Source organism: Salvelinus alpinus, chromosome 3 (assembly GCF_045679555.1).
Source record: "Salvelinus alpinus chromosome 3, SLU_Salpinus.1, whole genome shotgun sequence".
Classification (NCBI taxonomy): Eukaryota; Metazoa; Chordata; class Actinopteri; order Salmoniformes; family Salmonidae; genus Salvelinus; species Salvelinus alpinus.
In genome coordinates, this window is record NC_092088.1 from 57,501,848 (window position 1) to 57,759,634 (window position 257,787).

At 43.0% G+C, this 257,787-nt stretch overlaps 3 protein-coding genes and 1 long non-coding RNA gene across 5 annotated transcripts; 1 reads left to right on the forward strand and 3 right to left on the reverse strand.

The window, feature by feature from the left end:
• Positions 1 to 3,182: 3,182 nt before the first annotated feature.
• Positions 3,183 to 139,776, reverse strand: LOC139570997 (spectrin beta chain, non-erythrocytic 1). Of its 2 annotated transcripts, XM_071393429.1 has the most exons (35): positions 139,614 to 139,776; positions 96,568 to 96,809; positions 65,774 to 65,925; positions 58,321 to 58,494; positions 46,540 to 46,631; positions 38,196 to 38,392; positions 37,047 to 37,159; positions 36,665 to 36,852; positions 36,015 to 36,132; positions 35,436 to 35,594; positions 34,800 to 35,102; positions 34,437 to 34,590; positions 33,310 to 34,180; positions 32,310 to 32,447; positions 31,440 to 32,196; positions 28,703 to 28,905; positions 28,292 to 28,382; positions 27,924 to 28,070; positions 27,172 to 27,435; positions 17,653 to 17,877; positions 16,835 to 16,924; positions 16,362 to 16,646; positions 15,093 to 15,223; positions 14,458 to 14,662; positions 13,986 to 14,360; positions 13,568 to 13,812; positions 12,291 to 12,429; positions 12,011 to 12,095; positions 11,656 to 11,852; positions 10,905 to 11,005; positions 10,547 to 10,601; positions 6,263 to 6,465; positions 4,948 to 5,121; positions 4,787 to 4,829; positions 3,183 to 4,599 (listed from the first exon to the last, which is right to left on the reverse strand). In XM_071393429.1, the coding sequence occupies exons 2-35, from the start codon at positions 96,755 to 96,757 to the stop codon at positions 4,396 to 4,398; spliced, it is 7,068 nt and encodes a 2,355-aa protein (XP_071249530.1). In that variant the 5' UTR covers positions 96,758 to 96,809; positions 139,614 to 139,776; the 3' UTR covers positions 3,183 to 4,395. The 2 variants fall into 2 exon arrangements, with proteins under 2 accessions (XP_071249530.1, XP_071249529.1); XM_071393428.1 differs by lacking the exons at positions 96,568 to 96,809; positions 139,614 to 139,776 and adding an exon at positions 83,486 to 84,059.
• Positions 139,777 to 151,253: 11,477 nt separating this feature from the next.
• Positions 151,254 to 173,059, reverse strand: LOC139570999 (acylphosphatase-2-like). Its single transcript, XM_071393430.1, has 4 exons — positions 172,728 to 173,059; positions 164,500 to 164,516; positions 163,907 to 164,009; positions 151,254 to 151,778 (listed from the first exon to the last, which is right to left on the reverse strand). The coding sequence occupies exons 1-4, from the start codon at positions 172,793 to 172,795 to the stop codon at positions 151,664 to 151,666; spliced, it is 303 nt and encodes a 100-aa protein (XP_071249531.1). The 5' UTR covers positions 172,796 to 173,059; the 3' UTR covers positions 151,254 to 151,663.
• A 17,939-nt stretch (positions 173,060 to 190,998) lies between these two features.
• Positions 190,999 to 192,516, forward strand: LOC139571000 (forkhead box protein G1-like). The gene has a single exon (XM_071393431.1). The coding sequence runs from the start codon at positions 191,139 to 191,141 to the stop codon at positions 192,195 to 192,197; it is 1,059 nt and encodes a 352-aa protein (XP_071249532.1). The 5' UTR covers positions 190,999 to 191,138; the 3' UTR covers positions 192,198 to 192,516.
• Positions 192,517 to 200,307: 7,791 nt separating this feature from the next.
• LOC139571001 (uncharacterized) lies at positions 200,308 to 224,501 on the reverse strand. The gene is made up of 3 exons (XR_011674218.1): positions 224,379 to 224,501; positions 200,744 to 200,896; positions 200,308 to 200,497 (listed from the first exon to the last, which is right to left on the reverse strand). It is a non-coding gene; the product is annotated as an uncharacterized lncRNA (long non-coding RNA).
• Between the last annotated feature and the right edge of the window lie 33,286 nt (positions 224,502 to 257,787).

The window sequence follows — 257,787 nt, forward strand, 5'->3', positions numbered from 1 at the left end:
TGATACTTCAGATCATAGACAGATGCATTCTAGAACGGAATATCTATTGGATCCATGGCTCTCAAAACTGAACACCAGTATCCTATGCTATATTTTCTGTAAAAGGTTTAACAACCATAACCCCTTACTTATTATTCATATGCCTCTCTTTGACTGGGGCAGCAGGTAGCCTTGTGGTTAGAGTGTTGGGCCAGTAACAGAAAGGTTGCTGGATTGAATCCCCAAGCTGACAAGGTAAAAATCTTTAATTCTGCCCCTAAACAAGGCAGTAGGCCATCATTGTAAATACGAATTTGTTCTTAACTGACTTGCCTAGTTAAATAAAGGTTTAAAAAAAAAATCCCTTACATGTTTATATATGGAACAAGAGGTCTTTCTAGATGGAAGCTGGACTCTTGGAATGGATGTTATGTAGATTGTTCTCAAATGCTAAGTAGAGCATGCCATTGCCAGCCCCTTAGACAGCACGGAACGGTGACAGACTTTACTGGAGAGCCAGCGCAATCTACCGTGCCATTCTTAGGGCCTCACATAAGGGCTCTCTGTGAATATGTTGCGAGTGAGAGGAGGTGGCTGAATTAATATTCTTCTAGCACGCTAACAGTCATGTTCACAAAGACCTTGACTGACAACTCCCATGGGACTCTAGCAGCCTACCGATTCCTCAACATAGCAACTGCTCGAGGTTTGTATTACTGCTCCACCCAACCCAAGATCTGCTTGTGCTTAGCCAACTCCTCTGACATTTGTTGCCATGCACGCCATCAAGCATGGATGGTATGAGAATTATTGATAGAAGCATTGGATAAAGCACAAAAGGAACTGGCTATACCCTATATACAGTAAGGTCCATTATTGGCACCCTTGATAAAGATGAGCAAAATATACTATATTAATAATTACAATACAAATACTGAGCTATATTGTATGCTAAAAAAAGGTACAATTATATTATTTTATACTAATACAATTGCTATTATTCATTTTATACAGTCTTTTTTCTCAGCTTTATCAAGGGTGCCAATAATTTGATCTGACTGTATACCATACTATGCCCCAACCAGCCTGACCATAGCAACAGAATAAGCTTCTATATCACTGCCAAGCCTAATCTAACGATGACAACTGTTCATGTTGTCATGGTGCTGGGAGGGAGACAAAGCACTTGTTATACTTCCTTATGGTTTATAATTTGGTTGATGGCCTAATGTTACTTTGTTATAATACAGAATCCCCTCCCTCACTCCTCTAACCAGGGCATGCTGGGTGAGTCTGTAAAAATAAGAGATGTTCTATGTTTGTGGTTTATTTAATGCACTGTTTGTGTGCAATCAAGCATCTAATTAAGTATTAGACAAGACTACTGTCTTGAATCCTGCCTCATATTCCTTGTGACTAGTAAAATATAAAATACTACAGATGCACAAAGTAATTGCATGTCACTGTTTGAATTGATGCAGTGGATAACTAGTTTCAAACTGTATTGATTTGTTGAGCACATGAATCCAAATGTGTATTCTTGCAGTGCAAGGTTTTTGATTGACAGGAGAAACTTGGTTGTCAGGGTTGATAGAATAGACCTATCTACACAGTGCGCAAAACATTAGGAACGCCTTCCTAATATTGAGTTGCACCCCCTTTTGCCCTCAGAACAGCCTCAATTCGTCGGGGCATGGACTTTACAAGGTGTTGAAAGCATTCCACAGGGATGCTGGCCCATGTTGACTCCATTGCGTCCCACAGTTGTGTCAAGTTGACTGGAATTCCTTTAGGTGGTAGACCATTCTCGATACACACAGGAAACTGTTGACCGGTGCGCCTGGCACCTACTACGATACCATGTTCAAAGCCACTTCAATCTTTTGTCTTGCCCATTCACCCTCTGAATGGCATACATACACAATCCATGTCTCAATTGTCTCAAAGCGTAAAACGTATTCTTTAACCTGTCTCCCCTTCCTCTACACTGATTGAAGTGAATTTAACAGGTGACATTAATAAAGGATCTTAGCTTTCACTTGGATTCACCTGGTCAGTCTGTCGTGGAAAGAGCAGTTCCTAATAATTTGTACACTCAGTGTACAATGAATGTCCTTGTGTGAAGGGCAGTCTTGAGTTCTCAGTTTACTGGTACTCTTGCGCCCTCTTGTGATAGAATTGCTGACGGAAACGTCACTGCTCTCTCCAATACGAGAGACACGGGCGCATAGTCAAACTAATAACCTAAAAGACAAACAAATATATATATATATATATCCCATACTCCTGTCCCCTCAGGTTGGCTGTTAGATTACTCAGAGGTGATAGAAAACTCTGCCAATGGGGTTACTTTGATGTTTAGTAGCCAAATTATAATCTGTAAACACTTTGAGTCTTCTTTGTGGTCTCCTTTCCTTCATGGTCTAAGAAAGGATTTCTAAATTAAAGCAAAATGGTTAAGAACTATGGTCCGATTCTTTTACTCTCAGTTTTCATCATAGAGGATTCTCAAGCCTCACCCTAGATCGTCCTGCAAGGTCAAACACGGTATTCTCACATTCGTTTAGAGGCAAGCTTCCCCCAAAACAGACAAACCTAAATCCTGATGTTTCTAGAGGGGATAGAAGTGGTAAATTTAACAGGCCACCTGTAATCTCAATAATCTATGCCATTTTGAGTTTTAACATACCCGAAAATCAAAATCGGCACGCTAAGCCATTTTACCAAACTGTTGCCAATAGTGTTCTTTCGTCTCATATTAGAACAAATTAAAATGGCGTATTTGTATTTTTCCAGTGATATATTGTTTAGTTTTCTGCTAGCCTCTTACCCAGGCGCAAGGTGTCTGAGAACGAGATACGCGTTCTGCAGAAATGTTCAACACTGGCTGCAAAATCTCCATAACGCCACTAGATGCTGCACACATTTAGGGGCAGTCAAAAATCTATGTTGCCTAAATGAAGTGAAAGGACACATGATTTATTCTGCCATTAATTTAATTGTTACATAGAAATAGCTCTGTAATTGCTTGGTAATAGTGTTGTGTTTTTTGTTGTTGTTGTAATGAATGAGAATATAGTGCTTGCACTGAATGAGGCATGATTTCATTAAAATGTATTCAATGGTATAGAAGCAGTAATGACATGAGGAAATGTTGCTGATTTGGTGTGAAGCTGTAGTACTGAAAACACAAGAGACAGACGTCATCTTAAAAGCAATTTAATGGATTTGCACATATTTAACAGAGAGGGCAAAAGTCTACGGGTGCAGTTCCATCTACCTGTGACAATGGTCCATATTAAACTACATACCTAGAGGCGTCGCTATGGCAAACAAGCTTTCTCCCATCGTGGCATTGTTGATTGTGCAATATGAAGAAATATTTCATTACAATAGTTACAGTGACAGAGAAATGCACACTATTTATCAAATAGCTAGAGAATGTAGCAAAATAATGTAATGTAATATGTGGTGCTATAGCCAACAAGCAAGCGACCTTATTCCAGTATTTGCCTTAGAATCCACTTTTCTACTTAACAACAATGCTTAGTGTTTATTGTTTTGTACATCTAATTTTTATACTTTGTACTAAATATATTTTAAACATACATTATAATGCAACTCAAATACATAGGAAAACAATGTTTAATAATGTTTTGAAAAATTACAGAAATAAACCTTAATCTGTGTTGTAGTTCTTCATGGATATCCAACATTCTGACTGGTTTTAGTAATTTCTTTAGCCCGAGTAGGTATAGGATTACATATTACAGTATTATGATCTTTTCATTCAAATGAATGTCATACTACGTTTTCGGAAAAAAAAAGTTAGACTATATTGAAGCTTATAATTGTTGTAGGGCTTGTTTATTAGTAAGTGAAATTAAACTGTTTTTTAATAGTTTGTTATACACAAGTTATACACACAGTTCAAAGCACCGCTGACTTTGCTTTTCAACCGCAGAAGAATGCAAGTCATCTTTCAAAGATAGCCTCACAAAACTGAGGACAGACCCTAGAAACTACATAGGATTACAAAAAGAACTGGGAAAAAACAACAAAAGCAACAAGTGAAAAGCAGAGATGAAAGCAGGAAAAGAGAGAGAAAATACAAAGAAATCTTAACTGGAAACCCTATCCTGTTTTTCAGCGGCGACTTCTGGATGGTTTACAATGGCAGCTGCCCAAAGCATCAAATCTACCTTAACATAATTGTTTGTCTTTTTTTTTGTTCCTTATCTTAAAAAAGAAAACGGCATACTGTGGTTGACCTCTGAGCCCGGCTGTTGGATTGTCAGGCACAGAGTGTGGAGTTTTGGCTCTGAGCTTGCATGCTGGAGTCTCGCTTTAAGAGGAACAGGAGCAGGGGAGAGAAGAGAGAAGAGGAATGGCATTGAAGGGGCTGGGGAGGAGGATCTACTTCTTTTTGCTGAAAAGGCTGAAGCGTTTTTCTTTGTCTTTCTCGCGCTTGCCTGGGCTGGATTCGGTTGCCAGGGCAACAGAGGCGGGCAAGGTCTGGGCTCGGCTGGAGGCGGGGGTGCTATGGCTGCTGGGGGTCATCTCGGTCTTATCAGAGGACGCAGCACTGGAGATGGCCTGCATCCACGAGTTCATCTCCTCCTGCGGCCCAGACGAGGATTTATCAGGACACACAACACAGATCACACCAATACATCAACACTCAGACACCCACGCGATCCTCATAAGAGACAGGGACTAAAGACAGCAAAGGATACACAACATTCACAGGAGGAAGATAATCAGTCATTCATGCACAATGTACAAATTAAAAGCTAAGCAAGCTTACGTCATCTTTGGCTTGGAAGAGATACTCATTCCCATCTGTAGCTCTGTAAAAGGAAAATAAAAACTTGAGTAATAAGTCAAGCTAACTACTGTACTGTATGCAAGATCTCATCTTCTGATAATACAAGACACATAGGGAGCTATACAGCAAATAGTGCTCACTTCAGTTTGAACACATGCTTCTTCTTCTTGTAATCGAGGGCGATCTCACACGCAGCGTCCTTCAGGCTGATGGGGATCTCGTTGTGATAGGGGATGCCCTGGCTGGCACTTTTAATGTCTTTGTAGAAGCCCATTTCCCAGTTGTTGATCACACAATACACATTGTGCCAGGATCTGAAACCATAGGAAACACAGTTATCAGAGTCTGTTCAGCTAAATAAAATGTTGGCATTATTGTCAGGGGAAAGTATTTGGCTGCATGCTCCAACTTGCATGAATATGTCCAGTAAGCATACATGTTGACTCCCCTACGTATTTATTTGGACAGCGAAGCTAAAACTTTTAATTTGGCTCTATACTCCATCGTTTTGGATTTGAGATTAAATGTTTTATGAGGCGACAGTGCAGAATGTCACCTTTTATTTAACGGTGTTTTCATATCTGTTTAGAAATGAAAGCACTTTATGTACTGTATCTAGTTCCCTCACTTGAAGGTGCATAAGTATTTGGACAAATGCACTTATAGTGTATCAAATTTAGTCAAAAGTTGAGTATTTATTCCCATATTCCTAGCACACAATGACATCAAGCTTGTGACTCTACAAATTTGTTGGATGCATTTGCAGTTTGTTTTGGTTGTGTTTCGGATTATGTCGTGCCCAATAGAAATGAATGGTAAATAATGTATTGCAAATGTTATTGTAAATAAGAAAATAATTTGTTTCTGAACACTTCTACATTAATGAGGATGCTACCATGATTATGGATAATCATGAATTAATTGTGAATAATGATGAGTGAGAAAGTTACAGATGCACAAAGATCATGCCCCCATGGTAGCATCCACATTAATGTAGAAGTGCTCAGAAACATATTCTATTCTTATTTACAATAAGCGACTCCAAAATTACACATTACATTATTTACCATTCATTTATATTGGGCAAAACATCCGAAACACAACCAAAACAAACAAATGCAAATGCAAATGCATCCAACAAGTTTGTAGAGTCACAAGCTCAATGTTGTCAATGCGTGCTAGGAATATGGGACGCAATACTAAACTTTTGACTACATTTAATACACTATAAGTGAATTTGACTATGTATCACCTTCAAATGGGGGGACTAGATACATAAAGTTTTTTCATTTCTAAACCGTGAAACAGATATGAAAATACCCTCAAATAAAAGGTGGCATTCTGTATTGTCGCCTCTCAAATCCAAAATGCTGGAGTATAGAGCCAAATTAAAAGATTTAGCTTCGCTGTCCAAATAAATGCTAAGGGGAGTGAATGTGAATTGTGTGTGTGTACCTGCTGGATGCCTTCTTGTTGTGACCCTCCCACTCATGTTTGCGGTGCAGGAGGCCTTCCATCTGGTTGGCTGGGGTTGAGTCCAGGGACTTGGCCGGGAGCGTGGCAGCCTGGCTGGGCTTGCCCTTGCGTACTGCACTGGGCGACCCGCCTGGGCTGGGCTCCGCCACCCCATTTACAATGTCACTTCCCTCCCCATTGTCCTGAGGTAGACAGAAACTGGTATTAGAGAAAGCTGGGGCTTGGTAGACAAAACACACAGTGGCGCTGGAAATCAGAGAGTTGGCTTCATGCATAGCAGGATCAGAGGCTGTGTAGAAACATTCAGTACTTTCCCTTTGATTGCTATATTATATCACAATGGCTTTAAGACAAGTAAAGTTAAGTAGAAAGGGATATTCTATACGACTAGGCCTACTCTATTGTAAATTATACCAAAATACATATTTTCATCCCAATATGTTTCCTCATTTCCATTTGATGAGTAAAAGAGCCTCTGGGTATGTATTTGTATAAATCAAAACAATGCCATTACACCAGCCTCAAATTTTTAAATGTGCCTCAATTTCACAATTATAGCCCAGCTTCATCATAAGATGAACGGCACACACTGAACCCCAGAAGTGAGTGTTTGTACTATTCTTACATTATGTCTCAATCTCTGTGTCACCCACAGTGTCTCAGGTCTTATGGTTCAGTGCCTGGAGTGAAACTTATCAAGTGTTTAACTCCATCTCAGTCTCTTTCTCACTCCTATCTCTAACCCTCTAACCCTCACACTCCATTTCTCCAACATCGAGTGCCATCTACTTGGGACAGTTGATTTTTGTGACTTCTACACTAACTTGACTCTGATCAAACGACTCAATCTGACTGATTCATCATGAACCTCTCTGACTCAATCCGAATCTTGAGACGAACAGCCTCTAAAATGACTCACAGTTGGATTCACTCTCACTTATAATAACTCACTGTTTGACTAACTCAGATTCCGACCCATCTAAGCATGGTTAGGCGGAGACTTTGCAGATGCAGTAAAAATCAATTTATATAGATTCTGAGAAAAGCTGGGACCCTACAGATTTAAAAGAGCTTTGGTTTATGGGATTGGTTAAAATGGGACCGGAGTCCAGCCGAGACAGCGAGAGAGAAAATTTCAAAGACATGCACAGATCAGGGGTTAAGACGTGCACACCACATTGCCACACCCACACAAAATATTGTTGGAGAGAAAGAGAAAGCCAGCAAAAGGGAGATAAAGTCCAAAATAAAATCCCAAACAATTAACACAATTGCTTGAACTCATTATTCATTTTACGGTATCATTATTGTAAAGTGAAGGGGAATGCAAAATTGGCCAGTTAAAAGATTTTATCACAACACACCCACTCCAATTTGTCACTCATTACCCATTACTGAGCTCTTCAAGGCTGGACCAATCGTGGACACTTTAACTGAGAGCTTGCCAGACGATGGACAAATCCTGGATGCTTATACAGAGATCCTGCCATTGGTTGGACCACCAATACTGGACACGAAGGACTGCATCGCTGCCAGGTTTTGCACTGTTCGATTGGTGTAACATGGGACTGATATTTCTCACCACCTCTTTGTTAAATGTTCAGGGTAAAAGCTAAAATAGTTTTCGCTTGGGCTAACACTCATATAGGTAATCATATTATCAATGGTCACATCTGCACCCTCATTTTATCTCAAATATACTCTCCAAGCTTATAATATGAATCCAGTTACCTCCACATAAATACGTAAAGAAGTCTGATCATCTCAAAGTTTGATTACCCTGAAGGAGGATCACTTTGATAGCAGTAACTGTAGTTACCTTAGAAATTACCATTATGCAGAACTACAAACACTAAACTTAGAATTGCTCAAACATTGATCTCTCAGTTTGGATGGGTGCCTTTTTACACCAAAGCAAAATACTGGAGATTTATTGTCAGAAGTCTACTGGATAAATTATATCTACAAGACAATTAAATTTAAAAAATAGTATGAAAAATCAATTACACTTTACTTGACACCCAGTGTCATAACCTGTCATAATATGGTCATAACACTTATGACAAGTGATTATGACTGTGTGTTATGACGCTGGGTGTCAAGAAAAGTGTTACCGAAAAATCTTTGAAAAAGTATTGTACATCAATGTGTATTAAACCACCCCAGGATGAAAACATAGAAAATACACAGAGAAAAACACAAAAACAGTGGGCACTGAAAGTGAAAGGTGATTACCAACATGTTAATGACATGCAAAACAATATAACCAACATAAGACATGAGGACAAAAACAGTGTTATTTTGTAGACGGCACAAGGACAACAAAAACTGGACATACATGGGGAGTGATTGACTAACAATGTTTTATTGGGGAATGTGCGTTAGTGGGTTGGGGATGCTGAAATGACTCAACGTGCAACATAACCAGGAATAAAATGAGGATCTGATGCACAGAGCTAACATGAAGAATGATATGAGAACAAGAAGGTAGGTACCATAGAACTACTGAGACCCAATGACCGGAATAAATTGGAATGTGCTTACACCCCTCTACACACACACACGCACACGCCATGACTGGAACAACCCTACAAACAGAATTACGACAGTGAAGCATAGTGAAATGGTATTTGAGATGGTACTGTCTGACAGTGGTATAACATGTGTGGTATGGATGTGCAGGTCATGTAAATGGATGGATATCTGGGGCAGATAGCTACTTAATACTTTTGATTTCCTATTCTCTTGAATTTTATTTAACCTTTATTTATTCAGGCAAGTAATTGAGATAAAATCTAGTTTGCAAGAGACCTGGTTGATTTGATCTGGGGCAACTTGAAACCTGAGACTAAAGACGATTTAACTGCATTACTGAGGCAACGATTAAGCCATGTATTTTGTCTGTCAGTTATTCAGGTTCCACATGGTAAGTTTGTAAATAATAACGTACACAAAGAGTAATATCATCAGGGATGGAGATAGGAGGAGAGGAGTGTCGGGCTGAGAGGCAGAAGAGAAGAAAAACAGGGATAGAAGAGAGAAGGGAGAGAGAAAGAGGGGAAAGGAAAAATAGGGAATAAAGACTAAAACCTGACAGTAGAGGGGAAAAAAAGTTATATAAAGAAAAGATACGAGTGGGGGGGGGCAAGGAGGGCGTGTTCTTCTTTGTTCCCTTTGACACACACTTATATACACACCCACACACACTCATGCTGTGCTCATTCTCATTCTAGACTACGTAGTGCTGTAGTGCTTCTGTGTCCCATTATGCCTTTCTCTGGTGTCAATAGGTCAATAGATCATGTCAATCTACTGTGAATACAATTAAATAACTTATTTTTTGGACCTTTTGCTCAAATCTCAAAATGTTCATTTTGGAAATGTTGTACTGCTTCTGAAATAGGGTTGCCTAACTCAAAAACGGTTTCATCTTCTTTCTACTTTCTCATTTGATCTCGGCCTAGCTTACATCTAATCAGTAAATACTACAGTATTTAGCTGCAGCAGTGGAGGCTGCTGAGGGGAGGACGGCTCATAATAACAGCCAGAACGGAGCACATGGAACGGTATCAAACACCTGGAAACCATATGTTTGATGTATTTGATATCATTCCACTGATTCCGCTCCAGTCATTACCATGATCCCGTTCTCCCAAATTAAGGTGCCACCAGCCTCCTGTGAGCTGCAGCTAGCATTTATCAGCCGTCCTCAGTGGAGTGTTCGATCAGTATCAATAAAGGTACCAGTCGGTTTGAAGGAATATGAAGGTAAAAAGATGAAAGCATAAATAACTATACGATTGAACCAATTATTTTTTATCTAGTACCCTGCTACTGTTCATCTATGTTCAGTCCTGCAACATCCATGTGATAAAATAAGACAAGGTGAATAAAAACGACCATAAATGAAACTGCAATCAGCAAAGCTAATTTCCATTAAAATGCATTATGCAAATAAAAAATAAAAAGGAATAATCAAGATAGAATTAGTATAGTCTCCTGTAATGGAATTAGGATACAGCTAAATGGTAAATGAGGAATAAGTGTGACTAACTAACTGTCAGAACCATTGGTGGGGTGGGGGGGTGGGGGTCAGGGGTGGAGGGGTGTACAGTCCTCTCCCTGTGGTGGGGGCAGGGGGTTCAAAGGGCAAGGGAGGCATTGGGGGGTCACGGTCCAGCCCGCCCGCCTTTCTCGCCCAATCCCAGTCCTGCGGGTTTGAAAGCTGGTGTACTTTTGGTAGGCTGGGGAGCGGTAACTAACCCGAGGGGAGTCCTGGTCCGATGGCAGTCCATTCAGAGACACCTGCTCACCCTCCCTGTAGGGACAACAAACAGAGACACAACAGTAAGTCTCAAACATAGTGCAGGATAAACACCCTGGGACAGTCATAACATACAGTATAGAGACAACAGTCAGTCTCCAACGCTGTACTGCAGTATCTATAAACACACACAGAAAACTGTCAGCCTCAAACACTGTACTTAAGTCTTAATAAACACACTGGGATAGTCATAATACCAGAATACAGCATGCCTGCTCAGTCTAAACACAGACACAGAGCAGACACACAAACAGACCAAACATTATTTCAGTATGGTGCTCCAGGCTCATATCTTACTTCTGCTGTGGCGATGCAGTGTCCGTCTGGGACTCTGCAGGTGGGGGATTTCTCCTCCTCTCCTCCTCCTCTTGCTGTCTTCTCACTTCCAGTAACTCCATCTGCATCAACGAACAGACACACATCATTAATGACAAACAGAATTTGTCCAATTGAAATGTAAACATTTAAGTAATTTCATTAAAGGTGCAGTCAAAAACATGATTTTTCTGTGTTTTATATATATTTCCGCACTATGAGGTTGGAATTATACTGTGAAATTGTGAAAATGATGATAATTCCCTTTTAGTGTAAGAGCTGTTTGAAAAGGTCGCCTGAAATTTCAGCTTGTTTGGCTGGGTGGATGTTTTGAATTGCCTGGTGACATCACCAGGCAGCAGTATACATTCATAGACCAATAACAAAGAGAGTTTGCCCTCCTCTCTGACAAACAGCTAGTTCAGGTTACACATCCTTCTCATTCGACTCCTCTCTCAGAACACTCCCTAGACTCCTAGCAAAAGTCTTGCTTGAGAAATTGCATTTTGCTAAGAAGCTATTTTTGTTAGTTTTTTACAATTTGAATTGAAAACAATCACAGCAAGGTACTTCATTGCATTGGACCTTTAAGTCACGATTTGACTGACAGACAAATGGGATGAGAGCATTGCAGATGGATGTCTAATCTAATTAAAAACAAAATTGATAGAGTTATTGGATGAATGGTTTAACTGACAGCCCAGTGAGTTGTGAACACCCCCCGTCCTCTCACCGTAGTCAGCCGTTCCAGCGCAGAGAACCGCTCTTCCCAGGTGGCAGCTGACTTCTCAAAGGCCTCGTGTCTCTTGATGAGTTTCTCCACTTCATCCACATTCTGACCCATCTCCCTGCTGGACAGGTACGGCTCCTGTCCCAGCAGCCACGACTCGGCCACACCCGCGTCCCTTCCAAACTGGTGCACCTCCAGAACTGGGCAGAAACACAGCTAGTCACACACCATGGCAATAAAAAGTAACGGTGATACCTCTGGAAATACCAAGGGACTGTGGGATAATGCTCGGTGAGCCCCAAGGCACTACTCTTAGCTAATACTGTGCAACAGACTGAAAACGATTTGATAGAATTACCCAATCTAAGCCACTCCCATCTGTCCTCCCACTTGTCAATCATGTCTTTCCTCTTGTCCGTCAACTGTAGTAACTTCTCTTTGATCTGAAAATGGAAGGAAATTAAGTTAAACGAGTCTAAAAACACCATATATTTAATGACGCAACACAAAACCAGAGGGAGCCACATTTCCATCCGGAGACTGAAAGAAGGAGAACGGGGGTGAAGAAAGAAACAGAGACCGGAATAGAGAAGGAGGTACGAATCTGTGAGGGTGTTATGAAATTGTTGGCCCCTCACCTCCTCTAATGCGTAGTGTTTCCGTGCCAACAGGGACTTGCCCAGCTCGATGCAGTTGGTAAAGCTGTCGTTACGGGCGTCGATCTCAGCCTTGATGCCCTGGTGGTTGTTCATCAGGAGCTCCACAGATGACACGTCCCTTCAAGACACAACAATAACCCAGTTACACACACTGAACACACCAAGGTCCTAATGTCCTTTGGTTAGGTTACCTGGCATTTAAACTACCCAAGAAATGCTGCTTACGTTGCTAGTTACGATGCTAGCATATGTTTTCTAAAACCACATGTACATACTGTCCAGACAGGATGCTGACACCCAGCGTATTTCAGTGGACTACAGCCTTCAACATAATGATGTTACAGGGTGGGTACCTGGGACCATGCTGTTATCAAACTAAACACTAGTCAGGATAGGGTGTCGTTCTCTCAGACAGTGGAAACAGAGCAATGCAATTGCTGACACAAACCAAGTCTCTCTCTCAATTCCCCTCGCCCACCCGCTTTTTTCCTCCTTCACCCCATTAGCCATCCATCTTTCTTCCCCCCTTTCTTTTCCTCCAGTATCTTTTTTCCACTTCCCCTTACATCATCATTAGCCCCCTATGTCTGTCTGTCTTTCTCTTATCTTTTCTATTTCTGTCTCCTCCTATCTCTCTCCGCCTCTCTCTTCCTCTCTCCCTCTTCATCCGTCTCCATGGTAAGCTGCTGGCTGAGATTCAGCTGAGAGGCGCAGATAATGAAGGCCTTGTCGACCCTGGTGATTATCACAATTACAGCTGAAACCAGAGCCAGATAAGGGCTTGGTGTGCTGTTGTCTCCCTGAGAGAAGACATCCTGGGACATTCATTGAGTATTGATACATTGAGTATTCACCATTTTCTGCAGCTGCATCTTCAGTGGTTATAAAAAGGACCATCCGTGGGTGGCAATACATTCAGCTGAGCCTTCAGTTGAAAACCTGAGCTACACTACAGTGCCAGAGCTACAGCATTCATACAGAGGGTTGTTTCGGGTGAGCTAGTGAGGATAACTTCGTAAATAACAACAATCGGAACATTGAGGATTAGAAACATAAATCCAGACCTGAGAAAGTGTGATTACGGCGTAAGCTGCAGACCAAAAGCTGCTTACAGAAAACTACAGAGATTACTCACACCTTCTTTTCTGGCTTTTGTTGGGGAGTCGGTAGGAGAAAAAAAATGTGTACTGCAATAATGCCAAACTATTAAAAGAACCAGCCTGAGGCAAAACCGCTTCCCATCAGGTTCACGGTACCTGGGCTTCTCCTGAGCCTCGATTAGGCGGATGACGTCCTCCATCCAGAGCATGAGGTCTCGGACCATGCTGAAGAAACGGAACTTGTCGCCGGTGTCGAGCAGTCTGACCCTGCGGCCGTCACAGGCCTCCAGCAGTGTTCTCCAGGCCTCCAAAACCTCACCCTCTCTCTTTTGGATGTCATCAGCCTTGTCTCCGGCATAGGCAGACTGCAGGCGCACAGCATCCTCCTGCAACATCCTCACCTGGGGAGGAAAAGGGAGAAATATGGGTAGGCAGATACTAAATGTTGAGAAGTCTTGTCTATGATCTGTGAGAGATTCACCTTATAGCTGCACATTTTGTTAAGGCTGTAGTCTAAAATCTGTTTTAGGCATTTTGGCTTTCTGGCTACGTCTCTCTGGTGTCATTGTCATACCTGTGTCCCCAGGGCTTGGATGTCGTGTTCAAAGGTGGTGTGCATCCTCTGCAGGGTCTCCACTGTGTTCTGGTCTCGGCCCAGCTCCTCAGGCAGCTTCTTGTGTTTGTCCAGGATGCGGTTGAGGATCTCCTTGGCGTCGTGGTAGAACTTATGCAGCTCGAAGGACGCCGCCAGGATCTGCGTGCGTGTGTCAATCAGCTCCAGCAGGTCGGCCCATGCCTCATTCAGCCCGTCCTTCCACTCGGCGATGGTAGCCGCGTCGGCGTGGCCCGAGTTGATGAGCTCGTCCGCCAGCTGGTTGACAGTGTCCACACGCTCCTGACCGATGTTGCCCGTGTCGCGAGCAAACTCACGGAAACGCTCCTGAAGCATCTGTAGAGGGAGATTATCACAGCAACGTCTGAATGGACATATTCCGCAAGATACTCTGGCAACAAAGGAACATGGGTGGCAGGGTGGCACTACATACCGTGACATGTTCATAGTCCTGTCCCAGCTCATGTGACCCAGCCACCACTTCCCTTTCAGCGATCCACTGCTCCAGGTCATCCACCTCCCTGTTGAGCTGAAAAAGACGGAACCTCTCGTCCAGTTTCCCCCTCCTCTCCTCCGACAGGTCCTTGAGCCCCGCGTACAGCTTATCCACCTGGGACTGACGCATGCCGATCCGTTCACTACACAGCAGGAGGAGGGAGGAGGAGGCAGAGAGGGAGGGGGTTAGGATATAGGAACTACATTATCCTATCATCACTCTCTTCTGGGATGCTAAACTGTCAAGTGTTAAACCTCTGGGTGGTTAAATCCTACTTCAACTCAGCAGGAGTGGAGCTTAACCTTACACTGATCTAATGTTAGTTGTCTGGTACTGACTGACCACTCTGGGTTTAAAGGGATAGTTAGGATTGGCTCGCAAAACTACCTCTAACTTCCTTCATACTGGACGCGGAGACATAAAAATGGCATTCACGAGTTCATTGCCAAAATCCTGAACTATCCCTTTAACGTTCTTTAGTCTGAAATTGGTGAATAGGATCATGGATTCAACTTCCAATTTTCACTGGAGGGGATTGTTAACCCTGAGGATAAGCCCCTGAGGCCCCTCACCTTTCTGGGTGTCCGGCGGCCGTCAGGCCCCTGCTGATCTTGGAGAGCTGGTGGACAGTCTCAGCATAGTCTTCCACAGCCTGCTCCAGGATCTGGTGCTTCTTCAGCATGGCCACGGAGCTCTGCTCATCCTACACAGAGAGAGTGACAGAGTCAAGGTACAGACGCAGACAGTGAGTATGAACCGGCACATACAATCAGTGTAGAGGACACAGTATTGACTAGAAATAGACTAGTCTCACAGAGATCCAGTCCTGTAGAAGGGAAATGTTAAGGAGTCAAGGACAAATGAAATGATGGCCTGGAAGACTTTTCTCTGCCTACTCACCTTTCACATCCAATACCACACAGCCCTCGCTGAATCTCAAATCATCCCCCCGCCCTTACCAACTCGCTCAGCCGTCCCTCCATTGTCACGTGTTGCTAACACAACTCCAGAGAGTGGCGAAGGGATCAATAAACCCATCAACTTCGGGACACACTCCTGACTTGAATGATGCAATTCATGTTCCACTTTTAAATAACAAAACAAGCATGAAATTCAAATGAACAAATCCCTCAGTAACAGTTGAACATTTCATTTGGGAGGTATTTTGTTTGTTTTATGTGTCATGTCTTGTAATCAGACACAAACAAACGCATGTGTCATATAATTAGGCACGCCTCTCAACTATTTTGTATTTTGTTGGGACAGCTCTGGAGCCTGCAACCTTGCTGGCTTGGTCGAAGAGGCTATCGGAAGTCTTAATTAGCTCCTATACCCTCTATATTTTTCACTCCTTCAGTTTTGGGACACTTATGCAAATGGAGTGCAAAGCATCAAGGAAAAGGGGAAGAATTGGGATTCAGCCTGTTTGCCCAAGTCACCCTCCACTGACTTCCTCATTTCACCTCGTGACAATGACCCACTTCTGCCTGGTAAACCAACAACTTACTGGGCAATGGTCATAGACTTAACTCTACCAAGTGCAGCAATACCCCTGGTACAGTATCAACCAGCCCTCCTATCCAGCAGCTTTGCCCTGTTACAAAAAAGCAGCTTGCCCTGTAACCAAACCCAATTTCCTATTCAACTTTGCCCCTACTAATGATCCATCCCAACAAAATACTGGAGTGCAACCCACCAGTCCTAACTAAAAGCCACTTTGTATCTCTAACGGCTTGCTACTCATCCTATCAGGTCCAATCACCATCCTACTTCACATTCAAACCTCATTCTGATTGCTTATGAACAGCAATTTTAGCTTTCTGACCCACTGCACCCCTCACCTTGGCTTTCTCCTCTGACATCATGTAGAGCTCCTGCTCGCTCATCCAGGCCTCAGCCTCGGCAGCATCAAAGTAGTACTGCTGGGCCTTGTGGGCCTCCTCCAGGCGTCCATGGCGTTTGGCCGTCTCCTCCAGGATCTGGGCCCACAGGCGCCGCAGGTCGGCCAGCCGCTGGCGGATCCCCTCGCCGCTGGGGCTGTTGTCGTCATCCTTCAGCACCTGCTGACTCCGCTCAAAGATGTCGTCACAGCGCGGCTGGTGGCCCTGGATCTCCTTTTGCAGGGTCTGGTGGGGGAGAGGTCAAAGGGCAGCAGGTCAGAATGATATCAGCTGCTTTAAAAGTACAGTGGTTATCTGGTACAGAAATAGATCTGTCACTGGATTCTAATGGTAGTACTGTAAATGCTAGGAGCTAATATTCTATGGATGGAAATACTGTTCAAGGTTCAAACTGATGGGAGTTTGTTTCTTACCTGGTTCTTCTTGATGAGTAACTGGACTGTTTGCAGGTTGTTTCCGTGGTCTGTAGATGTTGCCAGTGGCATTCTCTCTTCAACCCAGAGCTAAGAGGAAAACACAGAAATAGGTAGGAATACTTTTCGTGAAGACTGATGCATTGATGTAGCAAATGCAATGACAGAAATTAAACTTAACAACAACTAACCACTTGAAAAGCATGATTTGTGCAAAGCGTTCTTTTCTAAGCATTTTAAATGCAGTTGATGACATACACAGATGAGACACATCAGTTCCATTCAGAGACCCAAACCATTCATTTCAAAACACGTGGCCTGCTCCTTCTTGCCTGTATGAAAGGAGTCAATACAGTCATTAGAATAATAAACAGACCCTCACAGCTATGAAAGCATGCACCTGCTGCTACTCTTGGTGGGTGCCTTCCCTCAAAAGAGGAGAAAAAAAGACAATATCACTTAAATCACAAGGGAACTGCTCTGCTGTTCAGCTTCTGCTGCTATTCCACACTACCATAAGGGCAGGGATTTCACACAAGCACAAACATACTGTAGCCTATACACATTTGCATAAAAATACAATTAACATTTGCACAAGTAGGCATACAGTACATCATCTCTTTTACTCGTTCTCTGAAACACACATGTGCACGCCCACACTGAGACAGACACACAGGCAGACAGACAGCCACACAGACAGACACAGACAGGCAGACACACACACACACACACACACAGACAGAAATGGATCACAGAATCAGACAGACAGAAACAGACAGACACACGACTAGGCTAGATTAAAGGTTTAATGTACTTACGATCTCGTCCTCCACGTCTCTGTTGAACTGGTGGATCTCGCGGGAGGCCATGAGGTTTCCCTTCCTCTTCTTCAGTGGGTCTAGCAGCTGCTGGAACTTCTTCTCCACGATGCGGCGCTGGCCGTCCACCTCATCTGTGTCCTTCCCCTCCTGGCTGAGGACCTGGGCCTGGCTCTGCAGCTCCTCCACCTCCTTCTGACGCACCTCCACCTGGCTCTCCAGCATCTAAGGATGCCACACCAGGAGGAGTGGAGAGGAGAGAGACAGTCATAGCATGCTCTTTCTAGCTCCCTCTCTGGTCAACCCCCTAGCATGCGTTCCAGAGTTCTCCGTCTCGTTTGTGCTCTAGGAGTTTCCGGTCTCTCTCTCGCAGATCGAACAAACTGTGGAAATGCACTCCCTCTCTCACATGCACACATTTTAGGTCTGGGTTACACAAAGGATACCATGGGTACACAATCTTTAATTACACAGTTATCCAATAAGGCACAGGGGGTGTGGTATATGGCCAATATACCACGTCTAAGGGCTGTTCTTAGGCACGACCCATCGCGCAGTGCCTGGACACAGCCCATATCCGTGGTATATTGGCCATATACCACAAAACCCAGAGGTGCCTTATTGCTATTATAAACTGGTTACCATCGTAATTAGAGCAGTAAAAATAAATGTTTTGACATACGTGGTATACGGTCTGATATACCACGGCTGTCAGCCAATAAGCATTCAGGGCTCAAACCACCCAGTTTATAATTGCTAATATACAATCAATATTCTCGACTGTATTTCTACCAAGTGCTCTCTGTTCCGCTCCATTTCTCTCTCTGTTTTACTCTGTCTCTCTCACACACTACACATCTCACAGACACCGAGCTGGCTCCTCCACACATCATGGCAAGGGAGAGATAACATAATGGGGTGGGGGTGGGGGGGTGTATGTGAGAAGCATGGGCTGTTACATAACGTGGTTTGTCTGCTCACTACAGCGCCACTCGCTAGTATGAATAAACTATCTGCATAATAAACTATGAGCCAACACGGCATATGTGTGCGGTGTAGCTTATGCTGCAATTTTCCAAATTAAGGAAAAGAGAAAACCTAATATCAGGCCTAACATTTCGCTCATCGTTTGGCTATGCAAGAGAATTTATCCTCAGGTCAATTACTGACATTGTACTTTTACCTAATATGAAACCATGATGTAAAATTATACAGAAATGTACCATTTACCTACACACCAATCAAAGGGAGAGGAAAAGAGCGCAGTCCTATATGGTGACATAACATAACCGTGGGAGACATACAATATGTCAAGCTCCAGCAGTACCAAGCTATACAGAGGATGCTCTAGCAAACAAACAGCAGAGACCTGAGGACACCATTCCAACCTGGAGCTGAGCTCCCAGGCTTGAAAGGACAGACCAGGTACAAATTCAATTTGCACTAATGTGTGACGTAAAAGGGCTTTTGGCCCAACAAGCGTCCTCTGAAGCCCCCTCCTGCTGTTCAAAGACCATTCACTGGCATTTTCTACAAGAAATCTGCCTCCAGAAATAAAAGCTTCTCCCAAGTGGGTGTGACACCTACTCCCTTTGCCTGCTGCACTGCTGCTTGGATTCCACCTGGAGATCTGTTCACCGTCTGCCCTGGTTGTCTCCCCCTGTCTGGTACAGGTACCACCCCCCCATTCTCTCCCGAGCTTTCGCTCACCTCCAGCACACAGCCACTGTTGGGGCGAGTGACTCTGAACTTACAATAACTAGCCCCAAGTCGTTATATATTTTATTTTTTTCTTGTGCATTTTGCTATTTGCCTCATGACTCCTGCATACTTTGTTGACTACAAACTATGTTTGTTTCCACACTCGGGACTCTGACTCTCTATTGGTTACACAGACTTTTGGCCTCCCATCCTATTCTAACCACCTCTCGCCGGCTTTGTATTCACGTTACCTGATGGAATTGCTGTACAATATGACCTTGTTGCCATCTGATGCACATTCAGATGTCATAAATCAGCACGGCAGATCTCTCCCTGTTCTATGCCGTGCCTTGATTGTATTACTGTTGATGATATCTGGAAATGTGCGTGTACACCCTGGCCCATCTACAGTTGCTAGCCCCAATTCTGACTTGTGCTCTGATATCTGCTTCACTGATTTCTGCTCTCGTAAAAGCCTGTGTTTTCTGCATGTTAACACTAGAAGCTTGGATCAATTGAAAGTGTGGGTTCACAGCTCCAATCCAGACGTTGGTCATTACTGAGACGTGGTTAAGGAAGAGTGTTTTGAATACTGATGTTAACCTTTCTGATTATAACCTTTTTCGGCAAGACAGATCTTCCAAAGGTGGGGGAGTGGCAATCTTTACCACCTTCAGTGCTCGGTTGTCTCTACCAAGTCTGTCCCCAAACAATTTGATTTGCTGGTTTTAAGCATTAAACTTTCAAATAGCTCTTTGTTTACTGTTGCTGGGTGTTATCGTCTTCCATCAGCACCGGCCTGTACCCTACCTGCCCTAAGCTCTCTCCTGGCCCCTTACACTAATTCTGAATTTGTCCTGCTAGGTGACCTAAACTGTGACATGCTTAAACCACCTGACCAAGTCCTAAAGCAATGGGACTCCCTAAATCTTTCTCAGATAAATCACCAATCCCACAAGGTATGACTCCAAACACCCAAAAAATGCTACTCTCCTCGATGTTATCCTCACAAATAATCCTGATAAGTATCAGTCAGGTGTTTTCTGTAATGACCTTAGTGATCACTGTTTTACAGCCTGTGTTCGTAATGGCTGCTCAGTGAAATGACCTGTCCAGATTTGTCATAGATGCTTGCTAAAAAACTTGAATGAGCAAGCTTTCCTTCATGAACTGGCCTCTGTAAAATGGTAAAGAATCAGCTTGATCCCCTCTGTCGAAGATGCTTGGACCTTCTTTTTTATATTTTCAGTGGTATTGTTAACAAACAAGCCCCCATAAAGAAAATGACAATTAAAAACAGGTTCAGCCCCTGGTTCGACCGTAATCTTGCAGAGTTACTCCACCTCAAGAATTGCATTTGGTGAAAGGCTCGGCACATGCATACTCAGACTGACTGGCTATTGTTCAGGCAAATGAGAAATATTTGACTTCCGGGTTGGAGATCATTGACTTCCGGGTTGGAGCGAGCGGTCGCATTCGCGCTTTGGTCCGCAGGTAGTATAACTTTTCATTACATTTCATTACATTTCATTATAGTACAACGGTTTGATTTGTCTAATCTTAGCAATTTCTTCTTAGCTAGCTACATAGCCGTCTTTGTATCAAAAATAATTGCGTAATTATCGTATTACGTCGTCCTAACGCAGTCTACACTGCTATCTGCCCAGCAGCTAGCCAGCTAGCAAACGTCCACCGTCTACCGAATAGCAGCACTGTAGCAACTATTACACTCAACTGAACGACTTGATTAGTGTAGTGTTAGCTAGCTACATAGTTGTCTTTGCTGTCTTCGTATCCAAGATAATTGTGTAGTTTAGAGTGTGTAGTTTTAGAGTGATTATCTTAATTTACCGAGGTTAGCTAGCCAGCTATTTGTCGTCCTTAACATAGGAGACACTGCTAGCTAGCCAACAGCTAGCCAACGTCTACCGAATAGAACTTCCGCACTCAACAACCCGGTCGCATTCCGCTTCGCTCCACAGGTAGTATCACATTTTCATTTCATTTCATTACAGTACAACGGTTTGATTTGTTTGATCGTAGCTAGCTACACAGCTAGCTACATAGCCGTCTTTGTATCAAAGATAATTGTGTAGTCTAGAGCGATTTTCTAGGTTAGCTAGCCAGCTACTGTCGTTCTTTTAACGCAACGTAACGTAATCAACACTGCTAGCTAGCCAGCTAGCCCCCGAATAGCAGCACTGTAGAAACTATTACACTCAACGGAACGACTTGATTAGTGTAGTGTCAACAACGCAGCCACTGCCAGCTAGCCTACAAAGTCAACAACGCAGCCACTGCCAGCTAGCCTACTTCAGCAGTACTGTATCATCTTAATCATTCTAGTCAATAAGATTCTTGCTACGTAAACTTAACTTTCTGAACATTCGAGACGCGTAGTCCACTTGTCATTCCAATCTCCTTTGCATTAGCGTAGTCTCTTCTGTAGCCTGTCAACTATGTGTCTGTCTATCCCTGTTCTCTCCTCTCTGCACAGACCATACGAACGCTCCACACCGCGTGGCCGCGGCCACCCTAATCTGGTGGTCCCAGCGCGCACGACCCACGTGGAGTTCCAGGTCTCCGGTAGCCTCTGGAACTGCCGATCTGCGGCCAACAAGGCAGAGTTCACCTCAGCCTATGCCTCCCTCCAGTCCCTCGACTTCTTGGCACTGACGGAAACATGGATCACCACAGATAACACTGCTACTCCTACTGCTCTCTCTTCGTCCGCCCACGTGTTCTCGCACACCCCGAGAGCTTCTGGTCAGCGGGGTGGTGGCACCGGGATCCTCATCTCTCCCAAGTGGTCATTCTCTCTTTCTCCCCTTACCCATCTGTCTATCGCCTCCTTTGAATTCCATGCTGTCACAGTTACCAGCCCTTTCAAGCTTAACATCCTTATCATTTATCGCCCTCCAGGTTCCCTCGGAGAGTTCATCAATGAGCTTGATGCCTTGATAAGCTCCTTTCCTGAGGACGGCTCACCTCTCACAGTTCTGGGCGACTTTAACCTCCCCACGTCTACCTTTGACTCATTCCTCTCTGCCTCCTTCTTTCCACTCCTCTCCTCTTTTGACCTCACCCTCTCACCTTCCCCCCCTACTCACAAGGCAGGCAATACGCTCGACCTCATCTTTACTAGATGCTGTTCTTCCACTAACCTCATTGCAACTCCCCTCCAAGTCTCCGACCACTACCTTGTATCCTTTTCCCTCTCGCTCTCATCCAACACTTCCCACACTGCCCCTACTCGGATGGTATCGCGCCGTCCCAACCTTCGCTCTCTCTCCCCCGCTACCCTCTCCTCTTCCATCCTATCATCTCTTCCCTCTGCTCAAACCTTCTCCAACCTATCTCCTGATTCTGCCTCCTCAACCCTCCTCTCCTCCCTTTCTGCATCCTTTGATTCTCTATGTCCCCTATCCTCCAGGCCGGCTCGGTCCTCCCCTCCCGCTCCGTGGCTCGACGACTCATTGCGAGCTCACAGAACAGGGCTCCGGGCAGCCGAGCGGAAATGGAGGAAAACTCGCCTCCCTGCGGACCTGGCATCCTTTCACTCCCTCCTCTCTACATTTTCCTCTTCTGTCTCTGCTGCTAAAGCCACTTTCTACCACTCTAAATTCCAAGCATCTGCCTCTAACCCTAGGAAGCTCTTTGCCACCTTCTCCTCCCTCCTGAATCCTCCTCCCCCTCATCCCCCCTCCTCCCTCTCTGCAGATGACTTCGTCAACCATTTTGAAAAGAAGGTCGACGACATCCGATCCTCGTTTGCTAAGTCAAACGACACCGCTGGTTCTGCTCACACTGCCCTACCCTGTGCTCTGACCTCTTTCTCCCCTCTCTCTCCAGATGAAATCTCGCGTCTTGTGACGGCCGGCCGCCCAACAACCTGCCCGCTTGACCCTATCCCCTCCTCTCTTCTCCAGACCATTTCCGGAGACCTTCTCCCTTACCTCACCTCGCTCATCAACTCATCCCTGACCGCTGGCTACGTCCCCTCCGTCTTCAAGAGAGCGAGAGTTGCACCCCTTCTGAAAAAACCTACACTCGATCCCTCCGATGTCAACAACTACAGACCAGTATCCCTTCTTTCTTTTCTCTCCAAAACTCTTGAACGTGCCGTCCTTGGCCAGCTCTCCCGCTATCTCTCTCAGAATGACCTTCTTGATCCAAATCAGTCAGGTTTCAAGACTAGTCATTCAACTGAGACTGCTCTTCTCTGTATCACGGAGGCGCTCCGCACTGCTAAAGCTAACTCTCTCTCCTCTGCTCTCATCCTTCTAGACCTATCGGCTGCCTTCGATACTGTGAACCATCAGATCCTCCTCTCCACCCTCTCCGAGTTGGGCATCTCCGGCGCGGCCCACGCTTGGATTGCGTCCTACCTGACAGGTCGCTCCTACCAGGTGGCGTGGCGAGAATCTGTCTCCTCACCACGTGCTCTCACCACTGGTGTCCCCCAGGGCTCTGTTCTAGGCCCTCTCCTATTCTCGCTATACACCAAGTCACTTGGCTCTGTCATAACCTCACATGGTCTCTCCTATCATTGCTATGCAGACGACACACAACTAATCTTCTCCTTTCCCCCTTCTGATGACCAGGTGGCGAATCGCATCTCTGCATGTCTGGCAGACATATCAGTGTGGATGACGGATCACCACCTCAAGCTGAACCTCGGCAAGACGGAGCTGCTCTTCCTCCCGGGGAAGGACTGCCCGTTCCATGATCTCGCCATCACGGTTGACAACTCCATTGTGTCCTCCTCCCAGAGCGCTAAGAACCTTGGCGTGATCCTGGACAACACCCTGTCGTTCTCAACTAACATCAAGGCGGTGGCCCGTTCCTGTAGGTTCATGCTCTACAACATCCGCAGAGTACGACCCTGCCTCACACAGGAAGCGGCGCAGGTCCTAATCCAGGCACTTGTCATCTCCCGTCTGGATTACTGCAACTCGCTGTTGGCTGGGCTCCCTGCCTGTGCCATTAAACCCCTACAACTCATCCAGAACGCCGCAGCCCGTCTGGTGTTCAACCTTCCCAAGTTCTCTCACGTCACCCCGCTCCTCCGCTCTCTCCACTGGCTTCCAGTTGAAGCTCGCATCCGCTACAAGACCATGGTGCTTGCCTACGGAGCTGTGAGGGGAACGGCACCTCAGTACCTCCAGGCTCTGATCAGGCCCTACACCCAAACAAGGGCACTGCGTTCATCCACCTCTGGCCTGCTCGCCTCCCTACCACTGAGGAAGTACAGTTCCCGCTCAGCCCAGTCAAAACTGTTCGCTGCTCTGGCCCCCCAATGGTGGAACAAACTCCCTCACGACGCCAGGACAGCGGAATCAATCACCACCTTCCGGAGACACCTGAAACCCCACCTCTTTAAGGAATACCTAGGATAGGATAAAGTAATCCTTCTCACCCCCCCCCCCCTTAAAAGATTTAGATGCACTATTGTAAAGTGGCTGTTCCACTGGATGTCATAAGGTGAATGCACCAATTTGTAAGTCGCTCTGGATAAGAGCGTCTGCTAAATGACTTAAATGTAAATGTAAATGTAAATAAGTGCACTCAGGCTATTCGGAAGGCCAAAGTTAGTTACTTTAAGGAGCAGTTCTCTCTCTGTGGGTCTAACCAAGAAGTTCTGGAAAACGGTTAAAGACCTGGAGAATAAACTCTCCTCCTCACAGCTGCCCATGTCCCTTAATGTTGATGATGTGGTTGTTACTGACAAGAAGCACATGGCTGAGCTCTTTAATCACCACTTCATTTAATCAGGATTCCTATTTGACTCAGCCATGCCTCCTTGCCCGTCCAGCATTTCCTCATCTCCCACCCCTTCTAATGCGACTATCCCTGATGCTTCTTCCTCTTTTGCCCTCTTTTTCCCGTACAAAGTTTCTCCCTGCAGGCAGTCACCGAGTCCCAGGTCCTAACGGAGCTCCTTAAACTTGACCCCAAAAAAACATCTGGGCCAGATGGTTTAGACCCTTTCTTTTTTAAGGTTGATGCTCCTATCATCGTAAAGCCTATCTCCAACCTTTTTAACCTGTCTCTCCTTTCTGGGGAGGTTCCCATTGCTTGGAAGGCAGCCACAGTTCATCCTTTATTTAAAGGGGGAGATCAAGCGATCCTAACTGTTATAGGCCTATTTCTATTTTGCCCTGTTTATCAAAAGTGTTGGAAAAACTTGTCACTAATCAACTGACTGGCTTTCTTGATGTCTATTGTATTCTCTCGGGTATGCAATCTGGTTTCCGCTCAAGTTATGCAACCTTAAAGGTCCTCAATGATGTCACCATTGACCTTGATTCTAAGCAATATTGTGCTGCTATTTTTATTGACTTGGCCAAAGCTTCTGATACGGTAGACCATTCCATTCTTGTGGGATGGCTAAGGAGTATTGGTGTCTCTGAGTGGTCTTTGGCCTGGTTTGCTAACTACCTCTCTCAAAGAGTACAGTGTATAAAGTCAGAAAATCTGCTGTCTCAGCCACTGCCTGTCACCAAGGGAGTACCCCAAGGCTCAAACCTAGGCCCCACGCTCTTCTCAATTTACACCAACAACATAGTTCAGGCAGTAGGAAGCTCTCTCATCCATTTATATGCAGATGATAGTCTTATACTCAGCTGGCCCCTCCCCGGATTTTGTGTTAAATGCTGTACAACAAAGCTTTCTTAGAGTCCAACAAGCTTTCTCTACCCTTAACCTTGTTCTGAAGACCTCCAAAACAAAGGTCATGTGGTTTGGTAAGAAGAATGCCCCTCTTCCCACAGGTGTTATTACTACCTCTGAGGGTTTAGAGCTTGAAGTAGTCACCTCATACAAGTACTTGGGAGTATGGCTAGATGGTGCACTGTCCTTCTCTCAGCACATATCAAAGCAGTAGGCTAAAGTTAAATCTAGACTTGGTTTCCTCTATCGTAATCGCTCCTCTTTCACCCCAGCTGCCAAACTAACCCTGATTCAGATGACTATCCAACCCATGCTAGATTACGGAGACATAATTTATAGATCGGCAGGTAAGGGTGCTCTCGAGCGGCTAGATGTTCTTTACCATTCGGCCATCAGATCTGCCACCAATGTTCCTTATAGGACACATCACTGAACTCTATACTTCCATGTAAACTGGTCATATCTGTATAACCGTCTCAAGACCCACTTGTTGATGCTTATTTATAAAAACCCTCTTAGGCCTCACTCCCCCCTATCTGAGATATCTACTGCATACCTCATTCTCCACATACAACAGCTGTTCTGCCAGTCACATTCTGTTAAAGGTCCCCAAAGCACACACATCCCTGGGTCGCTCCTCTTTTCAGTTCGCTGCAGCTAGCGACTGGAACGAGCTGCAAAAAACACTCAAACTGGACAGTTTTATCTCAATCTCTTCATTCAAAGACTCAAATCATGGACACTCTTACTGACAGTTGTGGCTGCTTTGCATGATGTATTGTTGTCTCTACCTTTTTGACCTTTGTGCTGTTGACTTTGCCCAATAATGTTTGTACCATGTTTTTGTGCTGCTACCATGTTGTGTTGCTACCATGTAGTTATCATGTTGTGTTGCTCCCATGCTGTGTTGTCATGTTCTCCTGCCTTGTTATGCTGTTGTCTTAGGTCTCTCTTTATGTAGTGTTGTGTCTCTCTTGTTGTGATGTATGTTTTGTCCTATATTGATATTGTATTTTTTTAATCCCAGACCCCCGTCCCCGCAGGAGGCCTTTTGCATTTTGGTAGGCCGTCATTGTAAATAATAATTTGTTCTTAACTGACTTGTCTAGTTAAATAAATGTTACATAACAAATAAAAGTACAATACCTGTTGTTTCTTGAGCAGGATGTTGACGCTGGTCAGATCTTTGCCGTAGTCGTCCGATTGGATTTGTCCATCCACTCCCACCAGCCACTTGTCCAGATCGGCACAGCTCTGGGTGAACAGCTCGGCCTTGTTGGCGTCAAACAGACACTTGGCCTTAGTCTGGGTGGTGGACTCAAGGTCATCCCACATCTTATGGAGTGCTGACAGCTTTTCCTTCACCATGGCCTCGGTCTCCGGCTTCTCAGCTATCAGCTGCATCCCGTCCTGGGATTGGGTGGGAGAAAACCATGTTAGGACATTATGGCGATAAATAGATCGACACTAATATCATTCAGAAAGGAATACACTGGAAATTCTTTCAATCTGACCTGAGCAATGTGACTCTGCCCACAATCACTCATGTATACAAGCATCAATACTGGACTTTCAAACTACTAGTTCTAGTCTGCAGAGCTATTGCGCTGATTCTGCTGAAAGCTTGTTTTGAAATTAATTCCACTGAACACGAATATAATAATAGCCAATGTGGTTGTTATGACTTAATCTCTCTGTATTTAGGACTAAAATATCCACAGGAGAGGGCTGTGCTCATCAGACTGGAGTGTTTTGGGGGGCATAAGCATCTTTACACAGGGGAAAAACACACCCACACACAGAGCTTAAGGGCCACGCGCACTCACGAAACTGAAACAGGGAGAAGGCATGCAACGAAATTGTCAAAAAGATCAGACACCCATCATTTAGTCACTAACCTTCTCGATCTTGTCCAGCCACTCCTTGTTGGACTGCAGCTCGGCCATGAAGGCCTGGTGTTTGAGCCATTTGCTGTGGAGGTTCCTGGCTTCGTCGTACGACATGTCCTGAGCCGTGAGCATCTTCTCATTGATCCACAGGGACAGCTGCACACACCAGAGAGCCAATCAGTGAGACAGACGGACATACACAGACTCATCCCCACAACCACAGCTTGGCACCATCCACAATTACTATAAATTCCACCTACAGTACTGTACTCTATAGAGCCCTAGCTGGCAGATATGGGTGTTGTGCAGTGGGGGGCTGGGGGGAGTAAGTGAGGGGTGTGTTGTAAGGGTTTGGTAGGGGACAGGTGGCAGCTCACCTCTTGGCAGTCCTGAAGGAACTTCTGTAGGTCTCTGTTATCCTTCAGCTTACAGAGAAGCTCACTGGCCGCCAAGCGGTTCTTCTTATGTCTACACAAACAGAAGGACAGGGGTTAACACGTGATGGATTTAGCACAGAGAGGTAACGGCTCAGAAACATATTTTTTGTGTATTGGTAAGTGTATTGGTAATATTAACACCTAGACAAGTCCTATACATACAATTTATTATATGCATGTAAATCTTCATTTTATGCATGTAATTCAGTTTAATCTAAGCACATAATATCGCTGCCATAATTATCACTGGAGTAAAACACATTCACAAGATGGCTACCACAAAATCAGCCCCAGTTCTCCAAATACAGAATAAATCTAAATGTATAGCGCTTTTTACAAAGCATTCAATACCTCTCATCGATAGAGTCCACTTTCTCCTGGATGCGGTCAGCGTTGATGTTTTTGTCACTGACCAGCCTGCGTCCGGTGTCCACCACAGCATTGATCTTCTCCTCGTTGGCGTCCATGGTGGTCATGAAGTCCTCCTGCTTCTTAATGGCTCCCTCTGCCCCCTCCAGAGTTGTGGGCATCTCAGTATGGGCCAGCACATACTCCTGAGAGAGAGAGAGAGAGAGGAGGGCGAGAAGGAGGGAGAGAAGGAGAGGGTAGTAGAGGTGTTAGTGAGTGTGCCATTCGACACTTGATCAAGAACAAGCAGGTGACTCTCGTATACTGTAGCCTACTTGTAGCATAGTAACAGCTGACATGGTGTTTCTCTCAGAAATCCTTCCAGAGGACTGAGCCCACAGAGGGTGTGTGCGTCTGATTGGCTCTGATGTGAGCGGCATTGCTGAACAGGGCGGTGATGTCCAGTCAGACAATGATCTGACTAAGAGCCGTCTGCCTCTGTTAGCATCACACTAATAATGAGATCGGGGTTCAATCCCTCGGCTAGACCACACAGGAACGCACGCACACCCTGACACATGCGAACACACACACCCACTTTCTTTAACAATTTGCATGAGAAGGAGGACATTATTTCACCAAAGTTGAGTAAACTCCAACAGTGTAATGCATGTGATGCAATCACTAGTCGCAGTATAAATCAAATGCTATTGGTCACATACACATATTCAGCAAATGTTATTGCGGGTGTAGCGAAATGCTTGTGTTCCTAGCTCCAACAGTGTAGTAGTATCTAACAACTCACAACAATACACAAAGTAAAAGAATGGAATAAAGAAATATGTAAATATTAGGACACGCAATGTCGGAGTGGCATTGACTAAAATACAGTATATACATATGTGAGATGAGTAAAGCAATATGTAAACATTATTAAAGTTACCAGTGATTCCATGTCTATGTATATAGGGCAGCAGCCTCTAAGGTTCAGGGTTGAGTAGTCGGGTGGTAGCAGGCTAGTGATGGCTATTTAACAGTCTGATGGCCTTGAGATAGAAGCTGTTTTTCAGTCTCTCGTCCCAGCTTTGACGCACATGTACTGACCTCGCCTTCTGGATGATAGAGGGGTGAACAGGCCGTGGCTCGGGTGGTTGATGGCCTTGATGACCTTTTTGGCCTTCCTGTGACATCGGGTGCTGTAGGTGTCCTGGAGGGCAGGCAGGCAGTGTGCCCCCGGTGATGCGTTAGGCAGACCCTACCACCCTCTGGAGAGCCCTGCGGTAGCGTGCGGTGCAGTTGCCGTACCAAGCGGTGGGTAATACAGCCCGACAGGATGCTCTCAATTGTACATCTGTAAAAGTTTCTGAGGGTCTTAGGGGCCAAGCTTCACCACACTGTCTGTGTGGGTGGACCATTTCAGATCGTCAGTGATGTGTATGCCGAGGATCTTGAAGCTTTCTACCTTCTCTACTGCGGTCCCGTTAATGTGGATAGGGGCGTTTTGTTGACGTTGACGGAGAGGTTCATTTCCTGGCACCACTCCGCCAGGGCCCTCACCTCCTCTCTGTAGGCTGTCTCGTCTTTGTTGGTAATCAGGCCTACTATGGTTGTGTCGTCTGCAAACTTGATGATTGAGTTGGAGGCGTGCGTGGCCACGCAGTCATGGCTAAACAGGGAGTACAGGATGGGGCTGAGCCTGCACCCTTGTGGGGTCCCTGTGTTGAGGATGGAGTTTCCTACCTTCACCACCTTTAGGCAGCCCATCAGGAAGTCCAGGACCCAGTTGCACAGGGCGGGGTTCAGACTCAGGGCCCCGATCTTAATGATAAGCTTGGAGAGTACTACGGTGTTGAAGGCTGAGCTATAGTCAATGAACAGCATTCTGACATAGGTATTCCTCCTGTCCAGATGGGATAGGGCAGTTTTCAGTGCGATGGTGATTACATCATCTGTGGATCTATTGGGGCGGTAAGCAAATTGAAGTGGGTCTAGGGTGTCAGGTAAGGTGGAGGTGATATGATCCTTGACTAGCCTCTCAAAGCACTTTATGATGACAGAAGTGAGTGCTACGGGGCGACAGTCATTTAGTTCAGTTACCTTTGCTTTCTTGCGTACAGGAACAATGGTAGACATCGTGAACAAGTGGGGACAGCAGACTGGGATAGGGAGAGATTGAATATGTCTGTAAACCCTCTAGCCAGCTGGTCTGCGCATGCTCTGAGGACGCAGCTAGGGATGCCGTCTGGGCCGGCAGCTTTGCGAGGGTTAAAACGCTTAAATGTCTTACTCACGCCGACCACAGAGAACGAGAGCCCACAGTCCTTGGAAGCGGGCCGCATCGGTGGCACTGTGTTATCCTCAAAACGGGCGAAGAAGGTGTTTAGCTTGTCCGGAAGCAAGACGCCGGTGTCCGCGACGTGGCTGGTTTTCCCTTTGTAGTCCGTGATTGTCTGTAGATCCTGCCATATAAGTCTCGTATCTGAGCCGTTGAATTGCAACTTCACTTTGTCTTTATACTGACATTTTGTCTGTTTGATTGCCTTACGTGAATAACTACACTGTTTGTATTCAACCATATTCCCAGTCACCTTGCCAGGGTTAAATGTGGTGGTACGTGCTTTCAGAAGTCGCCTTGGACACTGTGCCACCCAGTCTATCCGACATATTATTTTGCTTAGTTCTCACTAACATGTGTGTGAGCCAAATGGAGTCTGTACTGTGTAATGTAATGTGATGTTACCTGGTTGTTGAGGAAGGCTTCAGCCTGCTTGGTATCCCTGAGGAACAGCTGGTGGGCATGGGACTGGGACAGCAGGTTCTGACGGTTCTCCCACATCTTGTGCAGCTCGTTCCAGCCTGTGTCCAGGGCCTGCAGCCTCTGCCTTAGGAACATGTACTGGGCGTCCGTCTGGCCCTGGGTCACCATTTCCCCCATGTCCCTCATCTTCTGGTAGTCCACTTCATAGTTTCGGATCTCGTTCTTGATGCCCTCGTGCTGCGCCAGCAGCTTTTCGGCCTCCGTCAGTGTGTTGGGCATGTCTTCTGAAGCGATGGCCGTCTGTGTCTTGGACAGCCATGACTGGAAGTCATCCAGCTCCCGGAGGAACTGCTGCAGCTTGCTTGCCTCGCCCAGGGACTCCTCACGGTTCTTCAGGGTGCCCTTCATCTCATCCCACACTCCTGTGATCTCCCCCAGACGACCCATGATGCCCTGGGCCTGGTCAGGGTGCTCGGCTGCAAGGCGCTCCCCCTCCTTCCCCAGTTCTCCTAGCTTGTCCTCGATGGCGGTCAGGTCACGCTCCATGCCGGTGAGTTTGCGCTGCAGGGCCATGACCCCAGCCAGGTCATTGCCCAGCTCCTGGGTGGACTCGATCACCTTGGTCTTCTCGCGGATCCACGACTTGGTCTCGTTACACTCCAGGTGGTAGTTCTGTACACCCAGAGCTGAGTTGAGGGAGTCTTTCTTCAGGTCAACTAGGTCACGGAACTGGCTCCATCTAGAGAGATGTAGAAACACACACACAGTCAGGGAACAGTACTTTCCCACTAGAGGTTATTAACTGAGGTTAACTGTAGTTGTTGTTGAGGTTGATGTAGGGTGTTACTATACCTGGTGTTGAGTTTGTCCTGTTGGGCTTTGATCTCCTTTTCACTGGGGTGACCACTGTGGATGAGTTGCCTAGCAATCTGGTTCACCACGGCAACGCGGGAGGCTTGGCTGTTCATCTCTGGCTCCAGACTTTCAAACCTGCGAGGGAAGAGGGGGTAGAAAAGGGGAAGGAAGAGGAGGGGGAGGAATAGAGGGAGGGGGAGGGGGAGGATGATGGTGTAGAGAGGGGGAGTTAGAGAGGGAGAGGTAGAGGAGTAAGGGTAGAAACGGTAGAGGTGGTAGAGGGAATGAGTGTACTGTACATAAACATATGGAAACAATGTAATCTTAATGTAAATCTCGTTAACATGCTTTGTTTCCAGCTGAACTGTAATGTCATGTTCCAGTTGCCAGTATATCACATAGAAGCAAAGCCAATGAAACAGGAGTCTGGGAATGATTCCATGCGGCGCATTGTGAGTAAACAGTGTGGAGGAGGAGAGATCATTTCAGAGCAAAGACACACGTTAGAGTAAACAAGCCATTGAACCGCTGTCCAAAACACTTAGCAAACTGAGGACAAGTGCCTGTTTCTTCTCAGTGTGGGAAGACTTTAGAATGATTGGCTTTAAAACATTGTGGGCTCTGTTGTTAAGTGGAAAGTGAATTATAGGAGTCTAGTTCCCACACATTACACTAGCGGCCCACCCGTGCTTGCATAAAAAGTGTTAGTTTCACACATCCCTTTCACTGTGCTACATTCCAATGGCCAATCAAACCGCCGGGAGAACATTCATTTCATTCTAGCTGTGACAAACATACAAAGTTACTGCAAACATGATGGGAAATATTCTTACAACTCCTTTCCTTTTCAAAGTGGTTTCACTGAGGGAGTTATATGTCTACACAGTCTGCCTCAAGAGAATGGGTTGTCCTGAAATGATAACAGCAAATCTCCAAATATATCAACAGACATAATGCATCTGGACTGAATAAGCATGGTTAGGCTGAGTGTCTTTACCTGTGCTGAACCACTTCCAGATCCTCCAGTTTCTCTGGTATCTCCATACTGTTGAGCCACTGCTCCTTCTCATCGATCCACACCTCACAGGCGTCCGCCTCGCTGAACATCTTGTAGAGGGCCAGGGCATCCTGTAGGGCCTGCTTCCTCAGCCGGGTCAGCTCAGCCACCTCCTTATAGCGCTCCTCGATGCCTGACAGGCGCCCCTGCACCTCCTCTGAGCCAGTCTGTTCCCCGGGCAGGGTTTTGGACTGCTCGTGCAGGGCGTCGATGACAGGTCGGTAGCCGGCGATCTCCTCGGCCACATCCTTGTGCTTCTTGACCAGGGCCTGGGTGGAGAACTCGTCGTGGCCCACGTCGGCACTGGACACAATGCGGAGAACATCCAGCATCCAGGCGTCGATGTCGTCGGCGTCAGCTTGGAACTGGTGCAGGTTGCAGGCCTCCTCCAGCCGGGCCTTCCTAACGGCAGATAGCCTCTCCAAGGCCGCCCACTGCTCCTGGATGTCTTGGATGCGCTCACGGATCTTGTCGGCTCCGAAGTGGTCGGCGGCCACCAGCTCCTCTCCCTGTTTGATGGTCTGTTGCAGGTGGCCGGCGCGGCCGATCATCTCATCCTCGAAGGCGCGGTGCTGGCTCAGCAGACGCACGGTGCCCGTCAGATCCTTACCGCAGTCCTCCGAGGACAGGATCTGCTCTTTTTCACGGATCCAGCCCTCCTCCTCGGCCATCTCCCAGAAGAACTTCCAGAGGCGGCGGGACTCCTCCAGGCGGGCGCAGCGCTCGGCGGCCAGCTGGCTCAGCTCTGCGTAACAGAACTCCATGTGGGCCACTCGGTCCCGGATCACCTGGGGGTCACAGGGCTTGTAGCCTAAAGAGGGGACAGGAACACATCACAATTAGCGGACTTGTATCATTTAAACTGAGAATACAGGCTTTAACTGACAAAGATCAAGGACTTATTTTGCTGACAGGTGGCAGCATTGGCTTGGATTTTACAACAGGCTATAGCCTTTCAGGATACAATTAATCTCACATCTCTTTAATAGCCTACAGGTATCACCCACAGAGAGAGCATAATCACCTACCACCCAAAACCGACTGTAATCCCAGAACATGTTACTCACCCTCTGCATCAATGGCGAACTTCTGAGCGTTGTTGTTGACGGCTTTGACGCGGTCGGCCTGGATGGCAATATCAGCCTCCACCAGAGTGTGCTTCTGCAGCAGGTCCTCCACTCCCAGCAGGTGTTTCCCATAGTCCTGAGACAGCAGCAGCATCTGAAGATACAGGACACATCTCCAGGGTCAGGAAGGCCACAGGTCACTGGGGTCAATAGTGGGTAATGTAACTAAGAAATAGGCAATAGCTCTTACATCACAAATATGTGACTGAGTAAGCTACTGTATCAAGACAATTCTTACCCCACCATCCAAACAAAGTCCCCAATCTATCCCTCCATCATCATCACCAACATCATCTTCCTCACCTTCATCTCATCCATCCAGTCCATGATATAAAGCATCTCCTGGAAGACCCTCTGCAGGCCCAGGTTCATCTCCAGACGGATGCGCCGGGCCTTCAGCAGCTCCAACAGGTACTCCCACAGACGCAGCACGTTGTCCTTCCTCGCTGTCACACGCTTGATGTCATGGTAGTTCTCTGCCTCCAGCTCCTTGGCCACGGAGAGCACTGCCTGCACACGCTCCTCGTAGGCGCCGATGTCCGTCTCGATGGCCTCGTGCTTCTTGGTGGCGGCCTCCACTGCCTGCAGATCGAAGCCAAAGTTGTCCTGAGGGAGGGCGGAAGAGGGCGAGAGAAAGAAGGAGTGAGGAGAGTTACAGGTTTGTATCTAACTGCTAAGCAGTGGCATAATCTCCATCCAGTAGTTTATGTTTTTAGAACTAGCAGGGATATTAAATGGGTCAAGATCATGAGGATGAATCAGGGGAGTAAATGACTTCATTGTACATTACTCTGTATGACCACAAGGGTATGCTATGAACCAATAGAGTTAATGTAGACAATACAGTAGGAGTGGCGTCATTGTTAGTGTACCAATAGTGTGTGTGTATCAATGAGCGTGCGGCATTAGTATTTTCATGAGTGTATGTGTGTGTGTTACCTGTGAGACGAGCCGTTGGTTCTCACTCAGCCAGGTTTCTCTCATGGCGGCTTTGCGGTCAAAGCGGCGGGCCAGCTGCTCCAGTTTCTCCTGACGAATCAGCTCCGTCCTTAGCGCCAGCTCCCTCTCATGCTCTGACTTCTCCAGCCTCTCCCAGGCCTGACACACACGCACACACACATACGATCGAGTAACGGTCACACAGGTGCGCCGTACAGAACTCTATGGACCTAATACATCTACTATACTAAACCTGTTTTAACTTGTCTTATGGTCTTACCACACCGTCAAACAACTAAACCCACCTAGCAACTGCACCAACTAAATCCACCTAGCAACTAAATCCACCTAGCACAAAGCAAAGTAAATCTTCCTGTCATCAACTATACCAAACTTACAGAAACCATGTCTATCTATTAAATCTATTTTAACCCACTGTCGATCAGCTTACCGCCCTTAAACTGTCTATGAATCACCTTAATCCATACTAATTGAGGACACCACATAATGGGTTTCTGAGTGTATGTTTCGAGATAAGATAAGAGATAAGCCTGTTCTTTAAAGAGCAGTAGGTCTCACCTTGTTGATGTCTGAGATGAGTTTTCCATCCCGCGGGATGTAGACCTTCTGATTGTTGGCCCTCATCTTGCTCTGGATGGTGAAGAGGAGAACCTCCAGGTTGCCTTTCTCAGTGAACCTGACAGAAACACAAACTATTTTAATGTTGAGCGTAAACCTTACAGAGGAGAGACTGAGTGGAATTTGGCTAATCTCCCTAATGGCTGGTGGCTTTTTGACTTTTGCGTTGAGCTATCCAGCTCCATCTGTCAACATAAAGATCAGCATTATTTTTTCTGCCCGTAGTCCACAGAGGGAGAGGTATTTTGTCAGCAGTAGGGGTGACATTGTTGCCTCTGTGGAAATGGTGTCAGAGTCCATTTCAACAGGCTGAAACATCTGTCTAAGCAAGCTTTACTTTTAGCCACTTCTTAGAATTAAAAAATGTAATTCTGAAAATAAAGCTCTGAATCTGATACGACTGTATATCAGTAATAGGGTACATATCTAGAATCCCTGACAGTTTCAGTTTAGTCCTTGGTGAGTCAATTCTGGGAATTTATACTGTAATGTTACAGTAAATTACAAGCTGCTGTGTGGAAAATAGGTGGAGGATATGGTGTAAGACTTTTTAATTCCGCCATGTAAGTGTGTGTCTGTGTGAGACTCACTTGGGCGGCTTCTCGACGGTACGGTAGGTGTTGAAGGCCTGGAGCTGTTGCTGCACCCCCACTAGGGAGTTGGCAAACCTGCGGTTGTTGAGGATGATGATGGTCTGTTCAATCCATTCCAGGAGGTCAGAGGCCAGACTCTCATATTTCTGAATCATGTTATCGGTCTCAATGGCATTGTCCAGCACCTGGGAGAGGAAGGTGGTGAATCAGTATAACAGTACATACATTATATACTGATTACAGCTACATCGGTGAGAAAGTTCAAATATAAGGCCTTGTCATCAAGTAAATGGAATGATTGTGCTTGGAGAAGTACAGGACAAGATACTTTGTTCTCTTGTGATCCAGGTTGTGGAAGATGTGAACTCTGACCCCTCACCTTCCCAATCCGTTTGCCCTCCACCTTCAGGGCCTTCATCTTGGAGAAGTAGTGGTAGTAGGTCACAACATAGGTGATGATGGACTTCTCATCAGGGTGGTCCACGCTGATATCTGTAGAGGTAACAAACAAACACACACACACACACACACACACACACACACACACACACACACACACACACACACACACACACACACACACACACACACACACACACACACACACACACACACACACACACACACACACACACACACACACACACACACACACACACACACACACACACACACACACACACACACACACACACACACACACACACACTAAGAGTCAGACAAATGGCTTTGACTGCCCCATGTTTCCCTAATCTACAGACATCAACAGAGGGCTTGGCTTCCGCGCTGCTCTGCTGAGAAAAATTGAATTTATTTGAGGGAAAATTGATTTAGTAGCTATGTTTAGACGGAGGCGGTCGGGGTAGAGGGGCTGCTATGCTCGGAAGCGTTCTCATGCCTGCGTCTCTTTGTTCCCCATACTGCAGACCTCTGAGAAACAAGCTGAGATCTCAGAACCACCGCTTACTAAATATGTAACACAGCCATTACTCTGCCACGCTTAAAAAGAAAGAGCTCCAGCGGTGAACATTGCCTTTGTTTGTACCTGTCACCCTCCTATAATGGGTCTATCATCCACCCATTGAACTACATTAAAGACGCGACCCAGAAGTAGCGGCCTGTCAAACTACACATGATGTGGTTTCTGTAAGTGTTGTACAGTAGTAACAGTTGTCAGGTTTCCATGTATTCATACCGGGATAATATGGCATTTTTTAAGGGCATAACTGGGTGTCAGGTGAAAATGTCTGGGTATAAATATACTGTCATAATGGCATATAACACTGGCAGATGCAGGGCTAGAGTACAGTATGCTTCAGCAGTGTAAGCACCTCCTCCACCCTCCTACTGTTCTGTACACTGTATGTGTTGTTTTCACCAGACTATGGAATTCCATGACTATGTAAAACAGTACAGAGTCATGCGCCGATGAGTATATTCAGAGTGTGTAATGCAAATGAAGTATGTGTGTGTTCATGTTTCCATGCGTGTGCACTTGTGTGTTTGCATGCGTGTACTCTGTACTAACCCTCTACGTCCAGTAGCTTGTGGAGGCCCAGGTGTTGCTCTGCCAGGTTGAAGGCATTCTGCAGGTTGTGGTGGGCATTTGACTTTTTCAGCTTGTCAAAGTCTATCAGGTCAGGTCTGTGTTTGTGGAGGATGGCGTTGAAAGCCATGCCATCCCTCCAGCTGGTGCTGAAGTTGTGAATGTTTACGTTGGGGTATCTGGAAAACAGACAGAACACATAGGTTAGGGAAATAGAGCTCACCAGCTTGAAGTCCTAAAAAACCTAAATGAGATACCTCTGGTTCGTTCAGCCATTTCTATGGGGGCAAAGAATAGAGTTCTGGGATAAACGCCGAAAAATAAGGTCTGAGGTTAACACAGATTTAGGAGATCTTATACATTTTGTTCTATGAGATAATATCAGCCAGTTAACATGACCTTATGAATTATGAGGACTTTTGTGCTTTGTGATTTTTTTATTTATTACATAAATGCTTCAAAATTCACAAAATGTTACATTAGCAGATCTCATTGAAGAAAACATATACACTGAACAAAAACATAAATGCACCATGTAAAGTGTTGGTCCCATGCTTTATGAGCTGAAATAAAAGATCCCAGAAATTGTCCACATGCACAAAAATATTATTTGTCCAAAGATTTCTGCACAAATTTGTTTACATCCCTGTTAGTGAGCACTTCTCCTTTGCCAAGATAATCCATCCACCTGACAGGTGTGGCATATCATGAAGTGAATTAAACAGCATGATCCTTACACAGGTGCACCTTGTGCTGGGGACAATAAAAGCCCACTCTAAAATGTGCAGTTTGTCAAAACACAATACCACAGATGTCTCAAGTTGAGGGAGCATGCAATTGGCATGCTGACTGCAGGAATGTCCACCAAAGCTGTTGCCAGAGAATTGAATGTTTGTTTCTCTACAATAAGTCGCCTCCAACGTCCTTTTAAAGAATTTTGCAGTATGTTCTACTGACTTCACAACCACAGACCACGTGTAACCACGCCAGCCCAGGACCTCCACATCCGGCTTCTTCAGATGTGGGATCATCTGATAGGGTGCTGAGGAGTATTACTGTCTGTAATAAAGCCCTTTTGTGGGGAAAAACTCATTCTGATTGGCTGGGCCTGGCTCCCCAGTGGGTGGCCTATGCCCTCCCAGGCACACTTGTGGCTGCACCTCTGCCCAGACATGTGAAATCTATAGATTAGGGCCTAATTTATTAATTAATTTCCTTAAATGAACTGTAACTCAGTATAATCTTTGAAATTGTTGCATGTTGCATAAATATTTTTTGTTCAGTATAATATCTCCTAAGTCTGTGTTTATCACAGACCTTACTTTCGCATTTATCCAAAAACTCTACAGAAACTCCATGCATTTGCCCATAGACTTTGGGCAACGAGCCATGATGGAGTTAGTGCCAACAAAAAGTAGCCATTACTATTGCTCTCTATGTTGCTTGTGTATGAGCCTACTGTTGACTCAACGACAAACTCACATTGTCCGTCAACATAAGTCTTTGATGGCAATTTGGAGAGACCTTTGTTGTTCTTCAAACATCTAATAATAATCTAATCAAATCTCCTGCATCCAACTCCCTCATCAATGAAACAAATTGCTTTTGAAAATGTGTTCCACCTACCGCATGTTCCAAATAAGTTCCAACTGACACCAAACACAATGCCTTTCTTTATTAAGAATCTGTTTAATTAAAGTGATTTTACCCTTATGTGTCATATTCTATTTGAAGCTGGGCATTAGCAGTGTTAGCTTTGTTAATGAGTGAATTGACTTATTCAGCATGTAGCCCGGGGGCTGTTAGTGCTGCTGATGTTTTAAACAGCCTGACATTTAGGCCGTGATGTCTGATGTGACACCCTCGTGTGATTTCAGAGTCGTTCCATGTCATTTGAGCAAGCCATGACACCCACCATCTCAGATTGTTCTGAAATGGTTTTTATAGTTAGAAACAGTTAAGACTGGCATTCCTGAAACATTATTTTGTTCTCTGAGAAATTTAGCTAATTTATTGCACCCAAATAGGCAATTTTAATTTATAGGATTCAGATAATATTCAATAGTTAGTTATAGTACCCAACATCCGATTTGGACCAAACTTCTTCCTACCAATGAGTAAGACATGTTGCCTGGCTGCCAGACTCCTTGCTCCGGCCAAATGCTATGCCACACCCACGGACGTTAGTTTGTTCTCCGTAATGGGTCTGGATTCGAGTACCTCCTTGACTCTTCACCGAATGCGAACACATTCGGGGCTGTCTGATTGGTCCAGAAACCGATGGGTTGGGCCAGAACACATGGGTAAAGCGCCGGTTTGAAAATGTGCCATCGGGTTTGATACTCTGATTGGTTAGAGAAGACAAACTTTGTTTTGTACAACACCCCTCATCACCACAAACAACTTCAATGATGGCAGTCTCAGACTAAAGTATGCAGCAAACGACAGAGCTGAAGAATTTAGTGTGAGTTGTCAGTCTATAAAGACATGAGGAATCCCCAAAAATGGTCAAAAGCTACCTACGGACCGCACACACCCCATGCCAATCCCACCCCAGCAACCAATATACTGTATCGGTTCTCTATGTTTGACTATGAAACTTCAGCTTGGAGTATTGCTTCTACATACTATATAATGTATTACCTGTGAATCTGGTGATGTTTTTTCCCCCCTGTTCAGAGAAATTAGTTATTGAAGTCACTTGCATTATTTACCATAAATAGTGAGAAAGTTTTGACCACTAGATGCGGCTGTTCTTGATATATCGCCACACTCTTTTATACATTTTCCTGCTTCTCGTGTCACAACATTTCCTTTGCAATTTTTGGTAGAAAACGAATAGATTCGACTCATGATGAAAATACATTGTGTGGTCATCCTAACAATTCAGGTCGTTGTCCAGTCCTCCATGAAAGCAAATCAGTTTGTCCTTCTTTCACGCTTAATCTGTGTCAAGGAAATGGCCCCTTTGCGTGTGGTTTATTCCCTTCAAAAAAGGTCTATATTAGTTACTATTGGACCATTCATGGTGAACAAGCAAACTACAAGGCTACATCAGTTCTAATGGTTCCAATATTATGGTCTCTAATGGTCTTCAATGGTAAAACCAGAAGTGTTGACTTGAGTCACGTGACAGATTTTGTGACTTGAGACATGACTTGGCTAAAAGAAAAACCACTTGCCACTTTACTTTGACTTCAGCATCTATTTATTTTTTTATTTTTTATTTCACCTTTATTTAACCAGGTAGGCTAGTTGAGAACAAGTTCTCATTTGCAACTGCGATCTGGCCAAGATAAAGCATAGCAGTGTGAACAGACAACACAGAGTTACACATGGAGTAAACAATAAACAAGTCAATAACATGGTAGAAAAAAAGAGAATCTATATACAATGTGTGCAAAAGGCATGAGGTAGGCAATAAATCGAATAATTACAATTTAGCAGATTAACACTGGAGTGATAAATCATCAGATGATCATGTGCAAGAAGAGATACTGGTGTGCAAAAGAGCAGAAAAGTAAATAATTAAAAGCAGTATGGGGGGTGAGGTAGGTAAATTGGGTGGGTAGTTTACAGATGGACTATGTACAGCTGCAGCGATCGGTTAGCTGCTCGGATAGCAGATTTTTAAAGTTGTTGAGGGAGATAAAAGTCTCCAACTTCAGAGATTTTTGCAATTCGTTCCAGTCGCAGGCAGCAGAGAACTGGAAGGAAAGGCGTCCAAATGAGGTTTTAGCTTTAGGGATGATCAGTGAGATACACCTGCTGGAGCGCGTGCTGCGGGTGGGTGTAGCCATCGTGACCAGTGAACTGAGATAAGGCGGCACTTTACCTAGCATAGCCTTGTAGATGACCTGGAGCCAGTGGGTCTGACGACGAACATGTAGCGAGGGCCAGCCGACTAGGGCATACAGGTCGCAGTGGTGGGTCGTATAAGGTGCTTTAGTAACAAAACGAATGGCACTGTGATAAACTGCATCCAGTTTGCTGAGTAGAGTGTTGGAAGCTATTTTCTATCTATGACTCATGACTTATCTTGGACTTGAACTGCATAACCCGAGACTTGATTTGTCATCTTGTGCACTATGTAAGCATTTCTGTCCTTTATATATGAGTGCTGTAGGTTCTGTGTGTTCTGTTCTGTGTCTTGACCAATGAGATTCACGGAAATCACAGGTCTAGCAAAGCGTGTGCCGCTCCACTGACCTCCGGTATTTATTTAGCAAAGGTGATAACACATCACTCCCGACATACACAAGCAAGAACTCTTCACAGAAATGTTGCAGCTGCAACACCTAAACTGTATGCGAAGAAAACAAGTACATTTCTCAGTCTGATCAACTAGGCTACTGCCAATGCGCCCTGTAACGTCTTGCCCTCTGGCCAGGGTAAACAAAATGTTCATGTTATGTAGTCAATTTATAGCCCATTTATTTGTGTTAGGAGAAAATGTGATCAAATTTGGTTTAGGCTATTTTCAATCTAGGGCTGGCTGGCTAGGCTGACCTTAATAATCCAAAATTATTAACTGAAAGTAATCAAACACAATACTGATTATATAAACACTCTGAGTTACTTTTGAATTGCAGTTGCATAGGCCTATATGATGCAAACATGCATACTGAAAGCTCAGCCCTGTGAGTTCTATTGTCCAATTGCAGTGGTTGTGTCTGTGTAAAGGAAAGTGTCGTTTTAAAATATAATTCATATTAACAAGTACAAGGCTGCTGCAGTTTGACAGGGTTTTCATCCCCCCTTGGGCCAGGAGTTTTTCCAGAATTTCTTTAAAACCACGTGACCTGTTAGTAGTTAAGAGCGTTGGGCCATTAACTGAAAGGTCAATGGTTGAATCCCCGAGCTGATTAGGTGAAAAAATCTGCAGATGTGCCCTTGAGCAAGGCACTTAACCTGAATTGCTCTGGATAAGAGCATCTGCTAAATGACTCAAATGTCAATCTGGTCCCACTCCCATCATTGCCCTTATAAATACATTTTTACAACTACTAATTAATCACTGTCAGACCATATAGGGTCCTGATTTATACTTGGTTAGGTTTTCAGATTAGGAAAGGCTCCGGACACCAGGGAAAACAAATTTGCCCCACCAATCTGGGACCTGTGGTGCCACCTCTGCATCAGGGCTTCATCGGTCCTAAAAATTGTTGCATTACTTTTTCAAAGACTATGTTGGGGGGTGGGGGGGGGGGGGGGGTATTTTACAATTGATATTGAGTTGTGATGTATTTAAATGGTAAATGTCACTAACCACAATGCATATAGAGCAGTTTCCTGAAACCTTTATTTAAAAAAATAAGACTGCCATGCAATTATTTTATCAGAATCCCTAGTGATAGTCCCTAGCCCTTTTAGAAAGCGGCCACTTGTTGGACTATTCAAGGAGAGTTGGGTTGAAGCATTAGGTTGCTAAGAGAAGGACAAACTGAATTGCTTTCATGGATGACCACACTATTTATTTTCCTATAGAGCCAAATCTAATGAGGCAAATCTATCTATTTAATAAACACAAGAGACCAGCAGAATGGATAAAACAGTGTGAAAGTAGCAAGAACAGCATCTAGTGGTCAAAACCTAGTACTTTCACAGTATTTTATGGTAAATAATGCAAGCGACAACAATTGCATATTTTTCTGAACGGGGGGGGGGGACCATCACCAGAATCACAGGCAATACATTTCATAGTATGGGGAAAAGCAATACTCCAAGCCACAGCTTCATACTACTTGTCAAACACTGATAATGTATATTGGTTGTTGGGGTGGGATTGGCATGGGGTGTGGCAGGTCCGTGGTTGGCTTTTGACCATTATTGGGGGGATTCCTCATGTCTTACTCATTGGTAGGAAGAAGTTTGGTCCAAATCGGATGTTGGTTACTATATTCATTGAATATTATCTGAATCCTATAAATTAAAAATGGCCAATAAATTAAAATGGCCAATTAGCTTAATTTCTCAGAGATCAAATTATATTTCAACAAAATAATGTTTTACGAATGCTAATTGTATCTGTTACTAACTACAGAAACATTTTCAGAACAATCTCAGATGGTGGGTGTTGAAATCCTCTTTCTTGTGTTTTTTTTAGGTGGACAACCCTTCATCTGTTCTGCTTTCCGCCCTGTGCTCCTCTACAGATTCTCTTTAGTTTCAATGAATGAAATTAATTCAAATTAATCAAATAAATTGTGCTAAACACAGCATTGATCGTGAAATATCTTAGATGCTTTTCTTTCAAGGCCATGTGATGCCTGAGACGGCTGTGACTCACCCATAAATACTGGGACAGGCCAAATTGTTCTATATACACGACATGAGCCAAAGGTATGTGGACATCTCATTCCACAATCATGGGCATTAATATGAAGTTGGTCTCCCTTTGATGTTATAACAGCCTCCACTCTTCTGGGACTGCTTTCCACTAGATGTTGGAACATTGCTACGGGGACTTGCTTCCATTCAGCCACGAGCATTAGTGAGATCGGGGACTAATGTTGGGCGATTAGGCCTGGCTCACAGTTGGCGTTCCAATTCACCCCAAAGGTGTTCGATGGGGTTGAGGTCAAGGCTCTGTGCAGGCCAGTCAAGTTCTTCCACACCGATCTCGACAAACCATTTATGTATGGAACTCGCTTTGTGCACGGGGGCATTGTCATGCTGAAACAGGAAAGGGCCTTCCCCAAACTGATGCCACAAAGTTGGAACACAGAATCGTCTAGAATGTCATTGTATGCTGTAGCGTTAAGATTTCCCTTCACTGGAACTAAGGGGCCTAGCCCGAACATTGAAAAACAGCCCCAGACCATTATTCCTCGTCCACCAAACTTTACAGTTGACACGATGCATTGGGGCAGGTAGCGTTTTCCTGGCATCCGTCAAACCCACATTCGTCCGTTGAACTGCCAGATGGTGAGGCGTGATTCATCACTCCAGAGAATGCGCTTCCACTGCTCCAATGGCAGCGAGTTTTATACTACTCCAGTCGACGCTTGGTGGCTACTTGTGGAAACCCATTTCATGAAGCTCCTCGAAGAACAGTTTGTGTGCTGAAGTTGCTTCCAGAGGCAGTTTGGAACTCAGTGGTGGGTGTGGCAACCGAGGACAGACGATTTTAAAGGGCTTCAGCACTCAGTGGTCCCGTTCGTTGAGACTGCATGGCCTACCATTTCGCGGCTGAGCCGTTCCCACTTCACAATAACAGCACTTACATTGGACCAGGGCAGCTTTAGCAGGGTAGAAATACGATGAACTGACTTGTTGGAAAGGTGGCATCCTATTACGGTGACATGTTGAAAGTCACTGAGCTCTTCAGTAAGGCCATTCTACTGCCAATGTTTGTCAATGGAGGTTGCATAACTGTGTGCTCGATTTTATCCACCTGCCCTCAACGGGTGTGGCTGAAAAAGCCGAATCCACTAATTTGAAGGGGTGTCCACATACTTTTGTATATATAGTGTATGTTTCTCACATATACCCTTGATGATGTTGATATTTTCTATCACAAACTGTAGACCATAATCTGTTGACCAGACGGATGTTCCAGAAAAACGGATTATTGAGTTTGCTCAAATTCTGATTTGACAGATCTGGCTAACTCAGAATTTACAGTTCCAGAAAGAGAGCTTGACGTTTAGCCTGATCAGACACCATGGCAATGAATGCTCTGAAGCAAACTTGTTACCTCCTAGGTTAACTTGATTTTAGCCTGTCCTGGTGGATAAAGACAGGGATTCTCCGCCAATCAGATCCTTGTCCAACACCATGACTGGTCCCTTTACGGAAAATCCAATTGACATAGGAGCCTGCATTGTTTGCTGTGCATTACAAATGGAACGAATTACTGGACCTCGAATAGATCCTTTAGATCATTCTGAAGATCTTATTTTGGAACGGTAACCTATTTTTTATTTTATTTTTACAATCAATCATGTATCTGGTCAACTTAACCTGTAGCAATGTAACCCAACACAGTTTCCCATTGACCGCTATACAAATGCTGTGTATTGCCTTGCAATTTTTTGCAACTGGAAGAAATCCCAGACTCACTTATCTGGTTAAGAGAAGCCGGATATGTTCAGGGAATCCTGAATTTGTTAAACCATCTTTCCGGAAAACCCCCAAGGATGTTTCTGAATCAAATCAAATCAAATGTATTTATATAGCCCTTCTTACATCAGCTGATATCTCAAAGTGCTGTACAGAAACTCAGCCTAAAACCCCAAACAGCAAACAATGCAGGTGTAGAAGAAAACTTTGCGCTATAGTAGAATACAGTAAGCCTCAGGCTGGTGGTGGTGTAGACACTCACCCTGCGGTCTTCATCTGGCACCAGAGCAGCAGAGCATCTTTAGCCGACTTCTTCTCCTTGTTATCCTCCGTCTCCACTCTGATGTCCTGGATCTGTCAAGCACATATCAAAGAATACGGTCACAACGCCAGCCATCAGCAGGACCCAAAGACTGATCCTACCACTATTCCCACACACACACACACACACACACACACACACACACACACACACACACACACACACACACACACACACACACACACACACACACACACACACACACACACACACACACACACACACACACACACACACACACACACACACACACACACACACACACACACACACACACACACACACACACACACACACACACACACACACACACACACACACACACACACACACACAAATGCACCCACCTGCATTGGGTAACACAGACATAAACACCACTTAGCACTTTATTGATATACAAATGTAACCCTCTGGTTACTTTTTTATCAGGGACTGTATTATTTAATGTGTGCTGACATTGTTGCATGTTGGTCATATTTGGGAGACTGACCGGTTGCTAGGCAACAGTGTGAAAAGTGCGAGAGAAGACTCATGAAAACTACAAGCTATCAACATTTGCTAACTAGTTGTTTCAAGCAGTTTATAGTTGTGTAACTCACTCATCAGTGCAAATGAATGTAGTATACAGTTGAAGTCGGAAGTTTACATACACCTTAGCCAAATACATTTAAACTAATTTTTTACAATTCCTGACATTTAATCCTTGTTAAGATTCCCTGTCTTAGGTCAGTTAGGATCAACACTTTATTTTAAGAATGTGAAATGGCAATAATAGTAGAGAGAAATATTTATTTTAGCTTTTATTTATTTCTTTCATCACATTCCCAGTGGGTCAGAAGTTTACATACACTCAATTAGTATTTGGTAGCATTGCCTTTAAAATGGTTTAACTTGTGTCTAACGTTTCGGGTAGCCTTCCACAAGCTTCCCACAATAAGTTGGGTGAATTTTGGCCCATTCCTTCTGACAGAGCTGGTGTAACTGAGTCAGGTTTGTAGGCCTCCTTGCTCGCACACACTTTTTCAGTTCTGCCCACAAATATTCTATAGGATTGAGGTCAGAGCTTTGTGATGGCCACTCCAATACATTGACTTTGTTGTCCTTAAGCCATTTTGCCACAAGTTTGGAAGTATGCTTGGGGTCATTGTACATTTGGAAGACCCATTTGCGACCAAGCTTTAACTTCCTGACTGATGTCTTGAGATGTTGCTTCAATATATCCACAGAATTTTCCTTCCTCATTGAGCCATCTATTTTGTGAAGTGCACCAGTCCCTCCTACAGCAAAGCACCCCCACAACATGATGCTGCCACCCCTGTGCTTCACGGTTGGGATGGTGTTCTTCGGCTTGCAAACCTCACCCCTTTTCCTCCAAACATAAGGATGTCATTATGGCCAAACAGTTCTATTTTTGTTTCATCAGACCAGAGGACATTTCTCCTAAAAGTACGATCTTTGTCCCCATGTGCAGTTGCAAACTGTAGTCTGGCATTTTTAAGGCGGTTTTGGAGCAGTGGCTTCTTCCTTGCTGAGCGGCCTTTCAGGTTATGTCGACATAGGACTCGTTTTACTGTGGATATAGATACTTTTGTACCGGTTTCCTCCAGCATCTTCACAAGGTCCTTTGCTATTGTTCTGGGATTGATTTGCACTTTTCGCACAAAAGTACCTTCATCTCTAGGAGACAGAAGGTGTCTCCTTCCTGAGCGGTATGACGGCTGTGTGGTCCCATGGTGTTTACACTTGCGTACTATTGTTTGTAAAGTTGAACGTGGTACCTTCAGGCATTTGGAAATTGCTCACATGGATGAACCAGACTTGTGGAGGTCTACAATTTCTTTTCTGACGTCTTGGCTGATTTCTATTGATTTTCCCATGATGTCAAGCAAAGAGGCACTGAGTTTGAAGGTAGGCCTTGAAATACATCCACAGGTACACCTCCAATTGACTCAAATGATGTCAATTAGCCTGTCAGAAGCTTCTAAAGCCATGACATCATTTTCTGGAATTTTCCAAGCTGTTTAAAGGCACAGTCAACTTAGCGTATGTAAACTTGTGACCCACTGGAATTGTGATACAGTGAATTATAAGTGAAATAACCTGTCTGTAAACAATTGTTGGAAACATTACTTGTGTCACGCACAAAGTAGATGTCCTAGCCGACTTGCCAAAACTATAGTTTGTTCACAAGAAATTTGTGGAGTGGTTGAAAAACGAGTTTTAATGACCCTACCTAAGTGTATGTAAACTTCAACTGTATATAATAAACATTTAATTGAGCATCCCCGATCACAGTGAGGATAGCGAGGGATTTATGGCTTGTACTTGTGGAAAGCCTCTCGCTAAATAGTAGAAAGCAGATTATTCAGTTGACGTTCCTATCGGTCCTAGACTACGGCTACATCATCTATATGAACAGCTGCCACTTCATTAAAGCCGTCAGATGCAGTTTATTACGGGTGACAATTTTTGTACTCATCACTGCATTCTCTACCAGAAAGTTGTTTGGCCCTCTTTGATGTCACGCAGGTTGATACATTGCTATGTTTTCATTTAAAAAGCTATTTTACAAAAAGTCCCACTGTACCTAACATCATTACTGAACTTTAGACATACGAGTTCCCACACCCGGTCTCAGGGATGGTTAACTCTGGAAACTCCTTTGATCTCTACGGAGTTAACTAAAAGCTGGTTTACCTTTCTTTCACCTTATTTGTGGAACAATCTTAAAACCTATCTAACATTTGATATTCTGCTGCCTCTAGTGTAATTCAGAAAGCTGATTGAACACTTATTACTGATGAATGTGTTTGTTTTTGATGACTGTTTCTCTTTCTGCTTGCATTTTGATGTGTATTTTCTGTAATTTGTCATTCAGGGCTCATCTGTAAGAGACGTTGGTCTCAGTAAGACTCCCATACAAAATAAGGTTAAATAAAATAAATCCAAAATAAACTTTCTCTGACTGAGAGGATCAACTGTAATCAACAGGCTGCTCTTTCTGCCTCTCGACCGTATGCTAAAATGCTGACCAAACTGCTCGCGTGTTTTTAGACATTTTCATATTGAAAATGAAATACCTCATTTACATAAGTATTCACACCCCTGATATGTTAGAATCACATGTTGCAGCAAATACAGCTGTGAGTCTTTTTTGAGTAAGTCTAAGATCTTTGCACACCTGGATTGTGCATCATTTACACATTATTAAAAAAATTATTCAAGTACTGTCATTGCTAGACAGTGATTTTCATGTCTTGCCATAGATCTTCAAGACGATTTAAGTCAAAACTGTAACTAGGCCACTCAGGAACATTCAATGTTGTCTAAGCAACTCCAGTGTATATTTGGCCTTGTGTTTTAGGTTATTGTCCTGCTGAAAGGTGAATTTGTCTCCCAGTGTCTGTAGGAAAGCTGACGGAACCAGGTTTTCCTCTAGAATTTTGCCTGTACTTAGCTCTATTGCAAACAGGATGCATGTTTTGGAATATTTTTATTCTGTACAGGCTTCCTTCTTCTCACTATGTCATTTAGGTTAGTACTGTGGAGTAATTACAATGTTGTTGATCCATCTTCAGCTTTCTCCTATCATAGCCATTAAACTCTAAACTGTTTTAAAGACACCGTTGTCACCATCCTTCCTCTTCGCCAACTGAGTTAGGAAGGACGTCTGTATCTTTGTAGTAACTGGGTGTATTGATACACCATCCAAAGTCTAATGAATAACTTCACCATGCTCAAAGGGATATTCAATGTCTGCTTTTGTTTTACCCATCTACCAATAGGTGCCCTTCTTTGTGAGGCATTGGCATTGGAAAACCTCCCTGGTCTTTGTGGTCAAAACTGTTTTTGTTCACTGCTTGACTGAGGGACCTTACACATAATTGTATGTCTGTGGTACAGAGATGAGGTAGTCATTCAAAAATCCTGTTAAACACTATTATTGCACACAACTTGTTTAGGCGTGCCATAACAAAGGGGTTGAATAATTATTGACTGAAGACATTTAAGATATACATTTTTTATTAATTTGTAAAGAAATCTAAAAACATAATTCCACTTTGACATTATGGGGTATTGCGTGTTGGCCAGTGTCACAAAATCTAAATGTAATACATTTTAAATTCAGGCTGTAGCACAACAAAATGTGGAAAAAGTCAAGGGGTGTGGATACTTTCTGAAGGCACTATTATATTTCCTACTGGGTAAACTATATATTCTTCAGGGTTTATTACCTACTAGGTGGAAGCACTGGACAATTTTATTTATGGTTAGGCCCACCCAGTCCACACACTGATTTTCACATGCTGCCTGCTTACAGACCACATCATTTTCTATTGCCACACACCTAGATACTACTGTAGGTTCAAACTGACATGAACTCCAGTCCCTCAGAAGAGAGGGCTACAAATGGAGGCACTGCTGAGATGGTTAACAGGAGATCCTGAGATAATGGATGAGCAATGATTAAACAACAGGACTGTACATGAAGGCAGTGCAGTGAACAGTGAATATAAAACATTGAAAAGACCCCTATCATAAGGCCAACTATTAGAGGCGATATCAAGCCATTTGGGAACCCTCTCATTTTAACAGCGAGTTCCAATAGCTCAGAGGGAAAGAGAATGGAGATGAATATGGAAACGCTGACACAGTGGAGCCAGTGGGAGGACACTGATCCTATCAGGGCATTAATGGTTGTGGGAGTGGAGAAGGAGCATCAGATATTGAAGGGGCTTTGGATGCCTTCGAGTTGTTTGGGTTGCTTAAAGTGAAACACTGTATGCAACATCCTCAAACCAAGTGGGCCAGTGTTTTAGTTAAGACGTTTGTGAATCTCACTGCATAGTGTGTGCAAACTCTGGTTGAAGATGAAGAAAAGGGCATCAACTGGCAGTTGATCTGTCTAGGAAATGTAGCTCCTCCCTCTCCTGAGCAAATACCCAAAACCAAATTCCCCCCATGTCAGCACCCCGTAGTAAAAACAAACTACAGGCCTTCATGATGAGAGAGTGGATCTCAGATAGCAAGCTGAAGAACCTTGTAAAACCCCAAGCAACAGCCTCAAGACCTGAATACATCATTGAAGCCATGGGGAAGGTTCTGAAGGAAGCTATGACATCTCACTACTAGTCCGTACAGAAGACTGCAGACATTCAATGGCACAGTGTATATGCCCCTTGGGGAAGAGGACATAGACTCCTGGATGGAACAAGTAAACCAGATGTTGCCTGAGTGGCAATACTCCAACCAGGAGAAGAGAAAGAGACTCATCAAGAGTTTCAAGGCCCCTGCCCTGAGTGTGGCTACAGTGCTAAGAGCTAACCACAAAGATGCATTGGTAGAGGACTAATTGAACATACTGGAGCACACATACGGCACAGCAGACTCAGGGGAGGACCTCTATTACGAGTTTGAGGGCCTGCGACAGAAACCTGGAGAGAAGATCTCTGGTTTCCTCCTTTGACTAGAGAAGTCGTCACAGAAGGTCAGAGTGAAAAGAGGCATTGGTGAGTCCAGGGTCGACGTCGCACAAGTTAACCAGATCATCAAGGGAGTGATGTACAGCACTGATATCCTGGTGCATCTTCAACAGAGAGAGAAGAGAGGCCGCCACACATTTCCAGTTCGACTGCAAATGCTGAGGGAAGAAGAGAAGCACTCTCATAGAATCCCAGTATCCCAAGTCCAACCTCAGAAAGAGCCAACATCAAATGCTGGGGCTGAAATCAAAGCTCTCTGCAGACAGGTGGAATAACTGAAGTCTGCCATAGCAGTAATGAAGGTGACCCTGGCTGAAGGCAACATCGAGGTTTACATGAAGTTCAACTCTGCTGAGAGGCCCTGCACTGTGCTAGTGGAACCAGCTGAGAGGAGTGAGCTGCCAGCTTCTGTCCTGGTAACCAGCAGTGTGGTTACTGTTCCTGCTGAAGATGGCAGCAGCATAACTCTAAGGGTGAAGAATGAAAGCACTCAGGCAGTCACACTACAACCCGATCTCAAGATGGCCGAACTGCATCCAGTAGCTCACCTAACCCACACAGAAGTTACCAGTAAAGAAGAAACCCTCAACCCTGACCTCCTTTACTTCGGCAACTCTCTGGTTGCCCCACAATGGAAAGAACGGTTGCAAATGAGACTGAAGGAATGGGCCAAAGTGTTTTCTTTAAACGAATACGAGGTGGGCTGTGCAAGTGGAGTGGAACACATGCTCAGACTCACCAATGAACGACCATTGAGCGAGAGTTTCAGAAGTATGGCGCCCACGGATGTAGAAGATGTTCGGAAACACTTGAGAGAGCTGACGGACTGTCGGTCAGGGATCAAGTAGCTCTCCGTCCTCGACCATCACAGTGGCTATTACCAGATCCCCATGCGCCACAGTGGCTATTACCAGATCCCCATGCGCCACAGTGGCCATTACCAGTTCCCCATGCGCAAGGCCGACAAGGAGAAGACTGTGTTTATCTGCCCTCTTGGTTTCTACCAATTAGAGAGGATGCCTCAAGGAGTCACTGGAGCCCCAGCTACTTTCCAACTATTAATGGAGAAGGCTGTTGGCTACATGAACCTCCTTGTGTGCTGGTCTACCTGGACAACCTCATCGTGTTTGGGAAAACCTTGGAGGAACATAAGGAAAGGCTGATGAAGGTCCTGGACCAGAAAAACTCAAGGCCCTCCAGTCATTTCTGGGTTCTGCGGATACTACCGGAGGTTCGTGAAAGCATACCCTGTCCAGAAGTTATGCCCCCAAGACAAAAAATGGCAAGCCCATCACTCCCCCTGGAGTTACCTACCTAAAGGAGAAGGAGCTGTTTAGAGAACTATGGATAGCAGAGTGTGAGAGAGCCTTCCAGAACATCATTGAATGCCTCACCAGCTCACATGTGCTCGCATTTGCTGACCCTGAGAAGCCCTACGTCTTGCACAATCGACACCAGTCTGAGTGGACTGGATGGAGTGTTGTACCAGGAGTACCCTGAGGGATGGAGACCAGTGGATTATGCAAGCCGGTGCTTGTCCAGGAGAGAGAATAACTATTCAGCGCACAAGCTTGAGTTCCTGGGGTTAAAGTGGGCCATGTCGGACAAGTTTCATGATTATCTGTACGGAGCAAAGCTCTTGGTGCGCACGGACAATAACCACCTCACCTACGTGCAAACCACTGCCAAGCTGAATGCCACAGGCCAGAGGTAGATGGCCACTCTCACCATCTACGAGTTCAAGTTGCAGTACAGGCCAGGGCGAGTGAACATTGATGCCGACGCCCTGTCAGGACGCTCACACATCAGTGCTGAAGAGGATGGAGACTGGGTTGAAATCCCCTCATCAAGGGAGTCAGAGCCATTTGCCGAGTAATGACTGCCAAAGTCTCTTCAGACAGTATCTCTAAGAGGGCAACTGTGAACATAGGAGCCCCGCCCGAGGCTGTCCCTGAAGCTTTCATGAAATTTACTGCTCTGAAGATGGATGGACTATCCTGCCTGAGTCCTGAGGATCTGCGATGCGCACAGCTCTGGGACCCAGTGATATCCACCGTCAGCCAGGCCCTGGGGTTAAGAAAGGAACCCTTCCTAAGCAGAAACACAAACCCAGAAGAAGCCTTTCTCCTGAGGTAATGGAACATGCTGTACAAGGAAAGGATGTTTAAATCCAAGGTCCCCAATTACAAACAGGTGTCAAATAAAAGGAGACAAGGCCAACATGTCCTTCTGAGAAACTGGATGAGTTTGGATATGTTTTGGAGGGGTGATGGCTTGGATGGCGATGGCTCGAATAATCAGTCATCTGAGCCAATGGCAGAGCCATAGAGTTAATCCCAGTGACATTTAGCAGACTGCACCCGGTCATACAAGGACAGGACTTACTTCCTGCTCTCAGAGCTCAGTGGAGCAAAACTAAGGTAATTTTAGAGTAGGGAGGATGTTACACAGCTAAGATGGAGCGCATATATTAGTGAAGAAGAGGAGTCTGAACAGATTCAATGTAAAGTCAGTGAGCTAAGAAGAGATAAATAAACCGCAGTGGGAGAAAATATAAATGTTTTTTGGAAGCTAAAGATAAAAAGCTGTAATAGACAAATTAAGGAGCACAGACCTCTGGGAATGAGATGAACGCGAAAAACTCTACAGAAGCGGGCGGGCGGAGCATGCAGAGCGAGGAAAGGACAGGACAGGCAGAGCAGTGACTGTATGCTAGCAGGATAGTCCATATCTCCAAACATCTTCCATAAGTGGATTAATTGGTCTAATTTATGGTAAAGCCTCAACCAATAGCTACCTCTTCCAATTCAAATGAGCTTGAAAGTTAAATATGACAACATTTTTATTGTTTTGTGTGAGTACAGCCCCTGCGATAAAACGCCCAGTGATATCCACCATCAGCAAGGCCCTGGGGTTAAGAAAGGAGCCATTCCTAAGCAGAAACACAAAGCCAGAAGAAGCCATTCTCCTGGGGTCATGGGACATGCTCACACAGAGATGGAGTGCTGTACAGGAACCCCAAGAACTCCCGTTCAGTTTGACAGAGACAGCTGGTCCTGCCCCAAGAGTACCACCATGCTGTCATGAAGTCACTGCATGATGATATGGGACTGGCCCAGGCAAGATTCTACTGGCCTCGCGACATTGAGCAACACTGCATGAACTGTGCAAGGTGTATCCATTGGAAGACCCTACCCCCATGGGCCGCTGAGCTAGTCAACATCACCCATGGAGCTGGTCTGCATCGACTTCCTGACAGTGGAGCATGACAGCAGAAACATCAGCAACATCCTCATCATTACATACCACTTCACCCACTATGCCCAGGCATACCCTACCAAGGACCAGCTTGTAAGCACAGTGGCCAAAGACTTGTGGAAGAAGTTCTTTGTACACTATAAACTACCAACAAGAGTCCACTACAATCAAGGAAGATACTTCGAGAGCCGACTGATCCACCAAATGCTAACCCTTGTGGGGGTAAAGAAGTCAATAACCTCTCCCTATCGTCCTCAAGGGAACTCAAAGTTGGAACGCTTCAACCCTATGCTGCTGAACATGCTTGGCACTCTGGGTCCAAGCAGAAGTCCACCTGGAGCCAGCATATAGCTCACCTTGTGCACGCTTACAACTGCACGAAGAACGACTCCATTGGTTTCTCACCATACCACCTCATGTTTGTTTGGGAGAGAGTTAAGGCTACCAGTCCACCTGTGTTTCGGAGTGAGCCCTGATGGAAGCCCTTCAAGTGACTAACTGCAGTACACAGTCAAGCTCAAAGACCAGCTACATGAGGCGTACAACCTTGCGTGAAGTGCTGCAGGGTGGAAAAATGCTGCAAAGAAGGCTCATGTGGAGAAGGTGAAGCATTAAGACCTCCAGCCTGGAGTCCTCCTCCAAAACTTTGGCGTGCCCGGAAAGCACAAGATAGCCAACTGATGTAAGACTGAGCCATACCTCATCTCAAAGAAGCTCCCAGGCCTACCCACCTACCAGATAAAGCCGGAAAATGGCCATGGACCAGTGAAAACCCTGCACAGGAACCACCTGCTGCCCATTAGCCAGATAGTGGAGCACACTGATCAAGAGGAAACTCTGCCAGCAAGGCCACTCCAAACACTGAGTCACAGGAGGAGGAGAACCGAACAGCCCACAGGGAGCGTTGCTATCCAGTCCCCATCCCCTTGTTGTCGGATGGATCTGAGGCAGAAGAAAGCAATTCAGAGGATGACCTCACCAGGCAGTTTCTAAATCCAGAGGCTACAGTTTTTGCCCCGAAACCTAAAGGAGCCACAGGAGATGAACTGGAGAGTGATCCTGAAGGAGGAAACTGTCCTGCCCTCCAGGTCCACAGTGGACACTCGGGCCATCCCAGAACTGCCAGTAGTTAAGCGGTCTTGTGATGAGTTAGGTACACCTCACAACCCTATTGTAATACACTGAGGTATATGGGTATTTTGCAGCATCTTTGGTATGAAAAGGGTAACAAAGGTGTAAGTAGTGCTGATGTTTTGAGAAGCATCCCTTTTTGGTTTTATTTTTCTTGGATGAAACATGGTCTATGTTTACATGTGTATCTGTGTACTTTTACGATGACAAGCTCTGACATACTGACAATTCTGTGTATATAATAACCTATTTCATACTTTTGAGGTCAAAGGTGTAGGGACTTGTTGGGAAGTTTCTTTTGTGAGGGGTGTATGTAACCCCCTGGTTACTTTGTTGTTTTTTAGCACGGACTGTATTATTTACTGTGTGCTGACATTGTTGCATGTGGGATGCATTTGTGAGATGGACCGATTGCTAGCCAACAGTGTGATGTGCTTGAGAGAAGACTCACAAAAACTACAAGCAATCAACATTTGCTAACTAGTTGCTTCAAGGAGTTACAGTTGTGTAACTCGCTCACCATTGCAAATAAATGTAGTATATAAAAGTACACCAGTATGTGGACACCCATTCAAATGAGTGGATTCTGCAATTTAGCCACACCCGTTGCTAACAGGTGTATAAAAATCGAGCATACAGCTCTGCAATTTCCATAGCCTAACATTGGCAGTAGAATGGCTTGTACTTAAAAGCTCAGTAACTTTTAATGTGGCACGGTCATAGGATGCCACCTTTCCAACAAGTCAGTTTGTAAAATTTCTGCCCTGCTAGAGCTGCCCTGGTCAACTGTAAGTGCTGTTATTGTGAAGTGGAAATGGCTAGGAGCAACAGCGGCTCAGCCGCGAAGTGGTAGGCCACACAAGCTCAAAGAATGGGATCGTCGAGTGCTGAAGCCCGTAAAAATGGTCTGTCCTCGGTTGCAACACTCACTACTGAGTGAGGGGGGGGAGAGCTTTGCATGCGTTTCTGTGTGTGGAGTAAAGGTGGTCTAGAGTTGTTTTCCCTCTGGTTGCACTGGTAACATGCTGATAGAAATTAGGTAAGACTGATTTCAGTTTTCCTGCCTGTTTTCCTCTGGGTGGGAGTTTTCCTGTTTGCGTGGTATTTGGCCAATATATCACGGCTAAGGGCTGTTCTTAAGCATGACGCAACACGGAGTGCCTGGACATAGCCCTTAGCCGTGGTATATTTTGGCCATATACTGTACTACAAACCCCTGAGGTGCATTATTGCTATTATAAACTGGCTACCAATGTAATTAGAGCTGTAAAAATACATTTTTGTCATACCCATGGTATACGGTCTGATACCACAGCTGTCAGCCAATCGGCATTCAGGGCTTGAACCACCCAGTTTATAACACCTACTAGGTGAAGGCACTGCACTATTTTATTCAAGGTTAGGCCCGCCCAGTCCACACTCCTTTTCACATGCTGTCTGCTTACAGACCACATAGCTTATTATTGCCACGCACCTAGATACTGGGTCCAAACTGATATGAACTCTGGTCCCTCAGAAGAGAGGGCTACACAAATAAACAACTAAAGCCACCTACTCACACCCACCCACATTCCTTGCCATCTACTGTACATTTTCACCCTCATCTGTGGATTTAAGTAGACAAAAAAATGTGTATAAAATGAAATCCCTTTACCAACTGTGCACTCTCACATTATACCGTTTTTTACAAATAACCATTCAAATGCTCAAATAAATACTTGTTGAAAAAAGTATTTTAAATACCAGATACCCAAATACACATGTATTTAAGCCTATGTCTGATTAGCACATGAGAGAGCGAAAGCGTGCGTGCAAGAAAAGAGAGAGGAGTACTGGGTGGTCAGCTGACCTGGAAGCGGAGGATGATGGTCCAGATGAGGCCAAGGGTGAGGCGGTGGTTGCCGTCGACGATGTCATGGGAGCCCATGTTTTCTAGATGGACCCTCTGCTCCTTGAGGAACTGCAGGGCCTTGTCCACGTTCTCCAGGCAATGGATACGCATGCGCCCCTTAGTGGGCTTGGGCTGCAGAGGGGAAAGAAAGAGTGGGATAGATGGTATTAACACAGGCAAATTACATTAGTGTCACTCAAACTCTTCATGTAACTGATATTCTACTGCCAACAATCTAAACGGTATGGTTTTGTATATTGTAACTTGAGGCAGGACTCCCTGGGCTGATGACCTACTTAGCAGACGTATTTAATCCTTGAGGTAGGCAGATTTAGGATTTTCCTGTGTCTATTACACAACAACAAAATAATGTACATTATATACAGGGACATATCTATGGGAAATCAGTGAATGGTGTGGCTGTTGAGGAGACTAAATTACTTGGTGTTACCTTAGATTGTAAACTGTCATGGTGTAAACATTTAGATTCTATGGTTGTAAAGATGGGGAGAAGTCTGTCCATAGTAAAGAGATGCAGATGCTCTGCTTTTATGACACCACACTCCAAAAAGCAAGGCTCTAGTTTGATCTTATCTTGATTATTATCCAAAGAAAGACCTAGTTAAGCTGCAGCTGACCCAGAACAGAGCGGCACGTCTTACTCTTCATTGTAATCAGAGGGCAAACATGAATACTATGCATGCCAGTCTCTCTTGGCTAAGAGTTGAGGAAAGACTGACGGAATCACCTCTTGTTTTTATAATAAACAATGTGTTGCAAAATCCCAAATTGTTTGGATAGTCAACTTACACAGCACTGACAAACACTTCCCCCACCAGCCATGCCACCAGGGGTCTTTTCACAGTCCCCAGGGCCAACAAATTAAAGGAAACGTACAGTATTATTCAAAGCCATGAGTGTGTGGAACTCCCTTCCATATCATATAGGGCAAGTGAACAGCAAACCTGGTTTCAAAAAACAAATAAAACAACACTTCACGGCACAACGCCTCTCCCCCATGTGACCTACTTGTTGTGTGTATGTACTGACATGTGTGTAACTGATCGATGTACACACGCACACTACATGTAAATGTTTTTAAAATGTATGTAAATTGTAAAGTATTTCATCTGTAATGTATTTTTCGTTATGTGTCGGACCCCAGTAAGCCTGGCTGTCGTCATTGGCGTCGGTTAATGGGGATCCTAATATATCAAATACCCCATAATGTAAAAGTGGAATTATGTTTTTCAGAATTTGTACAAATTAATGAAAAATGAAAAGCAGAAATGTCTTCAGTCAAGTATTCACCCACTTTGTTATGGCAAGACTAAATAAGTTCAGGAGTAAAAATGTGCTTTTAAGTCACATAATAAGTTGCATGGACTCTGTGTGCAATAATTGTATTTAACATCATTTTTTAATGACTATCTCATCTCTGTACCCCACATATACAATTATCGTAAAGGTCCCCCAGTCGAGCAGTGAATTTCAAACACAGATTTAACCAAAGTCCAGGGAGGTTTTCCAATGCTTTGCAAAGGAGGGAACCTATTGATAGATTGTTTTTTCCCCGTTTCTTTTTTACCGGACATTGAATATCCTTTTGAGCATGGTGAAGATATTCATTACACTTTGGATGATGTATCAATACACCCAGTCTCAACAAAGATTACTAATTTTTTTCTTGCTTTCAAATAGGCACATTTTTATCTTCTCTCCCCTGCAACTCTTTCCCGGGTCCTTGGTGTACAAGATAAAGTAGTGCACTATGTTTTCCATCAATATACCCGGTAAAATAATGGTTAATAAACAACTCTAAGGGGGTCCTATAAAATCTGTGATTTTCCCTGCCAAAATTATGTTTTGTATTTTCCCAAACTATGGTCCCGGTTACATCTTTCCTGTTTTATATATTTTTGGTTTTCACTCTCAAAATTAAAATTGTTCATTTTTTGGGGTCTGGAAGAAAACTAAACATTTCATATTTAATTTAATTCACTAGCAAGTGAGGAATGTGCTAACGTGCCGGTCTAGCAATGGTTCTGTACTGTTGCTGCTCATTTCATGGCAAAGTTTGCAAATAATAGATACAAATGATATACGCTAATCTGCCAGGTAAGCCTACTTTGCTGGTAACATTTAATTGAGAAGGTTTTGGGGAAAGTATTTCTGTCAACCCACAAGACAGTTATCACATCAACTTGCTACACATGGGGTGATTGACAAACGCACCCACCACAGACAGACAGATGGGCAATATTGCTGGATATTAATTGGCAGATATTGTGCTAGGTTTGGCTTTTTAAGCCAATAATGGCTAACCAGGGGTGGGATAATGTCAATGTGGCGTTGATTAAATAGTAGCTGAGAGCTTGCGCTGTCTGATACTTGTGAGATGTGTTCATGACAGTTTGCGATGGAACATCTGAAAATTGCTTGTACTTTCAGAATTGTTTGGCGAGCTACGAGCTACTGGTAGCTTGCGATCAATCTGTTGGAGACCCCTGCATTAATGAACACCACTCTCCATATTTTCAAGCATAGCGGTGGCTGCATCATGTTATGGGTATACTTGTAATCTTAAAGGACTGGGGAGCTTTTCAGGGTGAGAAAGAAATGGAATGGAGCTAAGCACAGGCAAAATCCCAGAGAAATAAACCTGGTTCAATCTGCTTTCCACCAGAAACTGGGAGATAAATTCACCTTTCAGCAGGACAAACTAAAACACAAGGCCAAATCTACACTGGAGTTGCTCACCATGAAGACTCAGTGGCTGAGTTACAGTTTTGACTTACAGTAAATCTGCTTGAAAATGGCAAGACTTGAAAATGGTTGTCAAGCGAAGATCAACAACCAATTTGACAGAGCTTTAAGTCTTTTGAAAAGAATGAATGGGCAAATATTGTACAATCCAGGTGTGCAAAGCTCTTAGATACTTACCTAGAACAACTCACAGCTGTAATCACTGCCAAAGGTGATTCTAACATGTATTGACTCAGGGGTGTGAATACTTATGTAAATGAGATATTTCTGTATTTAATTTTCAATAATTGTGCAATGTTTTCTAAAAACACATTTTCACTTTGTCATTATTGGTAATTGTGTGTAGATGGGTGAGAAATGTTTTTTAAATAAATTTCGATGTCAGGCTGTAACACAACAAAATGTAGAATAAGTCAAGGGGTATGAATACTTTCTGAAGCACCGTATGTCCAGAGACAGGTCATCTAAAGCTTTCCCAGGGTTAGAGCCCATTCTCTATGGGTCATGACCTAGGAAGTACCCAGGGCCTGAACTTGTTGGGACAGCTGGAGAATACCAGTGGATATCTCCTCTGCCCAACACAAATAACACCAAACCAGAGAGACACCCATCTGGCACTTTAATGTAGTGTTCTGTGGAGTGAACTCTAACATGGAAATCCTACGCTTCATGAAACAGTTGAGAAATGGCGGCTGGCTTGAATTCAGTCGTCTGACTTGAGATCATTTAGCAGGATGTTGGTCACTTCCCCACTGTTTCGCTCTCAAAGATCTCATTGATCATTTCTGCCTTCCTTTCCTCCATCAAAGAAAATCAACTGACATTTTTCCGTTTTGTTGTAGTTTTTTTGCCTTACTTCCTCGAAACAGCCAACAGAGAGGGAAGGACAAATGACTCATATTTTGAAGGGACCTCAGTAGACTGCATTCACTGGGAGTGAGTTGAAGCCGTGGTCAGATCTTTCTCACAGCGAAGCCCCGTGAGCTCCCTCAATGGAGGATCTTGGCACGTTCCACTGGAAGTCACAAGACAGGGGGTGATGGGGGGGGATTAAAGTGGTAGGGGCTGTAATCGGCCTTAATTGAGTTTTGATTCCAGAGCTGTCTGGACGAGTCCATCAGAGAGCTGCCTTTCAAAAGCCACTGATGGTGAAGGGAGGGGTGAGGAGGGGAGGGGTGCATGAGCTAAATTGAGACATAGTTAATCAAACCCATCAGTGCTAACTTTGCTAAACCTCTCTTTTAGCGGCAATCCTGCCATGATAATTACTTCTCTCCCCTCCTTCAGCACAGCTGCTAAGATGGAAAAGTTCAGTATGAAGTTTGCTCTCTGACGTCACATGCGTAGTACTACTACTACTACTATAGTCAGTAATTATGTTTTGGTTTTGCCTTAATCTCTTTGACGCCAGTCTGGGCATAAGGTCTCCTAACCTAGCTTGGCCTCTAGCATTCTGTAAGCACTCGGCCTGTCTTTGTGTAACCACATGCTTTACTGCAACTGGCTTGGTGCATTGACTGTATAATTGGATCTGCATTAGTGTGTTTGTGGTACATGTAGGTTTTAAAATGTGTATTTCTGTGTTTGTCAGATGCCTGGGTGGATCGCTCAGTGTACATTTGTGAGTGTGTCTGGTAGTGTATATTTCCATGATGTTTCCATGAGAGACAACAGGATCCCTGTAACCCAATATATGTGAACCAGTCTGAAACTCTAGCAGAGCGTAAACTAATAGGACACGCTACTACTATCCACTTCACCCTTATATCTTTCTCTGCTCTATCCTCAACTGAACTGCGCATAACCTCTCCATAGTATACAGATAAAGATCATGACTTTACCAGGGCTGCTTTGAATACATTCTGTCCCAGAGGTGGAGAGAGTAGTTTAGGTGTGTCTGGTTTTATAAATGTTGACTCTGTAAGATATGACAAGGGAGTTATCTGTATATAGCGTGTAACATAGCTACATACATCAGAGTGGGTGAGAGTTGAGTGAGATAGATGGGTTTGTGGTTAGCAACAAAACCGACGCGTGGGCAACTATGGGGCAAACAGACTGGGTTGGCTTAGACTGTTGATAACATGTAAGCTATATTTCATCTTCAACTGTTTAATGAAAACAAATACATTTGCACAATGAGCACTTGTTGTCTCTAAAATACATTGTTACAGTTAACTAGCTAGAGAATTTTAACCATATTAGCATAGACGTGACATCAGTCAAAACAACTCAAAACAAGACATGGTATCAACAACAAGATAAAACAAGCTGAAAAGAGATACTTCTGATTCCCCACAAGGCAGCTTCTTGTCATTGATGCTAGTCATCTGACCTTTCAGAATCATAACAATACACACCTTCCGGCCACATTGATGCGCACGCATCATTTTCATGAAGTTGTCAGCCAACCCGTCTATACTGCTGAACCACAAACATAGCACAGATTAGCCCCGACATTCCTATGCTGTCCCTTAGACGACATAGCCACGTCAAATTGTATTGACGAAAACCTATAAAACTAGTAATTAAAACAGACTTCGAAACGCAGGTCTTTGTTTGTTTGGCTTTCATACTTTATTCACTCATCACCTGAAGCACGTGCACAAGACGGAAGTACATGCAGGCGAAGTATTGCAGGTGTTTACATGGTTTTGCGCATGTGCCAGGTGATAAAAATCTCAACGGTAGTACGAGCCCAAGAACATACTTTTTTAGTCCGAGGACCTTACATGTTATGTTCAGAAGCGAATTGGCTCTGGCAGCCAAAACAGCTAAATACAGATAAACGGGAATGGATTTTCAGCTACTGTTCTAGAAATAAAGCCCTCTACTTTCATATCACATCAAAATAATTTCACAAATGCTAAATATACAATTACTGTATCTGTTTTAACCGGTTTTAACACAGTTGCAGGCGACAGTATCTTTCAGTTACAACACTGTGGTGTTCTTATTCTGTTACACACAGTTGGTCGGAGAAACAGATGGCTTATAAGTACTCCTGTGGATACTTTTTCTCAAATTCCTACTCACAAAAGGACAAACCGATCAGACAACTGGTAGAGTAAATGGAAATTAAATTATATTCAACATTCTTGTTTGTGAGAGGAAGATTTACAGTCCAAGTTCAACTAGTAATTAAACTACATTTTGCAGAAGCTTTGTGGTAGTTGAACTAAATAAAAATCTAGGTAGTTTTCAGTAGTTAATAACTTTTTTGCCATGTAGCTAACTCTTAGAACTACACCCTACCTTTTTCCGCTAATATAAAGCAAAATATGGGTGAAGTAGACAAGAATTATAATTTTAGTTATAGTTAGTTATAATATAGTTTAGTTAAGTAAACTATATTTTTCTTAAGGGTAGCTTAAATTCTTTCGTTGTTATGTAGATGATAGTTTGGTAAACTATGACTTCAGGATATCTTCCCCAACACTGCTGATTTATCATGCAAAGCACAAATAAGATTGTAGTAAGAGAAACAACTATGACTACAAATAAATACTCTTTCAAGTTGAAAAATACAGGTAACTGACAAAATAATGGAAACACTTGAGAAAATGAGGGATACAAAGTATATTGAAAGCAGGCGCTTCCACACAGGTGTGGTACCTGAGTTAATTAAGCAATTAACATCCTATCATGCTTAGAGTCATGTACAAAAATGCTGGTAAGGCCATTATTTTTGTCATTATTTTGGTGACCATGGCTATGCCAACATAGGATGACAATGCTCCCATCTGTCACGCACTGACCGTGGAGAGCTTTTATGTCTCTATTTTGGTTTGGTCAGGGTGTGATTTGGGTGGGCATTCTATGTTCATTTTTCTATGATTTGTATTTCTTGGTGTTTGGCCGGCTGTGGTTCTCAATCAGAGGCAGCTGTCTATCGTTGTCTCTGAGAACCATACTTAGGTAGCCTTTTTCCCACCTGTATTTGTGGGTAGTTGTCCATGTATAGTTGCCTGTGAGCACTACGTTGGCATTACGTTTTCGTTTTGATGTTTGTTGTTTTGTTGGCGACATCTTATAATAAAGAAGTATGTACGCTCACCACGCTGCACCTTGGTCTACTGTTTCCACCTTAGACGATCGTGACACCATCCATAGGGCACGAGTGGTCACAACGGTTTGATGAACATGAAAACAATGTAAACCATATGCCATGGCAGTCTCAGTCACCAGATCTCAGCCCAATTGAACACTTATGGGAGATTCTGGAGCGACGCCTGAGACAGCGTTTTCCACCACCAATAAAACACCAAATTATGGAATTGCTTGTGAAAGAATGGTGTCGCATCCCTCCAATAGAGTTCCAAATACTTGTAGAATCTATGCCAAGGTGCATTGAAGCTGTTCTGGCTCGTAGTGTCCCAACGCCCTATTAAGACACTTTATGTTGGTGTTTCCTTTATTTTGGCAGTTACCTGTACATGTGCCCTGGAAAATCAGTGAAGACAATGAGCTATGCATGGGCCTAATGTATAAATAATTACATATACTGTAGGTTTAGAACCCGGGGGAACAGCATTTTAACATTTGAAGTTTGTTTAAGGTGAATTATTACTCTATATGTGACCTGGAAATCCAAGCGAAACATATTACGTGCCATGTAAACCAGTGTGACGGTCTGTCTACGTACCAGTTTCTCCCCAGAGAGAACCTCCAGTAGTTTGATGAGCATGCGTCCATCTCTCAGGTCCATATAGAGGTCAGTGATCCTGCAGGACACTCTGGCTAGGTGGGAGTTGACCCACTTGGTGAAGGTCTTCTTCTGCACCGCTTCACGCTCATCTACAGGGAGGAGCAGAGAGAGAGAGAGAGATCAGGGGTTAAGTTTTACTTCTGCATTCTACAATGGTAACATATTCACCAGGTTATCATCTGGGGGTAGAAGGTGTGTAACGTATTTTACAGTTCAACTAACGTGTGCTCTTCTTTAGAGACTGACACACACACCCAACATCCTGCTATGATTAAGTTCTGGGCACTCAGAAAAACAGCGGCACATTATAGGCTACGAAGCTAACACTCCAGCTGTGCAGCTAACAGAGTAGAACGTGAGGGTTTGCAGGCCTCATCAGAAACAGCACATTCCACTCATCCTTCCTGTTTATGCCAGGTGTCCCTCACTTTCCTGGGCGGAGGGTTGTTGGCCTTTGTTACTGTTCGTCTTCTGTTGAAAACATACACCAAGGCGTCATTGTTCTTGGAAGAACTGTGTAGGGTGTAACTTCCTCTGTCTAAGAAGTACAATGTAGATACTGTAGCTAGCTAGCTAGCTAGCTAGCTTCTCTTTCACAGCAACAGAGTACTGTAAATATCAACATTTCACAGGCCAGGTGGGTTCTTAGTAAACATACTTGAATACCCAATATGTTTATTACAATTGTTGTCTGAAACAGTCTTATTCGTAAACACCATCTTTAAATAGCCAGTCTTGTTTGCTCAAGCTAAATGTTGTTAGCATAGCTGGAGTTATTCTCACAGAACGACTATATTCCTAACATAATGGTCTTGCTGCCAGATAGTCTTCTGCACATACTGTAGGCCAAGTGATATTTGCGCTGGTCTCCAGTCTACTGTACATGCTATTCATGCGGGCTAGCTGCTGCTAGTGTTGTTAGCTGGTCATGTTCTCACAGGGTTGTTCTAATGTAGTGTTCCCATGCACCCTTACAAAAAAGGATTGGCGTTTTGAAACTGCAGTAAAAGTGCAGTAACTGCAGTCGAGTGTGGTATTTTGGACGCAATAATTGCAGAAAACTGCAGTGTATTGTAGTTGAACTGAAGTTATACTGCACTCTAACTTTAGTTACACTGACAAATTACTGCAGTCGAGTGTGGCATTTTGGATGCAGTATTTTCAGCATACTGCAGTTATACTGCACTCTGACTACAATCTTCTTTCGTAAGGGCAAGGCAGGTGGTCTGGCCCAGGCTTCTCATCCTACTGCAGACCCAATAAACATCAGTCACAACGTAGTACAGGAGCCAGGTCCAAGAGAACCAGCTGCCCCGGTCAGCCCATACTGTATCTGCTGCATTAGCCATGAACATCATCATGACACACACACACAAACAGTCTTGTTTTACAAACCTTGTGGGGACACACAATTGATTCCCATTCAAAATCCTATTTTCCCTAACCCCTAACCTCGAATCCTAAACCCCCAGAAATATCATTTTTCCTTGTGGGGGCCGGCAAAATGTCCCCAGTTGGTCAAAAAAAATAGTTTGTTAACTATTTTTGTGGGGACTTCTGGTATAGTTAAGCATGTCCACAAACACACACACACACACACACAGTGTGCCAACTAACGTCTCCGCTTCACAAGGTATTCCTCATATGAACTCAAAGCCTGTTGCCATGGAAATCTGGCTTTGAGAGGAAGTTTCACAACCTCCCTCCATCAGGGTGGGTCTCTCTCTGTCTCGCTGACTGTGAGAGATGACACCCGTTAACAAAGTGCACTGATGCACTTTCCCTTCCAGCTCCAGCCCAGCCGTTAGCTCAGAGGACGTTGCGACATCACAGCGTGACCAGACTGCTAATAAAGCAGCAGCATGACTGTGATATCATGTAGGTACCAAACAGCACACTGTCCAACAGCCTGACAGCCGGGTCCCAGAGATAGTAGATAGTGGCCTTTATGAGTCCCAGTGCCCAGGGCAGAGGCAGATGGAGGCGACGAGACAGAGGGAGCTGTGTGCCCCACTGTGGGGGCCCAGTCAGAGCATCACAGAGACAATGAAGCCAGTGTTCTCTGCTCTCCATCATACCACGCAAAGCAGCATCAGATGGCATCAGGCCTTATCACTGACTAGACTAAGTAACATTCAGCTCCTTTACTGTGACACGGGCTGCATGGTTAGATCATGCCTGTGTGGCCTCAGAGGGGCTAGGTTAGTTATGACTTTGGGAATCAGGAAAAGGCTTTGGAAATCAGGATGGGGCTGGATATGCTTAGCAGCACATAAGATACCAAAAAAAAGGAACAGAATGAAAGGTAGCTTCAATAACAAAACAGTAAAGTGAAATAGTCCATTCACAATATACATTTTGCTTTATGACACATGACCCTGTGTTCTGTTCAAGGTTCCAATTACTTGTTGACACAATCAGCTGCAGTTCAAAAGGGCATCAAATGTCTAAAATAAATGTGCGTTCTAAGGCTGAGATAGAGACGGATGGAGGATATGGGTGGAGCTGGACATGTCCTGAGTGTCTGTAAACAGGGTTTCCTGCAGGGGAGAGCATCTGGCCCTCACAGCAGAGCCCAGGAAAGGGAAACCCTCGGTCAACAGATATACACACGCTCGCATATATACACACACACACACACAACACACATACAATAACTCCTTATCTCAACCTGCAGCTCTCTGGCTCTGCAGAGTACAAACAGTAACCCCCTCGGACCACAATCCCGACAAGCAGTCACAGACCACCATCACAGACCACTGATCAAGACCCACAAACCACAAGTCTACCAAATGTTCAGACCACAATCTGTGGACAGCCGCTATGCTATGCATGATGTCCTGATCACTGAACTGTGTGCAATCAATGTCAACTCCTTACATCAAAAATACCTCAAAGTTAAATGCTAAGCATCCTATTAGTCTGCCAAGACCAGAGTTGTTTTACTATGTGTGACTGTTGAAAGGCAGTGTTAAGTTAAAAAGCCAAAAGCAGTAATACAGTAGTAATGTAGACTGTATAAAAGTGTTAAGAATATTATGTAATAGCAATACAATGCAACGTCAAACTATCATCAGGCCTGGTAGTACATGGCTCTATTACCTGAGAGGCCAAGTCAAGGGAAAGAAGGAACTAGGAAAGAGAGATAGAGTTTGACGGTGAGATAAAAGACAAAATGACAGAGATGGATGTTGTCACATCCTCTCTCTGGCTCCTCAGTAGATGATTCTGGAATTAGTGTGAGGCAGCCGGTGCACTCACACAGACACCGAATGTAAAGGAGGCACGCTAGTTTTCACAGGCGTCTGCAGGGCCTTAGGTGTGAATGTTGAGCATTTCTGTGAAACGGCTCCAAAATGGACTGAGGTAATTAACAAAAGAGTTGTGAGTTGGACAAGGAAAGGACGTTTAAGTCCAAGGTCCCCATTTCCAAACCGGTGTCAAATAAAGAGAGACAAGGCAGACAGAACAGGACCGTTTGATGACACGTCCTTCTGAGACACTGGATGAGTTTGGATATGCTTGGGAGGGGCGATGGCTCGAATAACCAGTCATCTGAGCCAATGGCAGAGCCATAGATTGAATCCCAGTGACATTTAGCAGACTGCACCCGGTCATACGAGGACAGGACTCAGTGGAGCAAAACTAAGTTGATTTTAGAGGAGGGAGGATGTTACACAGCTGAAATGGAGCTCATACATTAGTGAAGAGGAGTCTGAACAGATTCAATGTAAAGTCAGTGAGCTAAGAAGAGATAAAGACACTGCAGTGGGAGAAAATATAAATGTTTTTTGGAAGCTAAAGATAAAAAAAGCTGTAAGTGACAAATTAAAGAGCACAGACCTCTGGGAATGAGATGAAAGCGAAACACTCTACAGAAGCGGGCGGGCGGAAAGGATGGAACAGGCAGAGCAGTGACTGTATACTAGGAGGATAGTACATATATACAATCATCTTTGTTGATAGCGATGTTGTGTTTCCATAAGTGGATGAATTGGTCTAATTTATGGTAAATTAATTTATGGTAAACCCTTAGCTACCTCTTCCAATTCAAATGAGCTCCAAAAAAAAGTGAATTATGACAACATTTGTATTGTTGTGTGACTACAGCGCCTGTAATAAAACACAAACACAGATTAAAGTTCACATTGAGCGAGGCGTCAAAGCGGATAATCAGCCCGCCCTCGATTGGGTCATTATAATTCAAAACAATGCATTCTAAAATAAATCACACGCTTTGTGTATAAGCCTCTTTGTAGAGGCAGTGATAGAACAGGCTAGCCTACTCTGCTGATTGGCTACAAATACTTTCATTCTGCTAGGTAGTCAAAACCCCCACGTCTCAATGTCAAGAGAGGCGTCTTAAATTACTCAGTGGCTTATCAATAATGCTGAACCAACAGCGGGGCTATTTCCAAAGTGGCTGTAACACACTGTCTGTCTGTGTGTGTGTGTGTGTGTGTGTGTGTGTAGGGGCAGCCCCATTTAAAGCAGCACATTGATATGCGGGGTCCTCTTTGGGTCAATACTAAAGCTCACAGACACAGTCATGCATATTAGAGGTCGACCTTGACCCCGGTGTGGGGAACAAAGGTTGCCTCCGGCTATACTGGCTGGGCTGGGGTGTGGCCACATGGCTGAAACAGAGACTTGGCCAGGATATCTAGCTAGTAGCTAACCCCCTCCCCTCTCTGACTGTTCTGCCCACACAATAACTCTATACTGTACTATACACTCTACATGTGACTTGATGTACACTTTAAAGCCAACCTCTTCAACCTCAGGAGGCTGAATAAATGTGGCTTGGCCCCTAAGACCCTCACAAACTTTTACAGATGCACAATTCACCGCCTGGTACGGCAACTGCACCGCCCGCAACCGCAGGACTACCCAGAGGGTGGTGCGGTCTGTCCAACACATCACCGGGGGCACACTGCCTGCCCTCCAAAGCTGGGGCCGAGAGACTGAAAAACAGTTTCTATCTCAAGGCCATCAGACTGTTAAATATCCATCACTAGCCGGCTACCACCCGGCTACTCAACCCTGCACTTTAGAGGCTGCTGCCCTATATACATAGACATGGAACACTAGTCACTTTAATCATGTTTACGTACTGCTTTACTCATCTCATTTGTTTATACTGTATTCTATTCTACTGTATTTTAGTCAATGCCACTCCGACATTGCTCGTCCCAATATTTATATATTTCTTAATTTCATTACTTAAATTCTATATTTGTGTATTGTTGTGCATTGTTAGATACTACAGCACTGTTGGAGCTAGGGAACACAAGCATTTTGATACACATATTTAGATGTTATTTGCTGGTGTATGTGACGAATAAAATTTGATCAGTGTTGGGGAGTACTGAACTACATGTAGTTCAACTAGTAATTTAACTACATTTTGCAGTAGCTTTTCAGTAGTTAACTTTTTGCAATGCAGCGATGTAGCTAACTACTGGAACTACACAACTTTTTTAGCAAAAATGTAATATTGGTGAAGTAGGCAAGAACTCCCTTTATTTTTCGGCATCACACCTTCCTAATTTTCACTTCAAAACATAGTGTGTGTGTTAAATAGGCTAAATTACACATTCTGTTAACATTTGACTCCAGAGTGATCTGTCTTGCAATTAGTCTATGACATTTCAGATTTAGATATGATAATATACAGTTGAAGTCGGAAGTTTACATACACTAAGGTTGGAGTCATTAAAACTTGTTTTTCAACCACTCCAGAAATTTCTTGTCAACAAACTATAGTTTTGATAAGTCGGTTAGGACATCTACTTTGTGCATGACACAAGTCATTTTTCCAACAATTGTTTACAGACAGATTACTTCACTTATAATTAACTGTATCACAATTCTAGTGGGTCAGAAGTTCACATGCACAGTCAACTTAGTGTCTTTAAACAGCTTGGAAATTTCCAGAAAATTATGTCATGACTTTAGAAGCTTCTGATAGGCTAATTGACATAATTTGAGTCATTTGGAGGTGTACCTGTGGATGTATTTCAAGGCATACCTTCAAACTCAGTACCTCTTTGCTTGACATCATAGGAAAATCAATAGAAATCAGCCAAGACCTCAGAATTTTTTTTTGTAGAACTCCACAAGTCTGGTTCATCCTTGGGAGCAATTTCCAAATGCCTGAAGGTACCACGTTCATCTGCACAAACAATAGTATTCAAGTATAAACACCATGGGACCACACAGCCGTCATACCGCTCAGGAAGGAGACGCGTTTTGTCTACTAGAGATGAACGTACTTTGGTGCGAAAAGTGCAAATCAATCCCAGAACAACAGCAAAGGACCTTGTGAAGATGCTGGAGGAAACCGGTACAAAAGTATCTATATCCATAGTAAAACGAGTCCTATATCGACATAACCTGAAAGGCCGCTCAGCAAGGAAGAAGCCACTGCTCCAAAACCGCCTTAAAAATGCCAGACTACAGATTGCAACTGCACATGGGGACAAAGATCGTACTTTTAGGAGAAATGTCCTCTGGTCTGATGAAACAAAAATAGAACTGTTTGGCCATAATGACCATCGTTATGTTTGGAGGAAAAAGGGGGAGGCTTGCAAGCCGAAGAACACCATCCAAACCATGACGCACGGGGGTGGCTGCATCATGTTGTGGGGTGCTTTGCTGCAGGAGGGACTGGTGCACTTCACAAAATAGATGGCATCATGAGGTAGGTAAATTATGTGGATATATTGAAGCAACATCTCAAGACATCAGTCAGGAAGTTAAAGCTTGGTCGCAAATGGGTCTTCCAAATGGACAATGACCCCAAGCATACTTTAACAGTTGTGGCAAAATGGCTTAAGGACAACAAAGTCAAGGTATTGGAGTGGCCATCACAAAGCTCTGACCTCAATCCTATAGAAAATTTGTGGGCAGAACTGAAAAAGCGTGTGCGAGCAAGGAGGCCTACAAACCTGACTCAGTTACACCAGGTCTGTCAGGAGGAATGGGCCAAAATTCACCCAACTTATTGTGGGAAGCTTGTGGAAGGCTACCCGAAACATTTGACCCAAGTTAAACCATTTTAAAGGCAATGCTACCAAATACTAATTGAGTGTATGTAAACTTCTGACCCACTGGGAATGTGATGAAAGAAATAAAAGCTGAAATAAATCATTCTCTCTACTATTATTCTGACATTTCACATTCTTAAAATAAAGTGGTGATCCTAACTGACCTAAAACAGGGAATTCTTACTTGGATTAAATGTCAGGAACTGTGAAAAACTGAGTTTAAATGTATTTGGCTAAGGTTTATGTCGACTTCTGACTTCAACTGTATCATAAAGTAGTTTGGATGTAGTGAACTACTATTTCAAAGTAACTTTAGTTAACTAAACTATATTGTTCCTAAGGGTAGCTGTAGTGTAGCTTAGTCTTTTCCAGTGTGAAGTAATTGGTAGCTTGGTAAAATATATTTTCTTCCACAACACTGCATGTGACACTTTCACCCTCAGATTTAAAAAAACTGAACGAATAAAATATTGCACAAGTTCCTGAGGCATTAACAAAGGAATTCAAAACAGAGTTAAGAGAGACAAAATGTCAGGAAGCTTGTCTGCCAGTCCGGCTCCCTCTTTCCAGAAACATACAGTACCAGGGAAAAGTTTGGACACACCTACTCATTCAAGGGTTTTTCTTTATTTTGACTATTTTCTACATTGTAGAATAATGGTGAAGACATCAAAACTATGAAATAACACATATGGAATCATGTAGTAACCAGAAAAGTGTTAAACAAATCAAAATATATTTTATATTTGAGATTCTTCAAAGTAGCCACCCTTTGCCTTGATGACATATTTGCACACTCTTGGCATTCTCTCAACCAGCTTCATGAGGTAGTCACCTGGAATGCATTTCAATTAACATGTGTGCCTTGTTAAAGTTAATTTGTGGAATTTCTTTCCTTCTTAATGCGTTTGAGCCAACCAGTTGTGTTGTGACAAGGTAGGGGTGGTATACAGAAGATAGCCCTTTTTGGTAAAATACCAGGTCCATATTATATCAAGAACAGCTCAAATAAGCAAAGAGAAACGACAGTCCATCATTACTTTTAGACATGAAGGTCAGTCAATACGGAATAACTTTAAGTTTCTTCAAGTGCAGTTGCAAAAACCACGAATCGCTATGATGAAACTGGCTCTCATGACGAGCGCCACAGGAAAGGAAGACCCATAGTTACCTCTGCTGCAGAGGATAAGTTCATTAGAGAGTTACCAGCCTCAGAAATTGCAGCCCAAATAAAAACAGACACATCTCAACATCAACTGTTCAGAGGAGACTGCGTGAATCAGGTCTTCATGGTCAAATTGCTAACATGAAACCACTACTAAAGGAAACTAATAAGAAGAGACTTGCTTGGGCCAAGAAACACGAGCAATGGACATTAGACCGGTAGAAATCTGTCCTTTGGTCTGATGAGTCAAAATTTGAGATTTTTGGATCCAACCGCCGTGTCTTTGTGAGAAGCAGAATAGGTGAACGGATGATCTCTGCATATGTGGTTCCCACCGTGAAGCATGACGGAGGAGGTGTGATGGTGCTTTGCTGGGGACATTTATTTAGAATTCAAGGCACACTTAACCAGCATGGCTACCACAACATTCTGCAGTGATAAGTTATCCCATCTGGATTTCACTTAGTGGGTTTATCATCTGTTTTTCAACAGGACAATGACCAAACACACCTCCAGGCTGTGTAAGGGCTATTTGACCAAGAAGGAGAGTGATGGAGTATTGCATCAGATGACCTGGCCTCCACAATCCCCCAACCTCAACCCAATTGAGATGGTTTGGGATGAGTTGGACCACAGAGTAAAGGAAAAGCAGCCAACAAGTGCTCAGCATATGTGGGAACTCCTTCAAGACTGTTGGAAAAGCATTCTAGGTGAAGCTGGTTGAGAGAATGCCAAGAGTGTGCAAAGCTGTCATCAAGGCAAAGGGTGGCTACTTTGAAGAATCTAAAATAGAAAAAATATTTTGACTTGTTTAAAAAAAAAATGGCTACTACATGATTCCATATGTGTTATTTCATAGTTTTGATGTCTTCACTATTATTCTACAATGTAGAAAATAGTAGAAATGAAGAAAAACGGTCCAATGATACTGACGCCCAGGGCAGCTCTCTGCAGCTGTGTGTTTGGGGACAGCCAGGCCATCAGTGACCGCCGGCTAACCTAGTCACAGGAAAACACTGTCACATTGTGTCTTACTCACCAGAATACAGAGCTAATCAACACTGCATTGTTTCATATAACAACAGTCTGTAGGCTACTACAGCCCGATGTAATGTCCCTTTATGACCTTTTCTGAAAAGTGATTCCAATGCCTTTGAAATGAGCTGGCAAAATCAGCATCTGTATCCTAGAATTAACTCTTTCTCTAGGTGTGTTAACACCTTAATCCTGAGGCAAAGAGAACTATAGCCTATTTGTGCCCCATTCAGCTGAGATCCAGAGTGAGAGAGGGATGATGGAGAGAGGGAAGGGTGAAAGGATGAACAGAGGAATAAAGAGGTAGCAGTGACGGTAAATCAGGCTAGCAGCAGCCTAACAACTTCACGTTGGTTGTGGCGCAGCACCCCAATGCCACATGTCCCAGATTGTTGTTAGCAAACTGCAGTTTAATTTTGTCTACATCTGGTTGGGAGGAATTTGGACTTTTTCCTCGAGACAATTCACGAAAAACACACAAATACCATGCACCAAAATAAACATTACGATACGGTGAGACATTCAACAAAATGAAATTCTGGCTGAGGCCTTTGGTGGCTGATGTCATTCACAGTTGCCTCACCCTATGGTGGCTGGGGCGGTAATTGAAAGAGATGTGGACTGCAGGTCATACAACTGTTCAGCTACCAACACAAAGTCTACATGTACTGTACAGTATGTGTGTGGAAAAACTGCATGTACAATTGGGAATTCTGTGTGGCACTGTCCTGTTGAAGATAGCTGTGCAAATGACACAAGATGGATGAAAGGCTTCAGATGACTCCAGCTAAAGCATACACAGACAGATGATCTGTATGTATACACAACCCTGCTTGTCCATGGAGCGCAGATTTACACATCGCTTCACTCTCCAGTCAGGACACAGCTGTGTGCCCCTGCATTCACACCAAGTATACAACCACTCACCCCTGGGGTTGTCCTCCCAAATGTTTCCACCCTGCCTCCCTCTAATGTAGGCCACATTGTTTCACTTATAAATCTGTAATTTCTCAACTTCCTGCTCAGTGCAAGGTGCACACCCAATACCTGCGAGAGAGGGAGAGAGCGGTTGAAGGACAAACAAGGAGGAAAATGGCTGCCACAGTGTCAGTGCCCTTTCTTATGGGCCCACACATGATAGCTGGCACACTGTGTCGAACAGACAGGCACCTCAACAGTACCCTAATTTACTGAACAGGGACATAAAAACACCCACCAAAAAAATAAAAACCCAGAAAACATTTTCCTATCGGGTTATGTCAAGGCTGGTCGAGCAGTATGTTTCCCTTCATTGTATTAGTACAGAGCCAAGGGGAGAGTTACAGAGAGAGAGAGCTACAGCTGTGTGGCCTCACAAGGGAGATATCATTCATGTTAGTTTATTACTCAAGTCATACACTCGGAAACCCAGTTGAAAAATGAAACTGTATGATGTGTTTCCTGTATAATCTTCCATAACCACATCTGTGAATGTGAACTGTGTTCATAATTTTTGCAGCCTGTTTCTAGAGATGACTATTCACTCACTCATTCAGAGAAGAACCTACAGTTACAGATATGACTATCTGAGAGCACAAAGAGTACACGATTTGCTTAAGTGCATACATTACTGTCCATTTTTGTATCTAAAGCTACAGGTAACTGCCAAAATAAAGGAAACACTTGAGTAAATGAGGTATACAAAGTATATTGAAAGCAGGTGCCTCCACACAGGTGTGGTTCTTGAGACAATGAAGTAATTAACATCCCATAAGAGGTGAGGTCACGAATAAAAATGCTCAGTTGCCCATTATTTTGGCTACCATGGCTTGAAGAGATCTCAGTGACTTTGAAAGAGGGGTCTCAAAGGAGGTTAGGGGATCTAAAGGGAGCGTGTTTGTCTCATTCACCAGATCTCAACCCAATTGAACGCTTATGGGAGATTCTAGACCGGCGCATGAGACAGTATTCTCTACCACAATCAACAAAATACCAAATTATGTAATTTCTCGTGGAAGAATGGTGTCGCATCCCTCCAATAGAGTTCCAGACACTTGTAGAATCTATGCCAAGGTGCATTGAAGCTGTTCTGGTGGCCCAACGCCCTATTAAGACACTTTATATTGGGGGTTCCCTTATTTTGGCAGTGACCTGTATGTGTTAGATCAAACACAGTCACACAGAAGACTGTATACTAGGTAGTCGCTAAGAGTAAGACAAGCCTTCTGACGTAGTAAAATAAAATAAAAACATGACGCTGTTCACAGGGAATCAGGCGCAATCCTCAGTGTGACAATAAATACTACGCGCAATGAATGAATCAAACTTCAAGCGCAACAAGCTAACGTTCTGAACAGAACCAAAATATTTTAACTGCTACATAATAGCTCAGATATGTCAACTTTTTCCATTCTTGTGTTTTAAGAAGCTCTGAAATCCTGCAATCATGTGGAACATGAGCTGTTCAGGAGATATTGGAGCTGTTATTCTGTTTAACGAATCAGCCTTGGTGTAGTGAGGAGATGGCAGGCAGAGTCAACCACAGCGGAGTCATGAAGTCATATGGAGAGTAGGAGGGAGAGGAGAGGTGCAGGGCACATGCTAGTCATTCTCTCTGTTGCTTTAGGCATAGAGAAGAAACTCCAAAGCAAACAAATTCACTGAGCGTTAAAGAGAAGCTTTCGGTCCTCATCTCAACCTCTTTAGGAAGGACCAAGAGGCTTTTAAGACCGGATCTATATCACCTTTTACAGTGAACAAAAACAGTATATATATAGTTCAGTCTGCTGCTTTGGATATTACATTAGGACGATAGGTTTCACATATTGGAACTGGAGCTCATTCTGACTTACAACCTAATGCTATGGACTTCCACTAAAAAGGTCCACTCAATTTATTGGCAGTATTACTGATAATAAACATAACCCAGGTATGAAATGAAGTCTTACAAGAAACCACGTTTCCCCTTATACAGAGGCCAAGGCTGTGACATAAGGGTTGGTGTGTAGGTGCTATTCTAGGAGGGGTAGAGCCCACAAGCCTGGAGATAGAAAAGCTCATTATATCAAACATCTGTCTTTAATAAGAGAAGGGGGAGAAGAGAGAGGGGGAAAGGGTGGGGTAGATAGAGGGTGGAAGGTTGGTGATGTGCTTCGAAAACTAGAAGCTTTCTGAGACCCTCTTATGTCAGACACACATGCAACTGACGCTCTCTCTCTTCCAGCCACACCCTGTAGCGTATTGGGGAGACATGCGGACAGACAAAGACAGACCAGCCTGGTTGGCTTTAGCCTAACTCTGTTCACTCTCGCATGACTGTTATGAAGACTAACACAAACAGGGCTTTGGGCCATTTGACCTGGATCGTATAACATATCTAAACTCACATTCCCAAAGCATCCGGACCCAAATCCCATGCTTCCGTGCCTTTCACCAGGGTGGAATTTGGGCTCACGCCCCAGTACTTACCATGACGTTCCCTGTACTGATAGTGTGGATACCTTGCCTACACATGTACCAAGACTCAACACTACTAAATTAGTTTATTTTCCTCACAACACTAAACGCCAAGGTTCTTGATACAGAACGTCATGTTGAGACAAACCTCTTCTATGGCTGTAACAAATCTGCCTTTGCCTACCAGGGCTACTCAGCTGATCAGCCTGCCTCTCTCTGCTCTGCTGGAGTAGAGGTTTACCCTTGACTGGCCAACTGTTGCGATCTGAAAGAGGTGCCCTGCACATGTAGCGACATTTCAGTTGATTGGTGAAGCCGACCTTTGTTTTGAAGGAAGAAAATCAAACAGTCTGTTTGTTCTCTGACCGCCCTGTAAGAGAACAGGCAAGCCCAGTGTGTACCTACTATTAATCTCCTGGCAATGCTTTATCTTAACAAATGCTGACCACTTTCAGTGTTTTACTGTAAAATCTTCTTGTTAGCAGAATGAACAAGAAAATGTAACACACAATGTACCGTTGCAAGTTCATTTACATTTCACAATGCCAAATTGAATGTAGTATTGGTGCAAATAACCAAAGAAACTATAAGTTATGCAAAGACACAGAGTTAATTTTGAAACCTCAGAGAGAGAGTGAGAATGTACACGGGCAACATCTGAAAACGAGCACATTTAAACTGGGAACCGGGACACCCCACTGTCCATACCCATCCGCTCCAAAACACACTCAGGGCCAAGCATGCCTTTCACAACCAATTACATTTGACAATACTGATACTATCCCAATCTGGGCCATCCAATGAGCTTGGCTTCTTTTCTGCTGCCTGGGTCATTTTCCCTCTTGATAGCTGGATGAAAGAGGCTGCCTGTCATCTCAGCATTCCCAGTCTCTGTCACTCCACTCCCATTCATAACAGTCTGGGCCACACTGCATTGGCCTGGAGTTGATAGGCTGATACAACCTCCATTGTCAGAGGGATCCGGAGGCCCCTGATGGGTTTTAGGGGGTTCCATGCAGCGTGGCTCAAGGCTTGATATCCATACAGTCTACAGCCCTTTAAAGTCAGTTTCCTACAAGGCAGACATTTCAACAAGTGTCTCACCCTGTGGACTTTCTCCAATCAGAGTTGTGAATTGGAGCCAAGAGCGGAACAGAGGCAATGTTTCCCCTATATGCATTTAGCTAAATTGTGGCCACCACTGCAAAAAAATGTTATAATTTTTTTTTTTTAAATCGGGATGGTAAAACATTTTCAGTGTAAACTTAAACCACTAAAACTAGATATAAAGGATGTCGAAATATAATGAAGCAACAATAACCAAAAATAAAAACTGAGAATTTAAAATTCCAATGTTTGAGTCACTCAGATAACATAAGACCATGGCATAAGCCATGGCAAAATGTGTAGAATTGCAGAAAATTAGCTTTGAAATTGCAATTCTTATCTCGACTTCATTACATTTAAAAAAAAAAACAAGTGTAGGAAACTAGCTTTAAAACTGTAAAATGTTCTCCCCCCATGTCAAAATGTGTAGAATTGCAGAAAATTAGCTTTGAAATTGCAATTCTTATCTCGACTTCATTACATTTAAAAAAAAAAAAAAAAAACAAGTGTAGGAAACTAGCTTTAAAACTGTAAAATGTTCTCCCCCCATGTCAAAATGTGTAGAATTGCAGGACATTAGCTTTGAAACTTCAATTTTTTTCTCAGCCCCAAGACAAAATGTGTACAATTGCAGGAAACTAGCTTTAAAATAGCTCAAGTTTGTCTCTGCGGACAAGAGAAGGGAGTCTAAAACTGCACCATTGGCCAACCAAAACTACACAGGTAGGCTACATTTATCTGATACCTATACTAAACATGTTGGCCTGTACTGTGTAGCTATGCCAACCTGAACATGTAGGCCTGCACACTGTAGCTACACCAATCTGAACCTGATGGCCTGAACTGTGTGGCTATGTCTCCATCACACCCATATGGTGACATTATGTTTGATATCCATACAGTCTACAGCCCTTTAGAGCATTTTATGTCTTTCTTCCCTCCCAGAAGACATCACTATCCACACTAACTTTGTCTGCTGCAAAGGTCTGTCATTTCCCCTAGTGCCAGTACTTTCATTGCCAGATAGACTTCTGAGGTCATATGATGGATAGAAAGAAGAGGTAAGAATTCAATGCAAGCATCACAGCATAGTGTTTTTCTTTTTACCACATGTGATTTTCTTCTACCTCATGTTTGCTAACCAGGGCCTCCATCATCGCTGTAATGGTCTAGGTCATTTATGGATGTGCTGGTGGCCATTTGTAAATGAAGTTATAAGAGTGCCAAAGACCGGAGTCCTCCTATTCTCTGACCAATCAATCATACTAAGGCTGGTGAGAGACCAGACACAAGGACTGCCCATTTCATCAGGTTGGTATAGTCTCCCCCTCTTTCCCTCTAGCTCTTTCTCTGGCCCTCCTTAACCTTCAGCACAGCTCCAGGAAACGCAAGATTTACACTTTCCACCGAGCTCATGTTACACCATCTCGAGTCCAGGGAGCATAAAGAACTGTGTCACTATGGCCTCCCAGACATTCCAACCCTACACATCCACCCAGATGGACATATAATGTAGTGTGAAGTCTGAAGACATACTACCACCTGTGAAAGATGTACTACCACGTCACTTGACAGATATTCTGTTTTTCATTATAGTATCATTGCGGCACAAATCAAAAACACATTCAGCCAGACTTGGAACCAAGAGCCTCCTCTTCCCTCTGCAACTATTCGATATACAGTACAATCAAAGCAGCACAACAGGTATGGTTTTCCACTGAGTCATTGATTGAATTGCTCTGGGAATGCAGCAATGACTGGCCCTTTCATAAAGATGCCAACTTCCTTCCTCTTTCACCCTGTCTATTTTAGAAGAGTTGTTTATTCATTCATCGTGGCCCCTACAGCACACAGGGGCAGTGCAGGAAGAGTCTGTCAGTGGTCTTACCAGGCTGATAACTGTCTTGCACCAAGCAACAGTTAGGCGCTAGAGCTGACCCATAGCCAAATGGACTGGCCTCAGAAACCAGACCCAAAACAATAAAGATTGGAATTGTCTGTGAATTTATCAGTGCCTTCATGTCCAGTACTAAACACCAAAGTGGGTGCACACAGAGAGCTTATCATAAGCTAGTGTTCTCCATGCTGGTCCCAGACAGAAATATGTAGCTGAATGGGACAATAGTTCATTGGGTCAGCACCTTTCTCTGGCACACTTCTCTGTACAGAGAAAGCTAATGCAGAAGACCAATAAGCGACAGACCAATCTGCCACGTTTCAACACTACATTATCTCAGCGATGCCACAATACTTGGGCGGTATCCCTCCCTGTCCCATGTCTCTGTGTGGAGTGAAAGTGCTGTGCTGTCAGGGCTGCAGTGATTCATATTAAATCAGGGGAGACTCAGTCTCACAGTGACATTGGCTCGTAAACAAATTATTCGTCACATACTTCGTAAACATCAGGCGAACTGTTCACGGACCCTTCCCAACAATGCAGAGAGAAAAATAGAGAAATAATAGAAAAATAGTAACATGAGGAATAAATACACAATGAGTAACGATAACAGAGACGCCTCTGGAGTCATGGGTTCCATAGGGTGTCTGAAGAGGTTCAGAGGCCTCTCTGACACTAGCATGCTAATGAAACCACAGAGGAGACTGCCAGGAAAACGTATCATTCACTAATACCTCATCTCAAAGATATTTCATTATGCAAGCTAATAAAGTATCGCAATATCTCAATATCATAAGTCAACACACTCATTCATTCCTGGCGCCTGCGATGATGTACCTGTCTGTGTGTACACGTACTGTATAATGCTGTTTGCATGAGATTGTGTGCCCCCTGCTTCAACTCAGCCCTCGTGCTCCAGTTGTGACTTCCTTGTATTTCACAGCTCTGAGCACAAGACAACAACCAACCCTCACAGGATCCCAGTCAATAAACAGCATCTTGCCCACAGAAATAACAGATGTCAACAAATGATCAGAGGCCATACAAGGCTTTGTTTGTAACGTAGAGTGAGACATGACTTCTGTCTCAGCTAAGATGAGGAGTCGTGTTTGTTCTTTAGGTTTTGCCCATGAGAAAGGGAATGAGAGCAGCACTGACAGACCCAAACATACACACACTTCAATGAGCAGGCAGGGCTGTGGAATGCAGGCAGACTGCACGGGACAGACAGAGGGGCTCAAATGCTCTTCCCTCTGTTCGGCGCATGCTCAGTGGAGCGTGCTCCATCACAGCCCTCTTTCATCCTCTAATGTGCTGCGAAACAAGACAACGTGAGACTCCTCCTGTCTGGTTAACAACTCCACAACACACCGTCTAACAAGGAGCAATGCCAGGGCTCTCCTCCTCTAGCACCATGCTGCTTACAAAGCAACACAAGAGAACACCGCCCCTCCCACTTCTCTTCTCCTGCTATTGTCGTCTTGGAACAGCCAGTCAGCTGCAGCCATGCTGTCTGGTCTGAAAGGCACATTTTAAAATGTCTCTTTCCTTTTACCCCGTTGTCTCCCTAAAAAAGTGTCTCTGTACACGTGTAGCTGATATCCAGTCTTCCTCTTTTCCCACCCTGCACTACCTCATCAATATTTCATTAGGTGATGGATGGCGTCTGTCATTGCCTCATGATCCCCCAGCCCTCTCCCTCGTAGGAATTAGAGGATGCTGCGACCCTCTCCTATCACTGACAGACAATGCAAAACAAAGACGGGAAACCTTACATCCCCAGGCATCCTGAGATTCACAACTGCTTCCCGACACCATGAAATCATATGTCTTTATGAACCGGATACTACAGACACTTCCCGATTGTCAGCTATCATCGGCTAGCTTTAGCGTGCATAGCAACGCTGGTAAACAAAGCCCTGGGCTCTGCTCTGCTCTGCCTTCCTCCCTACTTATCTTACCTTGCAGCTGCTTAAAACGGCCTTCGAGTTGGTTGTAGTTGAAGGCAGCCTGTTTAGCAGAGTAGCCCGGATCAGGGCCGGGGCTGGAGGCAAGAGAGGGGCCGGGCCCAGAGGAAGGGAACAGGGGCCCTGGGGAGTGGGACCCTGGAAAAATAGGCCCTGGGGACAAGGGGCCAGGCATGCTGGTCGCCCTCTGTAGCTCCATCAGTCCAGTAGAAAATAAAGGGCTGGAGAGAAGAAGGGTTCGCTGGTCCCCCTCCTTCTAAAAAAGAATGTCCAGTGGTGGTCCCTGTAAGAGGTTAGCTGGGAGAGTCCCTCTCTGGGTGATCGTGCAGCAGTTAGCCCCGAGGTGAATTGCTGGCTCAGCAGCACCGCAGCATCATACTCGTCTCAGTCTTCTGTCCTCCCTCCTCTATCATCCACCCATATTCACACAGCACAAGCAGCTTGCTGACACTAACACGCACAGTGAGAACGATAAAGTGCTGCGTTCCAATATGGTAAAAGCCACATGGAGAGAGACAGAGTGAGAGAGAGGGAAGCAGAGAAAGCACGCTGGACTCTGTACTCCTGCAATGAGCGGAGGGCTGCTCAAACACTGCACACCTTTTACAAACCTTAGGGAGGGGGGAGGGGGGAGGAGCCAGCAACCTGGAATTCCTTCAGCAGCCACTCACAGTCCTTGTGTTCAGTGGTGATGTCACAGCCTCATTATCAAAAAGGGGAGTGGGAGGGAGGAGCAGAGGGGAGTGGTGGGCTGTACCAAATGGAAATAGAAAGGGGGAGGGGGAGACTTGGCCATGACCTTCCCCATTTCTAAGTACATTTGTTATTTTAAGAGACAAAACATCCCCTAATATTTCACTGATGCGTAGACAGGCTCATGCACACAAAAAACGAACTTCCTGACTCTGTTTTACCAGCACGTCCTGTTAGAGTTCACTGCTAGCCCCCCCACCCTCACCGCTTCACATTAGTGTGTGGGCCTTACAAAAATGCACTGGCTTTTGAATGGCCAGACAAAGCCAGAAGAATAAGGAGCTCTCATAGTGAGCTCTGTGTAATAATATCCTAGACAGTGAACCGGACCCAAAGTGCAGGCAGGTCTCCCCAGTCTTCTCTCCTTTCCTCTCCTCTTCATTATTTAGCCATGTAGTCCACCTGACCCACCGCTTGAAGCGAGGGGTTATTAGATAATCACAGAGCACAAAATAAGCCTTTTATTTATCAGAAAAACAATGAATCCCCATTTACTCCATTTTTCCTGACAAGAAAGCACTCTTAAAACATTTACAGTAGTTAGACTAGTCGAACAGCACAATATTCCCACCCATCTGAAAACCCTTTGCCGGAAAGACCCCCTTTTACACCATTTCAAAGCTGGTCTTTCTTAAATTCCAGGCATTTTATGGTATGGAATTTCTTCACTAGCTTTAAATGGAAGGCATGGCTTTTAGGGGATAAAAGGTTTCTACTTCCCAAACCTCATGTGAATTCAACCCCGCCGGGCCCATTACTCCTGGCAATGTATTTATACTGTAACATATCTTAACATTGCTGTGTGTTTTCACAGGGCAGTCAGTCTAATGTGATTATACGCACTGAAAACCATTCCAGGTTTGGGCCGAGCCAGCCTGGCATAGCATGGCGGGGGAGGCGCTTCCAGATTAGGTTTTATATACAAACCCTTTGAAAGTTGGGTGAGTGTGGTATCTCTGTGCTGTCAAGAATGAGTGTGGGAGGTAAATGCACGGTGATAGCTGAATGAGCAAGGTAAACATGAGCAGTGAAAGGGGGCTGTTTATAGTAGTCAATAGTGAAGTGAAAACAGCTGAATGTCTGAAGGGAAAAGAGTATGGACCAAATGAAAAACTCCATATGAACTGCCCCAATTTCCTGTATGGTCGGAGCACAAATCACAAGGCCTCCTCGTGAATCCCCTCTGGAGCTCCTCTTCTGAATGGTGTGTTTGAGTGGAACATTCAGTTCAAAAAACATCCCTCTCCTCTCCACTGTTTAACTTAAATACTCCCTCACTTAAATAGCAGAACCCTCATCTGAAACAGTTTCTATATTATCTAATTAATGCATGCAAAAGCAATATCTCACTACTTACAACAATGTCCCATGAGGATGTTGCAAATGCTTTTTCACAAAGATGGTCCAGTGGTTTAAGATTCACAGTGGGGGGGGACACCATGTGATCTTAGTCATAACCCGCCAACCAGGAGAGTGAAGCAGTGAAACATCACTTGACAGCCACTCTCTCTGGCATGTGCTACACGACAGACATGCCTCTACAGCCATTGTACTGTAATCCACAAGGACAAAAGGGGAAACAATGGCGCACAAGCGGCGACAAAATAAACTCATTATGCTTCATTAGATGCCACAAAGTCAATCAACCAATGTGTTACTCGATAAGAGCCTTCCTTTTTCTTTTCTGATAACTAAATGCTTCCTTAAAGATGGTACACCAGAGACCTGCTAAGGCACAGACTCAAATATACAGGCACTCCACAAAAGCCCATACATAATCTAGATTAGAAGCTACACGGGGACAGCCATGAGACAGCTATGACAGGTGGAGGTGGTACGAAGCCAGTGGGTTGTTAAGAAACCTGGCCCTGCTGGCACAGTCTTCACTGGGCGCCACAGTGATGCGTTAAGGACACAAACTTGTAATCGTGGAGAATTTCACAACAGCACTCCGTTTCATCCCTGTCGAATGAGAATGACATTCTTATGAGTTCAGCTCCTGCCAGAAAGATTGATGAATATCTTTACTGAGCCAGAGTCAGAGTCCACTCCACACACATTCTCGTCTTTCTCTTATATTTGGGACATGATACACCCCCCCAGACCTGGGGAGTCTGTCTGAGTTGGTGGCTTCCTGTTTTAATGTGTAAATGTTGGAATGCAGAGAATGTTAGGAGCAGGGGGGCTTGGGGTGGATGCTCAGCAGCATAAAGACTCTTTAAGATGGGAGGAGAGGAGGCTGCCATGGCTAGTTTTATTTATTTACACGTCTTGGCTGGGCCGGCTTTTCAGAATGTGGCGATTGCTTTTAAGAGCTCCTCTCCTCAACTCCACAGCCATTCCTGTGACCTCCGCACTGGTTATTCCTGGACATTCCAGGGTCAAGCAGAGCGACGTTTACCAGAAACACACCAGGGATACTGCCAAGGTTACAAACAGGTCAATACACACAAATTGAAAGGGTGGAGAAAAAAATCCACAAACACTCTTACTGGAAACCAGCATCCCGCAGTGCAGACTGTCTTAGCAAGTGCAGGGGGTTCTTCATGACATTATTTACCATCGCAGACAGACATTCACACACAAACCTTTTGGCTGTTGGGCGTATTCTCATACTGTACACTACTGTACATACCATACCCTAATTTGGGATTAGCTCCAAACTGAATATGTACTGTTAGCCATACATACACACTCCCTTGCTCCTTCCTTCAGTGTAAGGAGATACAGATCTGTTTCTAGAGGGATCAGTGCAGTTAGCCCCAAGTGGTTTTAGATTTGCCTACCTATCATATGCACACTGTGGAGGTGAAACACACCAGGCCATACGCACTGTTCAGGAGAAAACTAGCCTGTGCCTCAGGAAGGGGCATCAGTTTACACCATAGACTTGATTGGTTTACACAGACATGTTAGTGTGATCAAACACAAGACCTGGCACCTCCTAAGTCATTCTGTATCCTTGAACAGCATGGTTTAGTGTGGTGGCGGGGTGCATTATGTAATGTATTTATTTATTTATTTTTATTTAACTAGGCAGGTCAGTTAAGAACAAATTCCTATTTTACAATGACAGCCTACCCCAGCCAAACCCTCCCCTAACCTGGACGACGCTGGGCCAATTGTGCCCTGCCCTGCACTGTACAGCTAACCTTAACTGGAACTGTTTGGCAACATTTTGAGAGGTGATTCTGAATTGAAGATTTTACTTAAATACAGTAAATGCCTATAAATACATGTTTCACCACACTGGTGAGCTCTCCACAACTAACAATGTGAGAAAATGGCAATATTCCATATTAAACTGCTGACATAGACAGAACCACACTGCTTGGCTGCCTAACTGATGATGAACGCCTCTGAAAAAAGGGGCAGGCATGTGTGAGTGATGTAAGCGCAGTCACCTCCATTAAGAGACGCCAAAGGAGCAGAATGCCATCGCCACTGCAACGTTAAACTCACATCTGGCCAGCAAATGCTAAGAGGGAGCGAGGGAGAGGGAGTGAGAGAGAGAGAGTGAACGAAAGAGAGAAAAAAGCAAGAGAGGGTAGGGCGGAGAGAAAGGGTTTGTACTACACAAACATCAGGTCAGTATAGAGATGGATTACATGAATACATGACTGGTGCAGTAATCAATAAAATCAGATCTGCTTAATTCGAAAACAGGGGAAAGTAATAATACCACGCAACATGATAACCGGTGATACACGAACAATATACCTCAGACCTAACAATACAAATTATGCTATATACAGTATTTAAACAATAAGGCCCCAGGGGGTGTGGTATATTTAAGCAATAATGCCCAAGGGCGTGTGGTATATGGCCACAGCTAAGGGCTGTTATTATGCATGACAGCCATGCTATATTGGCCATATACCACAAACCAGAGGTGCCTTATTGCTGTTATAAACTGGTTACCAACGTAATTAGAGCATTAAAAATAAATGTTTTGCCATACCCGTGGTATACCACGGCTGTCAGCCAATCAGCATTTCAGAGCTCGAACCACCCAGTTTATAATGGCCAATATACCATTTTTAAGGGCTGTTCTTATGCACGACCCAAAGCGGAGTGCCTGGATACAGCCTTTAGTCATGGTATAATGGCCATATACATCAAACCCCAGAGGTTCCTTATTGGTATTATAAACTGGTTACTAGTAGTGGGCACCAATATCGATAATTCTATATGATATCAATATCGTTTGATATCGATATGACTGAGGGATGTCGTGATATCGTTTAATACTTATTTTACCCGCTTTCTACACTCTTTTGTAAAAAACAAAACGCACCGGCATTTGCTGCCGCACTCGGCGGATAGCTAGCAAAGCAAAGACAAAGCATGGGTTCACCAATGAGACCAGCTCACTAACTTTAATACAACAAAAAGGTTGTCAAAATAGCAAGACAATAAATACTTTGGTCCACAATGTATTGCATGTTTCATATTATGATCAAAAATATAGGCTGTATCCAGGCACTCCGATTTGGGTCGTGCATAAGAACAGCCCTTAGAAATGGTATATTGGCCATTATAAACTGGGTGGTTCGAGCTCTGAAATGCTGATTGGCTGGCAGTCGTGGTATACCACGGGTATGACAAAACATTTATTTTTAGGGCACTAATTATGGCAAAACATGTTATAAACTGGTTACTGAACAAAAATAGAAACACAACATGCAACAATGTCAAAGATTTTACAGTTCATATAAGTAAATCAGTCAATTGAAATTAATTCATTAGGCCCTAATCTATTGATTTCACATGACTGGGCAGGGGCGCAGCCATGGGTGGACCTGGGAGGGCATAGGCCCAACCACTTGGGAGCCAGGCCCAGCCAATCAGGGCTTTATTACGGAGAGAAAAACTTCTCAGTTTTATCAGCTGTCCGGATGGCAGGTCTCAGTTGATCCCCAAAGGGAAGCAGTCGGATGTGGAGGTTCTGGGCTGGCGTGGTTACATGTGGTCTGTGGTTGTGACACCAGTTGGACGTACTGACAAATTCTCTAAAATTACATTGGAGGTGGCTTACGGTAGAGAAATTAACATTCAATTCTCTGGCAACAGCTCTGGTGGACATTTCTGCAGTCAGCATGCCAATTGCACGCTCCCTCAAAACCTGAGACATCTGTGGCATTGTGTTGAGTGACAAAACTGCAATTTTTTGGGGCCTTTTTTTGTCCCCAGCACAAGGTGCACCTGTGTAATGATACAGCTTCTTGATACACCTGCCAGGTGTATGGATTATCTTGGCAAAGGAAAAATGCTCCCTAACAGGGATGTAAACAAATTTGTGAACACAATTTCAGAGAAATAAGCTTTTTGTGCATGTGGAACATTTTTGGGATATTTTATTTCAGCTCATGAAACATGGGACCAAACATTTCATGTTTCGTTTATATTTTGTTAAGTATACATACATTTATTTGTTTCTCCATGAGTCAACTGCCCTCACATGCTAGCTAACTAGCCAGCTAGCCCACAAACAGTTATAGAACAAAATAGCAGGCAACAAACAACTGCTGGTGGAAAAATTCTTCACGAGCTAGATAGACAGCTGGAACATTGTAAGAAAGCAACTTTGTGCCATGTATGTATTCTTTACATTATTTCTGTTTATGCTTGTGCACATATCATCTGGTTTTAACAAACATCTTTGTAGTTAGCCAACTTGCTTTTCTTTTTTCATCTGCTTTAGCTAATGTTACCTAGCGACCCTCAGCTAGATGGTAGCTAACTAGCTAGCCAAGTAACGTAAACTCACTCACTTTTGTACATCGCCTTGGTCCGTACAATTGACCTTATTTTAGCGCCCCAAAAACGCAATTCTTCCAGATCAACTGTAATGTCAATACCATTGTAAAGCACAATTTCTCCCCTTTCCAACAAAATTAATGACATGACCTCCAAGCTGCCCGTTTCTGCATAATTCAAGGCAATGAGCTCCGTCGGGTCTTTTTAAAAATGGCGGGTGGGGAAGCAAAACTAATGCTTGGTAGTGAGAAGGAGAGGAGATGTGTGGGAAAACTGCTTTTTTTCACTCGATCTGTCCAATTTATCACCTTATCGCCTCTAATATGTAAATAAAACAATATAAAGTTTATATAATGTGTCATTACATACCTATTTGAAGGTTTGTGTCGAATTTGAATCGGGTTTTTTAGGGCAGTGCTGAAGTGATCTTCAGAAGTGAACAGCGGCTTTGAGAGTCATGATCGCTTACAGTGATGACACAAAAAATGACTAGGTATCCCCCCGTACCCCCGTCACTGTCCATTTCTTGTTTTTAAACAATGAGAGAAGTGCTACACCTGGTGGAGAGAGATTGTAAGACAGAAATAGTTGCTTTATGCGTGCTGTACGTTACGGCATGACACGTCACGATGTAACGGAGGGTCAGTTTTTTCAACTTTTCTCCAATACTATAGAGCCATTACCATGTCGATCAACGCTTGAATAGAAACGTAGTTCATACCCCAGATTTTGAAGTCAACACAGTCGCTACAGTCCCATTAGTTTTCTTTGCTGCCTCGTTTGAATGTCGCGATTGCGCACATTTGTACGGAATGGGGTGAGTTTATGTTAGCTAACGTTAGTGACCAGCCCACAAATCAGTGGTGGAACCCACCCGACAAAATAGCCAGCTAGCACTTGGTAAGACATATGGATATTTGTACCATATATATATTATTTGCATTATGTGTAGTTTAAAGTAACTGCCCAGTAAAAATCTCACTTTTAAAAGTTAATATTCTTTTAAGTCATATCTAAAGAAATTTGTTGACTCGTTCTATACTGGTACTATACTGGCCAAAGCAATAATTGGAGAAAAATATAATTTTAAAAAACAACTCAAACTTGTATCTCAAACAGAACATTGAAAAAAGTATTTATATTTCCTCATAGAACATGATGTCATCTCGCTAAGGATGACGACCTGGCCAACCAGCGGCCTAGAGAAGGATGAGCTGGCCAAATCAGTGGTCTACAAGCTCAACTCTCTCCTACAGATCAGATTTGTTGCTAATCGGACAAAGACGGAATGGGCACAAAATGTATAGCTAGAAATGTAGCTCCAAATTTGGAATAGTGGTACAGCTAAATTAGTTTACTCCAATTTAGGTCTAGCTAGCTAGCCAGTCAGTTTGCTTGTTCAAATTTGGAGCAGTTTGAGCTCTCATCACATGACAACAACTATGGTGGCTCATAAGGAACTGAAACCACGTTACCATGTGATATAGATATAAAAAAAAATGCAACTGATTAGGCTTGGGCGGAATACTGTATATTCCATAAACCGGGGTATTTTGAAATACCCACAGTATGATTTTCCACTCACCCAAAAAAAACATATTCACAAAAATGTAATTGAGCCAGTCACATGTCATATCTGTTTACAAAGAGCACACAGAGCAAGCAAACTGAAGTTTAATGATGTGACAATCCACTGTTGAGCAGCGCAAGAGAGGTGATCAAGTTACACTGGAAATTCACTACTATTGTTTGCGATTATAGCATTGAGTCTTCTTGGGTATGACCCTACAAGCTTGGCACACCTGTATTTGGGGAGTTTCTCTCATTCTTCTCTGCAGATCCTCTCAAGCTCTGTCAAGTTGGATGGGGACTATACTGCACAACTATTTTCAGGTCTCTCCAGAGATGTTTGATCGGGTTCAAGTCTGGGCTCTGGTTGGGCCACTCAAGGACATTCGGAGACTTGTCCCGAAGCCACTCCTGCATTCTCTTGGCTGTGTGCTTAGGGTCGTTGTCTTGTTGGAAGGTGAACCTTCATCCCAGTCTGAGGTCCTGAACACTCTGGAGCAGGCTTTCACGAAAGATCGCTCTGTAATTTACTCCGTTAATCTTTGCCTTGATCCTGACTAGTCTCCCAGTCCCTGCCGCTGAAAAACATCCCCACAGCATGATGCTGCCATCACCATGCCAGGTTTCCTCCAGATGTGATGCTTGGCATTGAGGCCAAAGTGTTCAATCTTTGTTTCATCAGACCAGAAAATTTTGTTTCTCATGGTTTGAGAGTCTTTAGGTGCCTTTTGGCAAACTCCAAGCGGGCGGTCATGTGCGTTTTACTGAGGAGTGGCTTCTGTCTGGCCACTCTACCATAAAGGCGTGATTGGTGGAGTGTTGCAGAGATGGATGTACTTCTGGAAGGTTCTCCTATCGCCACAGAGGAACTCTGGAGCTCTGTCAGAGTGACCATCGGGTTCTTGGTCACCTCCCTGACCAAGGCCCTTCTCCCCCCCAATACTCAGTTTGGCCGGGTGGTCAGCTCTAGGAAGAGTCTTAGATGTTCCAAAAGTCTTCCATTTAAGAATCATGGAGGCCACTGTGTTCCTGGGGACCTTCAATGCTGCAGAAATGTTTTGGTACCCTTCCACAGATCTGTGCCTCGACACAATCCTGTCTCGGAGCACTACAGACAATTCCTTTGACATCATGGCTTGGTTTTTGCTCTGACATCTGTGGGACCTTATATAGACAGGTGTGTGTGCACCTTTCCAAATCATGTCCAATCAATTGAATTTACCACATGTGGACTCCAATCAAGTTGTAGAAACATCTCAAGGATTATCAATGGAAACAGGATGCACCTGAGCTCAATTTCGAGTCTCATAGCAAAGGGGCTGAATACTTGCAAAATTGTCTAAAAACCTGTTTTCGCTTTGTCACTATGGGTATTGTGTGTTGATTGCTGCAGATTTTTTTTCTATTTAATCCATTTTAGAATAAGTCTGTAACGCAACAAAATGTGTAAAAAGTCAAGGGGTTTGAATATTTTCCGAAGGCACTGTACATAGTCTACAAAAAGCAACTCAGACAGTGACACAAGCTACTCTATGGGGATAAGAGAAAAGCAGGATTTACAATACATATGGCCCAATAACAAGAATACAGCCATTATCATGAATGAAAGACCAAATAACTGAAAGTCAAAGAGCCGGAGAAGCCATGTTGTGGTGCTGTAGTCCCCAACAACTCCTGCATATTTAAGAGGCAGGTGAATTATTTAGTTAAGTGAAACACTAGCACATTAGCCTAGAAACCAGTGAACTACGGAGCCCAAAAACAGGCCTACAGCTACGATTACAGCACAAACACAGTGCCACCACGAATACTACTGGGGGTAAAAGGGGAACACCTTAGCAGGGACACATTCTGTACTGTAGGGGGGTACAGTAGGTGGTCTCTTTTCATTGTCTGGGTGAGCCCAAATACCGCATTGTATTAAGATGTAAGATGGGCATTATGGAACAACAACAGTGCCACATAGACCTTAGGACAGGAGGATATGGCTTTATAATGGCCATTCTAGCTACAATGCTTCATCTTAAAAGGAGGCAGTGGCAGCCTGTGTGTGTATACTTTTCTACAATAACACAGGGCTTTGACCACTTACTGTACGTTAGTATATTTATTTTCTGTACAACATAGATTACCAGCCCCCAGAGTTAATCCTCATTTTCCATAATTAATTATTCCTCGTTAACGGCTATTCTGTAACTCTGTGTCCACTAATCCCCTGTTAATCTTCACAGAAGTACCTTATGCGGTCCAGAGACAGTGGACATACTCACCTCAATGACATTAAAGCCTAATGATCCCAATTAACAAGCAATACAGCTTAATCCTATGTAGCACAGAAACTTAATCTGATTAAATCAAGAGAGTAGCTGGAGAGTTCAATTGGCTCAAGAGTAGCCAAAGGATAGGCTGAATCCAGCCTGACCCTATGAGGAAGTATACATCACTGTGACATTTGTAACCCATTTATGCAATAGAAGAAGCTTGTGCTGTGTCAGTTGGGGCCAGTGTTGGCCCCTAGTGTTTAGTTAGTCTATGACCAGGCAGTCGGGTTGGAGCAGGGGACAAAGTTGTTTGCGTATCCACCGTAGATGCTTGAACTGTGCTGGAAAGGACAATGTAAAACAGTATATCCATGTGTAAGATGGTCCTCAGATCCAGTAGTGTTGTAGTTCTGGTGCCTATGTAACAGTATAACTTTATTCCGTCCCCTCGTCCCGACCCGGGCGCGAACCAGGGATCCTCTGCACACATCAACAACAGTCACCCACGAAGCATCGTTACCCATCGCTCCACAAAAGCCGCGGCCTCTGCAGAGCAAGGGGAACCACTACTAGAACAGGGCTCCGGGCAGCCGAGCGGAAATGGAGGAAAACTCGCCTCCCTGCGGACCTGGCATCCTTTCACTCCCTCCTCTCTACATTCTCCTCTTCTGTCTCTGCTGCTAAAGCCAATTTCTACCACTCTAAATTCCAAGCATCTGCCTCTAACCCTAGGAAGCTCTTTGCCACCTTCTCCTCCCTCCTGAATCCTCATCCCCCTCCTCCCCCCTCCTCCCTCTCTGCTGATGACTTCGTCAACCATTTTGAAAAGAAGGTCGACGACATCCGATCCTCGTTTGCTAAGTCAAACGACACCGCTGGTTCTGCTCACACTGCCCTACCCTGTGCTTTGACCTCTTTCTCCCCTCTCTCTCCAGATGAAATATCGCGTCTTGTGACGGCCGGCCGCCCAACAACCTGCCCGCTTGACCCTATCCCCTCCTCTCTTCTCCAGACCATTTCCGGAGACCTTCTCCCTTACCTCACCTCGCTCATCAACTCATCCTTGACCGCTGGCTACGTCCCTTCCGTCTTCAAGAGAGCGAGAGTTGCACCCCTTCTGAAAAAACCTACACTCGATCCCTCCGATGTCAACAACTACAGACCAGTATCCCTTCTTTCTTTTCTCTCCAAAACTCTTGAACGTGCCGTCCTTGGCCAGCTCTCCTGCTATCTCTCTCAGAATGACCTTCTTGATCCAAATCAGTCAGGTTTCAAGACTAGTCATTCAACTGAGACTGCTCTTCTCTGTGTCACGGAGGCGCTCCGCACTGCTAAAGCTAACTCTCTCTCCTCTGCTCTCATCCTTCTAGACCTATCGGCTGCCTTTGATACTGTGAACCATCAGATCCTCCTCTCCACCCTCTCCGAGCTGGGCATCTCCGGCGCGGCCCACGCTTGGATTGCGTCCTACCTGACAGGTCGCTCCTACCAGGTGGCGTGGCGAGAATCTGTCTCCGCACCACGTGCTCTCACCACTGGTGTCCCCCAGGGCTCTGTTCTAGGCCCTCTCCTATTCTCGCTATACACCAAGTCACTTGGCTCTGTCATATCCTCACATGGTCTCTCCTATCATTGCTATGCAGACAACACACAATTAATCTTCTCCTTTCCCCCCTCTGATAACCAGGTGGTGAATCGCATCTCTGCATGTCTGGCAGACATATCAGTGTGGATGACGGATCACCACCTCAAGCTGAACCTCGGCAAGACGGAGCTGCTCTTCCTCCCGGGGAAGGACTGCCCGTTCCATGATCTCGCCATCACGGTTGACAACTCCATTGTGTCCTCCTCCCAGAGTGCTAAGAACCTTGGCGTGATCCTGGACAACACCCTGTCGTTCTCAACTAACATCAAGGCGGTGACCCGTTCCTGTAGGTTCATGCTCTACAACATTCGCAGAGTACGACCCTGCCTCACGCAGGAAGCGGCGCAGGTCCTAATCCAGGCACTTGTCATCTCCCGTCTGGATTACTGCAACTCGCTGTTGGCTGGGCTCCCTGCCTGTGCCATTAAACCCCTACAACTCATCCAGAACGCCGCAGCCCGTCTGGTGTTCAACTTTCCCAAGTTCTCTCACGTCACCCCGCTCCTCCGCTCTCTCCACTGGCTTCCAGTTGAAGCTCGCATCCGCTACAAGACCATGGTGCTTGCCTACGGAGCTGTGAGGGGAACGGCACCTCCGTACCTTCAGGCTCTGATCAGGCCCTACACCCAAACAAGGGCACTGCGTTCATCCACCTCTGGCCTGCTCGCCTCCCTACCTCTGAGGAAGTACAGTTCCCGCTCAGCCCAGTCAAAACTGTTCGCTGCTCTGGCACCCCAATGGTGGAACAAACTCCCTCACGACGCCAGGTCAGCGGAGTCAATCACCACCTTCCGGAGACACCTGAAACCCCACCTCTTTAAGGAATACCTAGGATAGGATAAAGTAATCCTTCTAACCCCCCCCCCTTAAAAGAGTTAGATGCACTATTGTAAAGTGGTTGTTCCACTGGATATCATGAGGTGAATGCACCAATTTGTAAGTCGCTCTGGATAAGAGCGTCTGCTAAATGACTTAAATGTAAATGTAAATGTACTTCAAGGTCTCAAAGCGAGTGACGTCACCGATTGAAACGCTATTAGCGCGCACCACCGCTAACTAGCTAGCCATTTCACATCAGTTACACCTACCTGCCAAGGCCTTGATGCGGGAGCGTTCAAACAGCCTGGCCGAGCTGTTTTCGTTGTCCCACTCGTCAGCATCCCAGCGGTTGTTGACAATGTCGCTGCTGTACTGCTGCTGCTGCTGCTGCTGCTGCTGCTGCTGCTGCTGCTGCTGCTGGATCTCCATGTGGTCGTAATCGGCGGCTACAGATGTCATCCTGACCTTTCAACTGTCACACTGCCACACATCGGCCGCTTCTCCTGAAGCCCTGTGGACACAGAGGAGATGATGTGTTTAGGGAAATGATCAGGCGTATGATGATTTTACATAATCAACCAAGGGTGTGTTAAATCAAGCAAATGTGCATTGCTATTCCAACTACATCCTAACATTAGTCTTTAATCTCAAGCCCTAATCTTCAATGATTATATTGTACTGGTTATAGAGATTCTGACCAATTCTGTCCAAATTAGAAGTAAGTTGTCTCCCCCTAATGTCTCAAACAGCTTGTGTGAATTTGTAAAGCTTGTTTACAGTACCACCTCCTGGTGATAAAATGTAACTACTCCAATACATAGAAGAAAGCTGAATTCTCATCTGTTGGCAATGGCAGCAACTGTGAGGCTCCATTACATGCTGACTGCACTGGCCACACGCGTGTCCGCATGCACCATCGCGTGTCCTCATGCACCATTGCGTGCATGTTGATTTTGTCCATCCACACCAGGCCCCCAGTGTCCGGTCTGGGGCGTGAAGTCACAAACTCTGTTGGTCGTCTACTGCGTAGCAACCTAGTGGTGCCAAAAGCCATGGTCTATCCCAAAAAGCCTATGTAAATTCGATTACCAGAGTGACCAAAAATAATAATAATTGAAGGCTGTTTTGGACTATAAAATTAGTTTATTATGATCAAGTACGATCCCCATGGTCAATTATTTTAAAGTTAGCTACAAATCGAGACATTTAATTAAACAGTGATGCATTCTAACCACTTAGTGGATTTGGCTGTTTCAGCCACACCCGTCGCTGACAGGTGTATAAAATCAAGCACACTGCCATGCAATCTCCATAGACAAACATTGACAGTAGTATGGCCTTACTGAAGAGCTGAGGGACTTTCAATCTGGCATAGTCATAGGATGCCAGCTTTCCAACAAGTCAGTTCGTAACATTTCTGCCCTGCTAGAGCTGCCCCGGTGAACTGTAAGTGCTGTTATTGTGAAGTGAAAACATTTAGGATCAACAACGGCTCAGCCACGAATTGGTAGGCCACAAAAGCTCACAGAATGGGACTGCTGAGTGCTGAATCGCATAGTACGTAAATATCATCTGTCCTCGGTTGCAACACTCACTACCGAGTTCCAAACTGCTTCTGGAAGCAATGTCAGCACAATAACTGTTCGTCGGGAGCTTCATGAAATGGGTTTCCATGGCTGAACAGCCGCACACAAACCTAAGATCACCATGTGCAAAGCCAAGCATCGGCTGGAGTAGTGTAAAGCTTGCCACCATTGGACTCTGGAGCAGTGGAAACTGGAGTGATGAATCACGCCTCACCATCTGGCAGTCTGACGAACGAATCTGGGTTTTGCAGATGCCAGGAGTACGCTACATGACCCATTGAATAGTGCCAACTGTAAAGTTTGGTGGAGGAGGAATAATGGTCTGGGGCTGTTTTTCATGGTTCCGGCTAAGCCCCTTAGTTCCAGTGAAGAGAAATCTTAACAATACTGCATACAATTACATTCTAGACGATTCTGTGCTTCCAACTTTGGGGCAACAGTTTGGGGAAAGCCCTTTCCTGTTTCAGCATGACAATGCCCCTGTGCACGAAGCAAGGTCCATGCAGAAATGGTTTGTCCAGATCGGTGTAGAAGAACTTGACTGGCCTGCACAGAGCCCTGACCTCAACCCCATCAAACACCTTTGGGATGAATTGGAGCGCCAACTGCGAGCCAAGCCTAATCGCCCAAAATCAGTGCCCAACCTCAATAATGCTCCTGTGGCTGAATGGAAACAAGTCCCCGCAGCAATGTTCCAACATCTAGTGAAAAGCCTTCCCAGGAGAGAGGAGGCAGTTATAGCAGCAAAGGGGGGACCAACTCCATAATAATGCCCATGATTTAGGTATGAGATGTTCGACAAGCAGGTGTCCACATACTTTTGGCAAAGTGTGCGCATGCAACGTGGCTCATTAAACTCAAGTTGGCTTTCAGAGCACCTATAAAACAAAGTTAGACAAAAGAGTTTAACACAATCTGGCCAACAACACTATTGTAGGACACAGCACACACAGCATTTTCTAAACTATGCTGGTAAACATGAAATATGCCTCAGCAACATTTCATACAGATAAAATCAGAGTATGACTGTAAAAAAAAAATATGTTTGAAGGGATACCTTGCTACAGTCCAATGAAAAGTCCCGCTGCACCACAAAAAAATACAAATCTTGCAAATAGTATACACCACATCTAAAGTATACACCACATCTAGTACCCAGTACCCACCACCATTTTTAGTACGTTCCACCCAAAAACATGCTCATTACAGCCTTAGCAGCCTGTCTTGTTCTCCCTCTGCTAGCCCCTGTGTTCTGCTGCAGTCAGACAGTCATTGGCCAGACTAAGTGAATCAACTCAGCTCATTTCAATGGGACAGGCCAGTGTTTGCCTGATGAACACAGCAAATCGTCGAGAGGAGAAGTCTATCTGAACACCAACAGTCAGCAAACATTGGACAATGGTGCTCTGGCTAGTGTAGACTGTCTGAGGGCCAACAGAGCCGCAATCATAGAGAAACACACACACACACACACACACACACACACACACACACACACACACACACACACACACACACACACACACACACACACACACACACACACACACACACACGTCTGAAAGTGTGTCAGGACATGGACTTAGGAGGGGAGGAGACTGCATGGTGGCGACCAGCAGTGGCAGTGGGAGAGATTAACACGAAGACTCCGAGACAGCACAGCAGAATGGTATCTAGTGGTGAAAGCAGCACACCGTAAATGATGCTGAATACCAACAGCACCTGTCTTGCAGTACTTAACCAGACCACCTGGGGAATCAACCACTATCGATGGTTGAGAGCTATCGAACCATGACCGGGATCACTGGTGTGGGATAAGGGCTATGGATTTTACAAATCATTCTTCCATACAGTGAGCAATGTTGTTCTCCACATTTGCTAGATTGCATGAGAGCGTCTGCAGTATGTAATGGGTTTGGCTCAGGGGTAGTATGTCTGGATACTCTAATTCTAAACCTGCTTCACCAAAGAGGCTCAGCCCCAGCAACGCATCATCCTCACACCCCCACCGACATCCTCCCATCCTGTCACTCTGATGATGCAGGGAGATGTTGTGTTCACCCACTGTGTGCTGGGTAAGACAGAGAGATGGAGAGAGAAGAGAGAGGGTTGGTCTGCTGTGACTGTAGGCTATAAAGGGCCGGGATAAGATACAGAATCTAGATGCTGATGTGTGTGTGTGTGTGTGTGTGTGTGTGTGTGTGTGTGTGTGTGTGTGTGTGTGTGTGTGTGTGTGTGTGTGTGTGTGTGTGTGTGTGTGTGTGTGTGTGTGTGTGTGTGTGTGTGTGTGCGCGCGCACACATAAGGCAGTAAATGGATAACAGGTCGAAAATATATATTTTTAGCCTGTGTGGTAGAGGAAGGTGAGCACCTCACAAGAGAGAAAGAGGGAGGAGAGGAGGAGAGGATAAAGGGAAGGCGAGAATCCATGAAATACCTATCTATGGACGACCTTCAACAAATTGTACCTCGGCTTGTATCCATCCATCATCCTATTACAGACTACAAATATCACCCATCTTACAGGTCTACAGAGGATGTATTCATTGTCCATGACAGTGCACTGAACACAGACACAAAACATACAGACATTGATGGTACTGACACTGACATGCAGAGATGACGTCATACACCAAAAAACAAACATTCACAAACAAACAGTAGAGAAACATTCCATCCTTTAAATCAGGGCTAATCCATACCAACTGCTGACTCATTTCACTTTCAAAGCCTCTCTTCTTGAGGAGGGTAGTTTCATCATTCTCTCCTACCCTAAGAGCGACACACATTGTGCCTTCCCTGAGCACAGGCTCAACACGAGCACATCAGGGGTCAAATAAACTGATCTGCAGACTGGTACATCGATGTATAAATACAAATACATTTAAAAAAGAGGTCAATGTTGGGTCAATATGAGCCTAGAAAGCAGGACGCTGGCATGGAGATGATTGCATCATCAGAATATGCTTAGCATTTTTCATTGTTTACATTGAACCCAATGCTACTTAAGAACAGGGTAAAAAAGGGCCCACTTTCTCAATATTTTTCTTAAAGCTGCATGTGTGGCCAAACACAGGTCAGCAATACTTTACAATAACTTATTGCCATTTAGTTACAGCTGTATTGGATCCACTCCGGCTCTCGTTTTCAATTTTGTGCTGCCTTTCTCTAAATTATTCATTTGATTTCTCCTTCACCCTTTCACGTTTTCTCTTTTGATCCAGCGCCATTTCTCTCTCCAGTCTCCTACATAGAAACATTTCAGTGACTGTATTGAAAAGGGCCTTTATCAAGATCGAACTAAAGATCTCCATGGAAACCAAACAGACAAAAGCCTTTGTTGCAAACTGAAAATGGTACAGTGTTCCATCTCGGCCTACTCCATAAGGCTGCCAAGCATAACACAAAGGCAGGTCCAAAACAATCTTATTTTACAATTTACTTGATCAAGAGATAGGAAAATAAAAACATTGATTGTTCACATAGGAATTGAAAACCAATGAAGGGTTAAAAACAAACATTTTCCAGTCAAAGGGTTTTGTGAAACAGTAGACAATTTATAGTTTTATACTATACACTAGACTAGGGCACTTATATTAACTTAGTTTGCTATTCATTTGTAAATATATCATCGTCACAGCCTGACCCTCTGAAAACAGGGATCGGATCTACAGTGCCTTCGGAAAGTATTCAGACCCATTATGCAATTTATTTATTTTTTTACCTCAATATACACACAATACCCCATAATGACAAAACGAAAACAGGTTTTCAGTAAATTTCGCAAATTAAAAAAAAATGTGCATAAGTATTCAGCCCCTTTGCCATGAGACTCGAAATTGAGCTCAGGTACATCCTGTTTCCATTGATCATCCTTTCTCCAATTTGATTGGAGTCCACCTGTGGTAATCTCAATTGATTGGACATGATTTGGAATGGCACACAACTGTCTATATAAAGTCCCACAGTTGACAGTGCATGTCAGAGCAAAACCAAGCCATGAGGTCAAAGGAATTGTCCGCAGAGCTCCGAGACAGGTTTGTGTCCAGGCACAGATCTAGGGAAGTGTAACACAACATTCATGCAGCATTGAAGGCCCCCAAGAACACAGTGGCCTCAATCATTCTTAAATGGAAGATGTTTGGAACCACCAAGACTCTTCCTAGAGCTGGCCGCCTAGCCAAACTGAGCAATCGGAGGAGAAGGGCCTTGGTCAGGGAGGTCACCAAGAACCCGATGGTCACTCTGTCAGAGCTCCAGAGTTCCTCTGTGGAGATGGAAGAACCTTCCAGAAAGAGAACCATCTCTGTAGCACTCCACCAATCACGCCTTTATGGCAGTGGCCAGACGGAAGCAACTCCTCAGTAAAAGGCACATGACAGCCAGCTGGGAGTTTGCCAAAAGGCACCTAAAGACTCTCAGACCATGAGAAACAAGATACTCTGGTCTGATGAAACCAAGATTGAACTCTTTGGCCTCAATGCCAATCGTCACGTCTGGAGGAAACCTGGCACCATCCCTACTGTGAAGCATGGTGGCAGCATCATGCTGTGGGGATGTTTTTCAGCAGCAGGGACTGGGAGACTAGTCAGGATCGAGGCAAAGATGAACAGAGCAAAGTACAGAGAGATCCTTCATGAAAACCTGCTCCAGAGTGCTCGGGACCTCAGACTGGGGGCGAAGGTTCACCTTCCAACAGGACAACGACCCTAAGCACACAGCCAAGACAATGCAGGAGTGGCTTTGGGACAAGCCTCTGAATTTCCTTGAGTGGCCCAACAAGAGCCCAGACTCCCCATTCAGCACTGTATACTTTGAAGAGACACTGGTTGCAGTTTCCGGAATTTCTCCAGTTTCCTTCTATGTCAAACCCAATAGCAGGCTCAGAAAGCTCTCTCACTGCAACCTCTCTGACATCATCCACACTAACCAGGTTTCCATTCAACCATTTCATGCAGATGAATTACCTAACGCATCAAAAAAGTCACGACCAGGCTGATGGACACAGGAAATGCTGGTACATATTTCTAAATGCCGACAGACATTGTTTGTTCGACATGGAGTGATCTTTTAGTGTCTCTAAAATTAATTAGGTGGCGGTGGAAATGGCGGAGAAAAACATTGCTAATAACCATCCTATTTTAGTCAATTTGTACTCACGCGATGATATGTTGTGTAGTTCTCCCACTACGTCTCGGGAAAGCATGCAGTTTATTAGGCTACAGATGAAATCAATTATTAACTTCACAGGGTGGTGAAAGTGCACACACACAAAGGAGTTTGACGCTCCTTTCCAATAAATATTGAGGGTCTTATTCTGGTGACATGATGATCGATGATTGGCTGCCATTTGACAAATAAAAATAATCTCGCTCTTATCCATAATAATCTCATCATGTAGGTAGACTACCTGCACTGTATCTGCCAGCTGTTGGCTAGAGCACACGTGCCAAGACCAGAGTGGTCACATTTGTGACAAAACCATCACTAGAGTTGAAAATGCGATGGAAACCCATTTAACTTTGTATGTGCACTACGTCATCACGCACAGACTTTTATCTGCAATACATTTGCAGTATCTTTTTGATACTGTCGTAAAGCAAACTAAAAAGCAGCATTCCCCAAGTGAGGATGGCTTTCACTTCAGCAGTAATAAATTCATGAACTTCTTTGAGGAAAAGATCATGATCATTAGAAAGCAAATTACGGACTCCTCATTAAATCTGCGTATTGCTCCAAAGCTCAGCTGTCCTGAGTCTGCACAACTCTGCCAGGACCTAGGATCAAGGGAGACACTTAAGTGTTTTAGTACTATATCTCTTGACACAATGATGAAAATAATCATGGCCTCTAAACCTTCAAGCTGCATACTGGACCCTATTCCAACTAAACTACTTAAAGAGCTGCTTCATGTGCTTGGCCCTCCTATATTGAACATAATAAACGGCTCTCTATCCACCGGGTGTGTACCAACCTCACTAAAAGTGGCAGTAATAAAGCCTCTCTTGAAAAAGCCAAACCATGACCCAGAAAATTTAAAAAACTATCGGCCTATATCGAATCTTCCATTCCTCTCAAACATTTTTGAAAAAGCTGTTGCGCAGCAACTCACTGCCTTCCTGAAGACAAACAATGTATACAAAATGCTTCAATCTGGTTTTAGACCCCATCATAGCACTGAAAACTGCACTTGTGAAGGTGGTAAATTACCTTTTAATGGCGTCAGCCGAGGCTCTGCATCTGTCCTCGTGCTACTAGACCTTAGTGCTGCCTTTAAAACCATCGATCACCACATTCTTTTGGAGAGATTGGAAACCCAAATTGGTCTACACGGACAAGTTCTGGCCTGGTTTAGATCTTATCTGTCAGAAAGATATCAGTTTGTCTCTGTGAATGGCTTGTCCTCTGACAAATCAACTGTACATTTCTGTGTTCCTCAAGGTTCCGTTTTAGGACCACTATTGTTTTCACTATATATTTTACCTCTTGGGGATGTCATTCGAAAACATAATGTTAACTTTCACTGCTATGCAGATGACACACAGCTGTACATTTCAATGAAACATGGTGAAGCCCCAGAATTGCCCTCGCTAGAAGCCTGTGTTTCAGACATAAGGAAGTGGATGGCTGAAAACGTTCTACTTTTAAACTCGGACAAAACAGAGATGCTTGTTCTAGGTCCCAAGAAACAAAGAGATCTTCTGTTGAATCTGACAATTAATCTTGATGGTTGTAAAGTCGTCTCAAATAAAACTGTGAAGGACCTCGGCGTTACTCTGGACCCTGATCTCTCTTTTGACGAACATATCAAGACTGTTTCAAGGACAGCTTTTTTCCATCTACGCAACATTGCAAAAATCTGAAATTTTCTGTCAAAAAATGATGCAGAAAAATTAATCCATGCTTTTGTTACTTCTAGGTTAGACTACTGCAATGCTCTACTTTCCGGCTACCCGGATAAAGCACTAAATAAACTTCAGTTAGTGCTAAATACGGCTGCTAGAATCCTGACTAGAACCAAAAAATTTGATCATATTACTCCAGTGCTAGCCTCCCTACACTGGCTTCCTGTTAAGGCAAGGGCTGATTTCAAGGTTTTACTGTTAACCTACAAAGCGTTACATGGGCTTGCTCCTACCTATCTTTCTGAGTTGGTCCTGCCGTACATACCTACACGTACGCTACGGTCACAAGACACAGGCCTCCTAATTGTCCCTAGAATTTCTAAGCAAACAGCTGGAGGCAGGGCTTTCTCCTATAGATCTCCATTTTTATGGAATGGTCTGCCTACCCATGTGAGAGACGCAGACTCGGTCTCAACCTTTAAGTCTTTACTGAAGACTTATCTCTTCAGTGGGTCATATGATTGAGTGTAGTCTGGCCCAGGAGTGTGAAGGTGAACGGAAAGGCTCTGGAGCAACATACCGCCCTTGCTGTCTCTGCCTGGCCGGTTCCCCTCTCTCCACTGGGATTCTCTGCCTCTAACCCTATTACAGGGGCTGAGTCACTGGCTTACTGGTGCTCTTTCATGCCGTCCCTAGGAGGGGTGCGTCACTTGAGTGGGTTGAGTCACTGACGTGATCTTCCTGTCTGGGTTGGCGCGCCCCCTTGGGTTGTGCCGTGGCGGAGATCTTTGTGGGCTATACTCGGCCTTGCCTCAGGATGGTAAGTTGGTGGTTGAAGATATCCCTCTAGTGGTGTGGGGGCTGTGCTTTGGCAAAGTGGGTGGAGTTATATCCTTCCTGTTTGGCCTTGTCCGGGGGTATCATCGGATGGGGCCACAGTGTCTCCTGACCCCTCCTGTCTCAGCCTCCAGTATTTATGCTGCAGTAGTTTATGTGTTGGGGGGCTATGGTCAGTTTGTTATATCTGGAGTACTTCTCCTGTCTTATCCGGTGTCCTGTGTGAATTTAAGTATGCTCTCTCTAATTCTCTCTTTCTTTCTCTCTCTCGGAGGACCTGAGCCCTAGGACCATGCCTCAGGACGACCTGGCATGATGACTCCTTGCTGTCCCCAGTCCACCTGGCCGTGCTGCTGCTCCAGTTTCAACTGTTCTGCCTGCGGCTATGGAACCCTGACCTGTTCACCGGACGTGCTACCTGTCCCAGACCTGCTGTTTTCAACTCTCTAGAGACCGCAGGAGCGGTAGAGATACTCTTAATGATCGGCTATGAAAAGCCAACTGACATTTACTCCTGAGGTGCTGACTTGCTGCACCCTCGACAACTACTGTGATTATTATTATTTGACCATGCTGGTCATTTATGAACATTTGAACATCTTGGCCATGTTCTGTTATAATCTCCACCCGGCACAGCCAGAAGAGGACTGGCCACCCCTCATATCCTGGTTCCTCTCTAGGTTTCTTCCTAGGTTTTGGCCTTTCTAGGGAGTTTTTCCTAGCCACCGTGCTTCTACACCTGCATTGCTTGCTGTTTGGGGTTTTAGGGTGGGTTTCTGTACAGCACTTTGAGATATCAGCTGATGTACGAAGGGCTATATAAATAAATGTGATTTGATTTGATTTGATGGTGGAAAAATGTGCAAATTGTTTTATGCAGATTTTAGAATATTCACATGAAAATCTGTCGCCAATTGGATGGAAACCTAGCTACAGTCAGCCTCACTTAAAGCTTGAGTATTCCTGATGCTTGAGAAAATCCAGGCACAGGATAGTATTCTGCACCCACACAATCTGCCTTAACAATACCATACATTATTAAACCCACCTGCCCTGAGGGACACAGCTGGATGGATCATTCACTACGCCCACTCAAACATCCTCACTGTACACTGGATTTTACTTTATAGATGATGACAGCTCTACTTAGTCACACGTATACATTTCAAGTTTTCACATTCACGCACATAGGATTTTGCTTTTGGGTTATTTTATCATTTTTACTCCCATTCCTAGGGGAGACACCCACACGTATATGTGTAAAGTCTGAAAGCGCATCATTAGAAGCTTAAGCAAATAAATTCACTAGCACATATCGCCCACACAAACACATCCAGTAATTGTACACTCCTTCAAGCTTTAGATCATACAACACATTTTACCTCACTTCCTCTCTCTACATAGCTACTACAGGGGATTTCCATGTAAAAAGCTCCATGAGCACTAACATCAAATCAAATGTATTTGTCACATACACATGGTTAGCAGGTGTTAATGCAAGTTTAGCGAAATGCTTGTGCTTCTAGTTCCGACCATGCAGTAATATCTAACAAGTAATATAACCTAACAATTTCACAACAACTACCTTATACACACAAGTGTAAAGCAATGAATACGAATATGTACATAAAAATATATAAATGAGTGATGGCCGAACGGCATAGGCAAGATGCAGTAGATGGTATAGAGTACAGTATATACATACGAGATGAGTAATGTAGGGTATGAAAACATTTAAAGCGGCATTGTTTAAAGTGGCTCGTGATACATTACATCAAGATGGCAAGATGCAGTAGATGGTATAGAGTACAGTATATACATATGAGATGAGTAATGTAGGGTATGAAAACATTATATGAAGTGGCATTGTTTAAAATGGCTAGTGATACATTACATCAAGATGGCAAGATGCAGTAGATGGTATAGCGTACAGTATATACATATGAGATGAGTAATGTAGGGTATGTAAACATTATAAAATATAAAGTGGCTAGTGATAAATTGAAACTGAAGGGCAGCTCCGGACTGCCCCTCAGTCCGGAGCTGCCCCTCAGTCCGGAGCTGCCCTTCAGTCCGGAGCTGCCCTTCAGTCCGGAGCTGCCCTTCAGTCTGGAGCTGCCCCTCAGTCCAGAGGCGCCCCTCAGTCCAGTGGGGCCATTTATTAGGGTCCCCAGTCCAAGGTCGGCGGCGAAGGTCGCCGCTCCAAAGACGCTACTGAAGCGGACTAAGACTATGGTGGAGTGGGGTCCACGTCCCGCGCCAGAGCTGCCACCGCGGACAGATGCCCACCCAGACCCTCCCCTATAGGTTCAGGTTTTGCGGCCGGAGTCCGCACCTTGGGGGGGGGGGGTAGCTTCACGCTCTGACCTTAGTTCTTTTGTTATTTCTTTGTTTTAGTATGGCGTGAGTTGGGTGGGTTGTCTATGTTCGTTTTTCTATGTTGTGTTTTGCGTTTGGCCTGGTATGGTTCTCAATCAGAGGCAGGTGTCGTTAGTTGTCTCTGATTGAGAATCATACTTAGGTAGCCTTTTTCCACCTGTGTTTCGTGGGTGTTTATTTTCTGTCTTTGTGTATGTCACCAGACAGGACTGTTTCGTTTCATTCTCGTTTATCGTTAGTTTTGTTGTTTTGTTCTAGTATTCGTTTTCATTAAAAGGCATAATGAATACTTACCACGCTGCACCTTGGTCCTCCTCTCTTTCTCCCAACGACGAACGTTACAGTTTCACAAGTTTGGACAGCACAGTAAAGTAGAGGTCAGTACAAAACAGTACAGTAGAATTTAGCACAGTAAAGGACAGTAGAGTATAGGTCAGTACAATACAGTAATGTAGAGTAGAGTTTAGTACAGTACACTAAAGTAGAGTACAGTATAATTTACTGAACTCTACTCTACCATGCCGTACTGTACTCTACTGTGCTTTACTGTGATGTCTAAACTTGTGAAACAGAGACATCTATGATTAGTACCACATTTGGTCTTGTTTGAGGGTTGGAGCTCATTAGAATAATAGCCAGTGTGTACAATAATACCCAAACATGCAAAGAATGATATTACATTTTTCTACCTTTGTGTACCTATTCAGCATACATCACCATGAAGAGAATGACTTTCATAATTATGCATTTCTGTATAGTACAGATTAGGGACCCATGATGTCATTCTGTTACTATCGTCCTGTTACCAGGTGTTAATCCACTTCACGTATTATATAACCAAAAGAGATTTCATATCATAGCGGACACCTCATTCTTTCTGCAGACATCTTTAAATCTGAACTCAGAGTAGATATTTAACCGTTTTTTGTAAAGCGTGGTCACAAACTGTGGAACATTTTACCGTTCTTTTGTTACCGAAATTTACTTCTCCACTGTTCTTCGAGTAAATGTGTTTTTGAAAATTGCTTTAAAAAATGTAACTTTACAATCAAGGCTTTTTGTCTGTCATACTTTTAAAGTGAAAAATGTGAGTCTCTGCGTCATTTTGTTACCGTGGAATTGCCCTACAGTAAAACACTGACTAAATATGTGGGTCATGCTTGTCACCTGCTTTGGCACAATCTAGTCAAATGAGACTTTCCCATTCATTCTGACAGAAGAGGAAAACTGTCCAGAGCTTTTCAGAATGATTCAGTGAGTGGTTCTATCTACAGCATCTGGGCTATGTTGGACAGCTGTTGAGTTTCATCGAGATCGCTTGGAGAAAGACAGTCCAAGGTCGCCAAGGTACACAAACAGCACTTTGAAGTGACTGAGTCTCTGGAACAGAGTGTTAACATTCTTAGCGCAGCACGCTAACCCTTCACTTCATAGTATGACGAAATTAAGACTATGTTATTACCCTTGGCTCCTGAGAGACAGGGAATTTCTCAAGTCAGTTGTGGACACATCATTCAGGCTTGTGGGGCTATTCTATACAAGCTATAAGCCACTCCTGTAATATTTTTTAAGGTGAAGCCTACCCTACACCAGTGCCCAGATAAGGGAGGCTAACTTCAGGACATTACCTATTCTGGTCAAGTTCCAGGATCCATTGTGGAATGCCTCCAGTCAATTTACTAAAAATCTATCCAGACCATAATATGCATTCTTTGATAATAATTTATACCATATAAAAGGAAGGACAGGTCCAAACTGGTGACCCTAAGGCCACAATAACATCTGGGATATAGGACTATAGTGTGAAGGAGAATTACACCAGACGGTCAGACACTGAAGAGAATAACATAATGACATCAATAAAATACCAAAACCTTGGTCACAAGATATTTTGGGGGTTTTCCATGTCAAACATTCCAGCCTGGTTATTAGGTTATCCAATAAATGGTCAGCTAATGTCTTAAGCAGTTGCTATGTCTTTTGTGATAAAGTCTAAAATACATGTCCGTTTCTGTCTGAGAGCTGAATGTCTACTCTGAGGCTTATGTAGGCACAATAACAGAATTCACCAAGGAATAGCAGTCACTTATAGATAACTATAAGCAAGATGGAGATAGATGTCCTTTTCTTAACTCCTATCGAAACACGTTGACATAGAATGTTCATGTGTCATACAGTGCCTTCGGAAAGTATACAGACCCCTTGACTTTTTCCACATTTTGTTAGGTTACATCAGTCTAAACACAAAGCCACATAATGACAAAGCAAAAACAGTTTTTTAGAATTTTTTGCAAATATCACATTTACATAAGTATTCAGACCCTTTACTCAGCACTTTGTTGAAGCACCTTTGGCAGCGATTACAGCCTTGAGTCTTCTTGGGTATGACGCTACAAGCTTGGCACACCTTTATTTGGGTAGTTTCTCCCATTTTACTCTGCAGCTATTTTCAGGTCTCTCCAAAGATGTTCGATCGGGTTCAAGTCCGGGCTCTGGCAAGGACATTCAGAGACTTGTCCCGAAGCCACTCCTGCGTTGTCTTGGCTGGTTGCTTAGAGTCATTGTCCTGTTAGAAGGTGAACCTTCGCCCCAGTCTGAGGTCCTGAGGCCTCTGGAGCAGGTTTACATCAAGGATCTTTCAGTACTTTGCTCCGTTCATCTTTGCCTTGATCCTGACTAGTCTCCCAGTCCCTGCCGCTGAAAAACATCCTGCCACCACCATGCTTCACCATAGGGATGGTGCCAGGTTTCCTCCAGACGTAATGGTTGGCATTCAGGCCAAAGAGTTCAATTTTGATTTCATCAGACCAGAGATTATTGTTTCTTATGTTCTGAGAGTCTTTAGGTTCCTTTTGGCAAACTCCAAGCGGGCTGTCATGTGCCTTTTACTGAGGAGTGGCTTCCACCTGGCCACTCTACCATAAAGGCGTGATTGGTGGAGTGCTGCAGAGATGGTTGTCCTTCTGGAAGGTTCTCCCATCTCCACAGAGGAACTCTGGAGCTCTATCAGAGGGACATTCAGGTTCTTGGTCACCTCCCTAACCAAGGTCCTTCTCCCCCGATTGCTCAGTATGGCCGGGCGGCCAGCTCTAGGAAGAGTCTTGGTGGTTCTAAACTTCTTCCATTTAAGAATCATGGAGGCCACTGTGTTCTTGGGGACCTTCAAGCCTGCAGAAATGTTTTGGTACCCAGATCTATGCCTCGACACAATCCAGTCTCTGAGCTCTACGGACAACGGCTTGGTTCTTGCTCTGAAATGCACTGTCAACTGTGGGACCTTATATAGACAGGTGTGTCTTTCCAATTCTTTCAAAATCATGTCCAATCAATTGAATATACCACAGGTGGACTCAAATCAAGTTGTAGAAACATCTCAAGGATGATCAATGGAAACATGATGCACCTGAGCTCAATTTCAAGACTCATAGCAAAGGGTCTGAATACTTATGTAAATAAGGTATCTGTTTTTTAAATATTTAATACATTTACAAAAATGTCTAGAAACCTGTTTACGCTTTGTCATTTTGGGGTATTCTGTGTAGATTGCTGATGATTTTGTATTTATTTAATCAATTTTAGAATAAGGTGGTAATGTAACAAAATGTGGAAAAAGTCAAGGAGTCTGAATACTTTCTGAAGAAAATCACGGGACAATGTTTAAACTGTTTTTATTTACATGCCAATAATTGTGTCAAACTAAGAACCCTCAGGGGACACTCATACTCATGATTCTTAACAGGCATCATCTCAAACATTAAGAGTGATTAGGAATTGTGTCTGGGCGCCTGGGCGGGCAGTCCTTCAGTGACCTAGTATGCCTCTGCATGGTGATTATTCACTCTCCACAGCTCCCATGGTGATCCCATGGTGCTGGCGTCAGGGGACTGATAACAACCTCCCTTTGTGGCCCCGCAGACTCAAACCAGAGCCTGGCTGGAATCAAGTCAGTCATTCACTGGCTTCCGGACACCTCTGCAATGTCATGTGCCGTAAAAGAATGTCAGACACACCGCAGTGACTGTCCCGGCCGAGAGGGGGGAAGGGAGAGGGGGTGTGCCCATGCCTTTGGAAACGGAGGTAATCCTAAGTACATCCAACAGCCAATAAAAGAAAGTGCACACTTCTCATTAGTTCCAGAGGCCAATCATTGGAAGTGCATTGTGCAGTATTGTCACTCTGAAAATGCCATCATTGACCAGACAAACTCTGCTGCAGTATTTGCCTTTGGTAATAATAATACAAAATCTATTATAAAGTCTTTCTGGACAATATAAACATCAAATTGCCATTAAACCCCTACAACTCATCCAGAACGCCGCAGCCCGTCTGGTGTTCAACTTTCCCAAGTTCTCTCACGTCACCCCGCTCCTCCGCTCTCTCCACTGGCTTCCAGTTGAAGCTCGCATCCGCTACAAGACCATGGTGCTTGCCTACGGAGCTGTGAGGGGAACGGCACCTCCGTACCTTCAGGCTCTGATCAGGCCCTACACCCAAACAAGGGCACTGCGTTCATCCACCTCTGGCCTGCTCGCCTCCCTACCTCTGAGGAAGTACAGTTCCCGCTCAGCCCAGTCAAAACTGTTCGCTGCTCTGGCACCCCAATGGTGGAACAAACTCCCTCACGACGCCAGGTCAGCGGAGTCAATCACCACCTTCCGGAGACACCTGAAACCCCACCTCTTTAAGGAATACCTAGGATAGGATAAAGTAATCCTTCTAACCCCCCCCCCTTAAAAGAGTTAGATGCACTATTGTAAAGTGGTTGTTCCACTGGATATCATAAGGTGAATGCACCAATTTGTAAGTCGCTCTGGATAAGAGCGTCTGCTAAATGACTTAAATGTCAAATGTAAATGTAAATTGCACAATACAGCCCTAATTTAATACATTGATTCATTCATTCCCTCTGCTAATAAACTGAAATATGGAGACTGATTTTCCACTCCCTCCCTCCTAACTTCTTCTTCATATGAGGATTCCAAGAGATGAGAACATGTGGCAGTGAGACAGTGAGAGTGCAGCGAGGGCCACAGTGGGACCAGTGGAGTGGAATCGAGGGGGCCACACGTCATCACCTCATTAGACTGAGGGCCCTGAGGAGCCTACAGGGCCGTGTCTAATGATCCAGTGATATATGGGATGTGTGTTGGAGCCGTGATAAACCTACTCAAGGGAGTTCTCTGGCATGCCAAATATTACGAGTGGGTCTGTTTTTTAAAATAGCTGGGTATATACAGTGGGGAGAACAAGTATTTGATACACTGACAATTTTGCAGGTTTTCCTACTTACAAAGCATGTAGAGGTCTGTAATTTTTATCATAGGTACACTTCAACTGTGAGAGAAGGAATCTAAAACAAAAATCCAGAAAATCACATTGTATGATTTTTAAGTAATTAATTTGCATTTTATTGCATGACATAAGTATTTGATACATCAGAAAAGCAGAACTGAATATTTGGTACAGAAACCTTAGTTTGCAATTACAGAGATCATACGTTTCCTGTAGTTCTTGACCAGGTTTGCACACACTGCAGCAGGGATTTTGGCCCACTCCTCCATACAGACCTTCTCCAGATCCTTCAGGTTTCGGGGCTGTCGCTGGGCAATACGGACTTTCGGCTCCCTCCAAAGATTTTCTATTGGGTTCAGGTCTGGAGACTGGGTAGGCCACTCCAGGACCTTGAGATGCTTCTTACGGAGCCACTCCTTAGTTGCCCTGGCTGTGTGTTTCGGGTCGTTGTCATGCTGGAAGACCCAGCCACGACCCATCTTCAATGCTCTTACTGAGGGAAGGAGGTTGTTGGTCAAGATCTCGCGATACATGGCCCCATCCATCCTCCCCTCAATACGGTGCAGTCGTCCTGTCCCCTTTGCAGAAAAGCTTCCCCAAAGAATGATGTTTCCACCTCCATGCTTCACGGTTGGGATGGTGTTCTTGGGGGTGTACTCATCCTTCTATTCCTCCAAACACGGCGAGTGGAGTTTAGAGCAAAAAGCTCTATTTTTGTCTCATCAGACCACATGACCTTCTCCCATTCCTCCTCTGGATCATCCAGATGGTCATTGGCAAACTTCAGACGGGCCTGGACATGCGTTGGCTTGAGCAGGGGGACCTTGCGTGCGCTGCAGGATTTTAATCCATGACGGCGTAGTGTGTTACTAATGGTTTTCTTTGAGACTGTGGTCCCAGCTCTCTTCAGGTCATTGACCAGGTCCTGCCGTGTAGTTCTGGGCTGATCCCTCACATTCCTCATGATCATTGATGCCCCACGAGGTGAGATCTTGCATGGAGCCCCAGACCGAGGGTGATTGACCGTCATCTTGAACTTTTTCCATTTTCTAATAATTGTGCCAACAGTTGTTGCCTTCTCACCAAGCTGCTTGGCTATTGTCCTGTAGCCCATCCCAGCCTTGTACAGGTCTACAATTTATCCCTGATGTCCTTACACAGCTCTCTGGTCTTGGCCATTGTGGAGAGGTTGGAGTCTGTTTGATTGAGTGTGTGGACAGGTGTCTTTTATACAGGTAACGAGTTCAAACAGGTGCAGTTAATACAGGTAATGAGTGGAGAACAGGAGGGCTTCTTAAAGAAAAACTAACAGGTCTGTGAGAGCCGGAATTCTTACTGGTTGGTAGGTGATCAAATACTTATGTCATGCAATAAAATGCAAATTAATTACTTAAAAATCATACAATGTGATTTTCTGGATTTTTGTTTTAGATTCCGTCTCTCACAGTTGAAGTGTACCTATGATAAAAATGACAGACCTCTACATGCTTTGTAAGTAGGAAAACCTGCAAAATCGGCAGTGTATCAAATACTTGTTCTCCCCACTGTACATACATACTTCAATGGATGGTGCCCAGATTATTATAATATCTTCAGTCTAGCCAGCCCAACTGTGACAGTCAGCCTGGAGAAGCCTCATAACGAACCAAGGCTACGGTCTTACCGACCTAAGTAGAGGGAGATTCTCACCTGGCGAGGGCTCAGCCAATCATATGAACCCAAAGTGTGTTACCATGAATAAAATATGTTGATGTTAGTGTGTTTGTGCAAATCAGATGAATGCACAGAAAGTATTAGGTTGTGCCAGTCTCCATCGTGTTAATTCATGTTCAGTTCAGATAGCACTCATGTTGGTCAACAGCACTAGCAATATTACAGTAGTCTCCTGGTAAATACACTCCTGCTGTGTGGATGAATTATGAATAAAGGCCTGAGTGTATGTGGGGGTGGGGATGTGTGCGTCTCTCATGATCAATAGCAAGCGTGCACTGAGGAAAACCGCTCTCTGACCTCCCTTCGTCCGTAGTAACACAGTAGGCTTTATTCAGAGGAAGACAGATGTCACACTATTGGATCAGCCACAGCCTCTAGTCACAGCTTACTGGGTTTCACTGTGGAGGTGATGGTAGAGGAAAACCCTTCTCATAAACAGAAATAGTGAAATAAATGAACTATTTTCCTTTTCCATTAATAAAATGAGTTTCATCAACACTGACCTAAGGACAGCAAGTCTATAACAGGCAGAAATACATTGGCCTATAGATTTTATAAGTACAGCAGTATCAAACCAGTACTTTCCAAACCATAGCAGTTATTTTCAGTACCATTATCGGATAGGATGGGCATGTTGGTACCTTGTGTGCAAGTTCATGAGGGCAGAAATAGTCTACCACATTTAAATAGACTTTCTGGAAGATTAGCATACTTTTTAGCCAGTAGTCCTCAAAGTAGAGGTCAAGAGCCAAAATGGGTCCCTAAAAATTGCGTACTACATCATCTATGTGCAGATATGTGCAATAAGTGATTGCTCTCCCTCTCTTTGCTGTGTTACTGAGCCGTTGGGCTACCTCATGGGATAATGCTGGAGAGACCCGGGCCAGCTTTATTCTTTCATCTTGCTAGCTGTCACAAGAGAGGAAGAGGTGAAGCGAGAGGTTTTACTCTGCCCAAAATCTATCCACGAAAATAAGACCATGAAGTGAGTTATTTTTGTATGGAGGTCAATGAGAGATTGTCAAATTTGGTCAACACATTTTGTATTGCTAATTTTCTACATGGGCTTATTTTATTGAATATAAGTTTTGTAATGGTTAGGTTGTTACAAATTCTTCTTTAAGCAATAACTTTTTTCTTGCCACTCTTCTGTAAAGCCCAGCTCTGTGGAGTGTACATCTTAAAGTGGTCCTATGGAGAGATACTCCAATCTCCACTGTGGAGCTTATCCTTTCCATTTTTTAATAATGGATTTAATGGTGCTCCGTGGGATGTTCAAAGTTTTTTATATTTTTTTATAACCCAACCCTGATCTGTACTTCTCCACAACTTTGTCCCTGACCTGTTTGGAGAGCTCCTTGGTCTTCATGGTGCCGCTTGCTTGGTGGTGCCCCTTGCTTAGTGGTTTTGCAGACTCTGGGGCCTTTCAGAACAGGTGTATATATACTGAGATCATGTGACAGATCATGTGACACTTAGATTGCACACAAGTGGACTTTATTTAACTAATTATGTGACTTCTGAAGGTAATTGGTTGCACCAGATCTTATTTAGGGGCTTCATAGCAAAGGGGGTGAATACATATGCATGCACCACTTTTCCGTTTTTAATTTTTATGAATTTTACTTCACCAATTTGGACTATTTTGTGTATGTCCATTACATGAAATCCAAATACAAATCAATTTAAATTACAGGTTGTAATGCAACAAAATAGGAAAAACGCCAAGGGGGATGAATACTTTGCAAGGCACTGTATCTGCCCTCTCATTGGCTAGAATGGTCCCACCTGATCTCACCTCCTCCCTTCAATCTTTGAAGAAGAATTTCCATTGTTAGAGCAGTCACTTGACTATCTTTTCAATATAATAGACAATCTTTGCTGTCACTCAAAATGGTGAGGGCCTGAAGTTTATTGGCTGGAACTCGAATTGCTAGGGGGCTGGCTCGCGTGGGCCAAGCTTGCAGTACTCAAAATGGCGCCACACAGCTTCCAGAAAACAGTCGCTTTCAAACTAGGGATTTCATTGGTAATTGAGGTAAGACAGTATATCTGCTCATAGATTATGCATGTATGAAGTACACATTGACACATCCAGCCCAAAGCGAGAGGTTTAAAAAATACTTGCGTAGTTGCCAAAGTTCCGGGAAAGTCTCTTTAATCAGAAAGGTTGCCAATATATTGATGCACCCCTATTGAAAGCCAAAATTACATAACCCTAGCCAGTGCACAGGCAGAAATAGTGCATATTCCAGGCACACAATGGTCTGGATACCATTACTCTCCCACCCACTCTCCTCTCAGAGTACAAACACTCAAACGTTAACTCCCTCAATGCCCTGTTGCCAAAAATCTCTCCTCCCTCTGTCCCAAAAACAGCCACTCCTCTCCATGCATGGGTGGGGGACAGGGGGGGGGGGTAGGAGGCTGGCGGCGGGCCACAGGCTTTAGGGATCGAGGGTCTCTGAACCTAGAGCCTAAATAATATAACCAGACAGTTTTGATCTGTGCTTAGAGGGCAAAGTCATTAACGGTTAATGTCCACAGGCGCAGCTGAGAGGAGAATAGAGGAAGGGTAAGAGGACAGAGAATGCCAAGCAAACAAAAGACAGAAGGATATGATATCTCCCTTATGCTATACTTCTGCTCCCTGCTAGCTGTTTGACAGGCAAGGTGTCTACAGCACTAGTCAGTATCAAAGCATACCTTAGTAAAACCTCCCATCCAGGAGTCCGTTTAGGTGGTGTAGCAGAAGGGAGAAAGAGAGGGAAGCTCAGGGTGGGCACTCCTCCAGCCCACCAGCACCGCTCACATCTCTCAACACTTGATGACAACGTATTTTTGTGGATCTCGGCCACTTTCATGTTACGCCTGGTATGCCATTAACCCAGGTTTAACAAATGAGAGGATAATCCCCCTAACAGACAAACCTCGTGGTACAGTAAATAAACCAGGCATTAAAAGCGACCATACGTCTTCCAGTTGGCTTCTGGTCTGATATCAGGCAAGATGAACAGCTGGGTAACTTTCACACCACTGAGGCGGGTAACTGAGACTTTGCCAAATGCACTGTGGATATTTCATTTCAGAAGAGCGCTTCCCTGTCCTGAATAATAAAAGGCTTGTTTAAAGAAGCCGATGCCAAATACGTTTAATTGAAGAACAAGGTTACATACAGCACAAAAATATATATCAGTTCTTTGTCTGATCAAAGAAAGGAAATATTCTATAGCAGTTCCCTGGTCAAATTTAAACAATTTTAAAAGCAATTAAGGCCTGGACAAAATCACTAGTGAAAGAGATCTGACATGAAGAAACCAAGATGACCCTCATATCCCTCCGGCCAGGTAACGCAGGCAGATCTAGTTGAAGTTTCCCAGATATACACATTTGCACAAATCTGATAGAGAATTAGTCCTCAAAATAATTCCCTTTCCCCAGCACAGGAGAATAGAACCATTGACAGTTTTGCGCTTTACAGATGGCTCGATTCACAGCACAGACGCGTCAACTGTGAACAACACATTTCACAAGGTTGTGCAGGATAACCTGAATTAAATTCATTGCTGCTCATGGGCTTGGACTGAAAAAGGTTCATTAAATAAAACTATAATTTGGGAGAAAATAAGGCCCAAGAGAAATAAGACTGATGACCCAAAGCATCTCTCCTTTGGTACAGTCCTTCAGTCCAGCAGAGGAATGCCAAAACACTGGGCAGAAACGCAGCGCCGAAGTCAGAATGGCAACTATGAACAACAATAGCGATAGCATGATGTCAATGATATAAAAAGTAGTAAAAAACATAGAAATACTGTTTGTACAGCTTAAACTACTGGTGTCTAGCTTCTTATGGCTGCAGGGGCAGTATTGAGTAACTTGGATGAAAGGTGCACAGAGGTGCCCAGAGTAAACGGCCTGCTCCACAGTCATAGTTACTAATATATGCATATTATTATTAGTATTGGATAGAAAACACTCTGAAGTTTCTAAAACTGTTTGAATTATGTCTGTGAGTATAACAGAACTCATATGGCAGGCAAAAACCTGAGAAGTTCCACTTCCTGTTTGGATTTTTTCTGAGGCTGGTAGATTTTCAACCAAGCTCCCATTGAAATTACAGCGAGATATGGATGATATAGATATAGATGTCAACAGTCAATAGAACTTTGTCTGGTGACTCTACTGTGAAGGGGGGCCGAAGGAGACAGGAATGAGTCTCACTGCCATGAGGTGACCATGCTTTGACCACGCGCATTCACGTGAGAGGCAGCTCCGTTCCACCGCTCATCTGAAGTCAATGTAATTCTCCGGTTGGAACGTTATTCAATATGTATGTTAACAACATTCTAAAGGTTGATTCAATACATCGTTTGACATGTTTCTACTGACTGTTACGGAACTTTTGGACATTTCGTCACGTTTTAGTGAACGCGCTTTGTGGAATTGTTTACCAAACGCGCTAACCAAAGTAGCCAATTGGACATAAATAACGGACATTATCGAACAAATCAAGCATTTATTGTGGACCTGGGATTCCTGGGAGTGCATTCTGATGAAGATCATCAAAGGTAAGGGAATATTTATCATGTAATTTCTGGTTTCTGTTGACTCCAACATGGCGGCTAATTTGACTCTTGTTCTGAGCTCCGTCTCAGATTATTGCATGGTTTGCTTTTTCCGTAAAGTTTTTTTGAAATCTGACACAGCGGTTGCATTAAGGAGAGGTATATTTATAATTCTATGTGTATAACTTGTATTATCATCTACATTTATGATGAGTATTTCTGTTGAAACGATGTGGCTATGCACTATCACTGGATGTTTTTGGAACTAGTGAATGTAACGCGCCAATGTAAACTCAGATTTTTTTATATAAATATGAACTTTATCAAACAAAACATGCATGTATTTTGTAACATGAAGTCCTATGAGTGTCATCTGATGAAGATCATCGAAGGTTAGTGATTAATTTGAGCTATATTTCTGCTTTTTGTGACTGCTATCTTTCGCTGGAAAAATGGCTGTGCTTATTGTGGTTTGGTGTGACCTAACATAATCGTTTGTAGTGCTTTCGCTGAAAAGCATATTTGAAATCGGACACTTTGGTGGGATTAACAACAAGATTACCTTTAAAATGGTATAAGAAACATGTATGTCTGAGGAATTTTAATTATGAGATTTCTGTTGTTTTGAATTTGGCGCCCTGCACTTTCACTGGCTGTTGTCATATCATCCCGTTACCGAGATTGCAGCCATAAGAAGTTAATAACAAACAAGAAGCCAAATCAAACTGTAACAGAGAGTGTTGAGTACTAGGGAGAGGCAGAATTATGCAGTAATCAAAACCATACATCAACTAATCTCAAATGAACAAGGCATCCAGACAGTTCAGCCCATACAGACCCAGAGGACTGGAGCCCTGCCCAGCATTTTATGGCAAATACGTCACCATGGAAACCTCATAAGCACTTTGGCTGTCCTTGGGGACTAGCCAAGCCCACCATACACAACTCCCAAAGTGGGGCGGACATTTTGTGGTTAATGGGAGTAAGGGCCAGTGATGGGACGTTTAAATGGAGGATTTAGGATGGGCGGTCTTGTTTTGAATATCCTCGTTTTTTCCAGCTTAACGTTGTAGCTTAGCCACACGGACACAGCAAGAGGACGTCCACAATGTAAATAAACAGTGAACCCTCCTCAGCGAAATACACTTCACACATAAATCCGGTCTCTGATAGCACACGGAAGGGCTCAGCGCATTGCATAATGGGCTGCTGAATGTTCATGTGGAAAGTGAAAACACATTTACAGGAAGCTCCTAATGATCATCTGAATTGTGTTTGGGATCTTGGCTGCTTCATCTGGCTCCACTGAGGCGGAACAGTGCACCACGCTGAACGGGAGCTTTGCTGAGAGACCGGTTGGGACAAGAGCAAGGGAAAGGACTCCTGGGAGCTATATCTGGGGAGAGAAATAATGTTGTGTTGAAGCTACAAGTCTGTCTAAACTCGTTGTAAACCACAAACTGTCAGCAATTCTATCCATAACAATTAAAAATACAGTTATTAATGCTACTTTAACGGCAGTCACTGAAATAACACTCATTGTCTTGCATGGAAAAGGGATTCGTCAAATTTCTCACCACTTTAGTCAGGTTGTGAAGGGTGCAAATTTCCATTCCTCTGAGATGGGCAGGAAGCACTTGAAACAAATGTGGTCAAGAGGACCTGTCAGAGCTCAAGATCTCTTATCTCCCTCCCCACCTAAATGAGGAAAGGTAACGTGGCTAACTTCATCCAATGCAAGCTGATATGGATGCATCAAGACATCCTAAACATAAGTCAATATATAGCAAGACAACCCAGCCAACAATTAACTACATGCAGGCTTGCAAGTCAAGGTTGACAAATGTTCACATATGGAATCACAGGTAGAGAGAGTGTCTCCCCTTTCATCTTTTGGTTTCTTATGAGCAGTCAAAACACTTACCCACTGTCTCCATAAACCACAAGTCCTACTTTTTGGGAAAACAAATATTTATCTACAGTGCTTAACTTCACCTGACTTTGACCGGCCACTCGGAGGCCATATTTTGGATTAGACCTCAGGTTTTAATAACACTCCCACGCTGTATCTATCTAGCAGTTCTCTCTGTCTTGATCACATTCTCTTGGCTTTTGAAGCTTATCTCAGACATTTGCACTTCAGACAGCACAGGTTGTTCACATCTCAGACCAGGGTGGGACAGTATTGGTGCACAGCCAAGGAAAGGGGAGGAAGAACAAGATCCCATGATTGATTACCTGCTTAGTGTGGCTTCCAGAAAGTTCAGCAACTCTCATCACTTATCCTTTACTAAACTCTATACTCCTAACCCATTTGTAGCATCCCTGAGACTCTACACAAGCTGTTTGTAGCATCCCTGAGACTCTACACAAGCTATTTGTAGCATCCCTGAGACTCTACACAAGCTATTTGTAGCATCCCTGAGACTCTACACAAGCTATTTGTAGCATCCCTGAGACTCTACACAAGCTATTTGTAGCATCCCTGAGACTCTACACAAGCTATTTGTAGCATCCCTGAGACTCTACACAAGCTATTTGTAGCATCCCTGAGACTCTACACAAGCTATTTGTAGCATCCCTGAGACTCTACACAAGCTATTTGTAGCATCCCTGAGACTCTATACAAGCTATTTGTAGCATCCCTGAGACTCTACACAAGCTATTTGTAGCATCCGTGAGACTCTACACAAGCTATTTGTAGCATCCCTGAGACTCTACACAAGCTATTTGTAGCATCCCTGAGACTCTACACAAGCTATTTGTAGCATCCCTGAGACTCTACACAAGCTATTTGTAGCATCCCTGAGACTCTACACAAGCTATTTGTAGCATCCCTGAGACTCTACACAAGCTATTTGTAGCATCCCTGAGACTCTACACAAGCTATTTGTAGCATCCCTGAGACTCTACACAAGCTATTTGTAGCATCCCTGAGACTCTACACAAGCTGTTTGTAGCATCCCTGAGACTCTACACAAGCTATTTGTAGCATCCCTGAGACTCTACACAAGCTGTTTGTAGCATCCCTGAGACTCTACACAAGCTATTTGTAGCATCCCTGAGACTCTACACAAGCTATTTGTAGCATCCCTGAGACTCTACACAAGCTGTTTGTAGCATCCCTGAGACTCTACACAAGCTATTTGTAGCATCCCTGAGACTCTACACAAGCTGTTTGTAGCATCCCTGAGACTCCACACAAGCTATTTGTAGCATCCCTGAGACTCTACACAAGCTATTTGTAGCATCCCTGAGACTCTACACAAGCTGTTTGTAGCATCCCTGAGACTCTACACAAGCTATTTGTAGCATCCCTGAGACTCTACACAAGCTGTTTGTAGCATCCCTGAGACTCTACACAAGCTGTTTGTAGCATCCCTGAGACTCTACACAAGCTGTTTGTAGCATCCCTGAGACTCTACACAAGCTGTTTGTAGCATCCCTGAGACTCTACACAAGCTGTTTGTAGCATCCCTGAGACTCCACACAAGCTGTTTGTATCCATCTATTAGTAGTATATTTATTCTGTGGTCAAATCTAGGCTGTTACTGGTCAGCAGGTATCTGAATACTGCAGGGCACCGATGATTTTATTCATATTTGTTTATACAGTAATGCATTCCAATGATTGTACAAAACTGATGGAACATGGGCTCAAGAAAAAAAAAATTTTCTTCCCATAAATCAATCATGTTGAATTAAGTCACTTTATAAAATCAGAAATTATCGAAGGTGCTTAGTATATAAGGACTATACACTGAATATACAAAACATTAACAACACCTGCTCTTTCCATGACATAGACTGACCTGGTGAATCCAGGTGAAGCTATGATCCCTTATTGATGTCACTTGTTAAATCCCCTTCAATCAGTGTAGATGAAGGGGAGGAAACAGGTTATAGAAGGATTATTAAGCCTTGAGACAATTGAGACATGGATTGTGTATGTGTGCCATTTACAGGACAAAATATTTAAGTGTCTTTGAACGGGGTATGGTAGTAGGTGCCAAGAACTGCAATTGGGTTTTTCCCACTCAACAGTTTTCCGTGTGGATCAAGAATGGTCCATCACCCAAAGGACATCCAGCCAACTTGACACAACTGTGGGAAGCATTGGAGTCCATGCCCCGACTAATTGAGGCTGTTCTGAGGGCAAATGGGGGGGTTCCTAATGTTTGGTATGCTCAGGGTATAAAGTACACTTTTGGCAGCACCAGTGGGAGCCAACGCATTCCAAAATTCCTCCAATCCCCTGCCATATCTGTTATATATCCACAATGGATTTACACAGGCTTTCTGCAGCACGTCTCCCATTATATTACCACCTTCCGCAGCTACGTACAGAGCAGAGAACAGGAAGAAAACTCCCCTGAACTCCACCCTCCCTACAGTATGTGCTGTAACTCCTCCATAAATCTAGGAGGGTCATAGCTGAGCACTGAGTAGGTGCACGCACATACTCCAGCATCCTCAGTTTGTTCCATCAGTGAAGCCCTAGGCAGATCGACCGTCGGCATGCAAAGCTCTGGACAGATTGGAGAGCCTCCAATGAATCCATCACATCTCACCTTTCATGACTGCCAGGGCATCTTGGACCATACTGCCCCCCCCCCCCCCCAGTGCATTGTGGGATGTCATATTACTCTATTTAGATTATATACGTGAGTCTCTGGGCATGCTCACATCGCTCTGTTATTAGAGCAGAGCTGCACGGGAACTCAGCTGGGTTATCGGGTGGTCAGTATCCAGCATCACAGTGGAAACCAAGACCATGAAACGGGTAGTCCTTGGGAATCCCCAGTTCTCGTTACTCTCAGCTCTGATGTCAATCTCCTGCTGTGACATTATTGGCAGGTCAGCCAATCAAACAATCCCCCCTATCTCCTGGGCAATCAATTCTGGGTGGCCACTGTGAGCCATGTGGCTGAATGATGTGTACAAGGACACTCTCCGAGGGTTTTGCCAGTGGCCCCCACTTTTTTCCCAACATGCCAAGTGTATCTTTGGGAAAAGAATACTCCAAGGGAAAATCTCCTCAATACTCCCTCTGCACAGCTCATCCCCCAACCCCCCCAAATCCCACAGAGCCCCCAGCCTTTGTAAAAAAAATATTAACTCTCACCAGGCACACAATCATCCACAAACACAGGCACATTGAAAAACAAGCACACAGATCTCCAAACAAACACGTCATATGAAGGAGTATCTGGATGCAGCACTGTAGTAGGATATTACAGTACAATATTATTTTGGAAAAGCTTCTGCCATTATGCTGGTCAACATATGCAGTTATTCCAGGGATCTCTAGCCCTAAGGCTGTAGAGGAGACAGGGCTTTACAGGATCCAGACAGCCTGTGTGTTGAGGCCATCAGCTGCTTTGTCATTATAACAGTATATTATTGACAATGGCGAGGCCCAACAAGTACTTGGCTGATCCTGTGATCCTAAGGGTGAGACTGGCACAACTTCAAAGCTCACAACGACAAGTACACATATCACACACACACACACTACAGGGGGACTAGGCTCTGAGGGGAACAGGTCAATTAGAGCAAATCTCAGCATGACTCCTTGATAGTAAACAGTTTTTCTAACCCCTGAAAGACAAAGGTTAACTCACAATGCTTCAAACCACAGCTAGGGACAGATAGTAACGAAAGGTTGAACTGACCCAAGATTACTTCATTAACAGCCAACAAGACAGGGACATTCACATACTGTTACTGTGAATAAAGGAGAGGAAAAGGAAGATAAAAAGGGAAAGGAACAACCCCAGTCCATCTGCAGCAGAGTTTAAGACCCTCGCCTTATCCCAGGGGGACGTCTAATCGCTCATTTCCGTAGAGTCATTCTGGGGCTCCGCCTGTACAGCTAATATCCAAAACAACCTCCAGAAAGCTCCTCTACACTACAGTGCAAGAAAAAGTATGTGAACCCTTTGGAAATACCTGGATTTCTGAATAAATTGGTCATCAAATTTGCTCTGTTCTTTATCTATGTCACAACAATAGACAAACACAGTCTGCTTAACTTCTTATGGCTGCAGGGGCAGTATTGAGTAGCTTGGATGAAAGGTGCACAGAGGTGCCCATAGTACTGACTGCTCCTCAGTCCCAGTTGCTAATATATGCATATTATTACTCGTATTGGATAGAAAACACTCTGAAATTTCTAAAACTGTTTGAATTATGTCTGTGAGTATAACAGAACTCATATGGCAGGCAAAAACCTGAGAAGTTCCACTTCCTGTTTGGATTTTTTTCTGAGGTGGCAGATTTTCAACCAAGCTCTCATTGAAATTACAACGAGATATTGATGAGTTGTCACTTCCTACGGCTTCCACTAGATGTCAACAGTCAATAGAACTTTGTCTGATGACTCTATTGTGAAGGGGGGCCGAAGGAGACAGGAATTAGTCACCACTGCCACGAGCTGACCATGCTTTCACCATGCGCGTTCACATGAGGAGGACCTCCGTTCCACCACTCATCTGAAGTCAATGTAATTCTCCGGTTGGAACGTTATTCAAGATGTATGTTAACAACATTCTAAAGATTGATTCAGTACATCGTTTGACATGTTTCTACTGACTGTTACGGAACTTTTGGACATTTCGTCACGTTATAGTGGACACGCTTTGTGACTTTGGAATTGTTTACCAAACGCGCTAACCAAAGTAGCTAATTGGACATAAATAACGGACATTATCGAACAAATCAAGCATTTATTGTGGACCTGGGATTCCTAGGACTGCATTCTGATGAAGATCATCAAAGGTAAGGGAATATTTATCATGTAATTTCTGGTTTCTGTTGACTCCAAAATGGCGGCTAATTTTATTACATTTCTGAGCGCCGTCTCAGATTATTGCATGGGTTGCTTCTTCCGTAAAGTTTTTTTGAAATCTGACACAGCGGTTGCATGAAGGAGAGGTATATCTATAATTCCATGTGTATAACTTGTATTATCATCTACATTTATGATGAGTATTTCTGTTGAAACGATGTGGCTATGCAAAATCACTTGATGTTTTTGGAACTAGCGAATGTAACGCGCCAATGTAAACTCAGATTCTTTTATATAAATATGAACTTTATCAAACAAAACATGCATGTATTTTGTAACATGAAGTCCTATGAGTGTCATCTGATGAAGATCATCAAAGGTTAGTGATTGATGTTAGCTATATTTCTGCTTTTTGTGACTGCTATCTTTCGCTGGAAAAATGGCTGTGCTTATTGTGGTTTGGTGTGACCTAACATAATCGTTTGTAGTGCTTTCGCTGAAAAGCATATTTGAAATCGGACACTTTGGTGGGATTAACAACAAGATTACCTTTAAAATGATGTAAGAAACATGTATGTTTGAGGAATTTTAATTATGAGATTTCTGTTGTTTGAATTTGGCGCCCTGCACTTTCACTGGCTGTTGTCATATCGATCCCGGTAGCGGGATGCAGCCATAAGAAGTTAAACTAATAACACACATACATTATACATTTTGATGTCTTTATTGAACACACCGTGTAAACATTCACAGTGCAGTGTGGAAAAAGTATGTGAACCCTTGGATTTAATAAATGGTTGACCCTCTTTTGGCAGCAATAACCTCAACCAAATGTTTTCTGTAGTTGTGGATCAGACCTGCACAACGGTCAGGAGGAATTTTGGACCATTCTTCTTTACAAAACTGTTTCAGTTCAGCAGTATTCTTGGGATGTCTGGTGTGAACTGCTCTCTCGAGGTCGTTCCACAGCATCTCAATCGGGTTGAGGTCAGGACTCTGACTGGGCCACTCCAGAAGGAGTATTTTCTTCTGTTGAAGCAATTCTGTTGTTGATTTACTTCTGTGTTTTGGGTCATTGTCCTGTTACATCACCCAACTTCTGTTGAGCTTCAATTGGCGGACAGATAGCCTAACATTCTCCTGCAAAATGTCTTGATAAACTTGGGAATTAATTTTTCCATCGATGGTAACAAGCTGTCCAGGCCCTGAGGCAGTAAAGCAGCCTCAAACCATGATGCTCCCTCCACCATACTTTACAGTTGGGATGAAGTTTTGATGTTGGTGTGCTGTACCTTTTTTTCTCCATACAAGTTGTTGTGTGTTCGTTCAAAACAACTCAACTGTAGTTTCATCTGTACACAGAATATTTTGTCAGTAGCGCTGTAGAACATCCATGTGCACTTTTGCAAACTTCAGACGTGCAGCACTGTTTCTTTTGGACAGCAGTGGCTTCTTCCGTGGTGTACTCCTATGAACACCATTCTTGTTTAGTGTTTTACGTATCGTAGACTCGTCAACAGAGATGTTAGCATGTTCCAGAGATTTCTGTAAGTCTTTAGCTGACACTCTAGGATTCTTCTTAACCTCATTGAGCATTCTGCGCTGTGCTCTTGCAGTCATCTTTGCAGGACGGCCACTCCTAGGGAGAGTAGCAACAGTGCTGAACTTTCTCCATTTATAAACAATTTGTTTTACTGTGGACTGATGCACACTACGGCTTTTAGAGATACTTTTGTAACCCTTTCCAGCTTTATGCAAGTCAACAATTCTTAATCTTAGGTCTTCTGAGATCTCTTTTGATTGAGGCATGGTTCACATCAGGCAATGCTTCTTGTGAATAGCAAACTCAGATTTTGTGAGTGTTTTTTATAGGGCAGGGTAGCTCTAACCAACATCTCCAATCTCGTCTCATTGATTGGACTCCAGGTTAGCTGACTCCTGACTCCAATTAGCTTTTAGAGAAGTCATTAGCCTAGGGGTTCACATACTTTTTCCAACTTACACTGTGAATGTTTAAATTATGTATTCAATATAGACAAGAAAATACAGTTTAATCACACTATGTCTGTCTATTGTTGTGACTTAGATGAAGGTCAGATCAAATTTGATGACCAATTTATGCAGAAATCCAGGTAATTCCAAAGGGTTCACATACTGTTTCTTGCCGCTGTAAAAAAGGTACTGAGCAAACACTGGGTTTCACACTGACTTTACCATTAACTCTTTCATGTCACCCTCTCTCAAAGCCTCTGAACTCAAAGCAGAGGGGTTTGGACTCTGTTTAAATGTAACTGTGTCGAAACATCTCATGAGCTCAAAAATGAAAAAATAACAAATGTATATTGGTGCTTAATTTTAATTTCCTTATGTTGACATTATGTGGGGGTGTTTGCAGAATGATTCTTTAGAGAAAGAACAGATTATCAAAGAGTTTATGTCTCCTTGGCTAGCGTTTTACTCCCACTCTATACCATTATCCCAGAGCTGCTACATGTGGGAGTTTGTAGGGTTTCAGCTAATGTTGTATGTAACAGACACGCCTTTGGCCACATGAAAATCAAATTAAAGTAATCCCAGTGAAGGTCATGTCGCATCTCTCTCTCTCCCTCTCTAAGCAAATAGTTTCCCATCAGCAAAAGGCAAAAGCCTGAAGGTTCATGCAAAACATTCACAACAAATAGGGCTGCACAATTAAAGATGCATTCTCAAACCGTTTTATCATTTCTGCCAGTAGTTTTGAAAGTGGGGCTCACGAGCCAAAACAGCTACCCATTTTTTTGTGTACTACATCATCCATTTCGTGTGGTATGTTACAAATCGAATTTGTGCAATATGTTATGAATTTTTTGTGCTTAAGATCCCAGAGTGAGTGTTTAATGAAATTCATATACAAATCACAGCATTGATTTGTATATGAACCTATTCCAAGGTTAGGTATTCCAAACCTATTCCTACACCTATTCCAAGGTGGCTTAGCAGTTCAGACGTCTTTTTCTGTTCCGTATTGTTCGTGTCCTGTATATATATATATTTACACCTTTCTTCGCATATCTTTTATCTATTTTATTATCCAAGAACTCAACTACAAAAGCTTTCCTGCAAAAGCTTTCCTGCAACCCGCTTCACCAATTACAAAAGTATTACTTACCTCAATCTGAAAATCCATCGTGGAAGCTAGCCAGGGGCTAATTCAGAAGATAGCCTGAAAGCTTAACCAGAAGCTACTCCGATAGCTAGCCAGAAGCTAATCTGTAGCTGCCCCGAAATTAGCCGGTTTGCTGGCTAGCGTTGGTGTTTCAGCTGCCCACGTTTAGTGGTCATCAGCTATTCCTTTAGCTCGATAATCTACCGGCACTTTTGTGCAACGCGACTCGGACCGGAGCATTCCGGGACTCTTTTTTTTTTTTTCTCTCAGTTTCCCCGGATTCCAGCCGCAGGCTCTGGACACTTGTACCTTGATTTCGCAGCTAGCTAGCTGCAAACCGTGTGACTATTGGCTTACGTCGACCCCGGAGCAAACTCTAATCATTCTGGAGCTAGCCAGCTGAGGAGTTCCATCACCACCCGGACCCGTTTCTTTTGTTGCTGCTGCAGATACGGAACCCCACCGGGCCTTCACGACTGACTGCCGCGACTGACTGCCGACGTTATCTGCCCGAGGGATTTATCCAACTGGCACCTCCGTCCCGACGTTACCTGAACGCTCATCTGAGGCCCGCTAATCGTTAGCTGTCTTATCGGCTGCTATTTGAACAAGTATATTGGACAACTATTATTATTATTATTATTTATTTATTTTATTTTTTCCTTGGGTCACTATATCTATTTTGCCAATTTGGATTGATCCCCTCTACCACACGGAACCCCACTACACGGAACCCCACTAACCTACCGACGGAAACGCACGAGGTATCTACAAACAGACCTCCATCCTATGCTGCTACCGATAGCCATATACCCGGCCAGCTGTCTGGATCGCCACGACCCCAACCAACCTCTACTCACTGGACCCTTATTGATCACTCGATTAGCATGCCTCTCCTTAATGTAAATATGCCTTGTCCATTGCTGTTCTGGTTAGTGTTTATTGGCTTATTTCACTGTAGAGACTCTAGCCCTGCTCTCTATACCATATCCAACCTCTCAGTTCCACCACCCACATATGCGATGACATCACCTGGTTTCAATGATGTTTCTAGAGACAATATCTCTCTCATCATCACTCAATACCTAGGTTTACCTCCACTGTATTCACATCCTACCATACCTTTGTCTGTACATTATTCCTTTAAACTATTTTATCGCCCCCAGAAACCTCCTTTTACTCTCTGCTCTAGTAGCTCTAGGCGACCAATTCTCATAGCTTTTAGCCGTACCCTTATCCTACTCCTCCTCTGTTCCTCTGGTGATGTAGAGGTGAATCCAGGCCCTGCAGTACCTGGCTCCACTCCTATTCCCCAGGCGCTCTCTTTTGATGACTTCTGTAACCGTAATAGCCTTGGCTTCATGCATGTTAACATTAGAAGCCTCCTCCCTAAGTTTGTTTTGTTCACTGCTTTAGCACACTCTGCCAACCCGGATGTTTTAGCCGTGTCTGAATCCTGGCTTAGAAAGACCACCAAAAATTCAGACATTTTCATCCCCAATTACAAGATTTTCAGACAAGATAGAACGGCCAAAGGGGGCGGTGTTGCAATCTACTGCAAAGACTGCCTGCAGAGTTCTGTTATACTATCCAGGTCTGTTCCCAAACAATTTGAACTTCTACTTTTAAAAATCCACCTCTCTAAAAACAAGTCTCTCACCGTTGCCGCCTGCTATAGACCACCCTCTGCCCCCAGCTGTGCTCTGGACACTATATGTGAACTGATTGCCCCCCATCTATCTTCAGAGCTCGTGCTGCTAGGCGACCTAAATTTGAACATGCTCAACACCCCAGCCACCCTACAATCTAAGCTTGATGCCCTCAATCTCACACAAATTATAAATGAACCTACCAGGTACCACCCCAATTCCGTAAACACGGGTACCCTCATAGATATCATCCTAACAAACTTGCCCTCCAAATACACCTCTGCTGTTTTCAACCAAGATCTCAGCGATCACTGCCTCATTGCCTGCATCCGTAATGGGTCAGCGGTCAAACGACCTCCACTCATCACTGTCAAACGCTCCCTGAAACACTTCAGCGAGCAGGCCTTTCTAATCGACCTGGCCGGGGTATCCTGGAAGGATATTGATCTCATCCCGTCAGTAGAGGATACCTGGTCATTTTTTAAAAATGCCTTCCTCACCATCTTGAATAAGCATGCCCCATTCAAGAAATTTAGAACCAGGAACAGATATAGCCCTTGGTTCTCTCCTGACCTGACTGCCCTTAACCAACAGAAAAACATCCTATGGCGTTCTGCATTAGCATCGAACAGCCCCCGTGATATGCAACTTTTCAGGGAAGCCAGAAACCAATATACACAGGCAGTTAGAACAGCCAAGGCTAGCTATTTCAAGCAGAAATTTGCTTCCTGCAACACAAATTCAAAAAAGTTCTGGGACACCGTAAAGTCCATGGAGAATAAGAACACCTCCTCCCAGCTTCCAACCGCTCTGAAGATAGGAAACACTGTCACCACCGACAAATCCACTATAATCGAGAATTTCAATAAGCATTTTTCTACGGCTGGCCATGCTTTCCACCTGGCTACCCCCACCCCGGACAACAGCACTGCCCTCCCCTCTGCTACTCGCCCAAGCCTTCCCCATTTCTCTTTCTCCCAAATACAGTCAGCTGATGTTCTAAATGAGCTGCAAAATCTGGACCCTTACAAATCAGCCGGGCTAGATAATCTGGACCCTTTCTTTCTAAAACTATCTGCTGAAATTGTTGCCACCCCTATTACTAGCCTCTTCAACCTCTCTTTCGTGTCGTCTGAGATCCCCAAAGATTGGAAAGCAGCTGCGGTTATCCCCCTCTTCAAAGGGGGGGACACCCTTGACCCTAACTGCTACAGACCTATATCTATCCTACCCTGCCTTTCTAAGGTCTTCGAAAGCCAAGTCAACAAACAGATTACCGACCATTTCGAATCCCACCACACCTTCTCCGCAATGCAATCTGGTTTCAGAGCTGGTCATGGGTGCACCTCAGCCACGCTCAAGGTCATAAACGATATCGTAACCGCCATCGATAGGAAACAATACTGTGCAGCCGTATTCATTGACCTGGCCAAGGCCTTTGACTCTGTCAATCACCACATCCTCATTGGCAGACTTGACAGCCTTGGTTTCTCTAATGATTGCCTCGCCTGGTTCACCAACTACTTCTCTGATCGAGTTCAGTGTGTCAAATCGGAGGGTCTGTTGTCCGGGCCTCTGGCAGTCTCTATGGGGGTGCCACAGGGTTCAATTCTTGGACCGACTCTCTTCTCTGTTTACATCAATGATGTCGCTCTTGCTGCTGGTGATTCTCTGATCCACCTCTACGCAGACGACACTATTCTGTATACTTCTGGCCCTTCTTTTGACACTGTGTTAACAACCCTCCAGGCGAGCTTCAATGCCATACAACTCTCCTTCCGTGGCCTCCAACTGCTCTTAAATACAAGTAAAACCAAATGCATGCTCTTCAACCGATCGCTGCCTGCTCCTGCCCGCCTGTCCAACATCACTACTTTGGACGGCTCTGACTTAGAATATGTGGACACCTACAAATACCTAGGTGTCTGGTTAGACTGCAAACTCTCCTTCCAGACTCACATCAAACATCTCCAATCCAAAGTCAAATCTAGAATTGGCTTCCTATTCCGCAACAAAGCATCCTTTACTCATGCTGCCAAACATACCCTTGTAAAACTGACCATCCTACCAATCCTCGACTTCGGTGATGTCATTTACAAAATAGCCTCCAAAACCCTACTCAATAAATTGGATGCAGTCTATCACAGTGCCATCCGTTTTGTCACCAAAGCCCCATATACTACCCACCACTGCGACCTGTACACTCTCGTTGGCTGGCCCTCGCTTCATACTCGTCGCCAAACCCACTGGTTCCAGGTCATCTACAAGACCCTGCTAGGTAAAGTCCCCCCTTATCTCAGCTCGCTGGTCACCATAGCAGCACCTACCTGTAGCACGCGCTCCAGCAGGTATATCTCTCTAGTCACCCCCAAAACCAATTCTTCCTTTGGACGCCTCTCCTTCCAGTTCTCTGCTGCCAATGACTGGAACGAACTACAAAAATCTCTGAAACTGGAAACACCTATCTCCCTCACTAGCTTTAAGCACCAGCTGTCAGAGCAGCTCATAGATTACTGCACCTGTATATAACCCATCTACAATTTAGCCCAAACAACTACCTCTTTACCTACTGTATTTATTTATTAATTTATTTTGCTCCTTTGCACCCCTTTATCTCTGTCTCTACTTTGCACTTTCTTCCACCGCAAACCAACCATTCCATTGTTTTTTTAGTTTTTATTTTACGTGCTGTGTTGTACTCACTTCGCCTCCATGGCCTTTTATATTTTTATTTATTTATACATATATTTGTTTGCCTTCACCTCCCTTATCTCACCTCACTTGCTCACATTGTATATAGACTTATTTTTTTTTTTTTTCACTGTATTATTGACTATATGTTGTTTTACTCCATGTGTAACTATGTGTTGTTGTATGTGTCGAACTGCTTTGCTTTATCTTGGCCAGGTCGCAATTGTAAATGAGAACGTGTTCTCAATTTGCCTACCTGGTTAAATAAAGGTTAAATAAAATAAAATAAAAAATTGACATGTGCAATATCGATATGGCATTATTTTGAAACGCCACTCAGCCGTCTGTTTTTATAGTTTCCTCTGTCGCTTCTCTCCTCTGACCAGACACACCAAGCATGGCCCCCTGTCTCTCAAGCAGCGCAGTTCCTCCTCCTTGCTGTAAGATTCAACAGAATGATGCTGTATTTCACTTTGCTTCTTAATATAAGGGCTGGATTCAATCAGTATCGCCAAAGTTCAGTGTTGTAGCGTGCTTTAAATTTAAAAGGTCATTTTCAATTGAGCCGACATATGCAATGTTGGCCATGAATGCAGTCTCTGCTAACACAGGAACATTGCCTTTAAATGTCAATCTGGCTACAAGACGCGGAACGTCGGCCATACGGATTGAATCCTAGGCCTAGGGCCATGCACACATAGGTCCTTGGGTGTGCACACAAAATGTATTCACACAAACTGCCTGGGTCCATAAGTGAATACATATGACTGTGATGTTTTACATTCAGACCCAAACCCATTGAAAAACGGTAGCTGTTTTTAATTGAGCAGTAAAACTAATTTGGCCCAGCACCAAGCTCCTGTCCAGCCACTGATAAACCCCCCCCCCCCCCCCCCCCCCCCCATCCTGTCAAACATCACACATTCCACAGCCCAGGCCTCTCTACACACTACCACTACCCACTAAAACACCACCACATTCCAGAATGCCCACTACAACACCATTATCTTCATTCAACTCCCTTCTGATTCCATACAACCCATAAATCACACACACACACACACACACACACACACACACACACAGACACACACACACACACACACACACACACACACACTTCAACAGTAACAGTGATGCTGCATAATCTTCCAACAGGTTGTTTAGAATAGATGACACCCAGGGCACAACTGTAGTAAAGTCAGAGAACACAGACTGGCCCAAGCTGAGGTCATCCCTGGACCTCTCTTAACTCTCTGTGACTAGAACTTGAGGCAAAGCAAGATCAGCACTGGACATGTTTTACATGCCTCACTTAGGTTCTGGGTCCGGCACAGTGTAAACAGAAAGAGGAAAATGTCCTCTCTTGTGTGATAAAAAGGTGGTGGCGGCCTGGGAATTAAACTACATAAATGGATGCCAAAGAGCCTGATGTAAAGGACAGGAGATGAAAGGGAGGTAAAAGGTACAGAGGAAAAGAACATTGAGAACGCTTTCAACCATTAATTTCGATCTCTCCATTTATACAGACAAGTCCACAAGAGGCGAGAGAGAGAGAGAGTCTCCATCGAATTAACTAAAAGGGCAGAAAAAGAGAGAGAAAAGGTGGGGGCGATGCTGAATACCTTCCCGGCTGAAACAGAGTGGTCTATATTTAGCCAGGACTGTGCTGCTGGGCAAACGCACTAGTTCTCTGTCGCACTATTCCATTTCTTATCTGCTAGCAGCTTTCCAGCACATGCCTCCTTTCCCCTCCCCAATGGGGCTCGAACCCACTTACAGAATTGTGGATGAAGAGCCAGAGAGGATCCCACGAGGCAAGGTCATGCCAGCCTCCACAGCCATGCTCACCCAGAGGAGAGCACTCAGCCTGGGCTGCACAGCACAGCTGACCAGGGGTCCCATAGATGGAGAGGCTAGAGTGAGGCTATACAAGTCAGTCCAACCCCACTAATGGGGAAACCAAACCCAAACTCACAGGGAAATTCTGTGTTGGATTGACTTTAAAGGAGATATGTGGAGATGTACAGTGCATTCGGAAAGTATTCAGACCCCTTGACTTTTTCCACATTTTGTTACATTACAGCCTTATTCTAAAATAGATTTTCCTCATCAATCAACACACAATACCGCATAATGACAAAGAAAAAAATAGGTTTAGAAATTTTTGTTTTTGTTGAAGCACCTTTGGCAGCAATTACAGCCCAGTCTTCTTGGGTATGATGCTACAAGCCTGGCAAACCTGTATTTGGAGAATTTCTCCCATTCCTCTCTGCAGATCCTCTCAAGCTCTGTCAGGTTGGATGGGGAGTGTCGCTGCACAGCTATTTTCAGGTCTCTCCAGAGATGTTCGATCGGGTTCAAGTGTTGATCCACTCCTCTTCAATGGCCGTGCGAAGTTGCTGGATATTGGCGGGAACTGGAACACGCTGTCATACACGTTGATCTAGAGCATCCAAAACATGCTCAATGGGTGACATGTCTGGTGAGTACGCAGGCCACAGAAAAACTGGGACATTTTCAGCCTCCAGGAATTGTGTACAGATCCTTGCGACATGGAGCCGTGTATTATCATGCTGAAACATGGCGGCGGATGAATAGCATGACAATGGGCCTCAAGATCTCGTCATGGTGTCTCTGTGCATTCAAATTGCCATTGATAAAATACAATTGTGTTCACTGTCCGAAGCGCATGCCTGTCCATACCATAACCCCACTGCCACCATAGGGCACTCAGTTCACAAAGTTGAACTGAGCAAACCAGCAAACTGCTCGCTCACACAACGCCATACACGTGCTCTGCGGTTGTGAGGCCAGTTGGCCGTACTGCCAAATTCTCTAAAACAACATTGGAGATGGATTATGGTAGAGATTTTCACATTAAATGATCTGGCAACAGCTCTAGTGGACAATCGTGCAGTCAGCAAGCCAATTGCACGTTTCCTCAAAACTTGAGACATCAGTGCCATTGTGTTGTGTGACAAAACTGCACATTTTAGAGTGGCCTTTTTGTCCCCAGCACAAGGTGCACCTGTGTAATTATAATGTTGTTTAATCAGCTTCTTGAAATGCCACATCTGTAAGGTGGATGGATTATCTTGGCAAAGGAGAACTGCTCACTAACAGGGATGTAAACAAAATTGTGCACAACATTTGAGAGAAATACGCTTTTTATGTGTATGGAACATGTCAGGGATCTTTTATTTCTACTCATGAAACATGGGACCAACAATGTTGTTGATCCATCCTCAGTTTCCTCCTAGCACAGCCATTCAACTCTGTAACTGTTTTAAAGTCACCATTGGCTTCATGGTGAATTCCCTGAGCGGTTTCCTTCCTCTCTGGCAACTGAGTTAGGAAGGATGCATGTATCTTTTTAGTGACTGGGCGTATTGATACACCATCCAAAGTGTATTTAATAACTTCACCATGCTCAAAGGGATATTCTATGTCTGCTTTTTTTTGTACCCACCTACCAATATGTGCCCTTCTATGCAAGGAATTGGAAAACCTCCCTGGTGTTTGTGGTTGAATATGTGTTTGAAATTCACTGCTCGACTGAGGGACCAGATAATTGTATGTGTGGGGTACAGAGATGGGGTAGTCATTCAAAAATCATGTTAAATACAATGTATTAAATACGACGTATATTGTGACTTGTTAAGCAAATGTTTACTCATGAACTTGTTTAGCCTTGCCATAACAAAGGGGTTGAATACTTATTGACTCAAGTCATTTCAGCTTTTCATTTTTTATTTATTTGTCAAATATATTTTAAAAAACATTTCAACTTTGACATTATGGGGTATTGTGTGTAGGTCAGTGACGAAAATCTAAATGTAATCAATTTTAAATTCCGGCACAACACAACAAAACACAACAAAAAACAACTGAAGACACTATAGATAGTAGGTTACACTGCATAATAAAACAATCCCTAGTAAGCTAGTGTTTTATTTGGCAATAATAAACTGGTTTTATGCACAACAACTTTCTATGCAAGCTGGGAGTAATGCCGGTTTAGGTAGGCTATACAGGAAAGTTGTATATATATATTTTTTAATCTATTGGTTGCTGATTAGTATGCTTTTGTATAAAAAATAAATTTTACAATCTGCAATGTTTGAATTTCCAGGTTTAATTATGAAAAAGTAATTACATTATTGCCACGAGACAGCAGTCTAAAACGCAGCCTTGAGGCACTATAGCTTTGTGAAATGTTAGGCTTAACATGAGAAAATAATCACCCAATAGGCCTACCAATAAACATTTATCCATTAGCTAAAGCAAAGCTATAGGGTACATGCCCTGGCACCACAGAAAGCCCATCATCGATTTCATAGGCAGTCGCATAGATATGTCGCAATTTCAGCACCATGGACAGTGATCAGTAGTCCATACTTTGAGTGGCTGTCGGGCTGATGGATTCAATTTTATTTAAAAAAAATTGGCAGGGGGTTCCGAAGTCCAAAGAAACTGCATTAGCCAGTGTCTGCACTAAATACTGTTGCAACACATACTGATCTGGTTTATATGTAGAAAACAAGAGAAGATGGAGGCAAAGACAGAGAGAGATACATGGAGAGATACAATCTTTGATCATTCTAATCACAGTCATACTCATACTAGAGCACATCGAACCATAAACTATCACCAAGGGTTCACAAGTAGGCCAACGGCCTATGATGCTAGCCGTCCTAACAACTGAGCAGAGACCTATTGACGTGTAGCCTATGCGCATTACTGTTTCCTCTTGGATGGCTTCATGGAGCAGTATCCCATACTCTAAATGGGTATAACGGGTTTGTGAAATGGTGTGGTAAATATTAATATTCAATAGCAAGAGGCCCGCTTACTCCCAATAGTGATGCTGCAGCAGAGCAATGATTTAAGACCGAACTGCATCACGACAGTGAGTGCAACCCGGGCGAGCAAAGCCCATGGATGTCTCATAATCACAAGGCGTTCGTAACCAATTAAAATGCCTCAAAGCCCACTTCGCTCAATATAGGGACAACCCCGTTTGGCACCAAACTGTGAAGATGTGAGGCAAATGGGGGATTTTGCCACCAAATGGTCGTTTTAGCAGTTCGGGTGTGATTTAAATTGTGCCAATGACATGAAGTCGCTGAATGTTTTTAACTCGACACAACATCAAAGGGTAGCCTCAAGCCACATGTAGCGGAGAGCACTGATTAAGATGTGACATATGTCTACAGTGATGAAGACGTATCGCCTATAATATCTTATACATAATGGTTTCAAGTTATCAATATATAATTACATCTAGGCGCCAATTCAATATCATTACGCACAGTTAATATAATACATTCTATGATTTAGTTTTGAATGTCACAATTTCAGTTTGGTTTGAAATCAGCGTTGCGATCTGTCTACATACAGGGCGACTACGCCTGCGTCTCTTCAAAAGGCAGTAGTCTCCTGTGTGTATACCGTTATCTATACACTCTTAACCCTCCATATTAACATGGCGCACTTCTGTGACTGCAAAGTGGCTAACTGATTCATAGAAGCTCTGAATGGCCTTTTCAAAAACACTATGCTGCACAAATACAATAGAAATCTGATAGCGTTCCAAGCAAAAACAACTTATACAGGGTAAATAGAAGAACAGGAACCAACTTCAACGTATGATTGCATCCCTAGCAACGTTGATATAAAAAAAATCTGTCCCGTTTCCATATTTTTGCAACTGATGCTAGATACAATGAAACAATTCTTCGCACGCTAATCTGCGCATAGTTTAGATTAACGAGAAGAGCACCAACCCAATAGCCTATCTCAATAAAACAATCAAACTTACCAATCAACAAATTCGCAATGAACTTCACCGCGGAGAAGCCTGCAAACAGCACGAAGCCTGAGACTGGACGACCAAAACGTAGAATCCTGATGGAAGAATCCTCTCCACCTCCTTTGCTGCAACAGCACTGCCAACTGCAGCACAATCTCAACAATGGGCGGAGATTTCGCCCGCAAGGTCTCATTCACACACCAAGTGGGTTCTACGCAGCGCTACTTCGTCAACATCTCTCCACAGGCGTGATTTAGGGTATTTAATTGACCTGTTTGAAAATAAAAGTAGGATTTATTGCGGTCTATATCGCTATGCTGCCACTGAAATTCAACCCTGCCCTTGTGTTCGAAAAGGCTATATGCCACACGAGTTATGCTCCGGGTCAATTTCAGTGGGGGTTAAAGTAGAAAATTGTCATACTTGAGTAAAAGTAATGATACTGTAACTTAAAAGAAAATGACTCAAGTAAAAGTCACCCAGTAAAATACTACTTTAGTAAAAGTTTAAAAGTATTTGGTGTTAAATATACTTTTGTATCAAAAGTAAATGTAATTACTAAAATATACTTAACTATCAAAAGTAAAAGTATAAATCATTTCACACTTATTTTAAGCAAACCATTGTTTGTTTTGTAATCTACAGATAGCCAGGGGCACACTCCAACATTCAGACATAATTTACAAACGAAGCATGTGTGTTTAGTGATTCTGCCAGATCAGAGGCAGTAGGGATGACCAGGGATGTTCTCCTGATAAGTGCATGAATTGGACAATTTTCCTGTCCTGCTAAGCATTCAAAACGTAACCAGTACTTTTGGCTGTCAGGGAAATTGTATGGAGTAAAAAGTACACTCAGACAAACGGGTGCTATCTAGAACCTAGAAGGATTCTTCAGATGTCCCCTTAGGAGAACCATTTGAATAACCCTTTTGAGTTCTACGTAGAGCCCTTTCTACAGAGGGATCTACATGGAACCAAAAAGGGTTCTGCCTGGAACCAAAAAGGGTTTGCCTATAGGGACAGCCGAAGAACCCTTTTGGAACCCTTTTTTATAAGAGTGTAGTGAAGTAAAAGTAAAAGTTGTCAAAAATATAAATAGTAAAGTACAGATACCCCCAAAAACGACTTAAGTAGTACATTAAACTATTGACCACTGGTCAATTTGACCCATATAGTAAGTACAGTAAGTACACCAAGATCATAAATATATGGTTTTAACCTCCCAAAATGTATTTTCCAGTAGCTGGGAATCACAGGAAGATGCTGGAGGGAGGGCAGCCCATAATAATGGCTGGAAGGGAGTAAATGGAATGGCATCAAACACATGGAAACCAAACATATTCCGCTCCAGCCATTACAATGAGCCCGTCCTCCCCAATTACGTGCCACCAACCTCCTGTGCCGGGAATGACCTCTTTCATATGCTTTTTCCCCCTTCGTTTTTAGACCCAACTGTTCAAAATGTTGATCAAAACGTTTGATTACCAAAGTCGTAAATCAATCAAATGATGACATTTAATGAAATGAAATTTTTAGCAAAAGTTTAGCCAAACTTCAGATCTGTCCCTCGGCCTCTGAACATCACAAGGATAACATACTTATATCCTTGTGATCATCGTGGTTAGACCTTTACTGCACAGAAAACCATTAGTCTCTAGCACAAAGGTCAAGGTCAAAGGACAAATTGCATGTCAACTACAGGTCAAGTACAGAGTAGTGTTGTTGTTGTTTTGTCGTTTTGTCGTTTTACAAGGTTATTACCATACATAGAGGACTAGATGAAGGGTCATGGTGGAATTTTCTTTGCTAAATAGTATTTTAGTGATTAAAAACTCAGTTGCGGGTGAAATTGACATGTTTAAAGGGAAGGGTTAATTAAATGTATCATGTTACATACATTTATACCAGTTGAGAATTATTAAACTAAATTAAATCAGGACTGGTAAAAGCTCAAGCCAAAGAAAATTGTGTGAGTACTAAAGAGTCACCAGAGTCGACCCATGGAACCTAAAGGGGCCGACACATTGGAAATACTTTGTGGAAATTCTTGAAAGATTCCATGTTTTAATGATAAATTCAGATGTAGATGATGTTTTATAGAGAGATTTTAAAACGGCGTGTTATAGAAAAACCCCAAAGGAAATACAGGCAGCCCAGAAGAAAGATTTCCAAAAAATAAATCCAATTATGTCTCTAGGAATTAGCTTTCTTGTTTATTCTCCATCAAAATAGAGAGACATTAAACATATTAGAGAATGTTTAGCCATCATTTTAATGCATTAAATGGTTATAGAGAGAACACTGAAATCCTAAACATGTGAATGAGGTACAGGTACTGTAAAGTAATGGACTGTGTCTCAGAATCCGTTTAAGGAAATGAAACACTAGCCACTTTAATAATGTCTCCGTATCTTGCATTACTCATCTCATATGTATAAACTGTACTATATACTATTCTACGGTATCTTAGTCACTTTAATTGAGTGTAAATATTGCATCACCCATCTCATATGTATACATCGTACTCTATACTATGCCACTGTATCTTAGTCCAATGCAGCTCTGACATATATGTATATATATTCTTAATCCATTCCTTACTTAGATTTATGTGTATTTGGGGTATATGTTGTGAAACTGTTAGATATTACTTGTTAGATATTACTGCACTGTCGGAGCGAGAAGCACAAGCATTTCACTACACCCACAATAACATCTGCTAAACACGTGAATGTGACCAATACATTTGATTTGGATTGGATTTTTTTGACACTGTACGTGAAGCAACTCTGACACGGTCACAAGAAGCTTTCAAGATTCCCACCATATGTGTTTTGTATATCACAAATACTGTATATAGAAAACTGTTAAAAATAGTCATACAAAAGTATAACAACTCAACAAATGAGTCCACTGGAGGAGTACAGTGTTTGTAGCCCAGCTGCTGCTGAGTCAGTGGTACTGTGACACACAGGGCCATAGGCCTGGTGTCAGCTGGAGGTATTACAGCAGGAGAGTTGTGTGTTTGTTAATGCTCTGTATGGGGTATAGCTCTGGACCCCCATTTTCTAATTTTCTGGCTCAACATTTTCTCACATCTCTGGTTCTGATAAGCATACTTTGCTTCCAACATCTGGAGTTGAGAAAGCTTGGGTCAGGACGTCCCGTTTCCTCACATGGGGTGTGTGCGTGCATGTGCACGCTGAAGGGTCTGAGTGGACAGGGTCCAACCTCTTTACATGGAGTGAATTATATGTAGTCTGTTAACGTGCCTTCCCTTCTCTGCAGTAACTTATTCAGACATTGTCATGCTCATTATGTATGTAAAGTATTTTCACATAATTTACAGTAGGCCTACTATGCTTTCAATAAATACAGAAGGAAAGGTAACATTTGCAACTCATCTCTGTGCTAGATCGAAGTATGGTTGTCATGACAATGTGTTTACCAGGAAAAGCCATCTTGGCTGTAGTCCTGGAACTGTCCAGCAGGCAGTATATCGCCCCTCCTGCTGTGGAGTCAGTGACAGCAACACTCAGACAGACAAGTCATTGTTGCTCTGTGGTGGATGTTGCGCTCACTGTGGAAGTATGAGTAATCCTAGTCCTATGGCCTCACAGCTGGATCACAAAACAATGCAGTAATTGCAACCAGACAAGTCCATGCTTAAGTCCATTTGAGGACCACTGCTTTGTTGTTGTTACTATACCTTACCACTTGGTTAATACAAAAAGGATAGTGATCATATTTAGAAATGAGTCTCCTTGAGTTTTCTATTTTTTGACACTTTTTTTATACAGTGCATTCGGAAAGTATTCAGACCCCTTGACTTTTTCCACATTTTGTTACGTTACTGTTAAGAGAATTTTGTTCTCAATGTTCATAAACTGAACTTCAATTAAACTACTCTGTCTGTTACTAAGAATTTGTAAGGTTCTTATTGAAATGAAAAAGACAGAGGCCAGTCTATAATAGTCAGCACAGTTTATTTACGAGAGCTCTGCTTATCATTTCCTGTATATTGGTCTACATACCTCACATTTCGTCATAAATGTCCCTCCTCCTCTCAGAACCAATGACAATATAGTTCACAAGTCTTCTCCTTCTCATAAATTGTCTGCCACCTGTTATACAATCTACTACAAGCCCAAGGTATCTCCCATCCCTGGTTGGGGACAGAATGTCCTGAAAGGAACACAGTAGTACAGCTTGTCTGTCGATAGCTCCTCTTATCATTTGTTTCACACTTGCACCCTGCTTACATACTAAAAAAGGAACAAAAAGTCCTTGTTCTAATTCTGACTAAAACTACACACATCGGATTTAGATTTATGATTCTAATAAATGTAATACAATCATACAGTGACAGGGTAGAATTCTGTTAGTTATAGTTCTATGTTAAATGTATACATCATTTAGTCATTATTCATAAAATGCATAACAGTTACAGCCTTATTCTAAAATGTATTAATGTTTTTCCCACTCATCAATCGACACACAATACCCCATAATGACTGAAATATTACATTTCCATAAGTATTCAGACTCTTTACTCAGCACGTTGTTGAAGCACCTTTGGCAGCGATTACAGCCTCGAGTCTTCTTGGGTATGACGCTAAAAGCTTGGCACACCTGTATTTGGGGAGATTCTCCCATTCTTGCCTGTAGATCCTATCAAGCTATTTCAGGTTGGATGGGGAGCGTTGCTGCACCTCTATTTTCAGGTCTCTCCAGAGATGTTCGATCAGGTTCAAGTCCGGGGTCTGGCTGGGCCACATTCAGAAACTCCTGCGTTGTCTTGGCTGTGTGCTTAGGGTCGTTGTCCTGTTCGAAGGTGAACCTTCATCTCAGGTTTTCATCAAGGATCTCTCTGTACTTTTTCCATTCATCTTTCTCTCGTTCCTGACTAGTCTCCCAGTCCCTGCTTCCACAACCATGCTTCACCGTAGGGATGGTGCCAGGTTTCCTCCAGATGTGACACTTGGCATTCAGGCCTAAGAGTTCAATCTAGGTTTCATCAGACCAGAGAATCTTGTTTCTCATGGTCTGAGAGTCCTTTAGGTGCATTTTGGCAGACTCCAAGCGGGCGGTCATATGCCTTTTACTGAGGAGTGGCTTCCGTCTGGCCACTCTACCATAAAGGCCTGATTGGTGAAGTGCTGCAGAGATGGTTGTCCTTCTGGAAGGTTCTCCCATCTCCACAGAGATCTGGAGCTCTGTCAGAGTGACAATCAGGTTCTTGGTCACCTCCCTAACCAAGGTCCTTCTCCCCTGACCTTGAGGGGGTCCCAGAATTCACTCTGGCTGAATTGGATCTGGTCAGCTTAAGGAGGCAGCAGCGTTCATGATAACAAAGAGTATTTCCATTCAGACACCAGACTGTCATGATCATTTGTAGAATTAACGGACCAAGGCGCAGCGTGCGTAGAGTTCCACATGTTTAATTAAAGAAACTCACCAAAACAATACAGAACAAAAACAAAACGTGAAGTCAAATGCAGTGCAACTGGCAACTACACACAAACAAACAAGATCCCACAAAAACCCAGTGGAAAAAGGCCTAAATATGAACCCCAATCAGAGACAACGATAAACAGCTGCCTCTGATTGGGAACCATACCAGGCCAACATAGACAAATAATAACCTAGATAACCCACCCTAGTCACACCCCGACCTAACCAACATAGAGAGTAACAGGATCTCTATGGTCAGGGCGTGACACAGGCACCATAGTGAACAGGCACCGCCATGTTTGTTATGAAACGAGAGACTGTGTTCTGTCCAACAGCAAATAGGCGTGATTAGGAATTAAACATCACCCATGTCAAAGCAATCGATCAAACCAACCTAACACAGGGCTGATTATGCCTTTCTCTAGTCTGAACCACATTACTAGAAAATTACTTTGCCTTAGGTCAGACTTGAGAGAGAACAAAGGACTACTCCATTTTCCACATAGTTTACAGCACAGAAAATGTTCAGTAATTGCTCCCAGCTTTGTTTTTGCACAATAGACTTAGATGAAGCAAAATACTGTATATTCAAATGATAGCTCAAGCAAGGTGACAATATATATTCTCAGCTTTACTAATACCGCCCCCACAATGAAATCACTGTAAACTGTTGATACAAGAAAGTTGGCCTTAGCCGGGAACTTTTGTAAGTTGCCTAGCAACCGTTTCCTCTCAGCACACTCTTAACGACAGGTGAAGTGATGTGTTGACGATGTCCGCCCCCAATGTATGGTAATATAGAGAGAAAGGTAAAAACATAGATGGTATGGATGGATAATAATTGGTGTCATTTTGAGCTTACTGTGGAGCCACTGAGAATGTTTGGTCACTGGTAATGAGGGACCCATAGAGAGAGAGAAAGGACTGTGTTTTTGTGGTCATGTTGAGCTTCTGTCAGCCAAAGCAGTGAAGTAATGGGATTTGGTTGGAAAGTCTAGCATAAATCGGACTCATTCCATAAGCAATGAATCAGAGCAGTGTACAAACAGTACAGAGTGAGGGGGAACTTTCTCAATATTTTGACACCACTAAGTGATGCCCTGCTTTCACGTGCTTTGTCCCTTCCTGTCCTCCCTGTTCACCCACGACTGCGTGGCCAAGCATGACTCCAACACCATCATTAAGTTTTCTGATGACAAAACGGTGGTAGGCTTGACCACCGACAACAATGAGACAGCCTATAGGGAGGAGGTCAGAGACCTGGTTGTGTGGTGCCAGGACAACAACCTCTCCCTCAACGTGAGCAAGATAAAGGAGCTGATCGTGGACTACAGGAAAAGGACGGCCGAACACGCCCCCATTCACAACGACAGGGCAGTAGTGGAGCTGGTCGAGAGCTTCAAGTTCCTTGGTGTCCACATTACTAATGAATTAATCTTGTCCACACACACAAACACAGTCATGAAGAGGGCACGACAATGCCTATTCACCCTCAGGAGACTGAAAAGATTTGGCATGAGTCCCCAGGACCTCAAAAGGTTTTACAGCTGCACCATCGACAGCATCCTGACCGGTTGCATCACCGCCTGGTATGGCAACTACAGAGGGTAGCAGGACCTCTATACTAGGCGGTGTCAGAGGAAGGCTCAAAGACTCCAGCCACCCAAGTCATAGACTGTTCTCTCTGCTACCGCACGGCAAGCGGTACCGGAGCGCCAAGTCTAGGTCCAAAAGGCTCCTTAACAGCTTCTACTCACAAGCCATAAGACTGCTGAACAATTAAACAAATGGCTACCCGGACTATTTGCATTGACGCCCCTGCTGACACTGCTGCTACTCGCTGTTTATTATCCATGCATAGTCACTTTACCCCTACCTACATGTACATATTACCTCAATTACCTCGACTAACCTGTAACCCTGCATATTGACTCGGTACCGGTTCCCCCTGGATATAGCCTCATTATTGTTATTTTATTGTGTTACTTTTTTAAACTTTAGTTTAATGAGTAAATATTTTCTCAGCTCAAATTTTCTTAAAACTACATTGTTGGTTAAAGGCTGGTAAGTAAGCATTTCACGGTAAGGTCTACACCTGTTGTATACGACACGTGACAAATAGCATTTGCTTTGATTTGATTTCTTCTACCGCTTAAAAAGATATAGCACAGTTTTCCAATTAAGAGTCAGCATTGCCATTGAGTTTACCCACACAACAATATGACCAATATAATTCTTTGTGAGATATTCATCAGATCCTAGCTCCTTTATTATGTAGCAGCAGATTGCGACGCCCTTTTGTATGGAGTGCTAGGAGATAGAGAGACAGGATGGAAACTTCTAGTTGCTCTGAAACCCTTCCACATGGTTTGGTTACCATGGCCACTGGTGCGAGTTGGCTCTGTTGGTTGCCGTGGAAGTGGCCTGTGTGTGAAGTGGAGGAGGAGAAAGAAGAGGAAGAGAGAAGAGAAGAGCAGAGAGAAGAGGTCGAGGGGGCAGATATTCTACGCCTGATTTCAGACGTGGCGCAGCGCTGAGTGAAGAGCGTGGGTGGTCTGGGTGCACGGTGTTGCTCCACTCTGATCACTCCTCTCCTCTTTTCTCTCTCTGCCTCCATCCGCCTGCGCTTGGCTTCAAGCCAGTGGGCATTTGATGGCATGACAGTGGAATATCACTGCATTACTCAAAAATAGAAACAAGATGATGGTTGATACATTTACTTACAATATAACTAAAATATATGGCTGAATATAACATAATTACTGGTTCTATGTTGGAGCTGGTTCTATGTTGATGTAATCAGATGGGGGGCTTTCAGTGAGGACCTTTGACAGAATGACTGGTAATGAAATACTGGCCCTCAGGCAGCATGGCTTTGTGTCAGTGATGGCGCAGACTGTGGGAGACTAATAAGCATGAAAGCCAAACACTGAACAATGCACACAGTCAGACACTACTGAACTACAGAGGGTTTCTCGATGGTGAGGGGATATAGGGCTGTTACTATAAACATATGCAACAAGTTGATCTCCTACCTGATGGGCTAAAGACTGTCCCCTTGTTCCTTGTATAGCTCTTCTTATATAATAGTGTTTTGTCACATTTTATAGTATGTGAGTAGGAGGATGTGTGGGCTTTTTTGTTGTTGTACGTACTGTATGTGAGAGCGGGTATGTTCACAGTCCTATTTAGTGTGTGTGTGTGTGTGTGTGTGTGTGTGTGTGTGTGTGTGTGTGTGTGTGTGTGTGTGTGTGTGTGTGTGTGTGTGTGTGTGTGTGTGTGTGTGTGTGTGTGTGTGTGTGTGTGTGTGTGTGTGTGTGTGTGTGTGTGTGTGTGTGTGTGTGTGTGTGTGTACTCCTACACTGTAGCCACGACACAAGCAGCAATGTGCCCTTTTCTCCCCATTAGTGATGGATAGCTTTTTCCAGAGAGGAGAGTTGCCACTGTACTGTTTCCATGTGGGAGCACCACTGGTGGCTATTAATGTACAGTTACAATACACAGCCTGTGAATCAATGACACACCGCTGACTCATTGTCATGGAAACGCCATGACTGGGATAAATACCACACCACACAGACAAAGGCTGAAGACCGCGTTGAATGGGGGATTGCATAGGTTATGTAACTGTAGCGGATTGGGGCCTAAATGAGTGGTTCTCTAGTGGTGCATGTCCTATTCACATGGGACATAAATCCACTGCTTTTGGCCGCCTCCAATCAGAGGGCCTCCTCCTTTGTCCTTGCAGAGGCTCCAGTGAGAAAGGTCCTGGGAATGGGTGGCATGGCAACACACTCCGCATCGCACCCAGCCTACTCACACTGGGAGAGAGAGGGTACTGAGAACATCATAAAGGTGGTGTGTTTTGGACTGATTTACTGAGCATTGCAACATATCAGGGACAAACACTGTACCGTAGAAAAGAATGGACAGACAGCTCTTTAGACTGAGGAGTTATACACTGACTGTACAAAACAATAGGAACACCTTCCTAATATTGAGTTGGAACGCCTTTTGTCATCAGAACAGCCTGAAATCGTCGGGGTGTCGAAAACGTTCCACAGGGATGCTGGCCCATGTTGACTCCAACGCTTCCCACAGTTGTGTCAAGTTGGCTGCATGTCCTTTGGGTGGTGAACCATTCTTGATACACACATGAAACGGTTGAGTGTGAAAAACCCAGCAGCGGTGCAGTTCTTGACACAAATCGGTGGACCTGTCCTAGCACCTACTGCCATACCCCGTTGAAAGGCACTTAAATATTTTGTCTTGCCCATTCACCCTCTGAATGGCACACATGCACCATTCATGTCTGAATTGTCTCAAGGCTTAAAAATATTATTTACCTGTCTCCTCCCCTTCATCTACACTGATTGAAGTGGATTTAATAAGTGATATCAATAAGGGATCATAGCTTTCACCTGGATTCACCTGGTCAGTCTCTGTCATGGAAAGTATAATGTTTTGTACACTCAGTGTATAACATACTATTATGAGTGGGTGGAGAGCATCTTGTGACTGAACATTGAAGCATAAGTGAGACTTGTGTGGGTGTGATGTGTGTGCACTGTTGGGGTTATCATACTGCTGTATCAAGAAGTTACCTTGGTCAGTCTCTCCATTCCATCCTGTTGTTAAGTGGCCATTACACCCCTGTTCCCAAGTGTAGTAATGGACTGGAGGAAATGGGACTGCTTAGGCTACCTGGTCACTTTAAGTGTGCCACTGATCTTTACTATATGAGATCCTGTCTGAAGGGTGGGGGTGGGGCATGGGGGAGACTAAAGGCTTTTATCCAATAATCTGAGACCAGGGAAAAACCTTCACATGAGCCTTCATAGGGCACTTAAACAATTAGTCATTGACCAAGAAGCCCCCACTTTCTAAACCTGTCTGTCTGTCTATGACATTAAACAGCACTGCCCCTATATCATAATTAGATAAAGCACTGCCCATATATCATGATTAGATAAAGCACTGCCCATATATCATAATTAGATAAAGCACTGCCCCTATATCATGATTAGATAAAGCACTGCCCATATATCATAATTAGATAAAGCACTGCCCCTATATCATAATTAGATAAAGCACTGCCCCTATATCATGATTAGATAAAGCACTGCCCATATATCATAATAAGATAAAGCACTGCCCATATATCATAATTAGATTAAGCTAAATCTATAACAAGCATCATTATCCCTGGAGGGGTCCTGATAGGTCCATATGAATGCTGTAAGGACTGTAGCCTCCTGCTGTGTAGAGAGGCTCAGGTACAGTATGCTTCTCTCTCTATGAGACTGTATTCCCATGCAGAGCAGTAGGAGACTCTGGGCTCAATATTGGATCATAAGCCCTTGGGTTAAATCAAGTTTCTCTGTCAGATAAGAGGATTTTGCCCTGCTCCTGCTCACATGGGGGATTTACCATCACACTGCATGCTGGGTAAAAATCAGACCTGAATGGATGTTGTTACTCAGGTAGACTTGACTGGGTGATGACGAGATGGTGTTGGCACAAGGCAAGGTAGAGAGGGGTCAGGGCAGGGGCAGCTGGGAGTCAACAACATAGTGTCGAGAGAGAGAGAGAGAGAGAGAGATGATTTGTGCGAGAGAAAGAAGGTGCAAGCGCCATGGAGATAAACACACACATAGGCCTACGTGTCTAATGAACCGAAAATCATGCAGATGCATGCACGCGCACTCACACGAACACACACACACACACAAGCATACACACCAGTTGAGGTTGCTGAGGGGAGGACGGCTCATAATAATGGCTGGAATGGAGTGGTATCAAACACGTTTCCATGTGTTTGATGCCATTCCATTTAATCCATTCCAGCCATTATTATGAGCCGTCCTCCCCTCAGCAGCTTCCACTGATACACATGCACGTTAGCAGACACGCACACACACAAACTGTAATGGGTTATTCAATACTCCTGACTTGGCCAGTTGTGTCTTGGCAACTCAGCATGATGGTGCAGTCTGACTGTCTGGATTTCTCTGTGTTTAATTGGATTAGGTAAACAATCACGTGACCTTACACAACATTATTCAGGACCAGAGGAGACCAGGTAGGAGAGACACAGTAAGAGGCTCTATCTTAAAGGGACAAAAAAAAGAAGATATTTTGTCCCTTGTATTAACTATTTAATAGTGCATTTGTATTGAATTCTAATAACATCGAGCTTGAATGGTTTTATTTATTGCATTACATGTTCAGAAGAAAAGCATTGAGAATCTGCAAATTACAAAGCTGCCTGACAATATATGCTGCTCTGCCAGCCTGAATGTAACATTCAAAATGTTCAGACGGGGAATGCATTTATGAGAAAAAGACAACAACTTTTGGATGAGCAACTATTTGGATTAGCTTCTACTTTAAAAAATGTCACACAATTTCAATCTGTCTGCATAATAGATTTAGGCATCTCAAAAAATCTTGACATTTATTTATGTATTTTTCAGAAAGGTTGGGAACGAAACAATGCATTTAGAAACATAAGGTGGTACCCACAGAGACAGTAGGTGACATTGATGTGGTAAAAGCGCGGGAGAGGGTGTGGTTAGAGTGGCGTTGGATGAAGGGAGTTCCTCAGAAGCGTGTCTTGAAGCCAAAGAGCTCCACCTTGTCAATGGATCTCTCATTGGAGAACGAGGCTCGGGTGATGCGACAGCTGGGACTCCCCTCCTTACTCAGCCACACCTTCCTGTGCCATTAGAAAGATAGAGATGTTCTGTTATCCACTACCCTCATGTCAATGATGGTCCTTTCTTTAGGCAACACACTGCTTCTGTTTCCCATAAGGAATGATCCCTCTGCTCTGTTCTTGTGTTGGCTATTTTCTCTAATATAAGCTACTACATGATCTGTTTATCATCTCAACCGCTAACCATGTTCTCTATAGCTTGGGAACATACCTTCCATTGCTAAAATTTACTTTGAGAGTTTGAACACGCTCTAGACAGTAGGGAATCTGAGGTTTTCTGGAGACCCCTCTGTTCAGCAAACAGTTCCAAGGCCAAATAAGGCTTGTCACATGTCAGATGGACAAAGGGAATGCAGGCTTTCTAAGAAAGCCGGCCAACCCATGTGGGTGACACTAGATTGACTGTATCCGCTATAATATAGTCCCTCCTATCCCTTGCAAAACTGGGATTTTTGTCATCTGGTAAACAGCTGTGGGCATTCACTAAAACTTCAACCTCTGTTTCAGCCGACTGGTAAAAATGGTTCAGCAACATGATCCTAACTTCTGTCAGCAAAGACAAATGATTCAGCTAGAGCCTGAGTCCAAGCCCCAGCCAAACTCGGTACAGTGCATAGGAGGCAGTTTTTCTTGGCACCATCTCTAGTGTTCTCTATGACAAATGACTTTGGGAAAAGCACAACACAAACATAATCAAGTAAATTGAATTGTATAACTCAGCACTGTCTTGAGTCTAAACCTCAGTTTACCATGAGACATGACTCAGTGAGGAGCAACAGGCAACATGCTTACTCTACAGCATGTAGGTCAAGCCCTGGAGACTGAGGCCCTGTCACTCAAGTCGCTGCATGGCCGATATGGGATACATTATTTCCTAGTCTGTGTAGATTAGTGGAGAGATTGTAGAGGATCAGTGCTCCACATGTGGTCATCCTGAAGCACGGTCTGGTGCGACGGGAGTTCGGTCAGATCACAGAGACACAACGCAATAGCTGCCCATAGCGTGCCGGCTGGCCGACAGCTGCCTCAATGACAGAGAGCGAAATGGAGGGAGAGAGAGAGAGGGATGAGGCAACATCTCCATCTGCATTCTCTGCTCCGCTCTGCTCTAGTGTCGCACACAGCCCACAGACTGCTGATTTGACAGCAATCACAGGGCTTAGAGGTTAGCTCTAAGTCGCCGTTGCATCAGGTAAATATTCATCTCCACTGACTTCACTCTGCAAAATAAAATGGAGTATTGAACCCAAAAGAGTATGAGCATAATGAGGGTTGTCTATGTACTATATGATGTGTCTGTGGCTATTTTCCTTGTTCAAAGCATTTGCTCTTCTTGTCCTGGTAATAGATGGACATTGATGTTTTTGACTCGTAGGTTGAACCTCTCAAGCAAAGCTACTCGCCAGTCCACCCCCTAATAAGTGAATTATCCCAATTTAGAAGCACATGACCGTGTGAACTGATCTAATAAGCACATGAAAAGAAAAACAATGTGGTGTGTGTCACAGAGAGAGAAAGACAGAGCGAGAGCGACAAGAGAGCAATGACTGTATTTGCTGCTATAACAAGACCTAACATTGACCATTTGATGGTGGGTTGATAATAATGGCCTGGTCTCTGAGTGAGCACCACCCACTGCATCCACTCTGCCTGACTGCCTGACTGACCAGGCCTCTAGAGGAAAGGACGTTTCCTTTTTCCCACACACTTGAGGAAATGAGATAACATAGACCAGTGTATGGGAAGGAATTCAATGTGTTTTAAACAAATGTTCTGCTGCAGAATAAACTAAGGCATTGCATTGTTCCTGGAGAGCAATCTGGAGCAATCTTAACTGGGCCTGGCTGGCTAATGGCTCTGTATGGTTTATAATGAAGTTGGACTTCCAACACTGACAAAGTTACAAGTTTTTTTTATCGCTTTGGTACTATTTTCACAAGTATGTGGTAAAATTGAACAACTCTTAGTATAAAACTCAAAACAGATCAAAACTTTAAGCATATTTTCAATTGACTAAGTACAACACAAAAAAAAAATCACACAGTAACTTTTTCACCAAACCTAATTAGTCATTTCATCTGGAAAAACCTTTCACAATGCAATGCTCACAATACATTTCATATGATTCTCTTCTCATTTGTTTAAAAACATTTGACCATCTCTTAATCAAATTGCGCTTAATGGTTAAAATCACTTAACCGTTCGGTAAACCTATAGATTTTAACTGGTTTGTCTACTATATATGGATTTAGAGAACTACAGAAATAAAATGTGTGTTTGTAAAGTATAAACACCTAAATGTGGCCTCCTAATGGGCTCCCAAGTGGCGCAGCGGTCTAAGGCACTGCATCTCAGCCCTAGAGGCGTCACTACAGACCCTGATTCGATTCCAGGCTTTATCAACAACCGGCCGGGATTAGGAGTCCCATAGGGCGGCGCACAATTGGCCCGTGTTAGGGTATGGCCGTGGTAGGCTGTCATTGTAAATAAGAATGTGTTCTTAACTGACTTGCCTAGTTAAATAAAGGTTCAATAAAATAAATACAATAAAATGACATGTATGATACATGATAACCATAGATAATAACCACTTGTTATTGCTAATTGATTTCACATAGGGGCAACCACAATTGGCCACCATATAAAAGGGTGTGTGTAAACACTTGCACTTTCTTTCAACATGGAGCAGGATAGACAGCAAGGGAGAGGAAAAATCAAATAGCTCATGGACAAGGGGCCCCTCAGAGAGGTGGACATGGGCCCCGTCAAAGAGGTGGACATCAGAGAGAGGGAGGCATACGACGGGAACTGTTGTATCTAATGAAGTCCGGGCCATCGCTGTTGATCATATGGTAAACAGAGGCCTTACCATGGCAGAGGCCACCCGATTAGTTCACCCCAATCTGAGAAGATCAATTGTCAATTTGATCATGAGAACATTTCATCAAGAAAACAGGTAAGTCTGCAGGATATGCACTATGCTTTCTCATTACTTGTACAGTAAATGACATTGTAATGCATGTAAATTCACAAAACATGTTACAGTATGATCTATTGACAGTATACACTGTTCTACCCTCAGGATTGACAAGACCCCATGGATGTGGCTGTGTGCTGACCGACCATCTGAAATCGAGCAGGCCATTAGGGAGCACGATGACACCTTTGCCAATGTGGCATCCATCAACATACCAACAATCACCCGCTTTTTGAAGAGGCACCAGGTATCTATGAAACACATTTACCTGGTGCCTTTTGAGAGAAACAACGACTGGGTGAAACAACTGCGTGCTGAGTATGTTCAGGTAGAGCACTATATACTGTACTGCTGTTACTATTTGACGCACATGCTACTTCACAATATCATGTTGGAACTATACTATAAAAAAAATATATATTTTTAGAGGGTGATGGTGCTTGATGCTGCTGTGAACCATCACAAGTATATCTTTGTTGATGAAGTGGGCTTCAACCTGGCCAAAACTCTGCGTCGTGGGCAGAGCCTCATCTGCCAATGGGCGACCGTTCAAGTGCCTGGACAACGTGGGGAAACATCTCCATGTGCGTAGCTATCTCTGAAGATGGTGTGGTAGGACATAGGCCATTACTTGGATCCTACAAAGCTGCACACCTCATTGTTTCTCAATGAAATTGTTCAGGCCTGTCAAGATGAAGGGATCACCGATGTCATTGTGTGGGACAATGTCAGATTCCAAGTAACAATTAGCTAATTGCCAATGTCAGGCTGGGTCTGTAGCTAGCTCTATTTGGCATATTCCATAATAAAAAAAAAAATATTTGTTAGCTAGCTAGCTTGTAAAGTGGCTAATTAAAGTAGCCTAACTTTTTCCTGTCTAGCTAGGCAGCTAGATAGCAAAGATAGCAAAAACCAGCTTACAAATGGTGCTCAAATTCTAATACAACTTTGTTTATCTAGCCTAGCTATAGTTTGCTATATGACTTTTGGTTTTATATATTTCAATTAAATAATAACGTTTGCTTACCTTAATAAATTGAAAATAACATGCTTATTGGTTGGCTATTTGCAAGTTCAACTACCGTCCTGTTGCATCGCCATAATGGAATGGCAGTTGGGTTTTGAATCAGAATGGCAGTTAAAATTTGAAATGACCAAAAGGTTCTATCTAGAGAGCCTTTTTATCTATGAGTGTATGCTTTTAGTTTGCAACAGCAGAGCTTTGTATGAACCTTGCAGTTTGCCAATCCGACATTGGCAGCAATGTTGCAAAATGCGAATTCGATCTCCCCCCTGGCAAAGATAGTTAATGGTGTCGGATGTCAGCTAGCCATTTTTCTGACCAGGTGAAATTATGCAGCATCATTAATGTGGAAATGAATGTCAATGCAAAATAGCTCAAATAAATTTTAAGGGAGCTAGTTAGCTGTAACTTCAGAGTTTGATTTGACTGTGTTAGCTTTTGTTAGCTGTTGTTTGCTAAAATCCACATTACATTCAAGGTTATTTGCCTTCACTGGGTATACAGTGTCTTTGGAAAGTATTCAGACCCCTTGACTTTTTACACATTTTGTTACGTTACAGCCTTATTCTAAAATGTATTAAATAAATAAAAATCCTCAACAATCTACACACAACACACCATTATGACAAAGCAAAAACTGGTTTTTAGAAACACCTTCTTTACATAAGTTTTCAGACCCCTTGCTAAAAGACTCGAAGTTGAGCTCAGGTGCATCCTGTTTCCATTGATCATCCTTGAGATGTTTCTACAACTTGATTTGTGTCCGCCTGTGGTAAATTTAATTGATTGTACATGATTTGGAAAGGCAGACACCTGTCTATATAAGGTCCCACAGTTGACAGTGCATGTCAGAGCAAAAACCAAGCCATGAGGTCGAAGGAATTGTCCATAGAGCTCTGAGACAGGATTGTGTTGAGGCACAGATCTGGGGAAGGGTACCAAAAACATTCTGCAGCATTGAAGGTCCCCAAGAACACAGTGGCCTCCATCATTCTTAAATGGAAGAAGTTTGGAACCACCAAGACTAGAGCTGGCCGCCCAGCCAACCTGAGCAATCGGGGGAGAAGGGCCCTGGTCAGGGAGATGACCAAGAGCCCGATGGTCATTCTGACAGAGCTCCAGAGTTCCTCTGTGGAGATGGGAGAACCTTCCAGAAGGACAACCATCTCTGCAGAACTCCAACAATCAGGCCTTTATGGTAGGGTGGTCAGACAGAAGCCACTCCTCAGTAAAAGGAACATGACAGCCCGTTTGGAGAATGCCAAAAGGCACCAAAAGACTCTCAGACCATGAGAAACAAGATTCTCTGGTCTGATGGAACCAACATTGAACTCTTTGGCCTGAATGCCAAGCATCATGTCTGGAGGGAACATGGCACCATCCCTATGGTGAAGCATGGTGGTGGCAGGGACTGGGAGACTAGTCAGAATCGAGGCAAAGATGAATGGAGCAAAGTACAGAGAGCTCCTTGATGAAAACCTGCTCCAGAGCACTCAGGACCTCAGACTGGGGTGAAGGTTTACAACAACCCTAAGCACCCTGCCAAGACAACGCACGAGTGGCTCCGGAACAAGTCTCTGAACGTCCTTGAGTGGCCTAGCCAGAGCCCGGACTTGAACCCGATCGAACATCTCTGGAGAGACCTGAAAATAGCTGGGCAGCAAAGCTCCCCATCCAACCTGAAATAGCTTGAGAGGATCTGCAGAGAAGAATGGGAGAAACTCCCCAAATACAGGTGTGCCAAACTTGTAGCGTCATACCCAAGAAGATTCGATTGCAATCTCTGCCAAAGGTGCTTCAACAAAGTACTGCGTAAAGGGTCTGAGTACTTATGTAAATTAGGATATTTCAGTTTCGTAGTTTTTATAAATTAGAAACAAATTCAAAAAAATAGTTTTTGCTTTGTCATTATGGGGTATTGTGTGTAGATTGATGAGGGGGGGAAATGATATAATCTTAGAATAAGACTAACCTAACAAAATGTGGAAAAAGTCAAGGGGTCTGAATACTTTCCGAAGGCACTGTAAGTGTATTGCTTAATGTGAACTGTAATCTACTGTAATTTACAGTACTGTAGCATAGTACTTTTAAGGCTGATTTGAAACACACATCTTTAATTGTTTGCTATTGGATTAACTGGTAGGTAAAATTACTAAATTGAAAAGATGTCATGTTGTATTTTGGTGATTTAACCAATGTTTCACTCAAAATCAGTCATCGTTTATTCATTTTGATTGTAAACATCAGTCACCACACAACCATTGAGTCAAAATATGTGTATTGTGAAATGTAATGAGAAGAATGGATGCTTTACAAGTGTGACCAGGGTGGAATTTTGTGAAAATGTACCACATACTTGTGAAGAGAGTACCAAAGCGATTAAAAACAGTATCAAAGCGATTCAAAACTAACAGTGCCAGGCCAGCTAGAACATTTCCTGCTTAAAAGAACCAGGGTGACACAGTAAAATAAAACAAACTATGTTATGTTAATATGTATGGATTATAATGTGGGATGGCTGATTCGAACTGTACCCTTCAATTGTAGCCTAGTCTTCCAATTGGTGAAATACTTTACATTTCAGGATTTAAAAAGAGCATCAAGCAGCAGGAAATCTTATGGAAAGTGCATTTGAAGTAAGTGAGAGTTAGCCATCTGTGGGAGTGGCTGATACTCTGAACACAGCCACATCCCTGATGTCAACATGCTCCCAGCATGAACGCTTGAAAGTCCCTGAGCTTATGGGAGGAGAGCGCAGGGGGAGGGAGCTCTAGCAGGAGGGGATATACTGACCTCATATGTACTGTTCATACAAACACAATATCGCCCCTCTGTAACTTCTGAATTCATACACAGAGGAATTCCTCATGGGAGAGCGTAGGTATGGTAGGGTGTGTGTGTGTGTGTGTGTTTTCTAAGGGAAGTGTGTGTTCTCTGAGTGAGGAATGTGAAGAGGGTATTTTATTTTTATTTATTTTTTTATTTTACCGTTATTTTACCAGGTAAGTTGACTGAGAACACGTTCTCATTTGCAGCAACGACCTGGGGAATAGTTACAGGGGAGAGGAGGGGGATGAATGAGCCAATTGTAAACTGGGGATTATTAGGTGACCGTGATGGTTGAGGGCCAGATTGGGAATTTAGCCAGGACACCGGGGTTAACACCCCTACTCTTACGATAAGTGCCATGGGATCTTTAATGACCTCAGAGAGTCAGGACACCCGTTTAACGTCCCATCCGAAAGACGGCACCCTACACAGGGTATGAGATGAGCAGTGCCAGTTCTAGAATTGTACCTACATGGATTCCTTACTGATTGATGGATGTTTGTTCACTAAGAGATAAAGCATCCTAAACAGCAGCTTTATCCAAAACCCTTCCAGAGGAAATCTTACCATTGGAGTTGGAGGAGGTCAAAATGAAACATCTGGGCCAGTCTGAGCTTCATAATAGGCTGAAAACCCCTGTCCCCAAACAGTCATCAGCCCAACAGCTGCATGCAGTGCATTACACATAGCTGCAGTGAATAGGGGGCGTAGTGGCATTCCTATAGAGAGCTTTAGAGAGGACGAAGGCTTTAGTTGGGGCTCCATCAAAACAGGGCTAAGAGGGATTAAATGGGCCAGAATCCAGACCATCTGTGTCCCCGCCGTGCCACTCGCTGACCAGCGGTCTCAGCCGCCATGGACAGAGACCTTGGGAAAAACAGTGGCACCTACAGCCACACCCCTCCACTGCCCTGTTCCTCCATCTAACTACTTCATCATCCTCCCTCATCACCCTCTGCTTCTCCCTCTCTTGTTCTCATTCTATCCCCATCTCTCATCCTCTCTTATAGATTAACTCAATCTCCCTCCCTCTCTCTCCCTTAATCCATCTTTCAGTTTCTCCCTTTCGCTTTCTCTAATTTCCTCTCCCTCTGTCACTCTCCCTCACTCTCTTGAACAATCGTCCCTCCCTCCCTCCTAGTGGTGGTTTGTAGGTCTCTTCCTACACAGAAGTTGTTCTGATTTGGGTCACACGACTCAGGAGAGAGAAGAGCTATATTAGTTATAGCATGCAGCAGGTCAGTCCCACAGTGCTGCATACATAGTACAACTGATACAGAGCGCTAAAACACCATCCACTTTCTCCCAGTCTACAAAACACCCAGGAACACATGTGCTTTCTGTGATGACTTTCATTGATTTTAAGAATGAGATAACCCTGTGTGTGACACATAAAAACAATATGCCACTCCCTGTCTGTTACAGCCTACTAGCCTACATCAGCTAGCTGGAAACTGATTGAACAGGTGGGGACTTCTAGCTTGATTTCAGTGGTGGCTTCGCTGTTCTATACATATAAGTTATTTGTGACATACCAATAAGCAATATGATCCAAACACAGAACAGAGTAGGATAGGGAAAGAGCAGTGGAAAATGAGAGAAAAAAGGCCAAATGCAGGTACGTGGGTGGGTACATTTCAATCATTTTGCAAATGCTCTTATCCAGAGCATTTTACAGGAGGAGCACAGAAAGATTTTTCACCTAGTCGGCTCTGCGATTCAACCCAGCAACAATTTGGTTACAGGCCCAACACTCAACCGCCAGGCTACCTGCCGCCGGGGGTACTGGGTATAGCTTCAGAGAAAATCGAAAACACTCAACACTCAATTCAAGGCAGGAGCTCAGCTGCATACTGTCCAATAGCTTCAGACATTATTATTTGTCAACCTATTTGTTAAAGAAATAATCTTGTTAATGATTTGAGTAGAATACATTGTAGCTGTATGGCTGATTGAATTATCTCAATGGGGAAGGATGCAGCAGCCATGCAGATATGATCTGGGCCCAATAGTAGGGCGAGTTCATCCATCCACCCAGAATTCTGTGGCCTAAAATAACAATTAGGAAGGAAATCATGTCATATTAGGGAACACAAAAGCTGACTGATACTGGCCAAACCACTCTCTTTCTCCTGACCAGACAGCGTAAATTGGGGATAATTCCATTAGGGCTCTTTAAATAGAGGTTTTATGGCCCAGGAATGACACTGTTACCATAGCAGCACGCACAGCTGGACCTTGTGAGTAGGCACCAGGGTTTAGTTTGCATTGTCCATGATCCATGATCCCATGTCTACAGGTTGAGGTATCCAGAACACTCAACAGAGCTGAGCTCAGGAAGAGATGACCCCTGCTGAGTCCCAAAGACACTGTTCTGTTTTTTTCTGCTTCAACTGTCTATGGAGAAACAGGATCAGCCATTACACTTTTGTACTTGTCGTAAAAGAAAACAACACACAAACACATGCACGCACGCACACACACACAGCAATGTGTATCCCTCGTGAAAGGGTAGGTGTGATCTGTGAAGGCTTGGCATTTCCAAAGAGTGTGCTGTACACCAATTAACCTTTAAGAGTGAGAAAAGATGTAAAGCTCGGTTTTGGCTCACATTGACAGAGGCCTTGAAAGACTGAAGTTAACTAAAAACTAAAATCATTTTGATCTGTGAAAACTTTGTCTCCTACAGTGTATCAACAACGTGTGTGTGTATGTGTGTGTGTTTAGTTACAAGAATTTCTGGGCGTAGTGATGAGATACAGTAAGCATTAGAGAGGGTGTGCGGCTGGGTGGGTGTGAGGAGCAGCCTCCCATAGCTCTCTGTGGAACACACTTGAGATTATGATGTAATCTCTGTGACCTGCTTCCACCCCGATGACATCAGATTCACATCTGGATGAGAGACCCACCCCCGGACCCCAGTCCTGTTGGTGAGATTATCTCTACCAAGAAACTCACTCCCTGGCCAATCGACGAGAGAAAGAGCGAGAGAGCAAGAGAGAGCGAGAGAGAGCAAGAGAGCGAAAGAGCAATGTTGAGAGAGGAGAAAGAAGAAAATGTAGAAAAAGAGAAATAGAGCAGACAGTCGCAGGTTTCCATCTCCTCCCCAAACGGACTCTCAAAGGGAACATTTGTGACAAACTCTGACAATAAGAAACACATTATCCATAGTAATCAGCTTACGTGTGAGCCAACACCAACAACAACAACAATTAATAGCTCATATCACACCAACACACAAAGATCAGTCAAAATAATAGGTCTGGATAATAGCACTTAACTTGGAAGGAAAATGCAGTTTGAATCGTGTGATATTTCTCTCCCAGAGAAACTGAATGTATCAGGACGTTCTAGTGGAAGGCTATGCCAAAAGACTATCTCATCATTACAGAATGTGCAGGCAGTGGTCTGGGATTGCCCTGCCCACCAGAACAGAGGAGAATAAAGCCAATCATATCTATGGGGCTAGACAGACTCGAGGATTGTGAGGATTGTAAAAACAATCACTGAGTGAAGTGTGACTCCAAAAAGTCTAAATTCTATTGAGTTTAGTTCTATAACATGACTATAACACGACTATGGAATGCTGGAACTGGTCTATGCAGGGTAATAGTGCCACCTGCTGGTATAATAAGAGAAAAACATTAAAGGCAGTGCTTGACTTGGACTGAAATACGTGCCGGTATTCATTTTGGGTGCTGGTACTGTTTACATTTAGGTGCAGGAGCTCCACAATACTTTTGAGCTAATATTCTATAAGTGGAATAGGAGCTCAAGCAGTAGAAGAGCTCAAGTGAGCTCCTGCCCAAGTCAGGCACTGAGTAAAGGCCCAATGCAGCCATTTTAATTATCTCAATATCAAATCATTTCTGGGTAACAATTAAGTACCTTACTGTTATTTTATTCAACTAAAATGGTCAAAATGGTCTTAGCAAATAGCAATTTCTCAGGCAAGAATTTTGCTAGGACTGTCTTGGAGTGGTCTGAGTTAGGGGCCTAATTGGATGAGCCTAATGGGAGTTTTCAGGTTACAGATCCCTATCTGTTATTGGCAGAGGTTTGAAACTCTCTCTATTATTGGTATATTAACTTATACTACCTGGTGATGTCGACAGGCAGGCTAAACCTCCATCCCACCAAAACAGGCTGAAATTTCAGGTATTCTTTTCAAACAGCTCTTACACTAAAATTGCATTATCATCATTTTCACAATTTCACAGTATTATTCCAACCTCATAGTGTGGAAATATATACTGAGTATACCAAACATTAGGAACACTTTCCTAATATTGAGTTGCGTTCCACAGGGATGCTGGCCCATGTTGTCTCCAATGCTTCCCACAGTTTGTGTCACGTCTGCTTCCGCTCTTCCCTCCCCCTGGCACTTGAGGGCGCCAGGTTGCCCTGCATCACGCACTCCTGCCATCCATCACGCACACCTGCCTTCCCTCATCACGCGCATCAGCGTTAGTGGACTCACCTGGACTCATTTATCACCTGTTCATTTCCTCCCCTATATTTGTCAGTTCCCCAGCTCTGTTCCCTGCTGCTGTATTGTTTTTGTCTTTAGTATTAGTTTGCTGACGCTGTTCCTGTCTCGTTCCATGTCCGTCTTTATTAAATGTTTTACTCCCCGTACCTGCTTCGTCTCTCCAGCGTCATCGCATATGACAAGTTGTATAAAGTTGGCTGGATGTCCTTTGGGTGGTAGACCATTCTTGATACACACGGGAAACTGTTGACCATGAAAAGCCCAGCAGCGTTGCAGTTCTTGACACAAACCGGTGTGCCTGGCACCTACTACCACACCCCGTTCAAAGGCACTAAAAACTTTTTTCTTGCTCATTCACCCACCGAATGGCACACATACACAATCCATGTTTCAATTGTCTCGAGCCTTAAAAATCCTTCTTTAACCTGTCTCATCCCCTTCATCTACACTGATCGAAGCGGATTTAAGAAGTGACATCAATAAGCGATCATAGCTTTCACCTGGATTCACCTGGTCAGTGTATGTCATGGAAAGAGCAAGTGTTTTAAATGTTTTGTATACTTAGTGTATATAAAACACAGGGCCTTTAAGACAGATCAGCGATAGGAGGGGATGATTGGCACTGCATTCTGTATCACTTTTAGAAAGGGTTGAAAATGGTTAGAACATTTTCAAAGTCCATATTTCAATGCAAAATAAGACTGTTGTTCCTACTGTCTTTCACTCTGTGGAGCTTTTACTGCGTTCCGCGCCTTGGTTAGCATGGGGTGTTTTTTCAATGCAGTAGATAGTGGTGTAGGACTTACATCTCACAGATCATGTCTGCAGGCCCCTGAACCTGGCCGACCACAGTGCCCTTGTTGGTGTTCTTCACCCAGCCACACAGACCCAGTCTCAGACCCTCCTTTTCTGTGTAGAGAGAGAGCGAGAGAGAGAGAGAGCGAGAGAGAGAGAGAGCGAGAGAGAGAGAGAGGAGAGAGAGAGAGAGGAAGAGAGAGAGAGAGAGAGAGAGAGAGAGAGAGAGAGAGAGAGAGAGAGAGAGAGAGAGGAAGAGAGAGAGAGAGAGAGAGAGAGAGAGAGAGAGAGAGAGAGAGAGAGAGAGAGAGAGAGAGAGAGAGAGAGAGAGAGAGAGAGAGAGAGAGAGAGAGAGAGAGAGAGAGAGAGAGAGAGAGAGAGAGAGAGAGAGAGAGAGAGAGAGAGAGAGAGAGAGAGAGAGAGAGAGAGAGAGAGAAATGAACATGATTCATACAGTCATGAGTGATATCACTAGGCACTATACTGTTGGTTGGCATCTCCTCTGTGAAAGTGCGAGGGGTGGGCACTTCATTTAGCAGAGTAGAATTTTTATTATTTTCATTTGACTGAAATTCAGTTATAGGGTCTTGTGGGAGAAACTTACCATTCTGAAACAGACCCCTACAAGAAACAGAGAAAACGTGATTACTGACAAATATAATAGGCCGGTGTGTCACTTATTAGCTTATACAGTTGACTGAGTCTTCACTTATGATGATAGGTTCCATATTGACTGTACTGTAAGAGTACTGTGGGTGGAAACAAATAACTAACTGTAGGATTGTAAACAGAATGTGGGTGTAATAATGCAGTAGCAAGCTCTTAGGTTGTTAGAACCTGTAGGCTATGTGTCATTGAAGGCAAGTGTAAATCAGAGACTCTTAGCAAGCAAGTGTTACTTTGCTTATTTAGTGAAGTGCACTACGCTTATAAAAACACAGAGCAATGGACACTTGCAAGAACCTAAATTAAGAAACGCAGATCATTTTACAGTATGGTCACTCACGACGGAAATACTGTGCAATTAATAATTACAAGCAACATGAAGACACCAACCTTGGACATGGCCAAATATCTCAAAATCTACAGAACACAATTTTGCACCAGCTGCGTCATTGGACATGGTGAATTCAATAGCTGTCCAGAATAATGTCAGGAGGAACTGGCAACAGAAAAGCTTGAGCCACTTTGTCCACTAGATGGCAGACAAACCATCCTGTCTCATTTGGCCCACAGCTCCACTGCTGTTTTTAGACATATTTCCTAAAACCCTCATATCTTGGATAGCCATGGTAAATGCCAGCCATTGGGGGGGGAAAGCACACAAGCAAAACAATGTCAAGTGTCAAAGTCTGTATTAGTGAGGGTGTTAGTGTTGAAAAGAGCTTTTGGGTGAAGGTTCAGCAAATGTCTGGCTGGATGGAAACAAGAGTTGATTTGATAGATCCCTCAGGGTCTGAAATTACATACAAACAAACATAACCTACACCTGTAAAATACAGTGCAGAGCGGATATATACCCAACACATACAAATAAATACACGTGTAAATCAGATGAGCGCACACACACACACACACACACACATACATACACACAGCAAGCACAGAGATACTTATACACATCAGAACAGCACAGCAGTGAAACTCATATTATATTCAGAAAACATCTGAAAAGAATGCTTAATCACAAAATAGCTTGCTTGTATAGGTTATTAGATAAATGACCCATGCAATCTTGGTAGCTAACTACCACAACCCTGCAGCTGTTTGATAACTTTAAGCTTCCTCTATACCTGCAGCTGTCTAGCGCTTGTCTCAGGCTGATATACCGGCTAACATGAAGCTACCTATCTGAGCTACCAGTAACTAGAATATAGTGTTAACCTTGGGCTAAATGATAACTAGGGCTCTCTGCCAACCTGGGGCCCCTTAGCTATGACCTGCTGACTCAGAAACATGAGCTGAACTGGACTCCTGATTGAACTTTGCCTGCAGCATCAACCTCACACTGACTTTGAGGGCAAAAGTATAAATAGCACAAATGTGCCATTTCTTAACCCGTGGAATGAATTTCCACTCCAGATCCCAGAAAATAAATCCTCCCACCCACATTGACTCACATTTCCAAACCCAGTCAATACTCATATTACATATCCAAGGGAATACAGTTACTTTAAAATATATTCATATTTACTACCACATTCAAATTAAAATACAGTTCTTATACAACATATCCAGTAGAAAAAATGTATTTGCATAAATATTACCCCATTATTTTCTAAACATGAACTGATACTTTCCAGTTTAGAAAAGTGAACCTTTATGCTCAAGCCCAGAACATCCATGTGCTTCCTCCTACAGCAAATACCATCCTTAGGTTCATAGTGGGTGTAATAATGCAGCAACAAGCTCTTAGGTTGTTAGAATCATTATGCTATGTGTCCCTGTCCATACATCCAGCTGGGTTCTCAGTACATCGTGCAGACAGGAATAAAGAACTCTCCGGGAAGAAGCAAGGCGGCGGTGCATGTTTCATGAGTAATTACTCATGGTGTGATTGTGATAACGTAGTGGAACACAAGTCCTTTTGTTAACCCGACCGAGAATATCTCACAATCAAATGTCAACCTTATTACCTCCCAAGAGAATTCTCTTCAGTTATAGTCACAGGTGTGTATATTCCCCCTCAAGCCGATACCACGACGGCCCTCAAGGAACTACACTGGACATTGTGCAAAGTGGAAACCACATTTCCTGAGTGTTACGTTCCCCAGTTTCTGTGTTGTGGTTTTGTTTGTATGTGTGTGTTTCAGGATGGCTTCCTGAAATTCCCCCAAGCAGCTGATTGGTCGGCCCCATTGCTAATTGGAGCTGACCCCGCCCCGTTAGGATACAGCTGTATCCCATTACAGACTCCTTCTCCAGCTATATAAGCCAGTGTTCTGTTGCTCAGAAGGGAGATGATTAGTATGTCCTATGTTGGTTGTTGCAGAGAGAGAGAGAGAGAGAGAGAGAGAGAGAGAGAGAGAGAGAGAGAGAGAGAGAGAGAGAGAGAGAGAGAGAGAGAGAGAGAGAGAGAGAGGGAGAGAGAGAGAGAGAGAGAGAGGGAGAGAGAGAGAGAGAGAGAGAGAGAGAGAGAGAGAGAGAGAGAGAGAGAGAGAGAGAGAGAGAGAGAGAGAGAGAGAGAGAGAGAGAGAGAGAGAGAGAGACTTTTTGTCTTTCTTTATTGAAACATTCTCATTTCATTTAAAACTCACCCACCCCCCTAAAATAAAAAAACAAAAATATATCCTGTACTGCATACATGTACCATACTCACCTTTCCATCTACCACATGATACAAACCACCATCACCATACACAAAAACAATACCCTCTCCTACAACCGTATATCCAAAACATCTTCCCCAGCAATACAGACAGCCCCCCCAACACACCATATCTCCTCAAACATCTCCACACATTTGATCAGTTTATAGAACTCAAACTCAACCCTAAGGCGCGCAGAGACCATACCATTAAACAGTAGTAAAGGGTCTGTTATCCCCCCACCTTTGACCCTGTTTCTCCTTGTTAGCCAAATAGCTAATTTTGCCTGAGCAAACAGAAAATTCAACAAAACACATTTTTCTTTCTCCTTACTCGAATACCTGTATCCCATTATAAACATCCCAACAGCAAAAACCACCCCCAACCTGTCACACAGACATTCCAACAGAGACATTAATGGCATTAACCTGGTGCACACAGAAAACACATGAATCACAGTTTCTTTCATTTGACAGAAAGGACACCCCTGCCCAATTCCCGGATCAACCCGTGCCAACCAGCTGTTAGTGGCCAGGTCTCCATGAAGAACCCTCCACTGGAGGTCCCCTGACCTCTTTGGTACTGGGGGTTTGTAGAGCGCCCTCCATCTAAAACCCACCATACTCTCCGCCCCACATATCTCTTGCCACTGATGTGCCTTCACTCCTGTTAGGCTTCTAATGTTCCTAACCTTAACGCAGAGGTTGTAGAGGGCTTTACCTCCCACCCCCTCAAACTCCCCCAGGCTCGGAGTGTTAAAATCTAACAAGTCCTCCAGACCCCCTTGCCAGTCTCCAGTCTCTGCCGTCACCTGCAGTGGCGGAAACATTGGTGGCCCCTCTCCCTTTGGCCTCTCAAACACCCCCCTTACCTGCTCAGACAGTGCCTCCTGGACCTCCTCCAGGAATCTCTCCAGCAGCCTAAGAGACGTTATTCCTGTTTGTTGCGCCAAGACCTCCGGGGTTTTCCACCCCTCCTCTCCCAGCAGTCTCAGGTCACCTAGCCTTTGTAAACCCCCTGCCATCAGTTGCCTCTGCAGGGTGGCCGACTGAACCGATCTCAAAGGGATGGCTGGGTTATGGAAAATAGGCTCCTCCCACACCCACTGCCCAGGCTCCACACCCCCTTCTCGTGTGGGCCTTAGCAGCTGCCAGGCCCTCAGCACCGCAGAGTAAAACTCTGAGAGACCTGCTGTACTCAGCCTCTCCAGCTTCATGAGGAACAGCTGCCGGTCCAACCCTAATCCGCCAGCTCTCCTCAGCAGCGCGCATGCTGGTTCCCTCCAGCCAACATCAGTATGGTACAGCAGTCTCTGCACCGCCTTTAGCCGGAAAGCAGCCATCCTGCTCTCCAGTTCCACCAGGCCCTGTCCTCCTTCGTGGACGGTCATGTACAACACTGCTGCCTTCAGCCAGTGATGGCCCGACCAAAAGAAGTCCACCAGCTTGCGTTGCAGGTCTGCAAGCAGACCGGCGGGGGGGTTGAGGACAGCCAGTTTATGCCACAAGGAAGATGCCACCAGGTTGTTGATTATCAGCACCCTCCCTCTATATGAAACTTGGGACAGGAGCCACCTCCACCTGGCCAGTCTTGACACCACTGCCTGTGACAGCCCCTCCCAGTTCTTGCTGACCCACCTCTCCGAGCCCAGGTACACCCCCAACACTTTAAGCCCTTCACAACCCCACTGCAAACCCCCTGGAAGCAGAGGAGGAGCCCTATCCCCCCATGCCCCACATAACAGAGCTTTGCTCTTTCCCCAGTTTACCTTAGCTGATGAAGCTCCCTCGTACACCTTCAGACTGGTCTCTAGCTCCTGCATATCTTGCCCATCCCTGACCATCACAGAAACATCATCTGCATATGCTGAGACTGCTATTCCTGTCACCACCTCCATGCCTGTCCAGCACACTCCCCGCAGTCTCCTGCGTAGCAGTCCTAAAAAAGGCTCAATGGCTAGTGTGTACAGCTGCCCAGATAGAGGGCATCCTTGTCTAATGCCCCGTCTCACCCAGACAGGCCTACTGAGCGCCCCTCCCACCTTAACCATACATGACGCCCCAGCATACAACAGCTTCACACAGTTCACAAAGCTCTTCCCAAACCCAAACACAGACATCACACTAAACAGATACTCATGATCCACTCTATCAAAAGCCTTCTCTTGATCTAAGGAGACCAGTCCAAAGTTCACATTAGAACCTCTCGACAAGTCCAACATGTCCCTAATCAAGAACAAGTTGTCCGTGATTGAGCGTCCCGGTACACAATATGTCTGGTCCTTGTGTATTATAGAGTCCAGATGGGACTTCAGTCTGTTAGAGAGGACCTTGGCAAATATCTTATAGTCCGCACAGAGTAATGCCACAGGCCTCCAGTTCTTAAGTTCACACAAGTCCCCTTTTTTGGGCAGGAGAGTCAGAGCCGCCCGACGGCAGCTCATCGGCAACTCTCCTACCTCGACGCATTCACGCAACACGCAAAAGAAATCCTGTCCAATAGTTCCCCAGAATTTTTTGTAAAACTCCACTGGAAGTCCATCGACCCCGGGTGCACGACCGGGGGACATCTGGGTTACGGCCTCTGCCAGTTCATGTGACAACAGAGGAATGTCCATTTCATCCCTCTGTGCCCGAGAGAGCTTAGGGAGTCCTGCGAACAAGACCTGAGCACACATAGGATCACACATTTCTGCCCTATACAATTCAGTATAAAATTCCACAGTCCGCTCCCGCATCTCCCCCACCACAGAGGTCACCCGCCCATCAGACAGCCGTAGACAATGCATACCCTTGGCTTCACTGCTCTGTCTTTCCAAACCAAAGAAGAAGGAGCTGGGAGCATCCATCTCCTTGAGCATGGAGAACCTAGCTCTTACAAGTGCTCCCTTTGCTTTAACCTGGAAAAAACTACCCAGGTCCCTACGTAATTCGGCTAAGTTAGCCTGGAGGCCTACATTGCCTTGCCCCACCATCTCTACCTCCATCTCACTAATACACCGCTCTAGTTCCCCCAATACTCTCCTAGCCTCTGAGGATGAGAGAGCTGTGTACTGTTGACAGAAAAGCCGAATTTGCACTTTCCCCACATCCCACCATTGACTCAGAGACTCATACTCCTCTCTTCGCTGCCCCCATCTTTCCCAAAAAGTCTGGAAACCTGAGCAAAAAGTGGCATCTTGTAAGAGCTTTACATTGAACTTCCAATAAGATGCCTGCCGGGGCCCTGGTGAAATAGACAGCCGAGCCATGGTTATGTGGTGATCCGAAAACCCCACTGGGTGAATGGTAGCACCCAGCAGCCTATTGCTCTGATTCCTGGACATGTAAAAACGATCAAGTCGAGCTGCACTCACCCTAGCCCCAAAAACCTTCACCCACGTATACTGTCTTGTGTTTGGATGTTTAGTTCTCCAAACATCCACTAGGTCAAACTGATTAAAGATGTCCCTTAACACTCCCACTGACACTGAATGAGGCTCTTCCCCATTTCTGTCTTTTGTAAAATCCATTGTACAGTTCCAGTCACCTCCGATCACCAGCGTCTCCTCAGGCGCTACTTGTGAGAGTTCCTGTCTAAGACTCCCAAAAAGAACCCCTCTTTCTCTCCCTGTGTTAGGCGCATACACATTTATAAAGACAAAACCCATGTTGTTAATTTCTGCTTTAACAACAAGCAACCTGCCCCTACACACCTCCTTTGAGGAGCAAATTTTTACAGCCAGACCCGGTGCAAAAAGGACTGCCACCCCTGCACTAAGATTTGTCCCATGGCTCAACACACTTGCCCCTTTCCACCAGAGCCCCCAATCAACTTCATTCACCACATCACTATTCGTCTCCTGCAGAAACAACACCTGTACTTTCTTTTGTTTTACATATTCACCCAACACACTCCTCTTTCCCGCATCTCTGGCGCCATTTATATTAAGCGAGCCTACCCGAAGAGTCTCCATAAGAAGTGGGAGAAAAGCCAGCAGAGAAATAGACCAATAGGAAAGCTCAAAAAGCCCCAGTGTCAGTAAGAAATTAAACATTTAAACAGTGTCTGAAGGTAAACCTTTACGCACTGTTGTGACCCACTTCCTCAACCTAAACCGTTTCTTGGGTGAGAGGACACCATGCCCCTCATTTCTCATAGCATGTTGTACTGATCTTACAAACTTTCTAGAATCAGGAAAAAAAGCCTCAAGATTAACTTTTTTCCCCTTAGTCTCATTCAGGAACCTTGTCAGTTCTCTCAACGTGTACTTAGACCCCTCTGGTTGACTGGCTGTCAGCTCCGGGCCAATTGAAGAGGAGTCTGAAAAAAATAACTCCTCATCCTCTTCCTCAGACTCACTTTCCTCCTCTTCTCTATCTCCCACCCTGACCACCTGCCCTTTCTCTCTGGTTAGGGCCTCACCCACAGCAACAGGCAACATTTCCATGGTGCCTTTGTCCACACCCTTTTTCCTTTTCCTCTTGACACCCTCCTCCTCCCCCCCTAATCTCTTACACTTCCCCACTATACTCTCCTCATCCACTAGAATAACCTGACTAGACCCAGTATCATCTACACCACCCTCCATAGCATGACTCGGCCCAGCATCATCTGCACCACCCTCCATAGCATGACTCGGCCCAGCATCATCTACACCACCCTCCATAGCATGACTTGGGCCAGCCTCAGCTACCTCACCATCCATAGCTTGACTAGACTCAGCCTCTGCTATACCACCATCCATAGCCTGCCTAGACCCAGCACCCTCTACACCACCCTCCATAGCATAACTAGGCCCGGCCTCAGCTACCCCACCATCTCTAGCCTGACTAGACCCAGCCTGTGCTTCCCCACCATCTCTAGCCTGACTAGACCCAGCCTCTGCTTCTCCACCATCTCTAGCCTGACTAGACCCAGCCTCCACTACCCTACCATCTCTAGCCTGACTAGGCCCAGCCTCATCTACACCACCATCTCTAGACTGACTAGGCCCAGCCTCTGCTGTCTGCATCTCCTTACCCCCTGCATTTTTACCTCGATTTCCCCCATTTGCGCTTGTATCCTCACCTTGTCTACGGCCTTTATGTGGGCACGCAAAGCTCTTGTGCCCCAAATCCCCACATTCAAAACACCGTAGACTATCTGTGCTGGCAAAACCTGCATAGAGCCCCTCCCCATGCCTCACTTTAAAATGCACATTTAGCTGTTGCTCGTTGTTGTTCAGAAACATAAACACTTGCCTCCGGAACGAAACAACGTGTTTAACGGCATCTGCCTGAAACCCTGCTGACAGTACACGGAAACCGCTAGCAAACTTACCAAAACGACTCAGCTCTTTCCTAATTTGATCATCCGTGATAAACGGAGGCAAATTTGCCACTACAACTCTTGTTGAAGGGGTAGAGAGAGGTGAAATTGACACCAACACGTCCCTTACAAATATTCCGCTAGCAATTAGCCTACCGACCAAATTAGCCCTTTTCATGAACACAACCACAGCTTTGTTCATTCTAGAAGCAGAATGTATAAACTCAGCTCCTACCTGTTCACCGACCGCGAGCAGAACCTCCTCCACCTTAACTCCGTTCTCAGGAACACACCTGAATCCATGCTGTATAGACAGCGTCTCCTCCGCGCTAGGCTGAGAAGCCATCGCGCACAACTTCCAAACCCCAGGAAAGTTACTCTGTCCTCTTCCACCCTAACTTTGAAAAAAAACTTTGGATACCGCTAAAACAAATATTGCATTAACCCTCCACCATAGAAAATAACATGTAAAGAAAAGAATCAAGAAAGTTAGTTAGGATAGAGCTTTCCACACCAAACACTCAAACTCCAAAAACACCCAGCATGCACTGCGAGAGAGAGAGAGAGAGAGAGAGAGCGAGCGAGAGAGAGAGAGAGAGAGAGAGAGAGAGAGAGAGAGAGAGAGAGAGAGAGAGAGAGAGAGAGAGAGAGAGAGAGAGAGAGAGAGAGAGAGAGAGAGTGTATGGTTATGCCCTGTATTCTGTGTTTATTTGTTGCTCAGAGAGAGAGCTTCTTTAATGTCCTGAGTTAGTTTTTTTTTTTTGTGAAGTATTTTGTAGCGGTCCTGCGGAGGTATGTTTATGTCCAAAGGTCTGTTTTGATTGTTGAACTTGTTTGTATTATTCTGTTTCATTTGTTCCCAGGGGGGAAGGGGAAGGCACCTAGGGAGTGCTTAGGCAAGAGGCCTGCGGGCATACATAACCCGTAGTATTTACTGTCTATATACACTAGGTAAGACCTGGGCGGACCACCCCCTTGTATTTTGGTTAGCGCACCAGGTGGTGCTAAGCTAGGTAAGTAGTGGGTAGGTAGGAGAGGAGGCTTTGACATTTACTTTCTTTGCTTTGGTTCCGTTCAGCCCCTTTTCCCCACAATTGAAAGCATATTACCGTGTGAAGGAATAAATTCCCAGTAAACGGTAAATTCTCTGCCTTTGTCATCCTTACTCGCACCTACAGTCCCATACCTCTTTCACTCCACGGGGAGTGGAGTTGTAGCAGGGTGTTGCGTTCCCTCTTCCTAGAGGCGTATGTAACACTGAGGTTGCAATTATTGTGGCTGGGGATTTCTATCAACACTGACTGTAGTACTCGCAATACAAGAACTCTCAACCATTGTTACTCTCCCTTCCGGGATGGCTACAAGGCCCTCCCCTGCCCTCCCTTTGGCAAATCAGATCATGACTCCATTCTGCTCCTCCCTTCCTATAAGCAGAAACTCAAACAAGAAGTACCCGTGCTAAGGTCTATTAAACGCTGGTCTGACCAATCAAAATCCATGTTTCAAGATTGTTTTGATCACGAGGACTGGGATATGTTCCGGGTTGCCTCTGAGAATAACATTGACATATACACGGACACGGTGACTGAGTTCATCAGAAAGTGTATACGGGATGTTGTTCCCACTGTGACTATTAAAACCTACCCAAACCAAAAAACATGGATGACAGCATTCGCGTAAAACTGAAAGCGCTAACCACTGCATTTAACCACGGCACTGTCAAATACAGTGTAATTATTCCCTCCGTAAGACAATCAAACAGGCAAAATGTCAGTACAGACACAAAGTGGAGATGCAATTCAACGGCTCAGACGTATGTGGCAGGGTCTACAGAAACCAGACACGTCGCAGACACCGACTTGAAGACACCAACAGTTGTCCAGAATAATGTCAGGAGGAACTGGCAACAGAAAAGCTTGAACCACTTTGTCCACTAGATGGCAGACAAACCATCCTGTCTCATTTGGCCCACAGATCTACTGCTGTTTTTAGACATATTTCCTAAAACACTCATATCTTGGATAACCATGGTAAATGCCAGCCATTGGGGGAAAAAAGCACCCAAGCAAAACACAGTCAATTGTCTGTATTAGTGAGGATGAAAAATAACATTTAGGTGAAGGTTCAGCAAATGTCTGGCTCTATCTGATGGAAATGAGTTGATTTGATAGATCCCCCCCAGGGTCTGAAATTACATACAAAAAGCATAACCTACTTAACCTGTAAAATACAGTGCAGAGCGGCTATATACCCAACACACACAAACAAACACGTCTAAATCAGATGTGCACACACACAAACACACAGATAGATACTGATACACATCAGAACAGCACAGCAGTAAAACTCATATTCTTTTCAGAAAACATTTGAAAAGAATGCTTAGTCACAAAATAGCTTGTTTGTAGAGGCTTATTAGATAAATGACCCATGCAATCTTGGTAGCTAACCACCACAACCCTGCAGCTGTTTGCTAACTTTAAGCTTCATACAGACCTACAGCGGTCTAGCACTTGTCTGATATTGATATAACGGATTTTTTATTTTCACCTTTATTTAACCAGGTAGGCAAGTTGAGAACAAGTTCTCATTTACAATTGCGACCTGGCCAAGATAAAGCAAAGCAGTTCGACACATACAACAACACAGAGTTACACATGGAGTAAAACAAACATACAGTCAATAATACAGTAGAAAGATAAGTATATACAATGTGAGCAAATGAGGTGAGATAAGGGAGGTAAAGGCAAAAAAAAGTCCATGGTGGCGAAGTAAATACAATATAGCAAGTAAAACACTGGAATGGTAGATTTGCAGTGGAAGAATGTGCAAAGTAGAGATAGAAATAATGGGGTGCAAAGGAGCAAAATAAATAAATAAATACAGTAGGGGGAGAGGTAGTTGTTAGGGCTAAATTATAGATGGGCTATGTACAGGTGCAGTAATCTGTGAGCTGCTCTGACAGCTGGTGCTTAAAGCTAGTGAGGGAGATAAGTGTTTCCAGTTTCAGAGATTTTTGTAGTTCATCCCAGTCACTGGCAGCAGAAAACTGGAAGGAGAGGCGGCCAAAGGAAGAATTGGTTTTGGGGGTGACCAGAGAGATATACCTGCTGGAGCGCGTGCTACAGGTGGGTGCGGATATGGTCACCAGCGAGCTGAGATAAGGGGGGACTTTATCTAGCAGAGTCTTGTAGATGCCCTGGAGCCAGTGGGTTTGGCGACGAGTATGAAGCGAGGGCCAGCCAACGAGAGCGTACAGGTCGCAGTGGTGGGTAGTATATGGGGCTTTGGTGACAAAACGGATGGCACTGTGATACACTGCATCCAATTTATTGAGTAGGGTATTGGAGGCTATTTTGTAAATGACATCGCCGAAGTCGAGGATCGGTAGGATGGTCAGTTTTACAAGGGTATGTTTGGCAGCGTGAGTGAAGGATGCTTTGTTGCGAAATAGGAAGCCAATTCTAGATTTAACTTTGGATTGGAGATGTTTGATATGAGTCTGGAAGGAGAGTTTACAGTCTAACCAGACACCTATGTATTTGTAGTTGTCCACATATTCTAAGTCGGAACCGTCCAGAGTAGTGATGTTGGACAGGCGGGCAGGTGCAGGCAGCGATCGGTTGAAGAGCATGCATTTAGTTTTACTTGTATTTAAGAGCAATTGGAGGCCACGGAAGGAGAGTTGTATGGCATTGAAGCTCGTCTGGAGGGTTGTTAACACAGTGTCCAAAGAAGGGCCAGAAGTATACAGAATGGTGTCGTCTGCGTAGAGGTGGATCAGAGACTCACCAGCAGCAAGAGCTACATCATTGATGTATACAGAGAAGAGAGTCGGTCCAAGAATTGAACCCTGTGGCACCCCCATAGAGACTGCCAGAGGCCCGGACAACAGGCCCTCCGATTTGACACACTGAACTCTATCAGAGAAGTAGTTGGTGAACCAGGCGAGGCAATCATTTGAGAAACCAAGGCTATCGAGTCTGCCGATGAGGATGTGGTGATTGACAGAGTCGAAAGCCTTGGCCAGGTCAATGAATACGGCTGCACAGTATTGTTTCTTATCGATGGCGGTTAGGATATCGTTTAGGACCTTGAGCGTGGCTGAGGTGCACCCATGACCAGCTCTGAAACCAGATTGCATAGCGGAGAAGGAATGGTGGGATTCGAAATGGTCGGTAATCTGTTTGTTGACTTGGCTTTCGAAGACCTTAGAAAGGCAGGGTAGGATAGATATAGGTCTGTAGCAGTTTGGGTCAAGAGTGTCCCCCCCTTTGAAGAGGGGGATGACTGCAGCTGCTTTCCAATCTTTGGGAATCTCAGATGACAAGAAAGAGAGGTTGAATAGGCTAGTAATAGGGGTTGCAACAATTTCGGGCAGATCATTTTTAGAAAGAAAGGGTCCAGATTGTCTAGCCCGGCTGATTTGTAGGGGTCCAGATTTTGCAGTTCTTTCAGAACATCAGTTGATTGGATTTGGGAGAAGGAGAAATGGGGAAGGCTTGGGCGAGTTGCTGTGGGGGGCGCAGTGCTGTTGACCGGGGTAGCCAGGTGGAAAGAATGGCCAGCCGTAGAAAAATGCTTATTGAAATTCTCAATTATAGTGGATTTATCGGTGGTGACAGTGTTTCCTGTCCTCAGTGCAGTGGGCAGCTGGGAGGAGGTGTTCTTATTCTCCATGATCTTTACAGTGTCCCAGAACTTTTTCGAGTTTGTGTTACAGGAAGCAAATTTCTGCTTGAAAAAAGCTAGCCTTGGCTTTTCTAACTGCCTGTGTATATTGGTTTCTAGCTTCCCTGAAAAGTTGCATATCACGGGGGCTGTTCGATGCTAATGCAGAACGCCATAGGATGTTTTTGTGTTGGTTAAGGGCAGTCAGGTCTGGAGAGAACCATGGGCTATATCTGTTCCTGGTTCTAAATTTCTTGAATGGGGCATGCTTATTTAAGATGGTGAGGAAGACATTTAAAAAAAATAACCAGGCATCCTCTACTGACGGGATGAGATCAATATCCTGCCAGGATACCCCGGCCAGGTCGATTAGAAAGGCCTGCTCGCTGAAGTGTTTCAGGGAGCGTTTGACAGTGATGAGTGGAGGTCGTTTGACCGCTGACCCATTATGGATGCAGGCAATGAGGCAGTGATCGCTGAGATCTTGGTTGAAAACAGCAGAGGTGTATTTAGAGGGCAAGTTGGTGAGGATGATATCTATGAGGGTGCCCGTGTTTACGGCTTTGGGGTGGTACCTCATTGATAGATTCAATGAGGTAGATTCATTGATACGTCCCCGACCATTCATTGATACGTCCCCGACCAAGGCCCTTTTCCCCCGATTGTTCAGTTTGGCCGGGGTCCAGCTCTAGGAAGAGTCTTGGTGTTTCCACACTTCTTCCATTTAATAATGATGGAGGCTACTGTGTTCTTGGGGACCTTCAATGCTGAAAAAACAATTTTGGTACCCTTACCCAGATCTGTGTCTCTACAGAATCCTCTCGGAGCTCTACGGACAATTCCTTCGACCTCATGGCTTGGTTCTTGCTCTGACATGCACTGCCAAATGTAAATAAGGTATGTTTTTGCTTTGTCATTATGGGGTATTGTGTGTAGATTGATGAGAAGAAAAACTAATTTTAGAATAAGGCTGTAATGTAACAAAATGTGGAAAAAGTGAAGGGGTCTGGATACTTTTCGAATGCACTATGACCTGCAGCTACCTGCTGACTCAGAAACATGAACTGAGCTGAACTGGACTCCTGACTGATCTTTGCCTGCAGCATCAACCTCACACTGACTTTGAGGGCAAAAGTATAAATAGCACAAATGTGCCGTTCCTAACCCTTGTAATTAATTTCCAATCCATATCCCAGAAAATAAATCCTCCCACCCACATTGACTCACATTTCCAAACCCAGTCAATACTCATGTTACATATTCAAGAGAATATATCCATTCAAATACAGTATATTCATATTTACTACTACCTCCAAATTTAAATAAAAGCTCATATACTGTACAACATCTCCAGTAGAAAAAAATGCATTGCATAAATATTGCCACGTTATATTCTAAACTAGAACTGATAGTTTCTGGTTTAGAAAAGTTAATCTTTATGCTCAAACCCAGAACATCCACTTGTCTCCCCCTACAGCAAATACCATCCTTAGGTTCACAGTCCACAATGATCTATTTTATTCAGTACTGCATTTGCCAACGGCTACAGTAGCCTGCTTAGGTCATTTGCTCTTATTCTGTGTTAATGTGTTTACATTTCTCCTATCACTTTGAATCAGATGGGCATTGTACCCAACATGTGCTGGACAAAAATTTGAACACGTTATCTGATTTGATAAAGCTTTCTATTTAAATCACGTTATGTTTCCACAATCGTTATTGCATCATTGGGATATGGTACTACATTACTGACTGATCCAGGTTCTGCCTGGCTAATTGCCACCCACAGTATTGGGGGGGGGGGGGGGGGGGTGACCTGCCAGCTGTGTATGTATGTGTTTATAGAATGAGATCTCTGTGGATTACTGTGTGTTATGGACTGGCATTATCTGCTGATCGCTTGGTGTTTTCCTGTATGTACACATTGGCTCACTGAAACACATCTTGGACCCCGCCACTCTGAATTTCAAGTCTGTCCGTTGAAATCCAACAGCTTAACATTTTCAGTGACCAAATTCTGCAAAAGCAAACAAGCTCACTCAGATGTAGAGTAGCTGGTCAATGGAGGAAGCTGAGGCAAGACTGCTCCAAAGCCCTTCACTGCATGGGTTTAAGTGATCCAAAATGATTGATGGCACTGAGTGTGTGTGTTGATGTTTTCTGAAAAGAATATGAGTTTTACTGTTTTGCTGTTCTGATGTGTATCAATATTTGTGTGTTTGTTGTGTGTGTGCATCTGATGTATTTGTTTGTGTGTGTTGGGTATATAGCCGCTCTGCACTGTATTTTACAGGTTAAGTAGGTTATGTTTGTTTGTATGTAATTTCAGACCCTGAGGGGATCTATCAAATCAACTCTTGTTTCCATCCGATAGAGCCAGACATTTGCTGAACCTTCACCCAAATGATATTTTCAACACTAACATCCTCACTAATAAAGACTTTGGCAATTGACTGTGTTTTTCTTGTGTGCTTTTTTTAAACGACGGCTGGCATTTACCATGGCTATCCAAGATATGAGTGTTTTAGGAAATATGTCTAAAAACAGCAGTAGAGCTGTGGACCAAATGAGACAGGATGGTTTGTCTGCCATCTAGTGGACAAAGTGGCTCAAGCTTTTCTGTTGCCAGTTCCTCCTGACATTATTCTGGACAGCTGTTAAATTCACCATATCTAATGACGCAGTTGGTGCAAAATTGTGTTCCGTATATTGAGATATTTGGTCATGTCCAAGGTTGGTGTCTTCAAGTTGCTTGTAGTATTCAATTGCACAGTATTCCAGTCATGAGTGACCATACTGTAAAATGATCTGCGTTTCTTCATTTAGGTTCTTGCAAGTGTCCATTGCTTTGTGTATTTTTTAAGCGTAGTGCACTTCACTAAATAAGCAAAGTAACACTTGCTTGCTAAGAGTCTCTGATTTACACTTGCCTTCAATGACACATAGCCTACAGGTTCTAACAACCTAAGAGCTTGCTACTGCATTATTACACCCACTGTGAACCTACGGATGGTATTTTCTGTAGGGGGAAGTAAATGGATGTTCTGGGTTTGAGCATGAAGGTTCACTTTTCTAAACAGGAAAGTATCAATAGTTTAGAATATAATGGGGCAACATTTACGCAAATGTTTTTTTCTAATGGAGATGTATAAGAGCTGTATTTGAATTTGAAAGTGGTAGTAAATATGAATATATTTGAATGTAAATATATTCTCTTGAATATGTAACATGAGTATTGACTGGGTTTGGAAATGTGAGTCAATGTGGGTGGGAGGATTTATTTTCTGGGATATGGATTGGAAATTCATTCCAAGGGTTAGGAACGGCACATTTGTGCTATTTATACTTTTGCCCTCAAAGTCAGTGTGAGGTTGATGCTGCAGGCAAAGATCAGTCAGGAGTCCAGTTCAGCTCATGTTTCTGAGTCAGCAGGTCATAGCTAAGGGGCCCCAGGTTGGCAAAGAGCCCTAGTTATCATTTAGCCTCAGGTTAACGCTGTATTGTAGTTACCAATAGCTCAGATAGGTAGCCTCATGTTAGCAGGTATATCAGGTAGTCTAAGACAAGTACTAGACAGCTGCAGGTCTGTATGAAGCTTAAAGTTAGCAAACAGCTGCAGGGTTGTGGTGGTTAGCTACCAAGATTGCATCTGACATTCATCTAATTAGCCTCTACAAACAAGCTATTTTGTGACTAAGGCCAGAGCATAATTACCATAAGCACAAAATGAAAGAGGCTGGAATACAAACAAACACATATACACACAGATAGACAGACGCGCATGCGCAGACACATACCACTGGACAGGCAGGCGCGCACATACACACCAACGCACAGGCAAACAGACACAGCATCCTACCACCCACAGATAAAGAGAGAAAGAGACAGACGAGCAGCAGAACTGACAGCTGAGGATCGTCACATGAAACAACGATGATCGCTCCTATCGAAATATTTACTCTACTGTTCCATAACACCCCCCCCCCCTCATCACATTGCAGGCGACAGGGAACAATTTTACAGTCTTGCTAAATTATTGGAGTGTGGTGATATAATCGAATTTCAGTGTGTGTTCACTGTGTTCACACATGGATGACTCTTCTGTTTGGAATGCAGGGTTTTCTGTGAGCTGGGTTTTTAGGTCGCAGTGTTCTTTGCAGCGTCTGTGAAAGATGTCGAGTGCTATTCTGCGCCTCGCTGTGGACTGGGGTGATCCCTGAGGCCTTGTCAGGCACGGGGGCAGAGAGCTGAGCTGAAAGGCAAAGCTACGCCATGTCTGCTGTGTAACATGTCGGCTCCTTTTAGTAATATCATCCAACAGAATGCATCCGTGGCCAGAGTCCATCTCCCCTCCCTGTGCATCCACGCACGAACACACGGTACATACAAACACACACAAATACACACACACAAACCAAAAATTCACACTGACACCGGCGCACACACACACATCAATGACTTTACATTACAAAGGATAAGGAAATAGAGCTCCATTAAATACATTATATGCAGTTGGCCCTGGTCGGGCGCCTGTTCCCTGATGTGTCTGATGATCAGTGTGGGGCTCAGGCTGGGGTTGAGGCTGGTTAGGGAGGAAGTGTGTGGCCAACCAAAGCAGCCAAATTGACCTTTGTAAAGGACACGGGAACACTAGGCGCTAGTGTACACAAACCCAAGGGGGAGGAGAGAATTAGGGCACATCCATGAACAGCAACGGACTTGTCAAAAGACACCTGCAGCAGTTCAGTCTTTCAATGGTACTGACTGTTCAGACTAGGACATTATGCTACGTTAGGTCGCAGTAAAAAATGCTGTCGCTGGGTTTGTGGTGGATATAATTGTGGGTGGATTGTGTATAGGCTAAAATCACAAAAGCAGTAAAAAATGTTTTTTTAAACATAACAAAACCACTTCCATCTTGTCAACAAACGTACATATCACATATTATTCAAAACCAGAATCTGTATTTAACAACTGTCAATACTCTCAGGTGTAACCATTATATGATTGAAATCATACTGATTGCATTGCACTGCATTGTCCTCTTGAATAAACTCAACTGGACACAGAGCGAGAACATTTATGTTTCCCAATGATGAAATATACAGTACCAGTCAAAGGTTTGGACACAAACTTTATTTAGACAATTTTCTACATTGTAGAATAATAGCGAATACATCAAAACTATGAAATAACACATATGGAATCATGTAGTAAGCAAAAAAGTGTTTAACAAATCAAAATATCTTTTATATTTGAGATTCTTCAAAGTAGCCACCCTTTGCCTTGATGACAGCTTTGCACACTCTTGGCATTCTCTCAACCAGCTTCATGAGGTAGTCACCTGGAATGCCTTTCATTTAACATGTGTGCCTTGTTAAAGTTAATTTGTGGAATTTCTTTCCTTCTTAATGCGTTTGAGACAATCAGTTGTGTTGTGACATGGTAGGGGTGGTATAGAGAAGATAGTCCTATTTTGTAAAATACCAAGTCCATATTATGGCAAGAACAGCTCAAATAAGCAAAGAGAAACAACAGTCCATCATTACTTTAAGACATGAAGATCAGTCAATCAGGGAAATGTCAAGAACTTTTGAAGTTTCTTCAAGTGCAGTCGCAAAAACCATCAAGCGCTATAATGAAACTGGCTCTCATGAGGACCACCACAGGAAAGGAAGACCCAAAATTACCTCTACTGCAGAGGATACGTTAATTAGAGTTACCAGCCTCAGAAATTGCAGCTCAAATAAATGCTTCACAGAGTTCAAGTAACAGACACATCTCAATATCAACTGTTCAGAGTACACTGCGTGAATCAGGCCTTTTTGGTTGATTGGCTGCAAAGAAACCACTACTAAAGGACACCAATAAGAAGAAGAGACTCGCTTGGGCGAATCAACACAAGCAATGGACATTAGACCGGTGGAAATCTGTCCTTTGATCTGATGAGTCCAAATTTGAGATTTTTGGTTCCAACCTCTGTGTCTTTGTGAGATGCAGAGTAGGTGAATGGATGATCTCTGCATGTGTGGTTCCCACCATGAAGCATGGAGGAAGAGGTGTGATGGTGTGGGGGTGCTTTGCTGGTGACACTGTCTGTGATTTATTTAGAATTCAAGGCACACTTAACCAGCATGGCTACCACAGCATTCTGCAGCGATACACCATCACATCTGGTCTGCACTTAGTGGGATCATCATTTGTTTTTCAACATGACAATGACGTACCACACCTCCAGGCTGTGTAAGAGCTATTTGACTAAGAAGGAGAGTGATGGAGTGCTGCATCAGATGACCTGGCCTCCACAATCATCCAACCTCAACCCAAGTGAGATGGTTTGGGATGAGTTGGACCGCAGAGTGAAGGAAAAGCAGCCAACAAGTGATCAGCATATGTGGGAACTGCTTCAAGACTGCTGGAAAAGCATTCCAGGTGAAGCTGGTTGAGAGAATGCCAAGAATGTGCAAAGCTGTCATCAAGGCAAAGGGTGGCTAGTTTGAAGAATCTCAAAAATAAAGTACATTTTGATTTGTTGGTTACTACATGATTCCATATGTGTTTTGATGTCTTTGATATTATTCTACAATGTAGAAATTAGTAAAAATAAAGAAAAACCCTTGAATGAGCAGGTGTGTCTAAACTTTTGACTGGTACTGTAAATTGTGCAATAACATGTTATGATAGATTTTGTCATAGACTGTATGTTTGGAGTACCAGTAAAAAGCCACAATGCTTCAAGCACACACATACATGGGAAAGTAGTCTATCCATGTTCTAATCCATATTTTGATCCTCTGCAATGATATAAAGCTAAACTGGTGTAATGGTCCTCCAATAAGGTATCACATAAAACCCCAAAGAGTATAACCCATAAACTGTATTCCATTGAGTCCAAACATTTTAGGGATTATTTCTATATTGAGGATTGTTTTTATTTCTTCACTGTCAGATACATTGAACACATATAGTAACGCAGGATTTACTATGTACAGTAGTTGCTGAAGTGCTCTGAGAATAATGCTTCTGAACTTTGCCTCTGTCTATGTTGCTTAAGCTGTGTTTAGACAGGCCAATCCCATCAGATCTTTTCACATCAGATCTTTTTCAGAGTTGATGTGATTGGTCAAATGATGAATTAGTGCATAACAGAATTGGGCTGCCTGTCTAAACACAGCCTTAGTATGGATTCTGTTTTGAAGCAGTGAATAACTCATGTGAATGGCACAGCGTTGGAGTCTTGTTTGCCTTGACTAATGTAGAGAGAGATACAGTTCAGTTGGATCCAAGGATTCTGTGAAAAACACTTGTGATTGTTATTGAGTGGACTATCCTCGTTCAATAAACATTACATTAATTAAATTAAATCCATTACAGTAATTATGTAAATTAGCTATAGGCTTAATAGTTGGCCTAGTTGCATGATTCATCATAGCCATTTTTTTATGTAATACAGTGCGTATGGTCTTTAATGAAGACTTGTATGCACCCATTGGCATTGACTTACAGCAGGGAGGACAATTGACTTGGAAGCGGCCCCTGCTCCCATGGCCCCCAGGCTACATCAGAGTATACGGCTGGCTTCAGAGGCGCTTTCCCCAGCCACACCAGTCCCAGCTAAATGTGTCTGCATAATCAATATGACAAGAGGAACATTTTGTCTGGTAATACAGCAAAGCTAACTCCCCATCAACAAACAGAACAGAAACAATTAGATAAGCTGGACTTCAATGTAAACATGCTGCAATTGGGTTAAAAGAGGTCATTTGTGAATCATAATAATTTTTATGAATAATAATGTGATTTATAAACAATTCGTAATTAAGTATTTAATCATTTGTAAACATTTACAGCTATAAGCATTACAACTCATAAGCATTTATCTATCACATGTAATAATTCATAAAGCATTTACAAGTATTTATAATGAGTTATGCATAAACATTAAAACTATCAGAGTGACTCGTATCAGTAATTACTTCCAAGAACGATCTCCTGAACATACCTTAAATAGGGCAGTTAGCCAGGAACGTAATATGAAACTTTATGAAGCCTCTGAACTTCATAAAACTAACCCAGGTTAGAGAACCTGCCAATCACCAACATCAACACAATCACAAATATTAGTTCTAAACAGATCACAATAAATGGAGTAAAACCTTAGCTGTTTCTTCAAAACTTTTTAAAAAACATTGATTTAATAAGCTAGAGCAACACTGTGGTACCCCTCGAACCAACCTCAGTCAGAGGTGATTAAACAATAGCTTCCCCGACCTAAAATGGCCTCATGTTCTATTAGAGGCATTCCAGACAATGAACCTAAGCTTGAAGCCTTGTTACTGCTGACATTTCTACATTATCTGATTACCAATATAAACTCCCACAACATCTTCTATCAGCGTGTATGTGTGTCAGTCAGTATGTCAGTCATTGTGTCAGTCAGTCAGTCAGTCAGTCAGTCAGTCAGTGTGTGTGTGTGTGTGTGTGTGTGTGTGTGTGTGTGTGTGTGTGTGTGTGTGTGTGTGTGTGTGTGTGTGTGTGTGTGTGTGTGTGTGTGTGTGTGTGTGTGTGTGTGTGTGTGTGTGTGTGTGTGTGTGTGTGTGTGTGTGTGTGTGTGTGTGTGTGTGTGTGTGTGTGTTGTGGGCTTTCTCCTGCTCTAAATCTGGTCTGTGTTGTCACACTTGCTCACATGAATGGGTTTTGTGTGTGAGTGTGTGCACAGAATTCACAGCAACACCCCACACATAGTCGTGCACACACTCACACACAAAACCCATTCATGTGAGCAAGTGTGACAACACAGACCAGATTTAGAGCAGGAGAAAGCCCACAATGGGATGTTCTGTGTACGGTAGCTATAACTTCCCTGTGGGAACATCCTGGTTTGTGGCATTGTGTCTCTTCCAGCCCTGATGGAGCTAAAGTAATCAGGCACGCTGTGTGGGGGCGTTACCATCATAGCCCTGGAAAAGGCTCCTTACCTCGGCTCTATAAATAGCAGTAAACTTGGAATGACCCCGAAACTGCTGGCGATTCAACCTGATTTAATTTGGCATTGGTGTGTTAGGTTCGGCTTTAAGACTATTTAATGGTAGATCCTCCAAGAATCCCTAGGGGGTGCTCTGGCACACATATGTCCTGTTTGATGGGCCAGACTAATGTTTTGACAGAGTCTTTTTCTTTAATGTCCATCAAGACTATCCTTGCAATCTAGTAAAGCTGTGTTTGAACTTGTGTTTGAACTTTTCCGACTGACAATGCCAGAATTTGTTTCTATGTAGTGAATGTGGCATTATGATAGGACATTCTCATATTCACTTTAAAAGGTTGACGGGTCAGAGGTTTGTGAAGCCACTTGAAAAGTTGGAGAATGCAATGTTTTTAAATTCACTCAAAACAATCAAATCTAAAAGACCTGTAAAACTCTGCTACCACCCCAATTTTTTACACAAAAGGACAGAACTCCCAGGACTTGTAAAGGGGATATTGGATCCAATAAATGAAATAGTACAAATTAGTATAAAACACTAAGTGTGAAGAAAATAACCTCTCTGACCGGACTCTCATATATGACTTTATTCCAAAGTCCTCACTCTCCATCTCTTGTGAACATATGATTTCAAGTGGATGAGAGGAGTGTCAGCCAAGTTCATGTTTAGTGACACCAAAAAATATTAATCTCGCACTTAAAACTTGCTCTTAAATAGTACTGTAGCAATACTGCTTTAATCTGTGCAGCTGTGGAATAATTGATTGCTGGGGAAAATGGAAATGATTTCTTGACTTTATCAAACATTTGTCAACTGACAGTCTGTGGTAAAACACACTGATGTAGAGTGTGGTAGTTGAGATATTACAGTGAAACATTTAGGTGTTTCCCTACAGAACAATGGTAATGTAGTGACTTGACTGAGGTTAATGTCAAATTGTTTTTCTAAAATAGACGTATCTCTATATAATACCAGTGTGATTATACACTGAACCAAAATATAAACACAACATGTAAAGTGTTGGTCCAATGTTTGATGAGCTGAAATAAAATATCCCAGAAATGTTCCATATGCTCAAAAAGCTTATTTCTCTGACATTTTGTGCACACATGTGTTTACGTCCCTGTTAGTGAGCATTTCCTCTTTGCCAAGATAATCCATCCACCTGACAGGTGTGGCATATCAAGAAGCTGATTAAACAGCATGATCATTACACAGGTGCACCTTGTGCTGGGGGCAATAAAAGGCCACTTTAAAATGTGCAGTTTTGTCACACAACACAATGCCACAGATGTCTCAAGTTTTGAGGGAGTGTGCAACTGGCATGCTGACTGCAGGAATGTCCACCAGAGCTGTTGCCAGAGAACTGAATGTTAATTTCTGTACCATAAGCTGCCTCCTCCAACGTCATTTGGCAGTACGTCAAACCTACCTCACAACCACAGACCACGTGAAACCACTCCAGCCCAGGACCTCCACATCCAGCTTCTTCACCTGGGGAATTGCGTACCAGCTCCTCTATAAAAACAAAGTAGCCTGTTGCTGGCCCAGATTCACACACCAAGGCAAAAAAGGCTGATCAAAGCGGAATGAAGTCAGGATTTTCATTGAATAGCAATAGAGAGTGGGCATTCATGTAACCACGCCAGCCCAGGACCTCCACATCCGGCTTCTTCACCTGCTCACCTTCGATGGCCACTGGCATGCTGGAGAAGTGTGCTCTTCAAGGATGAATCACAGTTTCAACTGTACCGGGCAGATGACAGCGAGTGTGTATGGCGTCGTGTGGGCGAGCAGTTTGCTGATGTCATTGTTGTCAGAGTACCCACATGGTGGCGGTGGAATTATGGTATGGGCACGCATAAGCTACGGACAACGAACACAATTGCAAGATTCTGAGGCCCATTGCTTCAAAAACAGTACCTCAATTACATTTTTTAACTAGGCAAGTCAGTTAAGAACAAATTCTAATTTACAATAACAGCCTAGGAACAGTGGGTTAATTGCCTTGTTCAGGGGCAGAACGACAGATTTTTACATTGTCAGTTTAGGGATTCAATCTAGCAACCTTTCGGTTACTTGCCCTAACCACCAGGCTACCTGCCGCCCCAATGACCAACATGCAGTGAATACTTAGGTATTATTACCTTCAGCATTTCTGTTAGATAACAGTCCTTTAGACTGAGTATATGGAGCCGTATAACACCTGCTGCTGTTTGACAGGCCTAAACAAAGGGGGCAATATCGGCTTCTCATCACTTAAGATTAGATTTGTTGGGGTCTGTGTTTGAGATTTGTTAAATGGAGGATTTTGTCTCAGCTGTCATACAGTACAAACAATGTCTGCATGAACTATAAATCAACACATATTACTCCCAATTGCAATGTAATCAAAAGCCTTAGGCCTACCTCAGTGATACAAAATGTACGGAATTATATCCCATAGTGTTTTTCCTCAAAAGGAAAGTTTAATTTCACAAATGATAGGTACAATATATTTATAATACAGTATACATGTATTATAGTTTCAATAAAGTAATATAATCTCCACAAAGTATCTTTTTAAATATAAAGAAAAATTGAATTGATATCTAAACTTTTTAAATATAGACAGGAAACGTGTTATTTTACATAACACCCAAACCTGTTTACAATAATTTCAGACAACCTCTAGTCCTTGGCCTGTTTTGTTATTCATTCTTACCCCAAAGGCCTACTAGTGGAGCAGCGTCACTTACAGTATCAAGGTATTGTTGGACACAATGGAAGCACAGAGACAGTACCCCAGCTAAAAGCATAAAACATTTCAGATGTTTTGTATTGTATTTCTTCAACAGGTTTCAAAGCCCTTGACACTCTAATTGGTAAAGGATTAATTTACCCAAACGCAATATTTAATAATTTAAAATACCTCTTAAAAAATACCTCTGGTGAACCATCAATATGTTGTGGTGATCAGGGATCAATCCTAACAGCCAATATTACTTTCAATTCAATGTAATTTAAAGTTAGTAATAGATTTGAAAAAAATCTCCTAACTGAAAATGACACCTCAATGTATCATGATAGTACATATTACTTATATAATAACAAGGATGATAGTAATCTTAGTTATGAAAACTTTACAATGAGGGCAAAACTTTACTAGTGCAAACAATACTTCAAAAAACTAAAATAAAAGACTACTATTCCAACTGAGCTACTACTACTGCTAATACTACTAATACTACTACTACTACTACTACTACTACTCCAACAACAACACACACACTAATAATAACAATCATATAAAATTGCACTATTTTAATGGTAGGCCTATGATAATTATTAAAGAGTTCACAAATATTCAATGAACAAAAGTAGGCCTACTAGTAGTGATTAGTAATGGCATAGTACCTTACTAGTTTTTGTATATCATCATTAGGTCTACGTTAAGTTAAAAATGTCACTAAAATGTAATGTAATGCATTAATATTCAGAATGGGAGATAACATTTACCTAAATTGTAATGTATATACAAGTACAGTTTAACAAACCATAAAAAATATAATTTTAACCCTGGTTGTATCGGCATCTTTATGCAGTCCTAAACAAAGTTTCTGAGATCGAAAACAAATTAAGTCTGTTGCTTATTTGTTCAAGTCAAGTCTACATCATAGGCTATTCTATTTTAAGTGAATAGACCAAAACAAACGTGTTACTTATAGGGCTACACAGCTCGTTAGTAGCACCAAATGTTATGTTTGTAGTCAATTAGCCTATATTTAGTCACAAAACCGGCCTGCGTGCTGCTAGAATAGTGCGAACTCAATGCAGGAACATCCCAGTACACTAGAGGCGCTCAAGTAGTGGTGTTCAGCCTGAGTAGGCTCTCTGATGTGCATCTGATATGTCCAGTACTCAGAACAATAGTATGATTGGAGCGCATCCACAATGCTCAAGGCAGTATTAAATGCATTGTAGCCTATTCAAACCACCTTTGTCCTCAATACAACAGGGCACACTACGACGAACACTTTGATGCGTACACCACACCACACATAGACAGAAACAGTCACACGAGCATGCACGTACGCCACACACCCGCACTCTTATGGTAAACACACACCCGCATAGCTTTGTGTTCCAGATATTAAACTATATGAACACGTCATGAGCCATGTATTTTTTATTTTACAGGAAATTATCTTAAACGGTAATATTTTCTCTCAGCCTCATGGCAAAATGTGTAGAATAGCAAGAAATTAGCTCTAAAACCGCTACATTTTCTCTCAGCCTCATGGCAAAATGTGTAAAATATCATGAGATAAGTTAGTTATAAAACTGCACATTTGTATCTTGACCCAGATGGGTTGGTTGTTTAGCAACAAAACTGAGCATGCCCAACTATGGGGCAAAACAGAGGGGGTTGGCTTAGATTGTTGACAATATATTTCTATATTTCGTCTAATGTTGATTACAAAAAATAACATTAATAGCTAACATTTGCACAATCAGCACTTGTCTCTCAAATACATCGTTACAGTTGTTGGTTAGCTAGCTAGCGATTTTTTGCCATATTAGCATTGACATAAAATATTATTAGCATACTAAAACGTCATAATCCTTTAATTTTATTTTTAGAATGACAGAAAATTTGCTTTTAGAACGGGCCGTAAAACTGCGTTACGCCATTGGATAAACGGATACAGCCGTCCAGTCAAATCCTTACGAAAATATGTTTTCTATAGGCTATATGTGCACTGAAAGTCTATTTCGTGTTTCAACAATATCGAATGGGAAAGAGGGATAAAAATCTGCAAGTTACAGGCTCCTCCCCTGTAGCCTAGTGATAAGACGGAACCTCCTTAATTAGTAATTTCTACATCCCAGTCCCGGCTAACTCTCCATCCTACAAGTTCCTTCATGCATGCAATGTCCTGATCCAATTGCGTCTTACCTTATCCTTTTTAAACACAAAGCCCAATCATTGTTTGTCAGTGTCCGGCATGGAAGATCAGAAAGAGCCGCCGATGGTGCACCGATCTACTTCATTTAGTATCAAGAGTCTGCTGCTTCCCTCAAAATGTGACAAACAGGACTCGGTGCTCCCGGAAAAAAACACTGCTTCTTCGGGGTCTGATTCGGAAAAATCCCTGGATCCTGATATGGAATCTGCACCTTTGGACCGGGAGAAACAAAAGGAGGAAGACGAGGGTACCTTGCGGGCGACAGAGCCTAGCAAAAATGGGAAATATGATAAACCGCCATTCAGCTACAACGCCTTGATTATGATGGCTATCAGACAGAGTGCGGAGAAGAGGCTGACTCTGAACGGTATCTATGAGTTTATTATGAAGAACTTTCCATATTACCGGGAGCACAAGCAAGGCTGGCAAAACTCTATCCGACACAACCTGAGCCTCAATAAGTGTTTTGTGAAAGTGCCAAGGCATTACGACGACCCGGGCAAAGGGAACTACTGGATGTTGGACCCTTCGAGCGATGATGTATTTATTGGTGGAACTACGGGGAAACTTCGGAGACGTTCTGCTACCTCCAGAGGCAAGTTGGCGATGAAACGTGGAATGCGCTTCTCGCCTCTTGGTTTGGGAATAAACGACAGGGCAAACAACCCTCTGTATTGGCAAATCTCGCCGTTTTTATCATTGCACCATCCCCATTACAATGGATCATCAGCAGGATTTCTGAACCAAGGGCACGCGTATGGGTCCCTACTCCCCGGGGTGGACCAGCTGAGTAATGGGGACCTTACGCGCCATCTAAGTGGATCTGTCGGTGCTCTGGGCTTGTCAAACAGTTACGGTGTAAGCACGTCTAGTCTATTATCCGGACATAGTGGCTACTTTGTCTCAGGGAGTCAGCACCAGCCACCGCATCTCCAGCAGAGCGCGCAAGGCTACGGTGTACCCACGAGCTCCCCACAAACACTGCTCTCGGACTCACTTCGAACGTCCCTACCGTCTTTTTCACCGGGAGTTTCTAGCGGGTTTCCAGGAATGTTGTCACATCAAAAGAGGGTCACTCCAAATGCTTTCTTAAATTGATGACACAACTACAACATGGGAAGGACAAATAAAAGCACCATAGAAATGGCAATTATAGGGGTAAACAAACAGTGATCACTAATTAGGTCAGAAACGACACATCCACAAAGCAAATATGGCCATATTAGGCTATGTATCCTGAAGTGCAACGATTTATTATTTTTGCGTTAAAGGGACAAAAGTCGTTACCTGTGGGGTTTAAACTGTAACTAGACTTGCCAAATGTAACAATATTTCGGGCTATTTATATCTTGTACAAAGATTGTAATTCTTTGAATCGTTTATTTATGTTTGGTAGGCTATTTATTAAACACTGTATTTACATTTTATTGTCAGTGTATTCATCAGTATTGAAGAAAAAACATAAATCATTATTCATTAGTCATATAATAATTAATTTAGAAATAGTTTTTTGGGAAAACGCCTTATAAAGATCAGGGTTAATAAGACACGCGGGATAAAACAAAAGCCTACAAGTTATGTCTTCTCAGGTTCTCCTTCTATAGACTCCAATCTAGGCTACTGCTGTATCTGTAATGTATGCAACACATTTTAGAGAGAAGTGGAGTTTTAAGTGTGTACTCATAAGTTAATTATAGCCTATTTTGTCCTCTGTTTTGTTGATCGAGCCATAATGAGCGCATGTAGATTATAAGATACAACAGTGCATGACAGTGCAGGCCTCCTCTTATAATAGCATGCCATAATAACTGACCCTTTGTTCGCATTTGTTTCCATCTTTCATATAAAGCACTTGAAGTTTCAGTTTCTCGTTAAAACCAGTTCCTCTTGTCTTGAACCTTGTCATGCTTGATACGGTATTATAGGCTACTTATTCAGGCCTGCAATACATCCCTTTAATTGTCTGATCATTTACTTTTATTAGGCTACATCAAGTACAAATTTGGCAAACCGACGTAGCCTATAATATCCACACCAATATAGAATTTCACTTCTAAATCAGTGGTTCCCAATGTTTTCTTAGTCACGTCTACCTATCATAATTAAACCCAAATTACGATGTATAAGGCCTACCAGCGTCCTATAGCTATTGCCCTGACAAAATTACAAACATGTCTACTGACCCTTTGCTATTGCCCATTTTGTGCTACTTTATTCTGTAAATTAGGACTTTACTCAACTGTAATTTAGCCTACCTTAGGATTCCACCTCACATTCTGAGAAAAATAGTTTGATATAGCCTAGGCCTATACAAATAGTTTGATATAGCCTAGGCCTATACAAATGGTTTGATATAGCCTAGCCTATGCCTATTCAAATAAATACAACAACAAGATCATCAATGATAATCTACTTCCTGAATCTGGATTGCGTAGCGCTGGGGTAGGCTTACAGTACCACAGTTTGGCAAACGCTGATCCAAATAAATGACATCCAGCGTTGTTATTGTAATAAGCAGTTAAGCTTTCATTGCCCAATAGGCCTATTTACTAGCAAAATAGTAGCCTATTAATACTGGTAAATGCGCTGATTAACATAACAAATAACAATTAGGCTACATTTGACACATTTTGGCCTAACATTTGACAGATTTCTTTCCTTTATTGGGAATACTATAGTTTTATTTATTTAACAACGTTATATTTTCGATGTTGACGATTTTTTTGGTAAATGTTATTTCAAAGTTTTGCACTTTTTGTTGTTAGAATAGGCCTACCTAATGTGAGTATTGTCTGTTTTTGTTGCTGTATGAAAAACATTAACTTGATTAAAGTGTAAGACATTACAAGTTTGCAATAAGTTTGCTATCATGAATGAAAGAACAACACAAACCTAATGTAGGCCTACTGTTATACATTCAGACACGCTATAGACAGAGGAAAACTAGACTGAGTGTACAAAACATTAGGAACACCTGCTCTTTCCATTACAGATTGACCAGGTGAAACCAGTTGAAAGCTATGATCCCTTATTGATGTAACTTGTTAAATCCACTTTAGTCAGTGTAGATGGAGGGGAGAGACAGGTTAAAGAAGGATTTAAGCCTTGAGACAATTGAGACGTGTATGTATGCCATTCAGAGGGGGAATGGGCAAGACAAAGGATTTAAGTGCCTTTGAATGGGAAATAGTATAGCTGCCATGCACACCGGTTTGAATGTGTCAAGATCTGCAACACTGCTGGGTTTTTCAGGCTCAACAACAATGGTCCACCACCCAAAGGACATCCACCCAAATTGACACAACTATGAAGCATTGGAGTCAACATGGGCCAGCATCCCTGTGGAACGCTTTCGACACCTTGTAGAGTTCATGCCCCAACGAATTGAGGCTGTTCTAAAGGCAAAAACGGGTGCAATTTAACATTAGGAAGGTGTTCCTAATGTATGTAGCCTTGTTTTATCAACATAAACAAATAAGCACATTTTTATGCTTGCATGAAAAAAGTGCAAATTCACATAAAATTGGGCGTCTACACCATAACAGCATCCCATATCCTATCCAATAGTCCGATATTGTTGCTGAATCTAACAAGGTGAAGGGCTAAATCTAAATAAATATAATATGTTATGCTTGTCCCAAAAAAAAAAAAAAAATTCTGTGAAGACAATCAGCCCAAGTAACCTAAGGAATTATTTTCTAATTATTGAAATAGGCAGGATAGGGTAATTTGTTCTGGGAGCAATTACGCTTCAATAATTAATATTTCTGTGGATAAAATATACATAATAAAGATAAATAATAAATAGTGTAAATTCAATTGAAATGTGCAATGTGTGGAGAGTGTTCGATAAGCATGGCATATGATTCAACTGCAGTGAAAGGATCGATGTCCGCATTTCCCATTCATTAATAACAATGACGTGGGGTGACATGGCGTACAGTTCGTGTTTCTGAGAGGCAACGCATACAGCTATTCTTAATGTCAAAGCAATATGCTACAATTTACTTAATATCTATGCCTATTCATTTATAATGTTCAAATATTGTATTCACATACACATAAATTCATTGTGTTTTGTTAGAACAAAATCGTACAAAATGGTCATAGCCCAATTACACCCAAAATACATGACACATTTTTTTTTAATTGACCAAATAAATGAAGCTCTCACAATATCTCTACAGTGTAGAGCTATAGGCCTGTTTTGTTATACAACCATTTGGACAGAAGCGACATATTCATGTAATTTATTTTGGACTATATTACAATGATTCCACCCTATCTGCAGGGTTTAGGGTAAGGCAGGGATGATTTAGGGTTAATGTCACGTTTAAGGACCGAATAGGTCTATAACTAACCCAAGCCTCACACAAAAAGTGTAACATATAGGGTACAAATAAAAGTGTAATAATGGACTCAAAAGTAGTCCGAAAGTGTTGGGTTAATATGTGCAGATCACATTTCTTTGAGTGATTGGACCACATATACACTCTTAAAAAAAGGGTACCGAGGGCGTCTTCGGCTGTCCCTATAGGATAACCGGTTTTGGTTCCAGGTAGAACCCTTTTTCGTTTCAGGTAGAACTCTTTTGGGTTCCATGTAGAACCCTCTGTGGAAAGGGTTCTGCATGGAACTCAAAAGGGTTCTACCTGGAACCAAAAAGGGTTCTTCAAAGGGCTATCCTATGTGGACGGCCAAAAAACCCTAGATATAACTTTTTTTTCTGAGAGTATAGGCCTATTTTTCATACACTATTCAAAACGAACATTCCCGTTCAATCATTCATTTAATTTCTAGGCCTATGTCCCCCCAAAAAATAGGCCTAATGGCAAAGGCATAGGCTACACAGACTCAAGAGTAGCCAGGAGCTAAATGTGGGAGTAGGCCTGTTTCGGGGGCTCGTACCCTAATGTTTAGAAAGGTTGTTGAAGACAAAAACGTAGAGAAAGTGAAACCATATTAGCAAATACAATGAAATAAACCCTCAGAATGGTGCATTGGAACTTTGATGTGACGAGAACAGCACGACATCACACAAAGGGCAGGGCCTGTGTCTTATATGCTATAGAAAATGGATAGAAACAATAATATTCTCCCTGTGTTCAGGATTATTTTATATCCATGTCGTTGGCACTTTACAAAACATAAACAAGTTGGACCGTGAGGCATGCATTGTTCTGGCGTCAAGCAATATGCTGCTGATGGTGTGGGCTGTCTGAACATGGCTACACGAACATGTGTGAACCTGTGAATATAACAATTATTTTGAGGATTTATTCACTTAAACCGTATCAATACAAATATGTTTCCCTATTATATGGATAATAGCGCACCACATTGATAGAAGTAGGCTACTGTTTTAGTTCTACAACGCGTGCAATATTAGTCTACTGCCAGTGTGCATGAAAATACCTCTATCTTGGAGTAATCATTATTATGTTTGTTGTTCATATAGCACATTAATAAAAGTAATATTGTTGACTACTTTGGTCATGTTCCTCCAAAATTTACATGCATTATTGCATTTCTACTAGAGCATAGGCTAACGATATCAGAATGTAACTGTTCCAAGCTCCTATATTCTCGAGAAAGGTCAAACATTTTAGATACGTTCACAAAACACTTTAGATACATTGTTATTATGGATCAGTTTAAATAATTCCTCCGTTATTCAATTGATACAGCCTAAACGTGAGTGCTACTACAGTAGTTAAAGAAAACAAACAAACTGCTTATCAGGAAGATATTCCAGAGTATAGCTTTGCCTTAAACAATTATTTGCCTTAAACAATATCTAGAAACAGTACACAACGTATAGCCAGATAAAAGCTTTTCAATATAAATAGTTGGCTACAAAATTCAAATGGTTTTAAAGTCGAAAAATCAATGCTATCCCTACTCCCGCGAAGTTCGCACATAAAGGCTTCTTTATGTGTCCTCTGCCTCACGACAGAGGACAGAAAAAGTAGAAATATAAGCTTCATATTTGGGAATCTTACATTGCCTCTGGGTTAGACATAGCATTGCCTCTGGGTTAGACATAGCATTGCCTCTGGGTTAGACATAGCATTGCCTCTGGGTTAGACATAGCATTGCCTCTGGGTTAGACATTGTAAAACCAATTGTTCTGCAAGGATTTACTGGATTACTTGTCATGTAACATTGGATGATTGCTGATGGCTCCTGAGTGACGCAGCGGTCTAAGGCACTGCATCTCAGTGCTAGAGGCGTCACTACAGACACCCAGGTTCGAATCCAGGCTGTAACACGTGATTGGCAGTCCCAAAGGGCGGACGCACAATTGACCCAGCGTCGTCCGGGTTTGGCTGGTGTAGGCCGTCATTGTAAATAATACGTTGTTCTTAGCTGACTTGCCTAGTTAAATAAAAATAAGAGGCCTGTAATACAGACAACACACCTGCATGAATAGACGACACAAACCGCGAGGGTCTTGTGTCTTTGGCTCAAAGAAGGAAGGAAGGCAACAATTGATTTGCCGATTTTTATACAAGAAGCCTACAATAATTATTGACCTCTTGGATTTTGTCCAAAGTAGGGCTAACGTTATGCCAAAACAGGTATATTGATAAAGCACAATGTCAACTTGACCTCAATGTCAACTTGTTTTGACATCGCGTTGTTTTTAAGCCGTAGTCTATAGATTATGTATTTTATTTTCAACGCGCAATTAATTGTAAAAAAAAATGAGTGCATTAAAATTACAAAAAGTTAACTCGAGTTACCCTGCTGTCAAACGATAACAATATTTGTCTGTAGTTAACTACCATTAATCACAATTTTATAACGAATTCAAATTTGAACCTAATTAAAGATTAAATCAAATCAAATGTTATTTGTCACATGCTTCATAAAAAACAGATATAGACTAACAGTGAAACGCTTACTTACGGGCCCTTCTCAACAATGCAGAGAGTATGAAAATGTATACACACACTACTAAGTTCCTCTGGATAAGATCGTCTGCTAAATTACTAAACTGTACATGTAAATGTAAAATAATAGAAATAAGATGTTTTAATTTAAAATTCCATTAGGTTGTATAATATCTATTTTTATTATAGTGTTAGAAATCACACAAAAAACCATATTCTCAGACAATAACATCTCAGCCAGATCTGATATAAAACTTAATGTAACTATTCGATCTAGCCTAGGCTTACTTCTTATGCATGTTCAACATGAACTAGTCACAAGCTGCTACAGTAGGCAACTTTTGGATCATTTGTTTAATCTTTTGACCTGAAAACTACACCAAAAACAGCTAAATGGAATGGAAGTTCTGTTCTGATTAACGTCAGCTAAAATCATTGTGTTGATTCTAGAGGGATTCAGCTAAGCGTTCTCATTTGGTTAGCTAGCTAACGTTAGCATAACTGGCTAGCTACTTCTGTGCAAATTACGTGTTTGCTGTTATATAACCAAACGCCCGTTTATTGTTGGACTTTCTGTAAGTTTTCCTTCAACTTTGTTGCTCAATGCTTTGCACGTAGTGGATGGTTTCAGTAAACTTTGGGTTAATGTCTTGCTGGAAGATCCACTTGCTGCCAAGTGTCAGCCTCCTGCCAGAGGCAACCAGGTTTTTGGATAAAATGTCTAAATACTTGGTAATGTTCATGATGCCATTGACGTTAACAAGGGCCCCAGGACCTGTGGAAGTTGGCATTTCCCCATAACATCAAAGATCCACCACCATATTTTACCTTAGGTATTAGGTACTTTTCTGCATATGTTTACGTTTTTCAATGACAAACCCACCACTGGGGTGTGTGGCCAAAGATATATATTTTCATGTCATCTGACTATAGCACTGCCTGGAGTTTGACAAACGCATTGGCACTTGGATTGGAATCGGTTCTATGGTGCCTTATTCTAGTCTTTTAATGTTTTAATTAAGGGCTAGCGGTTAGAGTGTTGGGCCAGTAACCGAATGGTCGCTGGTTCGAATACCTGGGCTAACAAGGTAAAAAAAATCTGTTGATGTGCCCTTGAGCAAGGCACTTAACCCTAATTTGCTCCAGGGGTGCCATACTACTATGGCTGACGCTGTAAAACAATATATTTTACTGCACCTATCTGGTGTATGTGACAATAAAGACATCAGTTATTTTCCTGTGTTTTTAAAATAGTTTCTTTGATTGTGGATAGCAATTTGAATCACTTCTGTAGAATGAACCATATATATAGTGCTGTCAAATACAGTATATATGGGCTACTGTATATATACACATATATATACACAGTACATGTGTGTGATATTCACTTACAGTCCAAATGTATAATAGAATTATTATCATCTAAGCATTTCGTGTGAAATTGGTATAATGGAGACATCATTTGAACTTCAGCGAGATCATGTTAATCCTTTTGGAGTCAGTTCGGATGCTGAAATATTGCCCTGTAATGCGTTGGACCACAATGCCCCATCTATTTGACAACAATATTTGGCTAAAATAGGTTGAATTTCAAACGAATTACAAATTTTAACTTGCGTTTACATATGCCAGCTGACTATTAGTAGCATTTATTAATACAGTATTGTTTAAAGGCCTATTAGTTTATAGCTTGACACATTTGGCTAACTTACACACAACAAATGCAGATTTAATGATTATATTCAGTTCTCCATAGTAGAACATGAAGATTTCTGTTTTCTAAAGTAGCACTAAATAGGCTACTGGAGAAGAGCTTAATCAAAATGTTCTGACAATGGATGGACTTTGTTTGGCAATTACAACCCTCAAAAACCAACATTCCACAGTGAATGTATAGGACAATATACTGGGTGCTGTAGAGAGGTTGTTTTAAAGTAATGTATCAATCAATCCAGTTTCAAATTCCAAATTAGCTTATGTGTTATGGAGTCATACAATAAAGTGATCACAAAAAGAAGAGATAACTGAAGGGAGAGATAAAACTTAAATGCTAATTGTTTAAAAAAAAGTGCCTTCAGAAAGTATTCACACCCCTTTACTTTTTTAACACTTTATTGTGTTACAGCCTGAATTTAAAATGTATTAAACTGAGAATGTGTATCTGGCTTATACACAATACCCCATAATGTAAAAGTGGAATTGTATTTTTAGAAATGTTTACGAATGAATAAAAAACCAAAAAGCTGAAATATTTTAAGTCAAAATATAACAACACAGGGCGAGACCCAAATGCAGACACAGGAGGCAGATGGTTCGAGTCTCTGATATTTATTAAAACAACAAGGGGCAGGCAAGAGGCAGGTCGAGGACAGGCAAAAGTTCATTAAACAGGTCAGAGTTCCAAACGGTACAGGGCGGCAGGCAGGCTCAAGGTCAGGGCTGGCTGATGGTCAGGCAGGCGGGCTTAGTGTCAGGGCAGGCAAAAGGTCCAAACCAGGAGGACTAGAAAAACAGAGACAAGGAAAAATCAGGAGCACGGAAAAAACACGCTGGTTGACTTGACATGACAAGACAAACTGGCAACAGACAAACAGAGAACACAGGAATAAATACCCTGGGAATAATGGGGAAGATGAGTGACACCTGGAGGTGGGTGGAGACAATCACAAAAACATGGAAACAGATCAGGGTGTGACAGTACCCCCCCCCCCCTAGGGGCGCCACTTGGTGTCCTACCAGGGTGCATACCTGGTTGATCAGGGTGCCCGGCGGTGACAGTTGGCGATGAGGGCCTGGTCCAGGATGTCTTTAGCCGGAACCCAGCACCTCTCCTCCGGGCCATAACCCTCCCAGTCAACCAGGTACTGGAAACCCCTGCCCGTGGTCGACAAGGGCTTAATCCTGGACACATGAAAAGTAGGGTGTATACGGAGGGTACGGGGTAACAGCAGACAAACAGCAGTGGGACTAAGGACTCTAGAGATGGGGAAAGGACCAATGAAACGGGGGGGAAAGTTTGCGGCACTCCACCCGGAGGGGCAGGTCCTGCGTTGACAGCCTTACCCTTTGCCCGAGACGATAGTGGGGAGCCGGAGTCCGGTGGTGCTCCGCTTGTCGCTGGTACCTGGAGGTGGTCTTAAGAAGAGCCGACCGAGCGCTTTTCCAGGTACGCCGACAGCGGCGGATGAACATCTGGGGTGAGGGTATGTTGACTTCTACTTCTTGCTCCAGGTAGATACCCCATGGAGCACTCGAAGGGAAAGAATCCAGTGGCCGAGCAGGGAAGAGTGTTCCTAGCATACTCCACCTAGACCAGTTGCTGGCTCCAGGTGGTGGGGTTACTAGAGACGAGACACCGAAGTGTCGTTTCCATGTCTTGATTGGCTCTCTTCGGCTGGCCGTTGGATTGGGGATGAAACCCGGAGGACAGGCTGGCCGACGACCCGATAAGGGTGCAGAACGCCTTCCAGAATCGGGATGAGAACCGAGGACCCCGATCAGAGACAATGTTGATCGGGAGTCCATGGATTCGGAAGACGTGCTGCAGCATCAGCTGGGCCATCTCCTTGGCTGACGGTAACTTGGGGAGAGGGATGAAATGAGCAGCTTTGGAGAACCTATCCACTACCATCAGGATGGTTAGCTAGCTAACGTTAGCATAACTGGCTAGCTACTTCTGTGCAAATTACGTTTTTGCTGTTATATAACCAAACGCCCATTTATTGTTGGACTTTCTGTAAGTCCACCACCGCTCTCACCTTTTCCGGATCCATCTGGACATTCCCTTCAGCGATGACGTATCCCAGAAAGGAGATAGTGGAGCAGTGGAACTCTCACTTCTCTGCTTTTACAAACAACTGAATCTTCAGGAGGCGCTGAAGGAATTGTACAACATGGAGAACATGTTCTTGGGGAGAACGAAAGAAAACCAGGATGTCGTTGAGGTAGACAAAACAATTCAACATGAATCGGAGCACATCGTTGACCAGGGCCTGGAAAACAATGGGAGCGTTGGTGAGTCCAAACGGCATGACCAGGTTCTCATAGTGTCCACTGGCAGTGTTGAAGGCCATCTTCCACTCGTCTCCTTCGCGTATCCGAACAAGGTGGTATGCATTCCGAAGGTCCAGTTTGGAAAAGATGGTAGCCCCCTGGAGAGGTTTGAAAGCCAAGGAGAGGAGTGGTAGAGGGTAACGATTCTTGACCGTGATGTCATTGAGGCCCCAGTAATCAATACATGGACGCAGGGTCTTATCCTTCTTTCCCACAAAGAAGAACCCTGCGCCGGCAGAAGGGTGAATGCTCCCAGCAGCCAGAGAGTCCTCAATGTACTCCTCCATGGCCTTGGTCTCAGGGCCAGACACGGAATATAGCCGGCCTCGAGTCGGTGTGGTGCCCGGGAGGAGGTCAGTAGCACGAGCCTTAATGAAAACCTTCAGGTCATGGTACTCTGCGGGAATGGCAGACAAATCCGAGGCCGTACTTAAACCTGGAGGTGGACGTTCCAGGGGAGGCTGCACCACCTTCAGGCAATGTGAGTGACAGAATGGGCTCCAACCCAGGATTGAACCCGTGATCCAGTCAATATCGGGGTTGTGCTTCTGGAGCCAAGAAAATCCCAAAACAACAGGAACGCGGGAAGACTCAATGTGATTTCCAGATACCCAGTGTGATTTCCAGATACACGCATATTAAATGGGAACTGTGCTGTGTGTGACTCTTCCAATGGAGCGGCCGTCCAGTGCCCTGGCGTCCATGGGAACGTAGAGGAGTTGAGTGGGGATACCTAGTTCCGATACCAGGGTAGCGTCCATAAAACTCTCATCTGCCCCATAGTCAATGAACCCCCGAAGAGACTTAGACTGGTCTCCCCACAGCAGGATCATAAAAAAAGGAGAACGGGGTAATGGGAATTAGAGAATTCCCAGTCTGGCTCACCAGTGTACTCGTACCAACTAATGAGTCAGGTCTCTTTACTGGGCAGGTGGCTATGTAATGCCACGCAGCACCACAATACAGTCAACTGTTGGAGCTTAGCCTACATGAACGTTACCTAGGCGATAATCTAACTCTGCACAGTTTAATAGGTTCCAGTGTATCCGACTCACCCGTCGCCGATGATTCTCGAGGGAACTCGGATGGCTTCGGATCTTCTCAGAAATGCAGCCTTTTGGGACGTCCGGGTTCCTTCAGAGGTGAGCAAGCAGCAGCCGATGAATGAGTGTTACCGAGACCCGACCTCCTCTCACTCCTGTGTTCCCGTAGATGCCCATCAGTCATAATGGTAAGGGCGATGAGGGAATCGAGGTCCAAAGGTAACTCCCAAGCTGCTAGCTCGTCTTTTATCTCCTCTGATAGTCCGTAAAGGATGGTATCGAACACGGATTCCAGGCACTCTCGGCGGCCAAGGTGCGAAGTTCTGATATAATTTCAGTAGTTTTCGGGCCGCCTCTCTCCCGGGCACTGGAGAATCGGACACCTTCCTCACCTCCGCCATAAATCCTCCAGATTATAGCAAACAACGGATTGTTGCTCCCAAACACCTGTAGCCCAGGAGAGCGCCCTTCCAGACATTAGCATAATAAGATACGCTATCTTCGACCGATCCGAAAGGAACAAAGATGTCTGTAGCTCAAAAATAAGGGAGCACTGGGAAAGAAACGCCCGGCAGGTTCCAGGATCCCCAGCATATCGCTCCAGAGGATGTAAGCTGGGTTCTCGGGGAACCGGGGTAGGCTGAAAAAACCCACCACTGGTCTCACTGCCTGTGAGATAATTCACAGAACTGCTCCATTAACGACCTTGAACCCCTGGTCGTGGCGTTCCGCAAGAGATTGGAACCCTTCCATAAGGTTCTGTTTAATGGTGGCTCCCTGCAGGGAAACAGTGTGACGGAGCAGGTCTGAGTCTGTTGGGTCAGTCATGGCCAGTTCGTACTATAACGACACAGGGCAAGACCCAGATGCAGACACAGGAGGCAGATGGTTTGAGTCTCTGATATTTATTAAACAACAAGGGGCAGGTCAAGGACTGGCAAAAGTTCATTTAACAGGTCAGAGTTCCAAACGGTACAGGGCGGCAGGCAGGCTCAAGGTCAGGGTAGGCTAAATGGTCAGGCAGGTGGGCTTAGTGTCAGGTCAGGCAAAAGGTCAAAACCAGGAGGACTAGAAAAACAGAGACAAGGAAAAAGCAGGCGCACAGAAAAAACACGCTGGTTGACTTGACAAGACAAACTGGCAACAGACAAACAGAGAACACAGGAATAAATACCCTGGGAATAATGGGGAAGACGGGTGACACCTGGAGGTGGGTGGGGACAATCACAAAGACAGGTGAAACAGATCAGGGCGTGACACAATAAGTATTCAACCCCTTTATGGTAAGCCTAAATAAGTTCAGGAGTAAAACATTGGTTAACAAGTCACATAATAAGTTGCATGGACTCACTCTGTGTACAATAATAGTGTTTAACATGATTTTTGAATGACTACCTTATCTCTATACCCTACACATACAATTAGCTGTAAGATCCCTAGGTCGAGCAGTGAATTTCAAATACAGATTCAACCACAAAGACCAGGGAGGTTTTCCAATGCCTTGAAAAGAAGGGCACCTATTGGTAGATGGATAAAAATAAACCGATATTGAATATCCCTTTGAGCATGGTGAAGTTATTAATCACACTTTGGATGGTGTATCAATACACCCAGTCACAACAAAGATACAGGTGTCCTTCCTAACTCCGTTGCCGGAGAGGAAGGAAACCGTTTAGAGATTTCACCATTAGGCCAATGGTGACTTTAAAACAGTTACAGAGTTTAATGGCTAAAACTGATGATGGATCCACAACATTGTAGTTACTCCACAATACTAACCTAAATGACAGAGTGAAAAGTAGGAAGCTCGTAAAGAATACAAATATTCCAAAACATACATCCTGTTTGCAATAAAGCACTAAAGAAAAATTGCAAAAAATGTGGCAAAAAAATGCCATTTATGTCCTGAATACAAAACGTTATGTTTGGGGCAAATCCAACACAACACATCACTGAGTACCACTCTTCATATTTTCAAGAATAGTGGTGGCTGCATCATGTTATGGGTATGCTTGTCATCAGCAAGGACGAGGGAGTTTTTTAGGATTAAAAGATACAGAATAAAGCTAAGCTGCTTTCCAACAGACACTGGGAGACAAATTCACCTAAATTACCTAAAACACAAGACCAAATATACACTGGAGTTGCTTACCAAAATGACGTTGAGTGTTCCTGAGTGGCCTAATTACAGTTTTGACTTAAAATCGTCTTGAAAATCTATAGCAAGACTTGAAAATGTCTGTATAGCAATGATCAATAACCAACTTGACAGAGCTTGAAGAATGTTGTAAATATTGTGCAAATATTGTACAATCCAGGTTTGCAAAGCTCTTAGAGACTTACCCAGAAAGTCTCACAGCTGTAATCACTGCTAACGGTGATGCAAACATGTTTTGACACAGGGGTGTGAATACTTATTATGCAAATGAGATATATCTGTATTTCATTTTCAATAAATCTGCTACAATTCTAAAAACATGTTTTCACTGTCATTATGGGGTATTTTCTGTAGATGTAGATGGGTGAGACAAAAATTATATTTAACCAATTTATAATTCAGGCTGTAACACAACAAAATGTGAAATAAGTCTAGGGGTATGAACCTTTTCTGAAGGAATTGTATATCTGTGATTTATTATAGACGTCAACAACAGGTTGCAGGTATCTTTGGTCCATTAAAAAAACTTTAAGCCTGTTAACATCTACTTCTCAGTAATGATCATCATACTGTTTTCGTTAGTGATAGAATCATGTTTTTTTCTTAGACATAAAAGTGCTAATGATAAGATCTAACCCCACACTGAATGACATCCCTCAATATTTCACTATATTTTGTCTACCATAATGTTTACCCACCTATCATCTTTTGATGATTTGATAGGATAATTTAAAAAATCATACCATGGCAGTTAAGAATTTTCACATGACTGACTGAGAAGCCTAAGCAGCCATTACATATCAATGGGAAATCAGACTTACAAACTATACACTCTGAAGAACTAAGACAGACATGAAGTATTAGAAGTTACCTTTGAAACATTTTTTACTCTGAAAACAAACACTTAAAGGGAATTAAACCACTTTTCAACCTAATTTTCATTATCTCCAGCACAATACCAATGTCTACATATGTGAAAACAGCACATTTCTATGTTTTGTAGAAACAAATATAAAGTTATACCCAATGACATCTTCAACATAAAAAAAAAAAAAAAATTAACTGTGATTTTCAAACACTATAAGATTTGCGGTCGTGGGGAGCAAGAAAACACCCTCTCTCTGGCTAAAACACATTCAGTCAAGAAAACACCCTCTCTCTGGCTAAAACACATTCAGTCAAGAAAATACCCTCTCTCTGGCTAAAACACATTCAGTCAAGAAAATACCCTCTCTCTGGCTAAAACACATTCAGTCAAGAAAATATCCTCTCTCTGGCTAAAACACATTCAGTCAAGAAAACACCCTCTCTCTGGCTAAAACACATTCAGTCAAGTCTCTGGCTAAAACACATTCAGTCAAGAAAATACCCTCTCTCTGGCTAAAACACATTCAGTCAAGAAAATACCCTCTCTCTGGCTAAAACACATTCAGTCAAGAAAATACCCTCTCTCTGGCTAAAACACATTCAGTCAAGAAAATACCCTCTCTCTGGCTAAAACACATTCAGTCAAGAAAACACCCTCTCTCTGGCTAAAACACATTCAGTCAAGAAAACACCCTCTCTCTGGCTAAAACACATTCAGTCAAGAAAATACCCTCTCTCTGGCTAAAACACATTCAGTCAAGAAAATACCCTCTCTCTGGCTAAAACACATTCAGTCAAGAAAATATCCTCTCTCTGGCTAAAACACATTCAGTCAAGAAAACACCCTCTCTCTGGCTAAAACACATTCAGTCAAGTCTCTGGCTAAAACACATTCAGTCAAGAAAATACCCTCTCTCTGGCTAAAACACATTCAGTCAAGAAAATACCCTCTCTCTGGCTAAAACACATTCAGTCAAGAAAATACCCTCTCTCTGGCTAAAACACATTCAGTCAAGAAAATACCCTCTCTCTGGCTAAAACACATTCAGTCAAGAAAACACCCTCTCTCTGGCTAAAACACATTCAGTCAAGAAAACACCCTCTCTCTGGCTAAAACACATTGCAGGTTTTGAAAATCACTGTTTTTCTTACTTTGAATCCTACCCTATGATGTCAGAGAAGCATTTTCTTCTCATCTTTTTAACCACAGATCATAGAAACTAGAAGTTTTCACACTAGTGTGGTGCTGGAGTTGATAATGAATATGAGGTTGAAAAGTGGCGGAATTGCTCTTAAAGAGTGCACTTTTTGTGAATCAGTAAAACAAAACCGTTTATTCAAATTTCCCATTTGCACTATGAAATTACGTGATGTTGATTAGGTATCCATTCTTTTAATATAAATTGTGACGGACTACCTGAAATGTGATATGTACAATGCAAATTAAATGAATGAAAAACATTCATGAATACTCAAGGACACAAAGCATAAAATATACATTTCTCCAAAAATGTTCTATACTGACTTTGAAGTTAGACATCTAAGAAATTGTTCTCACATTTAAAGGAACACTGTAGCTTCTAGTTCCATCCTAAATATTACTTCGGTTGGGCTTTGGAGGACTGAGGGGAGGGTTACTGCAGGTGAAAAATCATAAAAGAAGTGGAACAAGCTTTGTAAATCAAACCATATTGAGCTATGATGGTGAATGACATTCATAATGCTACCACAAATGATGCAATGGCATGTTCACATTTAAGACTTTCTTAGATCGACTCAGCAAAAACGACTTGCCTATTCAAATCAAATCACATTTTCTTTGTCACATGCGCCGAATACACAAATGTTATAACAGTAACAAATCTTGACAAATATCCATGGCGATAGGCTTATTAGAAACCAAGGGTGTACATTCAAGAAAGATACACGACTGAATCAGTAGCGTGGGCAGAAATCCCTTAATGGCAGGGCCAGCAAAAACGTTGGTGGGACAAAATGTAATTATGATTTGAGTGCCCAAATTATCATAAAAGCATAGCCTACCCTAAACCTTACTGTAATCGATCGCACACAACAAAGGTGATTCCGCATTACAGACCAAATAGTCCATGACTCTTACATTTAACATGCAACTCACATAGACCTACACATTATAAACAATAGGCATATAATTAATAGACTAGGGGAATAAAGCATAATACCCTGATATAACAGTAATAATCACAATAGGCAGCCATAGCCTATATAGTCTAGAACATAATACCCTGATATAACAGTAATAATCACAATAGGCAGCCATAGCCTATATAGTCTAGAACATAATACCCTGATATAACAGTAATAATCACAATAGGCAGCCATAGCCTATATAGTCTAGAACATAATACCCTGACATAACAGTAATAATCACAATAGGCAGCCATAGCCTATATAGTCTAGAACATAATACCCTGATATAACAGTAATAATCACAATAGGCAGCCATGGCCTATATAGTCTAGAACATAATACCCTGATATAACAGTAATAATCACAATAGGCAGCCATAGCCTATATAGTCTAGAACATAATACCCTGATATAACAGTAATAATCACAATAGGCAGCCATGGCCTATATAGTCTAGAACATAATACCCTGATATAACAGTAATAATCACAATAGGCAGCCATAGCCTATATAGTCTAGAACATAATATCAAGTCAAATCAAGTTTATTTTATATAGCCCTTCGTACATCAGCTAATATCTCGAAGTGCTGTACAGAAACCCAGCCTAAAACCCCAAACAGCAAGAAATGCAGGTGTAGAATCACGGTGGCTAGGAAAAACTCCCTAAGAGTTAAGAGTTGTATCTGATAGTAAAACGTCTGTAAGGAATAAATGAGAGTTTCTAGAGATCTGATACACTGTTTCTACCAATAGTACAAATATTTCATGACTAGATAAGAGATTAGTTCCTCTGGATTTCATAAAGAACCAAAATGGCAGCAAAAAGAGGCCAGTTTCAGCGTGAAGCAGCAGGAAGGTAGCCTACTACCTTCCTATAATACCCTGATATAACAGTAATAATCACAATAGGCAGCCATAGCCTATATAGTCTAGAACATAATACCCTGACATAACAGTAATAATCACAATAGGCAGCCATAGCCTATATAGTCTAGAACATAATACCCTGATATAACAGTAATAATCACAATAGGCAGCCATAGCCTATATAGTCTAGAACATAATACCCTGATATAACAGTAATAATCACAATAGGCAGCCATAGCCTATATAGTCTAGAACATAATACCCTGATATAACAGTAATAATCACAATAGGCAGCCACAGCCTATATAGTCTAGAACATAATACCCTGATATAACAGTAATAATCACAATAGACTAGAACAGTGGTCACCAACCTTTTCTTAGTCCAGATCTCTTTATGAGTCAAAATGCAAGCTGAGTGCAATTCTCTGCTGGGCGCAGGAGATCAAGTACAATGTATTGTGTGATATCAATTACATTATCAATAGCCTATAGGGCATAACTATAGTGCATGGATGGAGAAGAACAGGGCAAAGTTCTATTTCCAATTAAATTAAATTACCCAAAATTATAGGCTATTTACATTGACTGGAAATAAAGATTGTTTCATGCATTTGCCTATTTTTATATATAATAAGAGAGCTCAGATTCTCTCCATACAGGCCTACTGCTTATTATAAATAATCAAGAGTCCCTTATATTTCAAAACTTGAGTATAAAGCTATGCTCTATGATAACACTGGCAATAGGTCAGTTGTTGTAGCCTATTACTTGTGAAGCACATTGGAGCATAAATTGAAATAACTTTTTTTTTTTTTTTACTGGACTGATGGTCATGTCTCAGCGTAGGGAGAGAGTGCGAGTCGAAGTGGAGACGTATTACAGGATATCATCTGAGACTTTTTGTATTTTATTTGCTCTAAAATTGTAGGCAACTGACACACATCAGATATCCATCATTACATCACAAAATAAGTACACATTGTCTACATCTAGCATGACTGACATATCTGAAAAATAGGTGTGTTGATACAATGTGTGGATATATGAACTTGCTGACTCAAAGTGTGTCTTTATGAACGCGAAGTCCATGTCCAATTCATTTGAAAGCGCTTGTTAAGACACATGGAAGTTAGAGTGCATTACTGAAGTAATTTAAAGACAAACATGAGGAAAGATATGGATATGTTGATAACCATAAAAATAGCCTATACTTTCAAAATGTATTTTAACCCAATGAAAACATTGGATATTATTTGAATCATGCAACATTTGATTTCATTTGGTGTAATGCATTTGGGTATATACCTTGTGGATTTATACATTTTCTAAAGAAGTTAGAGATACCTGAAATTGTGTAAAACTACTTTCTTCAACACCCAAAACAACCCACCAACATGACATATTTGTTGTATTGTTTATGTTTTCTACTTCCCATAGCAGAATGTGAACCAATCAATGAATAAGAAAATACAAAATTGGTAGAAAGCTAACTGCAATAACAACACATACTTTACATTTCTCTGAAACAGAAATTTCAGAGAAAAATACATCAGAATTGTTTTTCTTTTTAAAGAATATATTTTTTTTCTAGGTGGATTTTTCTTCTTCATTATTTATAAATGTTATGAATGAAAAATAGACATTAAAAAATATTCACTACATATAGACACGTTAAGAAAATCCTAACATTATTGATCAAATTGATATCAAGAAGAGGAGTCAGAAAATAGTAACTTAATTGAGTCAGTAATAAAATGTATACATGATCAGTATTGACTATCCATGATATTAATAGCCATACTGTATACTATTATAATAATTTTCCTGCTTACCCAGCACTCTTAGAAAAAAGATTAATTTGAGGTTCTATATTAAGAACCCTTTACTTCTTCGGATGAGATTAAAGATCCCTTTAACTAAAAAAAGGTTCTGCCCTCAGGAGAATATGCAGACCCCTTTTTCCACATTTTCCACAAGCCTTAACTAATCTAAAATTGTTTAAATAGTTGTTTTTCCCCCTCATCAATCTACACACAATACACGTTGGTGACAAAGGCAAAACAGGTTTTTAGTCATTTTAGTATTCAGGCCATTTACTCAGTAATTTGTTGAAGCACCTTTGGCAGTGATTACAGCCTCGAGTCTAATTGGGTATGACACTACAAGTTTGACACACCTGTATTTGGGGAGTTCCTCCCATTCTTCTCTGCAGATCCTCTCAAGCTCTTTAAGGTTGGATGGGGGGCATTGCTGCACAGCTATTTTCAGGTCTGTCCAGAGATGTTCGATCGGGTTCAAGTCTGGGCTCTGGCTGGGCCACTCAAGGACGTTCAGAGACTTGTCCCGGAGCCACTCCTGCGTTGTCTTGGCTGGGTGCTTAGGGTTGTTGTAAACCTTCACCTCAGTCTGAGGTCCTGAGTGCTCTGGAGCAGATTTTCATCAAGGAGCTCTCTGTACTTTGCTCCATTCATCTTTGCCTCGATCCTGACTAGTCTCCCAGTCCCTGCCACCACCATGCTTCACCATAGGGATGGTGCCAGGTTCTCTCCAGACATGATGCTTGGCATTCAGGCCAAATAGTTCAATCTTGGTTTCATCAGACCAAAGAATCTTGTTTCTCATGGTCTGAGAGTCTTTTGGTGCCTTTTGGCATTCTCCAAGCGGGCTGTCATGTGCCTTTTACTGAGGAGTGGCTTCTGTCTGGCCACTCTACCATAAAGGCCTGATTGTTGGAGTTCTGCAGAGATGGTTGTCCTTCTGGAAGGTTCTCCCATCTCCACAGAGGAACTCTGGAGCTCTGTCAGAATGACCATCGGGTTCTTGGTCATCTCCCTGACCAAGGCCCTTCTCCCCCGATTGCTCAGGTTGGCTGGGCGGCCAGCTCTAGTCTTGGTGGTTCCAAACTTCTTCCATTTAAGAATGATGGAGGCCACTGTGTTTTTGGGCACCTTCAATGCTGCAGAAATGTTTTGGTACCCTTCCCCAGATCTGTGTCTCAATGTAACGGATGTGAAATGGCTAGCTAGTTAGCGGTGGTGCGAGCTAGCAGCCTTTCAGTCGGTTACGTCACTTGCTCTGAAACCTAGAAGTAGTGGTTCCCCTTGCTCTGCAAGGGCCGCGGCCTTTGTGGAGCGATGGGTAACGATGCTTCGTGGGTGACCGTTGTTGATGTGTGCAGAGCGTCCCTGGTTCGCGCCCGGGTCGGGGCGAGGGGACGCCGTAAAGTTAAACTGTTACATTGATGCTGTTGACCCGGATCACTGGTTGCTGCGGAAAAGGAGGAGGTCGAAAGGGGGGTGAGTGTAACGGATGTGAAATGGCTAGCTAGTTAGTGGTGGTGTGAGCTAGCAGCCTTTCAGTCGGTTACGTCACTTGCTCTGAAACCTAGAAGTAGTGGTTCCCCGCAGCCTTTGTGGAGCGATGGGTAACGATGCTTCGTGGGCGACCGTTGTTGATGTGTGCAGAGGGTCCCTGGTTCGCGCCCGGGGCGAGGGGACGCCGTAAAGTTAAACTGTTACATCAACACAATCCTGTCTCGGAGCTCTATAGACAATTCCTTCGACCTCATGGCTTGGTTTTTGCTCTGACATGCACTGTCAACTGTGGGACCTTATATAGACAGGTGTCTGCCTTTCCAAATCATGTACAATCAATTAAATTTACCACAGGCGGACACAAATCAAGTTGTAAAAACATCTCAATGATGATCAATGTAAACAGGATGCACCTGAGCTCAACTTCGAGTCTTTTAGCAAGGGGTCTGAATACTTATGTAAAGAAGGTGTTTCTAAAAACCTGTTTTTGCTTTGTCATAATGGTGTGTTGTGTGTAGATTGTTGAGGATTTTAATTTATTTAATACATTTTAGAATAAGGCTGTAACGTAACAATGTGTAAAAAGTCAAGGGGTCTGAATACTTTCCGAAGACACTGTATACCAAGTGAAGGCAAATAGCCTTGAATGTAATGTGGATTTTAGCAAACAACAGCTAACAAAAGCTAACACAGTCAAATCAAACTCTGAAGTTACAGCTAACTAGCTCCCTTTAAATTTATTTGAGCTATTTTGCATTGACATTCATGTCCACATTAATGATGCTGCATAATTTCACCTGGTCAGAAAAATGGCTAGCTGACATCCGACACCATTAACTATCTTTGCCAGGGGGGAGATCGAATTCGCATTTTGCAACATTGCTGCCAATGTCGGATTGGCAAACTGCAAGGTTCATACAAAGCTCTGCTGTTGCAAACTAAAAGCATACACTCATAGATAAAAAGGCTCTCTAGATAGAACCTTTTGGTCAATTCAAATTTGAACTGCCATTCTGATTCAAAACCCAACTGCCATTCAATTATGGAGATGCAACAGGACGGTAGTTGAACTTGCAAATAGCCAACCAATAAGCATGTTATTTTCAATTTATTAAGGTAAGCAAACTTTATTATTTAATTTAAATATATAAAAACAAAAGTCATATGGCAAACTATAGCTAGGCTAGATAAACAAAGTTGTATTAGAATTTGAGCACCATTTGTAAGCTAGCTAACTTTGCTATCTAGCTGCCTAGCTACACAGGAAAAAGTTAGGCTACTTTAATTAGCCACTTTACAAGCTAGCTAGCTAACAAATAATTTTTTTAAATTATGGAATATGCCAAATAGAGCTAGCTACAGACCTAGCATGACATTGGCAATTAGCTAATTGTTACTTTCAGTCAGATGAGAGGACTATATTTCATGAAACCATTAGAAGCTGTTGCTGACATCTGTTGAATGCAGGTGATGGGCTGACAGAGGTGGTATGTATCTAAATTATTTATTATAAATTATGTATAATAAGGTTTGGTGATTCAATAGCCAAGTTAATCATTACATGACTTTAACACACTATGTTTTGCTTAGTCTGGCAGTAACAACAACAGCATGTATATTGTTCTTCTAATCTACATCATAATAATTATATATCTGCATAGTATTTTGTATTCATTTTGGCAGATTAACTCATGTTTTTGCTCCTTTTTTCCTCTTTACAGGAACCTGCCGGGCAACAACCCATACAGTACTGTTCCATAAAGAAGTCAGCCAGAGTTGGTAACAAGATTGATGTGGGCCATCTTACAAACAAAGAGAGGACTCTCTGGCCACCAGTGCATATTTCCAAACTACGTTTGCATATAATGACAATAAAATCTTTTGTCCATTATTTAATTGTTTATTATATTATATTCTTAGCAAAAAACATTATTTATTAGTACTATACAAGGTTCTAAATGGAACTAATTTTGGTTCAGTGAAGAAAAATCCTTCGGGTTCTGATCAAAGAACCCTATAAACGGGTTCTATAGAAAACTTTTAGGGGTTCCATATATTTTTGGTTCTATAAGGAACATACATATTGTGCAATATATTATCTACTATATTTCGGTCAATATTATCCAGCACTATATCACATTGGGGAATGCAATGGTCACTGCAGAAAACTATTCTGACAGCATAAATCTGAACCACTTGGGCCTTAGTATTACACGGCATATGAATAAGATTTGTAATATGATGTCTGTCTTCCCGTCGCTATAATGTTTGATAGTCTTAAAATATCAAATATCCTTGAACTGTGTCAAAACATTTAGCTTAATTGAGAACCAGTGTGATTCCACTGTTATATAATTGTTTAAATTACTAACATAAATCATATAATTAATTGCCTTTGGATAACTAAAAAGATTTGGTAGCGGGAATTGTAGCACCAGAATCTTACTAATCCATGCTATTTCACTGTCCATTTCTTTCAAAGGTCTCAAACTCAATGCGCTTTGGCTGAGGTCTATATCACTCACAACATCAGTGACCCTGCAACATTAGCTTGGATTTTGTGAGGCATTTTTGCATTATTTTGAAACAAACAAGCAGAAATCTATGTGCTTAAACCTCCATGGACAGACACCTTTCCCCCTCACCCCTGGTAATGATTGCGTGCAGAATCATAGACCCACTGTTGGCTCTGGGAGCATGTACACCCAGGCGAGATTACCTTCCCTAAACTGGCAATGATGCAAGGGTGTCAGTGTGCAGTAGCATCTGCAGCATTTCATGACAACACTAATAGTCAGCATGGATCACTGGCACACAGAGTCCCTTCTAATTAGAATTATTTCAATCTTCCACTGGCTTTATTTTCAAAATTCCAATCTTAATGGTTTTCAGAGATGCCTCCACTTTCTTGACTACGCCCTCCCAGTCGCTCCATTTGAGCTTTCTCCAATTAGAGTTCTGCATTTACACGAACAAAGTGTGGCTGATACACTCCACTTCTTCTCATCATTTCAGTTTATTATGTATGCAGGCTTTTATTTCCATCGTTTTTTACAAACCCCATCTGCTTTAAAGTACGTTGAGTTTAGGCACGCAAATTGTCAGATGTAAAGCAGTCATACTCTTTGCCGGACCCCATTTTCAGTGCCAACAGTTCTTAATCTTTCATATTAGCTTGAATAGCTTCATAGTGTTGGTGAAGATAACGTTAATGAAACATTGATTTGGCTATAACTTTAAAATTATATTTTATTATACCATCACATTTCCTGAATTTTTTCCATATATTACCTAACCCTAACCCCTAGCCTAGATAACATTAGCCACCTAGCTAGCCTTGCTAACGTTAGCCACAACAAATTGGAATCTGGGTAATGTACACGAAATGTGTTGCGCAGAAGAAAATGTGTGTAATACACACGGGGAAAAAAGACGAAGTATTTCCGAATAAGTAACTTGTGTCTATTTCACAATAAGCTGTAATAGTGTTATAGATTGTACATAACCACTGAAAGAGCTTAAATTGGGTCGGTAGACATCTTTTCTAACATACAGACAGTGATGTCTGAGACTCTTATGCTCCCTGGCACTGCGAAGGTGGATGGGCAGGAATGTGGGCTGAGATGAAAGGCGGAAGAGTTGGGGTTCTCACTAAAGCTGTGTGGGAAACAGTTAGGGTTAAGGGCAAGCTGAATGACAGATACAGCCTGCGTTCCTCTGCCCAGGCGTTGCTGACACCTGTCACGATAGGAATTTTAAGTATCAGCTAACCACATCATATGTTACAGCAGCTGATGACACAGCTGATGACACAATCGATGACGTGGCACACAACCATTGGTTGATGCACACAATGTCTGAGCAGGGGAACACGACCAGTCTCAGCTACAACATGTCGTCTGCCCCCATTGTCACTCTGGGGAAAGAAAGGCGCCATTTGAAGTAACGAGAAACACAATTCCATCAATGAAAAACTACTGCTTCAGCAATAAAATGTTTTTGTTGATAGTTGCGTAACCAAGCACTGCACAGCTGTTTTTAAGTAGGTTGCTGAACTGTGTAAGTCTATGTACAGTGCCTTCTGACTTATTTTTCTGTTAGGTTACAGCCTTATTATAGAATTGATTAAATTGGGATTTTCCCATCAATCTACACACAATATCCAATAACGACAAACCAAAAACAGGATTTTAGAATTTTTAGCAAATTTATAAAAAATGTAAAACTGCAATATTACTTTTGCATAATTATTCAGACCCTTTACTCAGTACTTTGTAGAAGCACCTTTGGCAGCGATTACAGCCTCGAGTCTTCTTGGGTATGACGCTACAAGCTTGGCATATCTGTTTTTGGGGAGTTTCCAATCAAGTTGTAGAAACAACTCAAGGATGATCAATGGAAACAGGATGCACCAGAGCTCAATTTCGAGTCTCATAGCAAACGGTCTGAATACTTATGTAAATAAGGTATTTCTATTCTTTACTTTTAATAAATGTGCAAAAATTTACAAAAAACTGGTTTTGCTTTGTCATAATGGGATATTGCGTGTAGATTGCTGAGGATTTTTAAAAATGTAATCAATTTTAGAATCCCGAGTGGCACAGTGGTCTAATGCACTGCTTCTCAGTGCTAGAAGCGTCACTACAGACCCTGGTTGCTGTATCACAACCGGCCGTGATCGGGAGTCCCATAGGGTGGCGCACAATTGACCCAGCGTCGCCCGGGTTAGTGGAGGGTTTGGCCGGGGTAGTCCGCCATTGTAAAATAAGAATTTGTTCCTAACTGACTTGCCTAGTTCAAAACAGGTTAAATAAAATGTTAAAAAGAATATGCCTGTAACGTAAACAAAATGTGGAAAAAGTCAAAGGGTCTGAATACTTTCTGAAGGCACTGTATATATGCTGATTAAAAATCAGACCTTGGAATATTACACCTTTATGTGATTTTAATTCACAATTATATAGCTTACATAAATACTGTTTACACTGTTTGCTATTCAATTTGTTCTTAACTGACTTAATATTTAAGGCGTTTACCAAAAATTACACGTTACAGTAAAATAAAAAGTCCAGACCACTCAAAGCTACAATACATTTACATTTAAGTCATTTAGCAGACGCTCTTACCCAGAGCGACTTACAAATTGGTGCATTCACCTTATGATATCCAGTGGAACAACCACTTTACAATAGTGCATCTAACTCTTTTAAGGGGGGGGGGGGGTTAGAAGGATTACTTTATCCTATCCTAGGTATTCCTTAAAGAGGTGGGGTTTCAGGTGTCTCCGGAAGGTGGTGATTGACTCCGCTGACCTGGCGTCGTGAGGGAGTTTGTTCCACCATTGGGGTGCCAGAGCAGCGAACAGTTTTGACTGGGCTGAGCGGGAACTGTACTTCCTCAGAGGTAGTACAGAGGTAGTACAGGTACAATAAGCACTTTAGATGCCCTCCTGAGCGCACATCACACGTGAAGGATTGCCCATGAAAAAAATTATGTTTATTCATCCGTTGCCGCAGATGCATAGGCTAAACTACGCAGTCAGGCCTACAACATTTCCAGATCATATATACTCAAATGTTAGCCAATTTATCTTAACTGATTATAGCCTGCAATCAATAGAGAAAATGTAAATTTGCATACTTGCCAATGCTAACAATTGCCATCAACACTTTTTACCTAAAAACAATGGGAGCGAATTGAACACGATGTTATTTATTTATTGCTTTGCCTATGAGAAAACAAGTCAAATTATGTCTGTGATAAATCTTTATACTTTGAGGTTGTAGCTGACTTCGATTATCATCATTTCAAAAAACTATGAAATAGTTTACCCTAAGAAAACAATCTATAGGCCTACTTGTTTCTAATTGTTCAATGCTCACAAAAAGACAGGTGTTCAGATTGTAGAGGATAAAGTAACTGTTTACAGTTAATACTTCAGCTAAGGGTCTACTTTAGCCTAGCATGTATGTTACCCACATGCCAGCTGTAACCATTCTAGTCATAGCTACATTCTGTTTACTTAGACACAACTCCTTAACCTGAGGTGATACTTAATACCACTATAGGGGCTTACATAGGTCACTAATGTTAGGAACACGTGAAGGGAAAATGATTGGAGATAACAGGAGGCTTTAATTCTGTGGATTATAATGTTCGCCAACACTACAGTTCGCCACATACTCCAGTGGATAATAACCGATGCAACACTGGGGGCTAATGCTATACTCCCTTTTGACTAAACATGGAATGTGATGTTAGACACTCACTGATGACTAAGTATCAACATTTTATATGGCCAATGGCTACAATTGGAGCTACATCGAGTGGCTTATATGGGGCTCAGACATTTATTTGCTGAAAAAAAAGGGCAAATGTGTAGCTCCTACATTTTATAGCGATATTTCAGTGTGCTAATACCCTGACTACACCGCTCGCGTCACAATTTTTCTTTAGGAATCTATGTCATTCAATTATTGCACCCACACTGCTCGAGTGTGTCAGCGAGCGTCTGCGTTGCCAAGGACTAAAATAGAAGTAATTCCTATTTCTGACACAGATCGCGCTGCAAGTCCTGCCTCTCCCATCTCCTCATTGGTTTATAGAAACAGGTACCCACGTGCCATCTCTTCATTGGTTATACCCACGTGGGTGATTGAAAGACGAACAGTTGCCGGTTGTCGTGGTAATACTATGAACGTTTAGATGCCAATCACCATATAAATTAAACTATGAAAAAGCCTGGAAGGAGGAGAGATGATTAGAAACGATTCGGTTGACCAATTTTATGTGTGGATTAATTGTCGGAGTAGAGGACCTTGTGTATTTCAGGTAAAATATTAACCTAATGTTTATATCCCAGCTATCCCAGCTAGCAAGTGCAAGCTAACTAGCTAAATTGCCATAAATGTGTAATGCTTTTCGACCTGTCCCCAAATTAATGTCATTGGTTCAGAGTTTGTTTTGATATTTTAACCTGCGTGTCGTGATTGCGTTTGGTGTAGGGGGACAAGATTAATTTATGCACGATGGCTCACGCGCGCAGCAGGTTTGGGTTCCGTGTAAGACAGGATTCTAAGGTTAATACTTTGGCGAACGGTAGGACAAACACCTAGGATTACTTTAGCAGCCAAAGCCATTATTTTGGGTGTGTGGCTTAACGCAGATGTCAAATACTTGACCAAATTATTGAAAACAACAAGAAGAGATGGTCCAATCTTACAGAGCTAGATCACAGACATACACCTACACTATCTCTGCAGAATGACATAATTGTCAGGTTTTCAGAGAGCCAAATTCGCCACCTCGACTCCAGGCCTTCTAGGTGTCTGCAATTCTTGAACGAGAATATATTGTGGAGGTCTGATATTGCGAGACTAGCGCTCCTAAACTAGGACAGACAAACAAAACATTCAGGGCAGCGCATGCATTGTAACACCCAAGCTACATTTTTGTAATGTTACCCATAATGTTTGAGTATCCAGTTTTCCATTAGTTAGGGGGAACATTCTATCTATGTTAGCAAAAACCTTCAGATAACCTTTTTTTTAGCATGTTTTGGCGTTAAAGTTAGGAGAACATTCCCTTAATGTCAAACGTGGTTGCCATGTTCTCAGAATTTACAATATTAATATTCTAGACACGCTTCATGGGACATTGCAAAAACATTAATGTGTCCAGTCTACTGAATGTTAGGAGAACATTCCATCAATGATCCCACCAAACATATACAGAACATGGTTGCCATGTTGTTAGAACGTAACATATTCATGTTCTCAGAACATCAAATATTATTGTTCTAGACACTTTTCATAGGAACATTGCAAGAACATTCATGTGTCCAGTTTTCTGAGGGTTAGAAGAATATTCCATCAACGTCCCACCAAACACACACAAAACATGGTTGTCATGTTGCCATGATAATAATCTTGTAGACACGTTTCATGGGAACGTTGCAGAAACATTTCTGTATATCAGTTGTCAGGACGTTGCCTGATTGTTCCAAAGAAACGTTCTCCCCCCAATGGTTTTTAATTAAACATCACGCCTTGATACTGTTTCCGAGCCAATCATGGCCCTGATTGGTGAACCACTGATTAATTCATAGCTCTTTGTCTGTTGGCGAGTGTCACGTTCGTCATAATGAATGGACCAAGGCACAGCGTACGTAGAGTTCCACATATTTTAATAAATCGAAACTCAAAACAAACAAGCACAAACGAAACGTGACGTTCTGGACTGCTCACAGGCAGCTACACAAACACAAGATCCCACAAAGCACAAAGGGGAAATGGCTGCCTAGATATGATCCCCAATCAGAGACAACGATAAACAGCTGCCTCTGATTGGGAAACAAACCAGGCCAACATAGATGATTAAACACCTAGATAACCCTCCCTTGTCATTGTCACGCCCCAACCACCATAGAGAATAAACAGCTCTCTATGGTCAGGGCGTGACAGCGAGGTTAGGGATACTCAGACTCATACTCAGACTCACTGTGCTTTTAACATAATGTTTTCAATTTACATATTTGATTATATTGTGCATGTTCATTTACACAGTAATTATTATTCAACATGTCTTCTTCTGGGATTTGAACTCACAACCTAACCTCTTGGTTCACTGTACTCCCATCTTCCCGGTAGGTCACCATGTCTGTGTCAGGTATTGGTTTATCTAACTATTCTCATCATTGATTTGATTGACTTATTTCAAGAATTCAAGGGCTTTCTGTATAGTTGTCTAATGTTGGCACTTTGAAGTAAATCTCAGCTCTGTTAAAACTACACTAAATTCCACTTATTGATCACAGTGATTCAAGGGTGTCATTAACATGCCTCACCAACATTAGACAACTATACTGAAAGCACTTAAATTGTTGAAATAAGTAAATCAAATCAATGGTCCGATTAATTTATACAGGACACGGACATGGTGCCGTTGAAGGAAGATTGGCATACCGTTAACCAAGAGGTTGTAAGTTCAAATCTGAGGTCAGGACTGTTGAATAGTAATTACTATATAAATGAACATGCACAATGTAATCATGTATATCAAAGTGTGTCAGATATTTAAGGTGAAAACAATATGTTAAAAACGCTGTGTGTGACAATAAATTATGAATGGATCAGTAGTTCACCAATCAGAGCCTTGATTGGCTCGGCAAAAGTAACAAGGCGTGATGTGTAATGAAACACATATTTTGGGGGAGAAAACTTTTTTGGTACACAGAAAAGTTCTTGCTAAGTTCACATGAATTGTTTCTTGAAAATTAATATCTTATGTTCTGAGAAATTGGTAGCCATGTTCTGGGTATGTTTGGTGGGACATTGATGGAATATTCTCCTAACCCTCAGAAAACTGGACACAAAAGTTATTGCAACGTTCCCATGAAACGTGTCTAGAAAATTAATATCTTATGTTCTGAGAAATTGGTAGCCATGTTCTGGGTATGTTTGGTGGGACATTGATGGAATATTCTCCTAACCCTCAGAAAACTGGACACAAAAGTTATTGCAACGTTCCCATGAAACGTGTCTAGAACATTAATATCTTATGTTCTGAGAACATGGCATCTATGTTCTGTGTATGTTTGGGGGGACGTTGATGGAATAATCTCCTAACCCACAGAAAACCAATAAACCAGTGAAATTTGATTTGATTTGAAACGGGACAGATGAATGTTCTTGCAATGTTCCCATGAAACGTGTCTAGAACATGAATATCTTAAATTCTGAGAAAATGGTACCACGTTCTGGCTAAGTTCTATTTGACATTAAGGGAATGGTCTCTTGGAAACATTACTTGCACATCACAGGATCATTCCTATGTAAACATTAGTTAATGACCTAATGAGACCCTTGAGGGAACGTTCTCTAAAGTTGCGGGAACGTTTGTTGTTAGCTAGGATAACCCGTTGAAAATTAAATACACTAGCACACCTGAAGGATGTTTCAGCATGTGCCTCAGACATGTTGATATTATATTAAAAGAAATTAAGCTCCCACTCACTACGCTGGTAAAGTATCACTTTCATTCATTGCTAACATTTCAGCCTCAAGGCCTTAATCAGAGATTCATTAGCTCTGATGAATGCTGTAATTGTTCAAATTGAATACTTTGCAAGTGCAGACCTTTACCAAATTGGCCAGGGCCTCACATACTGTAGCTCCTTGAGCAGAGGTAGAAATAATCTATTCCGCAGTCCAGAGTCACACAACCTCCCCATCATGAAGACCTCCCCTGGTGTGCTTGACAACTTGTGATCTAATCGTGGTAACGACGGGGCGTAGCTGGGCACCTTGACCTCAGCAGGGGGTGGGTGAGCAGGTTAAGCAAACAGCCATGGGCTTTGATAATAATCCGCCTGTCCTGTCAGCCAAACAGGGTGCAACCATAATGTTATTCATCACCATTCAAGTAAGTAAATTTACACTGATCAAAGAATAATAGTTTTTCCTAAGGAAACTGGTAGTTTGTCTAGCTGTGCCTGTGCTGCATAGTTGGCCATGTGACAGTTTAATGCCATCACACACAATCAACATGTAGATAAATCATACTGTATGTCCATTAGATTATATACCGAAGGCCTTCAAATCTGTAACTAAATTTGAACAAAGTTCACAAAAAAATTCAAAATGAGCACAATGAGCTCCACTTACCCTATTCCTTGACAGAAGTGTTTTAAGTTTTGCATTCTGTGTTGCACAGGATTTATCTCCGATCTACTTCCTAATTGGTGTCCGTTCTGATATCGTCAATTTGTAAAGAGAAGACAAGCCTGGATTTCCTGGTGCTCCGCAGAGACATGAATGGCCATAAATGGGACATGACAGGGAAAGGCCATCACAACCCTCTGTGGCTCCTGAGGAAGAGATCCATAGGCATTTGATCAGGCGTGTCTGTCTGATAACTATAGGAGTGGTCTTTGACAAAGAGATCATGAGATCACCGCCATTGGACTGGAGCAGTTGAAACTCATTCTCTGGAGTGATGAATCACACTTTGCCATCTGGCAGTCCGATGGACAAATCATTGTTTGGCGGATGCCAGGAGGACACTACCTTCCCCAATGCATAGTGCCAACTGTAAAGTTTGGTGGAGGAGGAATAATGGTCGGGCTGTTTAACATTGTTCGGGCTAGGCCCCTTAGTTCCAGTGAAGGGAAATCTTAACTCTACAGCATACAATGACATTCTAGACGTTTCTGTGCTTCCAACTTTGTGGCAACAGTTTGGGGAAGGCCCGTTCCTGTTTCAGCATGACAATGCCCCTGTACACAAAGCAAAAACCATACATCGGTGCGGAAGACATTGACTGGCCTGCACAGAGCCCTGACCTCAATCCCACTGAACACCTTTGGGATGAATTGGAACGCCGATTGAGAGCCAGGTCCAATCGCCCAACATCAGTGCCCGACCTCACTAACACTCTCTAAGGCTGAATGGAAAGCAAGGTCCCGCAGCAATGTTCCAACATATAGTGGAAATCCTACCCAGAAAAGTTGAGGCTGTTATAGCAGCAGACCAACTCCATATTAATGCTCATGATTTTGGAATGAGATTTTAGAGGAGCAGGTGTCCACATACTTTTGTAGTGTATTTGTTATGTGTAAACACCACTCAGAAATGTCTATTTACAACTTGCACTTGTTTTGACAAAGTGCAATGCTGCCTTAAAGTCAAGATGAAATTCAAGACTAAACAGTTTTGCAATCTTACTGGATCAGATTAGAAGCTCTGCAGGTTCAGATTCGTCCCCCACACGACCGCTGGTCACGTTAACCACTGCAACGCTCTCAAGCCATTTCTCCTGCCTTATGTTTCAATGGAAACTTCCCATTTAGCATTACTAGCTATACCGTCACATAATGATGCACAGATACAAGAAGACCTGAAACTAGTTTACCTTTCTGCTCCTTTTGCTTTCAATAGCGACATTATCCCCCCTCTAACTAAATATATTCAAACCGATTTCCATGAAAGTTTCTTCACCTTTCACTGTTTGTTGAATATAATACATTTTCAAACTGAGGCACAACATCGCGATACTTCAGGGAACGCGTCACGAAGGAGACCAACTAGACAAGACCACAAGACCGGTGTGGTGCCGAAAATGTACCACCTGTCAGAATCCCCCCCTCTCCTTCGCGTGAACGCGCACACACTCAATTCTTCATTGCTGCGACTTGCTTGCTAGTTGAGATTGCTGCTCTTCACTCCGTTGTCAGTTTAGCCTACATTTCACTGATCTTAGTAGCAGAAAGCATGTTTTATTTGTATCCTTCAAGGCAGCTGTCAGTGACCACGTTAGGCTGCGTTTCATTTTATTTTTATGGCGGTTTGTCGCGAGGGAGGCACTAGTAATGACTGCAGTTTTTGGTTTGGCTATTTGTTTCAAGCGTATTAGTCTATAAATAAATCTCTGCCAAAATTCGTCATCTCTCCCATGTCTTATTCGACTAGTAGTTGTTCTGAAATGTGTATTGCTTGCCTACATTTTACTCCCTCTATGTTTAATATAACACATACCCATGAATTATAAATTTTGGTTGCCTATTCTGACGTGAAGTTTGTTCTATAGGAAGTATTTGACTCTGATGTGTGCCACAGAAAGTATTTGACTCTAGACAAAATTAAGGAAATTAGAAGGGGAGCATCCTGTAAAGGTTTGTGAGAGTGGTAGGGGCCAGGACGAATTTCTTCAGCCTCCTGAGGTTGAAGAGGTGCTGTTGTGCCTTCTTCACCACACTGTGTGTGTGGGTGGACCATTTCAGATTGTCAGTGATGTGTATGCCGAGGAACACTTTTTACCTTCTACACTGCGATGATGGAAGCAGGGTGAAGCTGGTGAAGAGCAACTGTAGAAACTTGCAGTCGACTGCAGTCAAAACTTCATGACCTTTGATTACAGAATTTCTGTAGTTCATGCAGTAGATGGACAATTTTTTCTCCATAATGCATGTGACCATCATTGACTTGACAAAAGTGATCCGCCCAATAACTCGCCTGTCCTGTCAGCAAAATGGGATGTCAGGGTGCAACCATAATGTTATTCATCAGCATTTAAGACCCACAATTCAAGTAAGTAAATTGAAACTGATCAAATAATGATTGTTTTTCTAAGGATACTGGGAGTTTGTCTAGCTGTGCCTGTGCTGCATGGTTGGCCATGTGACAGTTTAAAGCAGGGGTTCCCAAACCTTTTTTGGCCCACGACCCCATTTTGATATCTGACAATTCTCGTGACCCCAACTATGTAATTACCATGTAATTAACAGCAAACATTTACTTTTTTATTTTGGGCTATGGCAGTCAGTTGAAAAAAACTCTAACAGTAGGCTATTTCTGATTGACTTCTCAACTCACAATCACATACTTTTCATGTGGGGCTATGACAGTCAATTGCAAATTAGTCTGACCATGTATCTTAACTCACCACCACTAATGAGATGGGTGTGCTTGATGCACGTCGCATCTGAGCTAATCAAAGTCAGGGGGCGTGATCGACAGTGCGCACTTTTTCCATGTCGGTCCATTAGACTATGTTCACTGAAATTCGCAAATGACATTATGCAATAGAAACCTCTGATTATTCAATGTTAATGGTTTATACACATTGTCCATGACTTTTGACCAAATCTTCATGACTATTATTATAGCCTACATGAAAACGTAAGCATTATTGACACTGAAACGCTGCTGTGTCTGATCCCATGTAGACCTACCCCCTCCTGCCGTTGTGCGCTTGATCAAGGCACTTAGCCCGCCACATATAACATTGTAAATAAGAATTTGTTCTTAAGTTCTTAACTGACTTGCCTAGTTATTAAATAAAGGTTCAATAATTTTTTAGAATTTTTTTATGTATATATATATATATATATATATATATATGCTTTATCTTGGCCAGGTCGCAGTTGCAAATGAGAACTTGTTCTCAACTAGCTTACCTGGTTAAATAAAGGTTAAATAAATAAATACTTAAAAAAAAAAAATGTTTATATATAACTGCACTGTTAGTCACAGGTTGTCAACATGTGGTCAACCCTCCATCTGGAGATCTCCTGGGTGTGCAGGTTTTTTCAACATTACAACCAAATAGTTTTGTCTTTATAAAATGATTCCATCATTAAAAAAATCAAGGATCAAATGGACAAGGTAGGCTACTTCAAAGCAAGGTATCGAACTTGAAATATTTATACATAAGGCTCAAATATTGTTTCGGGGGAGATCTATGCACAGCAAGTTATTTGTCAATTAGGCTATTAGAATATTTTAACGTTGTCGCAATTACATGGCTACTGTTTAATAGACGGGAATCCCAGTTTTCCAACGGTGCCGATTTATTTAGGCTCTACAGTACCGGTGGAAAGGCAACAACGAAACTAATGCTTAGTTAGCTATAGTTAACTAGCGATATAACTACAACAAGTCATGTTTTGAATTGATGATCTAGTTAGTCTCTCTGTCATTTTATACCTGCAGCTGAAATGTTGCACGCTCTCTCTCTCCTGAGGCAAAGGCCCACTCGTACAGGCACACACGCAGCACCACAGACATGCACTGAAGAGTAATTCCGATAATAGCTGATATTTCGTTTTTTGATTGGTTGATCATATTTAAAAGTGTGATTTCATTAATTACATTAACAATTATGAAACTAATTACAATCTGCGCAATCTCGAACAACCTACTGTAATTCACAGATTCACAGACTAGCGGCAAATAAACTTGAAAAATGCGTAATCAGGAAATTAATGCCACTCTACATTGCTATTCAATGAAGATCCCTCCTTCATTCCGCTTGATCAGACATGTTTGCTTCGGTGTGTGAATCTGGGCCAGCGATATAAAGGGAAAGGGGATACCTAGTCAGTCGTACAACTGAATGCATTCAACTGAAATGTGTCTTCTACATTTAACGCAACCCCTCTGAATCGACATCCACGTCTTCGGCGCCCGGGGAACAGTGCCTTGCTCAGGGGCAGAACGAAAGATGTTTACCTTGTCAGTTCGGGGATTCGATCCAGCAAATGTTCGGTTACTGGCGCAACGTGCCCTAGGCTACCTTGTTTTTATATAGAAGTTGGTACGCAATTCCCCCCAAATTATACGGAACAAAAATATAAATGCAACAATTTCAAAGATGTTACTGAGTTACAGTTCATATAAGTAAATCAGTCAATTTAAATAAATTCATTAGGCCCTAATCTATGGATTTAACACGACTGGGCAGATGTGCAGTCATCAATGGGTGGATCTGGGAGGGAATAGGCCTATCCTCTTGGCAACCAGGCCCACGCACTGGGAAGCCAGGCCCTGCCAATCAGAATATGTGAAAAAGTCAGATGTGGAGGTCCTGGGCTGGAGTGGTTATACGTGGTCTAAGGTTGTGAGGCTGGTTTGAGGTACTGATACATTTTCTAAAACAATGTTGGAAGAGGCAGCTGATGGTAGAGAAATTAACATTAAATTATCTGGCAACAGCTCTGGAGGACATTCCTGCTGTCAGCATGCCAATTGTACACTCCCTCAAAACTTGAGACATCTGTGGCATTGTGTTGTGTGACAAAACTGCACATTTGAAAGTAGCCTTTTATTGTCCCCCAGCACAAGGTGCACCTATGTAATGATCCTGCTGTTAAATTAGCTTCTTGATATGCCACACCTGTCATGTGGATCGATTATCTTGGCAAAGGAGAAATGCTCACTAACAGTGATGGATACAAATGTGTGCACAAAATTTGCGATAAATAATATTTTTGTGTGTATGGAAAATTCTGTGTTTTTTATTTTATTTCAGCTCATGAAACATGGGACCAACACAATACATCTTGCGTTTATATTATTGTTTAGTATAGAAGTGCCGGTAAGGCGTTCCGGACAGCTTCGGCACAAGTCAAGCACTGCTCACAGCTAACGTCCATTTGGAGAGCATAAGTTGGGGAGTTTGAGTTGTTCAGTCAGAGACATGAATGGCCATAAATGGGATATAATGACAGGGAAAGGCCATCACAACCCTCTGTGGCTCTTAAGGAAGAGATCCATATGCATTCCATCAGGCGTGTCTGTCTGATAACTCTTTGACAAAGCGATCATGATGTTCATCGTCATTTAAGAGGTGTGACAATAGAAATCTCAGAAGGGCACGCCGATATAAACAAAAACATTTCAACCCCTTATAAAATAACATTTCAATTGTAAATTATCTGGAATTGTAAAGATTATATATGTTTCACCATGTAATATCCAGAAAGCCTATGTGGGATTTCTAAGACATAAAAGTCAAGGGCATATGTATTACAATGAAAAACACACGTATACACACACAAACAATTATAATAATAACCTTTCATAATAATCCATAGATCCATAGTTTAAGCAGGATTTAGTAAAGACAACCGATTCTGATGAAGGTTGTGTGACCTCTTCAGGATAACCTCTCGAAAGTTTTGTTGGCTCTTCTCACTCAGAAATAAGCAGGGAACTGTCACACCTGAAGTAAGGACAATGACACAAGGTCAAGGACATATTTGTTATGTGTAAACACCACTCAGAAATGTCTATTTGTACAACTTGCGCTTGTTTTGACATACTGCAAAGCCGCCTTCAAGTCAAATTCAAGACTAAACGGCTTTGCAATCTTACTGGATCAGATTAGAAGCCCTGTGGGTTCAGATTCGTCCTCCACACAACCGCTGCAACACTCTCAAGTCTCTTCTCCTGAATAATTGCCACATGTTTTCAATGGAAACTTCCCAGATAGCATTACTAGCTACAGACCATCACATAATGATGCGCAGATACATCAAGACCTGAAACTAAGGTAGTTTAGCCTTCTTGCTCCTTTTGCTTTCAACAGCAACATTATCCCCCCTCTACTACATACAATCAAACTCATTTCCATGAAAGTGTCTTCACCTTTCACTGTTCGTTGATGGTCTGTTTGTAAAATATAATTCTCTCAATGTTTTCAAACCTCGTGCGGGGGAAGTGCCATACAGGATCCTGTGATCAGTGCATCCCTGTAACCTATTCCATCTGCCTCTGAGACAGCGAAGGCACTCTCAACATCTCTCCATAGTTCAGCCCCTATTGGAAGAGTCTGTTGTACTAATTTGGGCAAACACATCAAAACTGTGGCATTGGGATTTGAAATTATTTATTTAAACACACACACACACACACACACACACACACACACACACACACACACACACACACACACACACACACACACACACACACACACACACACACACACACACACACACACACACACACACACACACACACACACACTTTTGTAATAAGTGCATTTAGTTCCCTAGGCTGGGAGACTGGAGGTGCCCTGTGACCCGAGCTTTTGTTACCCCTCTTTCAAAAATATCACATACATCGAAGTAAGCTTTTAAACCTATATGTCCCTCAGGAGGACAGAATTCAGTTTTTCTGTAATCCAAATAAACATAGACGTTTTCCTGAAGCATTTTGTACCGGCACTCTGGTAATTATAGAGCATGTTCCCTCTGAAAATCTCTCTGGCTTATGCATGTAAAGACCTTATTTATGTACACAGGTACTGTGATTGCTACCTGACCTCCGCAATTGCGGTATCGACCCCTAAATAGAACAACATTTTCCCTTTTCTAATTTTCTTGACTTGATTCCAACCAGAAAACCAGCACTACACAGTGAAAAAACAGTGAAGCAGGCACCCAAGTTACTATGACATTTCTGTATTTGTTTTTGATTGTCAAATGTCTTCACACCTGTAGTTTGGCAATGGGTTGGTTACTGATCAGTTATGTAGAGTGGTAAAACTAATTATGGGTAAACTCTGATCGCCGGTCACTGTGAAAAAAGTAACGCTACCTATACTTTAAATGCATTTTTCTGCAAAAGGTGGGTAAACGGTTGAGCAAAATAAAAAAGGTGAGTAAACGACATTGACGTGCGTTTAACCTCCACTACACGACTGCTACTGATATACAGTACCCCTCTAGACCTAGCTTACTTGTCACTGAAGATCTTGACTCTAGGTCAAAAGGGTCAAGTTTGGCATTTGGCAGTGGTACTAATGTAGAAGTTGCAGTCTAGTCCTATTTCTTGTGACCCTCTCAGACTACATTCCAGTAGGAAGCAGGAGACAGTACACTGCCTTTACATTTGCCCTAAATAGTAAGACAGAAAGTACACTTAAGATCAAGTGGAGTACTATTATTTACAATCACCATCAAATCACCATAATTCAGTTTTCTGGGACATCTGCAACCCATGACAATCAAAGGATGAATATGCCTAAATAAATGAAGGAAAAAGCAATAAGGGGAAACAGCCTTTCCCCTGCCTCCTAATCAGTGATAATACATGTGATCATCAGAGCTAATGGAAGTCTTTCTGCTTAGGGAATAGCAAACAGCCCTGGCTAACGTAACAGTCAGAGAACACATTGACTGAGCACATGCAAGCACACTTGCACACACACGTGCACGCACGCACGCACGCGCACACACACACACACCACTGTACCGTAACATTATGCCGTTTCACAGAAACAAACTGTAAACACACACATACACAAATAAACAGTACTGCCCACATAAGCACACACACACACACAAACACAGCTGTGCCTTCACCCTTGCGAAAAAATTCACAGCACAGGATGAACACACAGCTCATAACAGAGAAAAAAACACTGTCCAACAAATAACATATAAATACTTGCAGGCACATCATAGCACAGATGTGGTTATAGGCCTAATGAGGGAATATTTATAATTATGGGTGTAAAATGTGAATTGCATTGGAACACAGGGATCACTGTCATAAAAGAGAGAAGAGAAGAAGCACATGATCTACCTGCCATCTTAGGCGTGCAACCTCCATTAGGGTGCTGAGCTGAAGTCCAGTAACACTGGCTTGTGGAGCCATAATTAGACTCCTGATGCTGTTACTGTCATTTATTACATGCATTCACTCAGCCTGGCACTGTCCATTCACAGACAGGCAGCTGGGTTAGCATGGCGTGCTGCTAGTGGCCTGCTACCACCAACGGCTGAATAATCAAATCACAAAAGCTAAAAAAACGTCCCTTTAACCCTCTGCCTCTATAGCTGCGCTGTCTAATGAGCGTAATTTGTGTACATCCTTTTCAAGTGGTCTTGCAGAAATGCTATTCTGATAGATGTACTCATACGATAAGCAGGGGTACAAAAAAACAGTCTCCGACTCTTCATCATACAGAAATGCTACCAATGTGAACTAAATTCTGGCAATATTAGTTGTCTGTAAAACAAACTGTACATGTCCGACACTACCGGAAATAAACATCAAAAGCTGGCATTTAAATCCTAGACTGTTAATGAAGCTTCGTGTTCACTCTAGTTTCATATACAGTACCAGTCAAAAGTTTGAGAGACACGTACTCATTACAGTTTTTTTTTTTGCTTTGCTGGGGACACTGTCTGTGGTTTATTTAGAATTCAAGGCACACTTAACCAGCATGGCTACCACAGCATTCTGCAGCGATACGCCATCCCATCTGGTCTGCACATAGTGGGATCATCATTTGTTTTTCAAAAGGACAATGACCCAACACATATGTGGGAACTCCTTCAAGATTGTTGGAAGGGCATTCCAGGTAAAGCTGGTTGAGAGAAGGCCAAGAGTGTGCAAAGCTTTCATCAAGGCAAAGTGTGGCTACTTTGAAGAATCTAAAATCTAAAATATATTTTGATTTGTTTAACACTTTTTTGGTTACTACATGATTCCATTTGTGTTATTTCATAGTTTTGATGTCTTCACTATTACTCTACAATGTAGAAAATAGTAAAAATTGGTGTGTCCAAACTTTTGACTGGTACTGTACATTATCAAATAAGTCTCCATAAGCACTTGTCTTTGGCTTTCGTTTAGAGCTACAGTACAGTGTGTGCAGGCTTTTCTTCAGTCCAGCACTGGCACCCGTCTGGCAGTATAACAGGCCTTCATATTATACAGCAATAAACAATAGATTACATGTGCTGTGTAGAGGAATGTAGTACGTCTCATGTTATGTAGGATACCAAATTGCTCGATTATATTTTGTCAGACTCGGCAGAACATACACACACACACACACACACACACACACACACAGTATACACTAAGACTTACATCCTGCTGACAAATGAGAATTGCAGGATTTATGCTGCCCTGTTGACGTTGACATCATGAAACAAACAAAAGCAGCTTATATATTACATCAATTTAGCACATTTATTTCACAATTCTAATCATATATTTAGATAACAGAATTTGGTGAAAGCGGGACAATTTTGTAATGAAAACAGACAGTTTCATTATCCCATGTTACTGTAACAATACAATGAATTGGGCATAAGCAGACATAAGCAGAGAGTAAACATACTGTAAGCAGACATAAACAGAGAGTACAGGATATTCGGAATGCATGTTTTCCTTTCAACAAACACACACAATGTAATCCTCCAGATAAGATGGTCACGACAACAATAGAAGAACAGTGATGAATGTGGTCAAATATTGTGAAAAGACAAAGAGTGTTCTTCAGGTGTGTTCATGTATCCGAATGTACCCTTTAGAGTATCTACAGCACCATCACTACTATCCACGATCCCCTTTTCCTAACCTCTGTACTGTATGATTGCTGAAGCTTTCCCAGTCATTCCACAGTATAACGCACCAACTGTGGAGGAAAAGGCACTGCAATCTCAACTAATTCAGCAGCAGCCTCCATTTACACTCAGTATACAAAACATTAAGAACACTTGCTCTTTCCATGACAGACTGACCAGGTGAATCCAGGTGAAAGCTATGATCCCTTATTGATGTCACTTGTTAAATTCACTTCAAATCAGTGTAGATAAAGGGGAGGAGACACGTTAAATAATGACTTCTAAGCCTTGAGACAAATAAGACATAGATTGTGTATGTGTGCCATTCAGAGGGTGAATGAGCATGACAAAAGATTGAAGTGCCTTTTAACTGGGTATGGTAATAGGTGCCAGGCACACCTGTTTGTCAACAACTGCACTACTGCTGGGTTTTTCAAGAATGGTTCACCACAAAAAGGACATCCAGCCAACTTGACACAACTGTGGGAAGTATTTGAGTCAACATGGACCAGCAACCCTGTGGAATGCTTTCGACACCTTGTAGAGTTCATGCCCTGACAAATTGAGGCTGTTCTGATGGGAAAAGTTTTTTTTCCTAATGTTTTGTACACTCAGTGTATGTAGCCTAGTATATCAAAATATTTGTTTTATGAACAGAAACAAATACACACATTTTTATAGCTGCATGGAAAAGTAAAGTCTACACCATAACAGCATCCCATATCCTGTCCAGTAGTCAGATATTGTTATTGAATATAACAAGATGAAGGGCAACATCGAAACAAAGATGAAACATTTCAATGAAAACCACAGTAAAGTGTTTTTCTGTGAAGACCATCAACCCAAATAGCCTAATTAATTATTTTCAAATTATTGAAATAGGCAGGATAGTGTAATTTGTTCTGGGTGCAATTGCGCTTCAACAATTTATATTTCTGTGGATAAAAGATAAATAATAAAGATAAATAAATAGTCTAAACATATGTAAATTCATTTAAAATGTGCAATGTGCGGGGAGTGTTCGATATGCATGGCATTTGATACAAGTGCAGTGAAATGATTGATGTCCGCATTTCCCGTTCATAAGCATCAATGACGTGGGGTGATATGGCCTACAGTTTTCATGTTTCTGAGAGGTGAATTATACAGTCGTTCTTCATTTCAAAGCAATATGCTACAATTTATTTAATACCTATACCATTTTTTTCTTTTTTTAAATGTAACCTTTATTTAACTAGACAAGTCCGAACAAATTGACAATGACGGCGTACCCCGGCCAAATCCGGACGATGCTGGACCAATTGTGCACCTTCCTATGGGACTTCCAATACAGCCTGGGTTCGAACCAGGGACTGTAGTGACACCTCTTGCACTGAGATGCAGTGCCTTAGACTACTGCGCCACTCGGGAGCCCGAATTCCACTATTAATTTGTAACTTTCAAATATAGAATTCATGAAGATATAAATGGTGTTTTGTTAGTAAACATGTTTATAAAATGGTCATAGCCCAATTACACCAGTGGAGGGTCCTCATAGGAGGAAGGGAAGGACCATCCTCCTCAGTGAATTTCATAAAAATAGAGAAACATTAAAGATAAAACTCTACTAAATGTATTCACATCACCAAATCATTGATTAAAACACATGGTTTTGCAATGAAGGTCTACAGTATCCTCAACAGCACTCTGTAGGGTAGCGTCATGGTGTAGACGGAGGACAGCTAGTTTCCGTCCTCCTATGTGTACAATGACTTCAATACTTAACCTAGGAGGCTCCTGGTGCTCACCACCTTCCATAGACTTACACAGTAATCATGACAACTTCCGGAGGACATCCTCCAACCTATCAGAGCTCCTGAAGCATGAAGTGACATGTTGTCCACCAAAGTATCAGAGAAAATCTATTACAGAAAGCATAAGCTACAGCTAGCTAGCAGTGCAGTGCATAAAATGTGGTGAGTAGTTGACTCAAAGAGAGAGAAAAATTATGGAGAAGCAAGGGAGAGAGAGAGAGATTTTGTTGTCTTTTTTTCACTTACTTAGCGAATGCAGCTAGCTAGTTTAGCCTACTCAAACATGGCTATCCAACACTGGCCATGGCTATCCAACCCTGGAACTCTTCCAAGTCAAGGTAAGCTTTTGGTTTTATTAACTTATTGCCACTGGGGTGTAACTGCTAAACTGCTTGCTGCTAACTGTATGCTGTACTGCATGATTGTAGCAGGTTTACTAACGTGTTTGTTCTAGAAGCTATGTTGACTATGACGTCAATATGGTGACAACGATGAAGGCTGTGTGTAGCGTTTTTTTCACCTGGTCACAGAAAGCTGATCTGTTGCGTACTGAAGTCCACAAGCGAAGGGAAAAGGTGAAAGGAGGAGAGCGCATAGATGTGAGAAGGAATACAACAATCAAAGGGATCATGCTGTTTGTATGTGGCTGCTATGAAAGTGAATTTTGTTTGCGTGTAATCAGGGGTGCATTCATTCCGCCGATTCTGTTGAAAACCATTTCTTAAATGGAAACAAACAGAACAAAACAGGGATAAACATACCTGAATTTGTCCAATAGAAACTTGATTGCAACTGTTTAACTAATGATATAACCATAGATCAGGTAGATGCAGGCAAGAGTGTGCAAGGCGGTATTGAATGTGTCAATGTCTGTCACCTTGATTACTCCAATTTCTCTCGATCTGTTGTACTTTCATTCATAGGCTACGTTGTAGCAACCTCATGATGGGTATAGAGAAAATTTGAGTATACCTATCAATGTTACATTGAGCTGGGTGAATGGAATATGAATGACAGTTATCCAATATGCTGTAATAGAAATAAGGCCATGCTCATAAAATAATGAGCGTCCTCCCTCATATTAAACAGCACCAACAGACACTGAATTCCACCTAAAATACATGCCACATTTATTAAAATTAACCAAATAAATGAAGCTGTCACAATATGTCTACATATTGTGGGTGTAACTTCCTGTTAGGAAGGTTTTCCTAATGTTTTGTATACTCAGTGTATGAATCATATCTAGCACTTTACAGTAGGTGGTGGGAGTCAGCTCATCCATGAATGATAGCATCCTCAGAGAGCTGACCTATTGATTACTCATGAGGTTTGGTTTTTGTTATTCTATCGGAGAGGCTTACCAGACCACTGCAGGCAACATACAGTGCATTTTGAAAATATTCTGACCCCTTGACTTTTTCCACATTTTGTTACGTAACAGCCTTATTCTAAAATTGATTAAATAGTTGTTTTTCCTCATCAATCTACACACAATACCCTATAATCACAAAGCAAAACCAGGATTTTAGAAAATGTTGCTAATTTATTAGACATAAATAAGTGAAATATCACATTTATAAAACTATTCAGACCCTTTACTCAGTACTTTGTTGAAGCACCTTTGGCAGCGATTGCAGCCTTGAGTCTTCTTGGGTATGACCCTACAAGCTTGGCATACTTGTATTTGGGGAGTTGGGTCTGTAGTGATGCCTCAAGCACTGCGATGCAGTGCCTTAGACCACTGCGCCACTCGGGAGGCCTCAGCCTCCACTCCTGAGAGAGAGGGTCCCACCTCAATAAAAGATCTGCAGTTGAGGCAACCGGGGACATGCGTCGCCCGAACCGAGAGCATGTACACACTGCTCCCCAGCAATAGGGAGCAAGCAAAGGTTAGGAGGGAGAGAGAGAGTCTCTCCCCGTCTGTTGATGCACGCCACAACTGACATATTCTCCATTCTGACCAGCGCAAGCCGGCCCGACAAAAGCAGGGGGAAGTGCTTGAGCACCAGATACACCTTTGGAAGCTCTAGGTAATTGATATGCTGTGTGCTCTGCACCAGTGTCCATTCCCCCAAATCGAGTTGCCTCCATACAGCGCACACAACCCTTGGGGGGGATGTGTTTGTTGTGATCACCTTGCAGAATACAACTCAGCCCTTGGGAGCCCCCTGACCATAGCAGAGGGTCCCACCACTGGGCCACGGCCTGTAGACCTGACAGAGACACCCAAAGCGACTGGCTTAACTGTGAGATGTGTCCAGGTGAGTGGCTAGCACTCACCTGTGCTGTAATAGCCCCAGGGGAATGACTTCCATCACTGAAGCCATCATCCACAGGAGGACGTAGGAACTTGCGAATAGGCACTGTGTGACCCAACCAAAATTTGGGTAAGCAGAGCCAAACCAGGACACCCTACGGGGGGATAGAAAATTGTAATACACGAGTGAGCCTAGCTCGAGACCCAGAAACGAAATGCGCTGAGATGGAGTCAGAGAAATATTTTTCTGGTTTCTTATGAAGCCTAGAGACTGAATACGGGATAGTAGCATGGTTGTGTGTAACACTTCTTGCCCCCTTGACACCGCTGCCACCAGCCAATCGGCTGTAAAAGCCAGCGGCTCGTGAGCATTCTGAGTTTGTAGACTCTGAGGTGCTTGCTGAGGGCACATACTGTAGGTCTAGAATGGGATGCAAAATTCAGTCCCTATTTGGAACCAGTAAATACCGGCTGTCTCTCTGGATCTTTGACAGGATTGCCTGCTTCCGGACACTGGAGGATATTTCCTCCCTCAAAACAGGCACTGAGGCCTTGGGAACAGTCGATGTGATGACGCTACAGAAGCATGAGGGATGCACAAGAAATTGTGGGACGTAGGTCAGAGAGCCTTGTAAGGATCCGACGGCGAGTAGGTAATCCGCCTCTACTATCAGTCCTATTAGCCAACGTGCAATCATTGGATAATAAACTGGATGAGCTCCGATAAAGACTATCCTACCAACGGGACATTAAAAACTGTAATATCTTAATTTCCCCCGAGCCGTGGCTGAACGACAACATGGATAACAGACAGCTGGCTGGGTTTTCTGTGCATCTGCAAGATAAAACAGCTGCCTCAAGGGGTGACAGTCTGTGTCTATTTGTAAATAACAGCTGGTGCACAAAATCTAATATTAAGGAAGTCTCAAGGTTTTGCTCGCCTGAGGTAGAGTATCTCATGATAAGCTGTAGACCACAGTATTTACCAAGGTTTTTCATCTATATTTTTCATAAGCTGTCTATTTACCACCACAAACCGATGCTGGCACTAAGACCGCACTCAACGAGCTGTATAATACCATACGCAAACAAGAAAATGCTCACACAGGAGGCGGTGCTCCAAGTGGCCGGAAAATCCGTTTTACCTCATTTCTACCAGCATGTTACATGTGCAACCAGAGGGAAAAAATATTGACACCACCTTTACTCCATACACAGAGAAACGTACAGTACAAAGCTCTGCCTCGCCCTCCATTTGGAAAATCAGTGACCCTATGTACATACTCCAACCAGAAGCCATGGATTACAGGTAACATTCGCGCTGAGCTAAAGGGTAGAGCTGCTGCTTTCAAGGAGTGGGACTCTAACCTGGATGCTTACGGATGCTACGCCCTCCAACGAACCATCGAACAGGCAAAGCGTAAATCCAAACACACCAAGACAGTCGTGAAGAGGGTATGACAACATCTATTCCCCCTCAGAAGATTGGAAAGATTTGGCATGGGTCCCCAGATACTCAAAAAGTTCTACAGCTGCACCATCGAGAGCATCCTGACTGGTTGCATCACCGCCTGGCATGGCAACTGCTCGCCCTCCGACCGCAAGGCGCGACCGCAAGGCACTACAGAGGGTAGTGCGTACGGCCCAGTACATAACTGGGGTCAAGCTTCCTGCCATCCAGGATCTCTATACCAGACGATGTCAAAGGAAGGCACTAAAAATAGCCAAAGACTCCAGCCACCCTAGTCATAGACTGTTGTCTCTGCTACCGACACGGCAAGCGGTAGCAGTCTAGGTGCAAAAGGCTTCTTAACAGCTTCTATCCCAAGCCATAAGACTCCTGAACAGCTAATCAAATGGCTACCCAGACTATTTGCACTTACCCCGCTCCCGACCCCCATTTTTACGCTGCTGCTACTCTGTTTATTATCTATGCCTAGTCACTTTACCTCTACCTACATGTACATATTACCTCAACCAACCTGCGCATGTGACTAATACAATTTCATTTCAACACAGGTTCTGCTTCTGTGAGACTGTATAGCCTGCATGAAGCCCTTCCCTCTTATGGGCACAGAGGGCTCCGGCAATGGCTAATGCAGTACCCCGTTTGAAGTAACTGAAAGTGGAGGCACTGTCTTCACAGCAATGTTTTTGTGGAGTGGCACAACTGTTCGGGAGCTACTTCCTCATTGGAGAAGCACGCAAGCCCCTCTCTCTTTCTACTCCCTCCAACTCCAGGAAATGAAAATAGGAATGGGGTTGCCATAGCGCCGGAGGAATACTAGTAAGCTTAATTCACCAGAAGTTATGTATGCTATCCGAAGTTAGCGAGGAGGCTCTTTAGTCTAAGTTAAGCTAGCTAGTCTCTGACCGCAGCACGGTCCATTTAGAATAACCAAGTGACTTAACGCTACTTATACTAAACAAGAGAGCATTTAAAATGTCACTGTTAGTCTACACCTGTTGTTTACTAAGCATGTGACAAATACAATTTTAAATGATTGATTTTATACCCAAGCCACTCCACCGTGGGGAGTCAGGATTAGCTTCGGCGAGTTTGCTAACCTGGCTAGCACGCTATGCAGCACTTGTTAGCTAGCCTGGTCTCGAAAATCTACGTAGGACCAGATCACTGAGGTGGGACCCAGACCCTTCTGGGAAGAGATGCAAGCGGTGCTTAACCAAGGCAGCACAGGGGCGGGGGGATACTCACAGAACCTATTCTTACACACAAACTGATTCGAACGAGGACAGCCTGAGCATGCACCGAGCCGAGACATACAAGACAAACAACCTGAGTAAATTTTTATTAATTGGGGCATGGTCGCGATGCCGAACTTGGCTTGTTAGCCTTCGTCGTGTCGGTTGCGTTATCCATCTTACTTATTGCTATGGCCAGTCCAAGTTATTCGAAGAATAACTAATTGTTTGTGATTAGGAAACTTATGAGAACCATACAAACTTCAGCACAGAATGTCCAGGTAGTGAGGATGCTCGACCACTAAGAGACAGTTTAGCTGACACAACGTAAGTTAGTCTCTTGTTCCAATTGTTTGTATAATTAGTGTGAATCATTCCTATTCACACAAGGTTAAGAGCTGAATAATTGAAGAGTAGAACACTTATCACCTGTGGAAGGCAGGGCTTCCACTGAGGCGCGGATTCCGTTGGCCTAGTCAGGCGTGATTGTTGATCCTTCAACCAAAGTCGCGAGAGTGCAACTCCCCCCATAGTATGTTGTACTGAAGTTGACTGACAGTGAACAGCATATTTTTCTCTCTGACTCATGGCAAAAAGTATAGAATTGCAGGGAATGTACGTTAAAACTGGAAAATGTTCTCTTAGCCTCATGACTAAGTGCGGTAGTCCGGTACTGATTAATATACAAACTCTTTATCAGAAAAAGTCAGACCTTGAAACTCATTTACACTGCCTGCTCAGCCCCCTCCTGTACTCCCTGTTCAGCCATGACTGCGTGGCAATGCACGCCTCCAACTCAATCATCAAGTTTAAGGATGACACAACAGTAGTGTGCTTGATTACCAACAATGACGAGACAGCCTACAGGGAGGAGGTGAGCGCATTCGGAGTGTGGTGTCAGGAAAACAACCTCTTATTCAACGTCAACAAAACAAAGGAGATGATCATGGACTTCAGGAAACAGCAGAGGGAGCACCCTCCTATCCACATCGACGGGACAGCAGTGGAGAAGGTGGAAAGTTTTAAGTTCCTCGGCGTACACATCATGAACAAACTGAAATGGTCCACCCACACAGACAGTGTAGTGAAGAAGGTGCAACAGCACCTCTTCAACCTCGGGAGGCTGAATAAATGTGGCTTGTCACCTAAAACCCTCACAAACTTTTACAGATGCACAATTGAGAGCATCCAGTCGGACTGTATCACCGCCTGGTACGACAACTGCACCGCTCACAACTGCAAGGCTCTCCAGAGGGCGGTGCGGTCTGCACAACACATCACCGGGGGCAAACTACCTGCCCTCCAGGACACCTACAGCACAAGATGTCTCAGGAAGGCCAAAAAGATCATCAAGGACAACAACCACCTGAGCCACTGCCTGTTCACCCCGCTACCATCCAGAAGGCGAGGTCAGTGCAAAGCTGGGACCGAGAGACTGAAAAACAGCTTCTATCTCAAGGCCATCAGACTGCTAAACAGCCATCACTAACATAGAGAGGCTGCTGCCAACATAGACTTGAAATCCTTGGCACTTTAATAAATGGATCACTAGTCACTTTAATAATCCCACTTTAATAATGTGTACATATCTTGCATTATTCATTTCATATGTACACTACCGTTCAAAAGTTTGGGGCCACTTAGAAATGTCCTTGTTTTTGAAAGAAAAGCAAATTTTTTGTCCATTAAAATAACATCAAATTGATCAGAAATACAGTGTAGACGTTATTAATGTTGTAAATTACTATTGTAGCTGGAAACAGCAGATTTTTTATGGAACTCGCAAAACACCAGTCTCAACGTCAACAGGCGACTTCAGGATGCTGGCCTTCTAGGCAGAGTTGCAAAGAAAAAGCCGTATCTCCGACTGGCCAATAAAAATAAAAGATTAAGATGGGCAAAAGAACACAGACACTGGACAGAGGAACTCTGCCTAGAAGGCCAGCATCCTGGAGTCGCCTCTTCACTGTTGACGTTGAGACTGGTGTTTTGCGGGAACTATTCAATGAAGCTGCCAGTTGAGGACTTGTGAGGCATCTGGTTATCAAACTAGACACTCTAATGTACTTGTCCTATTGCTCAGTTGTGCACCGGGGCCTCCCACTCCTCTTGTATTCTGGTTAGAGACAGTTTGCGCTGTTCTGCGAAGGGAGTAGTATACAGCATTGTATGAGATCTTCAGTTTCTTGCCGATTTCTCGCATGGAATAGCCTTCATTTCTCAGAACAAGAATAGACTGATGAGTTTCAGAAGAAAGTTCTTTGTTTCTGGCCATTTTGAGCCTGTAATCGAACCCACAAATCCTGATGCTCCAGATATTCAACTAGTCTAAAGAAGATCAGTTTTATTGCTTCTTTAATCAGCACGGCAGTTTTCAGCTGTGTTAAAACATAATTGCGAAAGGGTTTTCTAATGATCATTTAGCCTTTTAAAATGATAAACTTGGATTAGCTAACACAATGTGCCATTGGGACACAGGAGTGATGGTTGCTGATAATGGGCTTCTGTACGCCTAGGTAGATATTCCATAAAACATCTGTAGTTTCCAGCTACAATGTTCATTTACAACATTAACAATGTCTACACTGTATTTCTGATCAATTTGATGTTAATTTAATGGACAATTTTTTTGTTGCTTTTCTTGAAAAATCAAGGACATTTCTAAGTGATGCCAAACTTGTGAACGGTAGTGTATATATTGTATTTTATACCATGCATTGCATCTTGCCTATGCCGCTCGGTCATCACTCATCCATATATTTGTATGTATACAGTTGAAGTCAAAGGTTTCCATAGACTTAGGTTGGAGTCATTTAAACTCGTTTTTCAAATTTCTTGTTAACAAACTATAATTTTGGCAAGTCGTTTAGGACATCCACTTTGTGCATGACACAAGTAATTTTTCCAACAATTGTTTACAGATTATTTCAGTTATAATTCACTATATCACAATTCCAGTGGGTCAGAAGTTTACATACACTAAGTTGACTGTGCCTTTAAACAGCTTGGACAATTCCAGAAAATTATGTCATGGCTTTAGAAGCTTCTGATAGGCTAATTGACATAATTTGAGTCAATTGGAGGTGTATCTGTGGATGTCTTTCAAGGCCTACCTTCAAACTCAGTGCCTCTTTGCTTGACATCATGGGAAAATCTAAAGAAATCAGCCAAGACATCAGAAAGTCTGGTTCATCCTTGTTCATCTGTACAAACAATAGTACGCAAATATAAACACCATGGGACCACGCAGCCATCATACTGCTCAGGAAGGAGACGCATTCTGTCTCCTAGAGATGAACGTACTTTGGTGCGAAAAGTGCAAATCAATCCCAGAACAACAGCAAAGGACCTTGTGAAGATGCTGGAGGAAACCGGTACAAAAGTATTTATATCCACAGTAAAACGAGTCCTATATCGACATAACCTGAAAGGCCGCTCAGCAAGGAAAAAGCCACTGCTCCAAAACCGCCATAAAAAAGCCAGACTACGGTTCGCAACTGCACATGGGGACAAAGACCGTACTTTTTAGAGAAATGTCCTCTGGTCTGATGAAACAAAAATAGAACTGTTTGACCATAATGACCATTGTTATGTTTGGAGGCAAAAGGGAGAGGCTTGCAAGCCAAAGAACATCATCCCAACTGTGAAGCACGTGGATGGCAGCAACATGTTGTGAGAGTGCTTTGCTGCAGGAGGGAATGGTGCACTTCACAAAATAGATGGCATCATCAGGGAGGAAAATTATGTGGATATATTGAAGCAACATCTCAAGACATCAGTCAGGAAGTTAAATCTTGGTCGCAAATGGGACTTCCAAATGGACAATGACCCCAAACATACCTCCAAAGTTGTGGCAAAATGGCTTAAGGACAACAAAGGTATTGGAGTGGCCATCACAAAGCCCTGACCTCAATCATATAGAAATTTTGTGGGCAGAACTGAAAAAGCGTGTGCGTGCAAGGAGGCCTACAAACCTGACTCAGCTACACCAGCTCTGTCATGAGGAATGGGCCAAAATGCACCCAACTTATTGTGGGAAGCTTGTGGAAGGCTACCCGAAACATTTGACCCTAGTTAAACAATTTAAAGGCAATGCTACCAAATACTAATTAAGTGTATGTAAACTTCTGACCCACTGGGAATGTGATGAAAGAAAAAGATGCTGAAATAAATAATTCCGTCTGCTATTATTCTGACATTTCACATTCTTAAAATAAAGTGGTGATCCTAACTGACCTAAGACATGGAATTTTTACTATGATTAAATGTCAGGAATTGTGAAAAACTAAGTTTAAATGTATTTGGCTAAGGTGTATGTAAACTTCTGACTTCAACTATATATTCTTATTCCATCCCTTTACTTAGATTTGTGTGTATTAGGTCATTGTTGTGGAATTGTGTGATTACTTGTTAGATATTACTGCACTGTCGGATTTCACTACACTCGCAATAACATCTGCTAACCATGTGTATGTGACCAATAAAATTTGATTTGAACAGTGCCATGGCTGTCAATGTACTGGGCCATTAGGTCTTCTACTCGTTTTGCCCGGAGGTGATAGTGCTCTTTATTGACCCCACACCACTAAAATCTGCTCAGGTATGTTTCAAAACATTTTATTTCAGAAATGTATTCTATCATCGTCATCTCAGTCTGAGTTTGGATGCATGTTTCTGTCTACTTGTGTCTGTTCTACTAATCATTTAGCAAATAGCTACAGCACTGAGAGGCTTTGGAGGTTAAGTGGAGATTGCCAAATGCTCAGTTGAAAGGACACCCCACACCGTCACAAGTTTAGGCCCCATGCTTAGGTCAATCCCTAAACTGCATCGTACTAATTACCATCCATAAACAGCACTTATACAACAGTAGAGTATTGGACAACACTCCAAACCAGGCATTAATGTGCTTTCTGACAGCACAGCAAACGTCATCAGCGGAATACTTACATTTACATGGGAATCATTATAAGTACTACATTGCGTTTCAACAGATTATCCTCTCTGACATAACCAATTTACAGCTCACACTACAGATGTGTTGCAAACAGAAAGGAGAGATTAATAATTATTTGTACAATGTATAAATACAAGGCCGCAAGAAAGTACATGGTCAAATCGGCATTTTTTCCCCCCACTGTACATTAACTTGTTCATGTCCATACCAAGCATTTAAACAGGTGAGTGATATAAGCCAACATCTGAAGTGAAACAAGAGGAACCAAACTATGGGAAAGTATGTGAACTGTACTCACAGGGTTCAGGCTCCTCTCACTAAAGCCTGTGTCGTCATGACACTGCTTCAGCATAGCCATGAGGCCCTCGATTTCACACGTCAGCCAATCCAATATCATGTAACATAGTTCCTTTTCTTTTGGTAAGAGCACCTCTCATCCCAGAAACTCATAGGCACAAAAGTGGTGAGAGCTGAGCTGATGGGTTATCTACGGTCTTGTGGTGGGTTAGGGGAAAGAGGCACAGCCAAACACTGCTAGGCAGTCAGTCAGACAGGGTTGACTTGGGTCCTGTAGCGTCCCACTGGGCGACCTGGTGGCTCCACTCTGACACAGAGCATAAGGCTCACCTGCCCAGTCAACCAGACAGAGAGGAGAGGCACTGGAGTTCTGAATGAGAGGACACAACCTCACATCCTCTCGTTTCATAATTCAAGATAGATTCCCTCGAGGTAAGTCTGTCAAGTTTTGGAATGAGCCCTACCGTAATGACTTAAGATGAAATGGTTTGAATCTAAAGAAAATCATAGTTTACAGATAACTGCTTTCTATTAAATCATATATTTTAAAATCATCCAAATGTGAGCCATACTGCAATTCATAACTAAGCACAATGAAGAGTCTGTCGAAACACAATGTAGAGTGCATTCGGAAAGTATTCAGACCTCTTGACTTTCTACATTTTGTTACGTTAGAGCCTTATTCTAAAATGGATTAAATACATTTATTTTCCTCATCAATCTACACATAATACCCCATAATGACAAACCAAAAACAGGTTTTTAGAATTATTTTATGAATAAAAAACTAACACCTTCTTTACATACAGTTGAAGTCAGAAGTTTACATACACTTAGGTTGGAGTCATTAAAACTCGTATTTCAAACACTCCACAAATTTCTTGTCAACAAACTATAGTTTTGGCAAGTCGGTTAGGACATCTACTTTCTGCATGACAAGTAATTTTTAAAACAATTGTTTACAGACAGATTGTTTCACTTATAATTCACTGTATCACAATTCTAGTGGGTCAGAAGCTTATATACACTAAGTTGACTGTGCCTTTAAAAGCGTTCTGTCTCCTAGAGATGCTGGAGGAAACAGGTACAAAAGTATCTATATCCACAGTAAAACTAATCCTATATCGACATAACCTGAAAGGCCGCTCAGCAAGGAAGAAGCCACTGCTCCAAAACCGCCATAAAAGGCCAGACTGCGGTTCGCAACTGCACATGGGGACAAAGACCGTACTTTTTGGAGAAATGTCCTCTGGTCTGATGAAACAACAACTGTTTGGCCATAATGACCATCGTTATGTTTGGAGGGAAAAGGGGGAGGCTTGCAAGCCGAATAACACCATCCCAACCGTGAAGCACGGGGGTGGCAGCATCATGTTGTGGGGGTGCTTTGCTGCAGGAGGGACTGGTGCACTTCACAAAATAGATGGCATCATCAGGGAGGAAAATTATGTGGATATATTGAAGCAACATCTCAAGACATCAGTCAGGAAGTTAAAGTTTGATCGCAAATGGGTCTTCCAAATGGACAATGACCCCAAACATACTTCCAAAGTTGTGGCAAAATGGCTTAAGGACAACAAAGTCAAGGTATTGGAGTGGCCATCACAAAGCCCTGACCTCAATCCTATAGAAATTTGTGGGCAGAACTGAAAAAGCGTGTGTGAGCAAGGAGGCCTACAAACCTGACTCAGTTACACCAGCTTTGTCAGGAGGAATGGGCCAAAATGCACCCAACTTATTGTGGGAAGCTTGTGGAAGGCTACCTGAAACGTTTGACCCAAGTTAAACAATTTAAAGGCAATGCTACCAAATACTAATTGAGTGTATGTAAACTTCTGACCCACTGGGAAATCTGAAAATAAATCTGAAATAAATCACTCTACTGATATTCTGACATTTCACATTCTTAAAATAAAGTGGTGATCCTAACTGACCTAAGACATTGAACCTATACTTGGATTAAATGTCAGGAATTGTGAAAAACTGAGTTTAAATGTATTTGGCTAAGGTGTATGTAGACTTCCGACTTTTACTGTAAGTATTCAGACCCTTTGCTATAAGACTCGAAGTTGAGCTCAGGTGCATCCTGTTTCCATTAATCATCCTTGAGATGTTTCTACAACTTGATGTGTGGTAAATTTAATTGATTGCACATGATTTGGAAAGGCAGACACCTGTCTATATAAGGTCCCACAGTTGACAGTGAATGTCAGAGCAAAAACCAAGCCATGAGGTTGAAGGAATTGTCCATAGAGCTACGGTACAGGATTGTGTTAAGGCACAGATCTGGGGAAGGGTACCAAAACATTTCTGCAGCATTGAAGGTGCCCAAAAACACAGTGGCCTCCATCATTCTTAAATGAAAGAAGTTTGGAACCACCAAGACTAGAGCTGGCCGCCTGACGTAACTGAGCAATCGGGGGAGAAGGGCATTGGTCAGGGAGATGACCAAGAACCCAGTGGTCACTCTGAAAGAGCTCCAGTGTTCCTCTGTGGAGACGGGAGAACCTTCCAGAAGGACAACCATCTCTGCAGAACTCCACCAATCAGCCCTTTATGGTAGAGTTGCCAGACGGAAGCCACTCCTCAGTAAAAGGCACATGACAGCCCTCTTTGAGTTTGCCAAAAGTCACCTAAAGGACTCTCAGACAATGAAAAACAATATTCTCTGGTCTGATGAAACCAAGATTAAACTTAAACTTAATGCCAAGCATCACGTCTGAAGGAAACCTGGCACCATCACTACGGTGAAGCATGGTGGTGTCAGCATAATGGTGTGGGAATGTTTTTCAGCAGCACCTTCTAACAGGACAACAAACCACGCACACAGTCAGGACAATGCTGGAGTGGCTTCGGGACAAGTCTCTGAATGTCCTTGAGCTGCCCAGCCAGAGCCCGGACTTGAACCCGATCGAACATCTCTGGAGAGACCTGAAAATAGCTGTGCAGCGACTCTCCCCATCCAACCTGACAGAGCTTGAGAGGATCTGCAGTGAAGAATGGGGGAAACTCCCCAAATACAGGTGTGCCAAGCTTGCAGCGTCATACCCGAAGAAGACTCAACATTGTAATCACTGCCAAAGGTGCTTCAACAAAGTACTGAGTAAATGGTCTGAATACTTAGGTAAATGTGATATTTCTGTTTATTTATATAAATTTGCAAAAATGTCTAAAAATCTGTTTTTGCTTTGTCATTATGGGGTATTGTGTGTAGATTGATGAGGGAAAAAAACTATTTAACACATTTTAGAATAAGGCTGTAACGTAACAAAATATGGAAAAAGTCAAGGGGTCTGAGTACTTTCCAAATTAACTGTATTCTTAATGGTAAAACTACTCTGCATTTGACCTTTACAGTAGCACATCAAGTCCTGTCCGGATCAAACTCTTGATAAAAAATGTTATATACAGTGGGGAGAACAAGTATTTGATACACTGCCGATTTTGCAGGTTTTCCTACTTACAAAGCATGTAGAGGTCTGTAATTTTTTATCATAGGTACACTTCAACTGTGAGAGACGGAATCTAAAACAGAAATCCAGAAAATCGCATTGTATGATTTTTAAGTAATTAATTAGCATTTTATTGCATGACATAAGTATTTGATCACCTACCAACCAGTAAGATTTCCGGCTCTCACAGACCTGTTAGTTTTTCTTTAAGAAGCCCTCCTGTTCTCCACTCATTACTTGTATTAACTGCACCTGTTTGAGCTCGTTACCTGTATAAAAGACACCTGTCCACACACTCAATCAAACAGACTCCAACCTCTCCACAATGGCCAAGACCAGAGAGCTGTGTAAGGACATCAGGGATAAAATTGTAGACCTGCACAAGGCTGGGATGGGCTACAGGACAAAAGACAAGCAGCTTGGTGAGAAGGCAACAACTGTTGGCGCAATTATTAGAAAATGGAAGAAGTTCAAGATGACGGTCAATCACCCTCGGTCTGGGGCTCCATGCAAGATCTCACCTCGTGGGGCATCAATGATCATGAGGAAGGTGAGGGATCAGCCCAGAACTACACGGCAGGACCTGGTCAATGACCTGAAGAGAGCTGGGACCACAGTCTCAAAGAAAACCATTAGTAACACACTACGCCGTCATGGATTAAAATCCTGCAGCGCACGCAAGGTCCCCCTGCTCAAGCCAGCGCATTTCCAGGCCCGTCTGAAGTTTGCCAATGACCATCTGGATGATCCAGAGGAGGAATTGGAGAAGGTCATGTGGTCTGATGAGACAAAAATAGAGCTTTTTGGTCTAAACTCCACTCGCCGTGTTTGGAGGAAGAAGAAGGATGAGTACAACCCCAAGAACACCATCCCAACCGTGAAGCATGGAGGTGGAAACATCATTCTTTGGGGATGCTTTTCTGCAAAGGGGACAGGACGACTGCACCGTATTGAGGGGAGGATGGATGGGGCCATGTATCGCGAGATCTTGGCCAACAACCTCCTTCCCTCAGTAAGAGCATTGAAGATGGGTCGTGGCTGGGTCTTCCAGCATGACAACGACCCAAAACACACAGCCAGGGCAACTAAGGAGTGGCTCCGTAAGAAGCATCTCAAGGTCCTGGAGTGGCCTAGCCAGTCTCCAGACCTGAACCCAATAGAGAATCTTTGAAGGGAGCTGAAAGTCCGTATTGCCCAGCGACAGCCCCGAACCCTGAAGGATCTGGAGAAGGTCTGTATGGAGGAGTGGGCCAAAATCCCTGCTGCAGTGTGTGCAAACCTGGTCAAGAACTACAGGAAACATATGATCTCTGTAATTGCAAACAAAGGTTTCTGTACCAAATATTAAGTTCTGCTTTTCTGATGTATCGAATACTTATGTCATGCAATAAAATGCAAATTAATTACTTAAAATCATACAATGTGATTTTCTGGATTTTTGTTTTAGATTCCGTCTCTCACAGTTGAAGTGTACTACCTATGATAAAAATTACAGACCTCTACATGCTTTGTAAGTAGGAAAACCTGCAAAATCGGCAGTGTATCAAATACTTCTTCTCCCCACTGTATATATAGTTATATATGTATATATATATATTAGGAGAACAGAATTCATAAATCCTTACGTTTTTTATTTTATTTTTATGACAGGATAGGAGCAGAAGAAAAGCGACAGAGTTGAAGTGTGTAGGGCCCTTGCAGGGAAGTATATGGCTCCTGTCTATCCAGAGGTGAGTTGTACCCACTGAACCAGACTCTGATCCACAAACTCTTGATTCTAACCAGATCTGAAGCGAAAAGACAACCTAATTAGGAGAGAGGATTTTTTTCATTTTAATTTGAATCCAATAAAGCATTAGGACCGTACGGACATATCTCAACCATCACAGATGCACTGATCTTAAATGTCTGTACACAGTGTACACTTATATTTAGAGCCTCCAAGTAGGTTAATCCTTGTTATGTAACATTTACAACTTGGAGGGAAGGCATTTAAATGATACTCTCTCTTACACCAGGCTGCCTCCCCCCTCAGAGTATGTTGTCATATCAACCTACATCAATGTTTTCACATTCTATACTGTTCTGGTACCCTAGGGGTAACCAAGCCAGCTCCAGGGAGTAGGCTACTTTGAAATACAACCAGATATGGCAAGTTTATGTATGCGACTTTTGTTGTATATCAAGAAACAAAAATTGTTACAGTGTGACAATCTATCTTTGTGAACATTTCGGTAGTGACTTAAAGGCTGCAGATATAACGCTTTATTGCTAATAGAATGTATAAAGGAAGAGGTTAACAGATAAACATTTTTGTCAAGAGCTAGTAGGTCACCGACTGGCATCATCCTCCATACTACCTTGCATGTTGTAACCAGGGACTATAGATAAATAAGCTTGCACTAATGCATGCAATAATATTGAAAATTGCATGCAGTCTTTGCTAATAATGCAAAACCAAGCGTGCATGAATGATCAAATTCCACGTATCACGGAAATCCATTCAGCATTCTTGATTGTTCGTTAAGTGCACTGTGGGGGGCTGTATGGGAGACACTAAAGGGATGTACATGTGTACAGTGAGGACACTCGCAAGGGAGAGAGGGGTCCCTACATGAGTAGGTTTATGGAGCTGAGGCCTCTGCATTCCTGACATGCATGGTTCTGCTTCAGTGAGCTGGTGACCCTGATCTGAGCGCACCCAGGAGGTCATTAGTGGCAGCGAGTAACAGACACACTGTCTCTGCACCAGTAGGGGTGGGCAGTTTGCATTGTGTGGAAGGCAGGCGTGGAGAACACACTGAGAAGCGGGCTTGGCTGGGGGCTTTTAGTGCCCTGTGTCTGTTCAGGTTGAGAGGAGGAACCCCTAACAGAGCTGGGAGTCTTCAGGCTCTACCAGCAGCCATCACGGAAACACTCCCCTCCTGTCACATTCCTGGACAGGCACAGCATACGGGCTTTAGTGGCAATCCAGAACAGGGTGGTGTCAAAAGGGGCCTTTTCACTGGCTCTCATCCATTGGTAATTTTTTTAAATCCTAAACTATGGGGATAAGGATTCTGTTTCCTGTGGATCAGGTTTGGTGGAGGAAATGTCCCGGAACGTTTTCCAACCACCCTCCTGTTCCGTGATCTAATCCTCACAGGCACCAAAGACAATAAACCGTCTAAAAGAGAAACATGTAGACTAGAGTGGGCACAGCCAATGGGTGCAGGTGCAGTCAAAACACCTGGGCAGCAACTGCAGGTACGGAATTCTGATCTTATCTGCCATTAATCAAATCCCACAGTTAAAATGAACTAGCATTCTGTCTGTAGAGAATTCATTTTTCTTGAATGAGAACTGAAGCGGGAGAGTGGTGCTGGTTCATCATTAAACCTCTTCTTTTTGACCCTGGACCGACTCTCTAACACTATTTGTTTCCATTTTTTATTAACCCATCTACCCTCTTCGTTTTTCTGCTACATATACATACATTTTACATATACATTTTGCATACATGGTACTTTTATATAAAGCAATCACATAACAATAATACATTACCAAACATAAACTCTTTCATCCCACCCCTCAGCCACTCTCAGCCCATCCCACCTATCACCATAGACCAGCCTCGTTTGGTTTCTATGTGCAATATATTTTTCAATTGTCCTGTGATGTTTTACATTTTGAACCTTTCTAATCATATAGTATCCACAGATTGTGAGCTAAAGATGAAAACCTTGGCTTTCCAAATTTCCCAACACTGCTATTTGTAAGATTAATTTTACCTGTAACCAGAAACAATCTACATGGGGGCAATACCAGAATAAAAAGTGTTGAATCAAGTGTTGTTTTTTTGTGCCAGTTCATAAACCATGTGCCTTGGAATCAATACATCGAAGTTCTCTTCCACACTGTATTTAGACGTCATTCGCTGACAAATTGTATTCGGATTTGGAACCAAACACTAAGATCTCTATTGAGTCACAAGTGGAAAAGTCATTTGCGTAACAGTTCCGACAAAACAGACAGATGTTGTCTAATGAAGGGAATGTATAGCTTAGAAAATTGTAATAATTTTGTGGGATAGTTGTAAGTTCCCAGTTTGTGGAATGCGCTATTTTATCTTCACAAATGCATTAGATGGAGATGCAGTCGGGCAGCAAGACATGATGTACAGTTATTCAAGAGTGAACTTGAGTAAAAAGGTCAAGTGTGTCCAACACAGTGGTGGCATTGTCCACTTCTCTTACGTACTGGCAGGCAATCAGATTATGATATCAAGTGGTCTATTCCAATCCACATTGAGAGTAAAGAAATACAGTTAGTGGTTGGGAGTCACATGATAACAAGTTGCTTGGATGAAAGTGCATAAAATAATGAGTAAGAGAGGAAGCAAGGGGAATTCCGACAATACATTTTCTGCAGAAAAGCTTTCTTTTTTTCCCACTATTTCCATGGGCATTGGGGTGAAAGGTGATAACATTTGTTGGCATCACAATTACTCCCTCCCTGGGAATGGTTCACAGTGTACTGTGTAGCTTTTTCCCCCTTCATCCAATGTGACAGCTAAGCTTTCATAGCATATCTGAGGCGTGGGTTGTTCGCTCAGGGCTAGCACCAGTTTCACACCAGCTGTGGCCCTTTTAACACCCCACCAAGAGCTTCTTTCACCACTTGTTAGTCCACCTCTAGGTAGTGTAGACATTTCAGGAAGCACAGCTCTATTCAAACAATAACACCTTGCTTAAAAAAAAAAAGCATCCACAAGAGCTAAACTGATTTGGATGACATTCTGTCAAAGCAAGTTGAGGAGACTAAACTGCTGGATTTAACCCTAGATAGCAAGCTGTCATGGTCAAAACATATTGACTCAAAGATTGCTAAAATGGGAAGAGATCGGTCCATGATAAGGTGTTTCTCTGCTTTCTTGACATCTCAGTCGACCAGACAGGTCCTTCAGGCCCTAGTTTTGTCGCAAATGGACTACTGCCAGGTTGTGTAGTCACCATAAAGAGGGACATATGGAAATTGCAGTTGATCCAGAACAGAGCAGCACGTGTTGCACTTACACTGAACAAAAATATAAATGTAACATGCAACAATGTCAAAGATTTTACAGTTCATATAAGGAAATCAGTCAATTTAAGTCAATTAGGCCCTTATCTATGGATTTCACATGACTGGGAATACAGATATGTATCTATTGGTCACAGATACTGTGGTGTATTGACAAATGTATTGTGTGTTAATGAGTTTAGAGGTAAAATGGTGGCAAATAGCCAATGGGAATTGCAGGGGTTATGCAGGGGTTGAGTTATTTGAATTAACAAATGATAAATGGGGTTTCCGTTCTTGCATTGAAGTGATTGGATTACGAGATGCAAGGGAAGTAAAAGTTCAGTGATGTATTGGAGAGCTGGGCTGAAGACACTGTAGACGACTGTAATATGTTAAGGAGAACATTAAATAAATCTGTTCCGTTTGTTATAAGTACGCTTTGGAGTCTTCAGTAAAAGAACCCAGCATCTTAGGATGCAACAGATACCTTTAAAAACAAGTATGGGCATAGATCAGAAAACCAGTCAGTATCTGGTGTGACCACCATTTGCCTCATGCAGCACGACTCATCTCCTTCACATAGAGTTGATCAGGCTGTTGATTGTGGCCTGTGGAATGTTGTCCCACTCCTCTTCAATGGCTGTGCGAAGTTGCTGGATATTGGCGGGAACTGGAACACGCTGTCATACACGTTGATCCAGAACATCCCAAACATGCTCAGTGGGTAACATGTCTGGAGAGTATGAAGGTCATGGAAGAACTGACATTTTCAGCTTCCAGGAATTGTGTACAGATCCTTGCAACATGGGGCCGTGCATTATCATCACGAGGTGATGGCGGAAGATGAATGGTACCACAATGTGCCTCAGGATCTCGTCACGGTATCTCTGTGCATTCAAATTGCCATTGATAAAATGCAATTGTGTTCATTGTCCGTAGCTTATGCCTGCCCATACCATAACCCCACCGCCACCATGGGGCACTCTGTTCACAACGTTGACATCAGCAAACCACTCAACCCACCATGTGCCATGGAATCAATACATCAAAAATCTCTTCAACACTGTATTTAGATGTCAGACATTCGCTGACAAATTGTATTCGGATTTGGAACCATTCAAGCAGCTGGCACACAGTTCAGATACAACACAAGACATGCAATCAGAGGTCTCTTCACAGCCAGGTCCAGAACAGAGGCTGGGAAACGCACAGTATTAAAAGACAGCCATGACTACATGGAACGTTCTGCTACCCTAGGTAACTCATGCTAGCAATAAAAACAGATTTTAAAAAATTGATAAAAGAACACCTTACGGCACAGCGAGGACTGTGAAGAGACAGCCATTTTTATATATCTTGTATTGTAATTATGTATTTATTGTATTATGTAGCTGGGTGGCCTTGCACGAATCCTTGGCTTGTGCGAACCGGAACGCTCATAGGGCAGGAGCCATCTCCTCTTTCGTGAGGCAGCAGGAGATTATGTAGTATTATGTATTTTTGTTTCGTTTCCTGTTTGGACCCCAGGAAAGGCAGCGGCTAATTGGGGATCCCAATAAATACTGCTACTAAACAGAAATGGCACAGAACAGAATAAATAATCTATATAGTCATTCAGTCGATCTGTGCCACTTGAGAGCTGCAGTGGTCTAAGCAATTAATACTTAACAGACGAAGTGCAAATTGCACTGATAAGTGTGAGGTAGATCATGACAATTCAGAAATATATAATGAATATGGACACGCACACATCCCCAGACAATATACCAAAGACCCATTACCAGAAATGACCTCAAATTAAAAAGCACTCTTATAAAAATCATTGCAACTGGAGGCATTATGTGTGAGAAATTGATCTGATAAACCAAGATACTATTTTAATGCGATTTCATAAAGACTGGTATAAAAACAAAACGTATGAGACCTATGAAATATTCACGCTATAAATGTTGAGTTGTATCCAGTGTACACTGGATAGGTGCAGTGAAATGTGTTGTTTTACAGGGTCAGCCATAGTATGGCAGCACTGCAGCAAATTAGAGTTAAGTGCCTTGCTCAAGGGCATATCGACAGATTTTTCACCTTGTCGGCTCAGGTATTCAAATCAGCAACCTTTATGTTACTGGCCCAATGCTCTAACCGCTAGGCAACCTGCCACCTCAAGCAACCAGAGTCAGGCATTTAGAGCAAAATAAATGTAGCCTTAGGTGATGCTGCTTCGAAGATGCCCTGTATATGGTCTGTATTCTGGCCTGATAGAATAATCACTTTAAAACTGTGCAAATGATACATTGGAAAACAGCAGCAGCACTGAGGATATAACTTCCAGTACTGTTTAGCTACTGAATGAGTCATCCAATAAGGAGATTTTAGGATAAAACTACAGTCTGAGTAAGGGGTTCTAAGTGGTCTAAGGCTGTGTTTAAACAGGCAGCTCAACTGTCATATTTTTTCTACTAATCAGTCTTTTGACCAATCACACCAGATCGTTTCACATCAGATCTTTTTCAGTGCTAATTTTATTGGTAAATTTGGCAGAATTTGTAAACTAAGGGGTTTCCTCAAGAACCAAGGTAATGTTGGCCATCACTCTACTGGAATGTCATCTAGAGCAATTTTCTACAACCCTGATCCTTGGAACCCCCAGGGCATGCAGGCGTTATTTTTCCAGCCCAACTAATCAAGGGCAGGCTGATTCGCTGAAGCAGGTGTGTTCATAGTAAAACCTCTGCAAGGCCACCCTTAGCCTTGTAAATTTGCCGATTTGTAAGTTAAGATTTGTCTATATTCTTTTCTCAAAAGTCACTAGAAATAAGCATTTAAAAACAGTTTTTAAACATGTCAGAGGCCTTCCTACGCCCCCTGTCTAAGCCTACTAACACACCTGATTCAACTAATCAGGTGTGTTCATATATACTGGAATGAAAGACAACACAAAAGTCAAGCGGTCTGAATACTTTCCGAAGGCACAGAATTTTATATATTGTATATACAGTTAAAGTCGGAAGTTTACATACACCTTAATCATTTAGTAACCAAGAAAGTGTTAAACAAATCAAAATATATTTTATGAGATTCTTCAAAGTAGCCACCCTTTGCCTTGATGACAGCTTTGCACTCTTGGCATTCTCTCAACAAGCTTCATGAGGTAGTCACCTGGAATGCATTTAAATTAAAAGAAGGTGTGCCTTGTAAAAAGTTAATTTGTGGAATTTCTTTCCTTCTGAATCAGTTGTGTTGTGACAAGGTAGGGGTGGTATACAGAAGATAGCCCTATTTGGTAAAAGACCAAGTCCATATTATGGCAAGAACAGCTCAAATAAGCAAAGAAAAACGACAGTCCATCATTACTTTTAGACGTGAAGGTCAGTCAATTTGGAAAATGTCAAGTTTCTTCCAAGTGCAGGCGCAAAAACCATCAAGAGCTATGATGAAACTGGCTCTCACATGAGGACCGCTAAAGGAAAGGAAGACCCAGAGTTACTTCTAATGAACTTATCCTCTTCAGCAGTGTTACCAGCCTCAGAAATTGCAGCCCAAAAAATGCTTCACAGAGTTCAAGTAACAGGCATCTCAACATCAACTGTTCAGAGGACACTGCGCGAATCAGGCCTTCATGGTCGAATTGCTGCAAAGAACCACTACTAAAGGTCACCAATAAGAAGAGACTTGATTGGGCCAAGAAACACGTGCAATGGACATTAGACCGGTGGAAATCTGTCCTTTGGTCTGATGAGTCCAAATTTGAGATTTTTGGTTATAACCGCCGTGTCTTTGTGAGACGCAGAGTAGGTGACGGATGATCTCTGCATTTGTGGTTCCCACCGTGAAGCATGGAAGAGGTGGTGAGATGGTGTGGGGGTGCTTTGCTGGTGACACTGTCAGTGATTTATTTAGAATTGAAGACACACTTAACCAGCATGGCTACCATAGCATTCTGCAGCAATACACCATCCCATCTGGTTTGCGCTTAGTGGGACTATCATTTGATAATGACCCAACACACCTCCAGGCTGTGTAAAGGCTATTTGACCAAGAAGGAGAGTGATGGAGTTCTGCATCAGATGACCTGGCCTCCACAATCACCTGACCTCAACCCAATTGAGATGGTTTGGGATGAGTTGGACCGCAGAGTGAAGGAAAAGCAGCCAACAAGGGCTCAGCATATGT

Bases quoted from the DNA above. Each gene is read 5' to 3' on its own strand.
- LOC139570999 (XM_071393430.1), bottom strand. From the start codon at position 172,795: ATGGATTCAGGTGTGTTCCTGAGAACGGAGTTAAGGTGGAGGAGGTTC. The intron at 151,779-163,906 runs GTAAGTCCTACA...CTAATGGCACAG, and splicing joins GCAGACATGATCTGTGAGAT to GAAGGTGTGGCTGAGTAAGG.
- LOC139571000 (XM_071393431.1), top strand. From the start codon at position 191,139: ATGGAAGATCAGAAAGAGCCGCCGATGGTGCACCGATCTACTTCATTT.
- LOC139570997 (XM_071393428.1), bottom strand. From the start codon at position 83,690: ATGGAGCTACAGAGGGCGACCAGCATGCCTGGCCCCTTGTCCCCAGGG. The intron at 10,602-10,904 runs GTAAGATATGAG...TTGTCCCTACAG, and splicing joins ACTGCATCGCCACAGCAGAA to GGAGGGTGAGCAGGTGTCTC. The intron at 6,466-10,546 runs GTTAGTTACCGC...TGTCTACCTCAG, and splicing joins CGGACCAGGACTCCCCTCGG to GACAATGGGGAGGGAAGTGA.